Source organism: Microcebus murinus, chromosome 11 (assembly GCF_040939455.1).
Source record: "Microcebus murinus isolate Inina chromosome 11, M.murinus_Inina_mat1.0, whole genome shotgun sequence".
Lineage (NCBI taxonomy): Eukaryota > Metazoa > Chordata > Mammalia > Primates > Cheirogaleidae > Microcebus > Microcebus murinus.
The window spans coordinates 40,494,553-40,782,910 of NC_134114.1; the positions used below are offsets into that span (position 1 = coordinate 40,494,553).

The window sequence follows — 288,358 nt, forward strand, 5'->3', positions numbered from 1 at the left end:
GATATGTTAAAACAATGAATAAATCTCTAAGAAGCAAATACAATAATTGGTGTGTAAGAGAAAGAGAGAAAAGAAGAGGAGAAAGAGGAGGAGAGAAGTAATCCTTTAAAACAGGCATCCTCAAACTATGGCCCGCGGACCACATATGGGTGTTTTTGCCCATTTGTTTTTTTACTTCAAAATAAGATATGTGCAGTGTGCATAGGAATTTATTCATAGTTTTTTTTAAACTATAGTCTGGACCTCCAATGGTCTGAGGTACAGTGTTTAAAAAGTTTGAGGACCCCTGCTTTAAAATCTCCGTCAGAAAAAAAATTAATAGGCCGGGTGTTAGAGGCAAGGACCCTCAAAGACCCTCAACTCCCCTATGACTTGTCCTACGCATGAACTTCGCCCTGGAAAATTCCAGCTATAGCTCCGAGAAGAATGCAGTCCATGACGTGCCGACCACGGAATGCTCCAGGATGTGTTGACTGCAAATGTTCCGGTTGGAGATGAGTAATCAGTCAAAAACAAGATACTGATAAGACACTGATTAGGGCTAATCAACCCAGACCCAAGCCTCATCATCACTACTCTATTTTTTGTTTTGACTTCCTTGTTTTTGTATGCCTATAAAACCTACTAAAAATCTAAGTAAAGCAGACCTTGACAACCATTTGCTTGGTCTCGTTTCTTTCTCTCGCTCATCTCTTTCAGGCATGGTCCCCCTCGCCCCAGCGAGTAACAGAAGGTCCCGCGGGCCGGGACAGCCGGGCGCTGTGGCTCACGCCTGTAATCCTAGCTCTTGGGAGGCCGAGGCGGGCGGATTGCTCAAGGTCAGGAGTTCAAAACCAGCCTGAGCAAGAGCGAGACCCCGTCTCTACTATAAACAGAAAGAAATTAATTGGCCAACTGATATATATATAAAAAAAATTAGCCGGGCATAGTGGCGCATGCCTGTAGTCCCAGCTACTCGGGAGGCCGAGGCAGAAGGATTGCTTGAGGCCAGGAGTTTGAGGTTGCTGTGAGCTAGGCTGACGCCATGGCACTCACTCTAGCCTGGGCAACAAAGTGAGACTCTGTCTCAAAAAAAAAAAAAAATTAATAAAATAAAAGATTAGGTTCAATGTCATCTGTATTACAACATATAGGAACATAAATCAGTATCTCAGTCCCTAGATATTTTCACACAATGAATAACTCACCTAAGGCAATGCATATTAATAGAAAAGGCTTAAACTGAATTAAACTGAAGCATGGAAGTCATTTAGAATGAACATAAACAGCTTCTGATATTAGGCACATTGAATGTGACGTGTTTGGGAAAACAGCACTCTCTGTTTTTAACAAGTACCACATCTGAGATGACATTTGAATAATTAATATATTTAGCCTCAATAATATATTTTCAAAAGAAATGTGTTACCCTGGACACAAATTTTCAAATAGCAATCAGCACTTCTTGTTGTCACCTCCCATTATGTGTCTTTTATCACCTATTTAGCCAGCTGTGCTGTTATGTAGGCAAAAGCAAACATGTAACAGATGTTCCTAGAACTTAAAGTGTGAGGTGTTTTTAAACATGCCTAGCTACATTGGCTGGGGAAGAAAGGTGTCTGAACTAGAAAGCAGATTAATTTACCCATTAAGAATAGCAGATTATGCGGGGTGCGGGGAGGGCTAATGCCTGTAATCCCAGCACTTTGAGAGGTCAAGGCAGGAGGATCGCGTGAGGCCAGTTGTTCAAGACCAGCCTGGGCAACATAGTGAGAGCCCTCCCTCCATTTTAAAAATAAATTAGCCAACGCCGGGCGCGGTAGCTCACGCCTGTAATCCTAGCTCTTGGGAGGCCGAGGCGGGTGGATTGCTCAAGGTCAGGAGTTCAAAACCAGCCTGAGCAAGAGCAAGACCCCGTCTCTACTATAAATAGAAAGAAATTAATTGGCCAACTGATATATATATAAAAAATTAGCCGGGCATGGTGGCGCATGCCTGTAGTCCCAGCTACCCGGGAGGCTGAGGCAGAAGGATCACTTGAGCCCAGGAGTTTGGGGTTGCTGTGAGCTAGGCTGACGCCACGGCACTCACTCTAGCCTGGACAACAAAGCGAGACTCTGTCTCAAAAAAAAAAAGAAAAAAAAAAAAAAAGAACTGTGAGTGGAGCTCAAAACCCCTCACTTCAATAAAGCAGAGTAGTTCAATTTTTATCCTCTATATATTGAGGCTCTGTGTAAATTTTTAATTAAAAAAATAGGTACTACTATTTTTAAAATAAGTTAAAATAACTAATAGTGAGTAGAGCCTCTCTGATTGCAAAAATATACATTATATATCTATGATAAAACTTTTAGAAAACTAGGGATAATAGGGAACTTACATAATTTGATAAATTGTTTCTATAAAAAAATCTATAGCAACCATATTAATTATAATAAAACATTGAAAGATTTCTCTTTAATATAAGAATTGGAAAAAGATGTCTAATATCATATTAGCTAGTACACTAAAGCAAGAAAAAGAAACTGAATGTATAAAGATTAGAAATGAAACAATAAAAGCATCATTAATTTCAGGTAATACAATTTTAAACCTGAAAATTCAAAATAATCTATAGATAAATCATTAGATATAATGAATTTATTAAAATTGATGTACTGCAAAGTGAATTCTGTTTCTACTGGTACATACCAGCAACAAATAGTAAACATGTTTTTGGAAAGACACCATTTTCAATAGTTTCAAAAATACCAATTACATGGTAATACATTCAGCAAATAAAATGTTATTGTGATAGAGTAAGGAAAATGTAAACAAAGGGTTACAACATGTTCTTTGATTGGAAGATTCAATGTTGAAATGATGTCAATTCTTTCCAAATTGACTTATAAATTCAATGCAATCTCAATCAAAATCTCAAGAGGAATTTTGTGACTCAAGAAGATTATACTAAAATTTACATGAAAATGCTGTTTTATGCCACTGAACTTGGGATGGTTCAGCAAAAGATAATTGAAACAACTTTTGAGTCTTCAGGATCCTCCACTTTTACATGACCCAAAGCTTCAGGCAAAATATTTCTTCAAAGTGAAACAATTCAGGAACAGCCCAAACCCAGAGGTAGGATTTCAGGGGACTGAAATTTCCTCCCAGCCTAGCAATCTGACACCTAACTTCCCTAGTAGGAGCTATAGTCTATAGTCCAGTTGAAGGGCCAGGGAGTTCTAATAGTTAAGCTGTTGTCGGTGTCCTTTTATGCACCTGGATGAGTAATTATAACATATGATCTGTAATGGCACATACAACTCTAGAATGATAGGATTTACATGTCAATGTAAACAAATAATCATTTCATCTACTGGAAGCAGTTTTTTATATAGTATCTGTGAGGGAGAATATGAGAACAATGTGTCCTTGAAGAGAAGTGATTATCTGGTCCACACATTATTCTTCCTCTCCTGTGTCTTCAGCCTGTGCCTGCGAAGTTTTCCTTGCAGCAGTATTTATGAGACCAAGGCGCTGTTCACTGTGCAAGCGGGCACCACCTCTGTCCTGCCATGCCTAGCACTCTACTCCTCTTCACACTCAAACTACTTCATTTTTTATTATTTTGAAATTTTCAAAAATTAAAATATAACACAAAGAACAGAAAGATGTACAAGCCATAGAAGTATGGTTTATTAGATTGTCCCCAAATAAATTCCTCAACCACCTCCCAGGTAAACAAAGTGATTATTGCTGCCACCCCAGAGTCCCCTCTTATGTCCCCTCTCAATCACCACTTCCTCCCTTATCCCCAAAGGAACCTCTTGGCTTTAGCACTATAGCTTAGCTATCCCTTTTAAAACTTTAAGCAAATGGAATCATGTCATATACAGTAAACATCTGGCTTCTCTTTTTCATCCTTATGTTTGTAATTTATCCATGTTGCTTCATGTAGCTATTTCTTTCTGTGTAGTATTCCACTATATGTATTATATGTACTACAATTTACTTTTATATTCCATTGTTGATAGACATTTTGTTCTTTCCAGTTTTTAGATATGACAGATATATTGCTATAAACATTCTAGCAATAAAATATTTTAAATTAAGGCATGTGCATTATTTTTTAGACATAATGCTATTACACACTTAATAGACTACAGTATAGTGTAAACATAACATTTATATGTACTGGAAAACCAAAAAATTTGTGTGGTTCACATTACTGCAATATTCACTTCATTGCAGTTGTCTAGAACCAAACCCACAATATCTCCAAGGTATGCCTGTATATGAATATGTCAAGTTTAGCTTCTTCAGGAAGGCCCAGTTTAGAAGCAAAGGCAGGAATAGCCATGGATGGGAATGCAGTATAGGTAAATTTTGAGGCCCTGTAAGATCTCTAATTAAGACCTTGAGCAAAACTAAGTACTTATACTTGACTTACTAAATTTTTGGCAAAACAAGGACCAACTAACAATTAGGTGAAAAACTATGTGTGATATATTGGTACAGTGAATCTGTAGATCAACTGAGGTTTGAGTATACTCATTCATTTTGGAAAATAATAGGAACAAAGCATGGTTCCTATGATTTTTATAAGATCCACAGCTGAATAGACTTTTAAATTTATTCCTATTTTATCTCCCAAAGATCCACTCTGCTGAAACTCATGATGCAGAAAATGGAGCATATTTCAGAAAAGGTTATACTGGGAAATAATTCAGAATTGAAAAGTATGAAATGATCACAGGCAGCTGTGGAAAGTGATTATAAAGAACTGAATGAAAAATAAGCAACACTAAAAAAAATTAAATCTCCCAAATTAATAAAGAGTCTAATAAAGAAGTCACAATCACCACCTAGAAGGATAAGGAATTTTCTCTTCTGATTTTCTTGTGGCAATAAAAAAAAAAAAAGAAAACATAAGAATAAGACCTATAAAAGAAGGGTACAGAATTTGATTTCGTTTCTATTCCTAACACAACAAGTTTGTGAACAGCTCACAGTGGTATGAAGAATGACTTAAAGTGCACAGTAAGCAAATCAATGCTTGTTTTATGACTGCTGGGCTAGGAAAATTGCCTGCCCAGAAAGAGAGATGCTCTGAGCTTCACCTTCCAGTCTAGTCTTTGAGACCTTTTCACCTCGTTCTTTCTCCCTGAGTTGTCACGATACCTCCCAAGGTTTCAATTATCACCTTTGCACAGGTGTCTCCCTCTCTCTATCTCTAACTTCATCCATTCCATGGGCCTCACGTGCATGTCACCAATAAACAATTGTCCCGCCTTGCTGAGGAATGAGGGACTATTCAGGTCATGGATTTTCAGTGCTGAAAATTGGGAAAGGTTGACCAGGCGCGGTGGCTCACACCTGTAATCCTAGCTCTCTGGGAGGCTGAGGCGGGTGGATTGCTGGAGGTCAGGAGTTCAAAACCAGCTCTGAGCAAGAGCGAGACCCTGTCTCTACTATAAATAGAAAGAAATTAATTGGCCAACTAATATATATAGAAAAAATTAGCCGGGCATGGTGGTGCATGCCTGTAGTCCCAGCTACTCGGGAGGCTGAGGCAGCAGGATGGCTTGAGCCCAGGAGTTTGAGGTTGCTGTGAGCTAGGCTGACGCCACGGCACTCTAGCCCGGGCAACACAGTGAGACTCGGTCTCAAAATAAATAAATAAATAAAGAAGTTTATTTACAGAATTAGGAGAGACTTTTGTAATGAAACTGTTCAGTTCTGGTAAGGATGTGCTTCACTCTAAAGGACTATGGCTTTCACTCTAGCCTGGGCAACAAAGTGAGACTCTGTCTCAAAAAATAAATAAATAAAAAAAATTGGGAAAGGTCCAAGCAAACTGGGACGAGTTGGTCACCTTATGACTAACTCTACCTGGACACTTCTGATACAGTTTTTACTCAGCATGTCCAAAACTAGTTCACCGTCTTCCTCTTTGACATGATCTCTCCCTGCATTCTCCCTAGCAAATGGACAGCAGTGCTGCCCACACCCCTCTCCATGCTGGAAACCTTGGAGTTACCACAGACTCTTCCTTCTCACAGACCTCTGCATCAAATCCATTAAGTCCTCTGCATGCATCTTTTGATAACTATGTCTCTTTAGTTGTCTTAAGTTCTTCATCATCTCTTACATGGACTATTGCAAAGCTCTCTTGTTATGGAAGGAATGATATTTAAAATCTTCACCTCCTAGCATATGTCTCATTACTTGTATTTGTGCTCTGTATTTATGTTTCTTTATTAATAAAAATTATTAATATATCTTAGTTTCAGTGAAAGGCTGAGGGAGTATTCCAGAGTAAAGGAGATTAAAGGGTATAATAGAATACTGGGTTTGGAGGGGGTTGCTATAAAAGATGATATTGAGGCTGGACACTGTGGCTCACTCTGGGAGGCTGAGGTGGGATCATTGCTTGAGGTCAGAGTTCGAGACCAGCCTGAACAACATCGAGACCCCGTTTCTACTAAAAATAGAAAAAAATTAGCCAGGCATGATGGCATTCACCTGTAGCCCTAGCTACTCAGGAGACTGAGGAAGGAGTATTGTTTGAGCCTAGGAGTTGGAGGTTGTAGTGAGCTATGATGATGCCACTGCACTCCAGCCCAAGCAACAGAGTAAGCCTCTGTCTCAAAATCTCCCCCCCAAAAAACAAAAAAGATAATATTGAGACAGTCTGTGAAAAATGAAAAAGGGCTGTATATTGGAGAATAATATTTTATCAACATTAAATTTCTTGAGATAGATCATCACTCCATAGTTATGTATCGTAATGTCCTTGTTCTTAAGATTTATATGCTCTAGGGCTGATGGGCCATGATCTCAACAACTTAGTCTCACATTTCCTGAAAAAAAAAATTTTGTAAATAGGAATAAAATAAAAAAGATATCTTAGGTGTGTGTAGGAATTTGGCAATGTTGGTGAAACATTAACTAATCTCTGACAACTCAGTGCCAGAATGTCTGCATGGGGCAGTGTGTTCAAAGGTCTCATTCAAGGCAAATGCAATGAAGATTTGAGGTCCAGGGTCAGGTCAACATAAGTTGAAAAGTCAAAAGCATTCTGGAAGGCCCTTTCTCGACTAAATGAGGAGTTTAAGGGGTCCCCATGAACCAAAATGTAGTGAAAGAGCAAAGGTGTTTGCCAAGCAAGTACTTACCAAAGTAAAGCTTAGAAGGAGTCCAATAAAGACAGAAGCACCAGATGGTGTCTGCTGCCACTGTGCCCTCCACTCTCTGAATGCTTTGCATCTCTGACATTGAGTGATGTCTGGAAAAGGTAAATCTACAGTTCAGGGTCAATTAGCTTTAAATCTTAAGGATACCATAGCAGACCTGACCTTGCTCACCCTGAGTCTTTACACCAGTGGCTGGAGATCAGGTAACAGGCAGGCATATGAGGTCAGTCTAGGAAAAAAGCGCCTGTTTTGTGAATGTGAGGCCTCCGACAGCTTCCTCCATACAGTCACCTCCCAAGGTGTGGGATAGGAATGACAATGTGTTGTCCTGACACCATATCCAAGTTTCAAAGCCAGGTGTTCCTCCAAAGCCCAAGTTCTGAGCCTAAATGTCCTGCTGCCACATCCACACCCTGTATAGCCTGGCCCTGCACATCTGTCCCTTGTCTAACCTTTAGGCCTCCTATTAATTTTCCTTCAAACATAGCTTAATTTTTAGCTATGTCTAAATTACCTGCCCCTCATGTAACCCATAATGCCCTTTCCTGCCTCCATATGTTTGCTTTTGCATTGCTTCTGCTTGGGTCACCCGTACCCACCAGTGTGCAAACAATGTCACCTTGCATCAGGTTTATCCAAATGTCTTCTGATCTTTAAAACCTTTACTGAACTCTTTTTTCTAACTGCTCCAAGCAGAAGTTGCTCTCTCATATAAGACTTTATATAGACTTTTATTATAATTTTTGCTTTTTCCTTTTTATCGTGGTTTGTTTTCATGTCTGTCTCCCCGAATAAGGTATAAATGCCTTCAAAACTGGGTCAATCCTTCTCTTGTCAGCACCTTCAACACCCATAGCTTTGTCTTTATGTGACACCAGCCCTGCAAAGTGTCTTGTCCTGCCAATTTCCAACATCCACGTCCACCCCTTTTATGAAATTTGTTCCTTTCCCATCCAGGTGTTCCTATCCTAAGTGTTACCCCAACACTTAGACTGAGGGAGGAGGGTGGTGACTCTACAACGCCAGGGTAGAATGCTGGCATGTAGCCAGGGGTATCCGTGGAGCTGCACTTTTCTTTTGTGTCACTCAGCCTAATGTTTCTTTCAGTTCACTGGCTGTTATACCCAGTGTCTGTGGTGCTTATAGCCCAGGTGATCTGGAACACATATCCACCTCCCAGCTTGTGACACACTGATAGTTTGGGTGTGCGATGGAGTCCCTGTGTTGAAGGCTATGAAGAAACAAAGGAGGGGATGCAAATAGAAATGGCATTGGGAGGTGGAAGGCCATTGTGTTAATTAGCTTGATTGCTGAGAATGTACAAAACAATGTGTGACTGGGGAGAGGCAACAGCCACACCTGGCCCCCACCTGTTGCATGCTGTTGATTGGTTTGGTCTCTCTCTCTCTTTCTCCTTTGCAAGGTGGTCCATGAGGCTTATTGTGCAGCCTGAATTTTCTCTAGGAATAGATAAGGGAGTGGAGCCCTATGGAATGGAAAATATGGATATAGGCCATCGTTCCACTAGAAGGAGTGTCTGGGTAGGAGAGTAAACTATAAAGCAATTCTGCCATAGGAAGATGGATAACCGCTTTTCCTGGCAATAGATAAAGTAAAAGAATAATCTCACTTGTTTATCGAATTCCTATAATATGCCAGACCTTTGCATTCATTATCTGATTGAATCCTCAGAACAGTTCAATGAACCATGTATTATCCCTATTTCACAGATGTGGAAGTAAATCTTTGGCCAATTTATTAACTGGTCTAATAGCAAATCAGCAACAGAGCCAACATTTAGTCAATACTGAAATTCAAATTTATCTAATTCTGAAATCACCATAACATAACACCTCCAAGATATCCAAAACAAGGTTAATTCATTTGGTCAACAGATAGTTATTGTGCAGCCAGTGGGCATATAATAACAAGGTAAAACAAAAACATGCCAGTCCTCGTGGAGCTTACAGTCTAGTGTAAGAGATGAGCATTAACCAAATCATCACACAAATAAATGTTATATTGCAGCTGTGACTTGTATCATGAAGGGAAATTACATCGTGCTGTAAGATTGTATACCAGGGATCTCACCAAATAGAGTGGACATCTGTTGCCATCTTTCCAACATTCCCTCTTCTAGAAACTTAACTTCAGTTTTCCTCTGAGATACTACCCCTTCCCCCTTCTCTATGAGGTTCAAGGGGGCTGATCCTGCATTGACTTCACTGAAGGTCACATGATTTGGCCCTGACTAATGAAAGTATTGCTTTCCCATGACCACAGTGACTGGTTCCAGAATGTTTCATGTGATTCAAGCCAGGCCAATGAGAGAGATTTAGAGACTTCCTGGAACCGTTAAGAATGAGATGTTCTTCAATGAAGCAGCTCTGCTGAGCTATAGAATGCACTTGGAGCTACTAGTGGCGATAACTCAAGGAGAGTACTTTGGAGAATGAAGTTAACAGAGGAGAGTAGAGGCAAGAAATAGAAATTCCTGAGGCTATTAATTAAAAATATGGACCCAGACTTATATCAATGACCAATAAACATTTTAGTTATATGAGCCAATTAAGTCCCCTCTTTCTTTTTTTTTTTTTTTATTTTTTTTTTTTTTGAGACAGAGTCTCACTTTGTTGCCCAGGCTAGAGTGAGTGCCGTGGCGTCAGCCTAGCTCACAGCAACCTCAAACTCCTGGGCTCGAGCGATCCTTCTGCCTCAGCCTCCCGAGTAGCTGGGACTACAGGCATGAGCCACCATGCCCGGCTAATTTTTTATATATATATCAGTTGGCCAATTAATTTCTTTCTATTTATAGTAGAGACGGGGTCTCGCTCTTGCTCAGGCTGGTTTTGAACTCCTGACCTTGAGCAATCCGCCCGCCTCGGCCTCCTAAGAGCTAGGATTACAGGCGTGAGCCACCGCGCCCGGCCAAGTCCCCTCTTTCTATGTAAAACCAGCTTGATTGATGGATTTAGTTGATTGGTTGGTTGATACTTGTTGTCACTCAGAACTGGAAGAGAAAAGAATATTGAGAGGCCCATCTGGGATCAGGGAAGGCTTCCCTAAAGAACTAAAGTGGCCAGGCGTGGTGGCTCACGCCTGTAATCCTAGCACTCTGGGAGGCCAAGGCGGGCGGATTGCTTCAGGTCAGGAGTTCGAAACCAGCCTGAGCAAGAGTGAGACCCCATCTCTACTATAAATAGAAAGAAATTAACTGGCCAATTAATATATAGAGAGAAAAAATTAGCCGGGCATGGTGGTGCATGCCTGTAGTCCCAGCTACTCGGGAGGCTTAGGCAGTAGGATCGCTTGAGCCCAGAAGTTTGAGATTGCTGTGAGCTAGGCTGATGCCACGGCACTCACTCTAGCCTGGGCAACAAAGTGAGACTCTGTCTCAAAAAAAAAAAAAAAAAAAAAAAAAAAGAACTAAAGTGACCTGAGATCTGAAGGGTGAGTGGCAGTTAATTCAGCCAAGACAGGAGGGAAGAACGTCCCAGTCAGAGGGAAGCGCAAGCACTGGAGCCGTGTGCGAGGAAGGAACATGACTGAAAGGGGTGGAGAGAAGGCCAGTGTGGTGGATATGGTGGATGTGGTACAAGATGAAAACCGAAAAGCAGTTTCCTGTAAACTATACTAAGGATTTTGATCTTTGGATTTCGAGCCACAGGATACAACTGAGGGTTCTTAAGCATGATGGAGGTAGGGTAGTAGTGATATTATCAGATTTATATACAAGTTTTTTTACTTGTTTGTTTGTTTTTTTTTTTTGAGACAGGATCTCTTGATGTTGCCCAGGCTGGCGTGCAGTGGCTCATCACAGGTGCAATCACAATGCACCGCGGTGTCCAACTCTGGGACTCCAGGGTCCTCCTGCCTCAGTTTCCTGAGTAGCTGGGACTGCAGGCCCCCTCCACTGCACTTGTCATCTACATACAGGTATTTTTCAAAATTAGTTGGTTCTTTGAGAAAAGCAGCAACTTAAAAAAAATTAGTTGGAGAGAATTAGTTAGGGAGGATAGATTGAAGGTTGTCAGGAGTGGATATAAGAGAGGAAGTACATAGTCCCATGTATGCCAAGAAATTTATCTTGACTCTAATCAAGATGGTAGATATAACTACCAGTTTATAGGGAATATGGGGCTAGACGAACATGTTAAACAGCTCCATAAAAATACAGTCAGCCAAATCCAGAATATGGGAAATCGTATAGGATAAATGACCTGGTTTCCTCAAGAAAATAAATGAGGTTAAGAGGAAGAAGTAGGCTGAGCATGGTGGCTCACACCTGTAATCCTAGCACTCTGGGAGGCTGAGGCAAGAGGACTGCTTGAGCTCAGGAGTTCGAGACCAGCTTGAGCAAGGGCAAGACCCTGTCTCTACTATAAATAGAAAGAAATTAGCCTAACAACAACAAAGAGAAAAAAAAATTAGCCAGGAACAGTGTTGCGTGCCTGTAGTCCCAGCTACGTGGGAGGCTGAGGCAAGAGGATTGCTTTAGCCCAGGCGTTTGAGGTTTCTGTGAGCTAGGCTGACACCATAGCACTCTAGCCTGGGCAACAGAGTGAGACTCTGTCAAAAAAAAAAAAAGGAAGAAGTAAAGGAAGCAATTGAATATCGTTTGGATCCTGACTGAAACAAATCAATTGCAAAAGACATTTTGATACAATGGGGCAAATTTGAGTATCTGTTGGGTGTTAGATGATATTAAGAAATAATTTTTTGTTAGATATGGTAATGGTGTTGGTGTTTGTTTTATAAACAACTGAGTTTATGTGTTAGAGATACACACTGAAGAATTTATAGGTGAAATGATATGATATTTGAGATTTGGTTTAAAATACTCCAGAGAAAAGAAAAAAGAAAGTTAGAATAACTGGAAAAATTTTAGTATTTATTGAAGCTGGGGTGAGTGAAGGTTGGGGTGGGTTATTATATTATTGTCTTCATTTTTTTTTGTATATTTGAATTTTTTCATTATAAAAAGATTTTTTAAAGATAAAGCCTTAAATAATAGATAAATAAATTTGGGATTAAAGATGACTGAATTTTAATACCTGAAAGTAACCATAAAGCTGTGAAATCTACCTAAGATATCACTGACGGACAGAAAAGAAAGATTCACCAACACCACCATTACCTACCACCACTTAACAACAAAACAATAATTGGAAAATAATAAAATCATTTCATTTTTATGCCCTTCCCTCCATCCCATCCCCTCCCCCCAAAAAATGGATGCAGTAAAACAAACTGGAATACTATCCAGTCACCTAGGCCAGGGGCAGCTTGGACTGGGGAAATGGCAATGGAGATGGATTAAAAAGTGTGTGGGTTTGAGCTGGGCATGATGGCGTGTACCTGTGATCTCTGCTACTCCAAAGACTGAGGCAGAAGGATCACTTGAGCCCAGGAGTTCAAGACCAGCCTGGGCAACATAGCGAGACCCCATCTCAAAAAAAAAAAAAAAGTGTATGGATTTGTTCACGAAGGTACTAGTTATAAAGTTGCAGATGGAGGAAAACCCACAAGGGACAGTGCAGTGATCCACTGCTGGGAGCAGCCCAGATGTTAGCTCGCCCAGTGTGGAGAATTAAGGCAGGGAGCATTGACTGGACCTCAAGGGGAGAGTCATGTGGACTTGCCTTCCTTTAGAAGACAAGTGGCTTTCAGTCGACAGATGCAACCAGCTTGAGACAACCTGAAGGGGAGGGAAGCAGGGGAATCAATACCCTGACCTCAGGCTCCTCCCTCCTTTCTCTGCAGAGATAACTAATGGCTGGACCTCAGTGGGAGACAGTGTACAGCAGCCTTAGGTGCAGTCCTTGCAGACCTGCCCTGGGGCCTTGAGCAGGCAGAGCAGGGGGACAGTGAACTGTGGGGGCAAAGGCAAGCTGTCCAGCACAGGCTTCACAGCTTTTGCATGATCTGTAACATGAGGTTCATATCACTGAGATATGAACACTCCCTACCTGTCTTGCCTCTCCTCTAGCCACTCACCTGTAAAATGCGGGCACGGGACAACGGGCTCTAATGCATAACTGCTAATCATGTGAGGATGAAACAAGTCAACCTGTGTAAAGCATTCAACTGGATGTAGTGCTTGGCAACAGTAAGCACTCAAAACATGACCACGCCTTTCTTCCCAGGTACATTAGAAACCACATCTGTTTCCTTTTTGTTTTGTTTTCCTTTGGTCGGTATCCCCACGATCTAGCACAGTATCAGAAACATAGTGAGCAGTCAATAAATATTTGTTCCGTGAATGAACACTTACCGAGTAGCTGCACTAGGTGTTCTAATCTGCGTCATCTCTATTATCACAGTAGCCCTGTATGGTAAATGTCGTCCTTGCTTAAGAGATGAGGCTAGCTGAGGCTCAGCAAGGCTCAGTGGCTTGCCCCAAGCAGACCAGGCTTCAAAGTCAGGCCTGTCTACTCTAAAACCTGTGCTCTTTGCCCTGTACCGGAGGCTGCATGTGGTGAGAGCTTTGTGGCCAATGGCGTACACCCTGGTACTCCCTTCACTGTGAATCCTAAAGGATGGGTCTCCACTTACTGGAAGCTAGGCCACCACACACTCCTCATCTGACTGTGGGCTCCTGGAGCACAGGATCTCTGAATTGTCTTTTTGTTTGTTTGTTTTGTTTTTTTGAGACAGAGTCCCACTCTGTTTCCTGGGCTGGAGTGCCGTGGCGTCAGCCTAGCTCACAGCAACCTCAAACTCCTGGGCTCAAGAGATCCTCCTGCCTTAGCCTTCAGAGCAGCTGGGACTACAGGCATGCACCACCATGCCCGGCTAGTTTTTTTCTATATATTTTTAGTTGGCCAATTAATTTCTTTCTATTTTTAGTAGAGATGGGGTCTCACTCTTGCTCAGGTTGGTTTCTAACTCCTGGCCTCCAGTGATCCACCCGCCTCAGCCTACCATAGTGCTAAGATTACAGGTGTGAGCCACCACGCCTGGCCTCTGAATTGTCTTTGTATCTCAATGAGACACTCCATTTCTTGGGTGCTAATTACTGCCTATTGACTTAAATAATGCAATAAAAAGCTAGGCTGTCTTCTTTTGCTCTTGCTAATGCTGCTTCCAACACACCATGGTCATTCCTGGGGCATGGGGGAGTTCAACCTCCAACTCCTAGTCTGGAAGGACCAGGCCTAGCATTTATTAAGCAATTTCATTGCCAGGCATTATTCTAGATGCTTACCATGTAATAACTCACTTAATCACCATGACAAAAGTCACACTGCTAGAAAACAAGCCAGGATTTCAAATCCAAGTGGACTAATCTAGAACTGGTACTGCTGAACTTTCAATTAAACACCTTTACCTTTTCTGTTCTGTCCCCCTCCACGTGGGCACCTCTGCAGCCTTTGCCTCCTAACCTGCAGCACTTCTCCACTCACTGTTAGACTAAGGAGCCACTTTCAAGTTATCTCAGATGTTCCTCACTGCTCACAGTTGAAAGCAAAATGAAATGCAAGTATCCTGCCAGTATCTAGGTTGTCCACTTGCGTGGTACAGATGAGTCTCGTTTCCTTATCTCTGTCAAGCACATTTAGAGATGGGGGTTCACTTAGGCTTTTCTCTCCCCCTCATGAAAGATGTTTGGCCTGGATGCTCCTGGTAACAAACCAAAACCCAAACCTTCACAGCAAAGAGCTGTTGAAGAAAATTGAGGTGAGAGGTGTAAAGCAAACAGCACAAAAGCTATACCAGTCTGCCAATCTTCGCTACACAGTGTTAATTTATTGACATGATCTCTGGCACACTAAGTTATTGAATGTAACTGAAATAGTAATAAGCTCAAGTTTAAATTCATCATGCTAACTTATATTCTTTTACAATTCAATAATCACTGCCTATTTTCCCACCCTGCACAACCATCTTCACCAGTTTTATTCTTTCACTGAATCTATAACACAAAATAAACATAATTAATGTGGATTTGACACATCTCTTCTGCTGTCTGTATGAATAGACATAAATAGCCAAGAAAGCAGTAGTTAATTTATACAAAACCCTTTCAGGTTGAGTTTCCCAGAAATAGACTCTGACAGAAGTTAGCATGCAAGACCTTTAGTAGGGAGTGCTCATAAGATCAACACCCGAGGGAAGCAGGGTTAGGAAGCAGAAGTCCAGCCATGCCGTGAAAGCCCAGCAACGGCCTCAGCTGACCCACAAGGATGAAATTCAGGTTGATGGATCTTCAGAGTTGTTCAGAGCTGGGGATAGGGAGCCAGGCTTTTATACCCCCACACTTGTTAGTCATGGGCTGTAGGCTCATGACTGATCAAAGATCAGGCAGTTTTCTTTGAGTCCAGGCGATCACCAAAGGCATCTGAGGGCTGTCTTCCCACAGCTCTCCTGTCAGTTAGAGGAATAAATCTTTCATTCCCAAAGAGGGAGCTTGGGGAATCCCCAGTGCTAATATGGCTGCAGTGATCAAAGACTTAGATTACAACACTTAATATCTGGAATAATGGGAAAGTCTTATCAAGAAAGATGATTCAAACAAGCCCAAACTGCAAAGATTAAATTAAATACCTAAGTCTTCAATGCCCAGACATTGATGAGTACCCACAAGCATCAAGAACACCCAGGAAGACATAACCTAAATAAGGTACCAAACAAACTAAATAAGGTACCACTGGCCAATCCAGGAGAGATGGAGACAGGTGACCCTTCAGATGAAGAATTCAAAATAGAGGAAGCTAAATGGACTTCAAGAAAACACAAAGAAAGAATTCAGAAGCCTATTAGAGAAATTTAACAAAGAGATGGAAATTAAAAAAAAAAAAGCAGAAATTCTTGGAGCTTAAGAATTCAAATGACAGGCCGGGCCACGGTGGCTCATGCCTGTAATCCTAGCACTCTGGGAGGCCGAGGCGGGAGGATTGCTGGAGGTCAGGAGTTCAAAACCAGCCTGAGCAAGAGTGAGACCCTGTCTCTACTATCGATAGAAAGAAATTAATTGGCCAACTAATATATATAGAAAAAATTAGCCAGGCATGGTGGCGCATGCCTGTAGTCCCAGCTACTCAGGAGGCTGGGGCAGGAGGATTGCTTGAGCCCAGGAGTTTGAGGTTGCTGTGAGTGAGGCTGACGCCACGGCACTCACTCTAGCCTGGGCAACAAAGCGAGACTCTGTCTCAAAAAAAAAAACAAAAAACAAAAAAACAATCGATCTCATGGAGATGGAGACATACATATGGTTACCAGAGGGTGGAAAGGGTAGTGGGGAGGGTGAGATAAAGTGGGGATGGTTAATGGGTACAAAAAATAAAGGTTAGATAGTTAGATAGAATAAAGAATATTTGATAGCATAACAAAGTGACTATAATCAACAATAAGTTAGGGTATACTTAAAATAACTAAAAAAAAGTGGAATTGGAATGTTTCTAACAAAAAGAGATAATAAATGCCTGAGGTGATGGATACCCCAACTATCCTGATTTGATAAATTCACATTGTATGCCTGTATCAAAACATTACATGTATCCTATAAAGATATACAACTTCCAGCACTTTAAAGAGGAAATTAATAAGTAAGAAATTATAATAATTTAATTAAAAAAGAAAGTAAAAAATTTTTTAATTAAAATAAAAAAGGAAAAATAATGATATACAACTATTATGTACCTATAATAATTAAAAAGAAAAAAGGTTTAAAAAAACAGTGATAAACAGCAATAAGTTTTATTTTAATAAAATAAAACTTATTTCTCCCAAGAATGGAAAAATTATCAATTACATCACGAGTGTCAGAAGACTTTCTGATCCTTATCAAGTAGCTAGGATGCTTATTTAAATCCATTTCACACGGATTTATCAAGTTTGGGAGTTTCTTCTTTGCCCTTTCTTCAGGCCCCATAATACAGGTGCCAGGAATATGGGGAAGCTTTATCAAGTACCCTAGTTACTGTATGCAGTTGGTTGACAAGCCTCGATTTGCAGGCACTTTTGTCTACTCTTCCTTTTCCTTGATTTGATTTGGATAGAATTTAGTATGCCTCATCCCCTACAAAATGGATTCTTCTAGCTTTGGGCTCTCTAGCCTGATATTGCCATGTTACCACAGATTCCTATTCTCCAAATGTTAATCTCTTCCCTGGGATGCTCCCCGCCTCTCCCAGTTCCTCTTCCTGATATCTTCCTGCTAAATCTCCTTCATTCTATCTGTCCTGTGCAAAGATGAGATAAAAATGAAAATTTTAACCACAATGTCCCTCAAAGGAGGGTGGGACCTGGTAAATAAAGCCTTTTTGTTCTGCTAAACATTTGGATGGGTTTGGATATGCAAAAGTGGGCCTACTCCTTAGCTTGAAAGTGGACACCACTGAGAACTACTATGTTCTGTATGAAGAATAAGAATTTGCATTTGAGGGCTATATTCCAGGAAGGAGAGGGTGCTGAGATGACATGAGACCAGGATAGAGGAAGAGAAATAAGCTAGCTAATGTGCTGTTGAGCCCATATATGGGCAGAAAGCCAACAGAACAATTCCTAGGAAAAGGATTTTTAAGAAGCATCTGGTATCACATAGAAGTTCACATTGTTGTGCTGTAAATATCCCCACCCCATTCATCTCCCCAAATTTTAATCAAAGTCTGATAAAAACAAAAATACCCCATGTTAACAGATACATCTGTGGAGGTGGGTGGAGGGTGGAGGAAGTAGTGAGTATACATGAGTATACATCAATTGAGAAAGGTAATTTTGGGAGCAAAACCCCTTTAAAAAAGAGAGAGAGAGACAGAAAGGTAATGGAATTGGCCAGCAGATTCCCAAGGTGCAGAACCGGACAGCCTGTGTGAGAAATAGTAAGACAATCCAGTAATTGCCCGTGCTCAGTGGGAGCAGGAACACAGAGCCAGAGGTGCAACAACGCCAAGGAGAAGGATGAAGAAAGAAGAGACAGCCATAGCTAACACTTATAAGGTATGCTAGGATTTGTTCTAAATGCTTTGCTTTACACATGTAAGGGTGACCATCAGAATGTGATACATTCCCCACCACCTGCCTCCTTCCTCCCAGAGATTCATAGAAATCTTTGAACTTCTCATAGTAAGTAATTAGCATTCAAGCCAATCCTGTCTAGATCTCAGACATAGGAGACCTCAGCTATAGACCTTAAGCTTTAGCCCTTATTCCCAAAAATACTCTAAGGAAGGCTTAGTAATGAATGGTACATCACAGATTCTGTCTAGCTTCTAGCCCTGAATACGCCCTCAAACTCATCATTCGAACATACCTTTGTTGTAATTTTCAAGTGCATCATAATGATCATGTATATTTTATTTTATTATTATTATTATTTTGTAGAGAGAGGGGTCTTACAATGTTGCCCAGGCTGCTCTTGAACTTCCGGCCTCAAGTGATCCTCCCATCTCAGCCTCACAAGGTGCTAGGATTATAGATGTGAGCTACCACACCCAACCCGATCTTGTATATTTTAAAAGGAAAAAAAAATTTTTTAATAGAAAAAACTTACCAGTTAATCTGTTCCTTTGGGGATCTTGATCTTATATCATCTCTCTTGTCCCTGACTTTGACAGTTGCCAGCGACTTTCTGCTTTTCCTTAATCTCACTCTGGGGTGGCTTTGTTGTTTCCTAGTTTACTCTATGAAGTTTTATTCCTAGTCTAGTCAAATTTGAGCACATTGGGCCCCAAACTGGTCTTCCCTTTCTCTGGGACTTTCCACAATGAACTATACCCCCTTTCGTAATCACCCTTGAAGGGTTCATGGATGCGTTCTTCAATAAATAAGACAGCTCTTGGCTGCCCTCTTCTGGGATCGGGTCTCCAAGCCACCATTCCTGTTGGTCAGCAACCCTCAAGTCCCAGTGTCCCTGTGAGCTTGGACAGGTGGGATGATCACAGCTGTACATCTTGGCTTTCTTCTTCTACTGCTGCCGTAGGATCTGAGCAATGCTACTTTACCTATATGCATACTTTTTAATCCTTTAAATGTTTGAGTTATTTTACCTAAAAGGAAGATTTTGTAGAGGGTGGAAACAAAAAGAAATGCTGAAGCCTCTCAGATAAGAAAATCTTAAGTGGATTCAGTAAAAACAGATAACATTATCTGGCACAATCTCTTAAATTACCTCATCTAAAAATATTGCATGTAGGTTGCATGCCATAACCACTAATAAATATCTCAAAGGTTTTTAAAATTAACTAATTTTGTATTGAGGCAAAACATACATTTATAATTCACCATTACCTCAGAGTTTTTTTAAAAAATAATTTCTCATATTATTCTGGGATGGCTAATTTTTAAAGATTAAATTAAAATATGAAGAGCAGGAGAGTATGCAACATGCTTCTTAGACTTCCCGTTTCCACTTGGCCCCCATTGATGAAGACTTCAGGACCAGCGTCGACTATAGTTGACAGCCACAGATGAACGTGCACAGCAACTTTAGCCGACAGCTGTGATAGGACTTTTCTAACTTTTCATTAATCCAAATAAAATTGTGAACATTTAAAAATAACATAATGAAAACATATATGTATATGTTACCTATTCTGATTGACATTACAAGTAAAGCTGCCTGTAAAGTAAAACAAGCTTTCAGTGCTTTAAAGCTTTCCTCATCACACAAGAGCAAAACGGACTTGTGGTCAATGCACAGCACAAACTATCATGTGGACTATGAGTGCCGGCTGTGGGCAAGGTTTCGAGGCCAGTGAGCGTCATACCGAAGTGGTTATAATCATCGAAGAACACACGAAGAATACACACTGCCTCTATACACACACACACACATGCCCCTTTCCTTTGAGATATTACTAAGAATTAAATCACTTATGATCTACAGACTTTCAATTCCTTCTATTCTCAAGCCAAGAACATAGTTTTTTCCCACATTAAGAGCTCTCTTCTCATTTATATGGAAACCATTAATAAGGTTAGGGAAGCAAGGGGGCAAAACAGAAAGAAAAGAGGGGAATCAAAAGACTAGTGAGACAAATAGCCCTGGACATCTGAGTCACCAGCCTTGCTCCTCAGATCCACAAGCGAAGGGTTGCTATGTGAAAGCCAGACTGTGATTTCACTTCAACTTCCTGTATATCAGAATCATCACTCTCTGAGTATGTGTAATCCAGGTGTTGGTGACATCCTTTGCACTGACCCTTAACTGCTAGATTGATAAAACCAGCCAGGTTTATCAATCTGGAGAGATTTGTTTCATCTCTGGAAATCCAAAGTGAAGCCCTAAGCGATCACCTGCTGGACTGGCATCTTTGTCCTCCTCCCATCTCTTCCCTGTCTAGGTCCCTGTCTTATACAGCCAGAGAAGATGGTGTTGGCCAGGCACTTCCCATCTCAGGCAGCAAGACAACCTTGCACCCACTGACGGCAGCAGCTATGTCTCTCAAGGTGGTGAAACTAATACCTGAGTGTTTCTTAGACATGAGAAACCAAGAGAACCTGTGGCACGAATGGCTCAAGATGAAAGGGTGGGTCCAAGATATTAATTTTTGCATTTTCTCATTTTCAAGTTAGTCCCCATTGTCTAAATCATGCCCACTCTGCTTTTCAAAGTCAAGCAAGAGACAAGCTAAAGGGAGTTTTGGGTGCAGACTCACTGGATCATTGTCACAGCTCTCTGTTTCTTTTTGACTAGGAATGACATTCTTTTGACATAGGAATGACAGAGTATACTTTCTCCAAAGGGCAGGGTTTCATTTCAATTTCCTTATTAAAAGATCTTACTGATTTATTTTAAGTCTTTCCAGAAAAAACTATCCAGTGATTCATATCATGACTTCAACCAGTCTCTTAGCTGATAATCACATTCAGAACAGTTCTGGTGTTATATCTCTATCAGATAAGTTTTGTTAATGTGCAATTTTAACTCTTCAATAAATAAAATAGTTTATGATCTCCCCCTCCCCCCAAAAAGAAAAATTCTTATACATGCTGATGGGAGTGTAAAATTATATAACTACTTTGAAAATGTGTGAGGCCGGGCGAGGTGGCTCACGCCTGTAATCCTAGCACTCTGGGAGGCCGAGGCGGGTGGATTGCTCGAGGTCAGGAGTTCGAAACCACCCTGAGTGAGACCCTGTCTCTACTATAAAGAGAAAGAAATTAATTGGCCAACTAATATATATAGAAAAAATCAGCCGGGCATGGTGGCGCATGCCTGTAGTCCCAGCTACTTGGGAGGCTGAGGCAGTAGGATCGCTTGAGCCCAGGAGTTTAAGGTTGCTGTGAGCTAGGCTGACGCCATGGCACTCACTCTAGCCTGGGCAAAAAAGCGAGACTCTGTCTCAAAAAAAAAAAAAAAAAAAAAAAAAAAGAAAATGTGTGGCAGTTTCTATAAAAGTAAAATACTAATATATGCTATCCTATGACCCAGCATCTCCACTCCTAAGTACTTACTCAAGAGAAATTAAAACATATATCCAGGGCCGGGTGCGGTGGCTCACGCCTGTAATCCTAGCACTCTGGGAGGCCGAGGCGGGTGGATTGCTCGAGGTCAGGAGTTCGAAACCAGCCTGAGCAAGAGCAAGACACTGACCCCGTCTCTACTATAAATAGAAAGAAATTAATTGGCCAACTAATATATATATAGAAAAAATTAGCCGGGCATGGTAGCGCATGCCTGTAGTCCCAGCTACTTGGGAGGCTGAGGCAGGAGGATTGCTTGAGCCCAGGAGTTTGAGGTTGCCATGAGCTAGGCTGACGCCAGGGCACTCACTCTAGCCTGGGCAACAAAGTGAGACTCTGTCTCAAAAAAAATAAAACATATATCCACAAAAACATATATCCACAAAAATACTTGTAAAAGAATGTCATGGAGTTTAATTTACAATATTTTCAAACTAGAAAACACTCAAATATCCATCAACACTGAGTGGAAAAACAAATTCTGACATATTCACATAATGGAATATCAGCAATGATAAAAAATGAGTATCTGCAACAACATGAATTAATCTCAAAAACATGCAGAGCAGACACAAAAGAATACACATCGTTTGACTCCATTTACATAAAGTTCTAGAAAAGGCAAATAGGCAAAACTCTTCCAGGGGACTAGAAGTCAGAATAGTGGCAAATGTTGGTGGGGAGGCTGGTGGCTACTGATGGGAATGGACATGAGAGAACTTTCTGGAATGATGGAAATATTCTATTTCATGTGTGGGGACCCACTCAGAACCCTTGGCATAAAGATTATTTTAAACTGGAGACATTTGAGGTTTAGCAGATATAGAAAGAAGCATTCTTGGAGCTTGCCTTATCTGAGTAAAAGCAGAAACTTCTAAGAAATGACATCAATTTCCTCTTCAGGGTTGTTTCTACTCCTAGGAAAGAGACTAAGAGTAAACCTACCATAAATCCCCTCTCCAGGGGATTTTTATGGCTCTGAAAAGGACAGAAAGACCACTCGTATCTGTATAGACAAACATCACCACAAAGTTTCTCTCTCATTTGTTCTCTTAAAAACCCATTAGTCTGAGCAAGATGAATTTTCAGAGCAAAAAAAAAAACAAAAAGTAAGAATTAAAAAAATAATGTAAAAAAAAAACCCATTTGTCTTTCCCAAAGAAATCTATTTCTTCTTCCCATAAAAGCTGTTTCTCCCACATCACGTTCCCCTGCTAAATTAGGAAGAGAAGCATTCAGCTTTCATCACTTAAGGAGCCACCTATTTCTTTTGTGGACTCCTATGTGCATGTGGAATAAACTTTTTTTCTTCTGTTAATGTCTTTCATCAGTTTAATTTTCAGGCCCCAGGTACTGGACCTAAGAGTGTAGAGGAAAACATTTTTCCTCACCTATACATGATTAGGTAGTGGTTACATGGGTATATACATAGTAAAAAGCCACTGAGCTATAAATTTGAGAGCTGTGCATTTTATTAAATGTCAATTATAACTCAATTTAAACTAAAGAGATAGAAGAGATAAAGAAAAGGAGATTAGAAAATCAAATAATGAGAGATGTAAAGAAGAGAGCCACCAGTTAGAGAATGTCTAACCTCAATCCATAATGCTATTAAATACCTACTATAGACTGAATGTTTGTCTCCCCACACCCCCCAAAAATTAGTGTGTTCAAACCTAATTCGAGTTGGCTTCATGGATTTGCAACCTGTAGAGTAGCACAAAGTCCTGCACCTAGAAGGGCATCACATTTGGTTTAATGCTCTGCTAACACAGTCTTAACATTCTTAACAGTTTTATTTATTGTCAATGGGATGATGAAGCACATGCGGGAGCAGAGGTGATGTGGCCAAGATATGGGTGCACTGTTCATTTTGGCCCCATTTGCATATGCCATTTGCCATGCCCATGAGCATAGAATTTCCACGGACCTACAAGGCATGGGAGTCCACAAGACCCAAAGCAAGTCCAAGGTAGCACATTACATCTACGGCTGAGTAAGGAGTGGAGCCCTGACAGCCCCCAGGCCATGCTTTCTGTTTGAACCAGAATTGGTTTCCAAAATAGAAAAAAGGCAGTGATGTTTTAAGAAACATGAACCACCAAGAAACCTTATCATAGCCTTTCCTACCCATATTAAGCCCCTCTATTAGCCATGTGAAATGATGACATAGAAGGAAAGGAAAATATAGGGCAACTGACTTTTCCTTTCTTTTCAATCCTTCCTTACTCATTGGAAAGGTGAATAGAATAGAATTAGAGGCTGGGCATGATGGTCCACGCCTGTAATCCTAGCACTCTGGGAGGCCCAGGCGGGAGGATCGCTCAAGGTCAGGAGTTTGAAACCAGCCTGAGCAAGAACGAGACCCCGTCTCTACTAAAAAAATAGAAAGAAATTATCTGGACAACTAAAAATATATAGAAAAAATTAACCGGGCATGGTGGCTCGTGCCTACAGTCCCAGCTTTACTTGGGAGGCTGAGGCAGGAAGATCACTTGAGCCCAGGAGTTTGAGGTTGCTGGTTGCTGTGAGCTAGACTGATGCTATGGCACTCTAGCCCAGGCAACAGAGTGAGACTCTGTCTCAAAAAAAAAAAGGAAAGAACAGAATTAGAAAGGTAGAGCCTGTTGATAGAATGCATACCTATCAAGAAGTGGAATAAAAGCAGATGAGCTGGCCCTGTGCAGTATTTCCATTGCTTTTGTAAGAACAAAATACATATGCAGATACAAAATACAATGAAATATAAATTGTGTAATTTTGGTGATTTCCATATAAATTAAATGCTCTCATATTTGCATTTAAAACTGACATTGCATTATATAGAGAGGAATAGGAAAATTCATGCTAATAATTTCTAATTTTAATTTTTCTTTACTTAGAATGAGAACATACCATGACAAGTCAAGAAAGAACTTTATATTTTGGTGCTTTTAAAATTAATTTTTTCCTGCTTTTTGAACCAGGAGTTCTATATTTTCATCTTGCAATGGGACTCCTAAATGATGCAGTCTGGGTTGGTTGTCTAAAATTGAAGCTTTCAGAGTGTGTATTTGGGAAAGAGGGCAGCAATGAGGAAATAGGGAGATGGGGTGGGACGGGCACCCAGGGGCTCCTCTTGACCTTCTAGACCTCATAGTGTTCTGGCTGCCACAGGGACTCATCCTGAATTAGGAGAGTCAGGGAGAACAAGCAGAGGCAAGGGAAGACAGGTGATAGAGAGCAGTTCGATGTTGAGGGTTGCATTGTGTATTGTTTCTTCCAGTATCTTCTTTTTTTTTTGAGACAGAGTCCCACTCTATCACCTGGGCTAGAGTGCCGTGGCATCAGCCTACCTCACAGCAACCTCAAACTCCTGGGATCAAGCAATCCTACTCTCTCAGCCTCCCGAGTAGCTGGGACTACGGATGAGTGCTGCCACACCCAGCTAATTTTTTCTATTTTTAGTAGAGACAGGGTCTCGGGGTCTCACTTTTGCTCAGGCTGGTCTTGAACTCCTGAGCTCAAGTAATCCTCCCACCTCAGCCTCCCAGAATGCTAGGATTACAGGTGTGAGCCACCATGCCCAGCTTCCAATATCTTCTGACCCAGGTTTACAAGATGATGGCTCCAAGTGAGATGTAATGAGAAGCTAAAAGAGCGGTTCAGAAAAGTCCCACAACACAGGGACTGTGGTAAGAGACAGGCGGCATGGTCTAAGGCTGAGGGCTAATACCACTGCTGACACTGGTGGAGCAAGAGGCCAGGTGGATCTTTCTCCTTTCCAGAGTAGGCTGTTACTTATTATAATAATAATAATCATCATCTATTATAGATCCTCCAGGGTGTTGATAAAAGGAGTAACTTTGGTATGAAGGCTGCAACAGAGCCCAAAGTCAGTTCATTTCATTGGGAGCCACAGGGACATCCAAAGGCAAGGAAGCCCCCCTATAACTTAGAGGAGAACTCTAGCACTCACCTATGGAGGTTTTAAGACACAGTCCCAAATGCTTTGGCACTCCTCCCATTCAGAGGTTGAATCCACCTCCCCTACTATGAATCTGGCCTCTGGGTTTGCTTGACCAGTAGACTACCGCAAAAGCGATGCTACAGCAGTTTCCAGCCCCACACATTATGACACTGATGGACTCCACTTCCTGTGTCATTGGCATGCTGGTCCTTGGAACCCATCTGTTATGCCATGAGGAAGTCAGAGCAGTTTGTGGAGAGACCTACTTGGAAAGGAATCATGTCCCCCAGTCTTCATCCCTGGATGACTTCTCAGCAAGTCTGTACCAACTCATCAGCCATATGGGTGAGCCATCGTGGATGTGGATTTTATATCCCACAGCTGAGCTGCCCCAGTTGATGCTGCATGAAGCAGAGCTGAGCCTTCCCTGCTAAACCCTACTCAGATTGAAGGCTTGTGAGCTAAATAAATAATTATGGTTGCTTAAAGCCAGAGTTTGGCATGGATTGTTATGAGGGAATAGATAACTGATACATTTCCTTGACTCCTATTGGGGGAAAGGCAGGCTTGATATGGGGCTGGAGTTCTGACATTTCTACCCATGGGAGGTCAGTAAAGTATAGTGGTTAGGCACCTAGACCCTGGAGTTAGACTGTCCTGGTTAATAAGCCTGGTTCCATCACCTACCAGTTGCATGACTGTAGTTTCCTCATCTCATAAAATAGGAAAATAATGATAATAACATCCCTTGCACATTGTTGTCAAGGTTAAATAAGTTATCTTATCTAAGGTGCTTAGCATATTTGGCACATAGGAGGCTCTATATTGTTATTTTCAAAGCAAAAGTATCACCATCTTTTCAAGTTGTCCCTTACCTATGATTTTACTCTCTTTAGAGTAGCTGAACTTGAAAAAATACTATTTTACTTTTTAGACATTTAATAATTACATCTGTCTTCAGATTCCATTATCAGCCTGCCTTTGTACATTCTATAAGACAATGTTTTACTTTCTTTATAATCAGAACAAAATTTAAAGAAAGTCAGCTACACAAAAGTTATAGAGATGCAGCTCTTGCTGAAAAGTCTCATCAGATGGAATTGAGGCTATCAGGTTGGGACATGATCCCATGCATCCATTCTATAACATATATTAATTTTGTATTGTTTTGTTAATTTTAAATGTTATAAGCCAGGCACAGTGGCTCATGCCTGTAATGCTAGTACCCTGGAAGGCCAAGTCAGAGGACTGCTTAAGTTCAGGAGTTTGAGGCCAGCCTGAGCAAGAGTAAGACCGCCCCCCCCCCTCCACCAAAAAATAGAAAAAATTAGCTAGGCATGGTGGAATGTGCCTATCTATAGTCCCAGCTACTTGGAGGACTGGAGCAGGAAGATTGCTTGAGCCCAGGAGTTTGAGGTTTCAGTGAGCTATGATGACACCACTGCACTTTAGCTGGGGCAACAGGGCGAGGCTCTGTCTCAAAAAAAAAAAAAAAAAAAGAGAGAGAGCCAGAGAGAGGAATCTGAAAGCAGAGGAAAACATTTGTCTAAATAAAAAATTATAATGCATTTAGTTTAAAGATCTAATTGGCTTTTATTTGTGATTCTAGACTCAGGCAATACCTCATTATATAAAATAGAATGAGTGTTCAAAAGAGCTGATTAGTGGAGGCTGGTCTTAAAGGGAAAAAAAGGAAAATAGAAGCAAAGAAAAAAAGCAGATTGGTCATTTCAAAGTTACTTTCCTTGTAAAGGTTAAAGTAGAGGGGATTTCCTTATTATGCCAAAACTGGCCTGTTTGGGGATTTAACTATTCTCGCTCTCCCACCTGATTTCTCAGAAGGCCAGATAAACAACTTAGTTTTGGCTTAGTGGCATAGAACTTCAGCGTGAGTGACTCCATTTTGGTTTGGTCTGTTGGGTCTAGTGCAGGAGCTCCGTCCAAACCAATGGCTGCCTATGAATTTTATCTCACACATGGAATGTGAAAAAAAGTGATATCGGATCCTTCAAAATAAGTCAGGTGCCATAAAAGGATACTTGGTACAGAGGCAGAAAAGTAAAATTGTAAGACAATCTGAACATTACGACACAATGATTATAACATATGCCACACTTTTAATTCCACAAGAACATGTTTCAGAATTTTGCCATTCTGATTAGCAGAACCATTCACTTCATCTACACTCATCTCATAAAACAATTTTATTTTTCTTTGGGTCTATAGGTGGCAGAACACTTTTTGTCAATTTATTTCTTCACCTACTTTATTAGTAATGAAGTTATCTCTCCAGGCATTTCTTTCTTTCTTTTAGAGACAGGGTCTCACTATTTTGCCCAGGCTGGCCTCAAACTCCTGGCCTCAAGCTATCCTCCCACCTCAGCCTCCCACCTCAGCCTCCTGAGACTCTGGGATTACAATCCTGAGCCACTGAACTGGCTCTCCAGAGTAAATAAATTTCTGTCAGTTTATTTACTCTGACCCAAGTGGAACTTTTGGGAGACTTAACGCTACACTTTTGGTTCTTTCTAGATGGAGGCAATGACATGGAGATTTCACCGGAAGGAGAAAGGGTTCAAATAGTGATTTGGCCACCCAGCTTTCAGCAGAGGCAGCTGGAAGCTAGGTTCCTGAGGCAGGAACCCCACAAATGCAGGACCACCTTCCCCCCATCAGTGCTTGTCCAACTTCCAAGCCCAGATACTGCCAGCAGTCAGCAACACTGTCCTAATACAGGATAGAGACAGTTGAGGGTGGGTTGGTTTGGATTTAAAATACTCTGCTGGCTGATGAGTGACCCATGCCTGTAATCCCAGTGACTGGAGAGGCTGAGGCAGGAGGATTGCTTGAACCCAGGAGTTCCAGGCTACAGTGAGTTATGATCATACCACTGTACTCCAGCGTGAGTGACAGAGTGAGACTCTGTCTCTAAAAAATATTAAAAATAATAAAATAAAATACTATGCCATTTTCCCTCTCCCCAAATCTTATTCTCTAGAGACTAGACTCAGCCAGATTGGGATTCCCTGCTTGACATTAAAACTTTTTCTTTCAGCACTCTACCTCTGGTCTCTTGTTTTTCTTGCGGAACAGGGTGTAAGGATGCATGCTGATTTGGAAAGTCGTTTTGGCAAGTGGGAGAGGCAAAGAAATGGAAGGGTGAGGATCAGTGCTGAGGGAAGTGGGAGAAACTGCCTCAACTACACAGATCCATGAAAGCTGAAATTGGAGACTGTAAATGTATAATGGGGCGAATCAGCATGCTTCTGGGATTTTCTACAGAAAGTCCCCAAATGTAGAGCAATAAACGTCTGAAAACAAAATCACCATCAAGGAATGGTTGAGAACAGTCATGTATAATAATGAGCATGTCCCCGGTGTTCTAGTGGCTAGGAGAAAAAATGAGCATGGGAATAACTTGGGAGTTTTAGAACATCCAAAATGCAATCAAGATTTGGTTTCAAGAGATAATCAAATGTAGTGATCTTCTCAATTCATGAGTATTTCTAAAAGAAAAATACTGTAAGCAGAGTTCTCTTCAGTGCAGGAATTCCCCTGAAGTGAGGAAAGGTAGGAGGAAGGGGAAGGCACAGGCGGGGAGTTTAGAAGGCCTGAGAGAGAAGTGGTGTGGATGATCACATAGACCGGCCTGTGCTGAATAACAGGATCCTCTCCTGAGGGTAATCTGGAAATTTGTGAGGGTGGGTTTGATTGTTACAAAGATAGCATTTAGTGAATTTAAATTTAGTCAGCCTAACTTTGTTTAACATATAAACACTAAGTATTTCTGGCATGGCTTTAATGTAAACTGAATTTTCTAAAAATGCAATTGCTGAATAAACTGAAGAATTGTACTTCCTTTTACGGGAAACTTTAGGAAGAAATATTCAGAACTTCAGAAAATAATACCACCAATACATGTGAGCTAATTTTATTTAAGTCAATATAATATACCTGGGGCCAAGCACGGTGGCTGTAATCTTAGCACTCTGGGAGGCTGAGGTGGGCGGATCACTCAAGGTCAGGAGTTCGAAATCAGCCTGAGCAAGAGACCTTGTCTCTACTAAAAATAGCAAGAAATTAATTGACCAACTACAAATATATTTACAAAAAATTAGCCAAGCATGGTGGTGCATGCCTGTAGTCCCAGCTACTTGGGAGGCTGAGGCAGAAGGATCATCTGAGCCCAGGCGTTTGAGGTTGCTGTGAGCTAGGCTGACGCCACGGCACTCTAGTACAGGCAACAGAGCGAGACTGTGACTCAAAAAAAAAAAATTATATATATATATATAATTTTATATATATATTTTATATATATATATACCTGTTTTTTTCCACATTTGTAGCTTTTCAGCCAATGATTCCATGTGTGGGTACAGATGTATAACTATGCCATTATGCATTCCATTATGCATAACCATGACTAAGCATTTACACAATGAACCATGTGTTTTATTATTAATTACTTCCAGTTTATTTATTACAGTAAAGGGGACAACACAAAATATTTACCATTTAAAGAAAAGACAGGTGTTACATCTATAGTTAGACCTGTAAGGCTGGTGGCAGGGGCCCCCTCCCCTCCCTAGATGGAAAAAGAAAACGCTTAGTGACCTGACCTGCCAAGGACAAACTGCCAGGCCCCACTGAAAGGAACCACACCCAGATCTCCACCTGGATTCGCTCCAGGATTCCACAAATACCTCCAGCCCCTCCTATTTCTCCACGACCATCCAAGGTCACAATAGAGAATCCCAGCTCTTCCCACCACAAGTCCCTAGCCCCGCCCAAAAGGGTATAAAAGGCCTCAGCCCCTTCAAACTGCGGCGACTTCTGGGGCCCCCCCTCTCTTTGGACCCCAGAACCTCGTCCACGAGTATATAATAAAGCCACGTGGTTTGGCCCCAACTCTCTCTCTCTCTCTCTCTCTCTGTCTTTTCTTCTCACCGCCGCCGAAAAACCTTACAAGACCCACTGGTCTAGCATAAGAGCTTTTCATTTTGGGATGAATAGACTCCTTTCAGGATAGGATGAAAATCAGGAACCCTCCCATCTACACCAAAAGCATGAACCTTTGCATAAGCAGCCTCTGCTTTAATATATGCAAGTGAGCTCACACTTAGTGGGGATATTTGGAAGATAAGGTAATGGAGGTGGTTGTATGAGTAAATAAGTGAGATTTGGTAGGGTACAAACAGAAAATACTTTATTCCTTCCCAGTCCTGTACATTCCAGCTCTCTCTGTAGAACGGTTCTTATCTGTTTCAGGACAAAATCTTGGGGGATGTTCCATGGTATTTTTACTGTCACTTTCAGGTAACAAAAAGACCAGTCAGGTCAAATAATCGATAATATAGTCCAAGCTCTCACCAATTCAAGTTCTCCCCTTCCTCTAACTCAAATATATTTCGGGTTATAAGGCTTTGCTGGGGGAAGGGCACGGTCAGTTCCTAACATATTTTCTACCCTTCCCTCCCAATTTCAAGACTGCATTGGTTCCTCATGTTTTATTGGTGGGAAGGGGACAGAGAGGTCTTACACAGTTACAACCTAATATTGGTGCCCTCTAGATTGAACAGATTCCGAATGCTGATTCTCTCCCATAGAATGCTTTTCTAGATACCTCCTGACTTTGAGAATTTTTTTTCCTTTTTTCTTTTTTTTGTAAAGACAGGGTCTCATTATGTTGCCCAGACTGGAGTGCAGTGGCTATTCACAGGTGCAATCATAGCACACTACAGCCTGGAACTGCAAGCCTCCTACCTCAGCCTCCTGAGTAGCTGAGACTACAGGTGTGTTCCACAACGCCTGGCCAATTTGAGAATTTCTAATGTTAACCTTTTTTTGTAGCAATGTTTCCTCTAGCTGTCTGTGTGTGGTCTTCCCTTGGTTCCTGGTTTCCAGGAGTTTCCAGCAACCCATCTCTCTACTGGAGTCACCACACACTTCCAAGTGGTCTTCTTGGGCCAAATTTATCTCACTTCATTGAAGCCACATGGGTAATGTGCATCCTCTACCCCACCAACCTTCAGGTACAGGCCATTCCCACACAGTTCCATCACTTAGCTCTTCTGTCAAAAAAAGCAGGTTACTACAACCTTGAGAATTTCCGGCCTGAGTCAGATGCCTTGTGTCTTGCAAGCTCCAGGCACAAATGTCAACCTCTTTGAGTTGTTCTTTTAAAGCTCTCTTCCTGGCTGGGCACGGTGGCTCACGCCTATAATCCTAGCACTCTGGGAGGCTGAGGCGGGCGGATTGCTTGAGGTCAGGAGTTCAAAACCAGCCTGAGCAAGAGCAAGACCCTGACCCCGTCTCTACTATAAATAGAAAGAAATTAATTGGCCAACTAATATATATATATATAGAAAAAATTAGCCGGGCATGGTGACACATGCCTGTAGTCCCAGCTACTTGGGAGGCCGAGGCAGGAGGATTGCTTGAGCCCTGGAGATTGAGGTTGCTGTGAGCTAGGCTGATGCCACGGCACTCTAGCCCAGGGAACAGACTGAGACTTTGTCTCAAAAAAAAAAAAAAGCTCTCTTCCTTGGCTTAAGGAGAGACTAAGCACTGTCCTCCCCTTGCCCACTGCTCAGGGTGTTAGGTAGTGGGGAGAACATCAGCACAATAATACAATGGGTGATTGAATAGGTGATTGATATTCATTTCTGTTTCCTTTCTAGAATCAAATTTTGAGTTTTATAAATATGGATGAGGCCATGGAGTATCTTAGTCACTCTTGTATCCTCAGCAGTTAGCTCAGTTCCTAGGTCAGAGTAGGTTGTATAGGACTAATTGGTTAATGGATGAATAACTGTGCCATTAACAAGTCTTCTGCATGTAAGTTGAAGCAAAGAACAACATAGAAAATCCCAAATAAGGTTATTTTCCTGTTTTCGTTTCTCTCTCTCTTATCTCTAATTTTATTTTCTCATTCCAATTCTACTTTTCTCTCAATTCTCTGATTCACCATTTTCCCTCAAAGTGATTGCCTTCTTTCACCAAATCTCTTTACATTTCTAGAAGGTTAGCTGAATTCATCCTTTGCAGTAGAAAAGAATGCTAACCGCAAGGACACTTCTCAGATTCCGTTTCATTCTGCTGAAGTGAAAAGAACTTCTGCACTGGATGATAGGCCTGGATTGCTTCCTTTTTAATTTATTTTCCACAAAAGGGATCCTGCTTGAAAGGGAAACTTATTTATAGATAGAATAAATGACTTTGATTCTTCTTTGGGCTAGCCATGCTGTTGACACAAAAAGAAAGAAAAATGCCAGAATTGTTACACTTGCCTTAGGGGTTTTTTCAGATGACCAGTTCCTTCACCAGAAGTTGAAGATCTTCCTCAATAGACCTTGGATATCATGGAGGAAAGAAAACATTGCATTGTATCAATCACCTCACAGGACAAAGGCTCTGAATTCATACGTATTCCTTAGAATGAAAGTGACAAAAAGTGACAGAAATCCAATACAAACTAGTAAAGCAGTAAAGGGTATTTATTTGCTTGTATAACTGTGAAGTCCAGAAATAGTCACTGCTTCAAGAAGAACTAGATATACTGATGGAAAATGGCTGAAAAAAAAAAAAAGAAGAAGAAGAAGAAGAAGAACTAGATATAAGGACTAAAACAATGTTAGGCCTCTGATTATGCTTGTCTCTGTCTGAGAGCTATGTTACAGGCAGAATGGAAATTCCTGATCTTTTCCCACTGGAAATTCCAGATTTACATCTCACTTTTAGTAACTCCAGTAAAAAAATAATACCTTCTCAATAGCATCTGTGACAAAGTCCCAGAAAAGGTTCTGATTGGTCTAGTATGAAACACATGCCCCCAAATTAACACTGTGACCATGGAGATAGTGTATTTCCATTAGGCAGGTCTAATACACATGTCTACATCTGGAACTGGAGTGGGATGGAGGAAACGGGTAGTCAAGTGGGGTCAGTCCCACTCATACTACACAGAATGGGTTCCCTCCAGAAACAGGTGTTCTGTTATTATAAGAGGGAGAGAAGTGCCAGTCAGCCGCCCAAAAGCTGTAAAAAACGTCTCCACTTTAAACTTCCTTCAAGTTTGAGGATTTAAAAGATAGTAATCCCTCAAACTACTCTATTATTCTAATATTTAATAAATTCCTTTCTGTCAGAAATCATCTCTTTAACTCTGATCAAAATCACCAATGCGCTGATTTACAAGCACATTTCCTTTGGTTGTAATCGTGACAGAGATATCAAAGAGTTGTGACAAACTTTGCTTTAGTAACCTTATGGCTTGGAAAGAGAAAACTAGAAAAGAAAAAAAATAATAATAATAATACCAAGGAGGAAGGACACAAATAACTCAGGTAAGGTAGCCGTAAAAATGAAGTGTGGTTCTGACTGAGGCAATCGGTAGCCTTAGCTGTCACTGGCTAAACACTGGCGATGTGGGACAGAGACTTCCACAGTAACACTGAGTAATGCTGATGTGCAAAGGAGGCAGCCCTTAATCACTCACTGGAACGAGAAACCAGGGTTAGGAAATCCACAGATAATCCAAGCATTTCATTTTCATCATGTTTCCAGCTCCTTTGATAAGCACTAAAAATATTTGATTTGAGTTTCAATTCCTGTTCTTTTGCCTGTCAATTTTGAAACAGAAGTGGTAATAAAAATGGAAACATCTGAAAGTATGGTAGTATGAGACAAAACAAAAGAAAATCCAAGAACCTTTATTGTTCACCAAATGACTCACTGCTGAAAAAACACCAGGGTGTATACATGGGGGAAGGGGAGGTGATTGTAAAAACCTTTAAATAAAGTGGGGATTTGGTGATCGATAGGTTATTTGATATGTAACTAGGTAGTAATGCCATGTCCAGATTTACATATAAGAATGTTTATTGGGCCAGGTGCAGTGGCTCACACCTGTAATCCTAGCACTCTGGGAGGCCAAGGCAGGAGGATTGCTTGAGCTCAGGAATTTGAGATCAGCCTGAGCAAAGAATGAGACCCCGACTCTACTAAAAATAGAAAAAATTAGCCAGGTGTGGTGGACAATGCTATTGGGGGGGGGCTGAGGCAGGAGGATCGCTTGAGCCCAGGAGTCTGAGGTTGCTGTGAGCTAGGCTGACACCACGGCACTCTAGCCCTCTAGCCCAGGCAACAGAGTGAGACTCTGTCTCAAAAAAATAAAATAAAGAAGAATGTTTATCACAGTATTAGCTTTAATTGCAAAAAATTAAAAACAACCTAAATATCCATTGATGTGGGATCAATTGTTTAAATAAATCATGTGCTATGTATAGTAAAACTGTACTATGAATTGTGAACTGTGAACTGTACTATTCCAAGTGATAATGTAGATTTACAATCTTTGACCTGAAAAGGTAGTAACAGTATATTGCTAAGTAAAAAAAAAAATTATTAAAAATGATTAGACTATAATCTCAATTTTATAAAGTATTACCCACCTAGATGAGGATTTCTCAACCTTATACTATTAACAGTTTGGGCCAGATAATTTTTTGCAGTGCTGAACATTATAGGATGTTTAGCAGCATCATTGGTCTCTTTTCACCATTATATACACAGTTGGACAATCAAAAGTGCCTCTAGACATTACCAAACGTCTTGTGGGGGGCAAAATTACCCATGTTGAGACCACTTATTTAGATGTATATAGCCAATCAGTAACCTTAGCTATCCTTGGGATAATGAAATCTTCCAGATTCCAGGCTCAACTTTTTTCAATTCATCCTCCAATTTATTTCCAGAATATTCTTATTAAATGTAAATCTGATCATGTCATTTTCCATTTACATAAACCACAGGCTCCTTCTCTTGTATAGGAAAAAGTCAAAATTACTTTGAATAGCATAAAGATCCTTTTAGATCAAGACCTCACTCACTCTGTTTTACCTTCCAATCTTTTTTGATCATCATCCCTGTTGTAAACTACAGGGTATCCCATAAGTCTCCATACAAAGAAAAATTTTATTTTATTTTTTTATTTTTTAATTTTTTTAATTTTTTTTTTTTTTTTTTTTGAGACAGAGTCTCGAAGCCTAGCTCACAGTAACCTCAATCTCCTGGGCTCAAGCAATCCTGCTGCCTCAGCCTCCCGAGTAGCTGGGACTACAGGCATGCACCACCATGCCCGGCTAATTTTTTCTCTATATATTAGTTGGCCAATTAATTTCTTTCTATTTATAGTGGAGACAGGGTCTCGCTCTTGCTCAGGCTGGTTTCGAACTCCTGACCTTGAGCAATCCGCCTGCCTCGGCCTCCCAGAGTGCTAGGATTTATTTTTTATTTTTGGGGCTCCAAGTCTCAGAGCACCAATACGGCGGCCTCTAAGACCAAAAGAAAAATTTTATAAAATCTTGTAATGAATATTTTGTAAATAAAGATACATTTAGTGTCACAGCTCTTTTAGAATTTGTCTAGCAGGTTTTCTGGTTCTCATCTACCAGAAGCACCCCCCCCCCCCCGAAAAAAGGTACATTAGCTACAATATCCCATTTTCCCTATGTATTGTGACTTTTGGGACATCCTGTATTATTATTGTGTCTCTCTTTTATTTTTTGTTCTTTCTCTCTGGACTCAACCTCTCATTGCTGCTCTTTCCTCCAAACCTTTTCATTGTATCTTTTTTGTTTTTGTTTTTGTTTTGTTTGGGATTTTTTTGAGACAGAGTCTCACTTTGTTGCCCAGGCTAGAATGAGTGCCGTGGCGTCAGCCTAGCTCACAGCAACCTCAAACTCCTGGGCTCAAGCGACCCTCCTGCCTCAGCCTCCGGAGTAGCTGGGACTACAGACATGTGCCACCATGCCCAGCTAATTTTTTGTATATATATTAGTTGGCCAATTAATTTCTTTCTATTTATAGTAGAGATGGGGTCTTGCTTTTGCTCAGGCTGGTTTCCACCTCCTGACCTCTAGCAATCCGCCCGCCTTGACCTCCTAGAGTGCTAGGATTACAGGCGTGAGCCACCGCACCGGGCCTCCTTTGTATCTTTTGGAATCTTAGTTTTGTGGGCCATAACGAAGGGATGACTCAACAGTGTAACTTTTGTGAGCCAATGATAAGCATCAAATAAGGGCAAAGGTCTCTCAGCAGATTCCAACATTGATAGGTGACTTGAAACCTTGCCTTTCCCTGACTCCTTAGCACTACACAAGCTACCCCTCTCCAAAGGAGACACAACTGGAGGCAAGGTGGAAACCTAAGTTGATTGAAGTTAACGCTGGAATTTAGAGCTTATTGTGGAAATTTACCTGAGTTTTATTTCTTGCCCACATGAGTTTTTGGTCTGATATTCATACTCACTACATGTCTCATTACATGTCTCCATGGATATAGGAAAAAACAAAAGTGCTTTTTCTGTTCTCTCAACAATCCACACATGGCCGGGTGCAGTGGCTCACCCCTGTAATCCTAGCACTCTGGGAGGCCGAGGTGGGTGGATTGCTCAAGGTCAGGAGTTAGAGACCAGCCTGAGCAAGAGCGAGAGCCCGTCTCTACTAAAAATAGAAAGAAATTAATTGGCTAACTAAATATATATACACACATAAAAAATATTAGCCGGGCATGGTTGATGCGGAAAATGTCAGGCGCCGGGATGTGGCCGCTTGCTGCCTCCCTGGCCAGCGCTGCATGTGGCTGGTTGGAAGGCATGCCGCTGGGGCCCGCGTGCTGGAATGCCCCAGGCTCACAACGTCCGGGGTGCTTGGTGCTCAGCAGTCTCCTATCATCACGCCGGGTCGCATGATCCTAATTGGGTAATTTTTGAATCCCACTGTTGCTGATTGGATGTTAAAGTTTGTTGCTGATTGGATGTTAAAGCTTGTAGTTGATTGGATGATTTTTGAGCCCTACCAATAGTATAAAAGCAGAAGGAGAACAAGGAAGGGGGGTAGAAGATCGGAAGATACAAAGAGAGCTGTAACACTAGCTGTGTTGAGACTGCTCAAGAATAAAGATTGTTCTCTGATTCTTCGTGTGCCACTCAGTTCTTTCCTGGTCAAGAGCTGTAACACTAGCTGTACACACTGCCGCAACGTGGTGGCACATGCCTGTAGTCCCAGCTACTCGGGAGGCTGAGGCAGGAGGATCTCCTGAGCCCAGGAGTTTGAGGTTGCTGTGAGCTAGGCTGATGCCACGCACTCTAGCCCAAGCAACAGAAGTGAGACTTTCTCTCAAAAAAAAAAAAAAAAAAAAAAAAACAATCCACACAGAAGACTTCTGTGACCTTGGGTCATCAAGAAGTGTGTGGGGATTTTTCCCCACCAACAATCAATCAATTCTGCATTGGAGAGTCCACTTGGTCAAGGCTTCTTAGGTATGACTCTGGGTCATAGTCCTCAAAAAGAAAAAAAAAAAATTCTGCATTGGATTCTTCAGTGGGCAACAGCTGGGTGTCCTTTTTTTTTGAGACAGTCTCACTCTGTTGCCCAGGCTAGAGTGCCATAGCGTCAGCCTAGCTCACAGCAACCTCAAATTCCTGGGCTCAAACAATCCCACTGCCTCAGCCTCCTGAGTAGTTGGGACTACAGGCATGCGCCACCATACTCAGCTAATTTTTCTATATATTTTTAGTTGGCCAATTAATTTCTTTCTATTTTTAGTAGAGATGGCATCTCACTCTTGCTCAGGCTGGTTTTGAACTCCTGACCTTGAGCGATCCACCCACCTTGGCCTCCCAGAGTGCTAGGGAGGCTAGGATTACAGGCATGAGCCACCGTACCTGGCCCTGGGTGTCCTTTAATTCAATTGAGTTCTGAGGTTACCTACCTGGAGAATCAAATCTTACAGGTTGAGGGCCCAGGCCACAAGACTGCCCCCCACTTCAAATGCCAACAGCAAGCCCCAAGTTGTTTTTACCTCTGCTTCTAAGTGACCAGCTATAAATTGGAGTTCCCAAGGTCTCTTTGTTGGGTTCAATAAATCTGCTAGAGTGGATCATGGAACTCAGGGAAATACATTTACTGGTTTATTTTGAAGGATATTACATAGAATACAGGAGAAGAGATGCCTAAGGTGAGGTATAGGGGAAGGAGCAAGGAGCTTCTATACTCTCTCTGGACATATCACCTCCAGGGATCTCTATGTGTTGAGCTACCCAGAAGCTCCCCAAAACTTGTCCTTTTTGGTGTTTATGGAGGCTTCATTACACAGGCATGATTAATTAAATCATTGGCTACTGGTGATCAATTTAACCTTCAGCCCCTCTCTCCTCCCTGGAAGTTCCAGGGGTGGGGCTGAAAAATCCCAACCCTCTAATCATAAGGTTGGTCCCTTAGGCAACCAGTTCCCACCCTGAGACTATCCACGAGTTCCCAGTCATCAGTCAACAAAAACACACTTAATCACTTTAGAGATTCCGAGGGTTTCTGGAGTTGTACATCAGGAAATGAGGAGAAGATGAAATATATATTTCACAATAACATAATGTCCTAAACTGAACTCATAATTTCCATGTTCCACTAGCTTGTTTCTCTGCCTGTTTCCAAACTCAGGGAATGCCAACAGCATCCACCGAAGTGCCCAAATTATTAGAAACCAGGGTCATCATCGACTTTTTTCTGTCTTATCTTCACAGACATTTATTATTATTATTTTTTTGAGACAGATTCTCAATCTGTTGCCCAGGTTAGAGTGAATGCCATGGTGTCAGCCTAGCTCACAGCATTCACAGACATTTAAACACAACAGTCTCTGAATTCTATACCCTCTTTTTTTTTTTTGCCATTATTGCAAAAACAAATTTAAAGTTTTTAATCTTTAGTTTGATTTAAACATTGCTTTTAGTATAATGCCGACACCAGCTGTGCAGAAAGGACTCTGGATAGATGGTCCACAGCAGCACACACTTGTGGCTCTTGTTCAGTTCTGGAGGCTCCAGGGCAGCCAATATTGCTTGGTCAAATACATTCTTTATACCTTTCTATGTAAGTGCAGAACACACCACACACTTGACAGGCCAGCTTTTCAGCAGTCTCTGGAGTGATAGGCTTCTGTTTGTTCTTGGGAAGTTTCTCAGTTGTAGATGGGTAATCAGTTTGGGTCCCAACAAGCAAGAAAGGAGTCTTTGGACAGTGGTGAGTAATCTCAGGCACCCACTTTTCTTTCACATTTTCAAATGAGGACAGAGAGACCACTGGAAAACAGATTAGAAATACATCTGTTTGTGGATAACTCAGTGGTCATAATCTGTCATAATCCTCTTGCTCTGCAGTATCAAAAAGTCCGAGAGTACGGTATATGCCTCTCCACCAATCATAACTGTGACTGCATAGTTGTCAAAAACAGGACATATTCAAATAGAAATTTGTTGGTTGTGTAGGATATCAGAAGACATGTTTTACCAACAGCACCATCGCCCACAACAACGCACTTCATTGTCTGCATTGCTGAAATAGTTTTAAAACCACTTTAAATATTTCAAATCTGATGACCTTAGTGTCTCCACCAGGGCTTTGGCAGCACCACTCCGGGTCTCCTCGGCTCTATATCCTCTTTGTGATTCGTTCTTGTTGCTTCACCTCTCCCTGTCCAGTCATTTATTCACTCATTCAGTTCCTCATGAAACCTAGTGTCCAGTGCATGAGGCAGATATCAATAAAAAAATCTTATAAATAACTGATTTGTAATTAAGATCAGTGTTATAAGGGAGAGTACAGGGGAAGTAGGAGGTCAGAACAGCCACCTATGGAGTTGAGGTGACATTTAGGCTGAGATTTAAAAGCTTGTAAGAGTCGGTGGCAGAAAGTGGGAGAGGACATGTGTTCTAGGCATAAGAAACAGTATTCATGATGACCTTCGGCAGGGAGAACCATGGTGTGCAGGAGAAACTGAAAGGCGGCCAGGGTGGTCCCAGCCACCATCATCTTTCACCTGGATTACTGCTATAGCTTCTTAGCTGCTGTCTCTTCCTGGAGTCTCATTTTCCTTATCTCTTTTCCAGAGGCTCATGAGTCATGAGAAGGCTCTTTCGAAAGCATAAACCCAATCATGTCTTTCTCCGGCCTAAAATAAGACTTTTCAAAGCCCTCGGGATAAACATCTAATCTCCCCAGCACAGCCGTTGAGGCCCTTGTGATGTGATCTCAACCCTCTCTTGGTTCCCAGCAGCCTGGGTGGTGACAGTCACTTCTCTTTGCATCTTTGGAAATGCCTTACTCTGGCTTATTTTCATCCTTGCACCTCTGGCTGTGCAACAGCTTCTACCTGGATGGCCCTACCTCCTGGAATTCTATTCAACTTGCCAGACTCAACTTTTATGGCTTCTTCTTGGAAAGCCACCCGATAGCACCCTGTACATGCTTCTAACATAGCACTTGGTACAAAGTCTTGATATTCATTCATTTGACAAATATTTATTGAAAGACTACTATTGGTAAGCAGGGTAAGACACAGCAGAGAACAAAGTAGATATTATGTCAGTTTTGTCCCTCAGGCTGTAGGAATTTGTAAGAATTAAGACATTAACTGTGTCTTAATTGCTTCTGTATCCTCAACAGATAGCACAGCATCTAATATTACAGAAAATAAATCTGAATTTAATTGAGCTAGGATTCAAGCCCTGGTCTAACTCCAAAGACTATGCTCTTTCTATTACTATGTGGAATCCAGATTAATCTGAGTCTATCAAAGTAAAAGTAGTAAGACTGTTAAGGCAAATGGCAGCATGGATCACATCTACCTAGGACCTGGTTCATCATAAGTGATCAATAAATAATGTCATTTCACCATATCTTACTTTTAAACTACATCCTTAGCTCAATGATTCACCCACTGGCATATTACTATAATTTTTCCACTACTTCCCCCTCCTTCCTTTCCAAATACACTCTCTAAATTCAGAAATGTTCATTACTACATAGCTTATAAGAGGAAAATTAGATACAACCTAAATGTCCTTCTATAAGGCATAGTTAAATAAGGTAAATTCTTTCAAAGGACTATTACATGATTTTTAAAAATAATAAATTGGCTGGGTAGGTGGCTCACATCTGTAATCCTAGCACTCTGGGAGGCCAAGGCAGGCGGATTGCTTAAGGTCAGGAGTTCAAAACCAGCCTGAGCAAGAGCGAGACCCCATCTCTACTATAAGTAATAAAAAAAGAAATTAATTGGCCAACTAATATATATAGAAACAATTAGCCGGGCATGGTGGTGCATGCCTGTAGTCCTAACTACTCAGGAGGTTTAGGCAGTAGGATTGCTTGAGCCCAGGAGTTTGACGGCACTCTAGCCTGGGCAACAGAGTGAGACTCTGTCTCAAAAAAACCAACCCCCCCTCCAAAAAATAATAATAAGTTGCCAGGCATGGTTGCTTATGCCTGTAACCTAGCTACTCAAGAGGCTAAAGCAAGAGGATCAGTTGAGGCCAAGAGTTCCAGACAAGCCTGAATAACATAACAAAAAAACAATAAAATTAGCCAGATGTGGTGGTGTTTGCCTGAAGTCCCCAGCTACTCAGGAGGCTGAGGCCGGAGGAACTCTAGAGCCCAGGAGTTCAAGGCTGCAGTGACCTATGATCCAGCCTGGGTGACAGAGCAAGACCCATCTCTAAAAAAAAAAAAAAAATGCTAAGTGTACTGACATGGAAAGATGTTCATGTTATATTACCAAGTTTAAATAAGAAACTGCAAAACGTTATATATAGTATAATCCAATTTTAGTAAAATATATATGTATGTATGCATAGGAAAAAATCTAGAAGGATCACAATCAATTGTTCTTAAAAGTTTAATTTTTTTTTTTTTTTGAGACAGTCTTGCTCTGTTCCCAGTGTAGACTGTAGTGGTGTCATCATAGCTCACTGTAACCTTAAACTCCTGGGCTCAAGCAATTCTCCTATCTGCCCCTCTTTTTGCCCTCCCACTCCCTAGGAGCTGAGACTACAGGCCACCACGCCCCAATTCATTTTTTCTATTTTTGGTAGAGACAGGGTCTCACTCTTTTTCAGCCTAGTCCTGAACTCCTGGCCTTAAGGTATCTTCCCACCTGGGTCTCCCAGAGTGTTATGATTACAGGCGTAAGCGTACCCAGCCGGTTGGAAATTTTTTTTTTTTTTTTTTTTTTTTGAGACAGAGTCTCTCTTAGTTGTCCAGGCTAGAGTGAGTGCCGTGGCATCAGCCTAGCTCACAGCAACCTCAAACTCCTGGGCTCGAGCGATCCTTCTGCCTCAGCCTCCCAAGTAGCTGGGACTACAGGCATGTGCCACCATGCCCAGCTAATTTTTTCTATATATATTAGTTGGCCAATTAATTTCTTTCTATTTATAGTAGAGACAGGGTCTCGCTCTTGCTCAGGCTGGTTTTGAACTCCTGACCTTGAGCAATCCGCCTGCCTCAGCCTCCCAGAGAGCTAGGATTACAGGCGTGAGCCACCGCGCCCGGCCCCCGGTTGGAAATTTTTTATAACCAGCTTGTATTATTTTCACAATTAAAAAGGAAGATAAAAGTAAAAATATAATCAAAAGTTGCTTCTCAAATATTATATTAATTCCTATGAATTTTAACAAAAGCCAGTTAGTGTGAACACAGCTTCCAGTCTCACTGAAGTTGAAGTGATCTATGATTACTCCAATTCTGAAACGTCAAGGCTCAATACTAAGTACCAAAATGAGAATTCTTTAGTTTCACTTCTATGTCTAATTTCCTTTGATTGGCTTTTTTTTTTTTTGAGGCAGAGTCTCACTCTGTTGCCTGGGCTAGAGTGAGTGCCATGGCATCAGCCTAGCTCACAGCAACCTCAAACTCCTGGGCTCAAGCAATCCTACTGCCTCAGCCTCCCAAATAGCTGGGACTACAGGCATGTGCCACCATGCCTGGCTAATTTTTTTCTATACATTTTTAGTTGTCCAGCTAATTGCTTTCTCTCGCTCTTGCTCAGGCTGGTCTCCAACTCCTGACCTTGAGCTATCCTCCCCCTTGGCCTCCCAGAGTGCTAGCATTACAGGAATGAGTTTGGTTGACTTTTTATCACACCCTTTAGCTTCTTTGTATCCCTACCTGTTCATTAGCCAATTAGGCTCAATGTTATGAGAGGTAGTAACTTACTTAAACAGAATGGTTGGGAGGGTTGCACCGGGAAGCTATTGATTCAACAAAGTTTCTAAAGGATATGACGGATTTCCTTTCTTAAAATGCATATTCAGAGTTAAAAGTGGAGGATACCACCCAAAAGTGAACTCAGAAACCTAGGATAAACACTAGGTTAAACACTAGGGAAATTCCACTACTTGCCTTTGCTCTTCTCTTTTCATTCATTGGCCATACCTCACTCCTTTCACTCCAGATGCTAGTTAGAAACAGGAGTTGAGGCTGGGCGCAGTGGCTCACGCCTATAATCCTAGCACTCTGGGAGGCCAAGGCGGGCGGATCACTCAAGGTCAGGAGTTCAAAATCAGCCTGAGCAAGAGTAAGACCTTGTTTCTACTAAAAAAAATAGAAATTAATTGACCAACTAAACACATATATACAAAAAATTAGCCGGGCATGGTGGCGCAAGCCTGTAGTCCCAGGTACTAGGGAGGCTGAGGCAGTAGGATCGCTTGAGCCCAGGAGACTGAGGTTGCTGTGAGTTAGGCTGATGCCACAGCACTCACTCTGGCCTGGGCAACAAAGTGAGACTCCGTCTCAAAAAAAAAAAAAATAAACAGGGGTTGGGAGTTGCAGTGTACTTTGCTCTACCTAGAGAACACAACTATTAATAAACTTACAGAGAATACTCCTAAGCGCTATCCCCAAATGTTTATTGTACATAGAATCAGGAGGCAGCAAACTGAACCAGCTCTGGACTTTGTTTCTCCTTGTGTCACCCTATTTCTACCTTTTTTTTTTCTCTGTCAGTCGTACAAGGACAGCATATTTCTATTTTCTTTTCTTTTTTTTTTGAGACAGAGTCTCACTTTGTTGCCCAGGCTAGAGTGAGTGCCGTGGTGTCAGCCTAGCTCACAGCAACCTCAATCTCCTGGGCTCAAGCGATCCTCCTGCCTTGGCCTCCCAAGTATGGGACTATAGGCACGTGTCACCATGCCCAGCTAATTTTTTCTATATATATTAGTTGGCCAAGTAATTTCTTTCTATTTATAGTAGAGACAGGGGTCTTGCTGTTGCTCAGGCTGGTTTTGAACTCCCAACCTCGAGCAATCTGCCCACCTCGGCCTCCTAGAGTGCTAGGATTACAGGCATGAGCCACCGCGCCCCACCAGCATATTTCTATTTTTAACAAGGTGCAGGGAGTGGGGTTAATTATACCTCTAGAGTTCCTTGTATTCCTTTCCATTTCCAAAGATGCAGTCAGCATCATCTCTTCCCAGGAAAAGAAAGAAAAAAAAGAATAAAGATGCAGGATACAACATATTGAAATAGAACACAATTTTTTTTTTTTTAACACCAAAGGGATGACCAAGGGAACACAAATCTTTTATTTATTTTTTTCTGCCCCCCTCCCCACCCTACAAATCTTTAAAAACACTACAACATGTTAGGCTTCACCTTATCTTCAACAATTTATTAATACATGTTTACATTTATGCTGTAGGTAAATGCCATGCACAGAGGCTGTGTTTTGGAAGTCACACATTGTAGAGAACATTTAAACATTTTTGCTGGTAACTGTGATCATGTTAAGGGTGTTCTTGCATATCTCCTACCACAGAAGGAGAAGCACAGAGGTGGGAGTGCCAATTAGAGAACCTGGGCCACAATGTTTTTTATTTTCACTAATCATTCATTCATTCCTCCAGGTAGCTTGTCTAGCATCGTGCCAGGTGCTGGGGATACAGCCGTGAACAAAATGGAAATGGACTGTCCCCATTGGGAAGAGGGACCCATTAAACAGATCAACACAAAATTGTGAAACTTGACAGAAGAAAAATGGGTGTGCAAATAGTTTATTCCAAGAAGAAAGGCTCTGTGAGTTTATGATTTTCTCCAAGTAAGATATTTGAGCCTCAAGTCAGAAGGTCTGTGAATAGCCAAAGCACAACAGCAGGGCCATAACTAGTAGTGAGTAGAGAGTAAAGGGGGACCTCTTCACCTTGGCAGCCGACTCAGACTGGTCAGGCTGTGCTGGTCCATGGGAATAGGAGTTGGTGGGTTCTGGATGCTTCTATACTACAGCCAGAAATATTTATTGAGACTACAATGAGCCCCAATAAATACTCAATGAAACTCAGTTTATTGAGGCCTATTATGGGCTGAGCATTGGCTTAGACTAGGGTATGCATAGAACAGCATCCCTGACTAGAGTCTCACCTTCTAGAAAAGGAGACATAAAGGAGATCAAACAGATAAAACAGTGATAAAAGTGGGATTAAATCCACGTGCGAGTCCAGAGAAGTTTTGAGCTTTAACTGATAGTGTGTTATTTGAACAGGTCTCCTAGGAATAACAAGATTTTGCAAAGTAGAGAGAGTGGGCAGGAGAAAGGCAATCTTGTTACAGGAAACAATATTTGCACAGAATGTTCAAGAACAAGGGGCATCTGAGAATTGCAGACAGCATGTGGCTAACACAAAGACAAAGGGTGGTTAGCCATACATTTAACAAATATTACTGTGGAGTTCATAATTTGTATGGCTCCTGTGCACATGTGTGCATGTAATAAATTTGTTATGTTTAAAAAATTTTTTGGAGAATTTTCAGTGTGGTAGAAACTGTACTGGTTGCTATGGACAAATATGAGTAAGACACAGTCACTGTTTTTTTTTTTTTTTTTGAGACAGAGCTTTGTTGCACAGGCTAGAGTGAGTGCCATGGCATCAGCCTAGCTCACAGCAACCTCAATCTGCTGGGCTCAAGCGATCCTACTGCTTCAGCTTCCCGAGCAGCTGGGACTACAGGCATGTGCCACCATGCCCGGCTAATTTTTTCTATATATATTAGTTGGTCAATTAATTTCTTTCTATTTTTAGTAGAGACGGGGTCTCACTCTTGCTCAGGCTGTTTTCAAACTCCTAACCTTGAGCAATCCGCCCGCCTTGGCCTCCCAGAGTGCTAGGATTACAGGCGTGAGCCACCTCACCTGGCCCAGTCACTGTTTTCAAGGATCTTTGAGTCCAGTGGTAGAGACAGCTAAGAAATTAAGCAATTATAATTTAGTATAAAAAGTATACGAAGAATGATGAGGAAGGCCCTGGACATATTTCCAGGATTAAGGTAGAGGTAGAAACTGGTAGATAATTATTTATAGAAGCAAGCACAGAGTTTACAACGGGAACAAAAAAGAGGAACACAAGATTTAGTTTTGAGGGATTCAAAAATGTTTCCTATACAAACATTTATTCTGCTTCTTAGTTGCAGATCTTTGGGCAGTTAAGTTCTAAACATTAAATTATTATAAAATAGTATATTCAAATAATGTAACATCAAAAAGTTCTGATTTGATGAACACTAAAAGGTTATCCTTTAGGCATTGTCCATTCCTATATAAATATACATACTTTTCAAAAAACATAATGGTGATCATGGTATATATTAGTATATTGTTCTGTCACATACTGTTACCTCTTAACAAAGCATTGAACATCTATGTCTGTATGTATTGGTTTACCTTATTTTTTTGAACAGGTGTATAATATCCTATTATATTGATATATCTTAATTTTTTAATACTATTCCTTGGTTGGTGGACATTTAGGCTTCTGGTTTTCACTATTACAAATAAGTTGGAAATGAACACCTTTGTTTACATGACATTGTATACTTGGGCTAATATAATTTTGGAGCAAGGTACTTAAGCTCTTTGTGGCTAATACTTATATACTTACTGAGATAATTAAACTAATTTATTGAAAATTTCTTGCATAGAGCTTGGTTAAAGAAATGTTATTGGCCGGGCGCGGTGGCTCATGCCTGTAATCCTAGCACTCTGGGAGGCTGAGGCAGGTGGATTGCTGGAGGTTAGGAGTTCAAAACCAGCCTGAGCAAGGGTGAGACCCCATCTCTACTATAAATAGAAAGAAATTAATTGGCCAACTAATAGATATATAGAAAAAATCAGCTGAGCATGGTGGCGCATGCCTGTAGTCCCAGCTACTTGGGAGGATGAGGCAGGAGGATCGCTTGAGCCCAGGAGTTTGAGGTTGCTATGAGCTAGGCTGATGCCATAGCACTCACTCTAGCCTTGGCAACAAAGTGAGACTCTGTCTCAAAAACAAAAACAAATCAACAAAAGAAATGTTATATATATATATATTTTTATGTTAATGAAATATTCATTTATTTTTGGATGTTATAATGCAATATATGGATCAGGATTGCTGGTGACAGTTGAACTCTATGACATTATCAGAATAACAGTACTTGTTGGGTGAAATTTGATTTTTGGACTAAACATGAAAGATCGGCTCTAAAATGGATAGACCTCTAGAATTTTGCTGAAATTTTTTTATATGTAAATTTTTCAAATGCTGTGCTTGTTCAAGCATTAGCCTCCTGGCTTTTCTTTTTTTTTTTTATTTCAGCATATTATGGGGGTACAGATTTTAAGGTTTCAATAAATGCCCTTTCCCTCCCTCCCCCCACGAAATGTTATATATTTTTTGAGACAGAGTCTCGCTTTGTTGCACAGGCTAGAGTGAGTGCCCTGGCATCAGCCTACCTCACAACAACCTCAGACTGCTGGGCTCAAGCGATCCTACTGCCTCATCTTCCCGAGTAGCTGGGACTACAGGCATGCGCCACCATGCCCAGCTAGTTTTTTTTTCTATATATATTAGTTGGCCAATTAATTGCTTTGTATTTATAGTAGAGACGGGGTCTCGCTCTTGCTCAGGCTGGTTTCGAACTCCTGAGCTCAAGCAATCCACCCGCCTGGGCCTCCCAGAGTGCTAGGATTACCGGCATGAGCCACTGCGGCTGGCCAAGAAATATTATTAACAGTTCTCTTCCCTTAAACTACTGTAATGTTATGTTACATAATAGATTAAAATAATCCATTATGTGATAAATTCCTGTTTATATTTCATTAAATGAATAAAATAAAATAATTTTCAAAGCAACACACCTAGTTATCAGTAAAGAAAAAAAAAAGAAAGAAAATAGGCTGGGTGAGGTGGCTCATACTTGTAATGCTAGCACTCTGGGAGGCTGAAGTGGGAGGATTGCTTGAGGTCAGGAGTTCGAGACCAGCCTGAACAAGAATGAGATCCTTATCCCCAATAGAAAGAAATTAGCCGGAAAACTAAAAATAGAAAAAATTAGCTGGGAGTGGTGGCACATAGTCCCAGCTACTCAGGAGGCTAAGGCAGGAGGATCCCTTGAACTCAGGAGTTTGAGGTTGCTGTGAGCTAGGCTGACGCCACCGTACTCTAGCCTGGGCAACAGAGTGAGACTGTGTCACAAAAAAAGAAAAATAAAATAGAAGAAAATAATGGAAAACATGTAGGACGGTGGCCATGGAAGTCGGAATCCAATAAGGAGTGTTTAACAGCTCACCTGCCCCCAAAAATTAAGTTAAATTTATATTAAAGAAAAAAAAAGAAAGAAAACATGTTACTGGTTAGAGAGAAGTCCTTGTACATATTTTAGGTAGCTTTTTTTTTTTTTTGAGACAGAGTGCCATGGCATCAGCCTAGCTCACAACAATCTCAAACTCCTGGGCTCAAGCAATTCTACTGCCTCAGCCTCCCAGGTAGCTGGGACTACAGGCATGCACCACCATGCCCGGCTAATTTTTTCTATATATATTTTTAGTTGGCTAATTAATTTCTTTCTATTTATAGTAGAGATGGGGTCTTGCTTTTGCTCAGGCTGGTCTCCAACTCCTGGCCTTGAGCGATCCACCCACCTTGGCCTCCCAGAGTGCAAGGATCACATGTGTGATTTAAGTAGCTTTTTAAACATCTTTTAAATTTTTATTTGTTGTAGAGACTAGGTCTGACTGTGTTGTCCAATCTGGTCTTGAACTCTTGGGCTCAAGCTACCCTCCTGCCTCAGCTTCCCAAAGTGCTGGGATTATAAGCCTGAGCCACTATGCCCAGCCTTGAGTACTTTTTTTCTCTGATTAGAAAAGTAACATATACTCTGAGTAAGTTTAAGGAATAAAATAAAGATCTTCTATTAGTCTACCACCTAAAAATAAACATTATTAACATTTTGTGTCTATTCTGTCAGACATTGTCCTTTGATTATACTTTTTTATTTGACAAAAATGAGATATTATAGTTTTGTAATCTGCCTCTTATTTTTATCAATAGTATGCTATGAACATCTTTTCATGTCATCATTTTTTATAAATATCATTGTTAATGGCTTTATATTCCCCTCTATGGATATAACATAATTTATTTTCTCAGTCTCTTTATTTATAGGCATTTATGTTGTTTCCAATTTTTTTATGGTTATAAACCTATTATCTCTGTTATATCTTTATAAATTGCAAGACCCTTTCCTGTTATTTTATTAAAATAAATTCCAAGGTGTAAAATAACTTTGTAAAGCATATATTAAAGACTTTAAAGTTTTTATAAAAACCAACTTAATTATATTCCAGAAAGGCCATACTTTCATTCTTGATACAGTTAATGCAAATAAATGCCAAGTTCTTATATCCTCATCTAGGTTTTTAGTCTTTTTAAATCTTTGACAATTTGCTAGGTAAAAAGTGGCATATCACTGCTATTTTTATTTTCATTTTTTCTGATTTTTGGTGAGGTGGAATAACTTTTCACATAATTACTGATCCTCCTCCCCCAGTATATATACACATACATGACTAGTTTGTTCATGTCCTTTGATTTTTTTGAGTAATTGTAGTTATCTTTTCCTTAGTCATTTGTAAGAACTCTTGATATATTTATTATGTAAATCAAACATTAGATACTAAATTATAAATATTAATTTGCTTGTACATGTACAATTGTTTTTCCATTTCACTGCTTTTCAACTTTATGGTGTTTTTTAATCATATGAAAGGCACAATTTTTATCTAAGTTATCAGCTTTTTCTTTTAGCTTCCTTTATTTTTGGTTTGACATCATGCTTAGAAATAAAAGCATAAGCATGTCCCCTCTCAATACCTAAATTCTTTTTACTGAAGCAACGTGGTGTGGAGAAAAGAATCTGGATTAAGATCCAGATTTGCCTTTAAACTTGGTACAAATTGTGGCGCCCAATTTCCATACTGCATAACGTTAAACACGTTAATCTGAACCATTTTCCTCATCTGCAAAATGAGGAAAACAACACCCACCAGAGGCTGATACAAGGATTAAAATGCCTAGCACAGACAAGGCATCCAGCAAGTGTTAATTCCTTTTCCTTAGCACCCAGCAGGGCATTATTAATCACCCAAACCCGCCATCTCCCGATGAAGACAGAAATAAAAGGTTGGGAAGTATAAATTTTGGTGAGTTTACACTCCAGCAGTCTTCCGCGGATCTTTTAGGGGCAGTCCATTAAACTACAAACCCCATAGTGCACATAAAAGTGCCACAAAGTTTCTGTGTACGAAGCCCTGTGGCGTGGGAGAGGGCGAAAAGCCAGATACTTTTTATTTTCCAGGCTTTCCTTCGTCGAGAACCCTACTCCCACCTTCTCTCTGAACAAACTGTGGTTACTCGTCTTTCCCCTGGAATTCGGACTCTCCCCGGTGTCCAAGTGAGCCTTTGGTTACAAGGCGAAAGGTATCACAATTAGAGAAACAACCGAATACCACGACATTCAATAAAAAAAAAAAAATCGTATGGGCCATGCGGGGCTCCGAGATCTGTGCTAAAATAATTCATCTGGTGTAGATTTAGTAGAGAGAAAAATGACCATTAGCACGATTATACCCAGTAGCCATTTTTGGCCTTTGAGAATCTGGGCTTGACAATCTGAGCCTCGTTTCATCAGCTACCGCCTCCCCCGCACAGCCAAAGCCCGACTGGCTCCGCACGTGTGAGCGACCGCGGACCGGCCGCTTCAGGGTGCGCCGTCACGCCCGCGCCAGCACGGCCGCCGCTCCGCCCGCCCGCGGAGGGCTGTGTACTGACGACGCGAGAGCTCGGATTCACCCGGGCCCGAGTGCGTACCCGGCGAGAGGCGCGCGCCGCGGCTCCCCCGAGCTTCGAGCCGGGAAAGACGTCGCGGAGCGCGCCGCCCGAGCCCGCGCGGCCGCCTCTCGCTCCTCGCGGCCCCACCAGCCCGGGCTCAGAGGCGGCCCCGGGCGGGGGGAGGGGCGGGAGGAGGGGCTCCTCTGGGAGCGGCGGGGAATTCCCCCTTTCACCGAACGTTCCCGATTGTTCACCGTCCACACGTCAGCAGCAGGGGGTAATCCCCGACTCCAGCTGCTCCTGACGTCACCGCGCGGAGCCACCGCCCCCCGCGCGCCCCTGCTCCGGGGCCTCCTCGAAGTCCCGCCCTCAGTCGTAGCCACGCCCCTTTCCCCTCCCCCCAGCCGCCCGACGTAGAGGGCGGAGCTTCTCTGACCGGGGCGTGAGCGGTTGCTTGGGCCAGAAGGTTCTCTGGTGGAGGCGCTCTTCCTGCTGCCCCGCCCAGTAGGTTCGTTCGTTCTGCTTCTTCCACACCCTTTCTCCCTCCTTCTTTTCCTCGCCCCGCCTTCTCCCCCCCTTTTCCTCAACCCCTGTAGTTCCTTCCCCGCCTCGCCACCTTCCACGATCTCGCGAGACTTGGCCCAGAACATTGCGGATCGGGTCGGCGCCATTTTGGGACGGAGACTGGTTGTGGGGGAGGGAAAAGCGGCAAAAGGGGATTATTCAAAGTACCGAAAACCTCCTCCCGGGATCGAGCGCAGCGGCACCCCCAGGCCAGGGGCACCTCTGGTGGGGCAGAAGGTAGCACCGTTCCCTGTGTTCCATGCCGGAGTCCGGGGGAGGAGGGGGCTGCCCGTGTCGGCGTTGGGGTTTGAGGGGTCGGGTCGGCGTTGGCGGCGCGAGGTGTGAGGCTGCCCGCAGACCGGGGGGGTAGTGGGGAGCAAGGAGGGAAAGGGGCGGGAGGCGCGGAGAGGCCCCTCTGGGTATCGAGTCGGCCCCGCTGGAGCGGAGGTGGCGGTTGTGGGAGGGGGTGGGTGGCTTAGCCTTGGCGGCTGAGTGGGGGGGTGTTTGGTGTTTGGCGGAGGCCGGGAGCGAGTCCGACGCCCTCCGTGCTCGGTCTTCCTTCCTCGGGCCTCTTGCACACGCCCGCCTCCTTTTGCATCACCACCCCTCTCAGAGGGCTGAGGGAGTTGAGGCCGAGTTGTGGCCTTCGGCTGTTTCTTCAGCAGCGCCCCAGCTCTCCCCGCCTCTTCCAGGACGGTGGCTCTTGCCGGGGACTGAGGCGAGCGCTGCCTTGTCCCTCTGAGTCCTATGGAGTCTGAGGGGACCTTTTTTTCCTTTTGGGAGACAACCATTCTTTCTGTGGTTTACGGCAAGGGCCCGGTACTTTCCACCCCCTCAGTTTTGGGAGAAACCTGTTTTCTTAATTCGAGGAAATGGGACCTACACCTTATACCCCCCTTGCTGCCCTCGGAAGCGGCAAAGTCTCCTCAGGCGAATTTAAGAAACGTTCTTGCCCCACATCTCATCCACCTTTCTAGCCTTAGTGGGGAAATATACCTCTTTTAGACATTCTAATTTGGAGGGAGCGTCTTTTTCTTTATACTCTTCATTCTCTAAGTTTCGTTTACTAATGCTCCGATGGCAGCACACCTGTCTGTTCGTTTTCCTTTGGTACGTTGAATAGAATTAGAGAAGGTCTTTTGTAAGACTGTGTGCCAATTTCATAGTTTTAGTATTTATTCAAGTAGTATAAGAAGGTGCGCTTATATAATCCCCCAATGTTACATTGCACCCCGTTCCCAGTTCAAATCAGTAGTTCACCTCCACCGTTCATCATCCACCGTTTTTCCCTCCCTCTACTCCGAAGTCCTTTTCATTTAAGTGTACTTATTAGGTGCTTGCTTGGTCAAAACCCTTTTCTAGTCTCTTGTAGGATTATACTGATGTGACTTTCTCTCCAGAGGTCGTCTCTTTGAGGTGGTGATTGATTTTTAGTTCAAAATTAAAACGCAGTGTGTAATTTTTTTTTATATAACTTTTACAGGTGATTGAATTACTCAGATATGAAGATCATCTTCTAGGTTTGTGTAAAAGGCCCCGGATATTTCAAGTGGCCATTTTGGAATTACAATGTTTTTGGATAATTTTGCCCCAGAAGTTTATTAAAATTGGCAAGAATCGTCTCTGAAGTGAATTGATAGTAGTGAACAATTCAACAAGCTACTTAAAAAGAGACCCAGGCGTTTCTTCAGTGTTTTGGTTCAAGCGGATTATATAACTGGTTAAAAGTATTTCAGCTGGTGGTATTTTTGCCTCCCCTCCCCACCTTCCCCTGTTGTTGGTGTTCTTCAGCCAAAACTGTAAGATATGTTTGATTTGTTTACTGAGTAGTTTCACCAGTTTCAATGACTGTTTAACTATTGCTGAAGTTTCATGGCAGTTTATTTTTACCTTTATTAGAAGTTTTAGGAATTTTTGACCTCAGTCCTTTTCATGTCACAATGGGACAGCTTTTCTAAATGAATACATTGAAAGAATACAGAGTTTTTTTCCTTTTATCTTTTATTTACATGGAAATTTAAGATGTTGCTGTTTACCAGCAGCATGGTAGTATTGAGATAGCTATGTGTGTCTCTGTATATCCTGATATTTAGGAATGCTCTTCAGATGTGAAATTTTCTTTTTGTTTTTGCTTTTTGGCTCATAAATTGGATATTTCATCTGGAGTGGATAAGTACAACAGTGGCAAGTACATGGAATAATACAGAAGACTTTCATCTTAAATCCAAGGAACTTGGCTAATTCTGGAGATAGCCATATGAAAACTTTAAAACAGAAGTATGGGTAGCTGACTTGAAGTAACTCTATGTCAAATAGTCATACGTTAAGTATCTTCAAAAAACTTGGATATTATTTCAGAGGATACAAAATAAAAAAACAAACTGGAAAACATAAAGATTACAGAGAAGAAATCAACACCTTCCTGTGCAGTCCTGTTGGAATTTGTAAGTACTATTATGGTGAGCAAATCAAATGTTCATTTGTAAACTGTAATGAGAGTTAAGTTTATCCCATGTTATTCTTGGAAGCCTTTCAGTTTCTTGCAGTAATATTGCCTGGCTTCAGTTTCCTGGACGGTATGAAAACAACTATTAGCCATTGTCTGAGTAAATAGAAATGCAGAAAAAACGACTTAAGCCATAAGAATATTTCAGATTCACACGGTGCTAAATTAAAAGCTTTTGTATTTTTAAAGTAAAAAACTAAATTCATATAACCAGTGTTCACTTTAGGCTTTATGGATCCATGGTGTGGTAGAAATGTAGGAAAAAACCCAACAAATACCTCATATGTCTTGATAGCCTGTTTATTACAGTCTAAATGTGGGTTTAAACTGCATTCCAAATGAAGTTTAGTGTTCAGAGTTGTTTAAAACTATAATACAGGTCTTGGTTTTTTAATCTGATTATTTCATGAAATAGCTTGTCTTGAGATATAACTGTTCCTAACATTTTAATCCATTACAGAAATTAACTTTCTGAAACAATTTGAAGTGGTCTTGTATTTCAAATTATTTCTTAAGATTTTACTTGCCAAAAAGAAAAGTCATTACCAGGAACAGAAACAGAGGAACTGAGCAAGCTTAATTAAGAACTTTTAAGAAACCATGAGTACATATTTTTTTTTTCCCCAGGAAGGTTATGCTGGCTTAAGTTTATAAACAAAGCTTTTTTTTTTTTTTTGAGGTTGTGAATATTTAGTTGCTATAATAGAAATTCCTTTTGACAAATAGGAGAATTATTTTAGTATTTATATTTAGTATTTGTATTTAGTATTTTAGTATTATTTTAGTATTTATATTAGTATTTGTATTTTTCAGGATTGAATGGTGTTTTTAGTTACCATTAGTTTCTACATTTAATTTTTCAGTGAATCATAGGCATTCAGTAGTGTTTTTTATTTTTTATTTTTATTTTTTATTTATTTTTTTTTATTTTTTTTTGAACAGAGTGCAATTGTCACAGCAGTAGTGTTTTTTAAAGAGATACACTAATATGGGGAAGGGTGGAAAATAGGAATTACCAAGGATCATGAGATTAGGGAATGAAAGGTAATTTATCCTGATTCTGTTGATAGAGTCACAAGTGTCAAAACTTATCAAAATGTACATTTTACATACGTAAAAGTTTGTCATTTATATCACAATAAATGGTATAAAAATCTAAAATACACTAAAATTTATTTTTAAGCAATTAATATTAATCAATGTAACTAGAATTAATTTGAATTTATTAAATTCAGCTATCTTTCTGAGATAAAATATTGTACTTTTTGGACACCTTACCAAGATGGCCTAATAACATGTCAGTTGCTCATTTATTTATTTTTATTTTTTTTGAGACAGAGTCTCACTTTGTTGTCCAGGCTAACTCACAACAACCTCAGACTCCTGGCCTCAAGCAATCCTTCTGCCTCAGCCTCCTGAGTAGCTGGGACTACAGGCATGCACCAACATGCCTGGCTAAATTTTTCTGTATAATTTTAGTTGGCCAATTAATTTATTTGTATTTTTAGTAGAGACAGGGGTCTCTTGCTCAGGCTGGTTTCCATCTCTTGACCTTGAGCCATCCACCCACCTCGGCCTCCCAGAGTGCTAGGATTACAGGCCTGAGCCATCATGCCAGCCTGCTCATTTATTTTGAAATAGTTTTTTTTTTGCTAAACTGTTGAACCTTGTTTGCTCACACAGAGCAAAAGAAGTCATAGCGTCTAAAAGAATGTAGGTCTTCAGATACAGAATTTATTTTCTGCTTTAAAATTGAGGTTAGAGAGTTCAGTAATTCTGTTAGGATACACTAGGTTATATGTGTTTTCTCTGTTAGATCTAAGTGTAGTCATTCTAATTGTGTTTCCAGCTTGATTTTTCAAATTGGTGAAAATGTTCTGCTCCCCTTCATTTGAGAAAGCCTGTATTTTATGCATTCCTCAATTTAATGAATTTTCAAGTTACTTGTCTGAGATTATATATTAATGTGATTACGAAGTTGAACTGGAATTAGATAGCCTTTATTCATAGTAAAGGACCATATATAACATTTATTATTAGTGATTGTTTTCCTTTTAAAGTGCCCCTATTGATATTACCCTAAGCAAGAGTATCAGGATAAAGTTTACTCCTGAGACTAGTGTTTTTAACAACTGACTTTAATCCTTGAATAGTCATTTGTGAGCTTTGCTCTCAGCATTTGTTCAAGGACAGATTTACCTGAACATTTTGATGAATATTTTCAGTATTTTATTTTCTGGGGATTGAAATAGTTCCACTAATTAGTAATTGGAGCAGTTGCTGGACTGCTTCTTTTCCTCAGAAGTATACCTCTTTTTCTCCTATCTTCCCATTCCTGTTTTTTTTCTTTTTTCCCTGAGTTTAAACCATAGGTTTAAAAATAATAATCTAAAGGCTAACGTTTACAGATGATGATGGTGTCATGTGTTTTGCTGTGTAAACACATGCAAACTCATGCTTTATCTGATCTATCTTAATTCTTAATGATAATCCTGTGAGTAAAGTACTATTACAGTCTCAGTGGTGTAGGTGAGAAAATTAAGATTTTGGGAGGCTGGCACTGGGAGGAAGTTACTTGGTAAGAAGTGTAATTTTGACCAAATGTTCAAGCATTCTGACTTAAGAATCCACACCGTTAATCACTGTGCCATACTTACACTGCCTTCTTGTGGATTTAACTTTACTAAGTCATTCTTTTGAACATTATCCTTGATATTTTTGTTTTTCTTTCTATATGCTGCTTCTCTTTGGTTGATGTTGATTGCAAACTACTAATGGAGTTTGGGCTAAGAGATAGAAGTTGCTATTAGTTTTGCTATTTGGGAGATAACTTTGGTTAACTAAAAATTAAAGTGTGATTTTAGGTTATAAGTGTGATTTTAGGTTATATTTGGATCTCATACACCCATAGCTTCCTTCCGCAGGTATGGGGTTAAATGCATATTAACTTTGTTTTACTTTTTGTCTATTTTTAAATTAAAATTACTACTTGGGTTTTTGTGCTTAAAGCTGGTGATATGTTAAAATTGAGGAAAGGAAGAGTAATGGTGGAAGAACAGGAGTGAGCAAAAAAAAGAAAAAAATACAATTGGGAGAGTTATAGAAAAAGGGTTAATGATGGGAACTTCTAGCCTAAAAGTAAAATAAGCAAGGGAGGATAGATTGTAAACCCAGGCCAGATTTTTAACCTTCTTTGACCCAAGCAACTTTTATGTTTCATTTTTGATAAAAATGTTTAGGTAACAGTTTAGATCCAGGTAAGAATAGCCATGTAGAAAAGAGTAATGGCTTGAGAGTTCAAAAGGAGTTTTGGTTTAGGTCTTATATACAATCTCTAGAAAAAGGCCTGTGTGACTTTGTATATTCACCTCTTTTGGCCTTAGGTTCTTCATTAAACGGATGGAAATAATGTATATGGAGGCATTTTATTAATCGTGAAGTGTAATACAGGTGTAAAATTTTACTTTAATCCTAATATTTTAAGATTCTGCTTAATACATTTTTATTTGTCAGACCAATATTTGTCATAGTCTCTCAGTTTTTTCTGTCTCCTGTTGCTGTTATCTGCATCTCATTCACACTAGCCTGAAGACATCTCCCTTGTGATACACAGCTATGCCTTCACATTTCTTTCTAGTTTAGTTTACTCTGTTAGCTTGGTCATTGACTAAGGAAGCAACTTAACTCATTTCTTTGCCTTACGTGGCATTCTCACCTTCCCAAAGACTTCTGTGGCTAGAGAAACCTACCTAAAATATAACCCTTGATTTTGTTACTTTAACAGACCTTAGGATGGCATATTTGGCATATTTAGAAAAAGGAGGTTGGAAGGAGATGTATTCGTGCCCTTTTTTTTCTTTATACGTTTTATATGTTAGGAGTTCTAACAATGAATTCTTTTTGGGGACATGGATGAGAATGGAAGACTGGTTTCTGAGAATTCTCTGAAATTGGTAATTTTGTAGGCACTTACATGTGTTTTTCTGGGGAGTAGGTTCATCACTTTTAGCAGGATCCTGATAAGAAACAAAATAGAATTACTGACAAACTTTTTGTGGTTGTGTCTCATTTTTTCAATTTTACCTGATTGTTTTCCCCCTATTTGTCAGCTGTCCCGCCCATCCGAATAGTTACAGGCTTTTGCTCTGTATCTTTTCAAATAATTGCTAGTTTCTGCATCGTTTTTATACAAATATCCCACTCAGTTTCTTGTTCTTGAGTCATTTTTTTCGTTCAGCTTGGTGGATGCAATGTTTTTGGTCTTACGTTTTCTGCCCTTTAAATCAGTTTTATATTTTTAAAACCATATTTAAAACTTTTTCCATTTTTTGCAAGAATAAGTTTTTTTTATTTAGTAAAATTTTAAACAAACTTAAAAATGTTTTAAGGAGAACAGGGTCTTGTTGTGTTGCCCTGGTTGGAGTGCAGTGGCTATTCACAGGCATGATCCCACTACTGATCAGCACAGGAGTTTTGACCACCTGCTCCATTCCCAGCTGGGCCTGTTCACTCCTCCTTAGGCAACCTTGTGGTCCCCTGCTTCCAGAACATCACCACCACCACATGGATGCCGAACTTAGTGCTTAGTGCAGACACCCGATTGGCATAGCACACTACAGCCCAAAACTCCTGTACTCAAGTGATCCTCCTGTCTCAGCCTCCCAAGCAGCTGAGACTACAGGTCTGGAAACCTCACCTGCCTTTTAAGAATAAGTTTTTTTTTTTTTGTTTGGTTTTTTTTTTTGTGGGTTTTTTTTTTTTTTTTTTTTGAGACAGAGTCTTGCTTTGTTGCCCAGGCTAGAGTGAGTGCCATGGCATCAGCCTAGCTCACAGCAACCTCAAACTCCTGGCTCAAGCAATCCTCCTGCCTCAGCCTCCCAAGTAGCTGGGACTACAGGCATTCGCCACCATGCCCGGCTAATTTTTTGTATATATATTAGTTGGCCAATTAATTTCTTTCTATTTATAGTGGAGACGGGGTCTCGCTCTTGCTCAGGATGGTTTCGAACTCCTGACCTCGAGCAATCCGCCCGCCTCGGCCTCCCAGAGAGCTAGGATTACAGGCGTGAGCCACCGCGCCCGGCCTGTTTGTTTGTTTTTGAGACAGCCTCACTCTGTTGCCTGGACTAGAGTGCCATGGCGTCAGCCTAGCTCATGGCAACTTCAAACTCCTGGGCTCACGTGATCCTTCTGCCTCATCCTACTGAGTAGCTGGGACTACAGGCATGCGCCACCATGACCGGCTAATTTTTCCTATATTTTTAGTTGGTCAATTAATTTCTTTCTGTTTTTATTAGAGACAGGGTCTCACCCTTGCTCAGGCTGGTTTCCAACTCCTGACCTTGAGCTATTCTCCTGCCTCAGCCTCCCAGAGTGCTAGGATTACAGGCGTGAGTCATCGGTGCCACCGAGAATAATTTTTTAAAGTGCTCAAATATATGCTTTCTTTGAAACTGAGAATTGCAAATTTTTAAAAATTCTTAAACTAAAAAGTTAGTTTATCCTTACATATGCATACTAATGGAAGAAATAGTTTGCTGTTCAATGAATGTATTTCTTTCTTTTTTTGTTTTTTCTTTTTCTATTTTTTTGACAGAGTCTCACTCTGTTGTCCTGAGTAGAGTGCTGTGGCATCAGCCTAGCTCACAGCAACCTCAGACTGCTGGGCTCAAGTGATCCTCTGCCTCAGCCTCCCGAGTAGCTGGGACTACAGGCTACAGGCACATGCCACCTTGCCTGGCTAATTTTTTCTATTTTTAGTAGAGATGGGGTCTTGCTCTTGCTCAGGCTGATCTTGCTTCCCGCCTCAGCCTCCCAGCTGCTAGGATTACACGTGTGAGCCACTGCACCTGGCTTTTTTTTTTTTTTTTTTTAATTTTTTCTTTTTGAGACAGAATCTCCCTCTGTCTCCCAGGCTAGAGTACAGTGATGTCCTCATAACTCACTGGAATCTCAAACTCCTGGGCTCAAATGATTCTCTTGCCTCAGCCTCCCAAGTAGCTGGGACTACAGGTGTGTGCTACCATGTCTGGCTAATTTTTCTATTTCTTTGTATTAGTAGAAATGAGGTCTTGCTCTTAATGAGCTGGTCTAGAACTCCTGGCCTCAAGCAGTTCTCCTGCCTGGGCCTCCCTGAGTGCTATCATTACACATGGGAGACGCTTTGCCTGGCCAGATGTAATTTTTTTTTTTCTCAGTAGAGAGCCAGAATTTTCTTTTTTCTTTTTTTTTATTTCGGCATATTATGGGGGTACAGATTTTAAGGTTTCAATAAATGCTCTTTCCCTCCATCCCCCCCCAAGTCTGAGTCTCCAGCATGACCATCCCCCAGATCAGATGTAATTTTTAAAAATATGTTTTTCAAGACAAATATTATTTCATATGGTTTCTGTGGGTCAAGAATTTGGGAGCAGTTTAGCTGATGGTTCTGGCTCCCCTCAGGTCTTTCATAAAATCTTAGTCAAGATGTTGGTTAGGGCTTAGGGCTATAGTCTTTTTTTTTTTTTTTTTTTTTTTTTTTGAGGCAGAGACTTGCTTTGTTGCCCAGGCTAGAGTGAGTGCCTTGGCATCAGCCTAGCTCACAGCAACCTCAAACTCCTGGGCTCAAGCAATCCTACTGCCTCAGCCTCCTAAGTAGCTGGGACTACAGGCATGTGCCACCATGCCCGGCTAATTTTTTCTCTATAAGTTAGCCAGTTAATTTCTTTCTATTTTTATAGTAGAGACGGGGGTCTCGCTCTTGCTCAGGCTGGTTTCGAACTCCTGACCTTGAGCAATCCACCTGCCTTGGTCTCCCAGAGTGCTAGGATTACAGGTGTGAGCCACCACGCCTGGCCAGGGCTACAATCTTTTGAAGAATTGACTGGAGTTGGGGGATCTTCCAGAATGGCACATCGTGGGGGTGGCAGGTTGATGTTGACTGTTGGATGGAGGATTCAGTTTCTCACCCTCTTTCGAGCTACTTGAATGTCTTTTCAGTATGGCAGTTGGCATCTCTCAGAGCAAGTGATTTACGAAGAAAGATGCATATGATTTCGTCTTATCAGTCAGTTCTGTTATATTCTGTATGCTAGAAACATGTAACTAAGTTTAGCTCACAGACAGGGTGGAGGGAATTAGGCTCTACCTTTTCTCAAAGAATTTGTGGACGTTAAAAAAACCACCATAGAAGAACTACTTCACAGCTAGTAGTTGTCCACATAAACAAGTTTTCATCTGACAGATAGGAGAGATTGGGTTATACGTTTAGGGAAGAAAGTATATTCCAAATTTATGGATTTTGGATATTTAAACCTTTCTACCTTTTTGCCACTGTATGAAATATAGAGGTAGGGTTTTTTTGTTTTGCTTTACAATAATCTCCCCGTGTAGTAAGTGAATTTTTAAAAAATTGTGGTAAAATGACCATAAGATATATACCGTTTTAGCCATTTTAAAGTGTGTAATATAATAGCTCAGTGTTGTTAAGTATTTTCACATTGTTGTGCGAACAGCGTCATCCATCTCAAGAACTTTTCAGCTTTCTAAACTGAAACTCCATACCAATTAAATAATAATGTTTTCTCCTCTCCCTAGCTCCTGGACAACCACCATTCTACTCTGTCTCTGTGAATTTGACTATTTTGGGCCCCTCAAATAAGTGGAATCATAACAGTATTTTGTGACTAGTGTATTTCACTTACCATGTCTTCACAGTTCCTCTATGTTGTAGCTGTGTCAGAATTTCTTTCAATTTTAAGGCGGGATAATATTTCATTGTATGTACAGTTGTCCCTTGGTGTCTGCGGGGGATTGGTTCCACCACCTCCCTCAGATACCAAAATTCATGGATGCTCATGTCAGTGACATAAAATGGCATAGTATTTGTGTATAACTGTACATCCTCCCTTAAAGTCATCTCTAGATTATTTATGATACCTAATACATTATAAATGCTATATAAATAGTTATTGTATTATATTGTTTAGGGAATGATGACAAGAATAAAAAGCATGTACATGTTCATTATATACCCAGTTTGCTTTTTAAAATATTTTTGGTCCATGGTTGTTTGAATTCATGAGTGAGGAACCCATAGATACACAAGGCCTACTGTATATACCATGTTTTGTTTCTTCACTTGTCGATACACACTTGAGTTGCTTCTATCTTTTGGGTATCCTGAATACTGCTCTGAAAATAGGTTTACACGTACCTGTTCGAGTCCTTGTTTTCATTTCTTTTGGCTATGTACACAGCAATGGAATTACTGAATCATATGGTAACACTTTTTATTTTTTGAGGAACCATAATACTCTTTTCCATGGTGACTGCACCATTTTACCTTCCTACCGGCAGTGCACAAAATTTCTAAGTTTTCTACATTTTTTCTGTTTGTTTTCTGTTTTTTAGGTTGTAGCCTCATGGGTGTGAAGTGGTATCTCATTGTGGTTTGCATGTCTCTAATGAATGATAGGGATGTTGAGCATCTTTTCATGTACTTATGGCCATTTGTATATCTTCTTTGGAAAAATGTTTATTCACGTCCTTTGCCCTTGCCCCCATTTTAAAAATAAAGAGGTGGGATCTTGGCTATATTGCCCATGCTGGCCTTGAACTCCTGGGCTCAAGCAGTCCTCCTGCCTCAGCCTCCCAAGTAGTTGGGATTACGCCCGCATGCCATTGTGCCTGACATTCCTTTGCCTGTTTTTAAATTTAGTTGTTTTTTGTTTGTTGAGTTTTAGGGGTTTTTGTGTGTTTTGGATATTAACAGTTATGATGAATGAGTTTTAATAATTAGTTATCAATACTTAGCATGTTTCAGGCAGTGTTCTAAGCCCTTTAAGTATATTAACTCATTTAATCCTCATACACTCTGTGGGAAGGTCTTATTATCATTTTACAGTTGAGAAAATGAAGGCATGGAGATTTTAAGCAGCTTGCCAAGGTCACACAACCAGTAAGGGGTATTTTTGAACCCATGCTTTCTGTATCCAGAGTTTACATATCCAGCTATTATGGCAACAGTTAACAGGTTTTTTTTTGTTTTTTTTTTGAGACAGAGTCTCGCTTTGTTGCCCAGGCTAGAGTGAGTGCCCTGGCGTCAGCCTAGCTCACGGCAACCTCAAACTCCTGGTCTCAAGCAGTCCTCCTGCTTCAGCCTCCCGAGTAGCTGGGACTACAGGCATGTGCCACCATGCCCGGCTAATTTTTTCTATGTATATTAGTTGGCCAATTAATTTCTTTCTATTTATAGTGGAGACAGATCTTGCTCTTGCTCATGCCGGTTTCGAACTCTTGACTTCGAGCAATCCTCCCGCCTCAGCCTCCCAGAGTGCTAGGATTACAGGTGTGAGCCACCGCGCCTGGCCCAGTTAACAGTTTTTAAGGTGATAATATGGAAAAAGCAAAATGTGTACTGTTTCAGAAATTAAGAATATATTTTCTTAGCCAGCAACTGTGTTTTATTTTTCTTAATGCGATACGGTTGTGACTTACAGTTCTCATATGGTTTGTTTTCATTTAGGGATATTTTCCTCTGGATCACTTCATTACTAATGATTATATAGTATTTTAGTTTGGAAAGTGCTTTTCTCAATTACTATCTGTAGTAAGTGCAATTTCTATGTAATGATTTAAGAAACTGAGTCTGAGCAAATAATTTATCCAGAGTCTTCAGTAGGTGGCAGAGCCAGAATTTGCATTCTGTTAATTGTAACCTTTTGGTACAGTTACCTTCTTTAGTGTTCTAAGTAGTAGCTCTTACTCTAGATCACTGCTGTCCAATGGAACTTTATAAAATGGTGGAAACATTTTTCTTTGTGCTGTTTATTATGGTAGTCACTAGCCACATACCCTTATTGAGGATTTGAAGTGTGGCTAGTGAAGAGGAGGAACTGAGTTTTAAATTTTATTTTAGTTACTTAACATTTAAACTTACGTGGCTATACTGGCTGCCGAGCACTAGAGCAGCGATATAGAATCCAGTCAGATCCATATACCGTTTATGACTTTTTTTTTTGAGACAGAGTCTCTGTTGCAGGGCTAGAGTGCCATGGCGTCAGCCTAGCTCACAGCAACCTCAAACTTCTGGGCTCAAGCGATCCTTCTGCCTCAGCCTTCCAAGTAGCTGGGACTACAGGCATGCACCATTATGCCCAGCTAATTTTTCCTATATATTTTTAGTTGGCCAATTAATTTCTTTTCCATTTTTAGTAGAGATGGGGTCTTGCTTTTGCTCAGGCTGGTTTCGAACTCCTGAACTTGAGCGATCCACCCGCCTTGGCCTCCCAGGACATGTCCTTTTCAACGTCCCCTTTGCTGTCCTGTAATAAAATACCTTATGTGTATAATAAGATCAAAATAATACACAGTTGTAATCAAAAAGGTAAATAATTTGCTTGCTTAGTCCTGCTTCAAAAAAGAATAGGCCGGGCGTGGTGGCTCACGCCTGTAATCCTAGCACTCTGGGAGGCCGAAGCGGGCGGATTGCTCGAGGTCAGGAGTTTGAAACCAGCCTGAGCAAGAACGAGACCCCTTCTCTACTACAAATAGAAAGAAATTAATTGGTCAACTAATATATATGTATATAAAAAAAATTAGCCGGGCATGGTGGCGCATGCCTGTAGTCCCAGCTACATGAGAGGCTGAGGCAGAAGGACTACTTGAGTCCAGGAGTTTGAGGTTGCTGTGAGCTAGGCTGACACCACGGCACTCACTATAGCCTGGGCAACAAGTGAGACTCTGTCTCAAAAAAAAGAAAAAGAAAAAAGAAAAAGGTAAATAATAGGAAAGACCCTTACAATAATGTATTTCAATATGGAGTACCACAGGTGTGACCATTCTTAGAATACACTCCCCTGCAAATTTCCAAAATACTCCTTAGACACACAGTCCTCTGCAAATTTCCAAAATACTCCTTACAGGTCATTTGCTCTTCCTCAAAAGAAACAAGTTAGTGTTCTAGAGTACTTTGTCCTTTTAAAATGCCACAGACTGATGAGTAGAGTGATTAGATTATGTTTCCTTCATTTTCCTGGTGTTCACTGCCAGTGTAGTTGAATTTGCAATTAGTAAACATTATCAAAGCTATCCTATGGTGTTGTGACATGATATTTCTAGACATTGATTAAAAGAAGACAAGTGATTGTCAGTTTTCCTCTACCATAAATTGAAGATAAAAGTCAACATCCAATTTAGATTAATGGACTTGGTCCTTGATATAGAGGAAATATTGTAGGATTAATGTATAAATCCTCAGACTAACTAGAGAAGGTAAATTTAGGGTCAAAATAATGCAGAAGAACATTATTCTAAGTCTACACTAAAAATTAACATTTCAAGAGTTGATCTTTTTAAACAGATATCTGCCTGCTAATATTTTTTAATGGGGATGTGAATCTATTTTTAAATTAGGTTTATTTTGTCAAAGTAGATGAGGGAAAAAATAAATTAGGTTTATTGAGGTGTAAGTTACATACAATAAAATTCACTGCTAAAATGTATACAGTTGTATAACTCCACCACAGTCAGAATATAGAACATTTTTATTACCTCAGAAAGTTACCTTGGTTTTTCCTCCCTTCACCGCCAGTCCCTGGAAAGCACCAAGCTGTTTTAGTATTGAAGTCCCTTAGGATTGTGAAAAATAAATAGAAAAATAAATTTTTCTATTTATTTTTAGTTGGCCAATTAATTTCTTTGTATTTTTAGTGGGGGGGGGGTGGTCTCACTCTTGCTCAGGCTGGTCTCCAACTCCTGACCTTCAGCGATCCTCCCACCTTGGCCTCCCAGAGTGCTAGGATTACAGGCTTGAGCCACCACACCCGGCCAACATCTGCTTTCTTAGAACTACAAGTAAAAGGAGTCATATAGTGTGTATATAGCCTCTTTTCTGGCTGCTTTCATGTGTGTTGTTGCATGTGTTACAGTTGTATTCTGTTGTGTAGTTATACCACAATTTGTTTATCCATTCTCTGGTTTGTAGACATTTAGTTTCTAGTTTTTGGCTATTATGAATAAAGTTGATAGGAACATTTGTGCATAGGACTTGGTGTGGACTTATGTTTTCATTTCTCTTGTGAAAATAACCTAGCAGTAGGATTGCAGAGTCACATGAATTGTATTTAATTCTACTAAAAAAACCTGTCAGACTGTTTTTCAAAATGCTGAAACATTTTGCATTCTTACCAGCAATGCTAGTTATGTTATTCTTTTTTTTTTTTATTTTTTTTTTTAGTCACACAAGCCTTCCAGAGAGATGTTAGTTATTCTTGTTAGCCCTTGGTGTTGTCAGTCATTTTAATTTTAACCATTCTGTATAGTTTGAATTAACATTGTGCTTTTTTTTTTTTTGAGACAGAGTCTCTGTTACCCGGGCTAGAGTGCTGTGGCGTCAGTCTAGCTCATAACAACCTCAAACTCCTGGACTCAGGCGATCCTCCTGCCTCAGCCTCCCGAGTAGTTGGGACTACAGGCATATGCCACCATGCCCGGTTAATTTTTTCTATTTATTTTTAGTTGGCCAATTTCTTTGTATTTTTAGTGGGGGGGGGGTGGTCTCACTCTTGCTCAGGCTGGTCTCCAACTCCTGACCTTGAGCGATCCTCCCACCTTGGCCTCCCAGAGTGCTAGGATTACAGGCCTGAGCCACCACACCTGGCCAACATCTGCTTTTTTTTTTTTTTTTTTTTTTGAGACAGAGTCTCACTTTCTTGCCCAGGCTAGAGTGAGTGCCGTGGCATCAGCCTGGCTCACAGCAACCTCAATCTCCTGGGCTCAGCGATCCTACTGCCTCAGCCTCCCTAGTAGCTGGGACTACAGGCATGCGCCACCATGACCGGCTAATTTTTTTTGTATATATATTTTTAGTTAGTCAATTAATTTCTTTCTATATTTTGGTAGAGACGGGGTCTTGCTCAGGCTGGTTTTGAACTCCTGACCTCGAGCAATCCGCCCGCCTCGGCCTCCCAGAGTGCTAGGATTACAGGCATGAGCCACCGCGCCCGGCCCAACATCTGCTTTTTAATTTGCATTTTCCTAATAATGATAGTGAGGATCTTTTCATATGTTTTGGCAAAGTGTTTGTTCACATATTTTGCACGTTTAAAAAAATTGGGTTTCTTTAATGAGTTGTAAGAATTCTTTATGTATTTTAGATAGGGGTGTATCAGATATATGTTTTGCAAATTTTCTGTCTGGTTTTTTTTTTTTGAGACAGAGTCTCACTTTGTTGCCCAGGCTAGAGTGAGTGCCGTGGCATCAGCCTAGCTCACAGCAACCTCAAACTCCTGGGCTCAAGCAATCCTCCTGCCTCAGTCTCCCGAGTAGCTGGGACTACAGGCATGCGCCACCATGCCCGGCTAATTTTTTTCTATATATATTAGTTGACCAATTAATTTCTTTCTATTTATAGTAGAGACGGGGTCTCACTCTTGCTCAGGGGTGGTTTCGAACTCCTGACCTCGAGCAATCCGCCCGCCTTGGCCTCCCAGAGTGCTAGGATTACAGGCGTGAGCCACCGCCCCCAGCCTGTTTGTTTTGTTTTGAGACAGTCTTGCTCTGTCACTTGGGTTAGAGTGCCGGGGCATCAGCCAAGCTCATGGCAACCTCAAACTCCTGGGTTCACGCAGTACTCCTGCCTCAGCCTCCCGAGTAGCTGGGACTACAGGCGAGTGCCACCACACCTGGCTAATTTTTTCTATTTTTAGTAGAGACAGGGTCTCTTGCTCAGGTTGGTCTTGAACTCCTGACCTCAAAGGATCCTCCCGATTCTGCCTTCCAGAGTGCTTAGAATTAGAGGCATGACCTAATAATTTACTATAATTTAGATCCATAGTCCATTTTATTTTTATTTATTTTTTTTTATTTCTTTAGCCATTCGAGAAAGCAGGAACATAGTCCATTTTAAATTACTTTTTTGCTGTGATGCGATGAAAGGGTATGTAGTTCAGGGTGGTTTTTTTTTTTTTTTTGCATATAAATGTTCTGTTGTGCAAGTTGCTTCACTTGTTGAAAAGGCTTCATTTCCCATTGAATCACCTTGAAATACTTATGTTGAAAATCAATTGAGTAGGTTTACATATATGTATTAATGTCAGTTTCATGAAATATTGGTCATAAATACAAATAACAACTGATTTTTATTTTTTTCTTTCGGCTGTAACACCTGATGTATTACATTTTGTAAAATATTTTATAGGAAATTTGGAGTAACAGGGAAATTGTTTCTGTGGGCATGTGAATTAAGACCTGTTGTAAAATAATGCCTTTATTTATTTATTTATTTGGCCAGTGTTCTCTAGACATTAATGCCATCTTGAGTTCATAAAGCAATCTTTTGAGTGGCTTGAAATGTTAGGTATTATCTAATTTATACTTGAGCATACTTGGAAAATAAATGACAACATTTCTACACTGGAAATAAGATACAATATAATAGCATCAACTTATTTACTGTGATGTATTAACAGTGGATCTGGAATTCTTATATCTCTTTAGTGCTAGTGAAGTTGTTACTTTTTTTTTGAGACAGAGTCTCACTCTGTTGCTGAGTGCTGAGGCATCAGCCTAGTTCACAGCAACCTCAAACTCCTGGGCTCAAGCAATCCTTGAGCCTCCCAAGTAGCTGGGACTTGGTGGCATGTGCCACCATGCACAGCTAATTTTTTTCTGTATATATTTTTAGTTGTCCGGCTAATTTCTATTTTTTAGTATAGACGGGATCTCGTTTTTACTCAGGCTGGTCTTGAACTCCTGACTTTGAGCGATCCTCCGGCCTCAGCCTCCCAGAATGCTAGGATTACAGGTGTGAGCCACCATGAGCCACCACGCGCCACTGTGAAGATGTTTCTTGACTCAGCAAATGTTTGAGTGCCTGTGCTATCATTGGTGTTGGGTAAGGCAAAAATGTAAGATTCCTCAGTTCATGTAGCTTGTCTGTTCTGAAGTTGTGTGAATACAAGTAAAATGAGTCCTTGAATTTGAATTGTTTTCATCCTGTCTATTAAATAATAGCTATTTGATGTTGACCAAGGTAGCCAAGCCAATTTTTTTTTTTTTTTTTAAAGAGATGGAGGTCTCTTCTTGTTGCCTAGGTTGGAGTGCTGTGGCATGATCATAGGTCGCTGCAACCTGAAACTCTTGGACTTGAGATCCTCCTGCGTTAGCCTCCTGAGTAGCTAGGACTACACGTATGTGCCATCACACCTGGCTAAATTAAAACATTTTTTTTATAGATGGGGTTTCTTGTTGCCCAGGCTGGTTTCCAACTCCTGGCCTCAAGCAGTCTTCCTGCGTCAGCCTTCCCAAATCTCTGGGGTTGTAGGTATTAGCCACCATGCCTGGCCAGTGCAGTGTTCATACATTAATTCTTGCTCTGTAAAAGAATGCCTTAGAAAGTTATCATTAGAATCAAGTGAAATAATGAATGCTAAATGCTTTGAAATTGTAAAATGATACATTATTAGTAGTATCGTTATGGCTGGTCCCATAGGTGGTAGTGGTGGAGGACCATATGATCAACTAGGAGGGCAAGATTATGAATTGGGGTACATTGATAAATATAAATTGAAGGGACAGAAGCACAAACCAAGGTGTATAGTTAGGTTGTATTTTATAACAGACTTGTTAAAACACATTTTACTCTTCTAGGGTAATATTTGTGTAATCTTTGATATGGTATTTAAATGACATCTTTATGCAAATGATCTCAAGTTTTAATCTCCTGTCCAGATCTTTCCCCTGTATTCTATACTTAAGACTTAACCTCTTTCTTGACTTCACTTATTAATTTTAACGTTTAAAACTGTGCTCTTGGCCAGGTGCAGTGACTCATGCCTGTAATCCTAGTGCTCTTGGAGGCTGAGGACAGATTGCTTGAGCTCAGGAGTTAGAGACCAGCCTGAGCCAAGAGCAAGACCCCCATCTTAACAAAAAATAAAAAAATTAGATGGGCGTGGTGGTGTGTGCCTCTGGTACCCAATTACTCTGGAGGCTGAGGCAAGAAGATCACTTGAGCCCAGGAGTTTGAGGTTGCAGTCAGCTAAGATGATGCCACTGCACTCTACCCAAGGGCAATAGAGCAAGGCTCTGTCTCAGAAAAACAAACAAACCCCGAAAAACTGCCCTCTTCTTTACTATCTGAAGAAATGACTTTATCAGCTACGTATTTATTCAAGCTAAAACACTTAGAAATCACCTTTGGATTTCTTCTTTCCTCTCATCCATTAGCAAATCTATTTTGCTCAGCTTCCAAAATCTCCCAAGTATATTCATTTCTTTCTATTCCACTGCCACTAGACATTTTTTTTTTTTTTTTTTTGAGACAGTCTTGCTTTGTTGCCCAGGCTAGAGTGTGAGTGCTGTGACATCATCCTAGCTCACAGCAACCTCAAACTCCTGGGCTCAAGCAATCCTGCTGCCTCAGCCTCCTGAGTAGCTGGGACTACAGACATGCGCCGACATGCGCCACCATGCCCGGCTAATTTTTTCTATGTATATTAGTTGGCCAATTTCTTTCTATTTATAGTAGAGACGGGGTCTCGCTCTTGCTCAGGCTGGTTTCGAACTCCTGACTTTGCAAGCAATCCTCCCGCCTCAGCCTCCCAGAGTGCTAGGATTACAGGCGTGAGCCACCGCGCCGGGTCTGCCACTAGACTTGTCTAACCCATTTTCCTTTTTCACTTGAACTACTACTGCTGGAGCCTTGTAACTTTATTCCTGTGCCATTCGTAGTATGGTTCATTATTCTCAGAGTATTCCTTTAAAAATGATAATCAGATTGTGTCATTTTTCTGCTTAAAACCCTCTAATGTCTTTCCATTGGACCTAAAAATAGCATGCACACTGTACAGGCTGCACTGTTTTTTGGTCCCCACCCTCTCTCTGCAATCTTGCTTACTGTCTTACTGTCCTGTTGGCCTTTGGCTTCTTTCTCTTGAACACACCAGGCATTTTCCTTCCTGTATTAGGGCCTTAATTTGTTCCCTCTTCCTCTGTTCTTCCCTTGTTCAGTTAAGTTTTAACTCACACATTGCCTTCTCTGAAACATTTTCTCTAACATTCTACGTAAAGTTGGCAACCCCCTTCTGATATTCTTTGATTTCTCTTATTATTCTATATTATCCTATTTATTTCATTCAGGGCACGGTCTGTAATTATCTTGTTTACTCTCTGTCACCCATCTTTATCACATAAACTCTTTGAAGGAAGGGACCTTGTCTCATTTGTAGTCTGTTACTTGCAGGGTAAAATAATTATTAACATTTGAGATAACTTAACCTTTTTTTTGTTTGGAATTGAGTATATGCAGTTTTTGTGTTAGAACTGCTGTTTGACTACTTGGGGATTAGGTGAAATTTTTTGTTAAGGGATTATTTATAGCTGAGTTAATTTGTTGTCACATCATTTAGAAGCTGTTTTATCAGCCTAGACCTAAATAGTTACATGAGATTCTAGTTTGTTTGCTATATTCAGGACTGGTTTTGGATTTGCTGTTAGCTTTCTGAAGGGACTGCTTGATTAAAGAAATCTTTATTGACTTCTTTACTATAACCCTTGCCTTTAAAAATTCTCCCAATTTTGAACTTGTGGATTGAAATCTAGGTAAATTGGCCTTTCAGGTTTAAAAAAATTTTTTTATCTTTAGGTTTCAAGGCATGGCTTTGAAATACATGGTTGAACAGAATTTTAGACTTTTTATTTTCCAAATTAGGAAGGACCATCATAGTTCATTTAAATAAATTAGTGTCTTTTTTTGAGACAGAGTCTCACTCTGCCCAAGCTAGAGTTCCATGGCATCATCCTAACTCATAGCAACCTCAAACTCCTGGGCTCAAGTGATCCTACTGCCTTAACCTCCTGAGTAGCTGGGACTACAGGCATGAGCCACCATGCCTGGCTAATTTATTTTTCTATATATTTTGAGTTAGCCAATTAATTTCTTTCTATTTTTAGTAGAGACGATGTCTTGCTTTTGTTCAGGCTGGTTTCGAACTCTTGACCTTGAGTGATCCACGCGCCTTGGCCTCCCAGAGTGCTAGGATTACAGGCATGAGCCACTGCGCCCTGCCATAAATTAGTGTCTTTATTTGAGAAGGAAACTAGGGGAAACTAACGTATATATCTACAGAGCTTTCAGTATTTTTGGTATGACAAAATTTTTCAACTGTGATCTTGTTTTAGTTGTGTGTAAGAAAAGTATATTAAAGATCCCTTTTGTGTCTCACCATCAAATTGGTATTAATTGATCAACACTTACGTGCACATATAGTAGTAACAGTCATCGGGTGGGGGCAGGTGTGGGGGGAGGGGATGGGTATATTCACAACTAATGGTTGTGGTGCACACAACACAGTCTGGGGAATGGGGCACGTTTGAAGCTCTGACTAGGGCAGGGCAAAGGCAATATATGTAACCTGAACTTTTGTATTCCATGATATGCTGGGGGGGAAAATACCATGCATGCGACTTGGAACACTAGGTTGAAAACTGCTTCAGAAATGTATTCACCTGATAATCAAGATGTCTTAAGGACTTTAAATTAGGTGCCTTAATTTTTTTCCTTTAACTTGACTGGTAATTTCAGATTTTTCACGTGAATTATTCTTTAGTCTCTCTCCGATTAAAATGAGTTCCTTTTGTAGGCACAATGTGGAGATGGTGAAAAGTGAATAAAAATGTTTTGACCTTAGTCTGTTAAATTAGTACCTCTGAGTACTTAATTTGCTGAGAGGAAAATGGTCTGGGGATGGAACCCAGTTATTGGAAACCAGATTGTGATTGCAATGGTAGCTCAGACTACGTATCTTTTACTTGTTTAGGGATTGAGACCTGTATTATATATAGTTTGATATAGCTGTAGCTAAAGACTGTCTGACAGTTAAGACTAAAACTTAAAACTGAAAATTTAGGAATTACTTCTATATCTGTCATTAAGGCTAAGGTTTCTTATTAGGTAAGATCCTCTACCTAATGAATGTATTTTGGGTTATTTATAGTATGTATATGTGTACATAGTGGTTAAGAGTTTCACCTACCACTGACTAGCAGTGCTACTTTGGGAACTTTACATGTATTTCACATCTGTATAAAACCTGCTTTTCTTGTTTTGAAAAGAAGGTAATATCAGTGCCCCAGAATAGGGTGAGGACTAAATGGGGTAATGCCAAACCTAACCAAACTGCCTAGCAAATAGTAAATATATTAAGTATATTTAGCTGTATTTTTAGCTGTTATCTTTATGACCATTTATGTCCTTAAGTTAAAGCACTTAAATTTCTGAATCTTTCACTCGATATCAAGAAGTCTTTTTCTTATAGTACTCTGTCTGGATTGACTTGTACATAGGGTTAGGCTTATTTAAAAAATGCATTTGTTGACACTTGTTTCCTGCTCTTGGGATGATTGGTCATCAGCCTAATTTAGCTTCAGAAAAAGACGGATTATGTTAAGAGTTTAAGGATTCAGGAAATGGTAAAGTTGAGTCAGACTAAAAGGATTTAAAATTATTTTGAATTTGAGCACACAGTACAAATTACATAAGGTACAAGGATTTTTAGGGAAAAGTCACCCTGCCCCCTCCTGTTGCCAGCGATTGTTCTCCTCTGAGGAAACCACTGTTAGTTTATGTTAATTTTCTAACACGATTTTATATGTATATAAGCACATTCTTTTTCTTTGTAATACAAGTAGTGGCATCATGTCTATCCTGCTTTATAGCCTTTTTTATTTGACAAAATATCTTGGAAGATTATTCCATATTAATACACGTAAAGCTACCTCATTCTTTTTATTGGCTGCATGATAGTCTAACCAGACCTCTATTGATGTACATAGGCTGTTGGGGTGTTTTTATTATTTATTTTTTACTATTGTGACCAATGCTAGTGAATATTGTAAATATAGTGCAAATTAATATAAGTGGATTTCTGAGTGTAATTTAGGATAATACCAAATTGCCCTATGTAGAGGTATACCGGTTTAAATTTCTAATACTAATGGGGTATGAGACTTTTGTTGGCATTTTGCCTTTTTCTTTAGAGTTTTAAAAAAATTTAATTTAAAAAGCCTTTTTCTTTTTTTTTAAGACAGAGTCTCACTTTGTTGCCCAGGCTAGGGTGAGTGCCGTGGCATCAGCCTAGCTCACAGCAACCTCAATCTCCTGGGCTCAAGCTATCCTACTGCCTCAGCCTCCTGAGTAGCTGGGACTACAGGCATGTGTTACCATGCCTGGCTAATTTTTTGTATATACATTTTTTAGTTGATCAATTAGTCTCTTTCTATTTTTAGTAGAGACAGGGTCTCGCTCAGGCTGGTTTCGAACTCCTGACTTTGAGCACCTCGGCCTCTCAGAGTGTTAGGATTACAGGTGTGAGCCACCATGCCCAGCCTAAAAAAGCCTTTTATTTGTAATTGTTACGGATGTCTAATAGTTGTACATATTTATGGAGCACGTGTGATTTTTTTTTTTTTTTTTTTTTTTTGAGACAGAGTCTCACTTTGTTGCCCAGGCTAGAGTGAGTGCCGTGGCATCAGCCTAGCTCACAGCAACCTCAAACTCCTGGGCTCAAGCAATCCTCCTGCCTCAGCCTCCCAAGTAGCTGGGACTACAGGCATGCGCCACCATGCCCGGCTAATTTTTTCTCTATATATTAGTTGGCCAATTAATTTCTTTCTATCGATAGTAGAGACAGGGTCTCGCTCTTGCTCAGGCTGGTTTTGAACTCCTGACCTCGAGCAATCCGCCCGCCTTGGCCTCCTAGAGTGCTAGGATTACAAGCGTGAGCCACCGCGCCCGGCCACGTGTGATGTTTTGATACCAGCATACAGTAGGTAATGATCAGAATGGTAATTGGGATCTCTATCACCTCAGGTATTATCATTTATTTGTATTAGGTACATTTCAGTTCCACTCTTTTAGTAATTTTGAAATATACAACAAATTATTAATAACAATGTTTTTCTTTTTCTCTATATATTAGTTGGCCAATTAATTTCTTTCTATTTATAGTAGAGATGGGGGTCTCACTTTTGCTCAGGCTGGTTTGGAACTCCTGACCTAGACTCCAGCCTCGTGGCCTCCCAGAGTGCTAGGATAATAACAATGTTTTAATTGCCCTATATGCTACTGAACACTAGACCATATTCCTTCTAACTATTGTATCCATTTCCCCCCTTTTCCACTATGATTTCTAGCCTATGATAACCATCATTCTGCTATTTCCATTAATTCAATTTTTCTTCTTTAAAAAACATTTTTTTATCTCTTTTTGATTTGGGATACTGAGAAAAGAGTTATTATTATTTTTTTTTTAGCTTCCATACATGAATGAGAACATGTGATTCTTGCTTTTCTGTGCCTAGCATATTTTACTTAACATAATATCTTCTAGTTACATGCATGTTGTTGCAAATGACAGGATTTCTTTCTTTTTTTTATGGGTGAACACTCCATTGTGTACATGTACCACATTTTCTTTATTCATCTGCTGGTAGATACCTAAATTGATTTTGCATCTTGGCTGTTGTGAGTAGTGCTTTAATAAACATGGGAGTGCAGATACTTCTTCGATATACTGATTTCCCTTCTTTTGGATATGTACCCAGTAGTGGGATGGCTGGATCATATGGTAGTTCTGGTTTTAGTATTTTTTTTTTTTTTTTGGGACAGAGTCTCACTCTATTGCCCTGAGTAGACTGTTGTGGTGTCAGCCTAGCTCATAGCAACCTCAAACTCTTGGGCTCAAGCCATCCTACTGCCTCAGCCTCCCAAGTGGCTGGGACTACAGGCTCGTGCCGCGATGCCTGGCTACTTCTGCTTTTTCTATTTTTATTAGAGATGGGTCTCGCTCTTGCTCAGGCTGGTCTCAAACTCCTGAGCTCATGCCATCCTCCCGCCTTGGCCTCTTAGAGTGCTAGGATTATAGGGGTGAGCCACCATGCCTGGCCTATTTTTAGTTTTTTTGATGATGCCTTTTTCTTTTGAATGAGAATGAAAATTTTCCATGTATATAAATCTTTTTTTTATGAACTTTGTTTATATCCCATGCCTATTTTTCTATTGATTTGTAGGAACGTTTTCAGTATGAAGAAGAGTCAGCCCTTGTGCTGTAATGTGATGAGTATTTTTCCCACTGTATGTTGTTTACTTTGACCTTGGTTTTTATGAATGTTGTCATAGGACACCTTTTGTGTTTATGTGTAAATACTTGAATATATCATATAAGTATATTTTTGTCACTTCTGGATTTTGTGTCATACTTAGAAAGGCTTTCTTTTCCCCTTTTTGCTATAATTTTTTTTCTCCTGTTTTTGACTGGTGACTTTGCTTTTATTTTTTTTCTTTAAATCTTTGGCCCATTTGATGATTATCTTGGGTAAATTTTGAGGGAGGAGAGTTCACACTTTTCTCTCATACATAATTTCTTTGTGTCTTTGGGTGTGTGGTCTTTCTGTTCTCTTTCACTGATAATTGTTTATATTCCTGTACTAGTGCTTTGGTGTTTTACTCACTGTAGCTTTCAAACTGAGTCATGTTAAATAAAAGGTTGTTAAATCCTTTAATCTGTGAAATTAAGAAAACTATTCTTAATGTTTTATTTAATGATTTTGTAATTAATAGAAAGTTGATTAGCCCTTGACATTAAATTATAAAGCCCATTATTTTGTTGCTAATAGTTATGAGAGTTGCATATTTTTTTAAAAAATGAAATGAAATCTTTTTGTTGTGAAACACCATACATAAACAGAAAAGTGCTTGCTTCCAAAATACATAGGTAACAAAATACACATTTGTAACCATCACACAAGTCAAAGAATACAATGATGAGAGCACCCAAGAATCACCTCTTAATTCCCTTCTCTTTCCTCCTGAAAGTTAACCATCATCCTGACTTCTAACCAAATAGATCAGTGGTCCCCAACCTTTTTGGCACCAGGGGCCAGTTTCATGGAAGACAATTTTTCCACAGACTGGATGCGGGGATGGGTGGGTGGGGACAGTTTCTGGATGATTCAAGTACATTAAATGTATTGTGCAGTCACACCTCTTTGCTAGTTAGTCTGCATCTGAGACTCAGCACTATGATCACCACCTCAGCTCCACCTCAGATGATTGGGCATTAGATTCTCATAAGGAACGCACAACCTAGATCCCTTGCATGTGCAATTTACAGTAGGGTTCATTGCTTCTATGAGAATCTAATGCTGCTGCTGATCTGACAGGAGGCAGAGCTTATGCAGTGATGTGAGAGAGGGTGAGCAGTTGTAAATACAGATGAAGCTTCACTCCCCCGCTGCTCACATCCTGCTGTGTGGCTGGTTCCTAACAGGCCGTGGACTGGTACCAATCTGCCAGTTTGTGGCCTGGGGGTTGGGGACCGCAGCCATAGGTTACTTTAGGTGTTTTTTTGATTTACATAAATGGAATTATACAGTATGCATGCTTTTGTGTTTGGCTTCTTTTGCTCAACATTATGTTTGTGAAATTCTTCTATATTCTGTTGCATATAGCTGTGTATTTGTACTGTATAGTGTTCCCTTTTGTGATATACCGCCATTTAGTTATTCATTCAACTCCCGATGTGCTTTAATTTGGATATTACAAATAATGCTGTCACAAACATTTTTTAGATGTCTCTTGGTGCACATGTGCAAACATTTTGTTAGATATATAATTAAGAGTGGAATTACTGGATTATAGAGAATGCCTATGTTTGGTTTTAGTAGATGATACCAGATAGCTTCAAAAACAGTAGAACCGTTTTACTCTACTAGGGGTCTTGTTGCTTTGCATCCTTGCCAATACTTGGCATTGTTGATCTTTTTAATTATAGTAATTCTGGTGGGTGTGTGGTAGCATCTCATTATAGTTTTAATTTGCATTTTCTGATTTATTAATGAGGCTGAACACTCTTTTGTAGGTTTATTGAGCATTTGGCTGTCCTTTTTTGTGAAACAGAAGTTATATTTTTTAAAAGTGAATTCTGGACCATAATGTAGATGAAAAGATTGGAGTAAGACATATTTATTTAATTCACATTCAAAGTTATTTTACTTTCTTTACTTTTTTCTAAATTTCCGAATATTATGTGGGCACAAACATTTTGGCAACATAAATTGCGTTTGTACCGTTGAGTCTAAGTTGTAAGTATGTCCATCCCCCAGATAGTGTGCATTGTACCTGTTAGGTGTGAATTTACCCTTCCCCTCCTCCCTCCTGCTTGATTTCTAATGAATGTTATTTCCATATGTGTACATAAGTGTTGATCGATTAGTTCCAATTTAATGGTGAGTACACGCAGTGTTTGTTTTTCCATTGTTGTGGTACTTCAATTAAAAGGATGGTTTCCAGTTGCATCCAGGTAAATGCAAGAGGTATTGCTAGTTCAGACATACTTGTATTTGAAGCTCATTAGGAACAGCTGTGACACCTTTGGCACAACTTCTTTAAGCCAGAAGTTTTTTTAATTTGTAAAATGGGGATTAAAATATCTATTTCTTGTGAGCATCAATTTAGGCATGTAAAATTCTTTGTATTATATCTGCACATTGATTCTCAATATTTCCTTTTCCTTCTGTATGATTTATTTTGTTAGTTATTTTCTATCTCTACCTCTTCGAGTTTTCAAAGATTTCTACTGTTCTTTGCTGATCTACTGATGTGGAGTTTCAATAAAAAGTAGCCAATTATGGGATTAATTTGATATCAAATTAATAGTAGTCTGGATTTCCTATTTTGATAATTTCAGGATAAGCATTATCTTAGTGCACTCTTTTATTTTCCATCTATTTTGTGTTCTTTTGTGGCATGAGATGCTATAAATGGCAAATAACAATCACTTAACAACTTGTCTTCATGGTGCCAAAAGAACTAGGATTTTTAAAAATTGTCAATCATTTTTTACAAAGTAATTTATGTACTAGTGTACAGCTTACAAGAGTTTCTTATATATTATCCTCCTTTGAGATATAGGGATCATTATAAAGTCTTAATTTCCATGCTTAGAGCAGGAATTCTAGTTTACTGAAGCAGTCCAGTGGGCATCCTGTTGCTTGAAGGTGACTAAGCTTTTCACTGATGGGAGAAATTGTAAAAGAAAAATAACTTAATTTTTTTTCTGGCGAGGCCTGGTGGCTCACACCCATAATCCTAGCTAGCACTATGGGAGGCTGAGTCGGGCTGATTGCTCAAGGCCAGGAGTTTGAAACCAACCTGAGCAAGAGTGAGACCCTGCTTCTACTAAAAATAGAAATTAATTGGCCGACTAAAAACATATAGAAAAAATTAGCCAGGCATGGTGGTGCATGCCTGTAGTCCCAGCTACTTGGGAGGCTCAGGCAGAAGGACTGCTTGAACCCAGGAGTTTGAGGTTGCTGTGAACTAGGCTGATGCCATGGCACTCTAGCCCAGGCAACAGAGTAAGACTCTGTCTCAAAAAAAAAAAAAAATTTCCCTTTGATTTTAAAACTTGTTTTGCTTGATTAGGTCTCATTTTTTCCTTCATTGTAGGAGGGCACTTTTTTTTTCTCCTTAGAAGTTGTTTTTTAATCCTTTGGGTTCTGAAAAATTTATCTTGCTGGTTATTTCTTAAATTATATGTTTCCTTTGTTTTTGTGGCTTTTTGTGGTCTCTTTCATGTCTGCTTTCCTTAAAATGTTTAATGATTATTGATATTTAAGAACAAGGCGACAAAAAGCTGTTAGGGAGTTTTGTGTGTCTTATTGAATGGCTGTTATATTGTAGGACCCTGGAAAGCCAAATATCTTTGTGGTGCTGGAAACCATGATAGCTCCTTATTTACATTTTTGAGAGATTGTACCATTTTGTTTTATTTTGGTGTGGTTGCTATGCTTGTGTGTTTGTTCACATTCATGTAGACTGTTATGCATTCAGATTTTTCAGTTCTCTTTGAACCCTCATTCCCTCTCTGCCCTCTTGTATCTGCAGTACCTATAGTTTCACAGTCCTAAATCATTTCAGCATTCTATGGAACAAATTAGCTTCCTACTGTATTCTGCCTTCCACATCTATTCTAGGCCTTGGGTCTCTCATTTTTATGGTTTGTAATTTTATATCACTGGAGTTAGAATTAGGACTACATATTGGGATACACAGACATTAAGGATGAGCAGAACCTGACAAGGTGACTGAGAAGGAGTTGCCATAGGGACACCAGTAATGTGATATATTGGGTTAACCATGAGAAGGAAAATGGCCATAAGTGTCAAATATTGTTTAGTGGATTGAATGAGATAAGAATTGAAAGATGACTCTTCCTCTATTCATTTTACATGTTGCTACCAGATTTATTTTCTGAAAGCACATTTCCAGACATGTAATTGCAACTTTAAAAGTTCTAAGTACTCTCTTTGCCTGCTGAATTAAGGTTTTTTTTTTTTTTTGAGGCAGAGTCTCGCTCTGTTGTGCTGGCTAGAGTGCCATGGCATTAGCCTAGCCCACAGCAACCTCAAACTCCTGGGTTCAAGCAGTCCTTCTGCCTGAGCCTCCCAAGTAGCTGGGACTACAGGCATGCACCACCATGCCTGGCTAATTTTTTCTATATGTTTTTAGTCGGCCAATTAATTTCTTTCTATTTTTAGTAGAAGCAGGGTCTCACTCTTGCTCAGGTTGGTTTCAAACTCCTGACCTTGAGAAAGCCACCTGCTTGGGCCTCCCAGAGTGCTAGGATTACAGGTGTGAGCCACTGCTCCTGGCCTGAATTAAGTATTTTTGTTTTTTGTTTTTGTTTTTTTTTTGAAGCAGAGTCTCGCTTTGTTGCCGAGGCTAGAGTGAGTGCCATGGCGTCAGCCTAGCTCACAGCAACCTCAAACCCCTGGGTTCAAGCAATCCTATTGCCTCAGCCTCCTGAGTAGCTGGGACTGCAGGCATGCGCCACCATGCCCGGCTAATTTCTTTTCTGTATGTATTTTTTTCTGCATATATTTTCTGTATATATTTTCTGTATATATATATTTTTTCTGTATATATTAGTTGGCCAGTTAATTTCTTTCTATTTATAGTAGATATGGGGTCTCTCTCAGGCTGGTTTTGAACTTCTGACCTCAAGCAATCCTCCTGCCTCAGCCTTCCAGAATGCTAGGATTATAGGCATGAGCCACCATGCCCGGCCTTGAATTAAGTTTTTTTTTTTATTTCGGCATATTATGGGGGTACAGATTTTAAGGTTTCAATAAATGCCCATTTCCCTCCCTCCCCCCACAAGTCTGAGTCTCCAGCATGACCATCCCCCAGATGGTGCACATCTCACTCATTATATATATAGAGAGAGACCCACCCCCCTCCCCCCTCCCACCTGCCCAATACCCTATTACTGTAGTACCTATGTGACCACTTAGGTGCTGTTCAGTTAATACCAATTTGCTGGTGAGTATATGTGGTGCTTGTTTTTCCATTCTTGGGAAACTTAACTTAATAGTATGGATTCCAGCTCTAACCAGGAGAATATAAGATGTGCTATGTCACCATTGTTTCTTAGAGCTGAATAGTACTCCATGGTATACATATACCACATTTTATTAATCCATTCTTGGATTGATGGGCACTTGGGCTGTTTCCACAGCCTTGCAATTATGAATTGTGCTGCTATAAACATTCGAGTGCAGGTGTCTTTTTTGTAGAGTGTCATTGGATCTTTTGGGTAGATGCCCAGCAATGGGATTGCTGGATCAAATGGTAGATTCACTTGTATCACTTTAAGGTATCTCCATATTGCTTTCCACAGAGGTTGAACTAGTTTGCAGTCCCACCAGCAGTGTAGGAGTGTTCCTCTCTCTCTGCATCCACGCCAGCATTTATTGTTTGGAGACTTTTTGATAAAGGCCATTCTCACTGGAGTTAAGTGGTATCTCATTGTGGTTTTGATTTGCATTTCCCTAATGATTAGAGATGTTGAGCATTTTTTCATGTTTGTTGGCCATTCTTCTGTCTTTTTTAGAAAAGTTTCTGTTCAAGTCCTTTGCCCACTTTTTAATAGGGTTATTTGATTTTTTCTTGCTAATTTTCGTGAGTTCTAAGTATATCCCAGTTATCAGCCCTTTATCGGATACGTAGGGTGCAAAAATTTTCTCCCATTCTGTAGGTTGTCTGTTTACTTTCATGACTATTTCTTTGGCTGTGCAGAAGCTTTGTAGTTTGATTATGTCCCATTTATTTATTTTTGTTGCTGCTGTGATTGTCTTTGGGGACTTCTTCATAAACTCTTTGCCTAGGCCGATGTCTAGGAGTTGAATTAAGTTTTGATTTCTCATACACCTGTGTGCTGTTCAAGGCCCTTTAGGTATTGTCCCCAAAGTGCTTTCTCTCTTTGAATTTAGATACATCTGAAATAAGTGGTGTTTGATCTATTTGTTACTGGCTTGATATGTTGTGAGTTTAGTGACTAGACCTGTGAGTTCCAGATACATTCTTATGGGAATTGTTTAATGCTATTTAGAAAGGAAGCTCTCAGTATTTTTTTTTTTTTTTTTAAGACAGAGTGTCACTTTGTTGCCTAGGCTAGAGTGAGTGCTGTGGTGTCAGCCTAGCTCACAGCAACCTCAAACTCCTGGGCTCAAGCAATCCTGCCTCAGCCTCCTGAGTAGCTGGGACTACAGGCATGCGCCACCATGCCTGGCTAATTTTGTCTATATATATTAATTAGTTGACCAATTAATATCTTTCTATTTATAGTAGAGACGGGGTCTCGCTCTTGCTCATGCTGGTTTCAAACTCCTGACTGTGCCAGCAATCCGCCTGCCTTGGCCTCCCAGGGTGCTAGGATTACAGGCGTGAGCCACCGCCCCTGGCCTCAGTAATTGTTTTTTTTTTTTTTTTGAGACAGAGTCTCGCTTTGTTGCCCAGGCTAGAGTGAGTGCCGTGGCGTCAGCCTAGCTCACAGCAACCTCAAACTCCTGGGTTCGAGTGATCCTTCTGCCTCAGCCTCCCGGGTAGCTGGGACTACAGGCATGCGCCACCATGCCCGGCTAATTTTTTTTTATATATATATATATCAGTTGGCCAATTAATTTCTTTCTATTTATAGTAGAGACAGGGTCTCGCTCTTGCTCAGGCTGGTTTTGAACTCCTGACCTTGAGCAATCCGCCCGCCTCGGCCTCCCAAGAGCTAGGATACAGGCGTGAGCCACAGCGCCCGGCCAGTAATTGTTTTAAGAGAGAATTTTATTCAAAAAACATTCCTTCCTTGAAATTCTTAATACAAAGTGACTTTTTCATTTCTTTCCCTTTCCTTTCCTGTCCTGTCCTGTGCCATCCTATGCTGTTTTAGAATTATGCTGCTGACCAATTCATGGATGCAGGCAGGGAGAAACAGTGATAAATTCCATTTTCTTTCTGTATTAGTGCTTGAAAAGGTAATTTTATTTTCTGCTTAATTAAGACAAAATATATAAAGCATTATAGTTTTGTGTCTTTGGCTAAATAAGTTTGGAAATTATAGATGAAGGCTTTGTTTATATCTTAAGGGGGATGGTGCATTGGCAGCTCTTTGGTGGTCATTGATTCTAGTGTTGTGAACCTTGTTTTTTTAAAAAAGTTAAATTCTATATCACATGAGGTAATTGTAAGTTCCTTTTGGTTATGCCATAGCTTTTTTGGTCATACCATAGACATACAGACTTATTTTTGTTTATGTTAATATTGCAGTTGAACTAAGCCATTGCTGGGATTTTACCCAGTATAGCAGTGTTTTCTCATATAGATGATTTAAGAAACCCATGTGATAATCCAAGCACTTGATGCGATGTTATTTTATTTGTTGGTAAGTAACTTAAAGATATTTATATTAAAGTATGTGGATAGCATTGGTGTTTACAACTAATTGATCACAACCAGTTGCAGATTCCTTTGTTCCCACTGCTTTACTTGACCAGCCACAAAAAATATTTTTTAAAAAAGAAAAAAGTGTGGACATATTATAGTACAATGTAGGAATTTCATAAATTTGTAAAAATAAAACAGGACTTGAAGATAGGTTACTTTGGTTTCTTTCTGAAGTATTTTGGAAGGGGCAGGAGAATGGATTTTGTTATTAATAACTTTTATTAATTTCTGTGTGTGGGAAAGGTTGAGAGAGATACTGGTGAAAAAGCATGGCCTTTGAGGCAGCAGGAAGACCTGGGTTCACATTTTTTGGGTGCTGTTATTTGCCTGTGTAGCTTAAGAGTAACTTACTTAAATCTTTTATAATTCTGTCTCTTTTTCATTTAAGTTGATCCCAGCATTTTTTTTTTTTTTGAGACAGAGTCTCACTCTGTTGCCCAGGCCAGAGTACCATGGCGTTAGCCTAGCTTACAGCAGCCTCCAACTCCTCTGCTCAAGCGATCCTCCTGCCTCAGCCTCCCAGGTAGCCGGGATTACAGGCATGCACCACCATGCCCGGCTCCTTTTTTCTATATATTTTTAGTTGGCCAATTAATTTCTTTCTATTTTTAGTAGAGACGGGGTCTCGCTCTTGCTCAGGCTGGTTTTGAACTCTTGACCTTGAGCAATCTGCCCGCCTTGACCTCCGAGCCAGCATATATTTTTTAAAATGTCTATTTACATTATTTAAACATTTACATTATTCATTACATTTACATTATTAAAAATACATTATAGTGGCACTTATCGTAAATATTTCACAGAAAAAACAATTGCTTATATCTACAACTTCTGAGAGGATTTCAGTCAGCAACCTTGTTTTACAATTATTTATTCATTCTATTAGATTGTTAGCAGTTAGAGGCATGGCTGCTCTCTTGAGCCTTCCAGTGCTTATCCCATATTGCTCATATTAGCTGTTTAGTGAATGAATTCGTTTGAATTAAATTTTATCCCAACTAGTCCACATTGCTTGCAGCATTATTCTAAATTATAATTTACCTTTACCTATCTTTTAAACATAAAAGGATACCATAGGCTGATTAGAGAAAATTTCAGGGATAACTTAGCCTGCTTCACTGTGATGTAAGGAAAGAGAAGCTCAGTAAGTAGAAATTTGTTTGCTTTTCAGAGTAAGGCTTTTTTTTCTTAGTGGTAATGAATTTTATATGAAAATTATAAGTTTTGAAGTTCTTTGTTTATATTTTGTGTTTCGTCTTTAGTACATTTCAAAAAACTGAAAATTTTAAAAAAGCATTATGTTTCCAGATATTTATATTTCAGATAATCTGTTTCATATTTTATATTTCCGATATTCTGATCTAAGCATAGAATTTGATAACTAATGGGATAAGATATTGGATACTTTGTTTTATGACCAAAATTCTAAAAAATAGGCAAGCAGAATTTTTTGCTACCTTTAGAAGCCATATTCATTAGGCAAGGGTTTTTGTCTTTGAATATTAGAGCATTTATCATCCTTTTCTGATAATAACTCTTAGTGTTTAAAAACAGATTTCTAGGTTCTGCTTAAGTCTCAGTAAATCAGAATCTACAGGAGAGGGGCAGGGGAAATCCTGAAATCTCTTAGCACTCAGTAGATGCCTACTAATTATTAATAAAATTTTATTGTGTTAAAACAGTGAGGCAAACAATTCAGTGGAATAAAATGTCAAAGTATAGTTGTCAAAAGTTAAAAACGTGACAAAAATATAGGATGAATGTGTTTCATAGCTTGATCACTTTTTAGTCATTGAGTCAGGATCTTGCTCTGTCACTCATGCTAGAGTGTAATGGCACGGTCACAGTTCACTGCATTCTCAAGCTTCTGGGTTTAAGTGATTCTCCTGCCTCGGCTTTCCAAGTAGCTGGGACTACAGGCGTGTGCCACCATGCCTGGCTAATTCTTTCTATTTTTTGTAGAGACATGGTCTCACTGTTTTGCCCAGGCTGGTCTTGAACTCTTGGCCTCAAGGGATCCTCCCACCTCAGTCTTTCAAAGTGCTGGGATTACAGTTGTGAACCATCATGCCATCATCTTCGAATTGCTCTTTAAAATTTATTTTCCTTGGGTATTGTAACCTGATACTTTTGAAGATTTTGGGCCAGTTATTTTCGTGTATTTCTTACATTGGCTTTTCTCATATTTAGATTCAGATTATGCATCTTTGGCCAAGAATATAATAGAAGTAAAGTGGTGCTTGTTTTGCTAATTGTCATGTGGTGCACAAAATCAATTTGTCTTTTATTGATGATGTTCACTTTGATCTGTTGATTAAGGTGCCATTTGCCAGGCTATTTAACTGGGAAGCTATAATTAATATTTTGGGGGATATACATAGGAAATTATGTGATAACCTGTTCCTCAAAGGTGTTTTTTTATTTATATGTATTTATTTATATCTGTTTCTGGATTCATGGTTCTTATTTTATTCAAGAGGTTATAATGCATTACCCTCATTACTTCTTTTTTTATTGAGGTAAAAGTCATAGTACATAAAGTTAACCTCTTAAAGTGCACAATTCATTGGCATTTAATACATTCAAATACTTGGAAAACCACCACCTCTGTCAAGTTCCAGAACATTTTTATCACCCCCAGAGTAAAACCCTGTAACTTTTAAACAGTCACTAATTTCACCCTCCCAGCAGTCCCTGGGAACACCAGTGTGCATTTTATTTCTATGAATTTGCCTGTTACCAACATCTCATATAACTGGAATCATATAATAGGTCATCCGTTTCTTTAACTTAGCGTGTTTTAGAGGTTCATAATCATAACATGTATTAGTAATGCATTTCTTTTTATGGCTAATATTACATTGTATGTACCACATTAATTCATTTGTTGTTGAATATTTGGGATGTTTCCACGTTTTAGCTATCATGAACAGTATTTAATGTTACAAGTATTTACTGTACAAGTATTTAAGTACTTGTTTTCATTTCTTTTGGGTACATACCTAATGATGATATTACTAGGTTATATGGTAATTCTGTGTATTAACTTTTGAGGAACTGCTAAACTGTTTTCCACAGTGGTTGTATCATTTTGCCTTCACATCAACAATGTGTACATGGGTTCCAGTTTCTCTACAGTTTTGCTAACACTTTTCTGTTTTTTCTTTCCTTGATTGTAGCTATTCTAGTTGGTGTAAGGTATCTTATTGTGATTTTGATTTGCTTTTGCCTAATGAATACTGATGTTAAATATATTTTAGTTTCTTATTGTTCGTTTGTAGATCTTGAGGAAAATAACCTGTTCAGTCTTTAACCTTTTTTTATTTTTTTGAAGATAGAGTCTATCTTTGTTGCCCTGGCTAGAGTGCCGTGGTGTCAGCCTCGCTCATAGCACCTTCAGACTGCTGGACTTAAGCAGTCCTTCTGCCTCAGCATTCCAAGTAGCTGGGACTACAGGCACATGCCAACACGCCCGCCTAATTTTTTTTATTTTTAGTGGAGACAGGGTCTGGCTCTACCTCAGGCGAACTCCTAACCTCAAGCCATCCTCCCTCCTCAGCCTTCCAGAGTGCTAGGATTACAGGCGTGAGCCACCGCACCTGGCCGTCTTCATGTATTCTTGATACTACCGTGTTTCCCTGAAAATAAGACAGGGTTTTATATTTATTTTTCCTCAAGAAGACACCCTAGGGCTTATTATGAGGGGATGTGTTATTTTTTTAAGTACGGTACAACAAGCTACATTTATTCAAATATAGTTAAGTCGTAGCCTTCTGGAACATCTTAACTCTCTAAACCCCGAATTCCATCCTGAATTTCTTGTCACTCTATTTCCTTTAGAACCATTGGCCCCAGTCTCTCATGTGGAGCAATAGAGCTCTCATGGGGCAGATGAGAAGGACTACTTGTCTTCTTTACCCCTCCATGACGAAATGCATGGGTTGTGCAGATATGCTGCGTAGCCACGCCCATCACTAGACCTTATTTTTGGGGTAGGGCTTATATTGCGCAAATGCTAAGAAATCCAGCCAGGGCTTATTTTATGAGTAGGTCTTATTTTTGGGGAAACACGGTAGATCTTATCAGATACGATGCGTATATATTTTCTCCTATTCTGTCAGTTGCGTATTTACTTAGATAATGTTCTTTGTACAGAAGTTTTTAATTTTTGTGAAATCCAGTTTCTTTTTTCTACTGTTACTCATGGTTTTGTGTCATATCTAAGAATTCGTTGCCAAATCTAAGGTCATGAAGCTTTATCTCCATATTTTCTTAAATAGTTTTATAGTTTCAGCTTTTATATTTAGGTCTTTGGTATAAATAGAGTTTATTTTTGTATATGGTGTGAGTAGTGGTCTAATGGCTATCTAGTTGTCCCCATACTATTTATTGAAAAGATAACAATTTATTTTTTAATTTAATTTTTTTGGTTTTTTTTGGAATAAGAAAGGAGGGAGGAAGGCCAACTCCTTATTTTGAATGACCTTAGAACACTCTTGTCAAAAATCAATTAGCCATATAGCCCGGTGCGGTGGCTCACACCTGTAATCTTAGCACTCTGGGTGGCTGAGACAGCAGGATTGCTCGAGGTCAGGAGTTCAAAATCAGCCTAAGTGAGAGCAAGACCCCATCTCTACTAGAAATAGAAAGAAATTAATTGGCCAACTAATGTATATAGAGGAAAAGCCAGGCATGGTGGCGCATGCCTGTAGTCCCAGCTATTCGGGAGGCTGAGACAGTAGGATTGCTTGAGCCCAGGAGACTGAGGTTGCTGTGAGCTAGGCTGACGCCAGGGCACTCACTCTAGCCTGGGCAACAAAGCAAGACTCTGTCTCAAAAACAAAACAAACAAACAAAATCAGCCATAGATGTGTGGATTTATTTTTGGTCTCTCAGTTCTGTTTGATTAATTTGTTTGTCATTAGGGCAATAGTATGCTGTTTTGATCACTGTAGCTTTATAGTAAGTTTTGAAATAGGGGAGTGTGAGTCCTGTAACTTTAATCTTCTTTTTCCATATTGTTTTTGATATTTATAGCCCTTTCCAATTGAATTTGAGAATGGCCTTTTCTGTTTCTGCAAAAAAGATTGTTGGAATATTAATAGGGATTATGTTGAATCCGTACATCAAGTTGGGTAGTATTGCTGTCTTAACAATGTTAAGTTTTCCAATCCTTAAACATGGGAATGCCTTTCTGTCTCTTTAGGTCTTTTTAAATTTCTTTTAGCAATGCTTTATAGTTTTTAGTGTATAGGTCTTAGAACCTTCTTGACTAAATTTATTTATATGTATTTTGTGGTTTTAGACGATATTGCGAATGCGATTATTTTCTTAATTTCTTTTTTGGATTTTTGTAAGTGTATACAGACACACAACTGATTTTGTGTGTTAATCTTGTATCTTGCAGTGTTGCTGAATTTGTTAGCTCTAGTTTTTTTCTGGATTCTAGAATTTTTGTATATAAGATCATGTCATCTGTGAATAGGAATAATTTACTTTTTGAATTTGGATTTCTTCCTTTTTTCTTTTTTTTTTGATTTAGAGATAGGGTTTTGCTATGTTGCCTAGGCAGGAGTACAGTGGCTATTCACAAGCAGGATCATTGCACAGTACGTACAGCACACTATGTAGTTCTAGGCTCAAGCAATCCTTCAGCTTCTGCCTTCTGAGAAGCTGTGACTTCAGGTGCTTACCACTGAGTTGTCTGTAGATGCCTTTTGTTTTCTTTTCTTGCCTAATTGCTGTGGCTGGAACTTCAGAGTATAGTGTTGAATAAAGGTGGTGAAAATGGGCATCCTTCTCTTGTTCCTGATCTAAAGGGGAAAGCTTTCAGTGTTTCACTGTTGAATACTATGTGCTGTGTGTGGGTTTTCCATAGATGCTTTGTTAGGTTGAGAAAGTTGCCCTCTAGTCCTAGTTTGTTGAGTATATTTTCATAATGAAAGGGTGTTGAATTTTATTAAATGTTTTTTCTGATTAATGTTCATCAATTAATGTTCATCGATTTAGATTTGGTTAATGAGTTTTTCTTTTCTTTTTAAAGAGATGGGGTGTCACTCTGTCACCTGGGCTGGAGTACAGTGGTGTGGCGTGGTCATGGCTCACTGCATCCTTGAACTCAGGGGCTCAAATGATCCTCCTACCTTAGCCTCCTGAGTAGTTGGGACTACAGGTGTGCACCAGCAGCCCACTAATTTTTTTTAATTTTTAAAATTTTTTTAGAGATGGAGTCTCTCGTTGTGTTGCCTAGGCTGATCTTGAACTCCAGGGCTCATGCAGTCCTCCTGCCTCAGTCTCCCTGTAGGTGGAATTACAGGCTCAAAGCCCACCCTCTGTCCTGAGATCCAGTTTGGTGGTATTTGTTGAAGATTTTTACTGTATACTCTGCCTATAGGTTATAGTTCCTGAACTATTTTTTGATTATTTTGGGAGTTTTTGGTGGGTTTTGTGATTTTTCTGTTTTTTTTGAGACAAGAGTCTCACTCACCTGGGCTAGAGTGCCATGGCTGTCAGCCTAGCTTACAGCAACTTCAAACTCCTGGGCTCAAGTGATTTTCCTGCCTTAGCCTCCTAGAGTAGCTGGGACTACAGGAGCTTGCCACCATGCCCAGCTAATTTTTCTATTTTTAGTAGAGACGGGATTTCAGTCTTGTTCAGGCTGGTCTCCTCAAGAGATCCTCCCAGAGTACTAGGATTCCAGGTGTGAGCCACTGCACCTGGCCAGCTTTGTGATATTTATTTATTTATTTATTTATTTATTTATTTATTTATTTATTTATTTATTTTATTTCTTTTTCTTTGGCTTTGTGATTTTTAAAGGTTGTTTTTAAGTTACCTGAAATCATTATAAAGACAATAAGTTTGATAGTCATTCTGATGGAATCAATTTGAATGTGTTTTTCTTTGGAAACATGTGGCACAGATTTGGTAGGTTCAAAAGTAAAACATAACAAGAAATAGGAAAACTTCCATTTATTTGTGTACTTTTGCCAAAGCAATTATATTTCAATTGAAGAATAGTATTTTGGACTTAAATCCTTTTTTTTCTTTTATTCCCTTGTTTTGGTGGTACACATTCTCCTATAGCTTCCTTTTTTTAGAATTTTATTTTTTATTTATTTTATGTTATGTTAAATTATTTTATGTGACTATTTTGTTTTATTATATTTTATTTTATGTTACGTTATTTATTTTTTAGATAGAGTCTCACTCTGTTGCCCGGGCTAGAGTGCCGTGGCATCACCCTAGCTCACAGCAACCTCAAACTCCTGGGCTCAAGCAATCCTCCTGCCTCAGCCTCCCTAGTAGCTGGGACTATGGGCACACACCACCGCTCACAGCTAATTTTTTCTTTTTTTAGTTGTTTGGCTAATTTCTTTCTGTTTATAGTAGAGATGGGGTCTCACTCTTGCTCAGGCTGGTCTGGAACTCCTGAGCTCAAGCAGTCCTCCCGTCTCGGCCTTCCAAAGTGCTAGGATTACAGGTGTGAGCCACCGTGCCTGGCCCTGGCATATACTCTTAAAGTTGGACACTTAGGCTTCCCCCCCTAAAACCAACTTTTCCCTTGGAGAAATTTTCATTGTCAGTGGATTTAATCCATTAATTCAGGAACAAGTTGTAAATTGGGTGAGAGATGAAAATTTAGTTTTTCATATCAGCAGTATTTATAACTTTTAACTCCTTATGTCCACCTGAGACCTTGAGACCTTATAATGGAATCTGTTACCAGATTTCTAATGAGCTGTGGGATCTTGACTTCTGGGATTGTGTTGTTTGGGCTGGGAGAAGGGGTAATAATCTCCTATATGTACCAGTTGTTATACATGTAAAGAAAATACATAAACATTTTTTGTTAGTCCATTTCTAATATTTGTATTGGGTTGCCATAACCAAATACCACAGACTGGGTGGCTTAAGTAACAGAAGTTTATTTTCTCACGGTTTTGGAGGCTGTAAGTTCAAGATCAAGGTGTTAGCAGAGAGGTTGGTAGCTTCTGAGACCTCTCTCTTTGGCTTGCAGATGGCCACCCTCTTGCTGCCTTTTCATAGTGTCTTTGCTGTGGGCATGCATCGCTGGTGTCTCATTGTGTCCAAATTTTCTCTAGTGAGGACAGTCTGATTGGAGTCGGACCCACTTGGATAGTTTCATTTTAAGTTAATAACTTATCTCCAAATATTGATATATCCTGAAGTATTGGGGGTTATGACTTAAATGTATGAATTTGGAGAGGGAGCATAGTTCAGCATATAACTTTATTACACAGGAAAGGAAGCTGAAATGAAAATCAGGTGATGCAATACACAATTAAAATGAGTGGAGTGGAACTTTGAAATATTGTTCTTTACCTTTTTTTCAGAACATGAATTAACTTCTGCCATGAGCTATTCATACTTCAGTCTTTAAGAACTAGATTTATATTAAAATTTATAAAGACATTACAGAAACAAATAGGTGATTTTAGTGGTTTGCCTCCAGGGATAATTTTCAGTTTTATAACTTTTCACTTAACCTTTTCCTTTGATACATTTTTTTTTTTTTAATGATAAACTTAAATTTTTGGTTATTTTAAGTTCCCTGGAGCTTCTTGTGAATTTTTCTTTCTTTTTCTTTCTTTTTTTTTTTTTCCTGTTTATTTTTTGACAGAGTCTCACTTCTGTTGCCCAGGCTAGAGTGCATTGGTGTCAGCTTAGCTCACAGCAATCCTCTTGCCTCAGTCTCCTGAGTAGCTGGGACTACAGGCATGTGCCACCGTGGCCGGCTAATTTTTATTTTTATATATATATATATATATATATATATATATATATTTTTTTTTAGTTAGCCAATTAATTTCTTTCTATTTTTAGTAGAGCCAGCGTCTCCCTCTTGCTCAGTCTCAAACTCCTGACCTTGAGCCATCCACCAGCCTCAGCCTCCCAGAGTGCTAAAATTACAGGCGTGAGCCACCAGGCCAGGCCCATATGGCTTTTAAAAAATTCTGCCTTAGCACTTGTATTTGAAAGAAGAGTTTTGGAAGTATAAAATCAACAGTGGCATTTCATTTAACAATTATTTGTTAAAATTTCACTTTGAGATTATTATGCAGTTGTAAACATATAAAGCATTATACTAATTCGTTATTAGTAAACTTAGATATTTTGATGTTTAGAAATTTCATTTAGGAAAGTTGACCAAAATAGTCTAAGCTCTATATTGATTTTATTTTATTTTTTATTATTTTTTTCTGGCAGAGATGATCCCAGGATAAGCTCTATATTGAAATGAGAACAGTTACCCAGTTGACTTCTGCCTCATTTAAGAAAAATTATAAATTTACTATGTTTAGATTGGTCTGGCAACTTTTATCGATACAGTTAAGGCAGCCTCTGGAAAATTGAAATTCAGAATGCAGAAGAACAGTAGTATCTAAAGTATTTTAAGATTTTGTTGTGATGATTGTAATTACAAAAAACTTTTTATTATGGAAGTTTTCATACATTAAATAGAGAAAAGTATACATTTCCTTGTATCAACATACAGCTTTCGTGTTTACAAACATGGACAACCTTGTTTCAACTATACCCCCATCAGCACTTCCTTGTTTATTTAAAAATAAAGTCTAGGTGTATCTTTCTTTTCAAACATTATAATCACCAGGCAATTATCACATCTAAATGTTTATTAATTCCTTAATGCCATTTAATGTCCAGTTATGCTCACATTCCTGCTGTTTCATACTTTTTTTTAAAAAAAACAGTTGATTTGTTCGAGTAAGTATCCATGCTAGGTCCACGCATGTATTTCATTGAACTGTCTATTAATTACTGTTATTTGTTGAAGAAACCAGACCATTTGACGTTTGGAATAGTCTGTGATCTAAATTTGGTAGATTATTTCTCCCAGATGTATTTTAACTTTTTACTCTTTATCCTGAATTTTTTGCCATTGGTAGTTAGATCAGATTTCAAATTCCATTTGGGGTGGGGGCAAGAATATATCATAGATGGTAATGTGTACTTCATATTGCATCACATCAGGAGATACTTGATGTCTATTTGTCTATTTGATTTTTAAAAATAAGTTTTATTGAGGTATACTGTATTTACGAAGAAATAACCAATTTTAGGTTGATAATCTGATGAGTTTTGACAAATGTGAACAGTAGTATAACCATCACCACAATCAAGATAATATCCCGGTGGGGTGTGATGGCTCACGCCTGTAATCTTAGCACTCTTGGAGACCGAGGCGGGCGGATCCTTTGCGTGCAGAAGTTTGAGACCAGCCTGAATAAGAGCGAGACCCTGTCTCTACTAAAAAAATAGAAATTAGCTGGACAACTAAAAATATATAGGAAAAAAAGTTAGACTGGCATGGTGGCACATGCCTGTAGTCCCAGCTATTCGGGAGGCTGAGGCAGGCGGATTGCTTGAGCCCAGGAGTTGGAGGTTGCTGTGAGGTAGGCTGACACCACGGCACTCTAGCTGGGGCAGCAGAGTGAGACTCTGTCGCAAAAAAAAAAAAAATACCCAGTTAGCCAAAACATTCCCTCTTGGCCCTGTGCAGTCATTACCTACCCCATGAACTATTTTTTTTTTTTAAATCACTATAGTTTTGCCTTTCCTAGATTTTCATTATAAATGGAATATTATAGTAATAAGTTCATTGCAATTTAAAGAAGATAATTTTTGGCCAGGAGCTACAGGTCTAATTCCTTCCATTTTTGTACGACAGGGACTTGCCATGAGGTGTTGAAGCCTTGTTTCATTGAGTTGGAGAGACTGGACCTAAATGGCGCAGCATGACTTTGCTCCAGCCTGGCTTAATTTTCCTACTCCACCATCATCAACAAAGGTACTTTCTTACATCTCTCTTTCTGTGTACCCACCTCTTTCATTCATGTTCTACACAAATGAAATGGAAATGTGAAGGCTTAATATCTTTGCAGAGAAGTACATTTATATTATCATCTAAGTTATTTCATGTTTAATGGTTTTATTAGTTAAAAAGTCAGTTTTCAATATACCATCTATATACTAAACCATTTACTTCCAAGTTACCTATTGTAGTAATCAGTGTTCCACAAATTTTAATTCATACCAGATACTTTGAACATTACTTATTATAAATCTTACCATTTTCTATACTGTTTTTTTACTCTTATATTGATTGCCCTTTTAGATAATAATGCTACCTAGCATACATTGTGTACTTTAGTTGCAAAGTGCTTTGCCAAACATTATCTAATTTGAGTACCAATCCAAGAATGTGGTGATATAGAATTTATTTTTAGTCCTTGCTGTACTCATTTCAGTTATTGGCCTTCTTTAATCTACTTGGGGAAAGTGAAATGATTGAGTTGCAGATTAAACCATGTGTGCACAGTCACTGGGATGAAGCTGGTTTTTATCAGGGCTCTCTGTCTTCTACTGCTCTTTTCTGTAAAGCTGTCTGCCTCATTGATATCACACCCATGTGTGTTAGGTTCCATTAATTGCCAGCGGATTGCTCTGTTGTTTTCAGCAATGCCAGGCCTGGGTTTTGGGGCCAGTGTTCTGAGGTTCATTCTGAACCTAGTAGGGCTCTTCTTAGTTGTCTCTTTCCCTGATTCTTTCTGAATTAGCTGGCCTGTGGTTCAGCTTATTGTTCTTCATTAAGAGGAACTCCAGGTTCCTCTTGTTTTCTTACCACCAGAATCTCCTTTGTTTCTGAAAGTGTCCTCAGCCTTGACTTTTTCTACACTGTTTAAAATAAAGTCAGTTCCTTTGAGGTCTGCTTCTCACCTGGGCAAAACCTCTGAGCCATTATTCCAGGAAGTGGGTGGAGCAGTTTGCATCTCAATGGGGAACTTCTGCCCTATTAGGTAACTAGGGCAAGGGCAGCTCGAGCCTATTGGTACTTTGAATCTGGTGTAGAGCCTTCATTCTGTGAGTGAGGTAGGGGAAAGGACCTCCTGATTTCTTGACTACATTCACCACGAATTTAACCTCTTTAGCTGAAATTGGAAAGGAAGAAAATTGCTGAGAGCCTGCCCTTACCAGTAAGCTGTCCCACTTGTTTAGGAGCTGAAGGGGGGGTGGGGACCTGGTCTTCTTAGTCACAGTTGCCCCAGAGTGGATAAGAGAGGGTTAGTCGGTTGTAGCTCTAGAACCACAGATTTCTTGAAGTTCTGAGTTTTAGTAATTCTGAACTAGCAAAACTGGTACAAACTATTAAAAACAAACACTTGAGACAGTCTCTGAAAAATATACTAAGGGCACATAGCAAGAGAAGGAACAATTTTTTTTCAAGAAAATCTACTAAAATTTGGAAGACTTTCTATATTATTTGTCTAAGAACCTGCTTAGCTTTTCCCCAGTAGATAATACACTTGAAAAAAATTGGAGGTTTTCTTTTTTTTGCTCTGAGATGAAAAAATTGGAGGTTTTCGAAGTCTTTCCATATATCCGGAAGACTTATTTTTCATGTAAATGAGACTTTGAATGGCACATAGCTAAAATTTCAGGAGTAATGTGAGTTTTATAATATTGTTACATACCAGGAGTCACTAATTTAAGAAATGTTTATTTTATTTAAAAATATCAGGCAGAAGCCAGGTGTGGCGGCTCATGCCTGTAATCCTGGCACTCTGGGAGGCTGAGGCAGGAGGATCGCTTGAGCCCAGGAGTTTGAGGTTGCTGTGAGCTAGGCTTGGTGTCACCGCACTCTACTCAGGACAACAGAGTGAGACTTTGTCTCAAAAAAAAAAAAAGATCAGGCAGAAGGTGCTCTAATAAAAAAAGAAGTAAAATAGCTTTTTAATGAAGGCTTTGGCAACATAAAAAATAGAATAGTTTTTACGGATATGTTTACAAACATCCAAAAGTGTTGTAGAGCATTGAAATTGTCATATATTCTCCCGTGTGCTAAGAAGAAAGCCCTTGAAGCCAAGTGCTAGAAAATGGGCTTTTTGGGTAGTGATTTTTTAAAAACTAAGTCTGATTGCAGAGTGGGAAATATCAGTATATTTCTTCTGATAAAAGTCATAATGTGATATTTTTGAAGAGGTCACCCTGTTTCAGGAGCTTTTGGGGACCTTCCAGCATTGTCTAGTGTGTAAACATATAAAACAACTTCAGGTGGTCATAGATCCACTTGTAATTGTCTAAATATTTGTCTCTGAAGAGGAAATTAAAATAGAAGGAGGCCCATATAATTAAGAATTTAACTGTATATTTTTAGGAAAGTATCTTTCTTATAAATAACAGTTACATTCTTATCACTTCTGAGATTTTTCATAGTAATTTATACTTTTAGTTCAGGCAAGCTATGTTCATTTAGGTAGGAAGTAGTTCCTGTAGGTGTTTTGGCTTTTCTAGAATATAAGACCTGTGTAAAAAGGGAAAACAAACCATTTTTCCTGACTACTTGACATAGGACATTTCCATGACCAGGGAGGTTTTCCCCCCCCTACACACCAAGGAGTTCTCCAGCAGACTCCAACTGGGTATCCCAGAATTCATTTCAATTCTGACTGATATGATCTACCTGGATATAGATCTGACAGATGGAATACTCAGTCCCACAAGACTGCCCCCACTTCAGATGCCAATTGCAAGTCTGGGCCACCTGTACTTCTGACTAGCGACAAACTTGGGTTTCTGTGATCCCTCCTTGGGTTTGACTAATTTGCTAGGATGGCTCTCAGAACTTATGGAAACACTTACTTATGTTTGCTAGTTAGTTATAAAGGATACTGATGAATAGATGGATAAAGCAAGGTATTGTGTGTGTGGGGTGGGTACATGGAGCTTCCTTGCCCTCTCTGGGTATGCCATGTTCCGAGCACCTTCACGGGTTTTTCAGCTGTTGAACAGTGGATGGGGCTAAAAGTTTCTATCCTAATCACTTGGTCTTTTTTGATGACTTGCCCTATCCTGAGGCCATCCAGGGGCCCCACTCTAAGTACCTTTAGTATAAACTGGAGAGTTATTTTAGGGGCTAACTATTCCAGGGGTTTCAAAAAGAAGCTGAATGACAGGAATCTGGGACAAAGACCAAATATATTTCATATTATCCCACACACTGTCAAAGCAGAGGCCAGTTCTAATAATTACTTTGTTTTCTGCAATGCTCTATACTTAAAATTACTCAGAAGGTTCAGGTTTAGTCTCCTTTATTCGAAATGCTTAGGACCCAGAGTGTTTTGGATTTTTTCAGGTTTTGTAATACTTGCATTATACTGGTTGAGCATCCTAATCTCAAAATCCAAAATGATCTAATGGGCATTTCCTTTAAGCATCAAAAAGTTTCAGATTTTGGATTAGAGATATTCAACCCATACCTTATTTCTTCTAATCTAAGAAATTATTTATTGTAACACTCTTATAGTTCCACTAAGGAGAAAAGAAATTAAATTAATGTGTAGACATTTTAAGAAGCAATCTTAAGTGTAGAAAAACTCTTTCACAGTTACCTGAGTTAACCTTGGAATTGATTATAATTAATCCATGTACCTTAATAAACTGTCTTCCACTTTATTTTCCTGCAGTGTCTTAATATCTCTTGCCTATTTATTAGGCTCTACTATGCTGAGGCATATCTGTAGCCATATAGGCAGTTCTATAACACTGTATTTTTTTTTTTTTTTTTTTTTGAGACAGAGTCTCACTTTGTTGCCCAGGCTAGAGTGAGTGCCGTGGCATCAGCCTAGCTCACAGCAACCTCAAACTCCTGGGCTCCAGCGATCCTTCTGTCTCAGCCTCCCAAGTAGCTGGGACTACAGGCATGTGCCACCATGCCCGGCTAATTTTTTCTATATATATTAGTTGGCCAATTAGTTTCTTTCTATTTATAGTAGAGACGGGGTCTTGCTCTTGCTCAGGCTGGTTTTGAACTCCTGACCTCGAGCAATCCGCCCGCCTCTGCCTCCCAGAGAGCTAGGATTACAGGCGTGAGCCACCGCGCCCAGCAACACTGTATTTTTTTAAGAGTCAAGGTCTGGAATGCAGTGGCCCGATCATAGCTCACTGTAACCTAGAACTCCTGGGCTCAAGTGATCCTTCCACTCCAGCTTCTTGAGTAGCTGGGACTACATGTACATGGCCACACCCCCAATTTTTTTTTTTTAAGGGATAGAGTCTCACTATGTTGCCCAGGCTGGTCTCAAACTCTTGGCCTCCCAAAATGCTGGGATTAGGGTTTGAGTCACCACACCCAGTCCATAACACTTTTTTTTTTTTGGAGACAGAGTCTCACTTTGTTGCTCAGGCTAGAGTGAGTGCTGTGACGTCAGCCTAGCTCACAGCAACCTCAGACTCCTGGGCTCAAGTGATCTTCCTGCCTCAGCCTCCCAATAGCTGGGACTATAGGCACTCCCCAGAACGCCCTGCTAATTTTTTTTTTTTATTTTGGCATATTATGGGGGTACAGATTTTAAGGTTTCAATAAATGCCCATTTCCCCCCCTCCCCACAAAAGTCTGAGTCTCCATCATGACCATCCCCCAGATGGTGCACATCTCACTCATTATGTATGTATATACCCACCCCCCTCCCCCCTCCCCCCTCCCACCTGCCCAATACCCTATTACTGTAGTACCTATGTGTCCACTTAGGTGCTACTCAGTTAATACCAGTTTTCTGGAGAATATATCTGGTGCTTGTTTTTCCATTCTTGGGATACTTCACTTAGTAGTATGGGTTCCAGCTCTAACCAGGAAAATATAAGATGTGCTATATCACCATTGTTTCTTAGAGCTGAATAGTACTCCATGGTATACATATACCACATTTTATTAATCCATTCTTGGATTGATGGGCACTTGGGCTGTTTCCACAGCCTTGCAATTATGAATTGTGCTGCTATAAACATTCGAGTGCAGGTGTCTTTTTTGTAGAGTTAATTTTTTCTATTGTTAGTAGAGACTGGGTCTCACTCTTGCTCAGGCAGGTCTCAAACTTCTCACCTCAAGCGATCCACCATGCTTGGCCAGTGAGATCCTTAGTGCTTTCTAAAACCTGATTCTTGGTTAATGTTCGTAGGCCATCATAATGATAATGATTTTGATATTTTCTTTTCTTTCTTTCTTTTTTTTTTTTTTTTGAGACAGAGTCTCACTCTCTTGCTTGGGCTGGATCGCCATGGCATCAGCCTAGCTCACAGCAACCTCAAACTCCTGGGCTCAAGTGAACCTTCTGCCTCAGCTTCCGGAGTAACTGGGACTACAGGCATGCTCCACCATACCTGGCTAATTTTTTTCTATATATTTTTAGTTGTCGGACAAATTTCTTTCTATTTTTAGTAGAGATGGGGTCTCTTGCTCAGGCTGATTTCAAACTCCTGACCTTGAGTAATCCACCTGCCGCGACCTCTCAGAGTGTTAGGATTACAGGCGTGAGGCACCACAGCTGTGGCCAGATTTTGATTCTTAAAATTTGGAACTGCCTATTTTAAATTCTTCAAAAATTATCTCTGGAAGATGGTTATCAATTTCAACTCTTAGCTAGCAGTATTTGAGATTTTTTTTCTTCAGCTAAAGGGTTTTTGACAAACACATTTTTTAGTGATACTTCTTTTAGTATACCTTCTTTGTGGCTTAACTTTCATCTGTTGAAATCATTATTCATTTGTAATCTCTTGTTCACTGCTGTAGACTTTTGTCTGCTCATATCATTTGTTTTAATCTTGTCCTGAATAATGGAACCAGATGTTAATTACTATTGCATTCTCTATTAGAATGTAATGGACAGTCTTTGATTTATTTCTGTTTGGAAAGAGAATGTGAAGTCTTGAGTTAAGGGTAAAAATGTTTTCAGAACTGCGCTTCACTAATTTTGAGATGTGTAGAGTTTTAGCTCCATCATGTGGTGAAATTTTAAACTGCATGTGGCTGATTATATGTGTATGGCTTAAGGGCAATGGCTTTTGAACTGTTGATTGCAACCCATAGTGAGAAGTAAATTTTATACAGGATTTTTGTATTTAGGTAGGTATAGCTAAAATAATATATGCCTATAGTGTACCAATATTTTCTTGTTGCCTTCTGTTCTCTTTTAGCCCATTGAAATGCCAGTTGTGACTGATTTCATCATCCATTAATAGATCCTGACTTAAGGCTGGGTGCAGTGGCTCACGCCTGTAATCCTAGCACTCTAGGAGGCCGAGGTCGGCAGATTGCTCAAGGTCAGGAGTTCGAAACCAGCCTGAGCAAGAGCGAGACCTCGTCTCTACTATAAATAGAAAGAAATTAATTGGTCAACTAATATATATAGAAAAAAAAACTAGCTGGGCATGGTGGCACATGCCTGTAGTCCCAGCTACTCAGGAGACTGAGGCAAGAGGATTGCTGTGAGCTAAGCTGACACTAATGCACTCTAGCCTGGGCAACAGAATGAGACTCTGTCTCAAAAAAAAAAAAAAGATCCTGACTTAATTTGAAAAGTAACATTTTTATTATTGAAAGAATACTGGACAAAAGTAGTTACAGATACCGAAAAATTTAGGTAGCTAGGAAATTCCCTTTGTTTAAAATGCTACTTACTCCCATTGATTTACTGTAGGAAGGATGACAAAATAATCCCTGTAAAACAGGATGTTGTGTATTTTCATAATTGTACTTGTTTGAAGAAAGAAGATCTAAAGAGTGTAGTAGATAAGTGGTATGAAATAGGAACAGAAAGTAGGCTGGGCTAGGTGGCTCATGCCTGTAATCCTAGCACTCTGGGAGGCTGAGGCAGGAGGATCAGCTGAGGTCAGGAGTTTAAGACCAGCCTGAACAAGAGCGAGACCCTGTCTCTACTAAAAATAGAAAAAATTAGCCAGACGACTAAAATTAGAAAAAGTTAGCTGGGTATGGTGGTGTAGTCCTGTATTCCTGCTACTTGGGAGACTGAGGCAGGAGGATTGCTTGGACCCAGGAGTTTGAGGTGGTTGTGAGCTAGGCTGACACTCCAGCACTCCAGCCTGGGCAACAGACTCTGTCTGGGGGGGAAAAAAAAGAGAGAGAGACAGAAAGTAGGAGAATTTGTTGTTGTTGTATGTTAAGAAACGGGGTCTATCTGTATTGCACAGGCTAATCTTGAACAATCTTCCTGCTTCAACCTCCTGAGTAGCTGGGTCTACAGACTTGTGCCACACCACACTGGGCCTTTTTAAGCAGAACAAAATAGTGAAAAACGTGATGAAATTCTATTGCAATGAATACATTGTCGTATTTGTATTCAGTATCCTGTAGTTATCTCTATAGCTAGAATGTAATAGAGCATTTTTGATTCTTTTATGGCAGCATTTAAAAAACTGATTAATAATACTGTATTAAAACTTTGACAGTGTAAGCAATGTTAGCTTGTATTCTTGTATGGAAAACTTGTGCTATGTTTAGGTTAAGAGGATCATAAAATTCAGTCAGACTGTTGAAACGTCTGTATAGAAGTTTACTATGGGTTGGGCGCAGTGGCTCACGCCTGTAATCCTAGCACTCTGGGAGGCTGAGGCGGGATTGCTCTAGGTGCAGAGTTCAAAACCAGCCTGAGCACGAGCAAGACCCCCGTCTCTACTATAAATAGAAAGAAATTAATTGGCCAACTAATATATATAGAAAAAATTAGCCAGGCATGGTGGCACATGCCTGTAGTCCCAGGAGGGGGACTTGGGAGGCTGAGGCAGTAGGATTGCTTGAGCCCAGGAGACTGAGGTTGCTGTGTGCTAGGCTGATGCCACGGCACTCACTCTAGCCTGGGCAACAAAGGGAGACTCTGTCTTAAAAAAAAAAAGAAGCTTATGTAGGTTTTTTTGTTAATTCTTTATTTCTATATTCTAGACATCAGAAAAAATAGAGAAAATTTCTAAAACTATTTTTAAAGACAATTCAAGAAAAAGATAGTGTAAGAGGGAATGGGTGGAGATGGTGTCTGCCTTGTTTGTTTTTTTTTTTTTTTTTTTTTTTTTTTTGAGACAGAGTCTCGCTTTGTTGCCTAGGCTAGAGTGAGTGCCATGGCGTCAGCCTAGCTCACAGCAACCTCAAACTCCTGGGCTCAAGCGATCCTACTGCCTCAGCCTCCCAAGTAGCTGGGACTACAGGCATTCGCCACCATGCCCGGCTAATTTTTTTTTAATATATATTAGTTGGCCAATTAGTTTCTTTCTATTTATAGTAGAGACGGGGTCAGTGTCTTGCTCTTGCTCAGGCTGGTTTCGAACTCCCGACCTCGAGCAATCCACCCGCCTCAGCCTCCCAGAGAGCTTCTGCCTTGTTTTAATAGCTAATGTTTCTACATACTAGTCAATATGTAAAACAGTTTGTATGCAGGCAACAAAAACCTTACGTGGTAGACACTTTTTTTTCCCCTTTATTTTTACAGATGGGGAACTGAGGTTTAGAGATTAAGTAATTTGCTTCAAAGTACTAGAGCTGGAATAGGAACCCATATGTGCCTAACTTTAAAATTCATCAGTTTAATAACTTTCTTTTCTTGATTATTAGGGAGTAGACAAATTTTCAGAAGTGAAATGCTAGGATACTTTTGTGTATGTGAACATCAGAATATATTTTTATCCTAGTCTAGATGAATAAGTGATATAGCTATTTTTTCCCTTTACTTCAAGGATGGTGTCTCCAATATCTTTTTGTATAGTCAGTCATGGAGAATTACTCTCTTTTAGTGGGTACACAATCTTAAAGTGGATTTTACATGAATTATATAATTAGTTATCTATTACAGGACCAAGCTACAGGACTATCTGGACATCTCTTGAATATATTTGTAAGGTAAATTCTTAGCAGAATTGCTGGGTCAGAAGGTTTGTACATTTTGGTAAATAATGCCTTACTTGTGCCTATTTATAATCCCATCACAATTTTATGAGGGGGCTAGCTTTTCAGTTTTGGCAACACTGGATGTTTTCAATTTTACATCTTTGTGAAATTAGATGAAAAATGATATTTTGATTTGCATCACTCAGTTCTGATTGAGCGTGTTTTTATGTTAGGAAGTATTTCTAAGGAATACTTGTTCATGTAATCTATTTCTTAGTGATTTATAGTACCTTTTTCATATTAGGGGATGTGTTTGCCATTTATTTTGCAAATACTTTCCTATAGCTTGTTTGTTGGATCTTTTTAAAAAGATAGAAGGTTTTAATGAAATATTTAAACATACAAAGAAGCATAGAGAATAATTAAACACTAACCACCAGATGATTAAACAAATACTTATTAACCGCCTAACATAGTCATATCTTAAAATTTTTGCCATATTTGCTTTGTATCTGTTTTTGGAAATAAAACATTACCTATATAGTCAAAATCTGCTGTTTACTTCTTCACAATCCTGTTCTCATTTTCAGTTGTTTCTGGAGATATTCTCAGTGCATGTTCTTATATTATAATCGCATGTGCAATAAATACTGTTGTATGTTTAAAATTTTTACATAAATTATGTCTGCATCTTTTTTGTTATATCTTGGAGATTTTTTTCCATGCTAATATCTGTAGATTTCGTGTATAATTATCTTGAACTATGTATATTAGGTTTGTGTGAAAGGAATTTCTGTTTCAGATCATGAATTTTAAATCATCATAACTAGGCTCAAACACATCTTTATTAATCAAAATAGGAACCATTACAATCAACACATTTTTGCCAACAAGAAATAAGTTTGTTTATTCTTGTAGCATTAAAAATTCATTCCTTGGGACTCAATGCACTCTTGGAAAGCATTTCTGCATCCTGCTTGTTACAGGTGCATTTTCCCTGCAAAAAGTTGTCAAGATGGTTGAAGAAGTGGTAGTCAGTTGGTGAGGGGTCAGGTGAATATGGCAGATGAGGCAAAACTTTGTAGCACAATTTGTTGAACTTTTGAAGCATCCGTGCGGTCAAGTGTTGTTGCGGAGAAGAATTGGGCCCTGTTGATCAATGTAAGCCACAGATGTTGCAGTTTTTGGTGCATCTCATTGATTTGCTGAGCATACTTCTTGGATGTAATGGTTTTGCTGGAATTCGGACAGCTGTAGTGGGTCAGACTGGCAGCAGACCACCAAACAGTGGCCATGACCTATTTTTGGTGCAAGTTTGGCTTTGGGAAGTGCTTTGGAGCTTCTTCTCGGTCTAACCACTGAGCTAGTCATCACTGGTTGTCATATATAATTCATCTTTCATAGCACATCACAATCTGATTTGAGAAATGGTTTGTTGTTACGTACAAGAAGAGAAGGCGACACTTCAAAATGACAGTTTTTTTTTTTATTTTCGGTCAGCTCATGAGGCACCCACTTACCAAGCATTTTCACCTTTCAATTTGCTTCAAATGCTGAACAGCTGTAGAATGTTCCATGTTGAGTTCTTTGGCAACTTCTCGTGTAGTTGTAAGATGATCATCTTGGATGATTGTTCTCATTTGGTGGTTGTAAACTTCTGACAGCCAGCCACTGCGCTCCTCATCTCAAGGTTCCTGGTCTCCTTTGCAAAACTTCTTGAACTACCACTGCACTGTACATTAGTTAGCAGTTCCTGGGCCAAATGGGTTGTTGATGTTGCAAGTTGTCTCCACTGCTTTACATTTTGAGCTCCAATAAGAAAATTTGCTTTTTGTCTAACCTCATTTCCATAGTCTAAAATAAATATAAAATAAACAGCAAGTAGTAAGTCATTAGCAAAAAAACCATCAAGCATGAAATACACATTAAAATGATGTATAACAAACACAACCACATTTAAGAATGTATTCCAGTATCAAAAGGCAAATTTCAACAGTGCTAAAACCGCAGTTAGTTTTGCACCAACCTAATAGTTTTCTATTTTGTGTCTATATACCGCATTTTATTTGTCCATTTAGGTTTAGATTGTTTATAACTTTTGGCTTTTAAAGAGAGTACTGCATTGAATATTCTTATAATGTCTCCTTGTACACATGTGTAAACGTTTTTTAGGCCACTCTTTCTTAAACTTTAATGGATATGGAAACCTGAGGATTTTGTTAACATGCAGATTCTGATTCAGGAGGTCTCTAGTGGGGCCCCAGATTTTTTTTTTTTTTTGAGACAGAGTCTCACTCTGTTGCCTGGGCTAGAGTGCCATGACGTCAGCCTGGCTCACAGCAACCTCCAACTCCTGGGCTCAAGCAATCCTTCTGCCTCAGCCTCCCAAAGTAGCTTGGACTACAGGCATGTGCCACCATGCCTGGCTAGTTTTTTCTACATATTTTTAGTTGGCCAATTAATTTATTTCTATTTTGATGGGGTCTCACTCTTGCTCAGGCTGGTCTCGAACTCCTGAGCTCAAATGATCCTCCCGCCTCGGCACTCCCAGAGTGCTAGGATTACAGGCGTGAGCCATTGCACCTGGCCATGGCCCCAGATTCTTAACAAACTTGCAAGTGTGCTAATTCTGCCCGTCTATGGACAACCCTTTGGATAACAATGTTCTGAAATACAGTTAGAGGTAAAATTGCCAGGACTTGACTAGACATTGCCAGATTCCTCTCCCATGTGGTGGTCTAATTTGTACCCCTGTATGCTATGTGTAACTGTTTTCTTTATATTCTTGCCAAAACTTCGTCAGGTTACTAGAAGTTACATTTTTGCCAGTCTTTGTTATGAAATGCATTTTCACTGTTTCTTAGATGTTGTGATTTACATTTTTGTGAAATGCCTGCTGAAATTCATTTATTTCTTCCTTTTGGGTTGCTTTTCTTTTAGTACTGATTTAGGAAGTATACATATGTATATATGCACTTATATATCATGTTTAATGTCTTTGAAGTTAAGGGTGTTTTGAGTCTTGCATGCATTTCAGTATATACCTGGCTACATCTGTTGTTGCTGTGTTAAAGCCTATTTTTTTTTTTTGAGACAGAGTCTCACTTGTTGCCCAGGCTAGAGTGAGTGCCATGGCGTCAGCCTAGCTCACAGCAACCTCAAACTCCTGGGCTCAAGCAATCCTGCTGCCTCAGCCTCCTGAGTAGCTGGGACTACAGGCATGTGCCACCATGCCCAGCTAATTTTTTCTATATATATTAGTTGGCCAATTAATTTCTTTCTACTTATAGTAGAGACGAGGTCTCGCTCTTGCTCAGGCTGGTTTCGAACTCCTGACCTTGAGCAATCCGCCCGTCTCAGCCTCCCAGAGTGCTAGGATTACAGGCGTGAGCCACCGCGCCCGGCAAAGCCTATTTTTAAAAGATATTTTTATTAAGTCTTTGTTGCAAATATATTGTATCTCGTTAGTCTTTTATCTAGCAAACTTGGTTGATTCTCACTTTGTAGTATGTGTTGGATTTTTTTATATGGACAGTCGTGCACAACTAATGCCAATTTTCTATCTTCTTTTTAGTCCTATTATTTGTATTTCTTATGCATATTTTACTGTGCTGGCTGTCTATCAGTTTTTGAAGGGTCTGGGATTTTATCATCTTTGCAAGCTAACAAGCCAACCTGTTACTCTTTCATGAATGTTGACAGAAGACATGAGAAAGTCAGGTCTGAAACAGAGAACTTTATTACTCATGGCACAGCAAACTGTGTAAGAATGATGTTGGCATTGGTGCTTCATGCTCCCTTAGACCTTTGGGGCTTGACAGGGAGGTTCCCAGGTGGATGCTACTCTTGCACTGAATTTAGGGGATCAACCACATTTATAATGAGCCTACTTTTTGTCCCCAAGGAAGATGTTAAGCTATCCTCAATGTTGCTCGCTGCAAACATGATTCTGAGAACTGGCCCATGCAAAGAGCAGTCAAGTCCTTGCATTCTTGGCATACAAACAAGAATGTTCAGGGATGTTCAGCGTTTTTGGTGTATTGCCTGTCTATACAATCTACCCATCAGCTCTACCCATTTTTGGCCAAACTTAAATTTTCACATGATTGTTCCACTTTGTCATTCACTTTGATTAATCTGTCTGACTGAGACTAGGATCAAATCCATTTAATTTGTCTTATATAGCATTTAATTGAGGCGACTATTAACATCTTAAGCAGCAGGGTGAGGCTAGGATCCAGCCAAATGGAAATAAGTCCTGGGGGAGGGGCGAATGGAGAGTGGGGACCTCTAGGTGATTTTTTTCTCTCAGACATCTGGGATATGGTCTACGGCCACTCTGTTATCCATTATAGTTCATTTGAGGGAACATAAAATTACCTGATTTTTGGTATCATTACTTACAATTATAGGGCATTAGATGTGCCAAAAAGCAGCCCTCATTCTCAATAGAGGACATTCTGTGGCTCATTTTCTCTCATGTGCAAACATACCACCCAAAGGGGCACACTCTAGTTTGGAATTTGTTGTTAAACTTGATTTGGATTACATTAGTTTATGAACATGGACAGTAACAAAGTTGTTGCAGCCTCAGTTGACACACATGCCATAACCTAAACCTGCTCAAGTATCTGGGTAAGCATATGGATTTTTTTTTTTTTTTTGAGGCAGGATCTCACTCTTGCTGAGGCTAGACTGCACTGGCCTGGTCATAGCTCACTGTAACTTCAAACTTCTGGGCTCAAGGGATCCTCCTGCCTCAGCCTTCCAAGTAGCTAGTACTGCAGGTGTGTGCCACCACACGTGGGCTAATTTTTTAATTTTATTTTTTGTAGATACAGAGTCTTACTATGTTGTTCAGGCCTCATATGATCCTCTTGCCTTATTTTTATTTTTTTTTTTTTTGAGACAGAGTCTCGCTTTGTTGCCCAGGCTAGAGTGAGTGCCCTGGCATCAGCCTAGCTCACAGCAACCTCAAACTCCTGAGCTCAAGTGATCCTTCTGCCTCAGCCTTCCAAGTAGCTGGGACTACAGGCATGCGCCACCATGTCCAGCTAATTTTTTGTATATATATTAGTTGGCCAATTAATTTCTTTCTATTTATAGTAGAGACGAGGTCTCACTCTTGCTCAGGCTGGTTTTTTCTTTTTTTTTTTTTTTTATTTTATTATTTTTTTTTTGTAGCATCCTAAGTGGTAATAATTCAGGCTGGTTTTGAACTCCTGACCTCGAGCAATCCGCCCGCCTCGGCCTCCCAGAGTGCTAGGATTACAGGCGTGAGCCACCGCGCCTGGCCGATATTTTTTTTTTTTTTTAATCAGTCAGTATTAAGATTGTGCCGTTGATGGCATCAGATATAACAGGATAGTTGGGGACTTAGCCACATCCATGTGGATTTTTCCGATTTCAAAGCATATAGATGGAGGTGACAGATCTAGCACTGTGTCAAGAATATCATCTCCTCCAGCTGCTGTTTAACTTAGGCAGTGGTGCTGCTTATAGGGGATAAAGCATTAAAAAACTGTTGATCTTCCTTTGTGTACCTCCTAGGGTAATTTTCTCCCCAGGTGCTAGAGTTGTTTGCTCTCCCTCCCAAGCCATGAAATTGGTGTGTCCCAATTTCAATAGCTATTACTTAAGATAAATATCATCCCCTGCTTGTACCTAGACTTTTTGTGTGGAGAAATTAGATCTGAATGGGACGAGAGCATATATAATTTATAGGGATATCCTTTTTTTTTGAGACAGAGTCTCGCTTTGTTGCCCAGGCTAGAGTGAGTGCCATGGCGTCAGCCTAGCTCACAGCAACCTCAAACTCCTGGGCTCAAGCGATCCTTCTGCCTCAGCCTCCCGAGTAGCTGGGACTACAGGCATGCGCCACCATGCCCAGCTAATTTTTTACATATATATATCAGTTGGCCAATTAATTTCTTTCTGCCTCGGCCTCCCAAGAGCTAGGATTACAGGCGTGAGCCACCGCGCCCGGCCTTTTTTTTTTTTTTTTTTTTTTTGAGACAGAGTCTCACTTTGTTGCCCAGGCTAGAGTGAGTACCATGGCATCAGCCTAGCTCACAGCAACCTCACACTCCTGGGCTCAAGCGATCCTATTGCCTCAACCTCCCGAGTAGCTGGGACTATAGGCATGTGCCACCACACCCGGCTAATTTTTTTTTTTTTTTTTGCGACAGAGTCTCACTTTGTTGTCCAGGCTAGAGTGAGTGCCGTGGCGTCAGTCTAGCTCACAGCAGCCTCAAACTCCTGGGCTTGAGTGATCCTTCTGCCTCAGCCTCCCGAGTAGCTGGGACTACAGGCATGCGCCACCATGCCCGGCTAATTTTTTTATATATATATATCAGTTGGCCAATTAATTTCTTTCTATTTATAGTAGAGACGGGGTCTCGCTCTTGCTCAGGCTGGTTTTGAACTCCTGACCTTGAGCAATCCGCCCGCCTCGGCCTCCCAAGAGCTAGGATTACAGGCGTGAGCCACAGCGCCCGGCCTCGGCTAATTTTTTGTATATATATTTTTAGTTGGTCAATTAATTTCTTTCTATTTTTAGTAGAGATGGGGTCTCACTCAGGCTAGTTTCAAACTCCTGACCTTGAGCAGTCCTCCTGCCTCCGCCTCCCAGAGTGCTAGGATTACAGGCCATCACGCCCGGCCATACTGGGATATCCTTCACCTTGGTTCACATAGGATACTGTTGGAGGAATAGGTGAGCAGTGTACACAAGCAAATGGTCATTATCTTTATGATTCAGGGGTAGGAAACCTGAGCTCTTCTGATTTCAAGATTTTTATTTTTTAAGCACCAAAGGAGACAAGAAAAGCTTCATCTTTGTCTGCTGCACCTCTTTTAATAAAAGGATTTGTTCCGTAAAATTTGGATTCTGTCAGAAGGCTACACTTAAGGATCTAGAATGCCATATTTCACCTTAAGTCCCCAGGGTTCCCTTTTGGCCAACCTGTCACCCAGAGGGTTGGCCTGGATTCCAGTTACTCTTAGGGGAAAGAAACATGTCTGAGGATGGTCAGGTCATTATCCTGAATTTTAAACAAATATGTCTGTAATCTCATAACTCCTCATTGCTTTCATACTGGTTATACCCAAGAAGTGGCTATGAGATGATCTCTTTAGTTATGCTGCGTTCATTGACCAGTTTTATAATACAAAGGGGTGTGAGATGGAGGTAGAGTTTTAACTTGTTTTGAGTTGAATTTCAAGGAGGCTGTTTTAGTGCTTAACAATACCAGATGCCTGTGGACGGTAGGAAGTGTGGAATGTTCATTGGGTATGTTAAATATTGGCCTTGCAAGGTATTCCTAAAAATGTTTCAACAGTGGTAAGGTACCATTGATAGCTCCAAGAATTAGTCAGAAGTTTGATACAGTTCTGCCTGTGTGATGTAGCCTCATAAGTAGGCCAACTTTTGGTCGGTGTTTGAAGTTGGCATGCAGTGATGGCTTATGCATCAAAAAGATAGTCTTTCATTTTTGTGGTTGAGCTATGATAGTGGATGTGTGTTGTTATGTCAGGTGTGATGATGGATCCAGGTATCATGTTACAGACTTGATGTTCTTTTAGTTGCTTTTGATATCAGCCACTTTCATTAGAGAAAAGGCCCTTATTGTGAGCCTCTTACATGAGTGACTCAAACTGTCGTTAACAGCCCCAGATTTTCAGTTTGGGACCCCATAGAGATATGTCCTTAATATGCTAGTCTTTCATTTTTTTAAGGTGTCAAATGAGATGACTTGGCTATCGGCTAGCAATAGTGTAAGAGTCAAAATAAAAAAAATGTAGTCCTTATGAATATTCTCTAAGGCAGGGGTCACAGCTTCCATTTTAGCCCATTGTGCTGTCTTACGCAGAGAAGTTGTTGGGACTGATTGGCTGCTGTCCAGTGGACACCATCATCTTTTAACTTAGTTGAACCGTCAATGAATCAGGCCCAGGCATTTAGGGTAACTTAACATAGTTTGAGAGCCTTGTTTGAACACCAGTGGCTTTCTTGCAGGTGGCAGGAAGAAGGAATAAGGTTTATTCCAATTAGCTGGGCATGGTGGCATGTGCCTGTAGTCCCAGCTAGTCAGGAGGCTAGTCCCAGCTAGTCAAGATCACTTGAGCCCAAGAGTTTGAGGTTGCAGTGACCAATGACACTATTGTGCACCGTGGCCAGGGTGACAGAGTGAGGCTCTTGTGTCAAAAAAAAAAAAAAAGTTCAAAGGGTATTTTCCACTTCTTCATGCAAAACTGAAATATTTGAGTGGCAAGAGATGGTTTAAGGTATTGGATATAAAACAGATTAAAATCTATATTCTCATGAAGCTTGTATATATGGGTGGAATTTAAACTCATTAAAGTGGTAAATAAATTTTTCAGATTTTTAAAAATATTGTTCCTCAGATAAGCACAACTTAGTTCATAGTGTGTCAAATCTGGTATCTGGTTTTCTGTTTCTTGTAGTTGCTAATACTTGTTTATAATTTTTTCATTGATACAAATATGAATTGCTTATAGATTTTCATCTGGTTTTGATATCAAGCTTATACTAGCATCAAAATTATTTAGGAAGTATTTTGCCCTTCCCATCCTGTAACAGATTGTGTCTGATGGGATTATCTATTCTTTGTAAACATTTGTTAGTTTTCCTGCACAACAGTTTTGGCCAGTTTTTTTTTTTTAAGACAGTCTCGCTTTGTTGCCCTGGCTAGAGTGCCATAGCGTCAGCCTAGCTCACAGCAACCTCAAACTCCTGGGCTCAAGCAATCCGCCTGCCTCAGCCTCCCGAGTAGCTGGGACTACAGGCATGCGCCACCATGCCTGGCTAAATTTTTTTATATATATTTTTAGTTGTCCAGCTGATTTCTTTCTATTTTTAGTAGAGACACGGTCTCACTCTTGCTCAGGCTGGTCTCGAACTCCTGACCTCAAATGATCCACCTGCCTGGGCCTCCCAGAGTGCTAGGATTACAGCCACTGCTCCTGGCCTTGGCCAGTTTTTTATTTAGAGAGAATTTAGATTTTTACTGTTGATTACTGTAGCCACTAGTTTCATGACCTAATTTAAATTTGAAACAACTAAGATTAATAAAATAAAAAATTCAGTGCTTCACTCACATTAATCCTTCTTCAAGGGTTTAATAGCAACATGTGTCCAATAGCTGTATTGGACAGTGGAGAGCTATAGATAGTTTGATCATGGCAGAAATTTCTGTTGGAAAATCCTGTTATAGATTTTCCTCAGTGGTTGTGGGTTGAATTAGGTTTCCTGTTTGTAGAATGCCTCATTTTGGTTACGCATTTTGTCTTGAAAGAAAATTGAATAGCTTTTTGTGAGTTTTAAAATAAACACACAAGGCCAGGTGTGGTGGCTCACACCTGTAATCCTAGCATTCTGGGAGGCTGAGGCGGGAGGATTGCTTGAACCCAGGAGTTTGAGGTTGCTGTGAGCTAGGCTGACGCCACAGCACTCACTCTAGCCAGGGCAACAGAGTAAGACTCTGTCTCAAAAAAAATAACATAAATATAGTATATTCTCTTATTGTTTAAAAAAATACCTCTGTTTTAGCTGCATTTCCGTTTTTAATCCTAATGTGTGTTTATATCTATGTTTTTGATATGACTCATCTTGCCAAAGTTTTGATCTTTTTTTTGAGAGAGTCTCACTCTGTGGCATGGACTAGAGTACCTTGGTGTCAGCCTAGCTCACAGCAACTTCAATCTCCTGGGTTCAAGCGAGCCTTCTGCCTCAGCCTCCCGAATAGCTGGGACTACAGGCATGCGCCACCATGCCCAGCTAATTTTTTCTATATATTTTTAGTTGGCCAATTGTTTTATTTATTATTATTATTTATTTATTTATTTATTTTTTGAGACAGAGTCTCACTTTGTTGCCCAGGCTAGAGTGAGTGCCATGGTGTTAGCCTAGCTCACAGCAACCTCAAACTCCTGGGCTCAAGCAATCGTCCTCCTTCAGCCTCGAGTGGCTGGGACTATAGGCATGCACCACCATGCCTGGCTCATGTTTTCTATATATATTAGTTGGCCAATTAATTTCTTTCTATTTATAGTAGAGACAGGTGTCTTGCTCTTGCTCAGGCTGGTTTTGAACTCCTGACCTTGAGGGATCCTCCCACCTTGGCCTCCCCGAGTGCTAGGGTTACAGGCATGAGCCACCATGCTCAGCCCAGTTTTGATCATTTTTATTAGTCTTTTCAAAGGACTAGATTTTGTTCTTCTAGTTCTCCTCAGTTCTGTTTTCTTTTTTATTGATTGCCATTGTACTTTTCTTCCTTTTGCTTTCTTTTTATTTGCTATTTGCTATCTGGCTTTCTAAACCTAATTAGTTTTCAGACTTTTGTAACATAAAAATTTTAGTTTATAACATTCATTATCAGGCTTTACTTTTGTTTGTTTTTGAGGCAGGATCTTGCTCTGTTGCTCATGCTGGAATCCAGTGTGTGCAGGCATAGCTCACTGCAGCCTTCCAAGTAACAATTCTCAAGCAATCCTGTGGCAGTCCTGCAGCTCAAGCAGTACTTATGTCTCAGCCTCTGAAGTAGCTGAGACTACAGGCATGCACCACCATGCCTGGCTAGTTTTTAAAAAATTTTTTTTGTAGAGAGGAGCCTTTGCTCCATTGCCCAGGCTGGTCTTTAACTCCTGACCTCAAGCAGTTTTCCCACCTTGGCATCCCAAAATGCTGGGATTACAGGCATGAGCCACTGTGCCTGACTAGGCTTTATTTATATTTTTATGTGAATATATGATTGATACAATATGGTTTTTTTCTTTGATGAGTTTTGATGCCTTGCTCACTTCAAGATTACACCAAGATAATTTGCAACCAATTATCTTCTTGTACTTTTTTGATTTTATTCCTAAATTGAAACTTTAATTTTATTTGGATTTTGGTGTAAACTAATTTTGTTTTCATATGGGAACCAGTTAGTAATAATGGTGAAAGCTAATAATAATATACAGTGAAGTGCTTACTACATACCAGTCACTGCACTTTTCATTACCTGGTTGTTTCATGTAATCCTTTAGCAATTCTTAAGAAGATACTTTGATTTATATACAAAAGGAGAAATCACACATTAGAGAAATTTAGTCACTTGTGAAAGCTGTTCAGTTAGCTTCTGCTGGTATCAGAATTTTGAATCTGGTTAGTTTCATTCCAGAGTTTTCTCTCTAAACTACAGTGCGATAGAATAATAGTGTCATTTATTTAGTCATCACTTCCCAAACCTCCACATCCCCATTTGCAATTCTAAAATTCAGAAAGCTCAGCAAAGGGAAACTTTTCATAATTCCTTTTGCATTGAGACTATACACCCACATCTGTTTTTTTCTCCCCACCTTAAGAAATTCTGTTTGGTGTTAATCTTCATGTTTTATTGTAAAGAGGAATATGTTTGATTATGGGAGTTCACCATATTACCTTTCTAAAATCCAAAAATTTTGCAATTCAAACATATCTGGTTCCAAGGGTTTTAGGTGAGACACTGATGAATACTCAATTCTGGATCCATTGTTTGAAGTATTATTGGTTAATGATTGGTTAATGATTTGTCAATTCCTGTTTCTGAATTGAACTATTAATTATAATAAAGATTAAGAATCTTTTATCTGAAATTCTTGACCAGAGGTTTTTGAATTTTGGATTTTTTCAAATTTTGGGATATTTGCATTATACTTAGTGGTTCAGCCTCCTTTATCTGAAAATCTGAAATCTGAAGTGCTCTGATGAGCATTTCTTTTAAAGTTTCGCGTCAGCACTCAGAAAGTTTTGAATTTTGGAGCATTTCTGATTTTGAATTTTTGTATGATTCAGAATATTTAGTGGGGCTTGAACTCTCATTACTCTTAGTTTTTCACGTTTTTCCATGGCTGTTACTGTTAGGTTCTCGGAGCCAAGAGGGAGACACATGAAGCCTCGTGTAGCAAAATGCTGTTTATTTGAACTTCTGAGTGCAGATAGGTGGAGGCCAAAAAGAACATTGACACTGAGGGAGGAGGGGAGAGCTTTGGGTTTTTCTGGGGGGGAGTGAACAGCCGCTGCAATAAATTGAAATAAGGGAAGGGTTAAGGAGCATAAGTTCTCCTCTTGCATCCATTCCTTTATCTCCCTAGGGGTCCGGTAAAGGCTACCTGCCTAATAATACACCCCTAGGAAGGGGAGAGCAGTGGGTTTTATAGGAGGCTTGGATGGAAGTTGGGGGAGGGTGAATTCTTTAAGCCTAATACCATATTTGTATTTCTAGATGAACTTTGATTCATTTTGTTATTCAGAGGATGGCAACTTATTGGCATGTTCATAAGGATTATATTAGAATTTGTAGTCAAATTTAGAGTTAGAATTGGTATCTTTATGACATCAAGCTTTGGGTTAGTAGCATGATTCACATTTTCCCAGGTGTATTCTTTAATAGAGTTGTAAAGATTTTTACAAAAATACCTTAGTTCTGCACATTACTTGTTTTGTCCTTGATATTTTTTATTTTTGGTGTCATTATGAAAGGCAGCCTGTCTTCATTCTACTCGAACTTTTGAATCACCCTTTGTTACCAGCCTCCAGGTGGAGGTTTTTCCAAGTTCTTGGGCATCCTTGGGGAGAAAAGAATTTCAGGACATACCATGTAAGCCATACAAGTGACAGTTTATTACTGAAAGCGAAAGTACACTCTTGGAAGAGTGGGCAGACTCAAGAGAGCAGCTGCACAGGGCAGGAAGTGGTTTTGGTCTTTTGAAGTTTTACTAATTGAAGGGAGGAATATTCAAGGCTAAGGGAGTGACTTTTACTAAGAAGTTGGGTAGTAATTCCCAGAATTGGGTTTCCTTCTATTTTATACTTTATATGGTTGTTTCAGAACTGTTCAAGGGCAGAGAAATCCCAAAACCACAATGTAAATTATAATCTAATTAGCCAAAGTTCATGTACTGTGGTAGAGATAGCTGACAGTCAAACGAAGCTGGTTCTTTCCTGTGGTTATCAGCCCCTCTAGCTAGCTTCTGCTTGAAGGTTGTTTACTTTAACACCTGCACCTAATCTGCCAGCCCCTGCAAGGGGTCTGAGCCATGTCTCCTACTCTAACACCCTGAAACTCTTGACTCTGCCTTTAAAAAAACAAATCTGTATTAAGGCATAATTTACCTACTGTTAACATAGAGTTTGAGTTTGAGTAAATATGTACTCTAGTGTAATGAGTTTTAAAACATCACCACAAAAAGTTCGCTTATACCTGTTAGCAGTCAGTCCCTGCTCCTTTCTCCAGATTTTAGGCAACCATTAATTAGCATTCTTTTTCTATTGATTTGTCTTTTCTAGCAATTTCATAGAAACAGAACCATTCAAAAGCCTATGAAGAAGGCCGGGCGCTGTGGCTCACGCCTGTAATCCTAGCTCTTGGGAGGCCGAGGCGGGCGGATTGCTCAAGGTCAGGAGTTCAAAACCAGCCTGAGCAAGAGCGAGACCCCGTCTCTACTATAAATAGAAAGAAATTAATTGGCCAACTGATACATATATAAAAAAATTAGCCGGGCATGGTGGTGCATGCCTGTAGTCCCAGCTACCCGGGAGGCTGAGGCAGAAGGATCACTTGAGCCCAGGAGTTTGAGGTTGCTGTGAGCTAGGCTGACGCCACGGCACTCACTCTAGCCTGGGCAACAAAGCGAGACTCTGTCTCAAAAAAAAAAAAAAAAAAAAAAAAAAAGCCTATGAAGAGGGCACATCCCTCATTTGGCAAAAAAAAAGAAGCCTATGTAGTTGGATTCTTTCACTTAGCTTAATGATTTTTGAGCTCTATCTACAAGGTAGCATGCATCAGTACTTTCATTTTTGTTGTATGGCCATACCACACTTTTCTTTGCCCATTCACCAGTTGATGGACACTTAGATTTTTTGCCATTATGAATAATGATACTGAGAACATTAGTGCATAAGTCTGTGTAGACATGTTTTCTCTTTGGTAGATAACCTGAAAGTGGAATGGCTGGTTAGAATGCTTAGTGTATGTTTAACTTTTTAAGAAACTTGAAAAACCGATTTCCAAAGTGGCTATACCATTTAACATTCCCACTAGTAATAGATGAGGATTCCAGCTTCACATTCTTGCCAGCAGTGGGTATTATTTTTTAAATTAATTGAGAAAGAATTAAAAAAACAACCATGATGTTTATGTATATATACATATACACAGTCTTATATTATTTACATATTTCCTGTTTCTGGTGTACTTCATTCCTTCCTGTGTATTTTGAGTTTCTGTCTAGTGTGTCATTTCCTTTTAGCCTGAAGAACTTCCTTTAGTATTTCTTATAAGGCACATTTGCTAGATACTAATTCTCTCATCTGGAAATGTTGTCTTTATTTTGCCTTAACTTTTGGCAAAATTGTTTTTCTGAATATAGGCTTAGATGGCCCAGGTGGTGGTATTAGTAACTAAGACATAGAAACATGAAGGTGATGGAGAAGATAAGTTTTAGACATATTTAAATTTAAGATGGCCAGGAGACATCAATCCGAAATCTAAGTAGATCAGTTAGAGCCCAGGAGAAAGTTCTGGATTGGAGAGAGAATTGGGATTGCTCAGCATGTAATTAAACTTTAAGAGTAGATGAACCGGCCGGGTGTGGTGGCTCACACCTGTAATCCTAGCACTCTGGGAGGCCGAGCCGGGTGGATCGCTTGAGGTCTGGAGTTCGAAACCAGCCTGAGCGAGCCCCCCCCCCACTAAAAAAAATGGAAAGAAACTAATTGACCCTCTAAAATATATATATACAAAAAATTAGCTGGGCATGGTGGCATACTCACCCTAGCCTGGGCAACAAAGTGAGACTGTCTATAAATAAATAAGAGTAGATGGATGAATGCATTCAAGGAGAGTACAGGAGAAGAATAGAAGAACAACTGGTCACAGAGATTAAGGATTGCTTTCCACTCCCCTCTAGGTATAGGGGAAAAACCTGTACAGAAATAGAAAGGAGAAGAGCATTTTTAAAAGAGAGACCCTTCTCAATATTTAATGACACAGAAAAGACAAAATAGGTTGAGGATTAGGAGGACCACAGTTCAGCATAAAAGAGGTCAATTTGACTTTAACAAAGGCAGTATAAATGGATTGATTTTAGAGACTTGCAGGCAATCAAATTTCAGTTGCCATGTGTTGAAGAGTGTGAATGAGAGACTCTAATGGAAATGTAATGAAAAATAGGGTAACAGAGGCCAGGTGTGGTGGCTCACACCTGTAATCCTAGCACTCTGGGAGGCTGAGGCGGGAGGATTACTTGAGCTTAGGAAATTTGAGACCAACCTGGGCAAGAGCGGGACTCCATCTCCACTAAAAAAAAATAGAAAGAAATTAGCTGGAAAACTAAAAATGTGTAGAGAAAAAATTAGCCGGCATGGCGGCACAAGCCTGTAGTCTCAACCACTCAGGAGGCTGAGCGGGAGGATTGCTTGAGCCCCGGAGATTGAGGTTGCTGTGAGCTAGACTGATGCCATGGCACTCTAGCCCGAGCAATAGAGTGAGACCCTGTCTCAAAAGAAAGGAAGTAGAAGGATATTTTAACTTTAATTCCTCTTTATCTTTCAGCTTTTCAGCTTTGTAGTACTTCCATGGAAATCGATATGTTGTTCTGTTATATTTTGGAGGAATATTATCATTTATTGGTAATATGTTCAGTTGAAGTTAGGTGATAACTATATTAGAAGTGTCAACCAAAAGAAGGAAACTGAGACAAAATCAATATATAGAGTTTATTTGGGCCAAACATTGGGAAGTGCTCTGGGAACAAAGGCTCAAATTTATTTAAAAAAATAAAAATTGGGATGGAGGCACCTACAAAAGCTGTTTATCAGTTTTCATTGATTTACAGAAATAACACTGATTAGTGATTGGCTGTACATTGCTGAGCTTTAGGGTATGAGTTATGGTTTCCAGTGTATGGCATTGTTAGGTTAATTTATAGCATTGGTGGCGACACTCAGTCTAGAGTCCAATAAGCAGGGGGATTACAGCACAGTGGGGGGAGTGAGATGTGACTCCTGTCAGTGCCACTGTGGGCTTCATAATTTAAAGGGGCTCACATTCCTCAGATAAGCCTTTTCTCTTCTCTCTCCTCTCTCTCTGTCCTTTCCTCTCTTCTCTTCTTTCCCCCTTCCCCTCCTCCCCTCCCCTCTTTTTCCTTTTCCAGCTAATCAGATTTAGCAGTGGGGCTCAGATATGTTTTGTTTTTGTCTCAGAAGACTGAAGAATTGGGAGAATTGTGGTCATGTAGCTTTCCAAATTAGTTTGCTACGACATTGTATAATTAGTTGTTTAGTAGCATGAAGCCTATATCACCCACCATGCTCTTCATTTCTGCAAGTAATTAGTCAATAAGAAGTGTTGTAGCTCAATAAATGGCTTGGATCGTATACCTAAATATTTCCAACTAGAACTTTTTAGTTAAGTGTAAAATATAATCAGATTTCAGGCATTGTCTGTAACCAGTATACTAATAACAGCAGTATTTTTATTGTCATTTAAAACTTGTGTACTTAACCCGCATTCTTTGATGGAAGTAGTATTTCAGAAGTAGATACAGGAAATGAAGGAAATGGAGAGAGGCAGCTTAAGAGGTCTTGTCATAATTCCCCAACCCTCTTGCCATTACCTGGTTGACATTCAAGTAGATTTGAACAGTCATGCAGTTAACTCCTCTGCTCTCTAATGGGAACTTCAAAATTAGATTTATAGGTATCCTGTTGTTTGCATGAGTTGAAGAAACATTTGTTTGACTATTTCACTTAAGGATTTTGGCAGCTGGGTATTTCCTTACAGCTTTGCAGAAAAGCTTTACCTGTTTATAGTCCTGTGAGCAATATACAAGAGTGTTTTCTCAACCTTTACTGTCAGCTACATTTTGTCGTTTTCATTTTTGCCTATCCAATAGGCGAGAAATACCAGCCTTGTTTTAATTTGCATTTTCTTGATTACTATAATAGAAACTGCGTGGGTATGTTTTCATGTGATTTTTGCTTCTTCATATTTCTGAGAATTGCCTTTTCATATCTTTTGTTCATTTTTTCCCCATGGGGTTGTCCTTATTTGTATTGATTTATAGAGTGCTACCTAATTTATGTCTTTATTTCCACAACTTGTTTGCCCATTAGCTTTGTGTTATGTCAAAGTTTTTCAAGTCTTAACTGTCATTTTTCATAGTGTCTGCATTTTAGATCTTGTTTAAGTAGATCTTCCTCGGGAATTATAAAAATATTCATCTATATTTTCTTCTTTTAATGGTGTTATTTCTGATGTTTAGTGTTTTTTGTTTGTTTGTTTTTTGTTTTTTTGAGGCAGAGTCTTGCTCTGTTGCCTGGCCTAGAGTGCCATGGCATCATCAGCGTAGCTCACAGCAAACTCAAACTCCTGAGCTCAAGCAATCCTCCTGCCTAAGCCTCCAAGTAGCTGGGACTACAGGTGTGTGCCACCATGCCTGGCTAATTTTTTTCAATTTTTAGTGGAGACGGGAGTCTTGCTCTTGCTCAGGCTAGTCTCAACTCCTGAACTCATGCGATCCTCCCCTTCGACCTCCCAAAGTGCTGAGATTATAGGCATGAGCCACCTGATCCGACCTAGTTCTTTTTATCCCTGTAGAATTTACTCTTATGGATGGTATGAAAGAGGATTCTAACTTAACTTTTCTTATTTCTGGTGGAAAAGTCTCATGTACCCCCATTGGTTTAAAATACTGTCATTATCACAAAGCAAAGTTCTCTTTCTATATCTATACCAGTAGTGTGTTTTAGTATCTGGCCCAGCAAGTAACTTTCCACACCCCATTACCACTTTCTTTCTCAAATGTTTTTTGGGAATTTTTACACATTTTCCCATTCATATGACCATCTGTGTCCATCTGTTAAAATAGAATTTGTTTAAAATGTTGGGAGTTTTGATTGTGATTTTGTCAGATTTAATGGATTAATATTGGAGCTTAAATAACAACCTTTATAAATAGGACTTTATGTTTCTAATATTTTGGAATAGTTATATATTCTCTTATTTTGATAACTTTTTAAAAACCTTTGTTTTGAAGAAGGAGAGTTTGGAAATACATCTAGGGGACTTAAAACTGAAGTTTAATTTGATAATGTTTTTCTTTTTCTTTTTTCTTTTTTGAGACAAAGTCTCACTCTGTTGCCCGGGCTAGAGTGCCTTGGTGTCAGCCTAGCAGACAGCAACCTCAAACTTCTGGGCTCAAGAGATCCTACTGTCTCAGCCTCCAGGTAGCTGGGACTACAGGCATGTGCCACTATGCCTGGCTAATTTATATATATATATAAATATATATATATATATTCATTTTTTTTATTTTATTTTTTTTTTAGTTGTCCAGCTATTTTCTATTTTTTTTTCAATAGAGACAGGGTCTCGCTCTTGGTTAGGCTGATCTCGAACTCCTGAGCTTAAACAATCCACCCGCCTTGGCCTCCCAGAGTGCTAGGATTACAGGCATGAGCCACCATGCCTGGCTGACAGTTTTTTTCTGATGCAGAAGAAAACCTTGAGCCTTAGTGAAAATGTTTATATATCAAGTAATGTGTGATACAGAATGTTATATTTTGTTATAAGAGAAATGTGTCATATTTTAACTTGTTTTCCTTACAATGATTGGTATTTTGCCTTTGATTTTTTTTTTTTTTTTTTTTTTGAAAAGTAGACGTTCAACTCTTTCAGAAAAGGTGCACTTGTTTCTTTTAGGTGGTAGAAAATGGACCAAAAGTGAAGTCCATCTGATGTATTTAAAGTTACCCAGTTTTTGAATACCTTGAAAATAACTATAAAATGTTCCTTAACCATTTAAAATTCTTGGAAATAAATTGGAGTAGTACTAGTTTTTAAAGCTGTATTTAGGGTTTTTTAAAAAGTGTATTTACTTGTATATAATTTGTTTCAGTCATCATTGAATTTTGAGAAGCATTCTGAAAACTTTTCATGGACCGAAAATCGTTATGATGTGAATCGTCGACGACACAACTCTTCAGATGGCTTTGATTCTGGTGTTGGACGTCCTAATGGAGGTACAATTTGCTAAGGAATGATAGGGATTAAGGATAATTTTCTTCATGGTCTTTTGAGAAAGTTTTGATTGCAATTCAGTCTTTAAGTATGACTATCTTTGAATTTATGTTACTTTATTGTTACCAAATAAAGGTAACTTTGGAAGGAAAGAAAAAAACGGATGGCGTACACATGGAAGAAATGGTACTGAAAACATAAATCATCGAGGGGGATACCATGGTGGGAGTTCCCGTTCTCGTAGCAGTATTTTCCATTCTGGAAAAAGCCAAGGACTACATGAAAACAACGTACCTGACAATGAAACTGGGAGGAAAGAAGACAAGAGAGAACGCAAACAGTTTGAGGCTGAGGATTTTGTAAGTTTCTTGTAATTTTAATACAGATGAAATTTCTGCAAGTGCTGTCAAGGTACTCTTTATGATGTTTTTATCAATACAGCTTGTTTTCTGCAGGGATCACACTCAACAAGTATTTGCCCAATTATATTTTTATTCTTTTCATTTTGTGAGGTCTTTTGTTCACTGTCTCCCTACCCTCTGTCACCCAATTTTCCCCTTCTTTTCTTTTTCTCTGCTTCCTCTCCCCTCTCTTTCTTTCTTTCTGCCTTGTCAGGCTTGGTTATTCCAGAGCCTTGCCATGTGACTTCTTAAAACTTTTGGATGTATTTATAAGTTTTATTTTTTATAGAAATTTGAACAATTTCCCTTAGAACTAGCTGGGGAAGCTGAACTTTGTACCTTCTTGCAAGCACATCATAATATCTCTAAACAGTTATTGATAGCTTTTGGAAAGACTATTATTTTACCAATACATTTTGTTTAGATTGTTGCTTTTAAATAACACTTGTTTGTTTATATGTGATTCTTGCGTTAATCCCAGGATAGCTCTTCTTGTCTTTCAGCTATTTCTCTATTCAAAATTTTGGTCAGGGAATGCAAACTAAAAGTTATCCCAGGAAAAATGCAATTTGGCATGTTAACTCCATCATTAAGAATATATATAAGCTAATTACAAATAAAATATTCTTAGTTTTTAATGTTTTATATACTGTATTCTTTTTTTTTTGAGTCAGAGTCTCACTTTCTTGCCTGGGCTAGAGTACCGTGCCATCAGCCTAGCTCACATGCCATCAGCCTAGCTCACGGCAACCACAAACTCCTGGGCTCAGGTAATCCTCCTGCCTCAGCCTCCTGAATAACTGGGACTACAGGCATGTGCCACCATGCCCGGCTAATTTTTTCTATATATATATTTAGCTGTCCAATTAATTTCTTTCTATTTATAGTAGAGACGAGGTCTCGCTCTTGCTCAGGCTGGTTTCGAACTCCTGACCTTGAGCAATCCTCCCGCCTCAGCCTCCCAGAGTGCTAGGATTACAGGCGTGAGCTACCGCGCCTGGTCTATATACTATATTCTTAAAGTGAGCTAGAGAAAAAATGTTTAAAAAGTCATAAAAAATAGAACGTATATTTATTAATCTTTAATTGAAAGAGGGCCATCATGAAGGTCTTCATGTTGAATAGGCTGAAGAGGAGGACGAGGAGGAGGGGTTGGTCTTGTTGTCTTATGTGGCAGACGCAGAAGAAAATCTGTGAATAAGTGGACTCTTGTAGTTCAAACCCTTAGGGTTAACTGTATAAACAATCTGGGAATAATAGTGCTCTCTCATAGTTTTGAGAGGGTTAGATGAGTAATACAAGTAAATCACGTGAGATAGTACTTGACACGTCGTAAACACTCAATAAAAACTGAATGTTGCTATTGTTACTATACCCCACTCTACTCCACTTCCAAGTTGGTGATCATTAGCTTTTATAATTGTTATTTTTTCTGAGGCAGTGTCTCACTCTGTCACCTGGGCTGGAGTGCAACAGCACAGTTGCCTCAAACTCCTGAGCTCAAGTGATCCTCCTGTCTCAGCCTCCTAAGTAGCTAGGACTATAGGCACCACCACATCTGGCTAATTTTATTTTTTTATTTTTCTGGATAGAGATACCATGTTATGTTGCTCAATCTGGCCCTGAACTCCTATCCTCAAGTGATCCTCCAGTCTCAGCCTCCCAAAATGCTAGGATTGCAGACATGAGCCATTGCATCTGGCCCATTAGCTGTTATAACCCTAGACCTGAAATATAGATGCAGAGTGTAATTTCTAATAGTATATTTTGAAATGCTATGCACATATAATCACTACCAAAATCTTCTTAACCCTATTTAGTTTCTATCCAAGAAGGAATCATACTGGTATGCATTTATACTTTTGTGGGACTTTAGAGTAATATCAATACAGTGTTAATAATTACTTTTGTGGGTGATTGAAACAAATTAGGATTCATTTTATTCAGCATATATTAAATAGTACGTTCTTTAAATGATGCGGGCTGTGTGGCTAGGTAATATAAAAAATACCTGATATAATAATGGAAATTTAGGATTCTGGAGATTAAATATATCTCTAGAATCAAGATTATCTTTAGCATACCCATTCAATGCTCATCTCACTTTGCTTTTTAATAATCCTGAGCATCACTTGTTCAAATAAAAGTTTGCATTTTGCTTAGGGAATGAGTTGTGTTAACTAAAGTATCTAGTGATGAAAACCTACTAAAAGAGTTGGGGGCTAAGTGCAATGGCTCACACCTGTAATCCCAGCACTTTGGGAAGCTGAGGCAGGAGGATTGCCTGAGGCTAGGAGTTAGAGACCAGCCTAGGCAACTTTGTGAGACCCTATCTCTTAAAAAAAAAAAAAAAAAAAAAGCTGGTGTGGTGGCACAAACTTGTAGTCCTCACTACTTGGAAGTCTGAGGTATGAGAGGATCACTTAAGCCCAGGAATTTGAGGCTGCTGTGTGCTATGACTGTGATACTGCACTCCAGCCTGGGTGACAGTGAGACCCTGTCTCAAAAATAAACAGTAAAAAAGAATTAGAAAATGGTCTGATTTTCCTCTTCTTTGATCTCAAACTTATGCTAAGGAGGGGTTGTTTCTCAGGCTGATGCAGAGACCCACATTCTCTTTAGTTTGCTTTCTCTTTTCCTTTCTTTTCCTTTCCCTTTTTCCCTTCCTTCCTTCCTCCCTCCCTCCCTTCCTCCCTTCCTCCCTTTCTCCCTTTCCTTTCCAACAGAGTCTCACTCTGTTGCCTGGGCTAGAGTGCCTTGGTATCAGCCTAGCTCACAGCTACTTCAAACTCCTGGGCTTAAGCAATCCTCTTGCCTCAGCCTCCCAAGTAGCTGGGACTACAGGCATGTGCCACCATGCCCGGCTCCTTTTTTCTATATATTTTTAGTTGGTCAATTAATTTCTTTCTATTTTTAGTAGAGATGGGGTCTTGCTCTTGGTCAGGCTGGTTTTGAACTCCTGAGCTCAAGCAATCCTCCTGCTTCGGCCTCCCAGAGTGTTAGGATTACAGGTGTGAGCCACCACACCCAGCCATTGCTTTGTTTTTTTATTCACTCGTTTTCCTCAGTCATGGATGTGAAGAATATTAAAGACATTTTCTTTGTTTTTTCATACTAGCAGTGAGTATAGATAGTAACCATTTCAGTGCATAGTAAAGCATATTGGAAGTAAGGTTTATAAAATAATTTTGAATGTAGGTTGAGTATTTCTAATCTGAAATTCTTGTGACCAGAGTGTTTCAGATTTAGAATTTTTTTGGATTTTGGAATATTTGTACTATACTTAGTGGTTCAATGTCCCTTGTCTGAAAATCTAAAATCCAAAATGTTCTAGTGAGCTTTTCCTTTGAGCATCACATTGATACTCAAAAAGTTTCAGAATTTGAAGCGTTTCAGATTAGGGATACTCACCTGCAGTTTGAGTTGATTATATTCTATTCCATATTTACACCATGTATAATTTTGAGATTGCCTTTTTAAAGATTTTATTTTTAAAACATGAGGTGTTTTAAATATTTGTTTTAATTTTCTCATTTCTAATTTTTTCCAGCCGTCTTTAAATCCTGAATATGAGAGAGAACCAAATCAGAATAAATCTTTAGCTGCAGGTGTATGGGGTAAGTAATACTTGATCTATCTTTAAGGGGCACAAAATGTTAATATTTGTAGGTTTCACTTTTGTGTGTTTTCTAAAATAAGTAGGCTAGAATAAAACTTTCTCTTTTAAGTATTTGTTTTTGATGTGCTAAGCTACAAAAAAGGTAACACCTATTTAAAAAGAAGGGATTTGGAGTAGAAGAGTTTGATTTGAAGTAGTTGATTTGTACATGTTAGTACCATTAAGTATACTCAACTTAAATTTGAGTTCTCTGAAAATGATTGTAAATTAATGTAATCAATTGGTAATCATTTTGAGAGCAGCCAGATAATCTAAAGAAATAAAAAACTTAGTTTAATTTTTAGTTATGCAAAGTTGAGAACTTAGTTAACTGTAATATACAAGTGCTTCTGTTCATAGAGTGACATGAAGTTAATCCTTTTACCTATGAAAATGGTTATACATAGACTGTTAAAAATATGTATAAATTTGCCTATGGAGTTAGTCTGTATTAGAAATTATTTACCTCTCTGATTTTAAAATCTTAATGAGAGTTTTTCTGCTAATAATTCCCTTTTCTTTAAAATCTCTGTGAGTTTAATTTGATAGCTTCTTACAGAAGATTAAACTGCACTCAATAGTACAAATTAGACAGCTTTTTAAAGATTCAAGTGAAGTTTAAAATAATGGAAAATTATAATGTGGAGATTTGACATCTGAAAAATAAATTTAATTATTTGATACTAAATTCAGAGGTACTGTATCCACTTTGGAACTTGTACACATGCTCATTTGTATTTTTCTATTGAAAAATCAACAACCTACTAAAACAAAAGGATTGTGGCTTGTGACAGCATACTAGTCCTAACAATGAAGGCATTATTTTAAACTTTGCCACTTCCTGTGCTTTATTGTATTTATGGGGTGAAACTGGGGAATAATTTTGTTTTCTTTTTATCTCCCTCTTTATTTAAGGGTTTTTTGAGGGTGGGGGTGGGGGTGGTCAGACACTTTTGTTAGAACCATGTGAATGGCATTGTTTTTTCTGTATTGCAAATTAGTATTTCTACCACTCTCCCCAGGCCTACACGCCCTGACACACACATACCCAACCAAAAAAATCTCCCAAGCTCCTCTCTTAGGTATGTTTCCTTATTATTCAGTTTTTCTGGGAACAGCTGATTGCATAAGAATATAGAACCACTTGGAAGGTGTTAAATAGAATCTCTAAGAAATTAGGAATAATTTGGATTTGAGTAGAATGAAAGTAAATTAAAAAATCAAGAATGTCAGTGAGCGTTTGTCATATAAAACTACCTGTAGATACTATTGGTACTGATCCTTGGTTGATTTAATTAATAATCTTAGAAATGATTTAAAGGCAAAGACATCTTTGAAAATAATGAGACTAAAATGTATTAATATAAAGATTTTGGTTCTACTGTTTCAGGGTTGTTGGTCTAAGGATTTTGAGTACTAGTTGAAAAGATGTTTAAAAGGAAGATGTACTCTTTTCTGTATTTAGGTAAACTAAGAATGTATCTGCATAAAAAAATGGTTAATTGTGGCATGGTTAATTGTTAAATCCCCGATACTTCCCATAGGAATACAATGAAACTTTCATTGTATTACACTTTACTATTCCTCTCTCACTTTCCCCCCTGGGTTCCCAAGTATTGTTTTCCCCATTGCAACATTTAAAATAGCTATGTTCCTGAGGAAGACGAGAGAATTTTAGGAAAGACTTCAATAGAACTTATCTAGTGCTACTTCTTTCCAGGTAAGTAAAAATTTACTAACAAAATGTAATATGTATATATAAAAAAGCAGTTCGTCCATAAAACTACAATTCTATAGCTCAAAAATTGTCAGAGTCCAAACATCATATCCTAGTCTTTAAAAAATACTTGAGGGGAAAGTAATTAAGCTACTTAAAGTTTAATTCTACTTAGAACTTAGTTGGCATTATTGGAAATACCTTCATTCAACTGTATCTGTGACTTCGGTAGTGTTTTAACTGACATCAGAGCTGTTGGGTGCATAAGATTAATGGTTATTAAATAATCTACATGTTTTTTTTTAATAATTGAATACTAAAACATGAATTCAAGGTACTTCACTGCTTGTGAGAATTTTAAATTAGTTTTGTGATTGAATTATTTGTGGGCGGATCAGGAAGTGGGGAAGAGAGAGAGAGGAGTATTTTAAGTGTTTGTATGCAATTTGGGATATAATTTGTGGCTGTTGACTTAGGTGTTTTTAGAAGTCCTGTAGGCCCTTTCTGTGTCGGTACCTCAGTATGTCAGCAACATATTCTTTGCAAAGCATAACAGTTAAGATGTTAAATAATGAAAAATGTCAGTAACTACAATTAAGTGTAGTCTTGTTTCAAATCAGCATTTTTATTTGCTTCTGTTTGAAAATTTGAGTTGTCCTGATTTTTTTGCTCATATTTGATATACTACTTTACTAGCATAAAAATTCATTGCTTAGATTTTTTTGTTTTGTTGAGCATTCCAAATTAAAGCAAATTAATGACTAGTTCATGAAGGTGGATTGTTTTCTAGAGAATTCCAATGATAATAGGCCACATCCATACAGATCGAGTTTCGTAATTGCATTAAATAAGGCAGAGCTTGAAGAAAACCTGTAGGGTTGTTTTTTAGGAACTTTTGTAAACAGAAGTAAGGGAAGGAGAAATTATTTGTCAGATTTGTTTGACAGTATTCTCTTGATGGATCATTTTGTTTATATATTGAAAGGAGTCTACTTTCCTTGAATGACTTTTTTATATGAAAACAGTTGTTAATAGTGTTTTAAGAAGAAAAAGTAATGCAACACATGTTCAGGGCTGAGAAGGAAATTAACAGGATTTGAATAGATTACTTGACACAGGTAAATTTTATTTGGTCAGTGTTAGAATTACTACTTGTTCATCTTGGAAGAGCTTTATATTTGTGAAGTGCATTTCTCTAAGCCTGTTCTTTATATTAATGTCAGAGACCTCATGAAAGGAAAAATACCGTATCAGTATTGATATAAATTATTATTATTATTACTGTATTGATATAAATTATTAGTGAAACATTTACATAAAGCTTCATAATACTGTAAGCCAAAAACATTTTTAGTTAAATAAAAACATTCAACACCAACAAAATTTAAACTATCAATCTTTATAAAAATCTTAAACAGATTATTTTTCTGTATTAAAATTAGTGTTCACAATAGGAATTTGTTTTACATTGCTGTGATACAGATTCTTTGTGTTTGGTATGTGCATATTACTATCTTATATGACCAAATTTTCTCTTCATATTAATTTGAAAATTTTCGATTAATTTGAATACCATTTACCTTTCACTTAGCTACATGCTTTTGTTTACACATTTGATTTGCCTTTTATGTTAAGATAATGAGGAAACTAAATTAGTAACTGGCATCGATGTGATGGTGACTTTGATGTCACTTGGTGTAGTGTATGCTTTTATTAGTATTTTATGTTGGAATGGTAAACATTTCAAAATATCTGGTGTAGGAATACTCTAATTTCCACTTTCTCCAGTAATATTTAAGAGTATTGGCTTTGGAATCAGATAGATATGAGCCGTAGCATTAGATCTTATTATTTAGGTTTGGGGCAGATTTCTTAATCTCTGAGTGAATTTCCTCATCTATAAGATGAGGATGATCATAAAAATCTTAGTGAAAAAAGCATTAAGGTTAAATGTCTACTGCATAAAATTTCTGATCATGTCATCATGTTTAATAACTGTCAGCTAATTATGCTAGTCAGATAGAATAAGTGAAGGAGATTGTAGTTGAAGATTTATTAAAAGGCCAAAAAAAAAACAACAGTGGGGCAATGTGTGTGGGGATTTCCAGGCAGTAGACCAAAGCATGAAGTAGTTAATAATATTGATTGAATCAAAAACTTCATTTATGTAGAAGGTAGCTCAATGGAGAGCATAGTGAAAGACAGAAGAGAGTGAGGAATTGAAGCATCAGCTCTGAATTATCTATGTCGCCAATTTATTTTATAGTACATTATTTTATGTGACATTATTTTAATTCTAATTTGTCTTCCCAAGAATTGGGCCACTTCTCTTCCACTGCTGGTTTTGTATTTAAACAAAAAACTAGTTCTTATATTCATAGGTATGGGGACAGATTGGATAATAAGATAATAAAACAATATTTAAGGTCAGTTATTGCTAGGTTATAGTTATTTGTGAGGATAGAGGGAAATAATGATATGAAAATCCAAAATTTATATTTGCCTTCAGGTGATCTGGACTTAAATTGGAATATGAGAATACTTGTGTTTAGGTGAGGTAATAATTAAGCACATGCAACTTATAGAAGGAAATCACTGCAGTCACTTATTTTCTAATTCTTTTATATGGTCTTTCATCAGTGTATAAATTTTCTCTTTAAAAGTATAAGCAGTTTGGGTCTTTTTCATATAGTTTACCAATTGACAAAGAGGGCATGGATAATGTTTGAATTAAAGAGCATAACTATGAGGAAAGTTTGTTCTAGGTGAATTTGTGGAGAATAATCTGATGAACCAATTTATAAATAATTTTTAGTTTGCCTTTTAGTACCACCATTACCCCTTGCATTACTTGTAGATAATTATTACCTTTAAGAATACTTTCTTTTTCTTAAATGGGCATGTTTATGTAGTTTACTCAGGTTAGTTATTCAGTATATAGATTGGTTTTTATCATGTTTGTCTTATAGTTTTTCTCATTTTTCTTGCTCATATGAGTCAACTCAAAATTCTTTTTTTTGAGACAGAGTCTTACTCTGTTGCCCCTGCTAGAGTGCCATGGCGTCAGCCTGCTTACAGCAACCTTGAACTCCTAGGCTCAAGGGATCCTTCCGCCTAGGCTTCCCAGAGTGCTAGGATTGCAAGCATGAGCCACCATGGCCAACCCAAAATTCTTGAAAGAGGCCACTTTTAATTTTAATTGTAATTGGAAGCCTACATTGGAGATAGTATATCATTTGTGTATTTTTTCCCTAGTTATTATTTTTTAAGCGATAGGGTCTCAGATTTGTTGCCCTAGGCTGGAGTGCAGTGGCACAGTCATAGCTCATTATAGCCTATAACTTCTGGGCTCACGCAATCCTCTTTCTTCGGCCTCCCACGTAGCTGGGAATACAAATGTGTGCCACCAAGACCAGCTAATTTTTTTTTTTTTGTAAAGATAGGGTATTGCTATATTGCCCAGGCTGACCTTTAACTCTGGCCTCAAGTGATCATCCGGCCTTGGCCTTCCAAAGTCCTTGTAATTATTTAAATATAAAACATTTCACAGTAACTCTGAGACAAGTACTATTGTTTTCCATTGTATAGATGAGAGATTAAGTAACTTGTAGTAAGGTTGGAGCTAGTATTCAAATTCTGATAAATCTGGTACAAAAGCACGTTTTCTTAACCTCTGTTATCATATTTAAATATGAATGCTTAATAAGCACAGTAGCTATGTATCTGCTTCTTTTCCCTCCCAATCCCTACTATCTTCCTTCTGTTCCTTTGTCATCTCTTATTTTGCTACCTACTCTTATGATTGATTTCTTAGGAGGCTTCATTTTTCTTCTTTAGAGACTATCCCATCATTCTTTGTACTGAAGATGTTGCTGAGGAAATAGAGTATTTCTTACTCCTTGTTATCTAGGAATCCAATTTTAGGAAAGGTGGAATTTGTGGTCAGGAACTATATTGAGGCTTAAAGATAGTATACCTGCTTGCTTATCTACTCTGCATCTCTTTCTACCTCCTAGTTTTGATCAGTTATTATGTTTAAAAATGTTTATTTCTTCTGGGTATCTTCAGGCCTCCATGTGGGATCATTTTCTTTCTGCTTAAAGTAAGGATCTTTCTTGTTGAATTATTTGATAATCTATTTGTCTGAAAAAGTTTCATTTCTTTCCTTTGCCATATATCTGGCATTTGCAAGTCCCAGTCTCTTCTATTCCAGCCATTAGGTTCCTCTGTGCACACTGTAAACTGAAACCTTTTTCTTTACTTCTCCTTCTAGAAATGTGTGTTGAGGTCATTCCCATGTTGATTACCCTATTCCTATTCTATACTGTTGTATTTGGTTTCCTCCTCCATTATAGTAATTTTAGTGTTAAGAATCAAGAAGGGAAAGAAGATAAACTTGAATGCTTTGTCGGCCATATTGAACAGGAAGTCTTCATTAGTCTTGTTTTAAACTTAATTGCAGTGTAGTGATAAAACCTGATCCCTGTTTCAACACCTGGATTCCTCTGAGAAGAGACCTTGCAAACTCTTAATACCTTTTGCATTTCCCATTATCAGTCATTCTTCAGATTCCTGGGTTTTGTTTAATTTAGATTTATAGTTGCTTGTTAAGATTTTCTTTTATGTTAATTAATTTCAAGAATCTTTTAAAATACTTTATTCATATTGTATTCTGTTTACCAAAAGTAATAATTGGATGGCTTACATTATTTAGTACAGTTTCTGATGTTCTTCATTGTTCTGTTTGAGATTGTTTTTCTAAAATTTTGTTTTGTTGACTTCATTATGTAATATCTTCAGAATAAGCCATACATTGGTGATATACTTTCTGTGTCCTCCTTGCATGCCCGGAAGATGTCTTTCTGAGACCTTCATATTTGGCTTTTTTAAGGCAGTTGAGAAGTTGAAATGTTTCCTCTAAAAAGACAACATTTGTTTAATTTTGGGAAAGCTGAACCTTTTCTCTGTTTGTTTGGGCCCTTGTTCTTTTATCCTTTAGCATTTTTATAGGTAAAGTATCATACTAGCTTTGTCTTTTAGAAAGTTTGAAGCTCTGAATGAACCTGAGAGTCCCTCCAGTTTTTCCTAGGAGTCCTTGTTTAGTTTGGGTTTTGAGGTGATCCAGTGGGAAGTTTGGTTTAGTTGTTTGGGGTTGGGGGAACACCATCACAAACATGTGCCCAGCTCACCAGTTCACATCTTATTTGATATGCAGAATTAATTTAAATTTTATGGGATTTATCTTTTCGAGTTAATTTTTTTTTTTTTTAAAAGATGTGATCTTGCTCTGTCCTTGGCTGAAGTGCAGTGGGACGATCATAGCTCACTGTAGCCTCAAACTCCTGAGCTCAAGTGATCCTCCTGCCTCAGTCTCCTGAGTAGCTGGGACTACAGGCACACGCCACCACACCCAGCTAATTTTTAAAAAAATTTTTGTGGAGATGGAGTCTTGCTATGTTGCCTAAGCTGGTCTCAAACTCCTGGCCTCTAGTAATCCTCCCACCTCAGCATCCCAAATTACTGGGATTACACGTGATCCACCACACCTGCCCTGAGTTAATTCTTTTATTCTAAACTTCCAACTATGAAACTGATGCTTTCAGAGATTTTTTAAAATAAGAGTAGAAACATACTTACTGCATTAATGATGAATATGTGCATGTGTAACATCTGTTTGATTATATGTACACATTGATTAAACTCTAGGAATATTGTTTCATATTTTTAGCATCTGCAGTAGTCTTAAAGCCTGTCTTTAGCAATTATTATTCTTAGTACCATCTTCAGAAGCCAGAAATAAGTCGGTTGGTTTGCATTCACACAATTCCTTGAAACGGTCAGTAAATATGTGAATGAATTGGTATTGTGAAAATAGAATTCTCCTTCTTATTAGTCATAACTTAGATTTAGAAATAGAATGTAGTTCTTACTGGTAATAACATTGTAAGTCAAGTAAAAGTAATGAAAAGAAATTGAAAAAATTTTCTTTTCAAATGGCAAAGGTAAAAATAGAACTGTATTTTATATTCTAAGTGTTGAGTCATGAGGATGAACTTTGCAATTTTAATTTTTAATATAAGTTAATGAAAAGTACCTTGGAATGTGATTAATCTTGGTTTTGTCAACATCCTGGGCCACTATCTAGCAGAATTCATCTATATTACTAGACATTGTGCAATTTTTGCTATATTCTGTAGGATTATGTTGTAGCTGTATTTCTTAAACTGGAATATAATTTGTACTTATTTAGCTTAATTATTCTACTCAGGAGGCAGCTGTTATTTTTTAAAATATAATCATGGTTTTGAATATATTATTCATTTGGTAATTTTATGCTGAAATTTGAAATTGTGTTTGACTCTTGCTCGTGCTTTATTTATGCAGAATATCCTCCGAATCCTAAATCTAGAGCTCCAAGGATGCTGGTCATTAAGAAAGGTAATACAAAAGACTTACAGCTATCTGGATTCCCAGTAGTGGGAAATCTTCAGTCACAGCCAGTTAAGAACGGAACTGGTCCAAGTGTTTATAAAGGTTTAGTCCCTAAACCTGCTGCTCCACCTACAAAAGTAAGTTCTAAATTGTTACAAAGGCAAGTTTTGAGTTAATATCTATTTATATTGAGGAAAAAGTTTAAAAAGTTTACTTTAAAGTATGGGAATATTCATGGGGTATTGACTTATATAGGTGGAAAGAATTGGCCAATTGTGAGCTCTTAATTTCAGTTATCTTTTGTGTGTGTTTGTCCATGTGTGTTTTCTTGTTTTAGTAGTGGTAAATGAAATTCATAAGATTTTTGTTTTGGTAGATATACTTGTGATATATTTGCTTAATGATAATATTTAATGCTGTTTACCTGGTACTCAGTTTTAGGTTTTTGAAATGCTTGAGTATTTTTTTATTAAGTGAAAGAAATCTAACTTTAGGTTTATAAAGCCTTGAAAAAAATTACTATTTAGTAGAGATTTTTATCTGAATACTAAGCTTTGATTTTATTTGTAATAAATGGGACAGAGAACCATGTACAAATGATGTAATGAACCAAATGTAGTCATTTTTGTTTTTATACTGTTCACTTTGTTTTCCTCTGTCTTTATAATCGGTTTTTGACAGCCCTTAATGTTTATGTGTTTTTCTTTAGCCTACACAATGGAAAAGCCAAACTAAAGAAAATAAAGCTGGGACTTCTTTCCCTCATGAGTCTACATATGGTGTTGGCAACTTTAATGCTTTTAAATCAACTGCCAAGAATTTTAGTCCATCACCAAATTCAGTGAAAGAGGTATGGCATTAAAAATTATTCCTGAAAAATATAATTATAATTTATAAATTCATTAAATGAATACATTAAAATGAGATAGTTTAGTTCCTTCAGAAAACTTGCTTCACATACTTCCCTCTATTTGCTAGCTACTCTTGCACATAGGGAAAGTAGGAATAATTTTTAAAATTTTAAATGAAAATTTCCAGTCTTACTCAAAAGTATGGAAAACAATACATTGAAGCTCCCATATATCCATCAATCAGAAAAATACTTTTTAAGAAAAGAATTATTGACTGGGCATAGTGTCTCATCCCTGTACTCCTAACACTCTGGGAGGCCAAGGTGGGAGGATTGCTTGAGGTCAGAAGTTTGAGACCAGCCTGAGCAAGAGCGAGACCTGTCTCTATACTAAAAATAGAAAAAAATTAGGCTGGGTGTGGTGGCTCATGCTTGTAATCCTAGCACTCTGGGAGGCTGAGGTGGGAGGATTGCTCGAGGTCAGGAGTTTGAAACCAGTCTGAGCAAGAGCGAGACCCTGTCTCTACTATAAATGGAAAGAAATTAATTGGCCAACTAATATATATAGAAAAAATTAGCTGGGCATGGTGGCACATGCCTGTAGTCCCAGCTACTTGAGAAGCTGAGGCAGCAGGATTGCTTGAGCCCAGGAGTTTGAGGTTGCTGTGAACTAGGCTGACACCACGGCACCGACTGTAGCCTGGGCAACAAAGTGAGACCCTGTCTCAAAAAAATAAATAAATAAATAAAAATAGAAAAATTAGCTGGGTGTGGTGTCACTCACCTGTACTTCCAGCTACTTGGGAGGCTGAGACAAGAGGATTGCTCGAGCCCAGGAGTTTGAAGTTGCTTTGAGCTAGGATGAGGCCACGACAGTGTAGCTGGGGCAACACAGTGAGACTCTTTTAAAAAATTATTGTGAAAATTGTAATTTTATTTGATATTTGCGATAGAGCTAAGCTGTAGGATGGAATCTTGACTAATAACCAGCATTTGTATGATTATCTTTTGAGGGTGACAGACATTTTATTAGTGTTAACACTGAGGCAGGACAGAAGGAGAAGAAGGGGGGAAGGTGCATATTGTTATTTTACTGACTATGAGTACCTGGTACCTCAAGTGTTCATTTTTCTTTTAACCAGGTTTTTCAAACTCCCAGACCATGGAGTTCTCTGTTTAGGTCATGGTCAAAGGACACTTATGACTATATTATTATACCTGAGATTGCTTTGGGTGCCATATTAGAAAAACATAACCCTTTCTTTATATGCTGTTTATTATTTATGTTCTCAATCACAGAAATTTTTAGCTGTGAGGGAAGGACCAACATTTCTAGATGGTTAATAGTGTTTAGGTTAATTATAATATGCAGACATTAATGCCAGTAGTTAAGCATTATTATAGTTTTATTTCCATGGGTAAAAATCCCTATGACATAGAATTCTAATAATCTATTTTCTGTTATATTCCACTGTCCAAACAAAATTCCATAGAACCAGAAACAAAAGGAATGCAGTTAACAATGCATTTTTCTCCTCACCTCCTTGCCCTATCACAAAAATTTTCCCTGGTGAAATATAATCTGATAAACCCTATGTCTATATGTGTATAAATAATTATAAAATAGATCTTGTTGGAGCTATTATTTGAACCCTAGAACTCTGTGTTTGAAAAACTGTTCTTTTATGTATTATAGAAATGTTTACAATCACGGATGCATTTATAAAATATTATTTAGAGACTCATATTTCCGAGTATCATTAACTTCATTGTTTCTGTGGTAAGAAAATTCTGTTGACACATTCAATAGGAAAAAAAATATATAGGGATGGAAAGAAGTAGACTTTGAAATAGGACCATAAGAATCAGTTTTGCATTGTGAGTAAAGGTAAAATAGGAAGCTGTGGTAGTTGTGAACTTTATGTTGACATTAATTCCCTGGCCATATTCTTAACAGCATTTTTGAATTTCCTCTAGTGTAATCGCTCAAATTCCTCTTCACCTGTTGACAAACTCAATCAGCAGCCTCGTCTAACCAAACTGACACGAATGCGCACTGATAAGAAGAGTGAATTTTTGAAAGCATTGAAAAGGGACAGAGTAGAAGAGGAACATGAAGATGAAAGCCATGCTGGCTCAGAGAAGGTAATTGAATTTGTAGTTATACTTAATTTGACATTATGATGTCATTAAAATATTTGGGTAAATTAGGACTGTGGAATAAACTCTAATCATATTTTCATCTGCCTGGAAAGAAGGCTATGTAACCATTTGCATAAATAATGACTGCCTTTCTAAAGTAGATTTCTCTCATTCTTAAGTTCCTGTGCAAAAACACATTTAAAAATGGTTTATATCTGTTTTTGTTTGTTTGTTTCCCCCATTTTGCCTGCATTCCTACTTTTGGTTTTGCCTTTGCTGAACAGATGTGAATACTTAGGGCCAGAAAGTTTTGGGTATCCTTCCCAGCTTAGCTGTCCATTTGTAAATTCTAAATTCCTAAATGTCTACTAAATTTAATAAGTATTACATTTATGTATTCTAACTGGAAATATAGCCAGGATCTATTAAAGTTTTTAATAACTCTATTCTTTAGAATTTATTCTTCTTCTTTTTTTTTAACTCCCTAAAAATCAGGATGACGACTCATTTAATTTACATAACAGCAATAGCTCTCACCAAGAAAGGGATATAAACCGGAACTTTGATGAAAATGAAATTCCACAAGAGAATGGCAATGCCTCGGTGATTTCCCAACAGATCATTCGGTCTTCAACCTTCCCACAAACTGATGTTCTTTCAAGTTCACTTGAGGCAGAACACAGGCTAGTATTTATTTTTACCTTTTCCTCTGTCATTTTCTTTACTCAGAATTTTGATTACAGAGTTCTTATTTAATCTTAATTTAATTCTTAAACAGGTTTATCAAGATACAGTTTATAAACCATAAATTTCACCTGTTTTAAGTGTATGGATGAATGGCTTTTAGTGTATTCGGACTTTTGCAAATGTCATCATAATCTATTATTAGAACATTTTTATCACCCTAGAAAGAAACCCGGTGCCCATTTCTACTCATTTGCACTATACCCTAGACAACTACTCATCTACTTTCTGTTTCTATAGATTTGACTTTTATAGATACTTCATGTATGTGAAATCATATATATGTTTAGCTTCTTTCACTAAGCATATTTTCGGGGGTTATTTGCATTGTAGCACATTTCAATACAATTTGTTCCTTTTTTATTGCTGAAGAGTGTGCTGTATGGCTGTACCACTTACTGTTCATCAGTTGATGGATATCAATTGTTTCCACTTTTTGACTGTGCATAATGCTGCTATAAACATTCATGCATGTGCAAGTTCTTGTGTGACATGTTTTTATTTCTATTGAGTAGATACTATGAGTTGAATTGCTGGGAAATATGATAACTGTGTTTAACATTTTGAGAAATTGCCAAAACTATTTTCCAAAATGACTGCCCTATTTTACCTCCTCATCAGCAAAATACAGGTTTTAGTATCTCTATATTCTCACCAATACTTGGTACTATCTTCTTTGATTATAGTCATTCTGGTTGGTATGGAGTGGAGTATCTTTTTGTGGTTTTTAGTATGCATTTCCCTAATGACTAACAGTGTTGAATGTCTCTTTATGTACTTAACTGGCTATCATCTTTAGGAGAAATACCTATTAAATACTTTTCCCTTTCCCATTTTTACACATGATCTTTAAAGGGTAAGAAGCGATTACTTTTCCCATTTTACACTGCGTTCTTTTATTAAGTTGTGAGAGTTCTTTATATATTTTGTGTATAAGCCTCTTACCCATATATATGATTTGCAGATATTTTCTCCCATTTTGTGAGTTTTTCACTTTCTCAGTGATGCTTTTGAAGGGCAAAAACTTAAATTTGTTGAAGTCCAGGTCATCAATTCTTTTCCTTATGTTGCTTGTGCAAGTTTTCTGTATGATGTGAGGTAGGAATCTAAATTCATCTTTTCCCTCATGGATAGCCAGTTGTCCCAATGTGTGATTTATTTTTTAAAATTAAACTCTCAAGAGCGCTTTCTGCTTTTACCTGTATAATGTTAAACATTTTAAGCAGGGTTTAGTCTCAGAATTGAAGAACATTCAAATCTAGAATATACTTTTAGTTAAGAGCAGATGTTTTGCAGAAATGACTTACCCTTACTGTGGTCTTTAAATAACAAAACCACGTGGTTGAGCATCAATACATAAAGAATTTGTGGAATGTTGCTCAGTTCCTTTTTAATAACTAAAGGATTAAAACAACTAAAGCAAAGAAGTAAGTTAATTTATGTACTTCTATTGTTATGTATTATTCTGTAATTGCTTTGTATAAACTGAATTATTTTGCCACTAAAAATTCTTAGATATACTAAGAGTAGGCTTAATATAGAATGATACTTATTAGTGGCCCAGTTGATTAACTTTTTTTGCCAGTCCTCCTAGAACCTCATTTAATTCTGAGACAGTGGGAAACTGGGTTACACCTCCTTTTGAATAACCTTCATAGAATTTATTCATAATTTCAGCCTTTGTTTTCATCATGAATCTAAGTTTCATGTGACCAGAAACATCCATTTTGTTCACTGCTGTGTCTAGCACCTAGAATTGGGCTTGATATATTACTGTGTTTAAATTTGTTAAATGAATGAGTGAAATAAAAGTCGTATTTTTCTACCTACTTTGTAAAACTTTTAAATTAAATATTCACATTGGTTTAATTTAACAATCAGGTGCCAGTAATACAGTTCTCAAGGATAATTCTTTTGTTCAAATGTTACACTACAATATTAATCAGGCACATACATTGTTTTATTGTTGAATGTCAATGATTTTATCTCAGGGTTTTGAGATTAGCCTCAACATCAAAGGGATAGTTATCATCTTGTTTAAGCAAGCACCAAATGAATTAGTAGAAATGAGTGCCATGGGACTGCAAACTACTACAATCTCTGTGGAAAGCAATATGGAGATACCTCAAAGAGATACAAGTAGAACTACCATTTGATCCAGCAGTCCCATTACTGGGCATCTACCCAAAAGAACAAAAGACATTCTATAAAAAAGACATCTGCACTAGAATGTTTATAGCAGCGTAATTCACAATTGCAAAGATGTGGAAACAACCCAAGTGCCCATCAATACATGAGTGGATTAATAAAATGTGGTATATGTATACCATGGGGTTCTACTCAGCCACAAAAAACAATGGTGATATAGCACCTCTTGTATTATCCTGGATGGAGCTGGAGTCCATTCTACTAAGTGAAGTATCCTAAGAATGGAAAAACAAGCACCACATGTACTCAACATCAAATTGGTATTAACTAATCAAGACTTAAGTGCACATATAGTAGTAACATTCATTGGTTGGTGGCGGGGGAGGGAGAGGGAGCCGATGGTTATATACACATTTAATGGGTGTGGTGCGCACCATCTGGGGGATGGACATGCTTAATGCTCTGACTCAGGTGGGGCAAGGGCAATATATATAACCTAAACATTTGTACCCCCATAATTTGCTGAAATAAAAATTAAAAAAATAAGAGAATGAGTGCCAGAGAAATTCTAGAGTATTTGGGGCTAGAGATCATTATGGCTTAGGTTACCAGTCAGAAAGTTTTAATTGGGACCCAAATTAAATCTTAAAGAAAGGGCAAGATGTTAAGGGGGTAAAGGTATTAGATAGTCATTCTGAAAGAAAAAGGGATGCGAAGGAATGTTCAGCATTGAGTACACAGTTTGTTGTAGGGGTAGTGAGTGCATTATCTGGACAGGAGTGGAGAATTTACTTGATGAAGTTAAAGATGGTGTTTAAAAGGCAGGGCCTTAGAAATCTGTTCAAGCTCCATCATTGTAACAGATGAAGAAATAGGGAGGTGAAGGAACTGAACTGATCTGATCTGTGTCTTATACCTGGTTTGTGATGGAGTAGAAACTGTGACCCAGATCTTCTGATTTCTAATCCTATGCTTCTTCTATAGTAAGGATTTTGAATTTGTGACTATGGTATAAATAAGATTAAGGAATTATTCTTTAGAAAGTGAGAAGCCATTGTAAATATTTATCAAAGGTGGTAATTGTGAAAGCCATTATCAGGATTATTTGGTAATAGCTTGAAGTGAGAGTGAGAAGAAATTATTTAACTACTTAGGTACCGTGCTCACCGGCCACAGAACCTTGTCCACAGCCGGCACTCATAGTCTGCATGATAGTTTGTGCTGTGCGTTGACGACGAATCCGTTTTGCTCTTGTGTGATGAGGAAAGCTTTAAAGCACTGAAAGCTTTTTTTACTTTACAAGCAACTTTACTTGTAATGTCAATCAGAATAGGTAACATATACATATATGTTTTCATTACGTTTATTTTTAAATGTTCACAATTTTATTTTGATAAATGAAAAATTAGAAAAATCAATTTAAAATTTTACACTAAAGTCGACGCTTGGCTGTGCGCATTCATCTGTGGCTATTGAGTATAGTCAACGCTCGTACCAAAGTGGTTAAATGAAAAGGCAAAGTATAGATGTGTGCTTAAAGTATTATAGCTATGTGTTGCTAAGTGACAGGGATACCTTCTGAGAAATGCTTCATTACGTGATTCCATTGTACGAACATCAGAGTGTACTTACACAAAGTGAGATGGTGTAGCCTACTATATACCTAGGCTGTGTGGTATGGCCTATTGCTTCTAGGCCACAAAGCTGTATGACATGTTACTTTAGTGAGTATTATATGCAGTTGTAACACAATGGTAAGTATTTTTGTATGTAAACATATGTGAATGTTAAAAAGTACAACGTGAATGTTAAAAAGTACAGTAACATGATATTAATATAATCTTGGATTATATGTCATGCGCATTTTGTCTTTGACTGAAATGTCACTGTACAGCACTTGACTACGTTTCTAATTGAGGAGGAAAGGGAAACACACAGGTTTTTTTGGAAAGCTATTTTAAAAACAGTTAACAGTTTCTCTGTTACAACCTCAGTTTTTCTTATCTGTATACTCTAGAGAGAAAGAGGGTAGAGGGGAGAATAGAAAGTTAGGAATACTTGCCTTTGGTTACATCCCCCTTGTAATAGTTAAAATAATTTTTTTCATCTGCATTATTCAGTTAAGATTCAGTTTTTAAAAGTAAAACAAAAAGTTGAGTCTAGCAAAAGCAGTTAGATTGTTTTATTAGTTTAGATCTGTAGACTCTGGATTAGGTGGCATTGAATGATAAAAGTGATGGAAATGGCATTTCAAAGAGTAGCCATCTTGGTTAAAGAGTAAAGACAGTGCATTGAAAAGAAAAGTTCAGTGACTAAAAGGAATGAAAGAAATAATGCTGACTGACATTTTGTTCCAGAGGCAACAGGGTGCTGTGCACTACTTACATACTAGCATGAGAAGTAGAAAACAAAAATTGTGTTGCCTTCATCAAGTAGGCAAGTTGTTTTGACTATGTGACCTTGATTCTTCATCTGTAAAATATGGTTATTAAATTTTATTCAGAGACTCTGAGTATGATATTCTATGAAACTCTTTGAAAAAGAGGCATAAAAGTCTACAAATAGCTAATGTGTGGCAGGCATAAGTTGAAAGATGAGTAGGTGTAAATACAAGGAGCGTTCAAAAAGTTAGTGAAAATGAGTTAAATGATAAAAAATAAGAACTTTATTTCTCAACCTAAACTGCATCAAATTCAAGACACTTTTGTAAGCAGTGGTACCAGTCCATCACTAAAGAACTAGGGGTCCTGGGAATTTAACCATGTCAATATAGTCTTTTTTTTTTTTTTTCCATCATTAACTGAAGAAAAATGGGTGCACTTTACAGATTTTTTTAAGATTAGGAAATAAAGTCCAAAGGAGCCGAATTTGGACTGTGGACTGTAAGGTGAATGCCTAATGATTTCCCACCAAAACTCTTACAAAACTGCCCTTGTTTGATGAGGGGAAAGCACAAGAGCATTGTCATGGTAGAGAAGGATGCTCTGGTGAAGTTTTCCCGGATGTTTTTGTGTTAAAACTGTGGCTAACTTTCTGAAAACACTCTCATAATCTTATGTTATCATTCTTTGGCCCTGCAGAAAGTCAACAAACAAAATGCTTTGTGCATCCCCCAAAACCATTGCCATGACCTTTGGTCTTAACTAGTATGCTGTTGCTTTGTATCACTTCACCTCTTGTAATCATTGCTTTGATTGTGCTTTGTCTTTAGGAATGTACTGGTGGTAAAGCAATGCTTTATCTTCTGTTACAGTTCTTCAAAGAAATATTTTAGGATTTGATACCATTTGTTTAAAATTTCCATTGAAAGCTCTGTTCTTGTTTGCAGCCTATCTGGGTAAAACGATTTTGGGAAAGTTTGCCCAACTTTAATATTTCAGTCAGAATTGTGTAAACTGAACCAGTTGAGATGTCTTTGGTGTTGGCTATTGTTTCTGCTGTTTAGTCGCCAATCGTCTTCAGTTAGTGGCATGGACGAGATGATTTTTTTACTTGTAAACTGGTGTGTATGGTCTGCTGCTGTGGGCTTCATTTTCAGCATCATCTGATCCCTTCTTTTTTTTTTTTTTGAGACAGAGTCTCACTTCTGTTGTCCTGGCTGGAGTGTCGTGGCATCAGCTTAGCTCACAGCAACCTCAAACTCCTGAGCTTCAAGCGATCCTCCTGCCTCAGCCTCCCAAGTAGCTGAGACTACAAGCATGCGCCACCATGCCCGGCTAATTTTTATATATATATATATATTTTTTATTTTTATTTTTTTTGAGACAGTGTCTCACTTTGTTGCCCAGGCTAGAGTGAGAGAGCTGTGGCATCAGCCTAGCTCACAGCAGCCTCAAACTCCTGGGCTCAAGCAATCCTGCTGTCTCAGCCTCCCGAGTGGCTGGGACTACAGGCATGTGCCACCATGCCTGGCTAATGTTTTTTCTATATATATTAGTTGGCCAATTAATTTATTTCTATTTATAGTAGACACAGGGTCTCACTCTTGCTCAGGCTGGTTTCGAACTCCTGACCTCGTGCAATCCACCTGCCTCGGCCTCCCAGAGTGCTAGGATTATAGGCGTGAGCCACTGCGCCCGGCCCTATATATTTTTTAGTTAGCCAATTAATTTATTTGTATTTATAGTAGAGACGGGGTCTTGCTCTTGCTCAGGCTGGTCTTGAACTCCTGAGCTTGAGCAATCTACCTGCCTCGGCCTCCCAAGAGTGCTAGGATTATAGGCGTGAGCCACCTCGTGCAGCCTGATCCCTTCTTCATGAAACTAGGTATCCATTTGTAAGGTGGTGATTTCTTTGGGGCATTGTCCCCATACACTTTTTGTAAAATATCAGTGATTTCACCATTCTTCTACCCAAGTTTAAAATAAATTTGATGTTCGTTCTTGCTTCAATTTTAGCAGAATTCATGTTACTCTGACGGGGTTCTTTCAAACCGATGTCTTACCCTTCTTAGTTCCTCAGACTGGATCCTGTTTAAACATGTTACAGCACCTCAAGTTTATTTTGGTGCAAAAACATTTTTAAATCCATGCACAGTTTTTTTTCATAATATGCATTTTCCCTGAACTTTTTGGACATCTCTTGTAGGAATCAGAGAACTATTTAGGAGTTCCATTCCAATTAAAAAAAAACTGTCAGATGAATACAAGATACAACCATATAAGAAGCAGAAACTTTGAAATCATCAACTCAAATGCAGTAGCTATTGCTATAGGGTTCATGTTAGCCCAACTAGAGAAAAATAGTTAATTTCTTGTCAGTCTTCTCTTAGCTCTTTTTGCCCAAGATGGAAGTATTATCTTTAAAAATTAGAAGAGAAAGTCATTTTTCTGTTACTGTAGAACATAGTGCCCCTCTCAAATTGAATTATGTGTTGAGTATGACTATTGGCATGCCCATAAGAGGCAGTATCAATAGAAGAATAAATTATATAAGATACACGATAGGGTAAGCAATCCCAAAGTAGAAAACCTAATGAGTAGCCAAAAATATGTTGGATTATGGTTGGAGAAAAAGGGAAAGGGTTGTTATTGCTGTTACTTTAGTACAGGAATTTAGCAAATTTTCTTTAGTCTCTATTGTAGGTTTGTAGCCTAGAGTGTCTTTGACACCAAAGGTAGGACAGTCAGGCAGTTCATTCTTATTTTACTCTCAAAGTTTTTTGGACTTAAACTTTCTATTCATTTTCAGAAAGAGATATTCAAAACATTAAATTCAAAAAATCTTTCTGATGTATCTTAAGGATTTGTATAATGGATCCTGGATTATGTTTTCTTGTATGTAAAAGAAATGGAATTGTCCTACTCAGAGGAAGCTCTAGATTAAATTTAATTTCTTCCCTCCTTTTCAGATTGTTGAAGGAGATGGGCTGGCAGGAAGATAGTGAAAATGATGAAACATGTGCTCCCTTAACAGAGGATGAAATGAGAGAATTCCAAGTTATTAGTGAACAGGTAAGAAACTGTGAATCATACAAGTTTACTTTTAAATTGCCCATCCCTAATTAGAAAAACACAGGTATTAGTAAGCATTTGGTTGGTGGGAGTGGTTTAAACAATTTTATTTAGCAATTTGTAATTTCACACTAATCCTCCCCTCTTGCCCAAGAATATTTCATATTCTAAAATATCTTGTTTTATGTCTTCGTAGTTTTTTTTTTTTTTCTTTTTCTTTGAGATAAGGTCTCTCTCTGTCACCCTGGCTAGAGTGCTAGAGTGCAGTGGCACCAGCCTAGCTCACAGCAACCTCAAACTCCTGGGCTCAAGGGATCCTCCTGCCTCAGCCTCCCGAGTAGCTGGGACTACAGGTGTGTTCCTCCAGGCCCAGCTACCTTTTCTGTTTTTTATTAAGACGAGGTCTCATTCTTGTTCAGGCTAGTCTTAAACTCCCGACTTCAAGCAATCCTCTGACTTCGACCTCCTAAATGCTAGGATTACAGGTGTGAGTCACTATGCCAGGCCCTAGTTTTTTTTCTGAAAGAGTATTAGGAAATGTTTGATAAAGCATCAGGAAGTTGAGATGTTTTTCCAAATCCATTATAGATTTTTTTAAATAAGTCTGGTCATGCAGAACCCGTATTCTATATGGAGATATTATCAATGATATATTTTGAATGTAATCTTTGAAGAAATTAGTCATGCTAATTAACTTCATAATATAATTGACTTGGACTTGATCTTAATTTTACATTTTTTTGAAGAGTAAATTTAATATATTGTGCCTTCCCTCCACTGCACTTTGAAAAATTGTGTTTCAAGACACAGAATGTTATTTATCTGGTAGGTACCATCATTATTAAGGAAGGCTTTCCAGGGATGAGGCTTACCCATTGCATTCTGGATGTGCTCACCCCTGCAGTTTCCCCAAATGTGGGAAACTTGACTGCGTAATTTATGGTAGTGAGGGACTGTGTTTGTATTTTCCTCTAAGAACCCACATAAATATGTAAAAAAAACACTTACCTTCTTAACCCTTTTCAGGTACAGTTCAGTGGCATTAAGTATGTTCACATTGTTATACAACCATCACCACCATCCATCTCCAGAACATTTTTCGTCTTCCCAAACTGAAACTCCACATCTCATTAAACAATATATCTCCATTCCTTTTTCTCCCTAAGCCCTCGAAACCTTTTTGTCTCTTTGGATTTGCCACTATGCCTGGCTGGAAGATCTTTAATGAAAGGTCATGATAACAGATTCTGTGTCCTGGTTTGCTCAGGAGGATCCCAGTTTATGCATATTATCCTGTTGTAGTTAATTAATAAGGAATATTTACTTTCATTTTCAAAGTGCCCCAGTTTGAACAATAAATCACATGACCTCTCCATGTAAGTAACATTGCTTGAATTCTTTTTTTAAGACAGAGTCTTGCTTTGTTGCCCAGGCTAGAGTGACATGGCATCAGCCTAGCTCACAGCAACCTCAAACTCCTGGGCTAAAGCAATCCTGCCTCAGCCTCCCGAGTAGCTGGTACTACAGGCATGCATCACCATACCCAGCTAATTTTTTCTATATATATTAGTCAGCCAATTAATTTCTTTCTATTTATAGTAGAGACGAGGTCTGGCTCTTGCTCAGGCTGGTTTCAAACTCCTGACCTCGAGCAGTCTGCCCACCTCAGCCTCCTAGAGTGCTAGCCTCAGCCTCCCAGAGTGCTAGGATTGCAGGCGTGAGCCACCGCCCGGCCTGCTTGAACTCTTAATGTCTTCTAGATATTGTGCTAAGTGCATTTTTGAAGCTTTTAGATGAAGTAGGTGAACTTTTAATGTCTTCTAGATATTGTGCTAAGTGCATTTTTGAAGCTTGTAGATGAAGTAGGTACTATTGTTAGTGTTACTCTGTACACGACAAAACTGAGACTCAATAATTTCCTGTAGGTCAAAGTAGTGGAGCTGGCCTTTGAGGACAGGTTTGGCTGCTTTTATAGTCTGTGCCTTTAACCATAACATAGGTTAGAAAGATATATTGGAGTCACATTATGAAGGACTTTGAATGCCATGTCAGGAGTGTGGATTGTGTTCTATAATAGGTCCTTTGGAAGTTTTGTTAGGGATGTGAACAATCATTCTTGTATGCGAGGAAGTGCAGTGAGTAAGTGTACATTGGAAGTGTAATTTGTTAGAATAGAATCAGAATGATCAGTTAGCAATAATTTACAGTAATTAGAGGAGGAATAAACGAGAGCCTAAACTAGGGAAGTGACAGTAAAAGTGGTCTTGTTGAGAATAAGAGATCTGAAATAGAACCAGCAGGACTTTGAAATTCCAACCTGTGAATTGATGATAGTATTGCTATAAACAGGAATATGGAAGGAGGAGCTGGTTTTAGGAGGCTTAAAAAAAACTGTTTTGGGTTAGATATTCTCAGGAGTCCAGGCATATAGAGAAATCAGGGATAGAAACTTAGATTTTTCTTTTCTTTTCTTTTTTTTTTGAGAGACAGTCTCACTCTGTTGCCCAGGCTAGAGTGCCATGGTGTCAGCCTAGCTCACAGCAACCTCACACTCCTGGGCTCAGGTGATCCTTCTGCCTCAGCCTCCCGAGTAGCTGGGACTACAGGCATGTGCCGTCATGCCCGGCTAATTTTTTCTATATATTTTTAGTTGGCCAGTTTCTTTACATTTTTTAGTAGAGGCGAGTCTCACTCTTGCTCAGGCTGGTTTCGAACTCCTGACCTTGAGCAATCTGCCCGCTTCGGCCTCCCAGAGTGCTGGGATTACAGGCGTGAACCACCCCGCCCAGCCTTACATTTGGTTTTTATCAAGATTCTCCATAGCTGATTTCAAGCTGTGGCAAGATTAGGTGGCATTGGTTGATATATCATGTGAGGCAAGAATAGAGCTTTGGGGAATGGGATAGGTGTACCTTTAAAGGAGGAAACCAGGTATATTTCTAAGCATCTCTGTGACCAAGAACATTGGAGGTGGATGTATGGGTTTTGTTTTTCTCAGTAAAGATGGTGAGGTCATTTGTTCAAAGTAAAGCCAAGTAGTATTGTTGACTTTTAGAAAAGCAAGATAGAAAAGAAAATCTGCTATGAAAATAGAGAATTAAATAGGAGAGGATAAAAAGGAAAGTGAGAGCAAAGAACCTAGACTTTGTTACATATCTTGATAACTAGAAAGAACAATCAGGTATTAGCTTGATGGATGTGGCTCTTCAGGTTTGGACCTTCTCCAAATTATTTGTAATCTTCATCATTAAAGAACTCCCTCTAAGCCGGGCGCGGTGGCTCTCGCCTGTAATCCTAGCACTCTGGGAGGCTGAGGCGGGTGGATTGCTCGAGGTCAGGAGTTCGAAACCAGCCTGAGCAAGAGTGAGACCCCGTCTCTACTATAAATAGAAAGAAATTAATTGGCCAACTAATATATATAGAAAAACTTAGCCGGGCATGGTGGCGCATGCCTGTAGTCCCAGCTACTTGGGAGGCTGAGGCAGGAGGATTGCTTAAGCCCAGGAGTTTGAGGTTGCTGTGAGCTAGGCTGATGCCATGGCACTCACTCTAGCCTGGGAAAACAAAGCGAGACTCTGTCTCAAAAAAAAAAAAAAAAAAAAAAAAGAACTCCCTCTAGAATATGAAACCTGTAGACGTTTTCAAATACTAATTTATTTAGCTGGATTCGGTCTTATAGAAGATTGCATTTAGAGATTTTCATGAAAATTACCAGAATCTCATGTTTTTCATGGAAGAAATTCAAAAGGCCTGATTTTTTAGTGTGTTAGCATTATTAATTTTATTGTATTTTGTATCTTTAAATGTTTTTTTTTTTTGAGACAGAGTCTCTCTTTGTTGCTCAGGCTAGAGTGAATGCCGTGGAGTCAGCCTAGCTCACAGCAACCTCAAACTCCTGGGCTCAAGTAATCCTTCTGCCTCAGCCTCCCGAGTAGCTGGGACTACAGGCATGCACCACCATGCCCGGCTAATTTATATATATATATATATATATTAGTTGGCCAAATTAATTTCTTTGTATTTATAGTAGAGATGGGGTCTCGCTCTTGCTCAGGCTGGTTTCGAACTCCTGACCTTGAGCAATCTGCCCGCCTCGGCCTCCCAGAATGCTAGGATTACAGGCGTGGGCCACTGCGCCCGGCCTTCTTTGAATGTTTTTAATTTGGACCAACTATCTTTTGCCCCCTCTGATATGTGATTAACCCAATTCTTATTTATTACCATACTATTTAGTTCTGATATTATTTCCAGTATCTTTATCTCTGGGATTAAGCAAAGGGCTACCTCATTCTACTTATTCTACAGAATATGAATAAATAAAGCAGGTTGTGGAGTGTGTTAATTTAGGTCAGAATAATAAAAATAATAGCTGTTGTTGAATGGTTGCTGATTATCTTCTGGGTGGCACCTGAAGGTATTTGTTATAATTATGACTTAAGGAAATGAAAAATTTGGAAAGGCTTTGTGATTAAGTGTGACAGTTACGATTCATATCTACACTGTCTGGATCCAAAATCTGTGCTTTTCCCACAATATTATGCACACTAAATTGTTTTTAATACTACTTTGATTTATTTCTATGGAATTTTTTGTTGGATTGGATCCATTACCTGTATCTGTCTAAAATAGCTTATTTATAAAAAAATGATATCATTGCCTATGGGGTTTTTAGGGTAGGATGTAATTTTATTAATACATTCATGGTTATATTTAATTATAGTATTCTTAATAGGTAAGTAACTCTTGAGGGTAATTTATTTTGTTTTTGACATTTTAGTTACAGAAGAATGGTCTGAGAAAAAATGGTATTTTGAAAAATGGGCTGATCTGTGACTTCAAGTTTGGACCCTGGAAAAACAGCACTTTCAAACCCACAATTGAGAATGATGACACAGAGACAAGTAGCAGTGACACATCAGATGACGACGATGTGTGAAGGATTTCCTAACAGCTTTAGAAATTTTAGTGTGATACATCTCTCATACAGTTTGGGGTGAATTGTAAAAATGAAGAACTATAATTTATGTAGTGAAATACCCCATTAGAAGATGATTTTTTTGGGGGACTTCAATATGAAGAAAACCAAGAATGTTGTGTTGGGCTGTGTTGAACATTATTTCTCTGTAAATGAATGTTGTAGAAATGAGGACTTTGGTTGATCCAACATTGACTTTCTTCATCACTGCAGCATTTCTCTGACTAGCAATGTGACGATGTAACAAATGAGATTTTCTCATTTAATAATAAAAAATTGTGTAATGTTTTGCAAAGCTTCTGTCTTAAAATGTCCAGGTCTTAAGAAAAAAAGGCAGCTTACACTGTTTTGCTTGCAGAGTCATATCTTTTTCGTACAATGGAAATCCTCAAGTCCACTTTGTGTGCCCCTCCAACCCTCCCCCAAAGAAACAAACAAAAAGGAAAATGTAGCATGTTGGCTAAAACTGGAGCAAAGTGCACTAAAACATTAATTTCCTAAATTCAACTGTTGTACTAGTCACCTTTTAAAATATAAATTGCTCTTTAGCCATTTGTAGTGCAGTAAATGTTACAGGAAAGACTTGCCACATTTTCTTCCAAATTTTAAGAGGTGATTTTCAAGAGCTTTATTTGGGTATGTTGTCAGACCAGGATTTTCAGAGTTGATGGAGAAGAGTCTTGTGGGAAAACTTATTTTGATAAATTATTACACATGCAGAAAAACTGATCACAGTTACTGGATCTGTCCACAACATGGAAAATAAACTGGATTTTCAGAATGTTGTTGTTCTCTGTAGTGTTCAAGATATTGGTCTCTAAACACAAACATGCTCTAAACATACTTTATTCACTTTAAACAAAGTTATACTTTACAAAAGTTATAGTTTATTAAAGATGGTGACTGCTGTCTGAGGTTAGAAAAGGAAAGCTTGGCTTTTTTCATTATCAGATGCACAAGGTTATTAAATGAATGTTAAGGAACTGTATTTTCATTTGCACATTAATTTTAGAATCATTTCTGTTTTGCTGCTGACTAGAAGAGTATTTTGGCTCTGTGTGTTTGCATTTTGATTTTTCTGGTTTTGTTTACACTCATTTTGCTTTTTATTCTCTCCTGCAACCCCATGTTTAAATATATTGTATTTGTAAAGAGCATAGTCTTAGAGCAAAAACGTTTGAAGTTTTATGTCAGGTCTAATCTGAAGAGTTTGTTGTTTTCAAAATTGTATTTTCTCAGAAGGCTGCAGTGGTTTTGCTGTTTCATTAATACCCTGCCTAGGTTTCCGAACTTTCACCAGAAGATATATATTTTTGTTCTCACTGACTGAGACTGGTAGTGATGGGGAAATTAAAGCAAAAACAGCACACCTGTACACCCCCACACAACTGGAGGATGAGTTAAGAGTGGTAACAAAGTATTATATGTTTCAAGTTAACTTTTAAAATAGGCTCATATAATTTGCTACAATTCAGTCTAATTAGCTAAAGTTAAATGTAGCATTAGCCACAAGAGAACCTAAAACACACTTTGATAAAGCTGTATCACATATTGAATGTCTTTGAGACTCTTAGGTTGTACTGTATTTGGTTAATTAATGAAATTTATCAGATGCAAACTGTATTTGCTAAAATAATATAGAAGGGACCTGAGAAATGTAGTTTCCATTTAAAATCTACCTTATTGTGTATTTCTACTTTCAGAAAAAATTCTGTAATTTTTGTTTTCTGGCATCTTATATTCAGACAATTTTTTCTGCCTTAATTGCCATTTACTTTGTTAACTGATGTTTATGGTGCTTTCGTACGTTGTGATACAGAATGTGTTCAGTAATTTATTCTTTATAAATACGTTAAAGTACAGTGAAATGATTATTCTACATATTAAGTGATGACATTAACAAATTTGGTTCCTGAGGGGAGTCATAGATGTGTGATTTGAGAGAACTGTTAAAGTTTTGCATAATTTTAACTTGCTGTCTGAATAATGAGAAGCTGATAATGGGTTTGGACCATATTGTTTGAAAGGGAGCCCATAAGCACAGAATCTAGTTAAATTGTAGGTCTAGCATGGAATTGCTATATTCAGCCAGGTCATGGAGGTCTGAAAAAATAATTTTGGCTACTTCAAACTAATTTTTGTGGCAAGTTTTTTTTTTTTTTTTTTAAAAAAACCTCCACTTTATCAAGGTATAAATTGGCATAAACAACATGTAAAGCATACAATTTAATGTTTTAACTGACAGAATCACAACTAAGTGAACATGTCATACACACACACCCCCACCCATCCACCATTTCCTGGTGCTTCCTTTGTAAATTTCTTCCCCTCACTATTAACCTTTCCCTGCATTTTATTAAATAAAAGGCAATTAATGAGCAAAATTCTTAGGAAATGATTTAAAATAGCATTTCAAAAATTGTATTTGGTTTTAAGATAAGGATTAGAATGATTTTAATTTCTATAAATATATTTCTATTAAAATTGAAATAAACTTAGAAGTGTTAATCAAAAGATAACCAGATTGATTTAGTAAAATCAGACATATTATTAAAATTCAATATGGAAGAAATTCAAAATTGAAGGAAGCATCTGGTTCATAAAAATTATTTTAGTCCTTTTTTGTTAGTGCTGTATGTGTACTGTTGTTAGAATATGGTTATATAAACATTTGTGTTTTAAGTTATTTAGGAATATGTGAAGTGCCTTGTTTTTGACCAAAAAAAGAATAATCTCTAATCTGATACTGTATTCTACTTGCATGCTCCATAATCTCTTACAAACTTCATTAGAGTTATTAAGGTATGCTTTATTAGCATCCAGGTAACTAGGGCAGAAAAAAAGCACACACTTGTGAAAATTTGCTGTTAATATAAAACACAGTTTTTATTTTGGTTCACACAATAAAATTAGGGATGTATTACTTTTTTTTTTTTTTTAGAGAACTAGTTCTGAATTCAGAGCAAGGGCTTTTTTTTTCTTCTCCTTCCCTCCTGCACTCTGAAGGAACAGAGCTCTAGGGGCTTTTAAGTATTAGAATATCGCTAATTGAGAGCTGGATATTTTGACTTCTTTGGGATAGTGACATGTTTCCTAAGGTTTTTTTTTTTTTTTTTTTTTTTTTTTTTTTGAGACAGTCTCGCTTTGTTGTCCAGGCTAGAGTGAGTGCCGTGGCGTCAGCCTAGCTCACAGCAACCTCAAACTCCTGGGCTCGAGTGATCCTCCTGCCTCAGCCTCCCGAGTAGCTGGGACTACAGGCATGCGCCACCATGCCTGGCTAATTTTTTATATACATATCAGTTGGCCAATTAATTTCTTTCTATTAGAGACGGGGTCTCGCTCTTGCTCAGGCTGGTTTTGAACTCCTGACCTTGAGCAATCTGCCCGCCTCGGCCTCCCAGAGAGCTAGGATTACAGGCGTGAGCCACCACGCCCGGCCTTTCCTAAGGTTTTAACAGTTACTTGGCTGTTGAGAAGGGGATGTACAGAGCATTTCAAGCAATTGCAAAATCCCTAAAAGCTTTCAGATTCTGCAGAGAAGCTTTGCTTATTTTTGCTGCTTAGTATTATTTCCTTCCTTTAGGCAAGGCTGAATACTAGAACTTAAAAAAATAATGGGGTTTCAAGGAGAGTTGGCATTGTTTTCTTATATAATTTTGGGACATGTGGACCTGAAAAATGTAGTTTAGGACTTGGGAGTATGTAGCATTTACTTAGTTTAAAAAAGTTAGTAATTGTGAATTTTTGTTTGTGTAGTTAATTGCTGACATTTATTTTATCCTTTAAATTCATGCCACCTACACTTATTTGTTTTGTAGAAACCTACTCTGGTATGATAATGAAGTTATAATACATTATATCATTGGATATGGTTGATGGACACATCTTGTAGTGTGTTCAGTGTAGCAGTGTCTTGACTCTTGGCAGTATATGAGCATGTCTAATAGTGGTTCCCAAACTTACCTTCACACTGGTATCATTGGGGAGCTTAAAAAATACCAATGCCTGTGTCAGCTCCTAGAGATTGTGGTTTAGATTGACTTGTGGCCAGGGCTTTAGAATCCACCCCCAGTAATTCTAGTGTATTGACATGAAGTGTGGTGGAGGTAGTTTGAAACTGAACATTGCCCCTTAATTAGCTGTGACCTTAATCCAGATATATAACCTATGCAGACAGTATTTCCTAGTATTATTGTGAGGATGAAAAGAATCATGAAAAGTACTTTGTATAAATCTTGGCTTATAGTAAGTGTTCCAGAAATGCTGGCTGTTGTTTCAGAGTGAGTAATACCATGTTACTCATCAGGAGCCCCTGTAGCACCTGTTTTTAAAATTACATGTTAAACAGGCAGGTACTTTTCTAATTGGTTGTAAATGATGTGAAACGTGAGTTCTCATAGTGAATTAACAACTGTTTCATATCTGCCTCATTTGGCATTGGCATTATGCTCAGTTATGACCTAAGCTTGATCATTTGATTTTATTCAACCTTTAAAATGAGATTTACCAGTTTTCTGAAATGTAATCATTGAACTTTAATGGTAAGTCACATTCTTGTGAACTACTTACAAGGATGGGTTTCTGTGCTTTTGAACCTTTAACAATAGAATTTCCTTTGTTAGTCGCATTTCATGCTTTTTTATGGAATTACGGTAGATGAGCACGATTTTAAGCTGAGGTTTGATATGCTACCTCCATTTCTCCAAAGATTTTTCCTCATTTTCTGGAATGGTAAAGATGAGCAAAGATAATGGGCTAGAGAACTGTGACAAGAGGGAGATAACTCTTGCTTTACTTCAGGTATTAACCCTTTTTTTTTTTTTTTTTTTTTTTGAGACAGAGTCTCACTTTGTTGCCCAGGCTAGAGTGAGTGCCGTGGCGTCAGCCTAGCTCACAGCAACCTCAATCTCCGGGGCTCAGCGATCCTACTGCCTCAGCCTCCCGAGTAGCTGGGACTACAGGCATGTGCCACCATGCCCGGCTAATTTTTTGTATATATATTTTTAGTTGGTCAATTAATTTATTTCTATTTTTGGTAGAGACGGGGTCTCGCTCAGGCTGGTTTCGAACTCCTGACCTTGAGCAATCCACCCGCCTCGGCCTCCCAAAGTGCTAGGATTACAGGCGTGAGCCACCACGCCCGGCCAGGTATTAACCCTTTTTTAATGGATACTTGATATCCTAAAAAAGGTCACTAGGTCTTAGTGACATTGACACGTTGAGAAAATTAGACTGTAGGTGTCAGCTTTTGTGTAAGAGGTTTATGATTCTGTTTTCTCAGTAGAGAATATGTTTGTCATTTTCTTAGTGCCATTTTAATGTGGGGCTTTCTTTAATGGTTGGAGAGAAGAGAAAATTAGCAATTGATTAACCCGATGGAATTTCCCTTTAATTAATCCAAATGCTGTAATAAGGTTCAACTGCTTTATGAAAAGTTGACATGGTAAGATGAAAAGTATTCATTTTATTTAGAGTTAGTATTTTCTACCTCAAATCTGGACTTAATGTCCTGATAATGTTTAGCTTTTTAAAAATTATTTTGGTTTATTGAGTAGTAGAGTGGGTCATTTGGCAGAATAGTTAAAGGCTGTGTACTGAGAAGTGAGTCTAGGAAATTTCTCTATCCCCAATAGAGGCAGGCATAGAGGCCCCATACCATCTATTAAAATGTGTGCAGTTCTTTTTTTTGGAGATTATTTTCTAAATTGGTTGTTGGCAAGCTTTTCTTTAAAGGGCCAGATGGTAAATATTTTAGACCATGTGATCCCTTTTGTAACTACTCAACTATTATACCCTTAACTGCACCAAGGCAGACAAGGACAATAAACAAATGATATGGCTGTGTTCCAATAAAACGGGGCAGCTAGGGGCAGTAGTTTGCTGGTTCATGTTCTCAGTCTTAAAAACGAGGCCTTTGGAGACATAAGGAAAGTGAAACATTGGGTTGTGGTATTTTATCTTTACAACATTACTTGTATGATTTTTCAATTTTGCTAAACTCTTTTTAAAATTTTTTTCTCCTGTTTGTAAAACATGATTGTGATATTGTATCCACACAAGGTAAAATATACTGCATCCTAAAGCCTGAAAAGTAATGCAGATTTGTCAGTGCAATACAAATAGAGACTTTCCTGAGAAAGTAAACTTCAGTGAAACATGGAGACAGTTTTATAAGGACAGACTGTTTCTCTTTCACCTCCAAAAATGAAGCAATTTCTTGTGTTACTCTGCCGGTGTTCTCTACTTTATATTGTATTTATAAAGATAAAAAACTTTGTCTTTTTTTCTCAATTGGATTGTGCCAGCAATAATGACCATTTATTTAATTTTTTAATTTCTTAAATTTTTTTTGAGAGTGTCTCACTTTGTTGTCCGTGCTAGAGTGCCATGGCGTTAGCCTGGCTCACAGCAACCTCAAACTCGGTAGGCTCAAGCGATCCTCCTACCTCAGCTTCCCAAGTACCTAGGATTACAGACGTGAGCTGCCATGCTTGGCCAAGGACCATTACTTTTAAAGGAAGAGACTTTGCATACCTTTGGTGGAAATTAGAGCTTATTTTTCTCTAACATGGGAAGGTTCTTGGCGAAGACTATGTCATTCATTGTTATGAATATGAATTGAGAACCAGAGGCAAGCGACAAGTAACAGGAACTAATCAAATAGGACAAGAACTTTGAAACAAGTGAGGGTCCAGGTATTGGAAGTTGCTATGCTTAAGGCACTGTGGTTTCCAGAATTTTAGTGCCTGTATTTGAAGTTGGGTGAATGCTAGTGAGACATAATAGCCCAGCAGAAAGCTGTAGGTGATCAAGTTAGCATCTTATCAGTAGCACCGTTTTCAGGCTAACAGAACTAGGCATGGAGAAGAGGGCAGTATTGAAATTTTTCCTGAGGTGGGAATGAGGGAAAGATCTCTATGTCAACTGTGGGGGAAAGACATGAAATCAGTGTATCAGACCTAAAGCCCATGCATTGGAGAGAAGAAACAACTTCCTCAGCCAATGAAGCCACAAAATGATGCAGTTAAGCCACTTCAGAGGTACTACATGGGGTCTAAATCCATAGAAAATAACAGCTTGCTGCAAGGACTGAGAACCCTACCACACAGAAGCAGGGCTAAAGAGTCTTAACTGGCTCCAAAATTTATTTTTTTAATTTAATTTAATTTTATTTTATTTATTTTATTTTTTTTTGAGACAGAGTCTTACTTTGTTGTCCAGGCTAGAGTGAGTGCCGTGGCGTCAGCCTAGCTCACAGCAACCTCACACTCCTGGGCTCGAGCGATCCTTCTGCCTCAGCCTCCCGAGTAGCTGGGACTACAGGCATGCGCCACCATGCCCGGCTAATTTTTTTTATATACATATCAGTTGGCCAATTAATTTCTATTTATAGTAGAGACAGGGTCTCGCTCTTGCTCAGGCTGGTTTTGAACTCCTGACCTTGAGCAATCCGCCCGCCTCGGCCTCCCAGAGAGCTAGGATTACAGGCTTGAGCCACCGCGCCCGGCCTTATTTTATTTTTTGAGACAGAGTCTCGCTTTGTTGCCCAGGCTGGAGTGAGTGCCGTGGCATCAGCCTAGCTCACAGCAACCTCAAACTCCTGGGTTCAAGCGATCCTCCTGCCTCAGGCACCCGAGTAGCTGGGACTACAGGCATGTGCCACCATGCCCAGCTAATTTTTTCTATATATAATAGTTGGCCAATTAATTTATTTCTATTTATAGCAGAGACGGTATCTCTCTCTTGCTCAGGCTGGTTTCGAACTCCTGACCTCGAGCTATCTGCCCGCCTCGGCCTCCCAGAGTGCTAGGATTACGGGCATGAACCACCGCGCCTGGCCAAAATCACTGTAATATTTCAAAGGCAGAAAATATGAATGGGTGTAAAAGGAAAATCCGAGAATGCACTATTCATATGAGAAAAAAGAAAAATGAAGAAAAGCAAAAACTGTGCTTTAAAAACTTACCAATTTAGGCTGGGCTGGGTCAAGTGGCTCACGCCTATAATCCTAGCACTCTGGGCCGAAGCAGCATGATCGCTCAAGGTCAGGAGTTCGAAACCAGCCTGAGCAACAGCCGAGACCCCATCTCTACTAAAAACAGAAAGAAAACAATTGGCCAACTAAAAATATACAGAAAAAATTAGCCGGGCATGGTGGTGCATGCCTGTAGTCCCAGCTACTCGGGAGGCTAAGGCAGGAGAATTGCTTGAGCCCAGGAGTTTGAGGTTGCTGTGAGCTAGGCTGATGCCACAGCACTCTAGCCCAGGCAACAGAGTGAGACTGTCTCAAAAAAAACCAAAAAAACTTACCAATTTGGGCACATGGCACCCTCATACAGGATCTCCTCCAATGTTACACTCAAACAGTAAATGACATTCCCTGTGTATCTATGTTGCTCTTCTGTTTTGTTTTGTTTTTTGAGGCAAAGTGAGACTCTGCCTAGCTCACAGCAACCTCAAACTCCTGGAGGCTCCAAAATTTAAATAACCTGATCTATCCAAAAGACAAGAAGGTATCTGATCCAGGGTGAAAAGTAAGTGGAGAGAGAAAGCCTCCACTAGTTTACATTTGAATGTGATCAGTGACTTTGGTAGTAAATATTTCTTGTAACCGGAACTTGCCAAATTAAAACAGTGAAGTCAGTAAAATGAAGGCATGTTAGGCCAGGCCCTGTGCTTAGGTTACAAAGAATAAAGATAACCCTTATGCTGAAATTGATCACAGCCTTGTAAGATAGACTGCTGCAACTGAGTTTTCAAGTATATGCAGTGCACAGAGCACAAGACAGAGTAGGATAACTCAGGGAAAGCTTTTCAGAGGATGTCATAGTTGGGTTTTAATGAATGATTATTTGGCTGGTGCAAAAGTAATTGCAGTTTCAGACCATGAATTTTAAATCATAACTAGGCTCAAACATCTTTATTAATCAAAATAGAAACCATTACAATCAATGCATTTTTGCCAACAAGAAATAGGTTTGTTTATTTCTGTAGGGTAAAAATCTGCTTTGGGATTTGACAAAACTCTTGGAAAGCGTTTTCTGTATCCTACTGGTTGTGGAAGGGTTTTTCCCTGCAAAAACTTGTCGAGATGCTTGAATAAGTGGTAGTCAGTTGGCAAGAGGCCAGGGGAATATGATGGATGAAGCAAAACTTCGTAGTCCAATTCGTTCAACTTTTGAAGTGTTGACACATGTGGTTGGGTGTTGTGGAGAAGAATTGGGCCCTTTCTGTTGACCAATGCCAGCTGCAGGCATTGCAGTTTTCAGGGCATCTCATTGATTTGCTGATCATACGTCTTGGATGTAATGGTTTTGCTGGGATTCAGAAAGCTGTATTGGATCAGACTGGCCGCAGACCACCAAACAGTGACCATGACCTTTTTTTGATGCAAGCTTGGCTTTGGGTAGTGCTTTGGAGCTCCTTCTCGGTCCAACCATTGAGCTGGTCATGGCTGGTTGTCGTATAAAATCGTCTTTTCGTGGCACATCACAATCTGATTGAGAAATGGTTCCTTATTGTGTACAAGAAGAGAAGGTGACACTTCAGAATGATTTTTTAAAATTTTCGGTCAGTTCATGAGCTACCCACTTACTGAGATTTTTCACCTTTCCAATTTGCTTCAAATGCGAAATGACCATAGAATGGTCATCCTTGAGTTCTTTGGCAACTTCTCCTGTAGTTGTAAGAGGATCAGCTTTGATGATTGCTCTCAATTGGTTGTCGTCAACTTTTGATGGCCAGTCACTGTGCTCCTCATTTTGAAGGCTCTCATCTCTTTTTCAAGACTTTTTGAACCACCACTGCACTGTCCTTAGCAGTTCGTGGGCCAAATGCGTTGATGTTGTGAGTACCATGTTTCCCTTAAAATAAGACCTACCCATAAAATAAGCCTAGCAGGATTCTAAGCATTTGTGCAATATAAGCCCTGCCCCGAAAGTTAAGACCTAGTGATGGGTGTGACTACACAGCGTATCTGCACAACCCATGCATTTCGTTGCGGAGCAGTAAAGAAGATGAGCAGCCCTTCTCATCTGCCCTGTGATGACAGCTATTATCCCAGAGGTGACCAGAAAGGTGCGGGCAGCCCTACCAACAGGGTCGGCTCCCCCTGTCAAGTCCTGGTCATCCTGTGCATGCTTCAAGCTGAGGCTTTGAGAGGAAAATAACATGTCCCCTGAAAATAAGCCCTAGGGTGTCTTCTTGAGAAAAAATACAAGATCCTGTCTTATTTTGGGGGAAACATGGTAGTTTCTGCTGCTTTATGACCCATTTTGAACATGAATAAGAAAATTTGCTTTTTGTCTAGCATCATTTCCATAGTCTAAAATAAATATGAAATGAACAGCAAGTAATAAAGTCATTAGCAAAAATAATCCGAGAAATGCACATTAAAATGATGCATAATGTAATCAAATTTAAGAATGTGTTCCAATATCAAACGGCAAATTTCAACAATGCTAAAATTGCGGTTACTTTTGCATCAACCTAATACTAAGGCACATAGAAGGGAATTTTAGGCAAAGGTCTTCAAATGACATATTCAAAGGGATAATTCCAAAACTGCTCTGAGCAATGGCAGCATCACTAGAATCATTTGCATGTTGACTGAACACCTATGTACCTGCTATTTATGTTGAGTGTTATTAGTGCAGAGTCCACCTACTGTGGACCTACTGTGAAGGTAGCAATAGTCATTCATTTGGATGGTCCAGTTTCAGTGTGTGAAATAAAAATCATGCTTCTTAAATAAGATGTGAGAGTGAAAAAATTCTAAAGTAATACTCCTCGTTTGCCTTGGGATTTAGCTATATTCTTTTGGTGTACGAGTGTTCTGCTGGAACTGCGGGTGCTAACTTTGACAAATTTTCAAGCTGTTCTTTTTGATTTGGAGATAATTTTGAAGAAAGGTTAGATCATCATAGTGTATCTCTCAATGCAGGTTGGGTTACACTTTACAGATGTTTGTCTTGCTGAACCTGATGAGCACAGCATCCTTGGGTCTCAAAAGATCCAGTGATCAATGGATTTGAGGATTCTGGGCCAGATTTCTGGTCAGGCTGTTTTGAGTTAAATGCAGGGTCCCCAAAAGATAAGGCAAGTAGACAGCAGGAAGGAAACTTATCATCCAGTATATGAAGGACTGTTAGTAAGAGAGGAATGAAGTAGGTAGTTTTTGTGTCATTTTGGTTAAGTTACCTGGCTTGTATGTGTCTCAAGTTCAAGGTGTAAAATGGGATAGTATTTGGAGCTATCACAGTAGTTGTTGGAAAGACTAAAAAAAGAAAAAATATATGTAAAGCTGCTAACGAGAGCTTGGCACTTAGTCAATGCTCAGCAATAGCCAAACAAAATAGCTCAGCTTTTTTGTTTGGCCGTTTTTCTGTGTGAATAAGAAATCTAGCATTAAGATCATTCATTAAATAAATGTGTGTTGCATTGATGAACACTATGTTTATCAAGAAGTCTTAAACATCCACTGATCTTTGCATCAACTGCTGGGGTGAGTAATTTGCTCAAAATCACCCTGTAAGTATGTGAGTGCACTGGAACTTGAATGAGGTGTTCTACCTTACTAATTCAGTGTTTGTCATAGTCTGTTTTAGCTGCTATAACAAATTCCATAACCTGTGTGGCTTATAAACAACAGAAATTTATTTCTCATAGTTCTGAAGGCTGGGAAGTCCCAAGGTCAAGATGCCAGCAGATTGAGTATCTGGTGAGTACCTGCTTCATGGTTCATAGACCACCATCTTTTTGCTGTGTCCTCACATAGTGAAAGGGGGACAGCAGCTCACCGAGGTCTGTTTTATAAGGGCAGTGACCCGTTCATGAGGCCACTGCTCTCATGAAAAGGCCCAAAGTTCCTACGTCCAAATGCCATCACATTAGGCATATTAATTTTGGGTGGACACATTCAATCTGTAGCAGTGTTCTTTCTGCCATATCAGACTACCTAAAGGAAGCAACTAGGGTTGATCCAAAGATGTTAGAGAGGGATGCAGATTCCAGCTCATTGAATGAAAAAGTCTTTCTACCAGAGTTTCTTAAATATAGTTTGCTTAAAAGAAAATGAGTAGTGGTAGTATTGGAACAAGAGACGGATGGCCAATTTGCATAGATGTTGTGAAGGATCTTGCATTTTGAAAAATCTTGACCTAGATGACTGTAATGGCCCTTTTGATTGAAGTTTTATGGTCTAAGTAGATGAAATTTGTTAACTTAGACTTTAAAATTGTCATTTTTTTTTTTTATTGTGACTCATCAAAAAGTCCTAAGTCATGTAAGCTGTTTCTCCGTTAGATGTTCTGGTGTGATTTATTTGCTTCATCCTTTCTAAATAGCAATATATGAATAAGATGACCTGGAATAGTTAGCTTTAAGTGTATATCCCATTGCTTCACACAGAATATTAAAAAGATATTCAAGATCTGATATTTAATAAAATTAACAATTTTTACTCTTTGATACAGAACATTCTTAAGTAAAGCTGGCATTTTTTCCCTCTACTATTAAGTACCTGGAAGTGAAGAAATACAATGATTGCTAGTACTCTTTTGGTGTTACTACCTTGATTCATGCTAAGGCACCAGCAGTTTTGTCCATTTCTTTTGCGTCATCAGTGCAAGTGTTCAGCACGATTGTTCCAGTAAAAACCATGTGAATCAAAAACGTTATTCACTGCTTTGACTATTTCAGCATCAGTTGTGTTTGTTGATAAGTATTCCCATAAAAGAAGACATTCTTCAATAATTAGTTCATGCTGATACCTCATGAATACAAGCAAAACAGCAAGTTCAGCCCCATCTGTAGATGCACTCATTTGTAATGCAAGTATAATTTTACAGATGAGCTATTAACTCAGTCTTCATGTTTGCAATGAAATTTTCAATTTGATGAATTACCTAAAATTAACCATCACAATAAATTTCCTTATTCTTTTATTTATTTATAGTTTTGCCTGGTGTATTTGGAGTGAATTCCTCCTTTCCATGAGTTAGAAAACACTTTGGTGTTGGTTTCATATCTTTCAACATCTTTGGATGTTGATGGTGCAGCTGGTGATTGAGAAACAAGTCTTCTAATCTCCCTATTTTTTGCCAACTATTCTTAAATATAAAAATATTTTCATGAATTTTGATATGAAAATACTAAATTATGAAATATTTTAGATAAAACCAGAAAAATTTTCAAGAATTTAAAAATACTCCAAAATAAGACATCAAGTATAGTAATATTTCTACAGAGGTACAAGAAAAATTTCTGAATTTCAAAATAACAATTTACTGGATAAAGAGGTTACAGAGATCATAATGATATTACTTCAGATAGCTTGCAAAAGCCCCATGGAAGTACAGAAGCAAACTGAGTTAACCTCTGAAAATGCACAAATGTATACCCTAAATCTACTACCATAGAGATTTCTTTCAAAACACAGCTATTTACAAGCATACATTTCGTTAGCATAACAATGACAACGTCACATGTCATATGGCCTTTGGAAAATCCCATTGTACATGGATAAGGAAATGAAAATGAAAACAAATATGTGAGTATTATTAATATAATGAAAATAGTTTTTTTTTTTTTTTTTTTGAGACAGAGTCTCACTTTGTTGTCCAGGCTAGAGTGAGTGCCGTGGCGTCAGCCTAGCTCACAGCAACCTCAATCTCCTGGGCTCGAGTGATCCTTCTTCCTCAGCCTCCTGAGTAGCTGGGACTACAGGCATGCGCCACCATGCCCGGCTAATTTTTTTTATATATATATCAGTTGGCCAATTAATTTCTTTCTATTTATAGTAGAGACGGGGTCTCGCTCTTGCTCAGGCTGGTTTTGAACTCCTGACCTTGAGCAATCCGCCCGCCTCGGCCTCCCAAGAACTAGGATTACAGGCGTGAGCCACAGCGCCCAGCCCATGAAAATAGTTTTGACCTTAAATAACCCCAAAAGGCTCTCAGAAACTCCCAGGAATCTGGGCCCTACTTAGAGAACCACCGTCAATGACAGAATGGATGTGCTTATTACCTAAAATTGTAACTAATTCAAAATGTGACATTCTTCTCTGCAGTTCAAAGACCACTCCCCCAGCCCCAGACCTTGAGGTCACTGACCAAAGCCAATGATCATGTTTCACTTGTCTTAGTATCCTTATTACAGCTTCTTGTCCATAAAACATATAACCATACTCAATAAATGTCCATTGAAAGAATTTGAAGAACTTTTTATTTCAGTAGAAAATATCATAAAAAGATTTTTAAAGCTCTAGTGCCATCACATGGCATAATATTGCAAAGCAACTCAGAAAAAATAACAGCATTTTACAATCTTGAACCCAATCTGGATTTAGATTGCCACTTTGTATTAAAAAGACTTCCACATCAAATTAACTTGCAAATATCAAATAAATTATTTGGATAAATTCCATCCCCTCTTATTTTATTTTGATATAGGTTGAAATGATGGTATTCATTACTGAATAGTTTTTCACTAGATTTATCAAGCTGACCCATCATCTCCCCCTTTCATTTCTTACTCTCCCATTGCCAAGAAAAGTTGAATGGTTCTCATTGTTGTAGGTAGCTTTCTTTGTTTTTTTTTTTTTTTTTTGAGACAGAGTCTCTCTGTGTTGCCCAGACTAGAGTGCCTTGTGGTCAGACTAGCTCAGAGCAACCTCAAACTCCTGGGCATAAGTAATCCTCCTGCCTCAGCCTCCTGAGTAGCTGGGACTACAGGCATATGCCACCATGCCTGGCTCATTTTTTCTATTTTTGGTAGATATGGGGCCTCACTCTTGCTCAAATTGGTCTCAAACTTTTGACCTCAAGCAATCCTCCAGCCTTGGCCTCCCAGAGTGCTAGGATTACAGGCGTGAGCCACTGCGCCCGGCCAGAATTGTCTTTATTTTTAAGACAGGGTCTTGCTCTCTCTTCTGGAATAGAGTTTAGTGGCATGATCATAGCTCAGTGCAACCTCAAACTCTTGAGCTTAGGTAATTGTCCCATCTTAGTCTCTCAAATAGCTAGGACTTTAGGCATGCATCACCATGCCTGGCAAATTTTTATTTTTTTTAAGTTTTTGTAGAGATGGGGTCTTGATGTGTTATCCCGGCTGGCCTCAAATTCCTGGCCTCAAGCAATCCTTCTGGTTGAGCCTCTCAAGGTGCTAGGATTACAGATGTGAGTTACTGTGCCTGGCCCTAGAATGGCCTATAAAAGAGGCTGTGCCAATTTATACTTTGCAATCTGAAGTAGATTAAAAAAATTGTTGTCTAACTTTTAAAGCAAAGCATGTATTACTTAGGTAATCAAAATCAAGATCCATAAAAATATTCTCAAATTCTCTTTGTTCTCCAGATATGTGGAAGAGAATAGGTAGATTTTCACCTGCCCTAGCTCTCGGGGAGTCTTTCCAGCTGAGCAGAAGGTGGAGAAGGTAGCTTAAGACAGCAGAGGCTAAACAGTCTTCAGAGAGCTTGCTCTGTCCATGTGGCCCCTGGAACTTACCTGACAAGTAAGAAAAAGCCATAAATTCACTATAGACTGAGTATCCCTAAACTGAAAATCCAAAATCTGAAATGCCACAAAATCTGAAGTTTTTGAGTGCTGACATATTCACAACAGAAATGCTCATAGGAGCATTTTGCATTTTTGGGTTAGGGATGTTCAACCAGTATAATGCAAATATTCCAAAATCCAAAAAAAGATTGAAATCCCAAAAACTTCTGATCCCAAGAATTTTGAATAAGTGACATTCAACCTGCATGTGGTGCTTTATTGACAGTTCTGGCATGAGAGAAAAGCATCTCTGAGCTTCAGGAAACAAGATTTTGTGTGAATATGTACAAATATTATCTGAGAAAATAAAAGGCCTTTAGAATTCGCAGAAACTTATGAAATGGAAATGCCTCCTTCTCTGACATGGATATTGAATGTAGGACTTACCCAGAGAGCTTAATGGGATCTTTAATAGGAATAAAACTGCTCTAAGTGAGGCTCTTAGCTAAAACACCAGTGTACTTTTATACTCTTTTACAAGTGTTATCACGTACCACCAGCAGAGGGGGCCAAAGAGCTTTCCATGACTAGTAAACTCCCAGAGGAGAGAGCCTCTGAGTCACCTTTGCCTAAGGTACAGCATATTGAAGGCAATCAAAATATCTTACCCCCATATATATTTATTTGACTTATTTTAAGATGGCTGTCAGAGAGCCAGAAATCAGAGTAGCCCTGGCAAAGCTGTCTTTTTGGGGAAAACTTGCAGCTGTAGGGAATCTGCATTGATGCAACCAGACTTTCTCTGATCTAGGATCTAGGAGCGATTAACTGAGAGTCTTACACCTTTAAAGGGTCTGAGAAAACATTTTCCATTCATTCTCTCTGAGGGTTGCTACCTGTGAAGTTTTATTTATACAACAAGACCACCTTACCCCATAATACGCTAAAATAAAAAAATAGAAGAAATAAAAACTCTAAAAAGTTAAAAAAAAAAAAAAAAGACCATCTTTGTTAGCCAAGTCTCCTCTTCTCTCCTGTCTTGCTATCATAACCTGATTCACCACCATAACTTGTTTTTGGCCATGCTCTGAGTTCACCACCTTCTTTGTGTAACATCAAGATGGTATATAAGCTTCTGCACCCCGTGGGGGATGGGTAGGTAATTACTCTGTGATTCTCCAGTGCATATATTAATAACTTTTGTGTGCCTTTCTCCCAATTAATCTGCCTTTTGAGAATTGATTTTTCAGCAAACTTTTGGAGGGTGAAAGTAAAGGTTTCCCATGGCTCCTACAATATATAATAATGTTTAAACTTAGTTTGAGATGATGGATATGCTAATCACCTTGATCTGATCACTATACATAATAGATATCAAAACATCATTATATATCTCATGAATATGTCCAATTATTTGTCAATTAAAATATTAATTATTTTATTTACTTATTAATAGAGATGGAGTCTCGCTCTTGCTTAGGCTGGTCTCGAACTCTTGAGCTCAAGCAATCCTCCTGCTTCAGCTTCCCAGAGTGCTAGGATTACAGGCATAAGCCACCACACCTGGCCTAAAAAAATTTAATAAAAAAATAGAAATCCTGCTAGGGCTTATTTTATGGGTAGGTCTTATTTTCGGGGAAGCACGGCAGATGAGACAAAAGTGGTCATATTTTCCAAATGACCAAAGGTACCATCTATCTTTTTGCATTCTCTGTCCTCTTGCTCTGAGCTGAACTGCTTGTGCTCTGAGCCTGCACAGAGACAGCTCTCACCCTCCACCTTGCCCTTGCCACTTATACTACTACATCCCCTCTTGCCTGGGTCCTATGTTTTCCTTTTCTTATTTTTCCCCTCATTTGTGGGAGCATGTGTGCCAGGAACTTCCCAAGAGAGGGTGCATCATTAGTATTTTGAGTTCCCTGCAAGTCTATATCTTCATTCCTAATGTATATGTTTCTGGGTTAGTAATCTTTTTGTCTGCAGAATTTATTCATTGCCCTTCAGCCTCTCTCTCGTGTTGCAGTTGGTAAGTTTGATGGCATTCTGATTCTTGCTTGTGTGCATGTCCCCTATTTTCTCTTCTGAAGCCTTATTTGTAGAATTTTGTAATTACATTACTTTGTGCCTTTTTTTTTTTTTTTTTTAGAAACAGTCTCACTCTGTTGCCCAGTCTAGAGTGCCATGGCGTTAGCCTAGCTCACAGCAACCTCAAACTCCTGGGCTCAAGCAATCCTCTTGCCTCAGCCTCCTGAGTAGCTGGGACTACAGGCATTCGCCACCATGCTGGCTAATTTTTTGTATATATTTTTAGTTGGCCAATTAATTTCTTTCTATTTTTAGTAGAGACAGGGTTTCACTCTTACTCAGGCTGGTTTCAAACTCCTGACCTTGAGGGATCCACCCGCCTTGGCCTCACAGAGAGCTAGGATTACAGGAGTGAGCCACCGTGCCCGGCTACTTTGTGCCTTTTTCAATTTATTTTGCTAGGCTTTACGCAGGTCTTTTCAGTTCTAACTTTTCTTGTATTTCTTTTATTTCTTCTTTCCAGCAGGATATGTGCTGTTGCACGGCCCTGTGACTTTGTGCCGGTGGGTTTACACCTCTCACTGCCCTTTCAGTTGCTTCAGTGGAGCTGCAGAAGGAGAGGAGATCAACCTGGGCGCTCAGTTGCCAGTTGGCCAGGTGTCTCTGCCCAATCACCTGCTGAAAGTTTGTTGAAAGAGGAGACCCATGTGAATCTGTGAGAAGTACCCTTTGAAACCTCAGAAATAAAACCAGGAGAATGTCTTTAAGGAAAAGATCTTGTAAGGGGAATGTTTTAGGAACAGTCCCTTCTCTTTTGGCCTCAATGGGAACAGTGGGCATGGAAGGATCAAGTTTCAGGGAGACAGAGGAGGAAGAACAGGACTTGGCAACTGCCTGGCTATGAAGGGGACTGAGTGAGGGGTACAGCCATGGACTTGGACCAGTGGTGGCAGACAAGCCACCAGAGCCACCTTTCTTGAGTGCCCACCCTCCCCCCATAACCACCTTCCTAAATCTCAAACTCTGGTAGGCTTTCTTCCCCTTCTCTGCCAGTAAAACTTGACTTTTTTTTTTTTTAAAGGAAATTCCCTCTCTTCAGCCTGTTGTACCCCCCCCTCCACCCCCCAGTTCCTGCTTATGTAGCAGTCCAGTAGTTCCCAAGCCTGAAAATGTGGTAGAATTACTTGGGGATCTTTAAAAAATGCAAATGTCCTAGTTCTACTCATTCAGATGCTCTACCAAGGCCCCAAGGCCCCAGGACTTTATTGTAAACAACACCCCAAGATGCCCCGCTTGCTTTGGAAATCTCTGGGGTAGCTAATGGCTTCCTTCATGTAGAGAATAGCCCTCTGCTTAAGGAGAACTTGCTGGAGGGACATGAAGGGTGACCTGTGGTTCTGGCTTTGTTCTGGGCCCTTCAGATTCCTTCCCACCTTGCCGATGGCACCTGAGAGTTGGGTAGTGGCTGCAGGAGAGGCTCACACAGCATATTTCTGTCCTAGGCAACTGTCCTGTAGGTGTTCCATTTTGATAAGAAGACCTATATACCTTTACTTTAACATAATTTGGGATTTAATTTGGTTATTGTAGTGAAAGTCAAGGGATGATTTTCTTTGGAGGTGGGAGGGAATGAGGAAAGGGACTCCAAGCAGGGTTTTCTAAACTCTAAAAAAAAAAAAGAAAAAAAAGAGGTCATTAAATATGAAATGTCTGATTTTGAATCAAAAGTTTAATTAATTAATTTTTTTTGAGACAGAGTCTCACTCTGTTGCCTGGGCTAGAGTGCCATGGCATCAGCCTAGCTCACAGCAACCTCAAACTCCTGGGCTCAAGCTATCTTCCTGCCTCAGCCTCCCAAGTAGCTGGGACGACAGACATGCACCACCCTACCCGACTAATTGTTCTATGTATTTTTAGTTGTTTAGCCAATTTCTTTCTAATTTTTTAGTAGAGATGGAGTCTCGCTCTTGCTCAGGCTGGTCTCCAACTCCTGAGCTCAAACGATCTAGCCGTCTTGGCCTGCCAGAGTGCTAGGATTACAGGCATGAGCCGCTGTGCCCAGCCAAAAGTTTAATTTATTATATTTCAGACAAAAAGTACAATATATCAAAGTGTGAGCCTAAACTATTGACATAGTTTTGCCATTTTAACAGTAGCTTGTTTATGCCAGCAGTTAAGAAGCCTGAAGAGCAAGTGGCCATGAAATCTCAAAAGGTGTTTTTCATAGCCTGTTGAGAATCAAATATTTTTCCTTATAAGAAGTAGTCCAAATCCTGTAAGAAGTGGTAGTCAGTTGGTGCAAGGTCTGATGAATACAGTGGATGACAGAGAGTTTCCAAGTCCAGCGTCTGAAGTTTGAGCAGCGTTGTTTGTGCAACATGTGGTCGAGTGTTGTCTTGCAAGAGGATTGGCCTGTCTCTAATGACCAATCTCAGTTACTTCATCCCAAGCATCTTCATCATTTCGTCCAATTGGTTGCAGTAGACATCCACTGTAATTGACTGGGTTTCATCTGTTTTGGTGCTGTACCACCAAACAGATACTAGTAGCTTTTTTTGATGAATATTTGATTTTGGACTGTGTTTTGGCACTTCATCTTTATCCAACCATTGTGCTGAACACTGCAATTGTCAGAAAGAATCCATTTTTCATCACATGTAACAATACAGTGACATCTTTATGTCATGACAACAAAGAAAGGCAAGCTTTGAGATGATTTCTCTTCTGACGTTCATTTAATTCACATGGTACCCACCTATCCAGCTTCTTTACCTTGCCCATTTGTTTCAAATGGTCCAACATTGCTGGAATAGTAACATCAAACCTTGCTGCTAATTCATGCATAGGTTGAGATGGATTTGCTTCCACTACAGCTTTCAGCTCATCATTCTCCACCTTGGTCTCAGGTTTCCCACGTGGCTCATTTTCAAGATTAATATCACCTGAACGGAACTTCTGTAACCATCAACTTACTGTGCGTTCATTAGCCAAATCCTTCCCAAACACTTCACTGATATTTTGTGCTGTCTTTGCTGCATTTGTTCCATGATGGAACTCATATTCAAAAATAACACAAATTTTTTACTTATCCATGGTTTCACAAAAGTTATTCTAAAAAAATTTGAAAGACAGTCACAAGCCAAAAACCATGCGTTTGAAATAATGAGGATGTACCTTCATAATAAAAATAAAACAAGAAGTGTCAAAATGCAAATGTCAAGTGAGATATCAACTGTTAAACTTAGCACTTAAGGAAATTGGACATTTCATACTTAATGACCTAATGCAAGAATTTGAACACCAGGGGGCAGTAAATCACCATTCAGAGGAGGCGCTGCACAAAATTCAGTAAGGCCAAGATTGTTTTCCCGAAAACGTGATGTGTTTGTTGAATATCCATTAAAAAGAGAAGCCTGATGTCAGAGCTCCTTTTACCTGAGTGATAGTTTCAATTTTTGTGTGTCTTTATTTTTCAATGTTTTCTTCCTCATTATACGATTCCCTCTATCTCGAAATACGTTGACATGCCACACACTCACAGCGTTTGCACACGCTGGGATCCTCACACAAAGACTGCTGGCATGACCCCCCAAACACAGCCACCCCTCCTGGGCAGAGGCAGCTTGAGCAGCTTATTCCCTGCATCTTGACGGATGAGGAGCTGGAGGTCCTCACCCACCAGGTCTCTCAGTTAGGGTCCTCCCTGCCTGCCTTAGATGATAGTGCCTCTGGGTGCCTGATTCAGGTGAGTGTGATCATTCTGTATAGTCAAAGGCCACATTGCATTTAGCTAGATATTTTATTCTAAATGTTTCCTCTGTTAACTTTGGAAATTATTACTCAGGATATTTTTTTATTATTATTATTTTTTTAGGCAGAGTTTCACCCTGTTGCCCCGGCAAGAGCGCCATGGCATCAGCCTAGCTCACAGCAACCTCAAACTCCTGGGCTCAAGCAATCCTCCTGTCTCAGCCTCCCGAGTAGCTGGGACTATAAGTACTCACCATCATGCCCCACTAATTTTTTCTATATATTTTTAGCTGTCCAAGTAATTTATTTTTATTTTTAGTAGAGATGAGGTCTCACTCTTGCTCAGGCCGGTCTCGAACTCCTGAGCTCAAATGATCCTGCCGCCTCAGCCTCCCAGAGTGTTAGGATTACAGGCGTGAGCCACCGCGCCCGGCCTACCCAGGATATCTTTTTAACTAAAACTTTCCACAATCCATCCAAGTTGAGGAAAACAAAGACAATGTGCTGCATTTTGATTGTATAAAGTGGCCATATATAGCTGTCATTGGCAACTGAGTGGAGCTTTTCACCTAGGACTCGTCTGGGCCTTGGTACCATGTGATGTTTTCTGGTAAGTGCCTCTAGTGAAGGTGCCACCAGAATCCAGAGCATTGGGTTGTGGTGACATTCTCCTATAAGATGTGTGACCTTGAACGGGTCACGTAACCTCTACTCCTCATGTGTAAAATGAAGTTGGCCTAGATAGTGGCTCTGAATCGGAAGTGCACCTGTGAATGTGATTTGAAGCAAGTAATTCCCAAGCTCCCTTCTCTCTTACAGAATCACAGCCTCCAGGGTGTGCCTGGGCATGTATTTGGATGTGGTGGGGGGAGAGAAGGGTACTCAACCCAACCCAGGTGATTCTGGTTTGCTCCCTAGGGTCATTGCTAGTATTCCTTCTGACCTTCATTCACCAAAAATTTATCAAAAATGTGGTGGTGTAAAGGCTTTTATAAGTTCATTTTGAGTTCTGATCCTGTAAAAAATCACCAAGAAGATTACATGGACTATGCCAAACACACACACACAAACACAATTTTTGTATGTTATAAGTAGTATAGTAATAGGTGCTCGGTTAGGTTACATTAATATCATTATTTGTTTATTTTCTAAATTTTAGTGATTTGATAATAGTTGACAAAATGAAACAACGTAGGACACATAAGCTAAGAAATGAGTGAAACTGAACCAAGTAAGCTGACTTATAGAGTGTTCTAGAAAGAGAATCTGAAGTCGTAGCACCAGCAGTAGCTCTGCCACCCGCTGATGGTGCCATCTTGGTACAGAGGACTGGCAAAATGTCTTGTTTCCTCATCTTGGCTAATTACTTTTCAAAGGGGATAATAAAAACTCACTGCTTACTTCTCGGGATGAAGATTAGGATTAAATGAGATAATGTGTTCAAAAGCTGTTTGTAAATTATAAAGGGCCGTAAACCTTAACGTTAACCTTTCCTTATTGCTATCGCTGTATCAAGCAGGAGCAGCGAGATTTTTTTCTCTCTGGCTACGACTCCTAGAGGCAGCATTGGACGAGGCTGGTTTTAGTTTGTAGGAGGTGAATGATCTCTGGGTTTTCTCTCTTTGGCTTTTCATGAATCATAGTGACCCACCCTGTCGTATTCTTGGCTTCATCTGACTCCTCTCCAAGACTGTGGAGAGTCAGCATTTCTCACAGCGGTCCGCAGTGCCTCAGCGGAAGCCTTCTCCATTGCAGTTGTTTACTCTCTCTGTAAATGTAAGGTTTTGTGGCTGCGGAGACCCAAACGCTCCATCTTGGCTTATTTGGGATTGGCTTTCTAGGAAAACAAAGCAGAGTGACTCTGAGAGATGCTGACTTGAGTGTGTCGGGCAGTGTCCTCCTCACCCCTTCCCTGAGGACCAGGGGACCTTCACAGCCCATTTTTGGGCCTCAAGTTAAGCCTTCCCTGCTTCAGATGTTGAGGTTCCTTTTGCATGCTCCTTTTTTCCTTTCTGGAGTGAAGAGGGGGCCAGTGCATTTGCGTCCTGTTTTACACGGGGGATGGGACATAAACAGCGTAGGTATTGAGAGAGGCGCTTGAGCTCAGACAGCCCAGTGGAAGGGGCCTGCGGGCACACCACAGGCTGCTGTGGTTTCTGGGGATCCGGTGCTTTGTCCTCTCCTATTTCTCTTCCCCAGGAGAAAAGGAGGCATTAGATGACCTTGTTCAGGGCCACTTTTAGTATTAACGTTGCATCGAAGGCTCCACAAGAAGCTGAAGCACCATTTCTTTCTACATTTCCACACCCATTAGAGAGGGGAAGTTTTGGGGTCATCAAAGGGAACTTAAGAGATTGATGGTCAGCCCTGTATCCTCCATCGCCAACTCCCCTGGTCCCTGTCCCTCTCAGTCGGGCGGTGGCTCCGTCCTGTGACACGTGCTTTCCTGAGAGCAGTAATTCGCGTTGAAGACGGGGTACATCAAGTCCTTCTCATCAGCACTGAGCCAGGGTGATCTGTCTCTGAGCTTTGGGGTCAGGGCTCCTCACACTCCCTGTGGTGGAGGACCAGCGTTAAAAATTCTCCAGTTTAGGCCAGGCGCGGTGGCTCACGCCTGTAATCCTAGCACTCTGGGAGGCCGAGGTGGGCGGATTGCTCGAGGTCAGGAGTTCAAAACCAGCCTGAGCAAGAGCGAGACCCCGTCTCTACTAAAAATAGAAAGAAGTTAATTGGCCAACTAAAACTATATAGAAAAAATTAGCCAGGCATGGTGGCGCATGCCTGTAGTCCCAGCTTACCTACTCACATAGGTAAGCTGGAGCTGTTGGAACTGTGAACATTTCAAGATTTTTGCTTTTTCTGCTTTCTTATGGTTTGCCTGTACTTTTGCTTGGAAAATAAGAATCTATTGAGCCAATCTGTTTATCTCCTTTATTTCTGGTTAGTTTCTCTTTCTAGTTAAAATATACAAAACTTTTTAGGCTCATAGTATGGCAGGAGGATGTTTAGATCTAAAATAAACTGTTTTGTCAAAACCAAAAAACAACAAGGACTCATTTAATCCACATACCTTTTCCTTTAGAGATCCCAAATTTTCTCCTAGAGTGAGAGCACTGTTTTGTTTAATTAGAATAGAGCATCTTATTTCTGGTGATGTGTTAGGTTTTGAGATGTTCTAAAGGCAGAATATATAAGTGACATGTTTTAAACAACGGAATCATTCTTATGAAGTCATTGGCCTAAAGGTGAAATCTATAGCATAAACCCTGTAAAGAAGACTGTTTTGCTGTATTCCATCAGAACTTGGCCTTAAGTTTGCATTGGACTTTTTCTAAAACACAACAGAAACCTGGGTGAGAAATTTCGGTTTACACCGCAAATCCTATTTCTCCACTGGCTTCTGTTTTGTTTAGGCATTGCCTTTCACAGTGTTTTGACTCAAACACAAAATAAAGGCTGTGCAACATTTCTGTGTTCTAATGTCCCATTCAATTCTTGAGGAATAGTTGGTCAGATGAACAATTGATCTTTGTTTCTCTGTATACCTACAGAAGGCATAAACTACGGTAATTATCACTCCCAGGGATCTCATTTTTCCTCACCTCATTTTTCCTCATAAGCACCCTCACCTGTGTGTTGCTAGGCCTTGTCTGCTCATGAGTTATAAAGAAGCTAAATGAATGATGATAATTTACCATTCACAGGGTTGGGTGTCCCCTGAGAATGCTGGTGGGCACCTGCTTCAGGATGGCCCTGGCCCCTGCCGCAGGCTGTACCCTAGACGGTGTGCCCAGGGCTCTTTGATTGCTTTTACTGAGTTGCTCCATTCCTGAAATCCTGACTGAACAATTGCAAACTACGTGCCTTGATGAACTGGTGGCTGACTCGTTGCCTACTCTGAGCTATCCTCTGTCCCATGTGCACCAAAGAAGTCTACGGTTCCTCCAGCTTTTGCCAAAGGCCATCTCAGGTTGGGGTCCGGACCTGAGTCCTGGGTGCCCGACCACGGGGCAGTTGGCACACTGTGTCCTGGTCGCTCCAGGCTCTGCCACCCACAGTGCCTTAAATACACTCTCTCAGCTCATCGTGCTCATTCAAATCAACCTCTGCTAAACATTTATTTCTCCCAGTTTTCTAGATTTACTCAGACAAACTATATGAAAGTATATGACTAATTGGAGTGTTTCTTTTTGGATAATGTGGTAACTGACCACTGGTGTTGAATTTGTTATGTGAAGTAGGCATGAGGAAATGGTTTAAATGTTTGAAACATTTCAATTGTATCAATTGAAAAAGCATTTATTTGGAATGGATACATGTGATTGATCCCTCTCTAATGCCCTCAGGCACAGTATCTGTCACTACGTGGTAAGGTGTAGGATCACCTCCAAGAGCCCCATGAAAGTGATCACTCTGACTAAAGGGGAAGTCAGCTGAGCATATCTCCTTCTGGTCCATTCTTTCCTCTTTTCTGGGTCTTCAGTTAGATACATGCTTGATGTTCTCACTGTAGCCTTTATGTCTCTCATCCACTCCTTTCTGTATTCCATTGCTTTTACTCTCTGTGTTTTATTTTCTTCCTACTGACATATCTTCCAGTTCACTAATTTTTTCTTTAGCTTTCTCCAATCTGCTGGAAATCTAATACATTGTTTTAAATTTTGGTTATTGTATTTTTCAGTTCCTGAATTGCAACTTGTTTCCTTTTCAAATCTGCAATGTTGCTTTCTACCTTTTCCAATTCCTTGCTGAAATTGTTTAGTTTTGTTTTGATCTCGTTGAACACATTAATCATAGTAGTTTTATAATCTGTGTCCAGTATTTCATCATCTGGACTACTTGTGTGTGCAATTCTGTTGTTGTTTGTATTGGTTCTCCTGTCTCTTTGAGACCTGATTATGCTTTATTGCGTGTTGGACATTGTATTTGAAAGAATTACTTGTAGAAATAGTTTGAAGCCTAGAATGATATCTTTTCCCAGAGAGGATTTTCTTTTGCTTCTGCTTGGTGCCTGCAGGTACCTGGAGGTGCAGTCCAGGATCATGTTAGTCTAATTGCAGGGCTGAGACTTTGTGGGCCACTTGAATGACTTGCAGTTAAGGCTGCAAGTGAGAGCAGGTTTAATTGCAGTTTGTACTTATTTCTAGGATATAGCTCTCAGGATACCAATCCAAAGCACTGGGTAACTCACTGGAACCCCTTTTAGTAGGGTCTAGACTTTACCCTTTCCTCTGCTATTCTCATGAGATGTCAAAACTACTGCTTTGACTTCTGTCTATTCAGGACAAAAGCAGCCCCAGGTGTGAGCCCATCTCTCTGAATTTTCATTTTTAACTAGATCATGGTCAAGTAATTCCTCACTTTCTTGTTAGCTGTTTGATCCTTTTACAAACATATTTTTGTATGTTTCATCCAGCTCTAAAAAGTTGTCTTCAGCAGAAGGGTTGGTTTGAATTACCTAGTCTGTCTTTAATGGAAATTGAATTTGAAAGCAGATCTGTAAAGGCTGGCTAGTGCCTGTCTCCAAAGAGAAAAATTTCCAGCTGCTCGCTCTCTGCTCCTAAGCCGATCAGAAGTCAGATCCCACCAGAGTCCTCCCACTGCACAGGCTCCCGCTGTAAAAAAGGAAGCAAATCGCCTGAGGACCTGTGGTCCTGTGGTTTTATATCACATACCCAGGCAAAATAAAACTTGCATGAGTCCAGTACACTATTAGCAATACATTATTACACTCTCACTCTGGTGCCAAAATTCTGAGTCTGTGAAATGTGAGGAAAGGACCTATTGGCTAGGAGAAGGCAACAAAACCACCCTCGCCAGACCTGGGCTATCGCTCAGACAAAGCAAGTACTTTCACATTGCTTTGTGACATGCATTTTGCATTTGTACAATAGTTTTTAAACTTTTTTCACGTGTCTACTCCACTGGCTACCAAACTTCAGCATGCATGAGAATTTTAGGAGACCTTCTTACGGCACAGATTGCTGACCCCACTCTGAGTTTTTGATTCAGCTGGTCTTGGCTGGAGTCTGAGAATTTGCATTTTTTAGAAGTTTCCATGTGATGCTGCTGGTCAGGGGACCACATTTTGTGAATCACTAACCTACCCCATTCCCTAACCAGACTGTAAGTGTCTTGAAGTTAGGGACTGTAACTCATCCTCCTTGGTCTCTCCCCCCAACTGGCTCAGTGGTATGACCCACACAGAACCTTATTATGCAATACTCATTGAATGAATAATTCAGGGTTGTTTTTTTGTTGCTGTGGTTTTTGTATGTTGGAATTTCTTAAAGCATAGCTACCATGAAACCCCTAGTATGCTTCATAGTAAGCATCATAGGCCCTGATCTATATGATTTCCCACACTGCAGTTGTGGAGTGGGGCTGAATAACTGCTATTGAGGATGAATAACTGCTATTAAGGCACTTTTCTTATTTATTTACTTATTTATTTATATTTATTTATTATTAATTTTTTTAGAGACAGAGGTCTCACTCTTGCTTAGGCTGGTCTTGAACTCTTGAGTTCAAGTGTTCCTCCTGCCTTGGCCTCCCAGAGTGCTAGGGTTACAGGCGTGGACCACCATATCCAGCCGGCACTTTCCTCTTGAGGACAGTTCTCCACTTTTGCTTTGAGAAATGAGAAGGCTCTCTGTGAGCATGCAAATGCTAGTAGTGGCAGGCTATAATTGCTAGAAATCAAGGGTGGTTAAATTAAATCTAATTACAGAGACAAAAGAGTGTGGAGCCAGGAAGAGAAACAAAATAAACGGGAAGATAAACAGTCTAAAAACAGAGATAAAGAAAGGACCTTCGGAGCCTGAAGCGGGCAGCCACACATGACCTTTGAGAGCTGCCTGTGTTGGAGATACAGACCCTGTAGGTAGGGCTTTGTGCCTACTATCCCCCTGCCTGTGGGTGACAAAGGGCTGCCCAGTGGGCCAGGGGGTGCAGGGGTTTGGATGTGGTTTATTCCCATCAAAACCCACGTTGAAATTTAGTTGCTAGTGTAACAGTGTTGGCAGCTGGGGCTCTTAAGAGCTGATTAGGTTGTTAAGATGGATTAATGTCTTCCTTGTGAGATTGGATTAGTCCTCATGGAAATGGTTTAGTTCTCGTGAGGGCGGGTTATATAACAGGTCAGCCTCCTTCGTCCCCTCTCCTTTGCATGCTCCTGCTGGCTCTTGCACGTGCCCCCACAGCGTGGCGCCGTCCATCCTGCTGTGACACAGCATGAGGCCCTCACCATAAGCTGTCCAGGTGCAGCCGCTGACCTTGGACTTTCCAGCCTCCAGAATTGTAAGGAGTAAAATTCTTTTCCTTATAAATTACCCAGTTGCATTCTGTGATAGCAACAGAAAATGGACAAAGGTGGGGGTGAAATAAGCAAGTTCATTCTTTAGCATTTGCTGGTCTTTTTTGTAGACTCTTCTACCCTCTGTGGCCCAGTGTTCTGATGTTAGGGGCTTTTCCTGTCTGGTGAGCTGGAATGTGATTGGACATTAGAGTGTTAACAACTGAAGGGCATTTCAGTTTAATTTAGTTAAGTTTCACAAATAATTGGTTAGCTGATGGGTTAGAGATACCAGGTATCGCTAGTCACTGGAAGTAAGGAAAAAAATGCAACACAGTCTCTGTCCTTTCATTGTAATGGGAGATGCAAGGCCCCGTGACAGGGGCAGGCAGTGGACAAGGGTGAATAAGTAGGCAGGCTGTGAACTTTTAATCCAAATTGGGAAATTTTAGAGAGTGAAAGGGAATGCTTAAAAATTACAGTGGGTTGCTGGAAAGGAGGATGTAGGGCCACCCTATCTTATGACTGGCTATTAGAGCCATGAGAAGGTGCTATTGAGAATAGTCCAGCCTAGTTAGGAGTTTGTGAGTGGGGACTTACAATGGAATTCCAAAAAGCTACTTATTGGTGGTTGTGCTTGAGTTGAGTCTTGAAGCCTGAACCTTTTTGCATTTTCAAGCAGGACCACCTGAAAAGGAGGTTTTTTTCCCCAAATGACTCTACTGGTGGAATTTCAGGTGCTGTGACTCCTGGGAGTACACAAGGAGAAAACTTCCAAATCATATTACCTTGTGTGAATACCCAAAGACCTTCTGTGCTTAATATGCATTTATCATTTGTAGAGGCAACAAAAGTCACTTGAAGGCCGGGCGCGGTGGCTCACGCCTGTAATCCTAGCTCTTGGGAGGCCGAGGCGGGCGGATTGCTCAAGGTCAGGAGTTCAAAACCAGCCTGAGCAAGAGCGAGACCCCGTCTCTACTATAAATAGAAAGAAATTAATTGGCCAACTGATATATATATAAAAAAATTAGCCGGGCATGGTGGCGCATGCCTGTAGTCCCAGCTACTCGGGAGGCTGAGGCAGAAGGATCGCTCGAGCCCAGGAGTTTGAGGTTGCTGTGAGCTAGGTGACGCCACGGCACTCACTCTAGCCTGGACAACAAAGCGAGACTCTGTCTCAAAAAAAAAAAAAAAAAAAAAAAAAAAGTCACTTGATAGTTCATGATTCCTCCTTTCAGAAAAATAAAAGCTCAGTTGATTCACTCAGAATTCTTAGAAACAAAGAGAAGCAGCGCACTCCTCCCAACTCAACCTTGCCATCCTTACCCCACCTCTCTCTGTTGCTCTCTCTTAGTATCAAGTAAATAAAGCTAATCTTTTAGCAAGGTTGTAACAAGGTCAGTCCCAGGCTAGGAGACAACCAATCTCATTGTATAGCTCTCAATATTTAGACAAAGCTAAATTCTTTGCATTAGCTCTAAATGGTGTGTCCTCGGAGTCTGTGTTTCCTCACCTAGTCTCTGCCCCAAGTCCTCCCTTCTTTGCCAGGTTTCTTTCCTAATTACCTTGCCTGCATTTACTCTCTCACCTGCTGAGAACATATTCTCACAGTAGCACAATTGCATAGCTGTGGCTTATATTTTGCTACTACCTTGGGTACAGTTTGTTGGAAATAAGGACATTTGCAATCCCTGGGAGATATTGAAACCATCCCAAAATAGCAGACATGCAAATGCTTTGCCTGATTAGCTGCTACTTATTAAAACATATGGTTTAAGGATTGAGGTGCCAATTTTATGTTTCCATAAAGTACTGTAATGGTGTTGAATAATGAGGCAAATTGCAGAATACTGATGTTTATGGAGCAGTCAAATCTATGAATTTTGGAGGCACAGACCATGAATTCTAACTTGGAGTTTCAAGTCAATATAAACGTTTTGCATTATGTGTCTTCAACACCATTTGCTCTTATAAAGATTGGGCTCTGTTTGTTTCCCTTGTTGGATTATACCTCAGTCTATTGTCTTTGACCTTGTAGTAAGAAATGTTTCCATGCACAACTGCACAGCCAAGGTAGAAAAGGCTTAAAGTTTTGCTTTCAGAGTGCTTGCACTCTAGCCCCAGTGTCTGGTTGTTATGATTTGAATTGTGTCCCTAAAAAAGGTATACTGAAGTTCTGACCCCCAGTTGTAATTGGTTAGGAGGAGGGTACACTGGAGTAGGCTGAGCTCCTAATCTAATGTGACTGGTGACCTTACATGAAGGCGGTTGTGTGAAGACACAGACACACAGGGAGAGGGCCATGTGAGGATGGAGGGATGCCCAGGATTGCTGGCAACCACCAGAAGACGCCAGGAAGAGGCAAGGAAGGATTCCCCTACATGTTTCACGGGGAGCATGGCCCTGATGACACCTTTGTGTTAAACTTCTATGACATCCGGGCCTGTGGTTCCCTCCTCTGGATGCCCTGTTCGAGGAAATGGTTCAAAGTGACTTGGGTGGTATACAGTACACTACCCCTACAAGTTTTCCCTTTCCATGATTTGAGTTACCTACTGTCAACCTCAGTCCAAAAATATCAAATGGAATAATTCCAGAAATAATTCATAAGTTTTAATTGCGCACCGCTCTGAGTAGTGTGCTGTCTGGCACTGCCTGCTCTGTCCTGCCCTGGGGTGATACTCCCTTGTGAACTACCGAGTGAATCATCCCTTTGTCCAGTGTATTCATGCCATCCACACCAGCTGCCGTTAGTTACTTAGGAGCCATCTCAGTTAGCAGGGTTGACTGTCTCGGCATGCCCTCTCGTGGTTTCCTTTAACCCCCTCCTGCCCTCCCAGGTGGCTTCTGTGCAACTTCTAGAGTTTGGTAGATCATTGTCTGGGAACCATCTCATTTAGCCTCATTGAGGCTCAGTTTCCCCACCTGGCTTCCCTTCCTACTATCCTATAACTATTAATATTTCTCTCTGTCTGTCTATCTGTCTGTCTCTCTCTCTCTCTCTCTCTCTCACACACACACACACTCACACACACACACACACACACACACACTCACACACACAACCCCCTCTCTAGGCCCCTGGTAAAAATTCCAAAAAGGACGCTATGTATGAGTCAAAATCTCATAGAATAATCTATGGATGTCACAATAGCTATTGGGCTTTTGGAAATAGGACCAGCTCAAATGATTCAAATTTGATCAAAGTTTATTTTGGAGAATCTTTTTTCCAAATTATGACACCTTTTCCAAACTCTTCTCAATTCTACTCTCCAACCTCCCCCCACCCACCTTCATCAGAACACTTCATATCCTGAATTGCGTTCGCAGCCACGACGTGCCGCCGTTGCTCTGTAACGCCAGGGCGGCCTCTAGCTGGCGAGCTCCTGCCGGGGGAGAAGGGGGTAAGTAAGGAGGTCTTTATACCAGGGCTCACACACAGCAGAGTGCCCCCAGATCGGCTGGTGGTAAAGCACCCAGGAAGCAACTGGCTACAAAAGCTGCTCGCAAGAGAGCGCCCTCCAGTGGAGGGGTGAAGAGACCTCATCGCTACAGGCCTTGTCACAGTGGCACTCCCTGACGTTATCAGACGATAGCAGAGGTCCGCTGAACTTCTGATTCACAAACCTTTTTTCCAGCATCTGGTGCAAGAAATTGCTCAGGACTTCAGAACAGATCTGCGCTTCCAGAGCGCAGCCACTGGTGCTGTGCAGGAGGCAAGTGAGGCCTATCTGGTCGGCCTTTTCTTAGACACCGATCTGTGTGCTACCCATGCCAAACATGTGACAGTTGTGCCAAAAGACATCCAGCTAGCATGCCACATGCAGAGAATGTGCTTAAGAATCCACTACGATGGGAAAACTTTTCATTCTAAAAAAAACCAAAATTCTCTTCTTCTTGTTATTGGTAGTTCAGAATGTTAGATATTTTTTTTCCCCATGGGATTAAAAGATACCTTAACTATATGATTATAAGTGGGAAAATAGGGGGAAAAAATCAGGTATTGGCAGTTTTTCCACTTTCATTTGTGTGTGAATTTTTAATATAAATGCACGGATGTGAAGCATTAATGCAAGTCAAAATGTTTCAGTGAACAAGTTTCAGCAGTTCAACTTTCTAACAGTTATAAATAAACCTGTTAAATTATTCTGGACAGTGCCAGCATTTGGATTTTTTTTTTAAAACAAGTGCATTTCTTATTGATGGCAAAAACAAAACAAAACAGAACACTTCATATCCTGCCATAAACCACTGCCCTGTCATGAGTGATGATTGAAAAGCAAAATGGTAGATGATCTTCTTCCTCCACTTAAAAAAATGTTCTCATTGGAGTTTCTATTTAGCTTCCATTTTTGGTATCTTGGTATTTAGTGTCATATATTTCCTAGTTGTTTGCAACAGAAAATCCCTCAAATAGATGTGGGTACTCCCACCATGTTGCCACCAGGGTGACCCTTACGAGATCTGATGTCAGCAAATGACTAAATCTTGAGGCTTCGAGGTCAGTCTGTAGGAGACTGTGGGGCACAGCAAGGCAGGGTTTCTGAACTCCTGTGACCCAAAGATGCTCTGAAAGTTATAATGAGTTGAAAAAGCACCAAAAGGAACTTATGAAATAACATGTGTATATGGATTATAGTAGACAGCAGTTATAGAATCAATGTGAATTAATCACTACAGGATATAATCACATTTTATTAAAAATTGTTTTATATGTAATGAGATTAGATAAATGAAAATTTTAGTAAGAATAAAAAGTACACTATGTAAAGACAAAACATAAATATACTTTGTATTTTTTAAAACGAGAACAGTGTTTTTGATAATTTTTCATGTCTGCTACATTTTATGGTATTACTGAGTCAGATTCTCACACCAAAAGCAGTAAAGAGTCCAATCTTATATATCTTTAAATTGCAGTCTAATTTGAAAATTCCATTTTGCATTAGGAATGCTGTAGCAAAATGAAGGTGAATATCAGGTATATATTTTATATATATCAGCTATATATTTTATAATTTTTAGGTCAGTATGAGTTAGGCTATTTTAAAATTCATGAATTGTTTTGTCTTGGAGAGCTTATTCTTCAGTTCCTTCTTTCCTTCCTTCCTTTCCTTTCTTTTCTTTCTTTCTTTCTTATGGGATCTCACTATGTTACCCATGCTGGCCTCAAATTCCTGGGCTCAAGGAAACAGTTTGGAAACGCTCTAAGTTAGAAGGGAGCACAGGATGGCATTGCACGCAGCAAAATAACTCTCATAAAAATGGTGCTAACCAAAGGAACCCAATCGTCACTGACCACAGATCTGGGTCTTAAGTGGAATGCATGCACTGTATACTCTGACCCCATGGAATGTCCCCAGAAAAGGAAATTAGCATAAAATCTGGGTAATTGTTCTGAAAACCACAAAAGAGCATCTGAATCTCGTGTTACTTGCCATCTTTGTTTCTGCTTAGTTGAGAACAGGAAGCTGAAGATGACCACTGGTCACATAAATTTTAAGGTTTAGGAGCCCTTTCTTGGCCATTAGGGAAACTTCTGGGAAGGGCCAGATTTTCATGGCCTCAAATTCAATCAGTATCCTCTCCCTCTACCCCTTGCCCCATCCTACCTAACCTAAGGTGCTCTTGCTGCTCTGTTACTGTGTTGGAATACACCTTGCATGCGGATTTCTCAATATAGCACCACTTCTTCAACTTCAGATTCTTTGGCACCTGATTAGCATTTTGGAAAAGCGTCGATTCCCAACTCCTCAACTCCAGGCTTTTAGTTGTTTCAGATTTCACTAAAACCTCCTACAGAAATTTGGCCAAAAATGGGAGAGGAGATGGTTTTAGATGTATGTATTTTAAAGTATCCTAAAAATATTTACTGGAGAAACAAGTGAAAATTGAGGAAGAAAGGTTTTGGGCTCAGATGTTAGGATGTTGGCTGGATTCAGGCAATTGTCAGGATTAGGACTGGGGTTAGGGAAGGGTGCTGTGCCCAGGTGTGTACAGAACTCAAGCGCATCTGCTCTGGCCGCCTTGGAAAGAAACGATAGTTGGTGACAGACTCCCCCTGCCTCCCCATTTATTGTTATTTTTTTTTTTTTTTTTTTGAGACAGAGTCTCGCTTGTTGACCAGGCTAGAGTGAGTGCCGTGGCGTCAGCCTAGCTCACAGCAACCTCAAACTCCTGGGCTCAAGTGATCCTCCTGCCTCAGCCTCCCGAGTAGCTGGGACTACAGGCATGCGCCACCATGCCCGGCTAATTTTATATATATATATATTAGTTGGCCAATTAATTTCTTTCTATTTATAGTAGAGACGGGGTCTTGCTCTTGCTCAGGGTGGTTTCGAACTCCTGACCTTGAGCAATCCACCCGCCTCAGCCTCCCAGAGTGCTAGGATTACAGGCGTGAGCCACCGCGCCTGGCTTATTTTTCTTTATTATTAGTATTTTTATTGTGGTAAAAGCATATAACTTAAAACTTATAATCTTAACCATTTCTAAGTGCACAGTTCAGTAGTGTTGGTTACATTCACTTTGTCACACACCCCATCTCCAGCGCTCTTTTCATCTTGCAAAACACAAACTCTGTTCCCATTAAACAACACCTCTCCCATACCCACCTCTCCCCAGCCCCTGAAACCACCATTCTATTTTCTGTCTCAGGTACCTTATAAAAGTGGACTCACAAATACAGTATTTGTCTTTTTTTTTGTATTTTATTTTATTTTTATTTATTTATTTTTTTGAGTTTTTTTTTTATTTTGGCATATTATGGGGGTACAGATTTTAAGGTTTCAATAAATGCCCATTTCCCCCCCTCCCCCCAAAAGTCTGAGTCTCCATCATGACCATCCCCCAGATGGTGCACATCTCACTCACTATGTATGTATATACCCGCCCCCCTCCCCCCTCCCACCTGCCCAATACCCTATTGCTGTAGCACCTATGTGTCCACTTAGGTGCTACTCAGTTAATACCAGTTTGCTGGAGAATATATCTGGTGCTTGTTTTTCCATTCTTGGGATACTTCACTTAGTAGTATGGGTTCCAGCTCTAAGTATTTGTCTTTTTGAGACTGGTTCATTTCACTTAGCACAATGTTCTCAAGGTTCGTCCATATTGCAGCATGGACAGGACCTTTCTCCTTTTTAAGGCTGGTGGGACAGACATCTTTAAAAGGATGTAGAAAGCAGAACATGTAGGGGGCACTTAGAGGAAACTTAGTACTCACTGGATAATTTTTATTTATCTGGTAATGCTTATTAAAGCCTTTTAAATACTTGTGTTTTCAAGTTTCAATAAGCTGACCCAGCCAGGTTCCCTGTGGACCGGGATGAAGGAGGAGAACACTCTGAGGATGCTTTGAGAGCTCCTGAATGTTCTGCAGATGGTCTCTTCCCTTCCTGGCCTTTGTAAAAAGAACGTTATTTTTAACCTTGAGTAGTGGTTCTCAATGCAGGTGGGGAGTGGGGGGTGATTTCACCCCCTTCCCCAGGGGACATTTGGCAATGTCTGTAGGCGTTTTGGTTAACTTGCGGGGCTGCTAATAGCACCTAGGGGGTTGAGGCCAGGGTTGCTGCTAAACATCCTACAATGCATGGGACAGCCCCCACAACGTGTAATTATCCAACTGTTAGTAGTCCAGCTGTTAATAGTGCAGAGGTTGAGAAACCCTGACCCAGAGATAGGAACTCAAGAAGGTCACACTGTGTGTGGAGGTTTAGCCAGTGGGGGACGTCAAATCATGACACACACTGATGATTCTCCTCGTTAAGAAGGCCTGGCATGTACTGAAATAGAACAGCGTCCATCTACGTCAGATGCTCAAAGTTGATACAAAAGATCACATCAACAGCAGCTTTCTTACCTAAACACCATTCGTCAAAACACAAAGCCCTTCAAACAGCTGACATTTGGGGCGCGCAGCCTTTGCCCTGCTCTGGGAGCTTCAACTCAGGATATTTCGTGCTAAAGTAAACAGGATAAGCCTTTTCAGCTGCAGTGCTGTTTACCAGGAACCTGCTGGAATAAACTAGGTTGTTCAGTTTAATTTAGGGAGCAGCAGTGGCTCTTCCATTTGTTGAGCAGCAACAAATGTGTGGGCACATCTGACGGGCCTATCGGCTGGACTTGCCAAATGGAGAGGAAGACTCTGGAGTGCTTTCCCAGCGCATGAGGAGGGTTCCTCTCCTCCCGAGAGGAAAGAACCAACTTAGACGTGAAGGAAGCAAGCCTAACCGCCCTCCCTGCTCTGAGGGTGGGGGTGGGACGAGCTCTGGAGGGCCCCGTAAGAGCTGTGCACCAGTGAGACGGTGACTGAGTTGAGATGTGGCCAAAGGGCACAGAGTTCCAGCTAGACTGGAAGAGTAAGTTTTAGTGACGTGTTGCACTGCATGGTGACCACAGTTAATAATGATGTGTTGTATATTTCAAAATTGCTCTAATTCTCACCACACGCACATACAAAAAGATAAACCAGTGAGGCGATGGATATGTTAATTAGCTTGATTGACTCTTTCTGTAACGTATACATAGATCAAAACATTACATTGTACCCAACAAATATACATAATAAAAATAAATTAACTAAAGATTAAAAAAGGGAAATGAGAAAATGAAATGTGGAAGAATTGAATATTATTTTTCTCCCATAGGTGGAAAAAAATACACTTTAGTAAAAATTGTACAAGTTTTCTGTATATTTGCCACATTAGAATTCCCATCTACAGGAGACTAGGGAAAGAGGGAAAGCTCTTAGTAGTGAGTAGAAAATACAGTCTAGCCCAGCATCCCTCAGAGATCCAGAGCTGTCCTAATTAAGAGTAGATGGGCCCCTTTTTGATCATTGTAGCTAGACTTCAGTGCCAAACTTGACTGTGTTTTGTCTAATCTCTAGGCAACCTGATTGGCTGAGCTAGAGAAAGGTTGTGTTTAACTGCAATAAATGCCTCACAGAGAAACACAAGCGAGTTCTCCTCCAGAGGATGTTAGGATGTTCCCATTTCAGCTGCAACTTTTCAACTAAATTTCATCCTGTTTTTGGTTCCATTGACATAGAACAGTTATAGCTGGTCCTCAGTGTGGTGGTTAAGACTCCAGACTGTGGACTATGAGGGTTTGAATCCTGGTTCTGCTGGTTACTAGCTGAATGTCCTTGAGCAAGTTACTAAACCTTTTTATGTGTCATGTCCATCTGTAAAATAAGGATGAAAATACTTGTACCCACTTCACATAATTATGCTGATTTAAGTGATTTAGTATTCGTAAAGCACATATAACGATTTCAAGGGAATGGTGAACACTGTATTTGCTAAATAAATAAAACAGCATTTCACATTTTAAATTTGAATCTCTAAATTCACATGTTAGAATTTGTAACTTAATAGACTTTGGAACCTGGAGCTAAATCCTAACAGGGAGCAGATATCCTAAAAGTTAACGTGCATTTATCAAATAGCCCCCAGTGTCCCCAGATCTGATTTTTAACTGCAATAGCAAAGGATTCTACCCTCCAGGGCCTGCACATGCTGACGGTACCAGACATCCTGGAAGAAGTGTCGGATGGTTTCATAAGGTTGGCACCTACTGATTGTCTGCCTTCCCATCCATTGGGCAGGTGAGATTTGGGACTAACTGCAAGTTGGGTGAAATACAAGTTTTACCAAAGCAGGGACCTGGGATGTCAGAGAACAAACCCTGCAGTCTCGCTCACTGGGAGGTGATCACAGCACATCAGGCAGGAGGTCACAGCCTGGATCAAGGGTGTGGTTAAGATGGGCTCAGAGGGGCACAGTCAGGAGCTGGTACAAGCTGCAGGACAGGGCTGTCGCCATGGTCAGCCATGACAGGAGGGACCAGACCAACGGCCCTATTCAATGGTGAAGGCTGACCTGGGCCTGGCCCGGAAGGAGGAGGCCGGCATCTCTGTCCCAGCCCTGGCAAAGTCTCCTCCACCTGCTCTCCCTGGAGCCCTCCTCTTCCACTGTAACGGAGTGGTGGCAGGGATCCTTTGACAGAAGCAAACCAAAGGCAAAGTAACACACAAACAAATGATTGGAAAACAGTTCCACACAGTGGCTTGCCTACTCCCTGGAGGCCTGCGAAAGTTCAATCAAACCCTGAATTAAAGAATGCAAGTTCTGGCCGCCCCAGGCAGGGGCACACGGGCTTTGGAATCCAAGAGAGAAGACTTGGAAGTGTCAAACTGGTTGCTGTCTGCAGACATTTAATGTTTTCTCTTTACTGTTTTCCTTAAAATTCCCTACAAACAGTATGCTTGGTTTTCAGGGTGGAAGAGAGCGAGAGAGAAGGAAACAGGAAAAAATATTTCAAGGGGAAGCAGAGTTGAATGAAGACTGAAGTCGAAGGTTGATGATTATTCCCCGTCTCTGACTCATCTTCTTCCTTTACTGTCTAAGGGAGCACAATGGAAAAGGCCGGTTCTGAGCAGGGAAGCCCAGGGCAGCACAGTCCCTCCGCGGTCATCAGATTTAGCAAGATTTTTGCCTGTCTGCTTGCTGAAAGAAGGGGCCAGAACGCTGAGAACCAGAGGGCTCAGGCATGAGTGCTCTGTCTTGACTGGTCTTCTTCATTCTTAAATAGAACCTCTCAGGGCTTAGCTCTTTCCTGAAAATTTGTGTGGCTCAGAAACCTGCTCTTCGAACCCCAGGATGGCCAAAGTTTTTTTCTTTTTTCTTTTCCCAAAAGCTAATTCATAATCATCTCACTGGCTGCCCCTGGGCAGGGTTATCAGCTTTGTTGTCAGGATGTTTTATATTGGATGTTGTTATGGGCCAAATAGTATCTCCTAAAATTTACATGAATGTAACCTTATGTAGAAATAGGGTCTTTGAAGATGTGAGTAGTTGAGGTCATTAGGCTGGGTCCTAATCCGATGTGACTGGTATCCTTATGGAAAAGGAAATTTGGATACAGCACATGCACACAGGGAGAACGCCACGTGAAGATGAAGGCAGAGATCAGGGTGATGCTTCTACAAGCCAAGAAATACCGAAGACTGCCAACAAACCACCAGAAGCTGGGGGAGAGACAGAGAACAGATTCTCCTGTGCAGCCTTCAGAGGCACCAGCCAGCACCTTGACCTTGGACTTCTAACCTCCAAGCTGTGAGACAAGGAATTTCTTTTGTTTAAGCCACCCAGTTTGTGGTCCTTTGTTACAGCAGCCGGAGCAAACTAATACAGGCACCAACTCAAAGGTCTGGCCTTACTGGAAATAAACAAACAAACTTCTTCCTGACAGGTCGATCTATTCCACATTGTCCATACAACCTTATTTTGACTTTTGCCAATAATGTTCTGTACAGTGACCCTCGGTTGGGTTCTGCTCCGGATCCCCCTGTATCTCTCCGGTGGAAAATTTCCTAGCTGCTGCGGGCTGTGTGGGGGACCAAGAATGGAGCTCTTTGTTTAGCATTTGCGTGGTATACATAAATAACGAGCATATGGGGAATTTTCAAGCCAGAGGCATTTCAGAGTTAGGCAAGGGAAGAGAGACTTCATTTGTTAAAGACGTTTCCTGTTAAAATTCATCACAAGCTTCCCTACATCCTCCCTTCCCAGGGTCCTGCCCTCCCCTCCACAAACCCCACATATGTAAGAGACGTTCTTAGCAGCGTAGGCCCAACAGGATGTTGCAAGAGTGGATAAGAAAAAATAGTACATCAAACCAGATGAATGGAAAAAGCCCTGTTTCTTTTTATGCATGTAACTTCAGAACTGTAAAAAAGAAACGAGGAAGAGAATGTCTTGTTAGTGAACACGCTGGTAAGTGTGTCTAAATTGTTTATACAAAAGATGGCCTTTAGAAAATGACCCTGATTATTTCCTATTATTAATAGATGGAGGGACATGCACTGAAATTCTACCTTCAGGCTTTTAATGAAGACCTCTTGTGCTAGCAGCCTGGCTGCCCCAGGATATAAAGTAGGGCAGGCCAAGTTTAAGGTCTAAGAGTTCGCCTACTGCAATCCAGCCCACTCTATAAAGGCTGAGGGGGCCTGGCCTTGGGGGGTGGGGAGGATTCTGGATTCCTTGAATGAAAGGTGCCCGCTTACTGCTATTTCCTATTATCCTGTGGATATTCCACAGCAGCCACCTCTATTGGCGCTATAAAAGCCTTTTTAAATGAAAAAAATTTCATTAGCTGCCAGGGAATTGGTGAGACAAGCTGTGAAAAAGGCAGCTCCATTTGCTTGTGTCTGAAAAGGAGGTTGACTCCTGGTTAACACAAGCATCCCAGTTTCACACCCCATTAACAGGGTGTTGGTGGGATTTCTCCCTTTCAACCCAAACCGCAGCCCTGGGGAGGCTGGCCAGCCTTCCAGTTGTTTCTAGTGCAGATATTCATGGCTTCCTGGTCTGACTTAATTGAAGTGATTTCTTTTTTTTTTTTTTGAGACAGAGTTTTACTTTCTTGCCTGGGCTAGAGTTCCATGGTGTCAGCCTAGCTCACAGCAACCTCAAACTCCTGGGCTCAAGCAATCCTCCTGTCTCAGCCTCCCAGGTAGCTGGGACTACAGGCACACACCACTGTGCCTGGTTAATTTTTTCTATTGTTAGTTGTTTGGCTAATTTCTTTCTATTTATAGTAGAGACGGGGTTTCGCTCTTGCTCAGGCTGGTCTTGAACTCCTGAGCTCAAGCAATCCTCCTGCCTCAGCCTCCCGGAGTGCTGGGATTATATGGATGAGCCATTGCACCCAGCCAGTTGAAGTGATTTCTTATAACAGTTTTAGAAGAGGCATTTCCACATTCGGATGTAACCACAGAAACGTATTACAATTATAAATATACATTATGAATGGATTGCTTTGTATTTTAAATTATGGTGCCTTCTGGACAAACCTCTGGAAGACCAGTGTGTATAATTGATAATTTATAATAATATTAGGAATATAAAAGTAGCAAAACAGTTATGATTCCTACTAATATGAATATTCATTAAATGGTATAGTATACATGAGCAAATACAGAACATAGAGCATGAAACTGAGGAAGTCAGATTTGTGTAAAATTTATTGAAGATATACAATGTACCAGGAAATGTACTATGCTCTTCACCACATATCTTCCTCTAGGGGGTGGGGGGAAGGAATTAGATTCATTTGGAGAACTTATCCTGAATCATTGCAGAAGATTAATTTATATGAATGTTGTGAAGTCATTTAAGAATTTGAGGGGAAGCAGAAGAGAGGTAATTATGTATCTAAAAAAAAAAACCCCTCAAATTCAACAACATTTTTCTGATTTACAGAAGGGTCCAATCTCTGAATAATGTTTTCAAGGTCAAGACCCAAACCTTGTCTTTGAAATAATTGGCCTGTTGCCTGGAGTCAGGGGTTTGGCTTTTAGACATAGATACACTAATCAAAAACAGCTTTCAGGAAGGTTGCATTCTATCCCAAGCCTACTCCAGTGACTTGCACACAGTATGCCACGAAATAAGGGTTTGTGTAGTGGACGAATAGAGGATTTTATATTGAAATGTTGTTCGTAGCAGGCAATTCCTGTACTTCCTTTTCCACTTAAAGATGATGAAGAGGGACTTGTCTGAATTGCAGTAAGAGAAAATAGGTTAGAATTCCTGGCTGCAAGCAGAAAGTAATCTTGGTTAACCTCAAGAAGGTTAATGAGGTTCTTTCTGGAGGTATCTATGGCAACAGAAAGGGTAAACATAGCGTTGTGTAGAAGAATGGGGTAGGACTTGAAAATATGTTCCTTACCCATCTCCTACATGCCCTTTTATTTACTACCTGCTGGGGGACACAGCCACACCCAGAATGACACTAAATCTCCCTGACTGTTGAGACTCTTATAGTCAAGACACTCAGCCTTTTTGAGGACACAGAAATCTCTCAGCTCATATTGTGTGAAGTCTAACAGGGATACATCTCAGTTAGGAACTGATTCAGCTGAGAATGAAGGAGAACCCCAAATCAATTGGCATAAACAAAATAGAGATTTAAGAAGTCCTGAGGTAGGTATCTAGTTTATCATACTGTCAGGAACTACCTTTCTCATCATGTGGCTTCTACCTCATTGTCCAAAAGGGTTGCTTGAACTCTAGCCATCATGCCTACATTCTAGCAAGGAGGAAGGACGGGACGAAGAGGGGTATATTCCATTCTTATAAGGACATATCCTAAAAGTTGCAAGAGGTACTTTTGCTCACATAACATTGGCTAGAACTTATATGTAGACACCTTAGTTTCTACATATAGGCTGAATAATGTGATCTGTATTTGGGGCAGTCAGGTGCTAGCTAAATACCAAGGGTTCTATTATGAAGGAGGCAGGGGAGACTGGATAGTGGGGGACAACTTGCAGTCCACCATAAAGGTAAAATGAGCATCTCAGAGGTTTAACAACAAAGCTGGTCACCCTAGCCATGAAACACTACCTTCCTGGGGTTAGGTTCCCATTTGAGAGTAGGCTCCAAAGGAATCACTCTGCACTTCACTTTGGGCCTTCTCTGGGTGTTTCTAAGTAGCTTAACTTGATTTTGAAATCCTGACCGTAGGAACACCTTGGCAGATGCTAAAGGCATTCATTAGATTTTTGATGGCAGCTTGAATTCATAGCACTTCTTATTTTTTTGGACAGAGTCTTACTCTGTTGCCTGGGCTAGAGTGCCATGGCATCAGCCTAACTCACAGCTACCTCAAACTCCTGGGCTCAAGCAATCCTCCTGCCTCAGCCTCCTGAGTAGCTGAGACTACAGGCATGTGCCACCATGCCTGACTAATTTTTTCTACTTTTTAGTTGCCTGGCTAATTTCTTTCCATTTTTAGTAAAGAAGGGGTCTTGCTCTTGCTGAGGCTGGTCTCAAACTCCTGACCTCAAGCGATCCTCGGCTTCCCAGAGTGCTAGGATTACAGGCATGAGCCACTGCATCCAGCCAGCACTTATAAACTCTTCCAAACTCTAATGACAAAATGCACTCTGAGGAAGTAGGTCTGGGCTGGGGCCTGGGATTCTGCATTTCTAACAAGCTCCCAGGTGATGCGATGCTGTGCTGCAGCCCACGTTCTGAGTACAAGGATTTGGAGATGGTTCTCTATGGCCATCGGAGTCCCGGTTTGTAGGAGGATATTCAGGAAGAGATGGGTGTGGGGATCAGTGTATCCATCTGTGGTTCTCATATGCTACTGTTCACAAGAATGCACTGGGGAGCTTGTTAAAATACGGACTTCTAGGATCCTGACAACTGCTTTCAATGTAACAGGTGTGCAGTGACAGACACATTAGTTTTATAACAGGCACTCTGAGTAAATTCTGATACAGGTGGCCAAGGAGACACATTTTCAGAAATATTTGTACCCGGTGGCTACGCCTGTGTGGGTGAGGGTCTTGACCCCTCAGATCATAAGCTCACAGAGATCCTGGTGTTCTGGGATATATGGGCTTTAGGTTTTAGGTTTAAATTGTTCAAGGAAAGACATTTTGCTAATCTTTATGGCCCAGGAAAATTTCATCAAAGGTACATTCACCCCCATTTTGGAGCTAAGGGCTTTTTTCCTGCAGGAAATTTGAGGGTGTCTTAGTCAGCTTGGCTGCCATAACATAATACCATGAGCTGGGTGGCTTGAACAATAGACATTTACTTCTCACAGTTCTGGCGGCTGGAAGTCTGAGGTCAGGCTGCCAGCGTGGTTGGGTTCTGGGGAGGGCTCTCTTCCTGGCTCGCAGATAGCCAGCCTTCTACAGTCACCTCGTTGCTGTGGCCTCGCCTGGCAGAGAGGGCGCGAGCTCTGGTCTCTTCCTCCTCTTCCTCCTCTTATAAGGACACTCATCCCACGGTGGGAGTCCCATCCTCATAACCTCATCTAGACAAAATTACCTCCTAAAGGCTGCACTTCAAATACCATCACATTGGGGGTTAGAGCTTCAACATGTGACTTTTGGGGGAATACAAACATTCAGTCCCTCGTAGAAGGAGATTCAGCATCACTAAGAATAGTGCTGGCAGATTAACCAGAGGCTTGGTAGGGATCGAGGCAGGTGTTGGGCTGGGGCAAGGGAGAATCTGGGAAGGGAGGAAGAAAGGGAGGAGAGAAGCTGACCTCCCCTGGGCATTGCTATGTGCAGACGTGCTGGCCATCGGGTAGGTGTTTCTTGGTGGAATCCACTACCTTTCTTTTTTTTTTTTTTTTTTTTTTTATTTTGGCATATTATGGGGGTACAGATTTTAAGGTTTCAATAAATGCCCATTCCCCCCCTCCCCCCAAAAGTCTGAGTCTCCATCATGACCATCCCCCAGATGGTGCACATCTCACTCACTATGTATGTATATACCCGCCCCCCTCCCCCCTCCCACCTGCCCAATACCCTATTACTGTAGCACCTATGTGTCTACTTAGGTGCTACTCAGTTAATACCAGTTTGCTGGAGAATATATCTGGTGCTTGTTTTTCCATTCTTGGGATACTTCACTTAGTAGTATGGGTTCCAGCTCTAACCAGGAAAATATAAGGTGTGCTATATCACCATTGTTTCTTAGAGCTGAATAGTACTCCATGGTGGACATATACCACATTTTATTAATCCATTCTTTGATTGATGGGCACTTGGGCTGTTTCCACAGCCTTGCAATTATGAATTGTGCTGCTATAAACATTCGAGTGCAGGTGTCTTTTTTGTAGAGTGTCACTGGATCATTTGGGTAGATGCCCAGCAATGGGATTGCTGGATCAAATGGTAGATTCACTTGTATCGCTTTAAGGTATCTCCATATTGCTTTCCACAGAGGTTGAACTAGTTTGCAGTCCCACCAGCAGTGTAGGAGTGTTCCTCTCTCTCCGCAACCACGCCAGCATTTATTGTTTGGAGATTTTTTGATAAAGGCCATTCTCACTGGGGTTAAGTGATATCTCATTGTGGTTTTGATTTGCATTTCCCTGATGATTAGAGATGTTGAGCATTTCTTCATATGTTTGTTGGCCATTCTTCTGTCTTCTTTAGAAAAATTTCTGTTCAAGTCCTTTGCCCACTTTTTAATGGGGTTATTTGATTTTTTCTTCCTAATTTTCGTGAGTTCTAAGTATATTCTAGTTATCAGTCCCTTATCGGATGCATAGGATGCAAAAATTTTCTCCCATTCTGTAGGCTGTCTGTTTACTTTCATGACTATTTCTTTGGCTGTGCAGAAGCTTTGTAGTTTGATCATGTCCCATTTATTTATTTTTGTTGCTGCTGTGATTGCCTTTGGGGACTTCTTCATAAACTCTTTGCCCAGGCCGATGTCTAGGAGAGTGTTTCCAACTTTTTCCTCTAGAGTTCTAATAGTTTCATATCTTAGGTTTAAGTCTGTTATCCAGCGTGAGTTGGTTTTTGTGAGAGGTGAAAGGTGTGGGTCCTGTTTTAGCCTTCTACAGGTGGCTATCCAGTTTTCCCAGCACCATTTATTGAAGAGGGATTCTTTTCCCCAGCGTATGTTTTTGTCTGCTTTGTCAAAGATGAGATGGCTATATGAGGATGGTTTTATATCAGGATTCTCACATCTGTTCCACTGGTCAATATTCCTGTTTTTGTGCCAATACCATATTGTTTTAATTATTACAGCTTTGTAGTATAGTTTGATATCTGGCATATTAATGCCTCCCATTTTGTTTTTGTTGCCTAGAATTGCTCTTGATATTCGGGGTCTTCTTTGGTTCCATACGAAGCGTAAAATTATTTTTTCTATATCTGTGAAGAATGCTGATGGGATTTTAATAGGTATTGCATTGAATCTGTAGATCAGTTTGGGTAGTATAGACATTTTGATGATATTGAGTCTGCCGATCCACGAGCATGGTATGGATTTCCATCTGTTTACATCCTCTGCTATTTCTTTCCTCAGTGTTTCATAGTTCTCCCTGTAGAGGTCTTTTACCTCTTTGGTTAAATATATTCCTAGGTACTTTAATTTCTTTGTTGCTATTGTGAATGGAATTGAGTCTTTGATTTGGTTCTCAATTAGATTGTTGTTGGCGTATATGAATGCCTCTGATTTCTGTGTATTAATTTTGTATCCTGAGACTTTACTAAATTCATTGATCAGTTCCAGGAGTTTCTTGGTTGAATCCTTGGGGTTTTCTAGATACAATATCATATCATCAGCAAACAGTGAAAGTTTGATCTCTTCTGCCCCTATTTGGATACCTTTGATTCCATTTTCTTGTCTGATTGCTGTAGCCAAGACTTCCAGCACTATGTTGAACAGAAGTGGAGATAGTGGGCAGCCTTGTCTGGTTCCAGTTCTAAGTGGGAATGATTTCAATCTTTCCCCATTCAGTATGATGTTGGCTATGGGTCTGTCATATATGGCTTGTATCATTTTTAGGTATGTCCCTTCTATGCCTATTTTCTTAAGTGTTCGTATCATGAAAGGGTGTTGAATTTTGTCAAAAGCTTTTTCTGCATCTATTGAAAGGATCATGTGATCTTTGTTTTTGCTTCTGTTTATGTGGTGAATTGCATTTATAGATTTACGTATGTTGAACCATCCCTGCATCCCTGGGATGAAGCCCACTTGGTCGTGGTGGATTATTTTTTTGATAAGTGTCTGTATTCGGTTAGCTAAGATTTTGTTGAAAATTTTTGCATCTATATTCATTAGGGATATTGGTCTGTAGTTTTCTTTTTTTGTTGCATCCTTTCCTGGTTTTGGTATCAGGGTAATATTCGCTTCATAAAAGGTGTCGGGGAGGTTTCCGTTCTTCTCGATGTTGTGGAATAGTTTCTGCAAGATAGGTACTAGTTCTTCTTTGTAAGTATGGTAAAATTCAGGTGTGAAGCCATCTGGACCGGGACTTTTCTTTTTAGGGAGATTTTTAATTGCTGTTTCTATTTCAGCTGTTGAGATTGGTCTGTTCAGGGAATCTATTTCTTCCTGGTTGAGCCTAGGGAGGCTGTGTGTTTCTAGAAATTTGTCCATTTCCTCCACATTTTCCAGTTTGTGTGCATAAAGATTTTTGTAGTATTCATAAATTGTATCTTGTATCTCTTTGGGATCAGTTGTGATATCTCCTTTTTTATTCCTGATGGAGCTTATTAGAGATTTCTCTTTTCTGCTTTTCGTTAGCTTAGCCAACGGCGTGTCAATCTTGTTTATTTTTTCAAAGAACCAACTTTTTGTTTTATTAATCTCCTGAATGGCTTTCCTGTTTTCAATTTCGTTTAGTTCTGATTTGATCTTGTTGATTTCACTTCTTCTGCTGGGTTTGGGGTTGGTCTGTTCTTCTTTTTCCAGCTCTTTGAGCCGTTTCATTAGATTGTCTATTTGTGATCTTCTTGCCTTTTGGTTATAGGCATTTATGGAGATAAACTTTCCTCTCAGAACTGCTTTAGCTGTGTCCCAGAGGAGTTGATAACTTGTCTCTCCATTGTCGTTTTCTTCATAGAAGTTTTTTATTTCCGTCTTGATTTCTTCATTTACGAAGTAATCATTTAGTAGGAGGTTGTTTAATTTCCACGTTTTTGTGTAGAAATGTGAGTTTCTGTTAGGGTTGATTTCTAGTTTTATTCCACTGTGATCTGAGAAGGTACATGGTATGATTTCTATTTTTTTAAATTTCTTGAGATTTTCTTTGTGTCCTAGGATATGGTCAATCTTAGAGAATGTCCCGTGAGCTGATGAGAAGAACGTATATTCAGTGGATTTTGGGTAGAATGTTCTGTAGATGTCTGTCAGACCCAATTGTTCTAGAGTTTTGTTTAAGTCCATTATTTCTTTATTAATTTTCTGTTTGGAGGATCTGTCTCGTGCCGTCAGTGGGGTGTTGAAATCCCCGGCGATTATGGAGTTGCTATTAATCCATTTGCTTAGCTCCAGTAAGGTTTGCTTTATGAATCTGGGTGCACCTAAGTTGGGTGCATATATATTTAAAATTGTTATCTCTTCTTGTTGGACTGTGCCCTTCACCATTATATAATGACCCTCTTTGTGTTTTACTACTTTTGTTGGTTTAAAAACTAAATCGTCTGAAATTAGAACTGCCACACCAGCCTTCTTTTGGCTTCTGTTTGCTTGGAATATTGATCTCCACCCTTTTATTTTTAGTCTATGTGCATCCTTGCAGGTTAAATGTGTTTCCTGAAGACAGCATATACTTGGCCTGTATTTTCTTATCCATTCAGCCAGCCTATGTCTCTTGAGTGGAGAGTTTAAGCCATTCACATTTATTGAGAGAACTGATAGGTAAGGTAGATTACTGATCATTCTTTTGGGTTGGATGTTGTTGCTATGATTTCTGTCTTGAGCCATTGTAATATCTGGCCTTTAATATCTTTGGGTTTTGGTTGTTTTTATATCCGTGGATTATTATTATGATGTTCCGTGCATAACGCTGTTTTAAGTACTTCTTGTAGGGCTGGTCTTGTCTTGGTGAATTCTCTGAGCCTTTGCTTGTCTGCGAATGTTTTTATTTCTCCTTCATATATGAAGCTTAGTTTTGCAGGGAATAATATTCTAGGCTGGGCATTGTTTTGTTTCAAAAGAGTGAGAATGGGGCCCCAGTCTCTCCTTGCTTGTAAAGTCTCATTAGAGAAGTCTGATGTTATTCGAATTGGCTTTCCCTTGTATGTCACTTGCTTCTTTTGTCTTACAGCTCTTAGAAGGGCCTCTTTAGTTGATACTTTGGTCAGTCTGATGACTGCATGACGTGACGTCTTCCTGTTTGCATTGAATCTCCCAGGGGTCCTCTGGGCTTCTTGAACTTGTATATCGAGATTTTGAGCAAGACCTGGGAAATTTTCCTCTATTATATCTTCAAAAAGCTTGTCCAGCCCTTGAGTGCTGTCTTCCTCCCCTTCGGCTAAACCTATGACCCTCACGTTAGGTTTTTTCACATAATCCCACAGCTCTTGTAGACTTTGGTCTTTTCTCTTGTTTCTCTGCTGTATTTCTGTGACTGATTTATTTAATTGGAAGGTGTTATCTTCAAGCTCTGAGATTCTTTCTTCTGCTTGATCCACCCTGTTCTTGAGACTTTCCACAGTATTTTGTAGTTCTCTGAGTTGATTCTTCATCTCCAGGACTTCGGTTAAAGTTTTCTTCACTGTGTCAATCTCTTTGTTGAACCTTTGTTCCATTTCTTGGAGGTTTTTTGTGTTTTCTTGGTGTTGGTTATTGAGTTGTTGTTGCAGCTGGGTGAGTGTTCTTATGATCCACATACGAAATTCCTTTTCTGTCATATTGGTTGCCTGATTTTGGTCGGTGTCCGTTTCTAGGGGGCTGGTGCTCCTCCTTGGGGGTGTGTTTTCCGTTTGGTTCTTCATATTTCCTGAGTTCTTTCGCTGATTTCTTCCCATGTCGATCAGTTGTTGTTTCTTTCCTTAGGTTATTGTTTGGGTATTCACACACCTTGTTTAGTTTCTGAGGCGTTAGGTGGTGCCTGTGGGTGAAATTGGACCACTCCCTGTATATTGAGTCAGTGGGTGCCGTGGAAAGGCTGTGCAAGATGCTGTCCCTGTCAGTAGGTGGCGTTTGCTTGGAGGAACAGGCTATGGTGTTGATTTTGAGTCCTGTTATCAGCTCTCGTTCTGGGCGGAGCTGGGTTGGGTAAGCCTGCCCTCAGGCCGTTAGCAGGGGTCAAAGTTCTGTTCTCTGCTGTCAGGGCGGGGCTGGGATGGTCCCGCTCAGCCAGAAAGTCTGGGTGTGGGGGTGGGGCTGTCTGAGACCCACAGTCTGCAGCAGGCCTCGCTTCTTTCCACCCTCCCCAACTCCGCAGCTACTCCTGAGCCTCTGCCAGCAGGCCAGACCACAAGCCACCAGGCCTCCCCGGACTGTGATGCCGGCGGGGAGGTTCCCTGCACAGGAACGCCACCTGGGTTGGGCGCACGGCCTCCTCCTGGGACGTTCCGCCCGATCCGCCCCTGGAGGCACACAGACCTCTAGGACGCCGATCCGCCCCTGGAGGCACACAGACCTCAGTAGGCTGTTCACGTATAATCCTTCTGTGCCCCGGGCAATGCTAGCCCTCGGTGTAGGGGATCTGGTCTGCAGGTCCGACCTCTGGGTCCCAGAGTTCAAACTGTATTCCCACCAGGGAGAGGGTTTCCGGTCCTAATTCACCCACAGGGAGCCCAAGCTGGGTCTATGTCTCTCAGCCTCTGAGTCGGCACCGTTTTCCTGGGAACAAGGTGCCAGCAGCACCTGGGAGGGCGGGCAGGGTCCCAAACGGGAAGGTCCTGTTCCCTGGAGGTGCCTCCGGCTGGTGGCTGTATTGTCTCTCTGGGCAGCCGCGGGTAGGGTCGGCGGAGGGGGGGAGGAGGCAATATGGCGCCTGCTGCGCGGCTCTCCGTGCACACGGAGGTGCCCGGAGGAAGTTGGGAACCTGGTGCCACGTCTGTTACAGGCTCACCGTTGGCAGGCGGCGGCAGTCTCTGGGCTGATGTCCGCAGGTCTCTCCACCCGCTGGGGAGCCCACCAGCAGTCCCGAATGCAGGGGAGGGGAAATAGCAAATCCACCTACCCTTGCCGCTGGTCTCCGGGCTGCTCCGGTGGTCTCAGCCTCCAGTTCTCCTCCGCAGCCTCCTCCCGTGGAGTCTCCCGGGGTCTCAGGTACCCCTCCTTCCGGCCCTTGTCCGCTGTATGCTCGTCTTCTTGCTTCTTTTCTCTAGTTTCTGCTAGAATCGGTCTTTTCTGCAGAGACCCTCTGTCTGGCGGTGTTATTCGTCCGCCATCTTGCTCCGCCCCCCACTACCTTTCTTTGAGGTAGTGGGGGCTGTCCCATTTAACCTCAGGCATTTGTTTCAATTTTCTGTTTGCATATAATAAATATTTAATTTACAAAAGAGTTGGAGGAAAGGAATGGATTTTGTGACCACAGAGTACTAGGGGTCTTTTTGCCTCTAAACCTTCACACCACGTTCACTCCCTGGAAGGTATTCTTCCTCCCTGCGTCTGCTGCCTCCTTCCCATTCCCAGCTCCCTGTTACCACTCCTATCTTCAAATTCTCTGCACTTACAAGGGCCTGGTTCAAGTGCTAGGTAGACTTCTCCGTCAACCTTTCCAGGAGCCCTAGATCACAGCTCCTTCCATGGATTCAATCCTCCATTCCCATGGAATAGCTTCCCGATATTTCCACCAGCAGCCTGGGGACTCATACCAAACTCCAAATACCAGTAATCCCAAACCACTGGGCGCCAGTGTTCTTCTGAGACTGGAGAGCTGGTGAAGGAATCACTCTTGTTTGGTTGCTTCTTCAGTGCAGGCCCTGTTTCCTTGGAGATGAATCCATCTAGCCTGTGAGGAAAGAAAAACGTGCTGGCCCCAGGGGCTCACTTCTTTTGACCTTTCAGCAGAGGTGTAGCAGAGCTGGCTCAGCAGAGCAGTCAGCTTGACTGAAGAACAGGCTGGTTCTAGTCCTGGGCTCCAGAGGCTCCATTTCAGACAAGGTCACTTTGGACAAGAAAGCATCCGGTGTTATAGTCACATAGATATTATTCCCTGTCCTGTCCCTGAAAAATGTTTGGAGCTTGATGGTGGTGGGCTCCACTCTACCAGAACACTGATGTATTGCATTAGTCAGGGTTCTCCAGAGAAATAGGACCAGCTGCATATATGTCTATATCTCATATATCTATATCCAGGAAGAGATCTCTTATACAATATTGGCTTGTGTGACTATGAAAGCTGAGACGTCCCATGATCTGCCATGAGACCGCAAGCTGGAGACCCCAGAAAGCCATTGGTGTAGTCCTAAGGTCTGAGAGCTGGAAACCCTGAGAACTAGGAGTGACAAGGTCAGGAGAAGATGGATGTCCCAGCTCGAGCAGTCAGAGAGCAAATGAGCCCTTCTGCTGCCTTTTTGTTCTATTTGGTCCCTCAGTGAATTGAGTGAGGCCCGCCATGTTGGGCAGGGCCATCTGCTTACTCATTCCACGATTCAAATTTGGATGTCTTCCAGAAACATCCTCACAGATATACTCAGAAATAATGTCTAACCAGCTTTCTGGACATCCACAGTGCAGTCAAGTTGATACATAAAAGTAACCATCACATGTACTGTATACATTCAAAATTTTTCTGTATAGTACAATGTTTTGGCATCTTAAACAACCATTCTGTCTGGCAAGAGACTGCCCCTCCCAGGGCTAGCCAATTCTCAGAGACAGCAAAGGGCTCAGCTGGGAGCATGCCCTTCCTGCAAACTGCCCAGTCCACAACCACCCACCCCCCTCGCTCTCGCCGGTGTACCTCAGGAGGCATAGTCTTCTGCCTTAATCACCCAGGGCCAGCTACCAGGCAACTGGAGACCACCCCAATAGTACAGAGCTGAAATTATTCAGTCTAGCCAATCCTAGTTTGCCTTCCCAATGGAAACCCCAATAAAGTTTCTGACCAAACCTTCCACTTGCTCCTGTCTTCACCATGTCTTCCCCACACCCCATGTGGCCTGCTGTGCCTGCTGTCTTTAGGACCTGTGAGTGTAGTGCACTTGTTTTCCTGAGTCCCTCCTGTGTCTCCTCTCATGGTCACACCTGGCTGAGCATTAATGAATGCAAAACAGTAGACCACAGGCTTGGGGCTCACACAGAGTTGGCCAAAACTTTTGCGATAGTGAGAGCTCAGGGGACTGTGTACCCCCTGCTACTCCTCTGCTTGTCATCCCCTCCACCCAACGCTATTTTCTATCCATACCATGAGGCATAAGTCGTGTGTCTGTGAGCCCTTTGTAAAACACTTTCCAAACTTTGGCCATTAACTACTCCTGCATTTGAGGATACAGTGACTTCTGTGGTGACCAATCGTGGACTAATAACAAATGGTGGAACCCTTGCTTTCTTGCCACTTAATAAATATTTTATGAGTGTTTGGAGCTTGTTGCATTAGCTGGGCCTTACAAAGACTTCTTCCTCCTTTGCTGGGAATGTAGCCAGAGTTGTGCTTTAATAGACACGTGTACATGTGCTCACACCCAACAAATTCTCTGGCACAAAGAAAGTGGTGGAGGAGTTAGAAGGCAGAGAGAAGCAGAAAGCAGCCCCAGAGGAAGGAATGTGTATATGTATGTAAATGTATATAAAAGCTTCAGTAGATGATACAGAAGGAGTAGTGACATGTTCCCCAGGAACAGGAGATGATGCTGTCTGGGGCTTTGCATGTCCTGTTTCTTCCCGTGATGCCACTGAAAGAAACGAACGATGTGGGGAGGGCGGGAAAGCTGAGGGAAGGCCAGAGCGCGAGGCCTCAGCGTAATGCTGCTGCCTTTGTGCCTTCTGAATGCCAATGTGAGCTCTCCTCCCGCCTCGTGGGGAGACAGACCCAGTTTCCATACAGCATAGAACAGCGGGGATCGCAGATAAGGCGCAGAGTTTTCCTTTTCTGGCTCTGTGGCCTGTGCCTTTCAGTCAGTCCCGCCAACTTGCGTGGGGGACCCGGGAAACAGAAGGGTGACTGCTCTGACCTCACCCACAGGGCTAACTGGGGGACAGACTGCGGGACATTTGTGTCCTGCGTCTCGCAGGAGGGGAACACCATCTGGGGTCGTCCTGGGGCTGAGCAGAGGGAGGCGCTGCAGAAAGGCCGTCTGGGGCAGATGCTGCCCATTCAGCCACCCCAGGGCCTTGGGCAAATTCCTCCACCAACTTGCCAAGGAGAATTTCGGGTGCCGAGGGTGAAGCGGTGAACAGAGGGATTTTGGCTCTTGTGGGGAGACAGTTTAAGAACAGGTTAAGGGGTGGGAGGGGAGAAAGAAAAGAACAGGTAAAAAGAAAAACGAATAGCAAATTATAACAAAGATGTCAGAGGAGACGCAGGGGCCGAGGCGTGATGGGGGCGAGGCTGGGAAGGGGACCAAGTGAGACGCGCTTCCTGCATTCAAGTCCGAGTGAGGGTGAGATGCCAGCACACGCGGGCTCATACACGCGCGCGCACGCACACGTGGACGGCTGCAAAGGAAACAGGGCCTGGGAGAGGAAGAAAGGCCGGGATGCAGGCGGACGGATCTACTTTAGCTGGGTTGGTCAGGGAAGGCCTTGAGGAGGCGACAGTTGAGCTGCTAAAAGATGAGAAGGTGCGTGTCCTTCAGTCCGGGCAGCAAGAAGAGCTGATGCAGAGGGTCGAGGAGGGAAAGAGCTGGGAGCGCCAGAGGAGGGGAGGGAAGCCCGGTGGGGCCGGAGTGTGGGAAACAGGACGTCGGAGCAGGGGTGGAGCCGGGAGTCCGGATGGGTCCCACACAGGAGGCCGTGCAGGCTCTGATAGGGGCTTTACAGTCACTACCAAGTGCAGAAGAAGGCATTTTGGGCAAGATGGTGATATAATCCAGCTTATTTTTAAGCAAATTCATGCTTGCTATTACTTTTTAACCTCTGTACAGTGGGGATATTAATAGTACTGACTTTAGAGGGTTGGGTGAGGATTAAGTGAAATCTGAATATGAAGCACTTAGCCCGGTGTCTAGCACACAGCAAGTTCAGGGCATGTTACCTATTACTGTCATTCATCTGTATGCAAAAGCAGGCTTTGAAACGACGGAACCATCTCATTCTAAAATTCTATCCTTGGCTTTTTTCTTCCTAACCACTTGGAGCTGCCTTATGTGGAAAAGATGAGGTTAGAACATATCTGTCTATGCCTACCTACCTACATACCTATGTCTCAATCATTTTGTACATAAGTAGAGTAGCCAGAGGTAGGGTTGAGATTTTCGTGTGAGCACAAATTTGAATCTAGTCCAGCACTCAGACAAAAGGTCAGGCAAGTTCCAAATTCCCAGGTCCTTACTGGTTGTAATAATTCTCATTGAGGAGCAATGAAGTATCTACCTTGGTCATAAAATTACTATAAGGCAACCACAGAATACCGAACTTTAAGCTAAAATGTTTTAGCTTTCTGGCGAGCCCCAGTGTTGGACATTGTCTTTTACTTCCTTTCTATCCTCCACCCTGCTCTCTGGTCTGGGGGCTGACCTCCATGGGCCATGTCCCCTCTGACCGCTGGGTGGTGCGGCCAAAGGCAGGAGATGGAAGGACAGACAGACAGAGAGGTCAGAATATTATTCCTTTTGCTCCCTTCCTGATGACCCCTCAGAAGTGGCCACAGCTCCCCACATGGCTGCTTCTTCTGGGTTCAGGTGACCTCTCTTTCCTCGGACCAGGGCTTCTAGCAATTTCCTGCAGGTGCTTGCTGCTTTCTCTTAACCCTGCCTACATCTTGATAAATAGTCTCTTCATTAAAATTCTTTTTAATCCTCTCTTTTTCTGTGTGCCATCTGTTTCCTGCTGGGATCCTACCCATATACTCTCTAAGATCAAATGTTTTTAAAATGTTTCCTTGCTATAGGGCACCAGCCAGTTAAATGATGTAGGTATATCTTAATATATATAATATTTCAATGATTCTAAGATGTATTCCCCCCCCCACACCTTTTAACATCTCTGAAATGAGGGTGAGATTTGGAGGTGCTTTACTCTTGCTACCAGTGTGGTATCTGTCAGCGTTTCCCTGTGCGTGTGTGAACTTGGTCATTGTTGGTCATCGAGTCCTCATTTTCACTGAGTTATGTTCATTGTTGGTACTACTTGCTGGTGTTTAAAATGATTTCAGTAAGTTTACATTCTGATTCAGCTCTGGAATGAAGTCATTGTGTATACAGAGGCATGAAACAGAGCAGTGAGGCATAATTTTGATGTCAGTGAAGCAAATATCCATCTTGGCAGAATGGAGACAATTCCTTGTTTTTAAAGGGCTTTATGGGACTTAAAAAAGAAAGATAATCCACAAGTAGTCAGAACTGTGTTACCGAGATGTGCAAAGGGATTGCCTACAACAGGACAAGCAATGCAGCTAAAGGCAGTAGGAATCCCCAAGTCCCTTGGAATAAATCAAAAAGTTTCAAAGGAGCAAGGAGGTGGTGTCACTGAATGGCAGTGTTTTCTTCTTTCATAATGGTACGTAAAATAATGGTGTGTCCTACAAACTGTTGACATCTTAGATTTGATGAAATATGACATTTCCTAGAATGCTATTAATATTTTCTGATCTCTAGTGTGTTTATTGACTCCAGTGCTACCTCCCTAGCAAATCTGCAGAGAAACAAATAAAGGTATGACATTCATCTCCGGGTAGGTAAGGAATGTGTCTCACAACTCCCCTCCTTCTAGCCCCTGGCCCCACATAATCTAAAGGTTTTGAGTTTGAAGCTTGATGAGTTGCTGAACTTCTAGGGGGTCCAGAGTGCCCCAGAGGCCAAAGGCTCCCTGAGTGGGGTAGTGTAGAGGAGAGAGCAGACTGCTACCCCAGGGAATGTTCTCCTTAGCTGGTAATTGAACATTTTATCTCTGAGTCTTGATGTAATAACTGAGAATAGGCCTTAAAACACGATTCCAGAAAAAATCAGGGAGTAATCAAAGAATGATTCAATAGAGTAGGAACATGTGACCCACGGCATTGCTGCTGTTTTCTTCCAAGCTCCCAATGGCAAGACCACCTGAATCTTGTGACAAGTTGGGGATGGAATTACCAGCAAGGCAGCTCCTTGGATGTAGTCTGCAGATTCACAGCACTTTCTTTAGGAAGAATTGAAGGTACTTATACACAGATATTCCCCCAAATGAAAAGAAATATGATATTATTGTGTGTGTATTTCAAAGGTAATACCCTATTTCAAGTGTGATCTTCCTAGGGGCTATGTGCTGATGGAGAAGTAGCTTGAGTGTGGACTGCATTTGTGAGCACAGAGCTTTAGAACTCTGTGCTCAAAATTGAAAAAAAAAGCATAATAAACTTAAATAAACTCTAAAGGTCTATTAAAGGGCCATCTACATAAAAGTAGAAAACAGAATCAGAGGTGGATGGAGAAACTCTCTGTGGGTAGAGGGACAGATTTTGTTTCAAAGATAGTTCAGGTGCTATGCCAGGCAGCCTCCTTTTGTCCCCTGGTCCACCCCCGCCTTCCTCCCCCATTCTCTGCTTTTGTTCACCTGCCTCTCTGCTTAGAAAAGCTGAGCTGTATGGACCCCACAATGGGTTTCAGTTAATGGCTTCTGCTGAGTCCCAGTGGGAGAGCAGAGGGAGGGGTGAATGAGGTCAAGTATTTGTTCCCTGGCTCCCTGGAACTGCTGTGTCCACCTGTTGAAAGTCACAGCTCTTCTGAAGATGTGGTCTCTGCACATGCTCTTCCTCTAGGTTTTGGTAGCTTCTCCTACTCTTCTCTTTAGGTCCAGTTGGTAATAGTTCTGCTACTATCACAATGCAGGGTGCTGCGCTACCCCTGTGGTTCCTCTACGCCCACAGCGTTCTGAGTGAGTCCTCCTCGGAGCGCCTTATTTCAAGTGTGCTGTCTGCTTCCCCGTGGAACCCTCAGGCTTACGTGCCAGACACCCCTCCTTCCACGGGAGATGTCACCCTCTGCAAGCCTTGAGAGATTGGGATTACTCTGGTTCTGTTCCTTAGCCCTGAATTTCAGGCGGTAGGTGCAGAGATCTGACAATGGTGATCGAGTTGTCTGACCTCTTCTGGGTGTCCAGAGATTTGGGAGAGTTCAGAGCAGTCATTTTGTGAGTTTGAAGCTCTAAGTCTGGGACAAGGAGTTTGGAAAGTGAGTGTTGGGTTCAGTTGTCATTGGATTAAATCATTCAGTGATGGTCACTTAAGAATAACAAAATCATAAATAATCTGGCTGAAATTAGTGTTAAAAGCTATTTTTTTGGTCTCTCCCCAATGGGCCTTGAATAATATTAATAGTACAAACTTGCTGAGTATGGAATCTGGTGAGCTTATCTTTCTAAACAGAATTAGACTTTAATACTCTGTGGTCACAATTGTAAGTAATACCCAAGAGGGAGTTGGTCTGCTGTGGACAGTTGTTGAGGATGTACACTGCCACCTGTAGGGGAACCATTCATATATACTATTGATTGGCATACAGTCGGCTCAGCTGTGTGCAGTGGCCCGAGGAGGGGCCACAAGCACCTCTAGCATGGTTGTGGCAGAACAAGGTGGAGTTTAAACATTGCCACACTGCCTCCAGCCTGTCTGTGTTTCAAGCTTATGCTTGAACTTCAAATATCCGATTTATAATCTGAATTTTGCTCTTACCTTGAGCTCTTTATATATTGTAGCTAAATGTTTCACTTACAATGTTTCAATGCTCAAGGGTGCTCTATGGCCAATTTAATTTGGGGAGCACCCAGATGAAGAGAAGGTGCACTGGATCAAGTGTCTAGAGACCTGAATTTGAACCCTGGCTGTACAGTCATGAAAAGGTTCCTTCAAACTCTCAGAGCCTCAGTTTTTCAAAACTGCAAAACAGTGTGAAGAGTGGCTTTTTCATAGGTTTTCGTGGCTAAACAAGATTACATATTTGAAAGAGCCTGACACACAATACCTGCTGAGTAAATCTTGGTTTACTCTTACAAGGCAACACGTATAAAAGTGATATAGCTTCATACAATGCTGTTATATATGAATTTCCAGAAGGATTCACAGGTAAGCTTCTTGGCATCAGTTTACAACAGATTTCTTCATGCAACAAGAACTGTTTGGGAGGCTGAAGAGAGCAACTTAGATGGAGTTAAGGCTAACTGCGCATGGCATTCGACTCTGGGGCAGAGGCCTGATCCTTGGAGAGTTTAAAACTGTCCCTGGCTTTTGCTTTTCTCTCCCACATTTGGAGTTTTCCTATCTATTGACAGAGCTAAATGGTGAAGAGGCTTTCCTCTTTGCCTTCGAATGTTTGCACGCCTGCTTTTGTGATTAGAAAAGTCAGAGAGAGCTGGGATCTGTCACCCTTATCCTAATTGGTACATGGCACATGTCTGCGTTTGGAATTCATCTTATTATTGGTGTGGTACGGGGGCAGGGTGACATTTAGAGTCAAGTATTGTTCCTGATTGCCAAGGCGGGCCTCTCAGCTCTTCTGCTCTCATGGCGTGGACGTTGTGTTCTACAGTGGTAGGATTAGGAAGTGAAGGATGTCATAAACTGGAGAAGGGTTTAACCTGGAAGGGGACATCATCTACTCCCCTGTTAGGTGAGTCCTGACTCCAAAGCCAAACTTTTCAATCTTCTTCTGTGATTCCGGGAGTCAAAACAATGAAGGAGGACTTGGTCCAGTAATAATAGTGATAGCTTATATTTGTATAATGCTTTGTGCTTTGGAAAGCAGCTCTGCAATCTCACTTGACCCTCACATAAACCCGGTGAGGTGGCCTGGGAGGCATTAGTTTCTTTATTTTAGAGCTATGAAATCCAAGAAGATATTAAGTGTCTCGCCATGATCTCATAACACATAAGTGATAGAGTCTAGTTCTCCTGGGTCCTAGTCTAGTATTTTTTATATGACACTGTGTTGTCTTGAGCATTCACATTCTTTTTAAAAAAAATTTAATGCAATTTCTAATGAATATGTAATATGTGTCCATGGTTTCAAATTCAGAAAGGTCCAAAGGGATATACAGTGAAAAATGTCTTCTTCCCTCTTGTCCCCTCCCTCAGGAGCACACTAACCCTTTCTGGATATAAGCACCGTTTCTTGTTTCTGTGTTCTCTGGTGATACTCTGTGCATTTATACATATGATGTGTATCTTCCCCCTCCCCAATGATTGACTTAATAAACAAGAAATGTCCTAGAGTAGTGGGCTTGGAGAAGTTGGTAAACAATCTCAGTTGAGCTTTTATGAGAAATACATCTAGGCAGGGTGTGGTGGCTCACACCTATACTCCTAGCATTCTGGGAGGCCAAGGCAGGAGGATCATTCTCAAGGTCAGGAGTTCGAAACCAACCTGAGCAAGAGTGAGACCCTGTCTCTACTAAAAATAGAAAGAAATTAATTGGACAACTAAAAATATATAGAAAAAAAATTAGCCAGGCATGGTGGCACATGCTTGTAGTCCCAGCTACTTGGGAGGCTGAGGCAGAAGACTCACTTGAGCCCGGGAATTTGAGGTTGCTGTGAGCTAGGTTGACACCACAGCACTCTAGCCAGGGCAACACAGTGAGACTCTGTCTCAAACAAACAAACAAACAAACAAACAAACAAACAAAAGAAATACATCTAATCTTTGTGTCTTAGCTTTTGGGGGTCTAAATGGTATATTTTAGCTTTTTAAATATAACAGACAATTGGTTTGCACGTTAGATCTTAAAAGTAATTGAGATGAGTGTTTAGAAGAAGTTCTTACTGTGGGGCTTTTTTCTAATAATAATAATAATGGATAATTGTTATTAAGAGATTTACTAAATTCCAGTTACCATTCTAAGTACTCTTCGTATAATATTTTCATTAATCTACACATTAAAACTACAATAAAGGTACTATTATTGTTCATTTTTACTGTTGAGAAAACCAAGTCTCAGAAAGGTTCAGTAATTTACCCAATGGATTCAAAGTAAGGCAGCCTTACCCCAAGGCCCACATTCTTAACCCCAATATCCATGTGCAAACCGTTCATGTGGTTCCATAGCTCCTGGAAATGATTCCATCAAGGAAGCAGGAATTAGGGATAGCCTGTCCTTTTCACTCTGGCTGACTCCTGGTGTTGAAGTGGTCACCTAAGCTTAGTCTGCTTCTACTTCCCATCTTACAGTCTTGCCCTTCTTCTGCCCAAGGTTGAGCCCAAGGATCAGAAATTTGCTCTCTGGCTCACAAGGTTATTTCCATCTTCCTCTGCAATTCCTAACCCAGGGCTATAAGAGCCTTCTCTCTTGTAAGTACCAGTATGCAACACTGTTTTCTAGAAGATGAAATCATCAAGGTGGGACTCAAGAAACAGAAGTTGAAGAAAGCCACTCAATGTTACAGAAATCTGGGCCCTTAGATTCCTAGTCTTAGAGTCAGCTCCCCTAACAGAGCCGCACTATTCCACAATCTCACAATGCATCAGCTCTTCTTACTCTGCATGTGATCTTTAGTTGTGCTCTGAAACACTCGGAAGCACAGGACCAGACTGGTTTTCCCCAATCCATTGCACATCGGTGCTGACACTCAGTTCACTCTACCTGAAACTTGCCAAGCCAGTTCCACACCTGAACTGGCCCACACCTTGGTCAACAAGATGAGTGCACTGATCACGCACTTGGATGGTGTGTCACGATCAGATTGCTATAGGCATTTCTGTTTTTGCAAATCAACAGTTTGGGGACTGGCAGCAATGTGAAGACCACACCTTAGGTAGCCCTGTGCGTGGAATGCTGTGAACTGATTAGCTAAGTGAACAAGTGCTAGCACTGATTACTTACTTGGGAGAATAAAATGAGTGCTTTTTATCTTATTTCTTTACAGCTTTTGATGAGAAGATACTTTCATATTTGTGGTCCTTCTTTTTACTTTTTTTTTTGGATGGACTGGTGGACATAATTTATATCAGAACCTACCAGCATAGGCAATCCTATCACAAAGATGAAATTAACAGCTTATGTGTTGGAGCACACAGTTGCCACCCTTATGTGCTGACATGCCAGAGAAAAATCCCTATGTGGCAGCCAAGGAAAACCAAACAGATGTGTAGCAAAGGAGAAGCTTAGAAGTCAACATGCCAAAGAGAGACCTCCAGTCACTGTCCCCCTGAGAGCTGTGGCGGGCTTAACCTGCCCTGCACTTGTCGTCCATCCCAAGTCACCTTGTTGCCAATCCCTAGGAAGAGAACTTGTCATGTAGCTGATGTTCTGAAATCCAGTTCCTGGATACTTAGTCTTTAGGTCAGGCATCCTCAAACTACGGCCCAAGGGCCACATGTGGGTGTTTTTGTCCATTTGTTTTTTTACTTCAAAATAAGATATGTGCAGTGTGCATAGGAATTTGTTCATAGTTTTTTAAAACTATAGTCTGGCCCTCCAGTGGTCTGAGGGACAGTGAACTGTCCCCCTATTTAAAAAGTTTGAGGACACCTGCTCTAGGTTATAAAAAAGTGAAATCTTCAACTGAAACTTCTTTCTCTTGAGGTTAGGGAAAGAATTCCCACAAATACTGTTGATCATTTCTGAGCATGATTAACCAATCTTTGGATGCCAGAGACTTTTTTGCTCTGTAGGAAAGAAAGAACTTGTAATATTTTATTGTAAGCCTAGGCCATTTTAGGCAGTGCCAAAGAGTCTGAGACCCAACTACAACTACTAGGGGTGTTGCTGCACATCACTGCAAACTTGCTTCTTCATTATCCATAAGTAAGACTGAGTTGGAGTCCTCATCAAAATTAACATGAGGGCTGGAACTGCTTTTGCTGAAAGGCCAAGAAAGAAAGCTCTCAGAGTACTAAGTACTGCTCAGACCAGATCACATGGTGCTAGTAAAAATGCAGATACTGGAGCTATTGAATCAGAGGCACTAGAGGTAAAATTGTAGACTCTAATTTTTTTGTTTAGAGACAGAGTCTTACTCTGTTGCCCAGGCTAGAGTGCAGTGGTGTCATCATAGCTCACAGCAACCTCAAACTCTTGGGCTCAAGTGATCCTCCTGCCTCAGCCTCCCTAGTAGCTGGGCTGGGACTATAGGTGTGCACCACCATGCCTGGATAATTTATATATATATATATATATATATATATATATATATATATATATATATTTTTTTTGTAGAGACAGGATCCCACTCTTGCTCCAGATAAGAAAATTATATTAAATTTAGAGATATGTAGCAACTCTTCATCTTCAACAGTGGAAAACAATGCCATGCATTCCAGATTCTTAAGGTTAAAATTTCCATAACACAGAAATAATTCGAAGGTAACATCACTTAACTGTGATTAGGGAAGGGAAAACTTTTCAGGCTCTCTGAAGGAGGCAGATCTTATTTTTATCATTTGGCCTTGTTTCATTTTCATTGCTGTATGCACACCTCCGGGGAAAAGTTATTTTTCGGACATTTGAACTTCCAGAACACATCCTAGTTAGAATAAATAGGTTTAGTTGTTAGAGGGGCCTCAGGGGCTAAGTGTTACTGAGAATTTGAATATGTCCTCCAGTTTGGAAGACAGGCCTATAATAAGGACATGACTATTGCTGTCTTGGGACCTCATTTGCAACACTTTCCTAGCATGCCTATAGTTTGGACAAAGCTCATGTGCCAAGGTGTAGGATGAAAGATAACCAGACCCAAAATAAACCAGGCAGTAGGACAAGTTTTGAATTTTAATGTGTATTAAAAATGTTGCCCCTTTTCTGGGGCTGCATTTCAAAGAGAGGTGTAAAGATAAATGCAGGCATGTGAAGGTCCGTTTTACTAGGAGGTGTTACAGTGCAATGAAGGTGGACAACAGCTGTGCTGGACGGTAGCTACTTAGAGACTCACCACGAGTTTATTTCTAAATTCATGGGGTTAAGAGCATGGACTCTGCAGCTAAACTACCTTTACCTGTACGTGACTCTGACACTTACCAGCTGAGTGACTTTGGGCACTGTGCCTCAGTTTCTTCATCTATAAAATAGGGGTAATTTATCTCATGCAGTTATTATGCAGATTATTCTCTGGCAAAGTGGGTAGATGAGGAATTGCTTATGATGATAATATGGCAAATGTTTGGCTAAACCAACAGGCATTCTCAATCTCTTTTTCCCAAGCTTTCTCTCCTAGAGAAAAGCAAAACTATCATTTGCTCATTTGATTGCCTTTGAAGTTAGCAATGGTCATTTACGCAATTTCAGCCAATGAAATATAAGCAAAAGTCTATAGGACAGTTTCCTAGAATGTTTTTACTCTCCCTATAAAAGGGAGAGTAAAAACTGCTTGCCCTCTTCTTGCTTTGAATGTGATGCAATGTCTGGAACCACGGCAGGCATTTATCAATCCTGAGGTGACAAGCAAAGGAGACGCCAAGAGAATCTCAGAGAAACCAGCCCTAACATCCACAAGCTGGACCAGGGCCAGCCCCTCCACACTGCCAGACTTCTTGCATGTACACCTCACTAAGTCAGGCCTTCTGCTACTGACCGCTGAAAGCATTCTTAACTGATACATATGGCAGCTGCTTCAGAGTTATTCTTTTTGTCCTACTTCTGTGTTTCTCAAAATGTGGTTTTTAGAACACTTGCATTAAAATCACTTTGGGGCTGCAGAATATCTGGGAATGGGGTCTTTGACTCTGGATGTTAAACAAGCCCCCCAGGGCATCCTGAGGCACCTTATATGTGAGAAACCTTAATAAGGTGTTGACTTCCTGAATTCATGTGTGTTGGACAATCATCGAGCATTTACTAAGTGCGAGGCACTTTATTAGGCACTGTGGATACAAAGATGAATAAAACCACTTTGCCCTTGAGGGGCTTATATTTTGGTGGCAATTTCAGTATAAGGTGGTAGTTGCTTAAAAAAAAGGAGGGGTAGCAAAGCAGTAGGCCAGTCTGGGAGATCAAGAAACTCTACCTGAAGGAAGGCTATTTCAATTCTCCAGTTTTAATCCAGTAGATGTTTTTATCTTGCTAATTTGACTCTGTGGGTGGGTATTCCCTTTCTGTATTTGTGAAAGTGACATTTTAAATACTATTGTCCCAACTTTGAAAATATTTCATAGCAGCAGATTTTTATGGAGCTAATTCAGTAGAGCTAGTTCAATGCCTTAATCTATTTTATCTTCAGGACAGTTAACAATTATCCAGTATTTTCCATTTTCATTATGATTTTACCAAAATTATTTTCCTTCAGAGCTATTATTTTTCATGGAAAATTCACAAGGACAATTTACCAGTTTATAGTTGTTGTATTGCTTCATTTTATGGTCATTTTGACAACCAAGCCCAATTTGCCCAATTAAAATGTTACAGATCCACATTTAGTCAAGCAGAGTTGATTTTTCTGTCAGTTCTTTTACCATGTGGAATTTTCATTATGGCTAGTTTCCTATGCTTTTGATTAGTATTTCCCCAGGTCAATTTTGAGTTTTTGACAAAACGTGATTCTTCAATCAAGTTTTAAAAAGTCTGTCTAACATTTTCTATGTACATTGTTATTTTGTCAATTATTTTGAGTTAATTATTTTCTACTAGTAATATTTATAAATCTAGCAAAAAAGAAGAATTTATATATATCTTTTCTTAGCTAATCCATGAGAAAATTGGAGCAAATACTTCTCAGCTATTCCAGGGCTGACCTATTAGGCAAGATTGGCCTATTGTTTGGAACTTTTTAGGATAGGGCAAATTTGATGTGTTTTTAGGTTAGTGGGAAAGCATCATTTGGGAGGAAAAGACTGAGATTCAGGAAAAGGGATTATCGACAGCAATGCTAGTGAGGAAACACGAAGGGACAGGAGCAAGGGCACAGGTGGAGAGCTGGCTTTGAGCTGGAAGAATGGAGATAAAAATCGGTGCAGGTATAGGTAAACGCTTTTTAATTTGCTCAGTGAGGCAGGAGGTAAGGTGGTCTGCTGAGTGGGCCAGAGTGGTTGACACTGTGGTCATGGGCTTGGCAACTCTTGCTTTTGGTTTGCCCAGCAGGCTTCTGATCTCTAGCTGGTGGTAATGACATCCTCTTTTGTTTGGGGAGCTCTCCTCTGTGGGTCATAGAGTTTGGCATGTGACCAAGACTGCATCCCTTACTGAGTGGGGGAAGCCTGGTGTAAGAGTAAGTGGATGGAGTCAGAAGGTCAGCTTGGGTCCATTAAACTGAAAATGTCTATTGCATATCCAAAGGAGATGTTAAGTAGGCATTTGAACATAGAAGTGCAGAGCTCAGCGGAAAGGTTAGACAGCATGTGAGTAGATGGCATGCAATGACCTAGAGCTGGATGAGATCACGTAGGGTTCGAGTCTATCAGTCGGAGAGGGGCCAAACATCAAGTCCTGGGGCATCGTTCAGCACTAGAAGATGAGGAAGAGGAGAAAAAGGTTCCGAGCTAGAAATAAGCCTGGGGAGAATGCATTTTATGGAAGGCGTGTGGCGAAAGCGGAGGAGGGAGGAGGGATTGGCTGCGCACAGGACAGCGGAGGCTCAGTGAGTTGAGCGCTGCACTGACCAGGATTTGGCAGGGCAGATGTCATGGGCTTCCACAAGAGTAGTTTTAGAGGCTAGGTGGTGATTAAAAGCCTCACCAGAGTGGGTTGAAAGAGGGACAGTGTGAGGGGTTGAAGAGGAGGAGACAGGAAGCGTAGTAATCTTCTGAGGAGTTTTGCTCCTAAGGGGAGCAGAGAAATGGAGCAGTAGTTGGAGGAGGGATGTGGGATAAGGGAGAGTTTTTGTTTTGTTTTACTTTTTTTAAAATTATTTTTAATTTCAGAATATTATGGGGGTACAAACATTTTGGTTATATAAATTGCTTTTGTACCATTTGAGTCAAAGTTATAAGTGTGTCCACCACCCAGATAGTGTGCATTGTACCCATTAGGTGTGAATTTGCCCATCCCCTCCGCCCCGTCCCACCTGCTTGATTTCTGATGAGTGTTATTTCCATATGTGCACATAAGTGTTGACTGATTAGTTCCAATTTAATGGTGAGTACACGTGGTGTTTGTTTTTCCATTCTTGTGATACTTCACTCAGAAGAATGGTTTCCAGTTCCATCCAGGTTAATACAAAAGGTGCTACATCACCATTGTTTTTTGTGGCTGAGTAGTACTCCATGGTATACATATATCACATTTTATTAATCCACTCATGTGTTGATGGGCACTTGGGTTGTTTCCATGTCTTTGCAATTGTGCTGCTATAAACATTCAAGTGCAGTTGTCTTTTTTATAGAATGTCTTTTTCTCCTTTGTGTAAATACTCAGTAGTGGGATTGCTGGATCAAATAGTAGTTCTACTTTTAGTTCTTTGAGGTATCTCCATACTCCTTTGCTTTGCTTTTTAATGAGGAGATACTACAGCATGCACATATGCTGGTGGGAATGATCCCCTAGGAAGGGGAAAGTTGAAGATGTAGGACAGAGAGGGAATTACAGTAATGGTAAAGATCTTGAGAAGGTAAGAGAGGAAGGAGTCAGTCTCAAGTGGAGGGTTTGGACTTAGGATTAGACATGGTTCATCTTTTGTCATGGGGTAAGTCAGAGTATATGGTACAAATGAAGTTAGGCTGGTAAAGTTGCTGATAAGAAAATGAGGCTGTTTTCTATCAATTGCTTTTATTAACCTTCTCTGAAGCAGTTTTTGAGGGTAAGGTGGGTAGTGCTGAGGCTGGGGAAGGAACTATCCCCAAGAGCAGGAGCTCTGTGAGTCTCTCTAACATGCTGAGGGCAGGATGAAGACTGGAGGTTGGGTGGGTGACAGTGGTGACAGCAGTGGTTGAGGATATTACTGATGAGAGAAGTTGGGAGAGGGGAGATCTTTCTCTGCTCTGGCTCCTAAGTTGTACCACATAAACTTGTTCCTTTGCATACTTGCTTGGAAGAAGCCTAACTCTAGAAGGGAAGAATAGCACTTACACCCAGAAGGAGGCTGAGGCAAGCAATGGAGAGAGAAAGATTTAGAGGGGGCATCACTTGAACTGCTGGATCCAGCCGGGCCATCCTTTCATCCTCCCCTGGTTTCATGTAGTGGAATAAAGACCACCCAAATGAGCACAAGTGCGGGCTATTTATGCAGTGTTTGCAAAGGAGTCAGCTATCATCACTTGTGTTTGGCAGTGATCAAAGGCAAGCAGAGGAGTAGGAAAGCTTAACAGTAGAAAAATGAGAAGGCTTCAGGTGTGCCCTAACTGGAGGTTGTTGGCATGGGGAAAATGGAGGGAGCTGACTAGAAGTGGGGCATCCTGTGAGGTTGGTGAGAGGAACATATTTGTTTTTTTCTGGTTGGTCCTAAGTTGGAAGTAGGGTCAAAAAATTAGGGGAGGCCAGGTGCAGTGGCTCATGCCTGTAATCCTAGCACTCTGGGAGGCCGAGGTGGGCGGATTGCTTGAGGTCAGGAGTTCGAAACCAGCCTGAGCACAAGCGAGACCCTGTCTCTACTATAAATAGAAAGAAATTAATTAGCCAACTAATATATAAGAAAAAATTAGCCGGGCATGGTGGCGCATGCCTGTAGTCCCAGCTACTTGGGAGGCTGAGGCAGAAGGATTGCTTGAGCCTAGGAGTTTGAGGTTGCTGTGAGCTAGGCTGATGCCATGGCACTCACTCTAGCCTGGGAAACAAAGTGAGACTCTGTCTCAAAAAAAAAAAAAAAATTAGGGAGCTGGACATTATTGACCAGCTTGAGTGTTTTGGGTTGATTGCTGCAGAGGTTGTGGTTTGGCTTCCTAGGATAGCTGCTCCAGAGGTTGTAAATCAGAGTTCTTTTTTTATATTTGGCCTCTCTATATGTTCTTTTTTTGCTTAAACCACTCTGTATTGGGTATCCATTGTTTGCAATTGAAAGAGTCCTCACTACTACTGAGAGGGAGTTTGGTGGCAACTTGAAAATGAGCTTCGGCATAGAAGGCTGCTTGAGAAAGTGAAAGAAATCTTATAGAGGATAATTAGCATTTTGAACACCTACTTTCTACCAGGACCATCTCATTTAATCGTCAACAAACTATGGTTTAAACCTCTTCACTTTTCAGGTGGGGAAATGGACTCATATTAGGCAAATAAGTTGCCTCATTCATAAAGTCAAGGATTCAAACTTGAGTCTTTTGTTTTGAGGTCCAAAGTCTCTGCTGTCAGGTTATGCTACTTTGGGTTAAACAGGAAGTAGATTTTCCTCCTTCTGTGTCACCGGCTGGCAGCCACCAAACTATGAGACTCAGAAAGACACCATGAAGTTCAGAGAGACTCAGAAAGATATTGTCTCATGTTTACTGTGTCCTATTTACAAGGGTCTTATGAGCATGTGTTAATCAGCCTTGTGGCTGATTCACTGGGTCTTTGTCTATTTTGTACCTATGCCTTTTTAAAGAGCAACTGTGATTTGGATGAAACTTAATTTTGAATCCTTGACCAGAGTTTTTCCTCATCCTCCTAATATCATCTTGAAAATCACACAGGGTTCGAAAACAATTGTTGATGTTAAACAATGATTATGACAGATAATTCTGCCATGCAAATTGATCTATAAAGCTCATATCTTATGGTCTAAAAGATATCACATTTCTCAGTGTTAACAGGTATGTGTTAAAATAAATGAATAAACAGTAAGAAAAGAAATGATCTGTATGTTATTGAGGGATTATTTGGTGGGAAAGTTATTTTTAAATATTAAGAAAAAAGTCTTTCCCTTAGGATGGCAAGGGGGGTAGGGAGAGAAACAGTTTGTTATGAAGGTGGGAAGGTTTAGTAGAACCAATGAGAAATTGATTGGCCTGATTTGAGGGCTTCTCTCCACCAGCACCAGGTTGCATTGCTTTAGCCAAGTAACAACGCTTTTCTTTTTTTGTCCTCCATGGATGCTTAGGAAAGGTCACTGCTTTCTGGATCTGGATGGATTAATTAAAACAAATCCATCTTTCCTCTTATGTAAGATCCTTGTTCATAACTCCATGTTTTACTTATTTCCCATTTTCTATCATTCTCCCTTATCAACTTGTGGTAAAGCTAATATGCTTATTACATGCTTACTATGTAAAATTATTGCTGTCCCTACTGAGGAGCCCTTAGTCTGTAGGACATAGGCTCTATTTCTTTTAACATTTGTGTGTATGATAGACTTTGCCTAGTTTGGCACATCAAAACCTTAGAGGAAGGTGAGCAGAGGTGCACCTGGATGGTGACAGTCATTGACAGGACTGGTCCAGATCTTCAGACCTTGTGAATTTGTTGTGGTCTATCATGTGTGAATTTGGTTAACACCTCATTAATTTATTAAAGCCAGAGAACAAAACACTGAATATAATGATGGCTGTGTTCCCGGAACAATTTCCCACAGATGGCTAGGTGAGTTCTAGTAAACAAAGTAAAAAACAAAAATGAAAACCAACGGTATCATTTGGCCTGTCTGTTATTGGTGGCTTCTAAAAGTTCATATTTCCTTTTCAATGCCTTGGAGATGGAGAGAATAACCAGCCAATCCTTCTGTAGTAATCAGTATTGCTTTCAACAGTTGTCAAAGCAGCCATTTTGTGATCATGGACAGCTGTGAGCCTTCGCTGGGTTTTGGCTGTTTAGAGTTGCACAGTGGCTTCTTTTGGGGAGATTTTATCTGACGGCCATACAGGTAGAAGTGGCATGTAAGCTCTGGTGTAAAGGGTGAATATTAATATTTTTCTTGCAGTGAGCAACTTATTGGTTTGTTTCAAAAATTATGAAAATTTTTCATCCATATGAACAAATATTTATAATATGAAGACTAGCAAAATAGCACCCATGTATGCACTATTCAGTGTAAAAACTAGAACATCACCAATAAGTCTTAACTCCTTCCACGTGAATCTTGCTCCTCAATCTCATTTCCTTTCTACCCCACGCACCTCCCCAGGAAACCACTACCCTGAATTGTGTGTTTATCATTCCATTGATGTTCTTGTATTTTACCACATATATATGATCTATAAACAAATATATTATTTAGCTTTACATTCAGAAAATTTTATACAACTATCTATTTTTTCTATAAATTGCCTTCCTACCCCTCAATCTAATGTTTGGCAGGTGGTAGTTGTTAATAATTCTGGGCTGTGCATATCAGGGGCTGTGAATTCAATGGACAGGCCATAAGCAGACATAAATTGATTGAAATCTTGAGAAATAGAATCTCTGAGCAAAGAGGAAAGGTATGGGGGCCGGGCGCGGTGGCTCACACCTGTAATCCTAGCACTCTGGGAGGCTGAGCCAGTCGGATTGCTTGAGGTCAGGAGTTTGAAACCAGCATGAGCAAGAATGAGACCCCGTCTCTACTATAAATAGAAAGAAATTAATTGGTTAACTAATATATATCGAAAAAATCAGCCGGGCATGGTGGCACATGCCTGTAGTCCCAGCTACTCGGGAGGCTGAGGCAGCAGGATTGCTTGAGCCCAGGAGTTTGAGGTTGCTGTGAGCTAGGCTGATGCCACGGCACTCACTCTAGCCTGGGCAACAAAGCGAGACTCTGTCTCAAAAAAAGAAAAAAAAAAAAAAGAAAGGAAAGGTATGGGGCTAATTTATATGCAAACTAAAAGGTGGCTGCCATGTTATAAATAAATATATATAAGTATATATGAAACAAATGCTTTTATAATGGATTATTATGGAAGACTCAGAATTCAGACAGACGTGGATTCAAATCCTATTTTCCCCACTGAAAGGAATTCCTAAAAAAATTATTATTATTTTGCCTTTGGAAAAAGTAGGATGAGAGTCATTCTGAAAAAGTTAAGGTTAAGATATTAAATATGGTTTGGATTGGAAGGCTTTGTTTTAAAGAAGTAAAATATAACCTACTTCCCAGAATCTGTCCTAGAAAGATTGTCCAGGCTGAAAATACTCTGTCCTGGGGTCCTGGTGGAATGTGGGGTGGGAGTGGGAGGTGAGGTGCAATGGGGAGGGCCAGTGGGAATGAGACATTTAATACATTTGCGTCTCTTTTCTCCTTTGACTTCTTTTCTTTTTAAATGTGTCTGGTAATAAGAGCTCAATTCAATTTGCCTTGGTGGATGAGTTAGGGAAAATGAATGTGTCCTCCACTGATATTGTTTGGAATAATCACATACTTGCTATGTGATACTCATCGAGTTTCTTATCTTTTTAAAGACTTGGTTTCCTTATCTGTAATATCGAGATCCTATCTGAGTTGTGATGATGATAAATGACGTGATGCATGTGAAGAGCTCGGTGCAAGGCCTTGTCCGTAGTTCGGCTATTGTTACTATTATTATTAACACTGTGGCTTATTTTAAAGGCTCAACTCAAGAGTCACTGAACTATGGAAGTCTTCCCTGACTTTTCTCTGTTACTCACTGGGGACAGATCCTCTTCCCAAATCTCTTGTGTGGTATGTCTTTAAAAAGTACTTAGTCTTTTTTCTTTTTCTTAGCATTTACTGCTTATGCCACTTATAGCTTATCATTACAGTGCAAAACTTGATTACTTGTGAGTTCCCTGAGGGCAGTGATGGTGCCCACTCCCAAAGCAAGGCTACAGAGCTACTCGATACATTCGCTGCATGATTGGATGAAAATATTGCTTAAGCTATGAGTATTATATTGACTAAATATGAACACAGTTAAAAGACCCTCTCATTTTCAAATAATTTGTGACAGTTTATTAACACTCATTTAGTCTCTTATTTAGTGAGCTGTTAACTCCCCTGTGCAGGAGAACTAGAGAGCATCATGGGCCGTACAGCCTCGCACCACCATGAATGGGGACACAAAACAAGACACAGGACAGGGTCTTAGGAAAATATAGATTGCCCTCAAAGAATGGCTAAAACAGAACAATGAAAACAAAGTAGGGCTCAAACCCACCCCTCAAGTGAAAACATCTGTCTGAATTGTTTTGAAAGTCTCAAAGTTTAAAAATTTGTATTGTTAGTCTAATTGAGAACCCATTAAACCAATCTGGAATGAGGCGGAGCATTCTCATCTCTGATCAATTGCTTTCATTCTCCACATCCAGCACCTATAGCTGTAGGCGGGAGGAAAACACTTAACAAAAGAAGGCGTTGTAGAAACCATTTTTGGCTACCACTTTCACAAGAGGTTAGACTTCATTTTTTAAAGAATAAAGAAGTGAGGCTCAGAGTAGTTCCCAAATTTATCCAAGAAAAAATTTTGGTGGGGGAGGAGACAAATCACAGTGTCATGTTTTACATTACCTTTCTTTTTTTTTTTTTGGAGACAGAGTCTCGCTTTGTTGCCCAGGCTAGAGTGACTGCCGTGGCGTCAGCCTAGCTCACAGCAACCTCAAACTCCTGGGCTCAAGCAATCCTCTTGCCTCAGCCTCCCGAGTAGCTGGGACTACAGGCATGCACCACCATGCCCGGCTAATTTTTTCTATATATATTAGTTGGCCAATAATTTCTTTCTATTTATAGTAGAGACGGGGTCTCGCTCTTGCTCAGGCTGGTTTCGAATTCCTGACCTTGGAGCAATCCGCCCACCTCGGCCTCCCAGAGTGCTAGGATTACAGGCGTCGTGAGCCACGGTGCCCGGCCATACATTTCTTAATTTGGTTAAAAATTCCACTCTGAAAAAAAAAAAAAATTCCACTCTGTTCTAATGTGCGCTGGCCCTCAGAAACTGTGGGCCTTGGAGTGTCCTGGGGAGGGGGTCATCTGCATCTGGTGCCATTAGCAGGGTCAGATGCTTTAGGCCATGAGTTAAAGTTAAAATGCTTCCTACAATTAGCATCTGCCCTTGTGTGAATTTTTTAGGTTTAATTTAATGGCCCCTTCATTTAGTCCCACACTCTTTTTTGGGTTGGTTCTCTCTGTTGTGCCTGAGAACTGACAGGAGCAGGAAGAGGAGGAAGGTGAACCAGCCCCATGTAGGAACGAGTCCTGTTTGCATAGCTGCTTTGGGGCATGGAGTCCCAGGAGAACTCCAGAGGGGTCAGTGAGATGCCTGGAGAACCGAGGCAGTCTGTTTGCTTTTCCACAAGACATGCCAGGGGCGAGACAACATCCGCTAAAGAATAACATTAATAAGTGGCATCTTTCATCCTGGGTGCTCAAAGCATTTGTGAAGACTTACTCATCGAGCTGTAAGCCACACCTATATTGTATCTATGGCTCACATAAAAATTAAGAAACCAAATTTTAGCAGGTTTGACCCTGTGACTCAAAGGGAGGCTGGGGAATGGACAAGTACAGATCCCAGGTTCTAAGTTTTCAAACTTAGAACAGGATGGCAAAGAACAGGATGACAGGAAGTGACAGGAAGTACCATTATTATTTTTGTGACATCTCTGGGCCATTATTTTAGACTGTGAGGGTTATAGACAGTGAAGAGGCAGAGTTTCTGCCCTAGGAGCTTCTGGTTCAGTTTGGGGACTTTGTCTTATGCGCAAAAACAAGAAATATCAATATATGAAACTAGCCTATGCTAAGTACCAAATAAAAAAATACAGACAGGAAGTTCAGAGGAGGCTGTGGGAGTTAGCAAACACTTTGTTGGGCTTTGAAGAAAGACAGGGCTTGTGCACGGGGAGTTACAGGAGGGAGGTGGAGGGAGTGCATGGAGTGATGGGGGCGCTGGAGACAGAGACGGTCAGGAGCAGACAGCTCAGGGAGGGATGCATGGAGTGTGAAACTCACCGCAAGTGAGTTTTCAAAATCTCTTTAGAGTCTGTGACCAAGGGAAAACACTACCTTTCTCTGAATTCTTTGACATGTAATTTCTTTCAGTCTGAGGTAAATGTCTGATCCTGCCCTGCAATCACTTCTTAGAGTGTTCTGATAACCAGACAGAGGTTCCACTTTACCCACCCAGTTTCTTACAGATCGGAATTCTGGGTAGAGAGGCAGCTCCCCTCCCTGTTTCCTCCTCCTAAACAATAAAAGTGCCCATGTGTGCAAGTAGCCTGAAGCAAACCTGGACAGTATGGTTTTGTGAAAACCAAAAAAAAAAAAAAAAAAAGGATTTTAAGGAGAGAATGGTCAACAGTTTTGATGGATGTGGAAAAATCAGGGAAAATGAGGTTAGATGTGTCTGATATTCTATGGTCAATAAAATAGAACTACATGCTCACTTCTTGTTGGATTGAGAGGAAGCAGATAACATAAATCAGTCCCTGGAGCTCTTCTGTGTAAGCTTGAATACACTGTCCCATGGTGTATACATAGGATTCCTATGTATGTCATTTAAAAATTTTAGCCATCATCTACATGTCAACAATTAAACTCTTGCTTTAATTTTCCCTCCCTCAAGATACATATATTTGGTCCCTGTGATCTGTAGGCTTGTATCATGTTAAAGATTTACTGCAGCCTGTTATGAAAATGAAATGCTTTACCTTGACATTAGGCAGAGGGGTTTGACTGATGTTAACATTGAGAGAAATTTGTGGGCAACAATTTTGAGGTTGAAATATTGATGCAACTGATGCTAATTGTTAACATCCCAGTAAAGCTCCTTAGGAATTTATTTGTAGGGAAGTTGAAGGAGGACTATCAAGTAGAAGAAAGGAGCCATTTGATATGGAAGTTCCTGAAAGTTCAGTCACAAATCAATGGGAAGCAGGGATGATTCGGTAGAGAAGTAGAAGAAAAGCAAATAAGTAGATTAAAAAAATTTATTGTAACAGAAAATTATTAAACAAAGAAATTGATAAATAAATCCTACTACACTATTGCAGCAACTATTTTTGCTTTTTGAAAATATTCTATCACTGCCTTGACAAGTTTCTGTCCATAATCCTGCATTTTGAACAAACATTGTTGCAACATGGGGAACATAAAATGAAATATTCTGCTTTTCTGACTTCAGGCGTGCCTGACATATGTCAACATTTCTACTTAGTCTTTGTAATTACCTTTTATAATTGCTCTCTAGTATTCCAGCAGGGGTTTCCTCTTCATTTCTTGTATCCGGCCACAGACTTCCGTTTCCCTGTCTGGGCGGTTGTCATCTCACAGCCCAGGGGTAGAGCCAGTGGGAAGTTTGTGTTTAGGATCTTGAAAATAATTGCTTGTAGATGTTCTCGTGGGCGGCAGAGGGATATGTTGTCACTGGGTGTTTCACCCTCAGGCTGGGGGCGACAATGCAGGAAGAGGAGCAGGACTACTGGGAGGTAGAGAAGAGACGGAGGGCTGCAGTAGGTGGCTTCTCTCTCATTCTCTCCTTGCCTCTTTCTCCTTTGACTTTCTCTTTCTGCCCTGGTGCAATCTCTCTCTGCACCCATCATTGCTTACACTCTTTTTTCGTTCTGATTTCTTCTTCTGCCTCTTCGACTAGGGCCCTCCTCCTGAGCTTGGTGTCGTATAGAGATTCTCAACCCCACCCATGCCTACCTTTTAAATATATATTCCATAATGTCCCCTTTATTATCCTGAAATGAAACTTACAGGTCATAGAAGCTCAACGCACATCATTAAAAGCAATCTAATAGTCTAGTTGTAATATAAAGAAGAAATGAAAGGAAACCAGTTTAAAATAGAAGGATACACACATGTAAATGCTCAGGCACAGCTGTACTGGCAGCCTCATTGAAGGAGACAGATGTTCTCACCTAGTGATAATGAATACGCCTATTATAACAGAAGCAGACAACATTCCACTGGGTATTGTTGACACTTTAAAAATATTTGACAGTGTACAATAAGGGCTAGAGCAGGGGTCCTCAAACATTTTAAACAGGGGGCCAGTTCACTGACCCTCAGACCATTGGAGAGTGCACTGTGGGTCCGGGACGAGTTGGCTGCTAAGCAGGACAGGCAGCGGTGGCAAAAACATCCAGAGGGCGGGATAAATGTGCTAGGTGGCCCACATGTGGCCCTCGGGCCGTAGTTTGAGGATGCCTGGGCTAGAGAAACACAGTGCATTCCTATCAAGGTAGCTGTGTGTGGGCAAGTGGTCTGTACTGCACCAGGGCACTGGACTGTGGCACCAGTGGTCGATCCAGCTCTTGCTTTAGTTTTGGAGCTGTGGGGGCTTCATGGGGGCCCTGGAGGCCCATGTCTACTTGGAGCCTTCTTAAAAATTTCACAAAGCATCTACTTAAGTTACTGGCAGTCCTGGCATGCCTCCTTCCCCACACATGCGTATACACATATACACACATACAGTTAGTTTCACGGTGGGGCGAGCCCTACAAAATACAGAGTAATATAGCTGTGCTATCTTGGTGACTTAAATACCATGAGAAATGTTGCTGTTGGTGACATGATTTTCTGAAATGATGAATAATTCCTTGGTATAGTTGGGAATAAAAATAAGTGCAATCTTCCCTGGATGTAGATGGTGGTTATATTTTTGGAAAATTTAATGTATAGGAAAATGTTGCAAAAATATTTACATGTAAAATAGAGTGAGACTGTAGACTCAAATAATTAGAAGCAGATTTTTTTTTCATCTTAATTCAAAAGTCATGGTGACCCAGGGAAATTCTTAATTTTCAGGAACTGAAAACATTGAAAGATGACTAGCATGTCTGACCCCTGTTCATTACATTTCAATTGCACCCCCAGTCATTGTGACAATCAAAAATGCCCCAATAAAGTTAAAAACACCCTTTAGGGTGTGGTACCACTTCCCCTGAAAATCAGTTGTGTATTGAAAGAAAGGCTGAATTCTGAGCTTAGAAACCTGGATCCAGGTTTTACCTTTCTCCAGCTATTTCTGGATGGACAGGACCAGTGGCGTTTTTATGTTGCTGGCACTTTCTGATTGGTCTCTGAGAAAGGCTGTTTGAGTGGGAGCCAATTCTGTAGGAAGACCCTCTCACTGGTCTCTACAGGACAGCAGCACAGTGTTCTTGGCCTAGTATGCATGCATCTCCCTGTTTTTGTTGGAAATGCACACCCCGTTTTTTGGAAACTGAGTCTCCTCTTCACTCCAGCCATACGGTTCTAGTGTGCACTCTCAGGAACATAGTGTATGATGCATGGTACAGTATGGGATTCCAGACACTGTACCCCACCCTCCTAGACACAAGGGTGGACATGGTACCTGGTCTGGGCCAATCAGAGCACTCGTCTGGGATTTCTTCAGACTGAAGTTGATGGAGAAGAACTCTCTCTGCTCTGGGGCGGGGGCGGGGGTGGGGTGGGTGGTGATGCTGGATGATATGAGTCCAGAAGCTTCTGGCAATTGTAGTTCTAGTTTCTGAAGAAAGCTGGGGTGAGAGAAGAAACCTGGAATGTGGAAGACAAAAAAAAAAAAGAGAGATATTGATATCTTTGAGGCCCTATCCCCTCCTTGTCCAAGCTGTTGAAGTACATTTCTGAGATGGGCAACCCAAAGAATAGTGGCTAACACAACTGCATTTCCACACAATCTTCCCCTTATCCAGGGCTCTATGTGGTAGCTACCAGTCACATGTAACTTCTGAGCACTTGAAATGTGAGTAGTCAAATGGAGATGAAAGTGTAATGTACACACTCAATTTCAAAGACCTAGTACTAACAGAATATAAATCCTCTCAATAATTTTTATATTGAATATATGTTAAAATGATGCTCTTTTAGATATATTGGGTTAAATAAACTATATTGTTAAAATTAATTTTATGTCTTTCTTTTGCCCTTTTCAATGTGGCTACCAGAAAATTAAAAATTATGTATGTGACCCACATTATATTTCTTTTGGACAGCTCTGTTCTAGAATATCTATCCCCAATCCTTACCTCCCTCCATCAGATTACCTAATAATTGCGTTGACGGTTTAATTTCATAGACTCATATATCGGAAGAGATGAACAACCCAAAGAATCCTGGCTAAGACAACTGCATTTTCACGCAGTCCTACATGTAGATCACAATTTATGATTTTAGTTCTCCTATTTGTGAGTGAGCTTTGGCCATGAAACTGAATTTCGAAGAACAAGCAAAGGTTTAGCTTTTTGTCCCTCACCAATACCTCTGTCTGAAGTGGCAAGCAGTGCCATGGTTTAACAGTCCCAGCTAATGACATGCTGCTGGTTTCCAGTCAATAGAGGGTAGGTAGTATTTTTCTACAAGAAGAAAGAAGCCTATAATCTCTGTCCTTCATGCTGCTGACATTTAGTAGTGCTTTACAAAAAGCAATGCAGATTAAGGAATTCAAGTTGCAGGTGCAGTTTCTACCATGTTTTAGAGAGGTATTGGTGGAAGAAGAGATTTTATGTGGCTGTCAGCACCTCCAGTTTAGTCATTGAGAGTAATTGTGGGGTTCATGAACATCAGATATCCCTACATTATCGTCTGATATCTCATACAAATTAGGTTCTGGTTAACCCCTGGAGGGACTGGTGGTAATTAATTGGGAGAGGTGATCTGGTGTGCATGTATACACACGCATGCACACACACATGTATGTGTATCTGTGTGTATATACACTCAAAAATATTCCTCATTCCTGGAAAACGATTGAGGCCCTGTGAGTGAGCATGTGTGGTCTAGATGCAGATAAATTCACTGGTTCAGAGATCATTTGTTGGGGTATGAGCATTTATTGAGGGCCCCAGAGCTAGGCAGAGTACACTGATTAGCATATTCTTGGCTATTTGGGGGACACAGGGATAATCTAAGTTCTAGAGCCCTTAGCTGCAGGAGTCCATAGGACCACCAAGCTAGCAGAAAATAGGCAAATGCTGAAAGATTTTGTGAAGATTTATAGTGCAGTGAAAAGAACATGGAATATTGAATTATAACACTTGGATTTTAGCCCTAGAAACCATCATTTACTAGCTGCTATGACTTCAGGGAAGTTGATTAGCATAGTTTTTAAACCTATAAAATAATAATGGTGTTAATAAAAACAAAAATAATAATCCCCATCTTTCAGGTTTGTTTTGAGGATTTGAGATGATATATCTGAAAGCAATTTTATTAATAGAAAATTAACTTTATAAGTATTATTTAACTTTCTAATAAATACTTTGGCTATAAGGAAAGGAATTATCATTTATAGCATAATGCATACATATAGAGTGGCAATTTTCTGAAAATTTGAATACAATAAAATACATTAATAGCCAAATTCCACTGAACATTTAATATTTTTAGATTATTCTGAAGGTATTTTGGGATTTTGGCATGCCTTATAATTCTAAATTGCCACACCAATTACCCCAGTAGATATGGGAGAGTAGAGTTATCAGTTAACCTTGCAACAAACAAAAAAGACTCTTCTTGTATATGATATTTTAAAGTCAACCTTGTCCTTCCTATGGTCTTGTAGGTGCTCTGATGATAATCCCTAAATAAAACCTAACACCCAGTACAGTTTGCTTAGAAGATTCCAGTAGCTGCTGTACTGGGCCAGACCACAGACACTGGTCTGGGTTCAAGGATGTGTGAGAATGATACCTGGGATTTGGTTCAAGATTGCTTTTATGTGATTTTCTCCTAGGCAGCTCATCAGCCATATAAAGGATATATTAATACATAACACAGGACATACGTGAGTGGATATGTGTTGACATTACTTCCTTTGTATTGCATAGAGGTGCTCCTGAAGTTTGTTGGCCTTGGCCAGGCTTGTTGGGCAGAAAGTCTGCCAGCTTGGAAAAGCACAGAACCAATTGCCTTTCATACCCCAGCATGCAGAAATGATTTATTTGGTCATACAATGCAATAATTTGCCTCCTCTGCAAGCAGAGTCTCTGGGATCTAGGTTCTGGGCCTTGACATACTTGCTGGTCAGTACTGTGACAATACACTCTGGGCCTGGCCATGGCCCACCTCATCCTTACAGGAATGGCTCCTTCAGTGGCTACCTGGGCGGGCTCACCACAGCCAGAGCACATACCTAGGTTCGCAGTCTGATTTAGACTCTTGTGCAGATGAGACAGATAGACAGAAACAGCACCAAATATTCCAGCATTCAGGTCAGTTCTTTGGATTAACATCCTTTTCTGGTGGTTCTATTTTAAAACAGAATTGCCCTTGAGAGGGCACCAGCATGTTATTGTGAATTAGTCTTTATCTGCTTTATTAGACTTCTTCTATAATGGGAACAATATATTAAACACCCGCATTCCCTGTGGGATGAAATGAGGTTTAGAAAGGTGGAGAGGCTGGGAAGAAAGGGTAAATAGAAGTCACTGCAAACACGTTTATCTACTTCATGATTTTGTCTAGGCCTGCCTGGCCAAGGTGATGTTTCTTTGGCTTTCTGTGCAGGCTTTCTTTTCATTGCAATGCTTAAAGGTTTGCCCATGTAGCCTCCTGCCACACTGTGTGGCACACAGTAAGCACGGAATCGATGTCAACTACTATGATCCTTACAAAACTTCCATTCTTTCTCTACCATCTGCTTCCCCTCTCTCTATGATTCCACATCTTCCCTCTCTTTTCCTACTTTTTCATCAACACAAGTAATTTCCATTTGCATAATTCACATAAACCAGAAAAGAAATTCCCCTGGTGAAGAATCCTGCTATATTAGAATTTAGAGGAGAAGGGGTCTCAATTACAGGAAGAGATAACTATCTAGGACGTTGACTATTAAGGTAGTGAGTAATGTGGGCAATAAACAATAAACAAGTCACACAAGTGCTTCGACCTTCCAAATGGAGATGGCTGCGTGTGGAGAGGTACTTCTGAGGCTTTCATCAAAGCAGGGGGAGCTGAGCCTGGCCATTACCTTTGCAGGGCGGAAATGATCCAGCTCAGTTTCGAAGCAAAAGCTGATCAGATAAGGACAAAGCAGCAAAGGCTGCTGCATCATCGCCCTGCTGGCCTCTCGTCTGGCCGAGAGATAAGGACTTTGCGCAGGGGAACGAGTTCCCTGACAATAATTGCACTCTCTGTTTGGAACATGAGTTGTTCTATGCTAATGAGTCATATTTCATCACTTCCGGGAGTTGATGCCAGAGAAGGGACTGTTGTCACATAAAACCTTTTTTATAAAAACTGTTTATTTTGTGGAGTCTTTATGTTTAGCCTTTGTACCAAAATAATTTCTGAATGATGATTCACTTCCAACCTACATGGCATGCACAGATGCAGCTAATATGAAATGATGTTGGTGCTTGTTTTTTCTTTTTTTTTTTCATTTTAAAGAACCATGGTGCAGTTTTGCTAAGATATGAGGATTTCTTGAGGTTCCTGTGAACACAAGGTTGCAGAGTTGCACCCTAGGCTGGGTCAGATGGGAAAGGGTGCCTTCCAGTTAAGGCTTGACAATGGTTCCAGATGTCCAGGAAGCCCAAATACTGAAAATGGACTTAAGGACTGATTTGCCTCTGTTGGCTGTTGATAATCTTTATAATTCTGAGAATTTTAGGAACAGTAGAATAGTTTCTACTAGCTGTATGATTACAAATTTTTGATGGCCTAAAAGTAATGTTTTATGTTAAAATCGGTGCAATTAGTAAGATGAGTTTTCCCTGCAGAGCATGCAGCAGGCTTCACTCTGTTCCACACACTACTGTGCAAGAACAACGAAGTCTCCTGGCTAGAGAGGTGAGCATGGGTCAGCAAACACACAGTTCTTGCCTGGAGACAGAGAGGCGCTGCTGGGCATTGGGGGTGGGGGTGGGGGTGGGGATGGCCCTGCCCAGCAGGGGGAGGAGCTGTAAGGGGCCCTGCCAGGATTATTTTGCACATGGGTCATTTGCAGAGTGAGGGCTCACCCTTCTCTCACTGGGTCCAGGTGATGAGGATGTGCTTCTTGGTCCTTTCTCCACCATCTATGAGTGTGTGTGTGTGTGTGTGTGTGTGTGTGTGTGTGTGTGTGTGTGTAGCAGGGGCAGGAGAAGGCTGGGGAACCAAGGCAAAGAGTAAGATGTCAGCGATCCCCCTCCTTTGTGCACTGCCACTGCCAGCAGCACCTGAGCGCATGTACTAAGCCTCTCCGCCCAGGCACAGCCACACAGACTCCTCCCTGCCCAAGGGCTTCACCGCAGTGCGTGGCAGACTCTGTCTGTTTGTCTAAACAAAGCCACATTCTTCTTCGACTTCGTCTTTCCTTCTCACAGAACCCTGACTTATTCAGGGAGCGGGTAGATCTTGGTGAACATAGGCCCTATGCCAGCCATATAGGATAAAGCATTGAAATTGGTTAAGGGAATCTCATTCCCTTCTGCCAGTGATTGGTCTAATGGCTTCCATCTAACCCAGTTCTGATGGGCAATGCAAGGGAGAAGAAGGGGAAGATGTAAAGGGAAGTCTGCAAGGAAGGGTCTCCTTGGTAGGAGTGAGTGGGGGTGGGAAAGAACGAAAGGGAGAGAAGGGGCCTTTCAACCTTTCCTTTCCTTCCCACCTGGAAAACACATGTCCATCTTGCAACCAGGAGTGCAAAAGACAGCACATTAAGAAAGTTAGAGTAAAAAGACCAAAAGAACCAGCTTGGTTAGCTCACCTCCAGACTTTCTTATTATGTAAGAAAAATGTCCCCCAACTCTAATGAATGTAATCCACCGTTACTCTGTTTTTCTGATACTCGTAGCCAAACGCTTGGGCTTAGTTTCACTGTTGGCTATTTTCCTAAGCTCTGCAAAGTGTGGGACTGCCCTGATGCAGGGAACAGTGGCAGTGTCGGGGATGAGAGGAAGGAGGTGGTCCAACTAAATGGTGCCAATCGCCAGCCCAGCCAAATCTCAAGGCGCTTCTCTCTAATTATAGCACATTTGTAACAGATGTGACAGCAAATAGGCATAAGCAAGGTGGGGCCTAGGACTGGTTGAGAAACGCTTCTGAGGGAGCCCAGAAGTGACTCTTTATTGGCCAAATGGGATGGAGGGGAAGGGTGAGAGGAACCTAGAGAAGGTGCGGCTAAAAGGAAGTAGAGAAAGTCCTTGTACTCTCAGACCCCTGCACGGTCCTGCGCATTTCAGATGAAACGGGGCCAGCTGCTGAGGATATCTGGGAGTCTGGGCAGCCCAAGGCCAGGGAGCAGAGAGTCCCTAGGACGGACATGCACATGAGTGTCAGGGCATGTGCTTTGGCAGCAATGCTGCGAGACTCCTCACATTTAGTGACAAAGTGTATATAATACCTGCTGTGCACACACACACAATTGGCTGGCATGTGAGAAAGGCTGCCTGATATTCTTATTATACTGATGCCAGAATTAGTGTTGCTGTATATTATTTTATATGTGTGTGAATCTACATAAATTAGAATGATGTGGTTAAACCAGAGATTGGACCCAAATACCATGAATAAGCTAGTTTATGTACCAGGTGTTTTATATAAATGATTGAAACACAAATGCCTCATTTAAAGGGAGCAATTATTATTAACCTCCAAAGCAGTGTTGCCAGAACTTAAATTTTCAAGAGGACGTGAAGGAAACGTTGTTTTTTTTTTTAAAATTGAATTCCTTTACTTTGAAAGTTGGCAGTGAAGTCTAAGTTTTTAAAATGCTGTGTGGCCAAATTGAGCATAGCCAAAAGCACACCTGGCTGTGGGTCACCAGTTCACAACCTCGGTGCTATCAAGAGACTCTCCAAAGTCCTGTTGACAGGGCCATGCCCGCAGGTGCTTGAAAGAATTCAGGTACAGATGCAGAGAGGACAAGTGAGAGAGAAAGGGAGAACTGCTCTTGGATAACAGCATAACAAGGCTGTTTTCATTAAAACATAAAAACTAGAATCCATCAATGAGAACAAATGAGATCTTTAAATATCCATTGATGGAGGATTTAGTACTGAAAGGTTGTACTTGGACACATACATAAAAGAAAAGAAAATCATGAAATATCTGTGACTAATTGATATAATAAGGGACCTGGTATAGAAAGTGTCCATCTCAGCCTAGATAATGTGGAACAAGAGAAGCATAAACTATATGAAGAGGACTGGACAGGATGGGGAACATTCTATTAGCCACAATGTTCACTGACACCAATTTTTTTAGGGAAGAGGAATTAAAAGTTAGTACCAGAATTCCTGTAGACATCTCTATAAAAATCCTCAAGTTAAAGCATTTGCCATGTTTTGATTGAGACTGATGGGTAAGTGGGGACTCATGCACATAGACAGATGTGTGTAAGTGGGTTGGCAGGTAGGTGCCAGGGCTGTATGGACCCTACGTAACTATCAGAATTCAAGTTCTCCTAACCCTGCTGGGCAAAACCAGGTGAGCTGCACCTCATATGGACTTCTGCCTTTGCTTCTCTTTGGATGTGATATGTGTTATATGTTTAAGATACAATGCATGGGGAAATAACTCTGTCTGGCTAAGTATAATAGTCCTACCTATAGCATAGTCCTGCCAAAGGAGGGGGTAGAGAAAATTATTTCAGATCTTTATTAGTAGTAATATTCAGAATAAACACTATGTAATCACCGTATCATAGTCCTGCATTTTCATCTGTCCTCACCAGAGCCTGTGAAGTCCTTCCACCCTAGCTAAGGCAGCTCACGTGGGGCTCACCTGGCTCCTGGCAACAGTGTTCTCTGCTTTGCTACCGTGATGTGACTACATTTTCTAAATTTTATGGCCTCAGTTTTATCTGTCATTTTAAAAAATCTATTTTTCTAGAGAAGTCTTAGATGAATAGCAAAATTAAGAGGGATGTGCAGTGATATCTCATGTATTCCAAATCCCCATATATGCATAACCTCCCCCATATCAGCATCTCCCACCAGAGTAGTACATTTGTTACAGTTAATGAACCTACGTTGATACATCATTATTACTCAAAGTCCATAGTTTACATTAGGGTTCACTCCTGGGGTACGTTATGTGGGTGTGCACAAATAAATGATGACATGTATCCAAAATAATAGTATCATACAAGATATTTTCTCTGCCCTAAAAATCCTCTATGTTCCACTAACCCTAAGCAGCCACTGATCTTTTTTCCTGTCTCCATTGCTTTGCCTTTTTCGGAATGTTATGTAGTGAGATTCATACAGTGTGTGTAGCCTTTTTGGATTGGCATCCTTCATTTAGTAATATGCATTTGAGTTTCCTCTATGTCATTTCATGGCTTTATAGCTCATATCTTGTTTGCACTTAATAATATTCCATTGTCTGGATGTACCGTGGTTTATTTATCCATTCATCTATAGAATAACATCTTGGTTGGTTGCTTCTAAGTTTTGACAATAATGAATAAAGCTTGTATAAACATCTTTGTGCACGTTTTTGTGTGACGTAAGTTTTGAACTCCTTTGGGTAAATACCGAATAGTGTGATTGCTGGATTGTACTGTAACAGTATGTTTAGTTTTAGAAGAAATCGCCAAATTGACTTCCAGAGAGGCAAAACTTCCATTTTGCATTTCCATCAGCAGTGAATGAGAGTTACTGTTCCTGTTGCTGCACATCCTCACCATCATTTAGTGTTGTCAATGTTTTGGGTTTTGGTCATTCTAAACAAGTGTGTAGTGGTATATTGTTTTAGTTAGCATCTCCCTAATGACATATGGTATGGAGCATCTTTTTATATGCTGCTTTGTCATCTGCATATCTTCTTTAGTGGGGTGTCTGTCTGTTAGAGTCTTTGGTGCATTTTTTAATTGAGTGGTTGTTTGTTTTCTTCTTCTTCTTCTTCCTTTTTTTTTTTTGAGACAGAGTCTCACTTTGTTGCCCAGGTTAGAGTGAGTGCCATGGCGTCAGCCTAGCTCACAGCAACCTCAAACTCCTGGGCTCAAGCGATCCTACTTCCTCAGCCTCCCAAGTAGCTGAGACTATAGGCACGTGCCACCATGCCCGGCTAATTTTTTTTATATATATATTTTTTAGTTGGCCAATTAATTTCTTTCTATTTTTAGTAGAGACAGGGTCTCGCTCTTGCTCAGGCTGGTTTCGAACTCCTGACCTCGAGCGATCCGCCCACCTTGGCCTTTCAGAGTGGTAGGATTACAGGCGTGAGCCACCGCGCCCAGCCCGTTTTCTTATTATTGAGTTTTAAGAGTTCTTTGTATGTTTTAAGAGTCCTTTATCAGATATGTCTTTTGCAAATATTTCCTCCCAGTCAGTGGTTTGTCTTTTCATTCTCTTGCCAGTGTCTTTCGAAGAGCAGAACATTTTAATGAAGTCCAGTTTACCAATACTTTTCTTCATGTATTGTGTCTTTGGTGTCATGTCTAAAAAGTCATCATCAAACCCAAAATCATCTAGGTTTTCTCCTCTGTTAACCTTTAGAGTTTTATAGTTTTACTTTTTACATTTACGTCTGTGGATTGGACAACTTGTGTATATATTTGCATATGTTTGTACTATTTTTTCATGTAACATTGGAAATTAAATATGTATAAAGAATCCATCATTGCAATTTATCTGTAATCTTAACTACTTTGTGATATCTTATTTCATGGATATAACATCATGTACTCAAACATTGTTCTGTTTTTGTCATTTGGAGGTGTTTTTTTATCCAACTAAAATAATTTGTTCATGAATATCTTTGTATGAGAACTCTATCTGCTGTTGGATTATTTTCTTAGACTAGATTATTTGGATTAAAATTATGGTAGTCCACCCTTATTTAAGGTTTTACTTTTCTCATTTTCAGTTGCCTATGGTCAATCGAAGTCCATAAATACATGGGTACAGTACAATTACATATTTTTAGAGAGAGAGAGACCATGTTCATGTAAATTTTATTGTAATGTGTTTTTATAATTGTTCCTATTTTATTAGTTGTTGTTAATCTCTTATGATGTTTAATTTATAAATTAAAGTTTATCATAGGTATGTATGTAAAAATTGGAAACATACTATATATAAGGTTTGGTAGGCATCCGGTGGGGGTCTTAGGATGTCTCCCCACAAAAAAGGGGGAACTACTGTAATGAGTTAAAGCATATTAATATTTTGTTCTCTTTTTATGTACATTGCTCAAATCTACATCTAACATTTTATACTTTGTGAACATAATATATTTATTCTATATTTCATAATATTTAAAAATTAAAGAAGAATTATTGAGGTAGAATTTTAAAAACTAAAAACAGAACCACATTCATGTCTTATGTTGTGGAATGAAATTAGAAACTATGTGTCTAGAAAATAAGATTCCTGCTCAAGACCTTCTGAATCAAAATCTCTTGGAAGGAGATCTATTAACTTACATTTTTAACAAATGCCCCAAGTTATTCTTATATGCTCTGAAGCTTTATTTTATTTTATAAGTAAGGAACAGAGGTTGGGAGAGATTGTATGTTTTGCTCAGGGAAACAAGTCCCTAGTTTGTAACACAGATAGTTTTGAACATACTATAAAAATGCTAAGCCAGAAGCCATTTGAGAGTCATTAATTTCTGTAGTCTCCTGTTCATTAGAGCCATCTTTTGATCTGACCTGCTGTAATTAAGGGTCAAGAGATAGTTCCATTACAATTTCTTTTTAACTTGAGATTGTCATTCAACTTATTTTTACCTTACTCAATAGAGGAAGCCTATTTATTAAGCCATTAGTCAATTTGCTCTTTTTAAAGACAGCTTATGTCCTTTGTCCTTTTCTAGTGCCTATTAAGTCTGCATTTTCCCATTAGGAAACTTACTGTCATGACCTGGCATTTAGTCTAGTAATTTGGAGGAAATCGAAAAGCAGACGGAGATGGGGAGAGGGAGGAGGGGTGCGTCTCAGAGTGAAGGTTACATGGAGTCTTCTGAGGTGTGGATTTCATCACCTTAGCTGTCTTACAAGGGCAGGGGAAGACCTAAATTAACAAGCATATTTGAGGACATGACTTCCCAACTCTATTTCTGAAGTCCCACCTCTATGCACTACTCAAGGGCACTTTCTGGGAAATGGTTGGCAGAAGAGAACATGCTGCTGCTTAGGTAGGTGTTAATTCATAGAAATGTCAAGTTTTCTGAGAACTTTTGGTAGTAGATAATCTAGGACATAACCTCTACTATGGCGACATTTTCTTTTAAAATTCACATACATTTATACCCTCCATTGCCACTTTAACTTTTTTGGTGTGGGGGGAATGCTGCCAAACGTTTATGGGATGTCAGTGAGAACCTGTTACTAAGAATGCAAAGGACTGTATGGCCAGGGTTCAGATGGCCCGACTTCTCCTCCTCAGGCGTGCCCATTATCAGATCTGTGATCCAAATCAGATGAAACAGAAGGAACTTCAGGCATCATTTTAACACAGACTAGGCACCCAAATCTTTTCTCTTACTTCCACTTCTGATCCTTTGTACACTGAACCCACTTGCCCTTTTGCCTTTTACTTTTGAGATTCTACCACATCATGGAAGTAAAAGAAAAAATGAAGATGAATACCAGTTCCATGAATCTCCTCTACCAACTACAGTTCTTTATAAAAAATTGTTTTAAATTGACATATAATAATTGTATATATTTATGGGGTACATAGTAGTGTTTTGATATATATATTAATATATAATATATAGTGATCAGATCAGGGTAATTAGCATATGCATAATCTCAAATATTTAATTTATCAATTATTTGTATTGGGAACATTCAAAATCTTCCTTCTAGCTATTTGAAACTATATAATATACTGTTGTTAGCTATAGTCATCCTATAGTGTTACAGACTTATTCCTCCTATTTGTAATTTTATAAGCTTTAACAAATCTCTTCCTATCCTCCTCTTCCCCCTACCCTTCCCAGCCTCTGGTATCCTCTGTTCTACTTTTTACATCTATGAGATCAACTTTTTTAAGCTTCCACATGAGTGAGAAATGTGGTGTTTAACTTTCCATTCCTTGCTTATTTTACTTAACATAATGTCCTCCAGTTCCTTCTATCTTGCTACAAATTGATAGGATTTCATTCTTTCCTAAAGGCTGCATAGTATTCCATTTTATATATATAAACCACATTTTCTTTATCCATTCATTTGTTGTTGGATATCTAGCTTGATTCTGTTTCTTGGCTATTGTGAATAGTGCTGCAATAAACATGGGGGTACAGATGTCTCTTTGATATAATGATTTCCTTTCCTTTGGATAAATTCCCAGTAGTGGTATTGCTAGATCACATGGTTCTATTTATAGTTTTTTTGAGGGACCTCCATACTGTTCTTCATAGTGGCTATTATAGTTTACACTCCCACCAACAGCATATAACAGTTTCCTTTTCTCTGCATCCTCAGCAGCATTTGTTATTTTTTATCTTTTTGATAACAGCCATCCTAACTGGGGTGAGATGATATCTCATTGTGGTTTTGATTTGCATTTCCCTGATGACTGGTGATGGTGAGCATTTTTAAAATATATTTGTTGGCCATTTGTATGTCTTCTTTTGAAATGTCTGTTCAGTAACTTGCCCATTTTTGAATCATAGATATTATATATATAATATTATATATATAGTATATATGTATATCTTTTGTTGTTGAAATGTTTCTTTGTCTATTCTGGATATGAATCCCCCATCAGATGAATAGTTTGCAAATATTTTCTCCCATTCTGTAGGTTGCCTTTTACTCTGTGGATTGTTTCCCCTTCTGTGAGAAGCTTTTTAGTTTGATATAATCCCATTTTTAATTTTTGCTTTTGTTGCCTGTGCTTTTGAAGTCTTACTCATCAAATCTTTTCTCATACAAATGTCCTGAAGTGTTTCTCATGCCTTTTTTTCTAGTAGTTTTATAGTTTCTAGTCTTACGTTCAGGTCTTTGATCCATTTTGAGTTGATTTTTGCATAGAGTGAGAGGTGGAAGTCTAGTTTCATTCTTCGGCATATGGACATCCAGCTTTCCCAGCACCATTTATTGAAGAGACTGTCCTTTCTCCAATTGTTCTTGTTCCCCAACTGTCCTATCCCCAATTGTTCTTCCCCAAATGTTCTTGGTGCTTTTTGTCAAAAATCAGTTGGCTGTAGAAATGTGGAATAATTTATGGGTTTTTGGTTTTGTTCCACTGGTCTATGTGTCTGTTTTTATCCCAGTGCTATGCTGTTTCGGTATTATAGCTCTATAGTATATTTTAAAATCTGATAATATAATGTCTCCAGATTTGTTCTTTTTGCTCAGGATTGCTTTGGCTATTTGGAGTCTTTTGTTGGTTTATACAGATTTTAAGATTTTTTCCTATTTCTATGAAGAATGTCATTGGTATTTTGATAGATATTGTACTGAATATGTAGTTTGCTTTGAGTAGTAACAACTCACATCCTTAATGTGAATATAAATATTTAGATTTTACATTTTAGTTACTGTGAAGAAGATGATCCTAACTTTGAGTAGAGTTCTACTATCAATGGATAAAATTTTAATCTCTCTGCCTGCAAACACACAAATAAGAAATGGGCATTTGTATAAACATCTCTTGGAAAGTTTCATTTTTTTGGAGGATACATGGACTATACAAATCATACACGAGCTCTTCTAAATTCTAAAGAAAAAGATGAGCAAAATGATTGTCAATAAATGCTTCATTACTGTTTATTATTTCAGCTAAATATTTTTTGGTCCAAATTAATGATCCTACAAGTTTTATTTTTTTTTCTATAATCTGCATACTAGTGCAGTGGGATCACTTATACTATTATTTCCACCATTTGTATACAATGTCTTATAGTGGAGGATTCAATATTAAATTATAATGTTCCAATGGGAACATGTAAGCTGCTTTATCATATGCCTTTTGAAATGATCTACCTCATACTAATTCCTTTTATAATGATCTTCTTTGCTGTGTTCTTTTTAGAATTACACTGGTGAGCAAAGCAGTAAAAAGATCATAGGCTTTGAAAAATTTCACCTATCATTCATTGCAAGCCTTGCCTTTGCTATCTTCATCTTTCCACATCAGTTGCTACAATTTCAGAGTATAATTATATCCACATTATTTCACTTCCATTTTCTTTACTCATTTTAGGGCAAGAAATCTTAAACAAAATAACATTTAAAACAACTGAGAGATTTCAGTTTTGGAGAAAGACATGAAACTGCATAGTAAGGGAATATAATCTCTTCAATTTAATTTAGTCCATATGTACTAACAAAAGATAAAAAGAATTTCATATCATAAAAGAAAATAAATGTAACTCTAAGAATACTGTATTTTTCTTCAAATGGTTCATTCACTATTCTTAGAACGTATTTGATCTTTAGTGTTTTTCCAGTGTCTAAGCCAAAGTGAATATTGTCAAAGCCCATCCTATTAAATGAGTACATGGCTCCCTGCAGCCCTTCAGTTTAGTGAAACAGGTATTTGTTAACCATGTCTGCATGCAGGGTAGTGATGCAGATGAGAGAGATACAATCAGTGCTTTAATTCTTTCTGAGGGAAAAGGAAACTATGAGAATATAAGCAACAATAGAACAATGTAGAGTTTAATATTAGTTTAATAAATAGCAAGAACTATTTATTACAATGTAGGAAACACAGGGCTAGTTACTGTTGCTATTAGGGAGAATAAGAAGAAATGGTCTTTGCCCTCAAGGGCCATACAGTGTAGTGGTGGGGCAAGGAAAAAGAGAGCGAGTGAGAGAGAGAGAAATTAATACAGAAATCAATGTAATTGCAAACTATGATAAATGCTATAAATTAATAGTCAAGACGTCATGTTATACATGGCAACCTAGTCTGTGGATCCCATATCTCAGCAAGTGACATTAAAGCTGAGATGAAATATGATGCCCCAGTCCCAGCACATGTGGATGATAATATCTGAGGAGGATTGAATGCAGCACTCTTTACAAAGGTGTGGGCGGGAGCAGGAGAGCCATAATGCATAGCGCAGCACCTCAAGGATAGTAACACTGAGACCAAGCTGTGAGCAGGTTCAGCCCTCGGGGGGTGGGGGGGAAAGGGTGAGGGAGCAGGTTCAGAACCCAGAAGGAGAGAGATTCCCCCACCCCCCTTCCTAGTTGCTGAATCTAATGGGAAGCCAATGGGCAAGGGAGACAGGCCCCAGAGGGTCAGGTTCCTGGGGCAGAGAGCAGAGTGGGGAAGGGTGGACAGCAGATCTGCAGAGGAAGTAGGCAATATCCAACAGAGATGTGTGGAAATTGATCAGGAAAAGAGGCAGGGGTAGGTGTATAGGTGTGTGTGGAGGGAGGAGGGCAAGGGAAGAGCACGTGCAAAGGCCAGGTGGGGAGGGAGGACCATGTGCGGTCCAGAAACTGGAAATCCATCAGTGGTAAGTAGGTTTAGACTATGGCTGGATTCCGGTTTATGGCCCAAGAGCAGTGGGAAGCGAAATTGGAGAATTTCACACGGAATGGGGGGCAGGGAGAAGATGAAACTGGTGGTCTTTGAACAGGTCGGGAGCGATGGAGGATGCATGGTGAATGAGAAAGGGCAAGGTCAAACGGTGTTCCAGTTGCTTTGCAATGTTCATATGTTTATATTCCAATATGCCATATATACGGCTCTATAATTTGCTCTCGTTAAATTAATACATAGTAGATATCTTTCCAAATCAGTAACTTCCTTTTAATACCGTATAGTATTTTGTTATGTATATAAATGTCTTCTTTAATCTTTTTGAAGGACATTTCCATGTGGCCAGTTCTTCCTCTTACGTGCAGTGCTGCAGTGAAGGTTTCGTGTCTGAAGAATGGCTTCGCAGAGAGGCGTTGCTGAGTGTGTGCTTGTGACCTTCCTGCAGGCACCGCCAAACTGGCCTTGAAAAAGGCTACACTGATTTGCACTTGGAAGGAATGTTTCTGAATGAAAGGAATTTTATGTTTTCATAAACTAGAAAACCATACTTCACTTGTAAAATGTATTTTAATTTTTTTCAAAAACAAATCATGGCTATTCACTTGACATTACCATAGATTTGGCCCCTATATTCCTACATGTCAAATTAATGCCTAAGTGGCTATTGATAGACCTATCACTTTGGGAGTATACAGTATTTTTAAATAATAATTTTCCCTTTGTAAATAAAATAGCTTGAAAAATAGTAAACAATTAAAAATATTCAATATTTTCTAAAGTCTTTAGATCCAATTTAAGAATTTAAATGTGACTTTATTACAGAATTGAAATTGTTGAGAGAAAATATTATCTTGTGAAAACATTTAGAATATATCACAGATTGGAGTAAATTCTAATGGGGATTTTAGTTTTTGAAATGGACTATGTTATTTCTTTTATTGGATAAATAAATATTTTTTAGTAACCAATACAATTTCGGGCAACTTAACATACAAAATAAACAACAAAAAGACAAATAACCAAACAAGGGAACTTATAAAACTTATGGAAAGACTCCTAAAATGATTTAATATGTCATATATGTTTGAATTATTAACTAAAAACACAATGTATTATTATTGCCTTACTTGATTAATCATAGTTTTATGAGTACCAAAATGAAGAGGAAAAGAGAATAAAAAGCAACAGTGATTTTCTTGAACGTGGGAATTTTTTTATTTCAGCATGTTATGGGGGTACAAATGTTTAGGTTACATATATTGCCCTTGCCCCACTCAAGTCGGAGTTTCAAGTGTGTCTATCCCCCAGACAGTGAGTACCACACCCATCAGGTGTGAATATATCCATCCCCTCCTTCTTCTTCCACCTGCCTGACACCCTATGATGTTATTACTGTATGTGCACCTAAGTGTTGATCAGTTAATACCAATTTGATGGGGAGTACATGTGGTGCTTGTTTTTCCAACCTCTGTGGAAAGTGATATGGAGATACCTCAAAGAACTAAAAGTAGAACTACCATTTGATCCAGCAATCCCATTACTGGGCATCTACCCAAAGGAACAAGGGAATTTATTACTCAAGACTTTTGGTCTGGCAGGTGGGAAGGGGGTTGGGTATATTCATACCTAATGGGTGCTGTGCACACCTTCTGGAGGATGGACACGCTTGAAGCTCTGACTTTGGTGGGGCAGAGGCAATATATATAACCTAACCACTTGTACCCCTGTAATATGCTGAAATAAAATATTTAAAAAAGAGAAAATAAAGACTTTTGGTTGCAAGTGACAGAACCCGACTCAACCAGGACTAAGCTCAAGAGGGGATTTGCTGGTCACAAAACTAGAAAATCCAGAATAGAAGTGGCTACTGACACCTGATCCAGACACTCAAGTAATGTTGACAGATTGTGCTCCCTCCCTTCCATGCTCTATTCTCCATCCTTTCTCCCTCCCCGATAATTCTGGCTCGTTTCTCTCAGTGGTTCTTCTGACTGCATGTGGCAGGCCGATGGCCATCAGCAGCCTGAGAGTTGAACGTCTGAGTTTAGTGCCCCTAAAGGAAAGGGAGCAGCTTCTTTTCAGGGGAGACAAGGATGATTCCCAGCAAAATTGATCCTGATCTTAAGAAACAATTTACCCTCTCTGAAATGTACTTTCTACATTTGTAAAGATTTGTGAGTTTAGATGAATGTTGTATGTAGAGTGTGAGTGTGGTGCCAGTACAAGGCAGATGGCCAGCCAATGGTAGTTCAATGGAAGGAGAAAGTTGGGAGGTGGTGTGCTTTGGGGAGGGAGGAGATGGGTTCGGTCATGTTCTGGTGGTGTCTGAGGTGCCCATGAGAGACTCAGAAAGAAGTGTCTAGCAGGCAACCTGTGACAGGAATCTGGGACTTGGCGATAATGTTTGGGAGAGTTTTGGTTAGAATTATGTGAGTTACAGATTAAAAAAACATTTTTATTTTTTATTCTGTTTATTTATTCTATTTTAAATTATTATGGGTACATAATAGTTGTATATCTTTATGTGGTGCATGTGATATTTTGATACAGGCATAAAATGTGAATTAATCAAATTAGGATAATTAGGGTATCTATCACCTCAGGCATTTATCATTTCTTTGTGCTAAGAACATTCCAATTCCACTCCTTAGTTATTTTAAAGTATATTGTAACTTATTATTGATAAAGTCACTTTGTTGTGCTATCAAATATTGTTTTCTCTATCGATGCATCTCAAAGAATTAGAAATACAAAAGCAAACCAAACCCAAAATTAAGAGAAGAAAAGAAATAATAAAGATCAGAGCAGAAAAAAATGAAACAAAAAAGTACAAAAGATCAATGAAACAAGAAGTTGGGTTTTTTTTTGAAAGATAAATAAAATAGACACACATTTAGCCAGACTAAGAAAAAAAGAGAGAAGACCCAAATAGATAAAATCAGAGATGAAAAAAGAGACATTACACCTGACACTGCAGAAATCATTAGAGGCTGTTATGAGCAACGATATGTTATAGATTTTAAGGCCTCTTTGATCTGGCCACAGAAATCCCAGCTACTCGTAGTTACAAACATGGATTCAGAATTCAAGGGTGGCCATGCCCTGGAGGTGGGTTGGAACAATTTCTCTCCTGGTACTCTTGTGCCAAAACAGGGTTGTGTGTGTCCATTGTTCTTTTAGGAGATTCTTGCCTAGAGCTTGGGTTGTTCCTTCTTATTGCTATTTCTATCCATTTGATGGTGTGGGTTTTTCTGAATTTTCACTTCATTTATTTCAAGATAGTGCTTTATAAAATCCATGCCATTATTATTTCCAAGTACTATGTGAGGTCACAAGAGTAAAAAGCAATGAAGCAGATTAGAATGGCTCCTTCTAGGGTCAGATTCAGGATTCAACTGCAGGGCAGAGGTACCTGGAGGAAACTATGACCTGCAGAGGGTACAGTCAGATCCTAACAGTTGTGGGGAGAATCCAGGGCAGAGAATACAACTGTGGGTATATGTGAGCATGGTGTCCCATTGAGGATGTAGATAACCGATTCTGAGGGGTCATTTGTGGAATCAACATAACTTTTAGGCTTTTTAAATTTTTTTATTTCAAAATATGCATAACATTTAGTTTAATGTGGATGCTTAATTAGTGATGTATGGTAAAACCAACCCACTCAGAATGATGTGCACTTAGGTGGTATGAGAAATCTATCCCTAAAAGGGACTACTATGGGGAAATTACATTTAATAACAGGATGGTATATTAGTGTTTATTACTACTGTAACAAATCATCACAAACTTAAATGTTTAAAGCAACACAAACTTATCATTTCACAAGTTCTGGAAGTGACAAGTGCAACTTGACTCAGTTGTTTCCTCTGCTCCAGGGTTCATGAGACCTGAATCAAGGTGGTGTCCAGGCTGTGTTCCTTCCTGGAGGTTCTGGGAAAGAGTCCACTTCCAAGTTAATCGGTTGTTAGCCAAATTCAGTTTCATGTGTTTGCAGGACGGAGGTCCCCATTTTCTTGCTGGATCTTGGCTGGGGGTCTTTTTTAGCTTCTGGAGGCCACCTGCATTCCTTGGTTCATGGCCTCTGCCTCCATTTTCAAAGCCAGCAACAGTGGGTGGAATCCCACAGACCTCTTCCTACATCTCATCTCTCCTGCAGCACCTCTCTGAAGGACGCTTTTGCCTTCCTCCTCTGCTTCTAAGGGTTTATGATTACGCTGGGCCCAACTGGATGATTCAGGATAATCTCCCTATTTTAAAGTCAGCTCATTGGTAATCTTAATTCTGTCTGTGACATTGCTTCCCAGTTGTGTCTCAATTAGTGGTTGGTTGAATAGTCAGAGATGGAAATCTTGTGGAGAGACATCTTTAAAATTCCACCTACCATAAGGGGTTAAATGGCATTGCTAGAGCTGCTTCCCCAGTGGATCTCTGCAGGGCTCCCTAGAAGTTCTCCTGGTTCTTTTAGAACTTAGGAAATTCCTTATGATTATAGAATTGGAGAGTCTGATCTATAGTAGACCTGCAAGAGAGTGGAGAAAATAGTGTGCGTGTGTGTGTATGTGTGTGTGTGAGAGAGAGAGAGAGAGAGAGAGAGAGAGAGAGAGAGAGAGAGAGAGAGAGAGAGAGAGAGAGAAACAGAGAGAGAGAGAGAGAGAGAGAAAGAGAGAGAGAGAGAGATGCTTTTCCTAGAGTAGAGCAGGAAGAGGCAGTGTGGCAGATGTTGCGATTTTTTAAATTTAGGTAGAGGCCTGACTGGCAGGGCCTGGGCCAGCACGGATCTGCATTTGGTGCTGTTGGTAGAAGCAAGATATATAGCAAGGAAGAAAGGCCACTGGATTTTCTTGTTTGGTTCTTGGATACGTTCAGGAGCTCTTATGGGCCTCACTATTTTCCCTTTGAATTCATATATTGCAGTTCTAACTCCCAGTACCTCTAAATGTGACTGTATTTGGAGACAGGGTATTTAAAGAGGTAATTAAGTTAAAATGAGGTCATTAGAGTGGGTCTTAATCCAAGACAGCTTGCCTTCTTTAAAGAAGAGGAAATTAGGACACAGATGTGTGGAGAGGGAGACCGCTTGAAGGCACAGGAAGAAGACGGCCACATACCAGCCAAGGAGGGAAGCCTCAGAAGACATCAACCCTTTGATATTGGACTTCCAACCTCCTGAATTGTGAGAAAATAAATGTGTGGTGTGTCTGTGGCACGTGGTTACGGCAGCCCTAGCAGACTAATACAGGAGGCTTTGTTTCCACAAGAAAGGCTGAAATCCTGGCCACAGAGACACTTGGTAGCACAAGCCTGCAGCAAACTCCTTCCTTCATCTGGTGGTAGCTGGGATTTTCTCAGCTAGCGTGGCCCTAGAGAGAATTCTAGTGCCTGACACATCCACTCTGTGGTTCTTAATTGTGGGCTGTGGCCATTTCTCCCCCAGACACCCCTCAGGAATGTTTGGGGTGAAGGCACATGCTCAGAGTTGGGGTGGGATGTAGCCTCTTTCTTGGTGGTTTCAGGGCTTGCCCAGCAGAGGGGCGAATTGCTCTGCATGCCTGGGCTTCCGTATTACTGCCTGCTTCCGTATTACTGCCTGCAACCCACAGTACTGTGATTCTGGCAGAAGGGCTGTGGCATACCTAGTTTTGGGGTAAAAGGAACAGGAGGTGGAGGATCTGGTCTGGGTTCTTGTCCCAATGTTGTAAATAATTAGAAATTTTACTTTGGGAAAGTTGCCACCTTTATTCACCTGTAAAATGAAATGGTTTCATTCCAGGATTTTGAGATTCTGTGAATCATTAGTAGTTGTGATTACCTAGACAATTTTAAAATATGGAAGCTGAGAAATACCACCCTATAAAGTCGAAGTTCAAACTCTAACTTCTCTTCCTAGGAAGTGTGGAGAATGTCATAATTTCCACCCTTTGGCACTTCTGTTGCAGCAATTAATTTAGTTATTCATTTGTTTTAGCTAAAAAGAAAGATTTCACAATAACCTCTTTTTGGATAGGATCAAAGTTCACCTCAGGAAATCTCAATGATTGGATATTAATTTGCTTTCTATTTTTAACTACACTTCATTTCAGAGAATAATGTTTTCCTCTGTGTTTGAGTGGGGCTCTAGAAAGAGAATTTAGCAATGAAAACATGCTTCTCAAAAGCCCTGTTGCTCTAATGCGCACCTACCTTAAAAGGCTTGCCCAAGTTCAAGATGTGGAACTCTGAGAATGTAAAATTCTCATCTGTTGTTCATTATTGCTGTATGTATTCAATTTCCTGGAGTCAGATGGTTTGTGTTAGGACATTGAATTTTCATGTCCAGTAAATATTTGTATGCACTTCCCCCATATGTGTGGAGTAAACAGAATGAATTTCAACTTCCTGTAAATTAAGCTTATTTTGAATTTAAAAATGCTTGAGGAGGCAAAAAAAAGCATCTAGGCAAAACTATGAGGCTCAGTTTGTACTTGATTTTCTTAGGATTTACTTGAGCAAAGACAAAAACATGAAGCACGGGGTCTGAGTATGAAACTATAGAGTCCTGGCTTAGGTAAAATTTCTGTTAGCTTTAGTCTACTCTCTAATTGGAATGTGTAAAGGTCTTTTGAGCTAAGTCCAGCCCAATTTTATTATTAATAGATTGGCAGATCATTATACCTTAATGAAAAATGAACAAAATTTGCAGTTTTTGATCAAAAGTATTTTACCTCTAGACTATAAATTTCATTGGAAAATGTATATTTCTTGGATGAGCTATATTTGGGAGCTCTCACAAACTCAAAGGTATAATTTGTAGTTGATCATCTTTTGTTTATTGATATTCCAATTCTTCTCAACTATCATTATTTTTAAGGAGAAGTTTAAGAGATAGCTGTAATTTTCAAAGAATTGGAAAATAAATGCTTTTAAAAAAATTGTTAAGTAAGACTTTAGTGCGATCAGGAGCCAGTTCCAAGAGCAGGGAAACGAGCCATTTACTATGGCAACGGGAGTAAAAATAGAAAATGAAAAGCTCTTCTGGGGTCTCAAGTACCATTGAGAGCAGTGTTGTCAGCAGAGGCTCAGGTCTGAATATGGAGTTTCGTTTGATCCTCAGGTACTGACTGGAACTTTTAGCTAGAGTCCCCAATGGCCCTGGATTAACTGGAGAGTCATGTGAAAATGTGCTAACTTCAGTGACAAACTTATTGGTGAGAGACTGAGGGAGGAGTTGATGGTTTTTGGCTAAGGCAATTGAGAAAGTTTCCATGGGGAAGTACCATTTTATTGGGGCCTTGAAGAATGAGTAATATATAGGTAAATTAACAAAATAACAATGACAGAACTAAACTTTGTACTTTAGACATTGTGAAAAGCTCTTTTAAGTGTATTACTTCTTAAACCTTACTAAAACTTTGTGAGGTACACATAGTGATTTCCCCATTTTAAAGGTGAGGGGACCAAGGTAGATGTCATTTGACCAATATTACATAAGTGCATTTGAATTCAGATGCATTGAATCCAAGCAACTGTACTCCTTCCAGTCTAAAAGGAGGGAACACCTTGAACAAAGAGCTATATGAGTAATTTTGGAGAAAATGCAAAGTTTTTTTGTGGCTTAAGTATAAGATATTTGGGGCAATAAAGTGTGAGTAGGAGCTAGAAATGAGGTTGGGGCAAGATGGCAGAGCCTTGAATATCATTCCAAGGGCGTATCTTTCTCCAGGTACCATGGCAACATAACATGGGCTTTTGCGTAGGGAGATCATGTGATTTAACTGTGATTGTAGGATGATAAGTCTGGTAGTAGCCTGACAGATTTGAGAAGAGAGAGTTTGGAAGTCAGAGAACAGCTCCAAAGCTACCATGGCACACAGGTGTGAGGAGGAGGGAAGTAGCCAAGGTTAGGTTAGTGGGAAGCAGCAAAGACAGAGATGGGAGATGTTGTGGGGAGTGGAACCAGCTGGATTGTGCAACTGCTGTGCAAAGGGGAATTTCCATTGTTCGGAAAACAGTGATACCCTCGACATAAGAAGTCTTGGAGCAAGAATCTGGGAGGAAGATCACATGTTAGGTTTGAAGCATGTCGACTTTGGAACAAGCATCTAGGTAGAGATGTCCAGTGGGAATTTGGAAAATCTGGGTCTACGGCAGAGTAAGAGAATTTGGCAAACACGATATAGATATAAGAGTGGAAACCATGGAATATAATGTAGGACAAAAGGGAGGAAGACCAAGGTTATATCTCTACCGAATACCTGGATGAAAGGAGTAAGTGGAAGAATAGAAGGCAGTGGGGAAGACATAAAAGATGTGGTGAGATGCTGAATGCATGAACCAGGAAAGGCTGTTCCCAGGTTATCCTGAATTTATAAATGCCCTGCAGGCAGTGACAATGTCTTGGTAATTTGGTTCCTTGCTTGGCTTCAGTTAGTGGCACCTTCTGTACAATGGGAACCATCCAGGTGCTTACTGAGTTGAGTTGCATGTTTCTGCTCTGGGGAACCAAGGACACAAGCAGGCTCTGTAGAAAGGGTTATCACGTGTCCTGTGAGCCTGGCCTTCTTTAGCAGCTGGCCCAGGAGTGGCACAGTGAAGGGCAAACTGCCCTTGTGACCAACTCCACATTAGTGTTATGCTCCAAATGAGTATTTCCTTTTGGAGGATATAACAACAGGGATTATCAGGCCTAAGAGAACCAACAAATGTGGTCGGGACGGGAAACACACACATGTGCAATTATGGCACTAGATTTTAAGAAACGAAGCACCGTGGGGCATGGGAAGGCAGGTAGAGAGATCTAAGCGATTGGTTTAGAGTGAGCTTTGACTGAGAGAGCCAGGGACCATTATGTTTCTTTAGGTATAAAATGGAGACTATATTGTCATTTTTGTGAAGTCTGCTTGAGAATTGTACTACATGTTTAATAACCCAGGGGGTGTATTTACACAAAAACTTGGCAGTGATAGTTTTAAAATGGCCTTCCTGCCACTGGTAATCATCATAGGCATATTTGGATAAGAGAGCTGGCAATGATACAGTACACAGCTTTTCAGTGTGACACTTCTAAATCTAATGAGCAGTTAGGAAGGACTGATACAGTCCACCAGGCCCATCAAAGCTCCAGATCTCATGGAGAGCTGAGCTAATGGGTGGAATGAAATACTACTTAACCCCAAGGCTTAGGACAAGGGCTGAAGTGTCAGATTTTGGACATATATTGACCATTGCATAATAGGAGAAAATGGCTGTGACCAGCTCTGTGCTTCATTTTCTGCTCTTTGCACTGGAGGCTTTGATATCAGTGTGGTTCATGCCTGAGTGCAGCAGACTCAGGCAGACTTTGAGTCAGTGTTTGAAGGCCAGAGATGATCTTGTCGACTAGAAGCAATTTCATTTAGTATTAGGGTTTTCAGGGCAAATACAAGATGCCCAGTTAAATTTGAACTTCAGGTAAACAACAAGAATGTTTAGTACAAGTATGTCTCATGTAACATTTAGGACATATGTACACTAAAGCATTAATGGCTTATCTAAAATTCAAATTTAACTGGGTGTCGTATGTTTTTCTTTGCTGAATCTGGCAACCACACTTAGGATTAAATCTCATTATTAAGAAATTACTTTTCTTTTTTCTTGGTGCAAACCAGTATCTGGTCAAGAGTGTCAGGAAAACTAACTTAATTTTAAATATTTGGGTTGGTCCTGGAGAACATCTGTGTGTACCAGGCTGCGGAGATGAGAAATTAACTAAGAATTGGCAGGTTTGAAGATAGTTACGACGCTCCTAGCTTTGATTTTATGTAATTTCTTTTGTGGTAAAATATATGTTAGATTTATCGTTTTAACCATTTTTAAATGCACAATTCAGTAGCATTAAGTACATTCACATTCTTGTACCACCAGCACCACCGTCCATCTCCAGAGCTTTTCACCTCCTCAAGCTAAAGGTCTATACTGATTAAATAATCACTCCTCATTCCTCCTCACCCCAGTCTTTGGCAACTGCCATTCTACTTTCTGTCTCTACAAATTGTTTTGACAATTCCAGGTACTTCATATTAGTGGAATTGTACAATATTTGTTCTTTCGTGCATGGCTTAATTTACTTAGTGTAATGTCTTCAAGGTCCATCCATGTTGTAGGATGTACCAGAATTTCATTCCTTTTTGAGGAGAAGTAGTATTCCAATGTATGCATATGGCATATTTTGTTTATCAATGATCAATGATCATTTGGGCTGTTTCCACATTTTAGCTATTGTGAATAATGCTGCTGTTAAACTTTGATGTATGAATATCTGTCCAAGCCCTGTCCTGCTTTCAATTTTTTGAATATATACCTAGACGTGGAATTGTTGAATGGTATGGTGATTCCATGTTTAATGTTTATGAGAAACCACCATACTGTCTTCCCACAGTGTCTGCACCATTTTACATTCCTACCAACAATGCACAAGGGTTCCAATTTTTCCACATCATCATCAACACTTGTTGTCTTCTGTTTTCTTGATAACAGCCACTCTAATGGGTGTGGGTAGACATAATTTTTAAGGATGGATTGTTGCTTCTGTTCCTAGTTTAAACAAGAATAAATCATTCTTTTTTACTCTGGAATCACAGTGGTCACTGGCGCTGACATAAAAGGACATATTTACTACACAAGCTATGTCTACAAGGTTAGGAAATGGATTTCCCAGTGGGGCTTTTAAACTGGCTTTGAAGATACTATCAAAAAGAAGAGTTCCAGAAAAGTTTCCAACAATGATAGCAGCATTGGGCTAAGCACACACCTGCCTTTTACTTTAAAGGACATGGGTTGCTTTTCTTTATGCAAGTTCTGGATTGTTTGTGGAAACACACATTTATGCCCAAACACATGCATGATGATTTTGTGGTCATACCTCATAGACCTGTACCAAGGTATCTGAATTGAATTCTGAGAATCTGGATCTAGTGTCTTTTCCTGGGTGCTATGTCCCGGGATAATCTGAAGTTTTAGTAATAACATCTAGGATGGCATTATCTGAGACAGGAGTGAGCTAAATTCAAGTTTGGGACAATTCAATTACTCCCAAATCTAATTATAAACCACCTTTCAGAAAATAGAGGTTGACTGTTCCTATGGCAACAGAAGCTGTAACGCAAGGCAGCATTCAGCAGTGACATTTTTAGCCAGCGCCACACTGATCTGACTTGCTGATGAAGGGGACTAAGAATGGGGCCAAATGTAGCCTTCCTGGCAGGGGGTTTTTCCTTCACGGCTCCTCCTCTTTTTCCATAGTTCTTCAAAAGAAATCAATCTGGTGCTACCTCACTTGTCTTCCAGCTCTCTCGGGCCAATTTCCCAACATCCTGGTGTGTGCATTATGTGTTTCTATATCTATTCAGATTCTATCTGTTTTACTCATCTCCATGTAAATCTAGACTCATATTCTTCATCATTGTCAATGAATCATTCAAGGTGTACTTTTAGTCCAGAAATGAATAATGCCATAGTAATAAAAAAGACTATTATTATATGTCCCTTGAGCAGGGTGTTTTGGATTGCTTATTAAGCAGAAGTCACATTTTCTTAGCTGTTCTTTCTTCCTTTTATTTTGTTATAAAAATATTTCTTATAGAGTGGACACTTCTAAGTTGGATTGATACTAATGGCACTTCTTATTGTTGTTTCTTTACTTGTCAGTGAAGATTCTGAGCAGCCTGCTTGCAAAGTGCCATGTTAATATTAGTACCCTCAGTCCTACTAAATAAACTTAATCTTCTTGCATCATATGTGAGATTGGACTCATGGTTTGTTTTATGTTTTTAATGTCAAAGGCAGATAATGATATGAGCAATTGAATACTCCACATACATGGACACAGTTTCCTTGTTGAATCAAACAGACTTACTAACAGAATTCATCTGATGTGTTAGTGGTGACCTTAACAAGCATTTGGTAAATACCCATAATTGGTTGTCAGTGGCATTACTCTTATCCAGAAATGTTAATTTTCCAGCATCCACAAACAGTTAATCATGAGTTTTTCTTAAAACCATGTTCACATGAAAGTTGATGTATATGAATAAAATGCACATGAAGTCTTTCTCTCCTTTTCTCCTTACCCTCAACAACACATATGTACTCCAGAAGCACTTATGCCTTGGTAAAGGACACAGATCTTGAACGTAACACTAAAGGTGTCAGGTTTTCCCTGACCACAGAGATATGAAAGGATGAAGCCATGATCCTGAGTCAGTTGGGGGATGGGAACACTCCATGTCTCTCTTCCGCTCCACTCAAAGCCTCATACTTTTGACTTAAAGACAAGGCTGAAGTTTTAAAATGAGCTGGATTGAGTCTTAAAGAATTGAAATAAATCTATCTTCATGACTGGATGTGACAGAAAAGTTATGTGTGAGTCTGGGCTATTATTTCAGGAGTCTCTCCTCCAATAAGAGATGGGGGCTTGGCAGAGGTTGCTGATCATATTTACTGGAAACAGAATTGCATCATGTAGTGAAGAGAGTGGAGACTCTTCACTAACCTTCCCCCATCCCCCTTTCTGGGTTCAACTTCCTTCACCTGAAAAATCTCTTATTGGTACATCTAGTTATTTAATATTTTTCTGTTCTTGGTCAACCAACCCCAAACGACTAGCCACTGTGCTTGAGGGCATGCAGGCCATGGAAACTCTGGGATTGAGCACTGTTACTGAGATAATAGACCCTAGTTCTGAAAAACAAACCTTAATATATCAAACTTGCCAGGCAAGGGAGCCCTGCATTGGGAACACAGTCTCCCCAAGCTGTGCTTCAGCAGAACTTAAATATGTTGCTAGGAAAGCACAGATGGTTCTGATCAACAGAAGTGGTGACAAGGGTGCCGACTGACTCCTAGAGCAAGACAGGCTCGCTTTAACACACTCAGCATTCCATCTGCCTTGGGTTAAAGCCGGTTTATTTTGGCTTTGCAGATCCTGAAATGATTTTAAACAGCGAGGTTTCTCAAGGTCGGTGATTTTTAGGGGCACGGTTGTTCAGTACTATGTCCTTGATGCTGATATGATTAAAAGAACAAGACTGCCGGGGTTATGTCCTTGACGCTTGCTAGCGGGAGCCCTTGTACAGTTTCACAGCACAGTAATTACATGGAAGGAGGCTGGTATGGCGGGTGGGGACGGGGCAGCCTGGCCGTGGGTGGTGGCGGGGAGCAGAGGGAAGCATGTTGACAGTGGATCATGGACCATGGCCACCTAAACACGTTTGTGCAAAGAACGGAGGGGAGAGCACAGAGCTGCTCGAGGGCAGGGACGGAGGTGGGCCTCACGTGTCTCATGGTAGGTGGCACAGAGCGCGTGCTCTCTACATATTTGTCGGAACAAGGTTCTTCAGTATGAACGAATGAACGGCGGGGGAAGTTGAGGAGAACAGTTTAAGACAGTGAGGGGTCAGGCCCTGAGAATGGGTTTTCTGGCCCCCAGTAATTCCCGAGATAGGCACTCCGCCGCCATCTGGCCTACAACACGGTCCCACCGGGTGGTGACTGGCAGGGTGAACTCGGCTCTCATAGGGGGGTGGAGGGGCGGTGGTGGGGGGGATGGGCAGGGGTGAGGAGTGGTGGGGAAAGGACATTAAAGTTCCTGAAGGGGGCTGATGGAAAACGAGTGAAAACAAATCCCCCTGCCTTTTTTTTTTAAAAACTACCGTTCACTGACCGCATTCAGGCACAGTGCTGGACGCTCCACACGCTCTCTCCGGTCCTGCCAGCAGCTCCTGAGGTAGCCGCGGGCAAATCCCCACTCCAGACCCGCGAGGCGCCTGCGCACAGCGCCGCCACGTGACTCCCCGGCCTCGCCGAGGCCAGGGCTTCAGAGCCTCTTTCCCTCCGTGTTCCGGGCGGCTGGTCGGTCCTGACCTCTCATGCCCCAGGAGGTCTCCGAGTTGAGCTCTTAGAGCAGACCTGTTGCTGACCTTGCTCCCCGAGACCGTTGGCACCGCCGCCGCCCGGGGCAGAGAGGCCGTGGGCGACGTGGGATCCAGAGAGCCCTTTGCCGGGCTCCCCAGACCTGGCAGGGGCCGGGCCGAGAGGCGCGCCTTTCCAGGGCGCTGGCTGCTTTGCCCGCAGGCGGTAGGGTTGACACAGAGTGGGTGGAAACCTGAGGAACCAAATACTTCAGTTCTTCACTCTCCCCCTGCTTCACAAAAACATTAATGGAACTTGAAAACCTGACTGTGAAGTTGAACTGAATGAGAATTGCACTAAGGTAATTCTGAAAAATAAGAATAATCCATAAGGGATGTGGGGACTCTTTTGGCCTACCTCTCTGTGCAGATATATAAAAGAAAGCCATAAAGCTGGAGCATGAAGCAAGATTGGCACAGTTTTAGATGGCAATTTGATAATATTAAATAGGAAATTAATTTTAAAGAAGTATTCTATAGAAACACTCAAAAATGTGCATAAAGATACATGTGCTAGGGTGTTCATTGCAGCATAGTTTTTAATAGCATGTAGTGACTGCTCAATGCAGTCAGCTGCAGCTAGTATTTTGGACCTTTATTTTACTCCTGTTCCAGGTCAGTTTTGAACACTTATAATCCCCTTGTAGTTCTTCTGAATATTGCTTTTTCAAAGGCTTGACTTGCTTTCCTTTATTTTTGATCCAAGATTTATGCACATTTCCTACTTTTAATCTATCATCTCTACTTCAACATGCCAAGCCTCCTACACAGTGTCTTGGAAAGGAACCAAGAATAAACCAAATGCCTCACATGTAGCTTCTTGGGCTTTCCTTAAATTGAGTTATAGCTGATCATTTCTTGCTTTTTTTTTTTCTTCACAACTTCATCTCTTGGTTGATTTAATGGTAAATTTTCCAAGTTGACATTTGGGTTTTAATGTCAAGGAGTGAAGCATTTCATTACTTTTGGACTTGTAAAGATTTGGAGGCTCTTGTGCTTGTTGTGACACCGTGACTCTCGACTCTATCAGCCCATGTGGGATTGCCACATATTAATTTGATATTAAATCAGATTGCATCTTAGATGTATATCTAAGTGTTTTGTCAATTTGTTCAATAAATCTTTGTGAGCATCACTGTGTACTAGGAAATATGCTATGTGCCAGAGAGACAGTGGTAGATACAGTAGAGACAGCCCCTCCTGTGAAATATAGAATCTAGCAAGGACTATACACATTAAGTGATGAATTACCAATGTGGTAGTGCTCTTCTAGGGATGTACCATGGGAGGGACTTGGGAAGGGTCTCCCTGAGAAAAGTGATGTTGATATGAGATCTGAAAGAGGAATGAGTCAAGTGAGGAGTAGAATATTCCAGACAGTAGAAATAGCACACTTAAAGACCTAGACATGAGAGAAGTCTTGCAGTATTTGAGGAACTGAAATAAAACTAATTATTGCAGTGGAGAGAGTCAGGGTGTTGAGAGGGGAGGTAGAACTGAAGCCATCCATATGAAGGATTTATTCCTTGCAGGAGTTTCTTTGACTGGTTTCTGATGATAAGTGGTTACATAGTCTCTAGACTGTTGCTAAGTTCAGCAATGATGACAATATATTTGGACCTCATGGAACAGAGCAATATTTTATTGCACTTTGGTGATTAATGAAGTCTTGTTTCTGTCCAAGTAATTGGAATCTTAGAATGACACATTTTTTTTTGATGTTGGGATTTAAGACTTTTTTCCCCCAGCATATTAGGGGGGTACAAATGTTAAGGTTATGTATATTGCCCTTGCCCCTCCTCCCCCCTTCAAGTCAGAGCTTTAAGCGTATCCATCCCCCAGTTGGTGCGCATTGCACTCATTACGTATGTATATACCCATCCCCGCCCTCCACCTGCCTGAAACCCGATAGATGTTATTCCTATATGTCCACTTAGGTGTTGATCAGTTAATACCAATTTGCTGGTGAGTACACGTGGTGCTTATTTTTCCATTCTTAGGATACTTCATTAATAGAATGGGTTCCAGCTCTATCCAGGAAAATACAAGAGGTGCTATATCACCATTGTTTCTTATACCTGAACAGTACTCCATGGTATACATATACCATTGTTTCTTACACCTGAATAGTACTCCATGGTATACATATACCACATTTTATTAATCCACTCATATATTGATGGGCACTTCAGTTGTTTCTACATTTTTGCCATTGTGAATTGTGCTGCTATAAACATTTGAGTGCAAGAATGACACATTTTAATTCAAGTCCACAAGACAAAAATACAAAGACTAGTGAGTGAACACCTAGTTTGTATATGAATAGAAAGGACTTGGAACTAGAGATCTTTGTTTTGAACAGTCTTCTTCTTTTGTCTACTTTTTCACTTTTCAAACTTTTTCTAAATGTTGTCAAACAGAGCAAACAAACAAACAAAAAAACCCCCAAACTATAGCTACTACTCCAAAGCTGTGAAGCTCCCAGCCACCTCTGTGCTTTAGCAGTTAACATTTTCCTTTATGTAGCTTCACTTGCAATGGTCTATAGCACCAACAAAGGGGTGGTAGAGCATTGTGGCTTCCAAGATCCAAGTTTTAAGGCATGTGGGAATGGGATACTACATAAAAAAGGAATTCTAGCCTCTTATTCTATGTAGAATTTATCTACATTGTCTAGATAAATTCTAGAAGCCACCCATTGTGGCTTCCAAGATCCAAGTTTTAAGGCATGTGGGAATGGGATACTACATAAAAAAGGAATTCTAGCCTCTTATTCTATGTAGAACTTATCTACATTGTCTAAAACCCCTGAACTTTTACAATAATATGATTTAGAACAATCACCAGATATACTTATCAAAGTATAATATTATATGTAATATTTGATATAAATTCTTAATTTTAATTTATTCTCAGTAATATCTATAGAGTTTCACATATTTCTCTTTTTCTTAGAAAGAAAACTGCCAGTTTCCAGATGTCCAGTCCCATTCTTGTAAGGGAATCATTATTCTCTCCCAAGCCCACATTTCTCGGTGAAGTCTCCAGTGTGTGCACAGCTCTCCCTCCAGATATTTTGAGAGCTTGAAGTCATAGTCCTGTGTCTGTAGGGGAGCTGTGAAAACCCGCAGGAGCACTCTTTTCCCAGCTATAGTAGAAAGAACTAAATAGTGTTCCAAAACCACTGTTGATTTAACTGTTGCGAGCCCTTCGGAACTAAGTTTGGTTTTCTTTTTCTGTATTCTTGTAGGTCCTTGTGCAAAATTATTTTAAGAGAATAGGAGAAAATAAAAGATACTCATAAGAAAGATTTTTAATGCTAAGCACTAGTCTATGACAAAACCAGCCATTTGACATCTTTGTCATATTTATAGGTTTATTTTCCTAATATTTACACATTTTTGAGGGGGTTTGGGTAGCCAAGGCCAGGAAGATTTGTGCAGTGATGCAGAGGCTTCAACAAAGACTTGAATTTTGCTAAGGAAAGATTTCTAAAACGCAGCATATGCTTGGCAGTACAGAAAAGTATTCTCCCGGAGACAAAGGGAGAGTTGAGATAAGTTAGAATGAAATCGAGTGGGAAGGGAACCAGATAGCTAGGAACACAGTGGTGAAGATCGCGATTTTGATGAGGGAGCAGAGGAAGAATTAGAAATAAAGCGTGAGAAAACAACAAAAGGAACACTGGCTAGAAAGAAAGCCAACTGTGGTTGAATTTCATGGGGACCAGATGAACAAATGGTGTGAAAAGCATTTGTGACTGATGAGATCGGTTGTGTGGGTAGATTGCACAGAAAGGAAAGACCTTAGTGTAAAAAATGATTCATAATTAATAATGACTAGTGGTATTTTTTTTTAGCATGGTGCTGTGGTGAAGGGACAAGTATAGGAGAAAGTCTGGTTATTTCACCTTTCCTAAATGTTGGCTTTTATAAGAAGTAGTATTTTGCAAGTTAGATGATGATTTTGTGCATGGATACTACAGTGCCCACGAGGGCACCTTCTTCTTAGGCTCAGTTACATATTTAGACACACATGCTGACCGCCTCTTGGCCCCCATCTACTCAGAATGCTGCAGGGGAGGAGCCACAGAGTGCCAGCGGGCAGTGTCAAGTTTCCCCTTGCTGTGGCTGGGATTTGCAGCAGTCTTTACCATTGTCTACCCGACTGTTCAGGAGTGACTCTCTTTGGCTCTCATCCACGTGCAAGGAATTAAGCTCACATCTGGTGGTATAGAAACAGGGCTGATTTAGAAGCCTCATGCCCCGCAATATCTTGTAGCAACTCCCATTAGGTGTTTATGGTTCATTTATGGTCTGCCTAGTCCAGATGCAGATTGCCAAGCAGGAGTCATTATTATCATCAGTAATGTGGCCAGGTAACAGAGTTGATACCATTTTTATCAGGTTAGCTAGGGGACAAGGGAGAAAGTTAACTGAAGGTCAAATTCTTAAGTAGAAATAAAAATGATTTTGTTAACCCTTTACCCAAGGATACTTAGAAAGACTTTTGCACACGTGAAGCTAAAAAGCTGTCTAATGCTATCCCGGCCCACACGCCTTAGTGATTAATTGATGTCTACTGAGCGTACATGGGTGATGTGATGTAAGCTGAGAAATGTGTTCTCTGAAACTAGAAAGCTGAAACTGATAGCTGAAATGGTCCAAACCATGCTTCAAATTCCCCGTGAGGGCTGTGTAGCCAGCCTATATTTTCATTAGTTATTCCTCATAAAAGTCTGTAAAGTGGGAGCCTATTTCTCTTTTGTAATAAGGGCATAAACTAAAACTTATCAAGAAAATTGTTTTCTCTCTGAATGAACATTTTGATAATGACAAGACTTAAAAAAATAAATGTACATATTAAAGAGGGGTTGTGGTTTACATATACAGTTTTCACTCTCTTGAATTGAATTTGTCTATGTTTTATACTTTGTCAGGCAATACTTTGAGTATCTTTGTATCTGGGTAATTGCTATTCAAGATATTGAGGACAGAGGGTTTTAGAAGTATAAGTTTAGAGTATAGGTTGCTTCTTAACCATTTGCTTTCCTGTTGAATTTCTGTTTTAGGTTGAACTGTCCCACTTCCAGTTATTCTGTAATTCTGCCCCCCTTGCCCTGCTCCATGACTTCTTTTACCATTCTGCATTGTTTACAGGGTTTCCTCATCTTCCTTTCCTTTGTTCTCCTAGCATTTGTTGTATGACCAGCCCCTGAAGGTACAATGGCAATCACATTCTGATCAGATTTATAGATTGTTGGGAGATAGACCTGTCAGGGTTAGGGGTGAAATTAAGCAACAGCCTCATGGTCACCATTGCTGTGTACATGACAGATTTTTGATAATCTGCTTGGCAGATAGCTAACTAAGGTAGGAGAGTCAACTGACAGAAGCTTCCTTCTGCTTGGCCACACTAGCCACATGGGTTAGGCATGGCACAATTCCAGGGAGTGCCATTCACACAGACTGCAGTGGGATTTGGGCCTTCTAGGATTGTATAGCACAGCAGCCAGGCTCTCCCAGAAGTAGACTTTGAGACTAAAATATAAATGGCCTATTTGGGAAATATAGAGAACACTGCTAAGGAAGTAGGGAATGACACAGGGAGGGACGGCAGCTAACACAGGCACACTGCCAAGCCAGCTACCACAGCGGCACCTCGAGCTTGCACCTGTGGGGAACTGTGGAAACAGACCCATGCTTTGAGGTGTACCATCTGAGGGGCGAGGGAGCTGGGACGTTTATACTCCAGCACCCTAGAGTCGTTGGTTGAGGGCTGTTCCCAGAAGGTGTTAACTCCCTGTCACTCTGGCCTGCTGCACGTGGGCAGAGCCAACGTCTGGAAAAAATTCCTGAAGCAAGAGATACAGAGAACAGCACCTGGAAGTCACTTGAACACAGTGAATGATCCTCTGTGGCAGCCTTGAATGTTAGGTCTGGAAATGATATGACAAAGCAACTCTTTTTTTCCATTTATAAATAGTCTCTCCAAAAAGTCCAAGGGCATTTAACTGAAATATAGGGATGAAATGCTTAATCTGATGTAGAAGAAACAGTACAGCAGAGTAGCTAGGAGCTCTTGGGAGTCCCACTGCCTGGGTTTAAACCCCATCTCTGCTGCTGGTGTAATTAGCTGTGTAGCTTAGTTAAGTTCTGTTGCTTCTGCGTGCCTCAGTCTCCTCATTTGTAGAATTGGGACAATAGGGCTGTTTTGAGGATTAAATTAGATATGATATGTGTAAAACACTTAGGCAGTACAGATCTATAGGATCAGAGGGGCTAGCTCTCACAGAGTTTAAATTTTAATGAGCAAGACACTTCAACAAATACATCATCTTAACACAACATAATAAAAGTTAAGACAGTGGCAGGCACAAAGTCTTTTGGGAACGTGCAGAAAGTGCCTTTAGCACACCCAAGGAATCAGAATGGCTGGGAGAATGTTGACTAAATTCCCAGACGGGGGCTGGATGGGGCGAGCTCTGCCCGGCACAGGGAGCCGTGCTCCATGCAAGGTGATGGTTGTCCCCTCACCTTTTGCTCATTCGAGCTGCATGGGATGGAGACACTGAGGAGTGAGTTCACGTGATCTCATCAAACCTTTACTACTCTGACGCTGAGGGATTGGGGGTTGGGGAGGAGGGGATGGTGGGGGCATGGGGCTGAGCCTTGGCTGTCCGTCCCAGCACTGCCTCTAACAATCTGTATGACTGCACGCAAGTCCTTCACCCTCTCTAAGCCCTCCCCCATCTGAGCAGTGAAGGACCAAGGGACTGGGTAGTGACAAGGGTTTGCAGCTCTGTCTAAGCAGGCTCCTTCAGAAGCCTGGGTTTCGTGGTTAAAGTTTGCAGCTGGCTATGTGGCTACCATGGACTGTGGTTTGGAGGGTTTTGACAAGTGTGGAGAAGTGTCTGCGCCCTTCTTGGGCTTCCCATCTGGAGTTCTCAGTTCTTCGCCAACTTTCCCACAGCTCTTTGGTGCAGAGGCTTAGTCTCAGAGTGGGCTGTGTCTTGGGATTTGGCTTTTTGGGGCATGTTCTCCAGCTCAGGCCTGTTGGGGTGGTCTTGCTCAGCCGATGTCCATCAGTGCCTGCTGGGATTTGGCAGGCAGACGCCCAGCCCAGACTGCGGATAGACAACAATGGGATCGCTTCGCAGGCTGCACCAATGCACGGGAGGACCACACCCTGTGTCTTGGTCTCAGAGGCAGTCTCGAGTCTCAGATCATTTGGTATCAGATGTAGGCTTCTGGTGTTTGGGAGATGGCACAACCTCCAAGGCACAGCCTCTCACCTCCATGATTTCTCTCTACTGGCATTGCTACTTGGCAAAGGTTGATATTTAAGAGGTTGGAAAGTTTAGTTGATGTTAATATAGTTGCATCTCCACCCAAGAATACTAAGATAGAAAAATGAGTTTATGTATAAATTAATTGATCAAATGGCAATGCCAAGCCCTACAGAAGTCTCCTAGTTTCCCCATCTCAACTGTTGTTCTAGGGCATTTGAAAAAAAATCCATCCAGTCTAGTCTGATTATTTCTTTCTCCAGTCATTCATCTTCATCATGTGGTAGGGAAGGAGTCAAACTACTTATCAGTTAAGACTTAACATATCAGCTAACTTTAGGTTCAATTGCTAGTAATAGTAAAATCAAAATAATAGTAGTCTAAACAAGGTGTGGGTTTTCTGTTTCATCTCTCTCTTGTATTTTTTTCTCATATTAATGTCAGGATATGGGCAGTCCAGGTGGTATGGTCGCTTTATGCCATAAAGTCTGCAGGTACCCAAGCTCCTTGTTGCTCTGCTATGCAAGATGTCTGTGGTCACCTTGTCATCTGAGATGGCTGTTCCTGCACCTGTCAATGGCCACATCTAGCGATAAGGAGAAAGGGGTAAAACTCAGTGGTGTGGTCACACTTAGCTACGTGGGGTATCTGGGAAATGTAGTCTTTTCTGCTGGGTGGTCATATGCCCAGCTAAAAGTTGAGGGTTCTGTTGCTAAAAGAAGAAAGGGAGAGGACATATGAGGGAAAGCTGGAAGTTTCTATCAATAACTGGATTTGACCCTTCATGGAGGCATGTGATCTTGGGCACAGAATTGGAATTCTTTAAGCCTCAGTTTCCTTATCTGGAAAATCATTATAATGTTTACCTCACTGATTTTTTTTTGCAGGATAATACAGAAATTAAATAAGGTAATGTTTGTGAAAATGATCTATAAACCAGAAAGCACAATATAAGACATTTATTAGCCAATGATTTGTTTTCACATTTTCTTAAGCAACTTCTGTCATAAAAATGGACAACAGAAGGCATACAGCAAGTATATTTTGAACTGAATAGAGATTACTTTGAAGACAGAAGCTGATCCAGGGGCAAATGAGAAGCTTCACCTTGTGAAATCAGACAGAAAGATCTCCAAGGCAAATGTTCCCATGTGAGCTTCCCAACTGCGACTGGAAAGATGATGTACTTCACTGGAAGGTATTTTGCTTTGCTATTTCAGCATTATTAGCCTTGGCTCAAACCTACAACAGGAGAGGCGCTCATAACTAGCAAGTAGTAAAGAAATCTTCAAAGAGTTTTTACATCAGAAAGGCATTCTTTGAGTGTGTGTGTGGGGGGAAGGGGCTTTAAAAAAGCCCAAATCCATTTGCCTATTTTGCCTAATAAGGAATTACATTATAGCATGTGATGCAGTGCTCTGGGGAAAGAACCAGCATTTCTATTCTGTTGGTTTTAATGGGAACTGATGTAATAGGAATGGACTGCAATAAATATTGCATATAATTATTTATTAGACTTGTAAAAACCTCCTCTTGCCGAGGCCTCTGGGCATATGGACAAAGGTGGAATATTAGGCAGTAAATGGAGCCAGACTCAGCAGACACAATTGTGAGGTCATTCTAGTAAGGTCCCAATGGAAACATTAGCTTTTCTTGTGGCTGGAGATAAACAAAGTTTGGGGGAGAAAATGAGCAGGTAAGGAGGCAGGGACCCTTAGAACCACACTTTGATCAAGGGAGGAGGCCTTCCTTCTTTGTGTCTATGACATAGGGGGCTTTGCCGTATGGGTCACTGGGGTCACAGGCCAGCTCACAGAGGGCTGCCTCCGTTGCTCACGGACCCAGGGAATCCCTTGGCGTGCAGTGTTCTCTTTTCACACGGAGGGAGCAGGAGGAGGTGACAGCAAACTACCTTATGATTTTTTTGTAATGCAGAAATAGCCATACTAATAAAGAGATGCTTAAAATAAACCTTGAGCCAGGCATATTTGGATATAAATCCAGATTCTGCCAGTTAATACTTAAATGTTCTGGAGTAAATGACCTGCATTTCTGAATTCTGCAGGGTTACTGTGAGGATAATATGAAAGCAATTAACACATAATAGATATCCAATAAATGCATCTGAGAGCTAGCTGAGGTATGTCATAGACAAAGTTAAATACAGAAAATTTATAACCCTTTCTCTTTCTAGTGAAGCGAATAGAGTCTTCTACTAAGCCTGATGATGTTATTAAAGTTTGAATTTTGAAGGCACTGTATTTTCTATTTGTTCAAAGCATTCCAAGTCAGCTAAATAGGTAGGTTTATGAACCAACGAATTCTCTGTGGGAAGAAGAATATCCTTCTGGCCCAATTTCTGTACCTTTCCAGGGTTTCAGTTCTGCCTAAAGATGAAATATCTCTAGACAACCTGTCTGGGATTCTGTATTCCAATTTCTAGTATCTGAAATTGAAGGGCTATTGCAAATAAACCATTTTAAAAACTGAAGACTACAGCCTTCAGCTGTAGGCAGCCTATTTAGCTTGCCTATGAGGTGCTTGGACACCATGTCTGGAAAATTCACTTCCCCTTGTAGGAGCTATGCTGTTCCACTGAGAGAATTATCCTTCATATATAACTTCAGCTCCTTCTGGTGTAATTTAGGTCCGTTTTAAAAAAAAAGTTCTTATTTGACATATATTCATTGAAAACCTACCATATTCTTGACACTGGCAAAATGCTGAGCCATGTATTTGGTCCTTAGCAAAACCAGTATATCCCTGGGATTCCATTTTGAATAAGGCCCTTCTTATATTTAAAGAAAAAAATCTTTATTTTTTTTCAATCTTAATTATTCTTTAAATTTTTAGAATCAATGATTTTAGTATTTACATCTAGGTATTTAGTCAGACCTGAACCCTGTCTAATTTCTCTTTCTCCTTTTGTAGGAACAAACACTGCCAATTCTTTGAACTTAACAAAATTATTAATTTTTCTATTTTTAGATACCAAATACCCCATAAAAAGACCAGATTTTTTTCCTATGGAAATGTATTATAACACTGAAATTTAAATGGGAAAAAACTGAATTCAGAAGCTATAATTCAGTCAGGAAATTTAAATGAACTCATAAAATACAACAGCTTGATTGAATTAGTCCGTTAGTTAATTTGCTACCCACATAACATATGAGATGAAAAATCCTTTTGTCAAACTGTTTGAAACAAAACTTTGAGAATTTTAAAGTCCCATGATCAGTGGGAAGAACCCTTATGTGCTTTACTTTTGCTGAGACTTTGAGAGAAGTACTTAGAAAAATGTTTAATCTAAAACTGCATTGCCAGTCTGAAGAGTAGAGAGAACAGGAGCCACCAGCTTGCTTCTATATTCCCTCCCCTACCCCAAGGTTTCAGAAAGTAGACTTCAGTGCAAGTTTGATGCAACTTTTTCATGATACTGAGGGTTTAAAACTTATGTTTCAAGCTTATGAGACCATTAAGAATATAATGTTTTTTGTCTCAGTGGTACCCGGAAGGAAGCAAAATATACATTTGTAGAGACCTCTGTAATTTATAAAGTATCTTAATCTCCCAATACCCAGTGTGATAGGTCAGGGAGATATTTCTTTTATCAGTTAAGAAAATGAAAACTCACTAAAAAAAACAAAAACAAAACCAAAAAACTAACCCTCCCCCCCAAACAACAAAAAACTCAGAATTTGAGGAGCTTGTCTTGGGTCACCCAAAGGGAATGGCAGAGCTGTGGTCATAATTCGTTTTCCTGTGTCTCAAACTTATGTTGATAGCCTATTGTACTCAAGTCTGTGAAAACCTTATTTCAATAGGTCCATGGGGACATTTGAGTCATTTCCCATTAAGATCAACCTTTACCTTTGGACTCACTTGGCCAACTTTTGTTTCATATGCATGTATTGCTTATCTCAATGTCTTGTGTTTCTATTGCTCCTTTCTCTGAGAAAATCCAGGCACATTCTAGACGCTCAAGTCTAATCAGCACTGATAGCAGGCAAGTGGACTAGACCATCTCTGGGGTCATTTGGCACTTGCCCAGTGGCTGTGGGATAACCCACTCATTCTGGCATTCCTGGGGTAAGAATGAGAATGCCTCCTCTGGTGTATGCTTAATACTTGGTTGGCTTTCCCTTCTCCATAAAATCTGCTATGTATCTCCTGCTGTGGATCCCTCTGCTAACATCCCTTTTATGCCAAACTTCTCCAAAGAGTAATGTGCACTTGCTATTTCTAATGCCTCTGCTCTTATCCTCATCTTGTCAACCTGGCATTAGCCCTGATCTTCCCTCTAAATTGTCCTCTCTAAAGGTTACTAAGATCCCCATGTTTTCTCGGATTTCTTTCTCCTTTAACCTAAACTTGGCTGCACTCTTCTTGAAATTCTCTTCTCCTTAACTCTCCTGTTTTGGTTCTCTTTCTAGCTCTCCAGATACCATTTCCTCTTTTGTCTTCTCTGGCTCCCTTTTCTTCTTCCTCTCCATACAAGTCAGGGTCCTTAAGCTCTACTCACCTTTCCCTCTTATTATACAGTTGCTTTTGTGGCTTTGTCTCCAACCTCAATTTTGAATGACTCCCAATCCAAACTATGTGCTCTTTTCTTGGCTTCACCCTTGAATTTTCAGATGCCTACTTGACTGCTCCACTGCAAGGCATTTTTTTTTTTTTTTTTTTTGGACAGAGCCTCACTCTCTTGCCCAGGCTAGAGTGCCGTGGCATCAGTCTAGCTAACAGCAACCTCAAACTCCTGGGCTTAAGCAATCCTTTTGCCTCAGCCTCCCAAGTAGCTGGGACTACAGGCATGCACCACCATGCCTGGCTAATTTTTCTATATATTTTTAGTTGGCTAATTAATTTCTTTCTATTTTTAGTAGAGATAGAGTCTTGCTCTTGCTCAGGCTGGTCTTGAACTCCTGAGCTCAAATGATCCACCCACCTCAGCCTCCCGGAGTGCTAGGATTACAGGTGTGAGCCACTGCGCCTGGCCATTGCATCTTAAATTTATGTCTAAACTTGAATTCCTCCTGATTCTTCTCAGGCTCATCCATTTCTGTTGGTGGCATCATTCGTCTGCTCACTCAAGGTCAATGTTTTATAATATTTTGAGTTTCTTCCCCAAATACAACATTAAATCTATTCCTCTCACACCCACATCCCATCCTTCTGTTCCCAATGCCATCATCATAGTTTAGACCACTCCTATTGCAATGAGTTATCTTTCTTTGATTTCTACTGACTGCTACATCAACCTACATGTTGTTGCCACCTGACTGGTTATCCTTTATTCTCATTTGATATGACTTATGTCTACACTCTAGGCTGCTGCTTCCCTGACGTATTTTGTTCTATGCAACTTCATCCAGTTGAAAAGCGAGAGATTTATAACTCAAATAGAATCAAGTTTTTTCTCTTATGGAAACCATAAACTCCCTCAAATTTTAATGGGGTCTTAGCTTCCTGATGTCATTTCCTATTTGGGGTGGAAGCAGGTGGCAAGGGAAACAAAACTATTTCTTAGTCTTACTTTTCTGTAATGCAGTTTCTTTGGGATGATTCCTCTGGAAGAACTGGCTTCTAAAGTAAGGTTAGATAAATGCTGCCTCCAGGCTGTGGTCGTTTTGTAGTAGACATGCATGTATGCATTTCTCAGCCTGCCAGCCATGGTTTACACCATGCTTTATTGTTTTTTCCTTCTGGAGAGAGATAAGGTATAACACTTCTTATTGATTTTGGAACCATTTCTATAATGCAAACAACACCTATCTGAGAAACCTTGTACTAATCACAGAAAAATGTGATCATGTGGGGCCCGGAGTGCAAGAATTTCCCTGGTTATGGGTCTGTGGAGCATTTCCTTCTTATTATTCAGGCCTCTGTTCAAAATAGTTCTTTCAGTGGAAAACATACAGCACAAAAGCAGGATATTGAAATTCTTTCTGGATTAATTTAGGTGGTAACTTAATGTTGGCCAAACCCTTGCCTGCTCCATTCTCTCTGTTGGTGAATCAAGACCTATATTTCCTCATTCACTGAGTGTTCAAACTTAATGGGATTTCTAGTCCCATAGCTTTAAGAAAGTTCACATGGCTGGTCCCAGGGCACACAGATTGCTGGTGATGGAACCTAGACAGCCCCCTACTCCCATCCTGCCTTTGACTCTAGTGTTCTCCTACTTGAGTGAAGAGATTTTAGTGAAGCCCAGTAGGCCCACGCTTAAACTTGGGCCCAGGGTATGAGTACAAATGGAAGCCCATATAGCCTGTGTCCAATTCTTGAAAGTTGTAAGTCTGGCTGCAAGATGTCAAATAAAATATGTTCTATCTTTTCATCATGACAAATACATTTTAGCAATGAACTGGAAGGCTGGATTTAAATTTTGACTTCTCAAGATGTTTATAGCATTTCTACTGCAATGGTATAGTGTGGGTGAATGGGTCTCTGGACCTGACCCATTGATTTCTTGTCCCAGCACTAACTCTGGTCAGCACCAGGGGGGCCTTGTGTGCCACATTCAAGTTCTGTTCACTCTGCCTTCAAACAGCTGCCTCTTGGGCTTAGGTGGCACACACCAGATGTGCCCTGTGATTCAGCGCCTGGTCTAGGAGCTGCTGTGCAGCAGGCAGATGGAGACACCTTAGGCATCCTTTCAATTCTCTTGCCTTCCAGAAGTTTCTTCTTTTCTGCTGTCAGTTGCCATTTCTCTCGTCTCATTTGCTTCCTTTACCTCCGCCACCCTCATGTGTTCTGTACTTTGAAAATCTCCCCCCTCCTTTTTCTGCCTCTTTCTTAAGCCATCAAAATTTTTGTTCCTTTAGAGGAGCTGTGTGAAGTGTGTGAAAAACTCTTATTTAGGTTAATCCGTAAGAAAAACTTGTTAAGGTAAGAAAGTTCATCTTCAAGCCACCAGGCTGTCTTTTTCCATCCTCATGTTGTCCTCATTTTCTCTTTCCCATCAAAATCTGCTCTCAGGAAAGAATACTCATAGGTCATATGTGGTATCTTGGAAGTGGGATAAATGACTTGGCCTTCCAAAGAAAATGTTGCTGACAGGGGCGGGAGAGCAAGTATTCTGGACACTTGAAAGGCTGTAGACGTCATGATGTGCCAGATGCCTGCATGCTCAGCCTCTGTGTCTGCTGTACAGAGGGCCCTGCAAAGTCTGTATGTCCTGAGGGTCACGCTGTAGAAAGAAAGTGCAAAGCCAGCAATTTTATGCCTAGTTTGTGCAAATAAGGACTGTCTTCTACTTAGGGCAGGGGAGTGGATTGCAGGGAGGAGATTGAACATGGTGCTGAAAAGCCTGTTTACAGAGGACCAGACATGTCTGTTTCCTTCCTTGCTTTGCACCTCCTCAATCTCCCAACACTTGGGTTTCTGGAATGGACCCAGGATGCAAATGTAGCCATAGGATTTGGATGAGTCCCCTGTGTTCTCTGCCATACCTCCTTTCAAAATGAATTCAGAGGAGAGAAAACATAAAGATCATCTTTTCTTTCTAGCATAAACACTCTGTGGCTACAGGAAAGGGAGCTGGAACTCGAGGATAGATATGACTCAGAGTGATGGTCTGCTTCCTGAAGAATGACCTTTGCTGCCTGGTTGTCCTGACTGTCGGAGAGAGAGGCCAGGAAATGTATTCAAAGCATGGACGCATCAGTAACCGGGACACACACGTATATACGCTCAGTGGCTGTTCCTCCTCCACCAACTGAAATGATACGCAGTTTTATTTCTGCAGTTTTTACAAAATAATTGAACTTAGTCCCTCACTTTCTATAGGGAAGTAGATGAGACATAATTTTAAATATTAATGCAACAGAAGTCTTAAACATATACACGATGTTTGAACTTTTACAAAATATTTTTCCTTAGAGAAACCTTTGGAGGCTGAATGATGTGGATAGAGTTCAAGTTTTGAAGTTAGATCTGGTTTAAATCTGTTTCCCCATATGAGCAGCTGTGTTGCTTATTCTTTTTGATCTCATTTCCTTATCTATAAATGTAATGATAACTTTTAAATCTTTCCGGGATATTATGAGGATCAAATGAGAAAATTTATGTGAGGTGTCTGGCAGGGAGTTGATGCTCAATAAAATTTAGTTCCCTGCTATGGCCACAGACTGCTGGTTGCCTAACCGATTTCCATGTCTCCTGTTTATTTAGTACCAGTACGCTGATTTCATTCAGATGGTACTGTGCTCAGGAATGAGGCCATATACCCAGCTTCCTTTGCTGCTAGATACTATCATGTGACTTAATTCTAACCAATGAAATGTATGAAGTTTTTGGATGGCAATTCTGGGAAAGTGACTTAAAAGGGAAGACAGGTAATGCAGACTTTTTCTATTCCTTAATGCCTTCCCTCTACTTTCCCTGGAAAGTAGACATGATGGCTGAAGTTGCAGCAGCCATTTGGGTCATAAGGCAACCTTGAGTATGGAAAATGTAAGAGGACATGTACTAAGAATTGTAGAGGATAAAAGGTATCTGGACCCATAATAATACTAGCAGCCTAGGACTGCTGCCGGTATTAGCTGAGTAGCACCTAAGTGGACACATGGGTACTACAGTAACAGGGTATTGGGGAGGGGGGAGGGGAGAGGGGGACGGGTATATACATACATAATGAGTGACATGTGCACCATCTGAGGGATGGTCATGCTGGAGAATCAGACTTGTGGGGGGAGGGGGGAAAGGGCATTTATTGAAACCTTAAAATCTGTACCCCCATAATATGCCGAAAAAATAAAATAAAATAAAATAATTTAACACACACACACACACAAAATATGTGAGCTAAACAAATTTCCATCTTGTTGGTGCATCTCATATTACTAGCCTCCATTATTAAGCAATGGAGTATAATTTCTAACTAATATACCTTTCTCTTTTACCAGTATGCTCATATTTAATCCTCACATTTATCCTGTGAGTTTGTTTAGTTCTTCTTATTTTATAGAGTAAAGAAAAACTCGATATGAAGAGAGTTAAAATGCTTTGTTTCACATCACACAGCTATTCTGTGCCTACTGCTAATTTCTGATTCTATTTCCATTGCTCTTTCTACTACGAAAGGCAATCTGTTGGGTTTTTCCCAGACCCTTTCCCCCAGGTCTTATGGGCATAATGGTTAAGAATCTAAATTCTGGGGCTACACTGCCCAAATTTTAATCCTGGTTCTATCATTTACTGCTGGGAGACTTATGTGTAAATTGCCCAATCTCTTTGGGCTCCAGTTTCCTCTTTTGTAAGTGGAGATAAGAACACCCTATAGAGTTGGTATCAGGATTAAATGAGTCAATGTAGGTAAAATGCTTAGAACAGTGCCTGGCATATAGAAGGGTTATTAAATGTTAGCTATTACCATTCCCTTTTTCTACACCAGACAGACAATTCTGCTCATTGGACACAAAGTCTCTAAAATCATAGCTAATCTTAAAATGATTTATCATTTTTCTGATGTTCCATATTTTTATCAGTTTTCAGAGATGTGAATGTTCTTGGCTAATTCAGAATCCTTTGCCAATCCTGAGACCCTCCTGAGATCACATGAGCACAAATGCAGGCTCCCTGTAATGGCACCATGAAGGGGCAGGGGCCCACACAGCCTTGTGGTGGGAAGTGCAGTCTTTGTTATGCAGGAAACATAGACCTGTCCAGGTGGCTGGCAGGAATCTGGGTGGGGAAATACCAGGGCATGAGAGACTAAAAGTTATATACTGAGTAGAGGCTCAAAAAATTAAAAAGATATCAACCATGTTGATATCTTTGGGAAGAAAAAGATAATTTTCTAGATGAGATAGGAAACACACACATACACACACACACATGAGAGAGAGAGAGAGAGAGAGAGAGAGAGAGAGAGAGAGAGAAGACTAAAAGGAAAGGAAATAAAATCAAGAAAGGGCAGGAAAATCCTCAAGCCTGATAAATTCTGGATTGTATGGACTTTTAGTCCTTGGGTTTTCCGTATTATGCCAATCTGTCATGTATCAAAAGGCAGATGGATTAGGGGAACAATTGTTCCCTATGGGAATATTTTTTAAGAATATAACTTTTTATATAGTTTTTTTTTTTTTTTGAAAAGGTGGTACATTTCATGGTGATAAAGACCACAATGAAGACTTCAGAAGAAGGATCCTAAAAGTCCAGCCTGACTCAGGGAAGAGAAGGCAGTCAGGGCAGTCAGAGGAAGTTCTCTTCCCTGTGCTTGTTCCACTGGGAGCCACAACAGGGCCTCGGCCAACCCTTCCCACCGCCAAGATGTCAGACCTCTGTTCCTTCCCCATGTTGCCTAGTTTTGAGGCCCTTTGTCAGTTTCCTCATAGATTTTGTTATAAAACACTGAAATGGACCTCTGCGTTTGTCTTCACAGTGAGCCAGGGAGGGACAAGAAGGGCTGTCCCCACCGGACAGATGAAGGGGAATGTCGGAGCCACAGGGAGCAGACACAGCACTGGCGTTTGCCCAGAGAGAGGCCGGGCCCTGGAGACACAATCCTGGCTGTGAAATCAGAAAGGCAGGAGAGGGTTTCCTCCACCCCATCCTGCTTTGCTTGGGAAGCCACACTGGGCTGGTCCTTATGTCTCTTCTGCCTCACTTTTGAATTCTATTTTAGTTTATTGTCAGATGAAGGGACACCTCTGTTTTTAGTGGGCCCAGCTCAGCTACTCAGTAGGTAGGATTAAATTTAGTATACTTGGTCACTGTGTATTAAGCCCTTTATTTTTAAAAAGTTCAGTGGTTTCCTTTTATCCCCCCATACCTTCTCCATCCCCCTGGTTCTGTCACATGGCCAGTGCTGTGCATCTTGAATAGACATTCTCAATTTCCCAGTGGGAGTGTGTTAGGGATGAGTCAGCCCTTAGGGGGCCAGTGGCAGAGCCACCTAGAACTGTTTCTTACCGGCTCCCAGGAGGCTCTCCAAGTTCTGCTGGTAGAGGTGGCCCCAGGCATGGGGGGAGTCAGCCATCCATAGGAAACAACTGAAGCAGGACTTTCAGAACCCCAAGGAGTAGGACATCAGTCACCAAGAGAATTCATGTCCCCAAGTGTTAGGCATTGACTTTCTCCTCCCCCAACACCTTCCGGAATTATGGTTTGCCACAGACCTGAGCTGATCTAAAAATATTACAGGATAACGCTCGTTGTTTATCCCATCTAAGCAGCTCCTGGATCCACTGGAAAAGAACTTTCCAAGTTGAATTATAAACATTAAAAGATGACCTGTTCATCACATAAATAACCAGTGTTATTGTGTGTGTGCGTGTGTATACATGTGTGCTTGTATAGAAAACTTGTCCAAAAGATATTTCAGCCCCTAGGTGATTGCCAGGGAGTCTCTTAGATAACCACAGTGGGCGTTTTGGAAGGATGCTCTGGGGATTTAGTGTTCTCAGGGTTGCCTCCGCCACGATTCTGTGGGGGAAGAATATAAATCTGAGTCCTCTGTCTCCCCCTACCCCCCGCCCTGCCCATTACTCACATCTCAGCTCCCAGGCAGCAGCAGCAAATCACCCCACAGGAGCCCACGGCTTCAGAATATGTTTTACGTCCTTTTATTTTTTAGTTACGTCCTTTTAGTTGGGAAGCTTTTTTGTTGATATTTAAGTTATCTATTGTTGTGTAATAAAACCTCCAAACATAGTGGCTTAAAATAACAATAATCATTTAGTTTGTTCATGAACTTGCAATTTGACCCGGGCTTGGCAGGGCCAGCTCATCTTGCTTCACACAGTGTCACTGGAGGACACCTGAAGGCTGGAGGTGACTCAGTCGCTGGGGGCTGGGACATGTGCTCACTCACATGTGCTCCATGCAGGCTGCTGGCAGGGATGTTAGGTACAGCTCAACCAGAACTGTCACGTGTGGCCTCTCCACGTGGCCGCCTGTCTTTCTCACAGCGTGATGGCTGGGTTCTGAGAGTGTCCCCCAAAAGGACACAACAGAAACTCATGGCATTTTTATGACTTGGTCTAGGAAATCACTTACTATCCAACTCTATTGGTCAAGGTAGTCTTAATTCAGTTTCTGGAAATTTTCTTCTTTAACATTATTTTTATAATGTTACTTCTAATTCACTTGTTCTGGTCTTTGGTGAAAGAATAGCAATCATCCATGCATTGGGTCACTTTTGTCTTCCATACAGATAATTTTCCCTTTCAATATTTTTCTATCCTTGTCATCTTCTTTCCTGTGCTTCTGGTGTGAGGTTTTTGTGTTTGTCCTCCACGTGATTTAATATTCTGCATTCTTGATTCTGCTCTTTTAAAGATTGATTTAAATTCTGCTATAATATTTATGATATCATTTCATTAACTCTGTTGGCTTTTTAAAAAACATATTCTTATGTTTAATCCTTTCATATTTTATTTATTTATATTTTATTTCTTTAAGTCAGTGGTTTGTATTACTTTTGTTAAGGAAGATAGTAAATGCTAAGTTTTTCTAATAGTAAATCTTTTCCCTAAATGTGCTTTCTTCTACCTCTTTCTTTCATATCTACCTCTTTATTTCATGACTCTGCGTACTTTCAGAGTTGCTAAGGTTTTTTTATTTTTCTGTGTATTCACCTTTAAATGAAAAGAGAACTACCTCGATGTGGTTACATATATGTTTGTTTGGGTCCTCTCGTGTCCACCTGGTGGCAGTGAAATTCTTCCTCCCACATGTTACACTCGGGGGTGGTGCCTTTAGATGAGGCTTTTAGAGATCTGGTGGGCTGGGTGAAACTGGGGAGGAGCCTGGCATCCCGAGGAATCACAGTGAGGAAAACTCATGTCTGTAAAGTTTATTCTTTGTGTGGTTGAAGTAGCTACACCAGTAGCCAACTGTTCAAAACCTGAGTTCACTTAAGGGCATGGGCTGCTGTGTCCAATCTCTGCCCTGGAGCAACTGGCTGGTGTGTTGAAGGTCCCAGAGAAGGAAGAAGAGAGAGACTGAGTCCTACTGTGCTGAGAAGGATCCTCATTCAGCAACTCCCTTGAGTTCTTCCTTGCAGGCTCTTGTGGGGTGTGGCTGTGTTTGCCCTTGGGCCTTAGGATTCAGCTAATCTGGGGCACTGCCCATCAGCTGGGGCCAGATGAAGACCAAATGAGCTGTTCCTGGCTATTCCTCAGTCTGCCTTCATCTCCCCCGTCAACCTCCACTTCAGGGTGCTAGAGTGTTCTTACAGGTTTCCCTTTCTTATGTGAAGTTAGGGTGGACACTCTGGGGGAGGAGAATGGTGATTCAGCAGTCGGTGTTTTCATTCAGTCTGGAGCACTGGCCCTTTAGCAGAAATCCTTTGACTTTTAGTTACGAATGATGCCCTTCTTTGGTTCAAACCAAAAGATTTTGGTCCTCTTTTTACCTTCAGCTTTATATGCCTTTAGTAATAAGTTCAGCTCATTTCAGGGTGGAGGGGCATTGGGATTCCCACACTCATTTTATCTTCCCCCCAAATCCTTGTTTGATTAATTTAGACTAGGGCTTCTCAACCTCTACACTATTTACATTTTGGGCAGGATAATTCTTGTTGAGGGGGCTGTCCTGGGCACTGTAGGGTGTTTAGCAGCATTGCTGGCATCTGCCCACTAGACGCCAGTGGCAGCCTGAGCTCCCCCCACCAGTGTCCGCTGAGAATCATGCGTTAGAGCTTCCATAATACGCCCCGATGCCAGCCATTACCAGCCATAGCATCCCAGACCCCGGAGTTGGAGGGCATCCCAAGAGATCACCTGGCCCAACCCTCTTATGTCAGGCAAGGAAGATGTTGCAATTTGCTTTCAACAAATGAGGTTAGATGATGGGGAAGAGGCTACGGAGACTCTACATTTATTTATGAGATTAGGATTCAGGTTTCTTGCCTTCTGGACCTTTCCCTATATACTTCTTAATCCAGCTCATTAGTAGACAGAACTTCTTCATACAAGAACTCTGCTTGGCAGGACTTCTCCAATCCTGATTTATTTGAGGAAGGGGGAAATGTTGAGAATGGCAGCATTGACTTACAGCGCATACATGTTGGTGTTTTTGCCCTTGGAGCGATTCTGTCATCTGAAAGCTGTCAGTTCCCTGTGCAGCTTGGCTCTGCGGGCGGGAGTGGAGAGGAGTGATGGGCAGAGATGGACATGGACGTGAGCCATGGAGAGCCATTGAGGGGAATAACCCAGAGTCCATGATGACCCAAATAGGCTTCTGTGTGGGAATAGTTGGGAGATAAGTTTGCGTGGTAGGAGGGCTCAGATATTCTTTTATGAGCACAAATCCAGCAGGGATGTTTTGGATAGGAGGGTGTGCGGAGTCTGGGAAGCTGCTAGATCATGCAGGTGAGTGCCACAACATCAAGGATGGGATGAAAGCCCACACAGAATTGATTGATTTAAGCAGCAGTGACTTGAGGGAAGATTGGGTGAAACAGGTACATTCAAAGAAGCTACTTTTTTTTTTTTTTTTTTAAAGAACATCAATCAATTGCTGGTCTGCTCTAGGAGCACAACAATCAATACTGCTTGGAATGCTTTGATGGAAGCAGATTATATCATCTCTCCTGTATTAAAAATCAAATAATACCCCTAGGACAATGGAGACACTTACTGGCCATGCAGTTTGGTTCATCAGTGGTTGAACACTTGATTCTTCCAAGTTGGATTGGTAGCCTCTGAGAATTTCAGGCAGGCTGCACTTTATGACTCGAATCAACTTTTGAAGCTCCTCTCAACTATTATGTGCATGGGATTCCAAATTGGCTCCACCTGGTACTTGGATTATTGGGGAATTAGGGAAAGGGGTTATTAGGGAGATGTGGTGAGATGTCCTTACCCCTTCATTCAGTATTTATCAGTTGAGCACCTGCAGTCTGCCAGGAACTATTCTAAGCCCTGGGCACAAAGCAGTGAAGGAAACTCTCATGGAACCACTGTTCTAGAATCCATTCCCTCAGCCAGCGGGGCTAAGAGGAAAGATTACAGTGTGAGGTTTTCTGGGTGTGAGCACACATGCAGTGATAATCCCACAGACGTGGTAGAGGCTGTGCTGAGGAAGGTGCCTGCTCTTATCTTCAGTTGCACATTTTTGCCTGAAATTCAAATTTAGTCATACAGCTTCTGCTTCAGAATGTGTGTTCACGTGCCCCCGGCCTTTCCAGAGGGTGGTCGTCATGTAAGAGACCAAGTTGCCCTGAGCTCTTGCTCCCACCGTGAGGCTGAGAAGCCATTTTCCTTCCTGTCTTCCATCTGATGCCTCTGGGACCTCCGTCTTGTCTCTGTGGCTGCAGGAGCAGAGAGTGTCAACCAGGCCACAGCCCAAATTGTTTGGGAAATTATTTTCTTGGAAAAGCTTGAACCACAAAGTTTATATAAAGGGCCCTTTATACCTGACCACGCTAAGTTTAATATGGAGAAAGCTTGCAAACTCCAGATATAGCCTTTTGTTCTTTATATTAGCTTTGCCATATTTTATTTTAGTGAATGTGGAAAACAAACCTCAGTGGAGAGCCACTTAATTCATTTTGACTGATAAAACTCCCACCTTCAATCTTTATTGTTTTTTTTTTTTTTTTTTTTAAATATATTTTTGCTCAGTTGGGTTTCAGGCTATCTCTGGCTTGTCTATTTTACACTTTGGAAGAGGTAGACGACCCCTGAGGCTTGTCTCCGATTAGGAGGGAGACAGGTTGCTTCTCATATTCCTTCCACATGCGCAGCAGTTTTCTTTGGCCAGCCTGTCTCCCTCCCCTTGAATGCTTGCTTGTCCCAGAGGGACAGGCACACTCATTGTTCTTGGAGAAGGAAAGGGTCGAGTTACAGCGTTTCTCTCCAAAGAGCCTGCCATGCTGTCTCTGAGCGTCTCAAGGTCTGTTTAGGCCCAAGGGCAGCTCCAGTTCTGGAGGTTTCCGTGAAGCTTTCCTTACAAGGGGCCCTCACCCCACTGTGGGTGGCTGGGTAGGACTAGCAAGGCTGGGAATACAGGCAGTGAATTCAGGCCTGGTTCCTCCCTGCTACTGGCAACATCGGACAAGCCACTTAACTTTTCAAGTTTTACTTTTTTCATCTCTTACAAAGGGAATGGTATCATCTCCTCAGAGAATGACTGTGAAGACCAAGTGTGACAATGGATGTGAAAGGCGTGTCATTTGCATGCACTGTGTGAATGTTGGGGCCCATCCCAGTTAGCTCTGACCGGGATTCAGATAATCTGTGTCTGTGTTTCTTATGATGTGGTGGCACTGGCCATCCATAGGCCATGATTTGGGCCAGTCCATGGGTGCGGGAAGGTTGGGCTGTCGGGGAAGGGAGAGGGCAGGGTGGAGGACTGTATGTGGTCAGCAAATATTGGGGCATTTCACAGAGAGAGGGTTGCAGGCTGATGCTGCTGGGCTTGTTTTGGGGAGGGACTTGGTGGGACACAGATTTGAGGGTGGTGCTTTGGGGCTCCAGGCACAGGGCAGAGAGAGAGCCCTTCTCCACCCACTGAACAGAACTCAGCATGGTGCCAACTGGTGAGGGCTGCTGGAAAGGCCACTGTCCAGGCCTGCTCGGGCTGCTGTTATAGAATACTATAACTTGGGTGGCTTACACACAACAGAAAATTTACTCCTCACAGTTCTGGAGGCTGGGAAGACCAAGATCAAGGTGCTGGGAGATTGGGTGTCTGGTGAGGGCCTGCTTTATGGTTTGTAGAGTGGTGCCTCTTGCTGCATCTTCTCATGGTGGAAGGGGCCTCTTTTATAAGGGCCTGACTGCACTCCCAGTAGTGGAATCGCCTCCCAAGGGCTCCGCCTGCTAATACCATCACATTAGGGGTTAGGTTTCAGCACATGCCTTTCATGGGGGACACAAACATCCAGACCATAGCAGCTGCATTATTTTGGGGAGGGTTGAGAGTGGCACTGCCTCAGGCATTGTCGTGCTGTCAGAGGGCCTGCACATCGTCACACGGGTGGGACTTGAGTCACTTCCCTCCTGGGCCTTCCAGAAATGGTTATGACGAGGCTTTGAGAGGAAGGCAGCAAGGGCTTTTTGTGCATCCTCAGAAGACATCCTCTGCATGTCATCGGAAATAGCTGGTGACACTCTGACAGGAGGCTGGAGGCCTTGTCTGTTCAGGTGGTAGCAGCAGTAAATGACGTGGAGTTATTACTGCTCTGCTACACAGGACAGTGCGGCCCCGGGAACTGGAATGATGCAAACAATAAGGGATCATCACTTTAGGCACCTCTGAAATATTAATATTAGTGGTAGAGGGAGAAAAGAAAGGACTTTAGAGTCAGATAAACCAAGCCTTAAATTCATGTGGCTTTGGCAACTCATACAATCTCTTTAATGCCCTATTATCTCATCTTTAGGATGGGAATGTGTCCACTTAGACTGCAGAGTAATTGGGGAAATTAGACAGGATATATATGGTGGGCGCAGTAGAACGCCTGCTCTGTGATAGGTGCTCTCTTTATTGCTAGCATCCTGCAGGCCAGGCCCTGTGTTCCAGCGGTGGCGCTGCAGAGGTTGGAGCGTATGCCAGCTGGCATGTACCCATCACAGGGGCAGTTGGAGAACTCTTAGAGATTTCCTGGTATTTAGGCCCAAGGACTGGAGCTGGTCCTCAGCTGGACAGGTTGAAAGAATGTACCTATCAGTCAGTGTCCCCATTGTCCCCAGGAAAACCACATGGTTTGCTACAGCAGTTTTCTTTTGGTGCTATAACAAACTGCCACGAACTTAGTGGCTTTAAACAACACAAATTTATTATCTAACAGTTTTAGAGGCCGGAAGTCCAAAATGGATCAGCAGGGCTGCGTTCTTTTGGAGGCTCTAAGGGAGAGTCTGTTTCTTTGCCTTTTCCAACTTCTCAAGGCCACTTGCCTTCCCTGGCTCACGGCCCCTTCCTCTGTGGTCAAAGCCCGCAGTGCAGCGCCTGCCGGGCTCTTTCTCTCTGACTCCTCTTCTGTCGTCGTCGCAGCTCCCTGTCCTGACCCTGGCTCTCTCGCCTCCTTCTTTGCCTTATGAGGATCCCTGTGATTACTTGAGCCCAGCCAAGTAATCGAGGATAATCTTCCCAGCTCAAGTTCCTTAATCACATTTTCAAGTTTTTTGCCATGTAGTGTGACCTATTCACAGGTTTTGGGGATTAGGCCGTGGGCATCTTTGGGGAGGGCGTTATTCTGTCCCCCTCACATGCCTCTGGGTTGGGAGTTGAAAGTAACTCTCCACCTGGGGTCCAGGTGTAGACCCGGGGAAGGACCAGGTCTGCACCAGCGCTTCCCCAGCGGCCCGCGTGGCGTCGGTGTGTGTCTGCCCCTCTCTCTGCTCACTGTAAGAGGTTTTACCGGTAGTGGTTGTGTCTGACTTGCCAACTTCTTATCCTCCTTCTGTTAGTGTCTAGCATCGTGGTTTGCGCATAGTGGGCACTCGGAGAAGTCCAAAAGCATTTGGTTTATATATGAGTGATGCTGGGCCATTACTAGTTTTGAGAGGGAACCCAGAAAAGGCAGAGGACCCTGAATGTTGATGGCCCAGACAAAACCAGGACTCACAGTGAGGTGGTTCTCCTGAGGGGTAGTGGAGTACTGATCTTGCACAAAACCCTCCTACTTAGTCATGTTAAAGATGCTGGTGCAGATGACAGGGCTAGGAAGGGGCTCTCTCTCTCTCAAAAGGTGACTTGGGATGTAGGGGCTAGAGCTGCCTGAGTTAAGATGTAAAGGTGGTCACTTACATGTTTCTCTTAAGGATATTGAGGAGTTATTTTGGCATTGTTTTTATGTGTAAATATATATTGTAAAGTTATAGTAGAAGTGATATGAGGAACCTAAAGCCTGAGGTAGCCAGGTTCTGGTGTGGAAAGAGTGACTCTGAGGGAAATACAAGAGAAGTAGAGGAGAACAGCAGAGGCCTAAGAGAATCAGCTGTTACAAACTACCAGATGGGGTGGCTTAAAATAACAGAAATGTTTTGTTATGCAGTTCTGGAGACTAGAAGTCTAAAATCCAGGTATTAGGAGGACCAAGTTTAGGTGACACTAGGGGATGGTCCTTCCTTGCCTCTTTCAGCTTCTGGTGTTCCCTGAGGCATAGTTGCATCACTCCAGTTCATGGGTTGTCTTCTCCTTGTATCTTCATGTCGTCTTCTCTCTGTGTGTTTGCCTCTGTGTCCAAGTTTTGCCTTTTTAAAAGGACACAAGTCATGTTGGGTTAAGGCCTACCCTAATGACTTCATTCTAATTTGGTCACCCCTGTAAAACCAAGTTTCCAAATTAAGGTCATATTCTGAGTACCAGGTGTCAGGACTTCAACATATCTTTTTTTTGATATATTTTTTTTAATTTTTATTTTAGCATATTATGGGGGTATAAGTGTTAAGGTTACGTATATTGCCCATGCCCCGCCTCCCCCCTTGAGTCAGAGCTTCAAGTGTGTCCATCCCCCAAACGTTGCACCTCTTACTTGTTTTGAAAGACACAATCAGCCCTGACAACATATTAGATCCAAGGTGGCAGGTCAAAGACCAGAATTGGGAGCAGAATCACCAAAGGCAAACAAACAACCATATAGGAAGAATGGGTTGTCTGGAACGTTTGAAAGGAAAGAATGGGCTGAAGTGAGGAACCCATGGAATGAGCATTCCTTAGGGTGATACTCAGGTTTACTGATTTAGCATAATTTGAGATGGGGCTCTGGGTCACTGTAGTCACAATGCATGGAAATGAGAACATGCAGGGGGTCATCTTGAGACCGAGTAGCCCATGCTGGTTGGAGTGGGGTCCTAGGAGGCAGGGGAGACAGGGAGAGAAAAATGGATGGGTCAGGTCAAATGGGCCCTGATGGCTGTTGGGGAACCCACATTTTGGCTTGGTAGGAACAGAGTCTAGGAAGTGTCTGTGCAGTTTAGTGATAAGTCAGAGCTGAGTTAAAGAAGTTTAATAAAAAGTGGGTGGGGGATGATATATTGGATAGGGAGAAATGAGATGTGGGGATTCTGAATGGGAAGCTCCTTTCTGAGAGTAGATGAGAGAGGAAGAGGCCTTGAACTTGGATGATGGCAGCCGGCTGGCCCAGGAGGAGAGCCATTTGGGAGAACGTTTTCCCTATGGCTTGGCATACAGCAAGGGCGAGGGTTCTGTTTTACTCAGGCTGTGAACACTACTGGAGGGAAGTGGTTAGAGCATCCAGTGCCATCAGATATCCACCTAAGAAAAATCTCTTCTGGATAAACTCTGGTAAACTGCTGGGTGATTTTGAGGCTGTCAGGAGAGATTAGCTTAAAGGACGAGGAGATCTGGAGAAAGGAACAAATGATCTACATGCTTGAAGTAAGCCAAGAAGCCAGATCCTGCTCCCTGATAGGCTTCCGCATACCTGGCTCTGTCACACCAGATTAGAGAGTTTCACAGTCTAAGGGAGCTTTCCTGTGGAATGTAAAGACTTCAGACGCTGGATTCCAAATAATCAAAATCTCTAGAAACACACTCCTATTGTGATACTGTGTTATTTATTTTTCAAGGAAGACCTGAATAAAAAAAAAATTGTGTTGTTCTGAATTTTTGCTTTATTTTCTTTGGAATCCATGCAGAGTACAATGGATGAAGTAACAATTGGGAGTTCTCCAAGGTACATTACCGAAAGACCTCTCATTCTGCAATTTGAACTCCATAATCTTTTCCCTGTGATGAGCTGAACACTCTTTTTGCTATGTTTTCAGCAGAGGTGAGCCCGATTCACAAGGACATTAATACAGTGCAAAGGCAACATGCATGTTGCTAATATCCATCCTTGGGCCCATGAAAAATGTCTGTTTATTGACTTCACTTGCTCTGCCAGAAAAAACCAGCAGTGGGGGCATGGCCTGAGAATACAAGGCTTGGAAGCATCTCATTTGGGCTCAGGTGCTTTTCATGTAATGGTTACCTACAAAGCCTCCTTCTCTTTTGCTATTAGTCACTGGTGGAGACGGACAGGAAATGATAGACCTCTATTGGAGGAGCCAGGGTGCAGTGTGGCACGGGACAGCCTCGATAACTTTGCATTTGGCAGGTTCCTGTCAAGTTAAGTTGTAGGTCCTCAAGATGTGCCAGCCCAGCCGTGATACTTGGTGTGCTGTGCTTGAGAGCATTGTTCCTTTGGAAGCTGAGTTCACTACGTCACTTGCCCCTTACTACAGAGATGGAGCTGGTCATTGCTAAGTTGATTGTCAAGTGTTGATGTGAGGAGGTGTTCCCAACCTGGCTGGTGCTGGGCCTGGTGCTCACAGGCTTCACAGCATGAAGGTCTTGGGGGGTAGCTGATGGGGAAGGAATGCACAGACAGACCACTCTTTAGTTGATCTTTCCTATTGAGGAAGAACTGTCCCTCCAGTTTTCTGCCAGGGGCCACTGTTTCTCTATGTCTGTCACTGATGATGGGGCCGGAAGAGAGAAAAGAAACTGATTCTAGGATTACATCATGAGCAGTTGTCGAAGCCCAGGACAAGGAACAAGTGTTTTGGCTTTAGTTCCGAGCTCTCGATTTCCTAGAAGTGAGCATGCCACAGCTTCTGTTCTGCTCATGGCCATCAGGGGCTTCCAAATAAGACCGTCTTCAGACTTTGATCTCTTTTTTCCTAAATGGTGTGTCTCTTGAGCTCTAGAATTTCTCACAAGTTCAAGAAAAAAGGAGTAAGAAAGAGAACTAGTATTTGTTCTTCTAGAGAGTATACTATTTAGTAAGAATTTTTCAAGAAGCATTAGTTTATCTCCTTTAATCCTAAGTATGCCCCTACCCCGTGTAGGTATCTCTATACACTTTTAAAGATTAAACATCTGAGGCTTGGAGAGGCTGACCCACTTGTCCATGTTCATAAAAGTGTTAAGAGATTGAGCCCAGATGGAAACCCAGGTTTGGTATTTCCCCGTGTCATGGTGGTGCTCCTGCCAACTTGCTCCTTGGGCCAGCAGGCAGACACTCTAGCTAGCATGGTCTTTTTTTTCCCTTCAAATATAGTGAGTTTATTTTAGAAAAATGTGAGAAAAATTTATCAGCAATGAGAATACGCTATAACTTTAACATTTAAAGTTTTCCCTTTCATTTATACTTACATTTATAATTGGACTCATATTTGTATTTAAATGTAAGATTTGTGGTATATGCTTATATTATTTATATTTTAATGTTAAGAACTGATCAGTTAATTCAACAACACTAATTGATTGTCAGTGTTGTTTGCCGGTCTTTTACCATCAGACTGTGCAGCTTTGGGCGAGTCTTCCCTCCTCTTTGTGGTCAGTTTCCTGGTTTAAATATGGGGACAAAAATTCTGACCCACCTCATGAAGATCTGCTAGCGTTAGAGTTGTGAAGAGTAAAAGTTTTGGAAAGTATTAAATTAAAGTTTGCCGTAAGTCCACCAACATTAGACAGTATGAAAGGAGTGCTTTCCTTCTCATTGTCCTGGCCCGAGCTCTGTGCAAACCAAGTGAAACTGGGCTGGTCTCAGCCCTCTAGGCACACGTGATAGTCACTCAAGCTAGATTCTTTTCAGGGAAT

The 288,358-nt window shown here is 40.4% G+C and overlaps 1 protein-coding gene, 1 non-coding gene and 3 pseudogenes across 5 annotated transcripts; 4 read left to right on the forward strand and 1 right to left on the reverse strand.

Moving 5' to 3' along the window:
- The first annotated feature begins 35,912 nt into the window (after positions 1-35,912).
- On the forward strand, positions 35,913-35,979 carry LOC142874190 (uncharacterized; annotated as a pseudogene).
- Positions 35,980-39,289: 3,310 nt separating this feature from the next.
- LOC105877309 (cell division control protein 42 homolog pseudogene) lies at positions 39,290-39,906 on the reverse strand (annotated as a pseudogene).
- Positions 39,907-51,918: 12,012 nt separating this feature from the next.
- GPBP1 (GC-rich promoter binding protein 1) lies at positions 51,919-152,460 on the forward strand. Of its 4 annotated transcripts, none has more exons than XM_012775646.3 (13): positions 51,919-51,998; positions 53,538-54,498; positions 95,093-95,212; positions 123,038-123,161; positions 123,295-123,518; positions 127,111-127,177; positions 128,241-128,300; positions 135,320-135,504; positions 136,077-136,217; positions 138,195-138,362; positions 138,855-139,042; positions 146,602-146,704; positions 151,482-152,460. In XM_012775646.3, the coding sequence occupies exons 3-13, from the start codon at positions 95,150-95,152 to the stop codon at positions 151,638-151,640; spliced, it is 1,482 nt and encodes a 493-aa protein (XP_012631100.2). In that variant the 5' UTR covers positions 51,919-51,998; positions 53,538-54,498; positions 95,093-95,149; the 3' UTR covers positions 151,641-152,460. The 4 variants fall into 4 exon arrangements, with proteins under 4 accessions (XP_012631100.2, XP_012631099.2, XP_012631102.1 ...); XM_012775645.2 differs by lacking the exon at positions 51,919-51,998 and adding an exon at positions 52,102-52,291; XM_012775648.2 differs by lacking the exons at positions 51,919-51,998; positions 128,241-128,300 and adding an exon at positions 52,102-52,291.
- On the forward strand, positions 53,132-91,928 carry LOC142873706 (uncharacterized; annotated as a pseudogene).
- On the forward strand, positions 147,519-147,678 carry LOC142874118 (U1 spliceosomal RNA). Its single transcript, XR_012921953.1, has one exon. It is a non-coding gene; the product is annotated as a U1 spliceosomal RNA (small nuclear RNA).
- Positions 152,461-288,358: the final 135,898 nt, after the last annotated feature.

Coding starts and splice junctions, on each gene's coding strand:
- GPBP1 (XM_012775646.3), top strand. CDS start 95,150: ATGGCGCAGCATGACTTTGCTCCAGCCTGGCTTAATTTTCCTACTCCA. Junction 136,218..138,194: donor CACCAAATTCAGTGAAAGAG/GTATGGCATTAA, acceptor AATTTCCTCTAG/TGTAATCGCTCAAATTCCTC. Junction 146,705..151,481: donor TCCAAGTTATTAGTGAACAG/GTAAGAAACTGT, acceptor TTGACATTTTAG/TTACAGAAGAATGGTCTGAG.